The 288,358-nt window shown below is 43.5% G+C and overlaps 2 protein-coding genes and 1 long non-coding RNA gene across 8 annotated transcripts; 2 read left to right on the forward strand and 1 right to left on the reverse strand.

Moving 5' to 3' along the window:
- Positions 1-7,733: 7,733 nt before the first annotated feature.
- Positions 7,734-11,432, forward strand: LOC140492607 (C-C motif chemokine 28-like). The gene is made up of 3 exons (XM_072591620.1): positions 7,734-7,953; positions 9,520-9,646; positions 10,544-11,432. Exons 1-3 carry the CDS (start codon positions 7,890-7,892, stop codon positions 10,641-10,643), a joined length of 291 nt encoding a protein of 96 aa, XP_072447721.1. The 5' UTR covers positions 7,734-7,889; the 3' UTR covers positions 10,644-11,432.
- A 12,174-nt stretch (positions 11,433-23,606) lies between these two features.
- On the reverse strand, positions 23,607-137,268 carry egflam (EGF-like, fibronectin type III and laminin G domains). 6 transcript variants are annotated; one of them, XM_072593313.1, is made up of 25 exons: positions 137,123-137,268; positions 133,082-133,188; positions 132,222-132,308; positions 130,181-130,207; positions 126,774-126,891; positions 122,905-123,040; positions 105,837-106,003; positions 104,313-104,378; positions 88,393-88,502; positions 74,461-74,722; positions 66,416-66,516; positions 65,531-65,631; positions 64,724-64,868; positions 63,666-63,855; positions 60,751-60,876; positions 59,358-59,601; positions 53,391-53,502; positions 47,047-47,163; positions 45,925-46,105; positions 43,905-43,928; positions 41,268-41,346; positions 33,146-33,289; positions 30,778-30,861; positions 25,873-25,976; positions 23,607-24,064 (listed from the first exon to the last, which is right to left on the reverse strand). In XM_072593313.1, the coding sequence occupies exons 1-25, from the start codon at positions 137,229-137,231 to the stop codon at positions 23,910-23,912; spliced, it is 3,096 nt and encodes a 1,031-aa protein (XP_072449414.1). In that variant the 5' UTR covers positions 137,232-137,268; the 3' UTR covers positions 23,607-23,909. The 6 variants fall into 6 exon arrangements, with proteins under 6 accessions (XP_072449414.1, XP_072449404.1, XP_072449434.1 ...); XM_072593303.1 differs by having other exon boundaries at positions 74,461-74,740; XM_072593333.1 differs by lacking the exon at positions 130,181-130,207 and having other exon boundaries at positions 74,461-74,740.
- On the forward strand, positions 65,429-82,443 carry LOC140494204 (uncharacterized). The gene is made up of 3 exons (XR_011963919.1): positions 65,429-65,649; positions 71,183-71,311; positions 82,022-82,443. It is a non-coding gene; the product is annotated as an uncharacterized lncRNA (long non-coding RNA).
- Positions 137,269-288,358: the final 151,090 nt, after the last annotated feature.

Genomic DNA, 288,358 nt, shown 5'->3' on the forward strand with positions numbered 1-288,358 from the left:
GAAAAGCACAGCTGATCAGGGAAGCATCCAAGGAGCAGGAGAGTCAATGTTTCGAGCATAAGCTCTTCGTCACTTACTCCTTGTAATCTATGCCCCGTTAATAAAATCCAGATCCCTCTGCTCCTGCACTCCCTTTAGAATTGCACTCACTATTTTATATTGTCTATCAAGGTGGCCAAACTGTATCACCTCACATTTCTCTACTTTGAACCTCATCTGCCCACGTCTGCATCCACTCCATCATCTTGTCAATGTCCTTTGGAGTTCCATGCTGTCACAGCATTGTAGAATCCCTACAGTGCGGAAGCAGGCCATTTGACCCATCAAATCCACACTGACCATCTGAAGAGCATCCCACCTTAATCCACACCCCTATAATATTCCTGTAACCCTACAATTTCCAATGGCTAATTCACCTGGTCTGCACATCCCTGGAGACTATGGGTAAGTTACCTGTCGTCCTCACAGTTTACAGTTCTTCCAAATTTTAGGTCATCTGCAAATTTGGAAATTATCCACTGCATATCGATTTGGTTTGATTTATTGTAGTTACTTATATGTAAGTACAGTGAAAAGTTTTGTTTTGTTAGTGGTACAGGCAGATCAGAGCAAACAAGGACATACAGTTCACAGAATCTTCAGACAGAGTGAGGCTTATACCATATGGCTGCACAAGAGGTGCACAAAGCAAGGTCAACATTATTTGAAGTTAGAGAGTCCATTCAGTAGTCTAATTACAGCATGGAGGAAGCTATTCTTGAACCTGTTGGTGTGTGCGTTCAAGCTTCTTTATCTTCTGCTTGATGGAAGATGTTGGAAGAGAGGATTATCAGGGTCGGAGGGGTCTTTGGTGATGTTGGCAGCCATTTTGTGTCAACAAGAAGTGTAAATGATCAGATTCAGATCATTAATTATGCATTTGGAAAAGCAATTCTCCCTATAAGAGGGGAACTGTACCTTCATCCTTTAAACTGTAAGAACTACATCCAACTCCTTCTTGAAAACATTCAATGTTTTTTACCAAAATCGCTTTCAGTGGCAGAGAATTCCTTAATCTCGCCACTCTGGGTGAAAGCATTTCTCCTCATCTCGGTACCAAAGAGTCATTCCTGTACCCTTAGACTGTGACCTGTGTTTCTAGACTCCATGGTCATCAGGAATATCCTTCCTGCGTTCAGTCTGTCAATCCTGTAAGAGTTTTATAGGTTTTTGTCCAACTCATCCATGCCAACTAGATATCCTAAACAAATCTAGTTGCATTTGCCCATATCCTTTTAAATCTTCCTCTTCATACATCCATCAAGATGCCTTTTGTACCAGTCTCCACCACTTCCTTTGACAGCTCATTCCATACACGCACCAGCCTTTGTGTGAAAAAGTTACTTCTTAGGTGCTTTTTAAATCTTTCCCCTCTCACCTTAAACCTATGCCCTCGAGTTCTGGACTCCACCTCCCCCCCCCCCCCCCCCCACCCCAGGGAAAAAGAACATTGTTTATTCACCCTATCCATGCCCCTCGTGACTTTATAAACCTCTATAAAGTTATAGCCTAGATTGCAAGAATGATACTTAGACTTCAGGGTTTAAGCCGTGAGGAGAAATTAAACAAATTAGGCCTCTTTTCTCCAGCATTTAGAAGATTAAGTGTTAATCCAATCAAAGTCTTCAAGGTATAAACAAGAGAATACAGGGTAGATAAAGACAAATTATTTCCACTGCCTGGAGATTCTGGATCTATGTGCCAAAGTTTGAGAATTAGGGCCAAACAGTTGAGGGGAGAATTTAGGAAACATTCCTACAGACAAAAGCTGATAGATGTTTGAAACTCTCTTCAACAAATGGCAGCGGATGCTGAATCAGTTGTTCATTTTAAATAAGAGATAAATAATTTTCCGTTATGCTCGGGTATTAAGGGATATGGGCCATAGGCAGATGCGGGAAGTTAGGCCCCATATCAGCCATAATCTTATTGAATGGTGGAACAGGCTTGAGAAGCAGAATGGCCAACTCCTGTTCCCACTTTCGTTACACCTCTTCCTTCCCCAATCAATTATCATTCAAATAATAATCTGTTCTGCTACCAAAATAGGTAACCTCACACTTATCCATATAATACTGCATTTGCCAATCACTCAATTTATCCAGTCACACTGCACCATCTTTGCATCCTCCTCACAGCTCCACCCTCCCATCCAGTTTTTTGTCACCTGCAACATTGGATATATTACATTTAGTTATAGAAACATAGCATCATAGAGATGTACAGGATAGAAACAGACCCTTTTGTCCAACTCACCCATGCCGACCAGATATCCTAAACTAATCTAGTCCCATTTGCCAGCACTTGGTACATATCCCTCAAAACTCTTCCTATTCATATACCCAACCAATTGCATTTTCAACATTGTAATTGCGTCAAAATGTGTGGTGCTGGAAAATAACAGCAGGTCAGGCAGCATCCGAGCAGCAGAGAATTGATGTTTTGGGCATAAGCCCTTCATCAGGAATGTTGGGAGGTGGTGAAAGGGGACTGAGAGACAAATAGGAGGGTGGGGGTGGGAGTCCAGGGTAGCTAGGAAGGATGATAGGTAGATGCAGGCAGGGGGCGATAGTAAAATGTTGCAATTGTACCAGCCTCTACTACTTCCTTCCTCTGGCAGCTCATTCCTCTGCGTGAAAAAGTTGCCCTGTAGGTCCCTTTTAAATCCTTCCCCTCCCTCCCTAAACCTATGCCCTCTAGTTCTGGACTCCCCTATCCCAGGGAAAAGACTTTGTACATGTCCCTGATCCATGCCCCTCAGATTTTATAATCCTGAATAAGGTCATCCCTCAGCCTCCGATGCTCCAGGGAAAAAGCTCCAGCCTAATCAACACCTCTAAGTCTTTAATATATGTTGTGATTAGCTGGGGACCAAGCTCTGATCCCTGCAGATCCCCACCAACAAAACCGTGCAGTTCTGAACAAAGCTGATGATATAGTGGTTGATAATGTGGAGGTCTCAGGGTAAAGCACTATGGACTGGGTTTGAATCCCACTGCAGCAGCCAGTGGAACTCATTCTTTTTTCCCATTATGGTACGTAGACCTGCTGTGCTATTCCCAGGCACACGTATGTTGCTGGCTGGACAAGGTTTTGTTCCCCATCCCTTGCTGCCCTTGAACGGAGTGTCTCACTCAGCCATGTCAGAGGGCATTTAAGTGAGGAGAAAGTGAGGAATGCGGATGCTGGAGATCTGAGTCGAGAGTGTGGTTCTGGAAAAGCAAAGCATTATTCCTGATGAAGGACTTATACCCAAAACGTCAGTTCTCCTGCTCCTTGGATGCTGCCTGACCTGCTGTGCTTTTCCAGCACCACATTCTAGACAGAAAGCATTTAATTGCCAACGACGTTATTATGGGCCTGGAGTCATTTGTATGCCATGGGTTTTAATTTTCCAACATTAGGTAGCTTTTGAAAAGTTCTTAAGAGTCAATGTAACTCATCTATTTCAGAAAGGAAGGATACAGAAAATAGGATTCTACAGTACAATTCAGCTAATGTCCATCAAAGGGAAAATTCATGCACCTGTCATTAAAGACCTTGCATTAGACACTTAAAATATCTAAATGCAAAAAGGCAGAGTCAACATGTAAAAAGGAAACCATGTTTGACTAATTAATTTGAGTTCTTTGAGGAAGTAACGTGTAATGTGGATAAAGAGAACCCATGGATATACTGTACTTGGCTTTCCAGAAGGTGCTTGAGAAGGTGCCATGTGCTGGTGGCAAAGACATTGAGACATGGGAGACTGTGGCTACACATGCCCTGTGTATCGCCACATGAGCTGTTGGCACATGGAGGCAGGTGTGAGATTGATACAAGATGCTGCCGCACAGCAAGATCCACACCTTCCCTCCCTTGACTGAGAACTGATGACTAGTGAGGCAAGTTGTCTGGTTCTGTAACTGCGCTAATGGGCAAGGCAAAGGTGAGGCAGAGATGGCGTTAAAATGCAGGTCAGCATTAAGAGAACAAGCGAGTGGCCCTGAGATGCAGCCTGGCACATTCTGTGAGCCCCTGGGTGCCTGTCCCTGTGTACAAAGAGTCCCCACTGCAGCCTTTGAATGCTAGTTGCTGGTGTACCCTGCAATGCAGGTCTGTGCTTCCAGAGCATGCTGGATCACTGGAGCAATGCCAAGATGTTTGTAAGGCTTTGGCAGGTGGCAGATGCCAATGCCCTGGATGAAGGGTGTGTGCAGCTTCTACGGTAGGTTGTGATTTGGTCATAGTTACCATGGAAATTACTGAGGGCAAACAGTGAGGTGAATCTGCCAGGTCAAGATTAGAGTGGTTCTGGAAAAGCACAGCAGGCACCATCCGAGGATCAGGAAAATCAACGTTTTGGGGAAAAGCCCTTCATCAGGAAGCCCTGATGAGGGACTTTTGTCCGAAGCGCCAATTTACCTGTTCCTCGGATGCTGTCTGACCTGCTGTTCTTTTCCAGCACCACTCTAATCTTGACTTTAATCTCCAGCATCTGCAGTCCTCACTTTCGCTGAGTTGACTCTGCCAGGTACCTGCCCTGGTCTCTTTGTTGCTAAACCATAGGCAGCAGTGCTTGGGCCCCAGCTGTTCCAAATCTGTTTCAATGAGTTAAATGTGTGGATCAAGTCAGTTCCAGGTACTGGAGTCACTCCTGATGAAAGACTTTCATCTGAAACGTCAATTCCTGCTCCCCGAATGCTGCCTGACCTGCTTTGTTTTTCCAGCACCACACTGTCAACTCTAATCTCCAGCATCTGCTGGACAGTGAATCACTCTCACCTTATCTCTGCTGATTGTTTGCCCCTCTTCAATGGTTATGTTTGTGCCCGGGTGTTCTTGGTTTGGGAGCACATAGCGTTCATTAATGCTTTTGATGCCTTGAGAGAGAGGTGGGCATTGTGAGGGCTACACTGCTTTATTTGTGCTTATAATCTAAGAGTAAGGGATGAGCCATTCAGGACTGAGATTAGGAAGAATTTCTTCACTCAGAGAGTTGTGAACCAGTGGAATTCTCTCCCACAGAAGGCTGTTGGGGCCAGTTTGTTAGATATATTCAAGAGGGGGGCTGGATGTGGCCCTTACAGCTAAAGAGATCAAGGGGTATGGAGAGAAAGCAGAAGTAGGATACTGAGTTTGCATGATCAGCCATAATCATGTTGAATGATGGTGCAGGTTTGGAGGGTTGATGGGCCCACTCCTGCTCCTATTTTCATTACTTCTACATTTAATTCCAACTTCAACTCCAATTCCATGTGAAAGAAGTGCGGATCAATCCTAATATTTTGAATAACTTGTTAGGACTGCGAGGTCTGAGGATCCAAAGAGATTCAATGGAATTTAGACAGGCTGAGTGAATGCGTAAGAACATGGCAAATGGCAAATCATGGACAGTGTTTGTCCCCCTGCTTCAGGAAGGATTGCCCTGTCAGCAGATAAATTGATCAATTTAAATTGCTTCTTGAAGTGGTAGGACAGTCCTACTAGAAGAGATTGGAGAATCATGGTTTGTACAAGAGTTTAGAGGAATAAGTGTCAATTTCGTCGAAGCATTTTTTTACAGGACTCAGGATGTAAGGTAGTATTTTCCCTCGAGTGGGGTGGGGTCAGGTTCAATTGAGGCATTCATGAGGGCATTATCTAATTGTTTCTATTTAACAATAATGAAGAGGGCTGTGGAAAAAAGGCAGGTGAGTGGCACTAAATCATGAAGCTTATTGGAGTAACAGTGCAGATGATAGAATGGCCTCCTTCTGCACTGTCCTGGGGGTGGGGGTTCTAGACACAGGGGACAGAGACACAGAATAAAAGCAAGACCATTTAGTACTTAGAGGGTGGTGAATCTTTAGAATTCTCTGCCCCAGAGGGCTATGGAGACTCTTTCTTTGAATATGTACAATACAGACTGCTGCAATGATCATAAAGACAGAAACCCTCAGAACATTAAAGAAGCATTTAGATGTGCACTTGTGATGCCAAAACACACAAAGCTATGGGCCAAGTGCTAGAAAATGCAATTAGAATAGTTGGGTGCTTATTTTTGACTGGCACAGACTCGAGCTGAAGTTTGTTATGACTCGATAACAGAGGGCGATAGGTTTTGAGATCGTAATTTCACCAAAGGACATGGGGATAATGATGGAAAATGGCATTGAGCTGGATGATTGGTTGTGATCTAGAATGGCAGAGGAACTGAATGACTTTTTCCTACTTTATGTTCAGACCTATTAATTTTTCCAGAACTACTTCATAAAGTTTTAAGTCACAGTAGATCTTTGGTTCCTCATAAATTCTGGAATGCAGGTTTGCGTTTCCGACACAGGTGATCCATTCAATGTCTGCCATTTTCTACTCAGTGCTAAAATTCCACCTCTCTTTGTCTTTAATGGTCTCACATTTACTTTCATCAATCCTATACTGTTGGCAAATTATATAAACCTTTACAATCTGCTTTTATGGTCCTTGCATGTGTACTGACATATTATCTTTCCTCTCTCCTGACCAAGTTTTCTTGCATGAGTTTACCCCAGATTTGGCGAAAGTGAGGACTGTGGGTGCTGGACGGTCAGAGTTGAAATGTTTTGTGCTGGATAAACACAGCAGGTCAGGCAGCATCCGACGAGCAGGAAATTGACGTTTTGGGCATAAGCCTTTCATTAGGAATCAGTACCCTGCACTTGTCATATAAATGCGAGGTGCTGTATTTTGGAAAAGCAAATCAAAGCAGGACTTACACACTTAATGGTAAGATCCTGGGGAGTGTTGCTAAACAATGAGACCTTGGAGAGCAGGTTCATAGCTCCCTGAAAGTAAAGTCACAGGTCGATGGATAGCGAAGAAGGCATTTGGTATGCTTTCCTTTACTGGTCAGAGTATTGAGTATAGGAGCTGGGAGGTTATGTTGTGGCTGTACAGGACATTGGCCACTTTTGTAATATTATGTGCAATTCTGGTCTCCAAGGATGTTGTGAAACCTGAAAGGGTTCAGAAAAGATTTATAAGAATGTTGTCAGTGTTGGAGGATCTGAGCTATAGGAAAAGGCTGAACAGGCTGGGGCTGTTTTCTCTGGAGCGTTGGAGGCTGAGGGGTGACCTTATAGAGGTTTACAAAATCATGAGGGACATGGATAGGATAAATATACAAGGTCTTTTCCCTGGAATGGAGGAGTGCAGAACTAGAGGACATAGTTTAGGGAGAAAGTGGAAAGATATAAAAATGGATCTAGGTGTAACTTTTTCACGCAGAGGGTGATGCATGTATGGAATGAGCTGCCAGAGGAAGTTGGTACAATTGCGGCATTTAAAAAGCATCTGGATGGGTATATGAATAGGAAGGGTTCAGAGTGATATGAGCCAAGTGTTGGCAAATGGGACTAGATTAGGTTGGGATATCTGGTTTGTATGGACAAATTGGATCAAAGGGTCTATTTCTGTGTTGTACATCCCTACAACTCTTACAATATGAGCATTGGCAAAATTGCGAAATTAAGCAGGAATGGGTTGGTGACAGATGGTGACAGAAATCTCATATTAGTTTTTGGCATCTGCTATTCCTGTTTGACATCATGCAAAGACTATGATGCAGTCATCAGTATCTAGTATTTGTTTACAGGATTGGAATGTGTGTGGGAGGATCTGTCTTGCTGACATTTGGCAGAGCTCACTGACATTCTTAGAATTAAGTTTCAGCCTACGTTTTTCTCCCTGGATTTCAGCTGCTTTCTACACAATATAAGAAGCATCTCAGCACCATCAGACTCTCAGAGAAGAAGATTTCATTCACGCATCAGAGTTTCATTGATAGGCTCATTGCCTACCTGCAACACTCCCAGCACAGAGAGAGAGAGAGAGAGACACAGAGAGCGTGAATGGAACTGAAACTGGTCGTTTTGCTTCTCATTTCTATCACAGCTCTGCTACACACAGCAGCAGGTAGGTAACAGCTTCATTTTTTAACTCAATAATCCAGAAGGCACTAACAACCAGTTGGCTTACACAGCAACCCATCCTCTGTGAACAACATGTTCTTTCGTATTTTCTTTAAGTGCCCAGGAAATCGGGAAGTCTATAGTTCCCTGTTGCTTTCTTCATTGTAATACCTCAACCAATCAGAATTAACTTGACAGCCAATCAGCGTCCTCTTCTCCTGGAGTAGAAATTGTTACTCTCATTTGAAATTTGACATTCTTGCATTGGTCCTGATGTGTGCAAATTGAAACGTTTTCACCATATCTTCCCTTCTTAATTTTTGCAGGTTGTTTCTTTGTTTTATTCTTTTTTTAAAATTCCAAACACTACTCCAGATTTATGTTCAACCAGCAGTGCCCAGTCTGCTAGCTGGAGTTCAGTGTGTTATGTTCTTCTCCTCAAGACAGGAGGTTGTGGGTTCTAGTCCTGTTACTTACATTCAGAATCCAAGCTTGTGCTCCCAATGCAGTACTGAGGGGGTGTTGCTTTGTGAGAGGAGCAAGTGTTACTTTGCCTGATATTGAATGTATTGAGCTGAAAATGTGTTGTCGGAAAAGTGCAGCAGGTCAGGCAGCATCCAAGGAACAGGAAAATCGACGTTTCGGGCATCAGCCCTTCTTCAGGAAAGGAAGGGCTGAAGAAGGGCTGATGCCCGAAACGTCGATTCTCCTATTCCTTGGATGCTGCCTGACCTGCTGCACTTTTCCAGCAACACATTTTCGGCTCTGATCTCCAGCATCTGCAGTCCTCACTTTCTCCCCATTGAATGTATTGAGCACTGTGAAGGACAGAGGAGGTTGTTTGGCCCATTATTCCTCTTCTGGCTCTTTGTGAATAAAAGATTCAATTAGCCGTACTCTATTAGCCCTGAGAATATATTCCCTTATTTAAACAATCTCCTTTTGAAAGTTACTTTGGATTGGCTTCCATTTCCCTCTGCAGGGAGTAGGGTACAGTCCAAACCACAGCTTATCATGTAAAAAACTGTCCACCAATGTCATTAAATCAGCATTGTCTGGTTACCAGGCTCCTGCCTGTTGCATCCATTTCTCCTGACTTACTCCACTTAAACATTCCCCAGTAATGTTCTTCAACAACTCCATCCTGTTTAATTTCTCTGCTGTAAGGAGAACATGACCTTTTCAGTCTTCCCACATAAACTGAAATCTCTCATTGGTGGTATCTTTAGTTCACTTATAGAAGGTGAAGTCCAGGATTCATTGCCCATCCATAATAACCCTTGAACTGTATGGCTTGTAAAGGCCATTTCAGAGGGCAGTTAAGAGTCAACCACATTACTATGGGTCTGCACTTGGAGGCAGATTTCCTTCTCTGAAGGTCATTGGTGAACCAGATGGCCATTTTTTCCCCCTGTTCTTAATGCAGTCAATTCCCTCTGCTCCCTGTCTAGCAGCTTTCTGAAGTGTGCTGTTCAGAATTGAATAGCTGTAGCTGAAATCCAACTGGTGTTGAATGAAGGTTTTCTGTAACTTGCTGTGTGAAGTCTAACCCTTATCTTTCTCCCTCCAGCAATGCCATCCAACCAGGTAGTTAACTGCTGCACACGAGTATCGAACAAAGTCAACACGAAGATGTTGAAAAGGGTGAAGAGTTTCCAAATGCAACATGATAGGTTCTGTGCCATCAAAGCAGTGCTGTAAGTGTTTCCCTCAGAACATCGCAAAGAGTGTGTTATGGGACAAATGTTACTGTCCGTGCAAGGGAACAGGGCAGCAACTTCTGGGTGGTCAAGAGAAAGGATTTGATGGAGGGTTAAAGGCTACAGTGGAGAGGTGGATAGGCAGGCTTGAAAGATTTGAGCACAAGGTGAATATTTCAAGTTTGATGGACCAAGTGCCGATGTATAGGACACACAATCACACACATACAGTCTAACACACACAGATACATACACTTACAGAGTCACACTCACACACATGCACATAGAGACACATGCTCACACAGACACACAATTATACTCAGATACACACTCCTACTAAGACCCATGCTCATACTCACATAGTCACATGCTGTTACACACACACTCACTAATGCGCGTGTACACACACTCAGAAATATTCTCTTATATGCTCTCTTATTCACACAAGCCCGTGTAAAATCCCATAGATAAACACACATTTTCTCTCACTTAGTGTTTCCCACTCTTGCTCACTTCATCACATGCACTGTCTCTCAAACACTCTCTCAACCTCATTTTCTCACTCACATGCTCTCATACACACACACTCACAATCACACACTTACACTGCATGCAAGTTGACAGTTTGAGGGACATGTATGAACAGCTGTTGAAAGGGATATCTGCCTCAGGTTGGCTTAAGATTAGAAAACCACAGCAGTGAAAGGGCACCTCACTTGGCAAAGTTTAATGGTGTCAGACTTCTCATTAATGCTGTAATTGACTAGTAAGGACATTGTACAATAGCAATATGTGGAATATCAAAATAATTGTGATCTCATTCATTGGGATAGATTAGAGCGACTGAATTATCTCTTATTTTGGGGTATTAATTGGGTTGAATTGTTTCCACAGGCTCCAAATAGCTCATCATACAGTTTGTATTGATCCCAACAATGCACATTTGCAGAGATGGATGAAGAAGCATCAGAATAAGAAGCAGAACAATATTTAAGGAGTTGCGAAGTTGGACAGTGTTAGACAAAGAGGATTGATTTGAAAATAAAGAACACAGGCCACCGTCAGTGATGGGGCCTAGAGATCTCTGAGATACCCTCATACCACACCCCCACAGATAAATACCTGGAACAACCATCGCCTTCTGTGTCCCCATTCCACTGATGTCAACTTTCTGTTCCTCTGGGTCCCAATCACTATGTCTGTCAAGTCATTGGAATGGTGAATCTAACTTCAGCTGCACTGTTTCTTCAGCCCCTTGGTCACTGGGTGCTCTCCGCACCCAACTCAATGAGGCCTCATCGACACTGATTGGACGACAGCCACAGAGAGTGCAACAATATCTGTCAAAAAAGCCACTGGAGTGGAAAACGAGCAAACTGAGTCCACATCTCCCATCCACTAAACTTCTCACCATCCCTGTATCATTTACCAGCTGTTAAGGGAATAGATTGCAAACTCGTGTCATGTGATTTGTTTGTGTGTTCTGTTGCATATCACGGCAGTGCCTTAAAAAAATTGAGATGCAAAAGCTGTGAAGGATTTTAGATTGCAAACAGAAATCCAAGCCAACTGGGATCTGATCCAGTCTGATCCTAGTTGGTCAAACCAGGTCTTATGCAAGCTGTCTGATGACAGAAAAATGAATCACCTGAATTGGCCATACCAGTGATCATGTGTGTGTCTCGACTGCTGATTAATAGAAATGGAACAGTATAATCCTGGACAGTTTAATGTCAATGGGGAATAAGCTATCATTGTCCTGTTTGATCATGAATAAAATGGTGCTGGCATAATAAAATGCTATTTTTTTGAAGAAATACATCTCTTCTCAGTATTTTTCTTAGGAAGTGATCATTACCTCAACATCGAGTCTGTGAAAAGGACCCCATTAATGTGTCCAAAAGCAACACATACACCTGAAACATACAACAAACTGCATTGCTGTGACACTTCTAAGAAACACAAGATTCTGTATAGAAACACTAGCAACAGAGCTTGACATCAAAACATTTAGGAAGGTATTCGGTGAGCAATGAATGGGTCAATGAGGTAGGCTTTACGCAATAGCTTTGCTCATAGCTAGAGAAGGAGCTATTCACACCTCTCCATCTAGTCCTGCTGTTCAGAAAGAATGCGATCTAACTACACTTGCCTCAGCTCCATTTGGCTTCAAATCTTTGGTTAGCAGATGTCTAATGACCACAAATTTAAATGATAAGTTTCGCCCTTTTCGGTGGTACACAGCTGTACATTTCTCCCACCCTTTTATATGGAACATAGAACATAAAACAGTACAGCACAGTACAGGCCTTTCGGCCCTCAATGTTGTGCCGGCCTGTTATCCAAGCTGAAAAGCTATCTGCTAATTTTCCTCCTCAATAGTCCAACTCTTAAGGTGATTTCCCTTGGTCCTGGACTCCCTGCTCCAACAGAAATAGTTTCGGTCGATTTTCTTGTTATTCATTCACGAGATGTGGGCATTGTTGGCCGGGTGAGCATTTATTGTCCATTCCAACATGCCCAGAGGCTGGTTCATAGTTAGTCACATTGCTGTGGATCTGGAGTTACATGTAGGTTTGACTAGGAAAGATAACACGTTTCGTTCCCAAAAGAGTATTCATGAATCTGACAGGTTTTTATTTCAATCAACGATAATCATCACTGGTTACCATGGAACTAGGCTTTCATTTCAGATATCCAGATTTCATTCCAGATTTTTCCTGAATTTCAATTACTCCATCTGCTTTAGTTGGATTTGGACCCATGTTCCTGATACAACACAATCCCTCCATACAACTCAACATCCCTGCATACAGCTCAAAATTCCTTATATAGCTCTATACCCCTCAACCTCCCCAATATAGATCAAGAGGCTTCAATAGAGCTCAATGCACCCTGATTCAGCTCAAAATCCATCAATACAGCTCAATACCCACAGTGTAATTCAATACCTATTGATACAGCTCAATACCACTCTAGAATAACTCAAAATTCCCTGATATGGCTGATTACTCCTTGATACAGTGCAATTTCCCTTGATACAGCTCAATAGCCTGAATATAGCTTAATGCACTCTGATACAACACAAAACCCTCTGATATGGCTCCCTGTTATTGACTGCATCTCTCTACTGATGTAATTCCAGTTCCCTCACACTGTCACTCAGCAACCCTTCTCCCCCAGCACCCTGTGGTTCTGATAGCATCTTTGCTGATTAAGGTTTGATGAAACAGATGCATCATTCAGCTTACCATGTAATAGTCTCAAACTTGTTTCACTATTGTGAGTTATGATGGATGCTGTGGGTTCTAGAGTTGATTGTCTACTCAGCATGAACAATAGCTTGAACAAAGTGCCTCTGTCAAGAAGTTCTTACCCAATCCTAAGTTGGCAGTTGAGTGGATTCATAAACATTGTGTTCAAGACAAGCGGCCTTCATCCTGAAACCATTTGACCTTTTCAAAATATTCCAAATTGCAAAGACAACAGATCAAATCTCCTGTCCATTTACAGTTATGTTCTTAGTTTTGCAACTATTTGGCCTTATTCTGCTAAGTGAGAGGGTGGAGGTGGAGTTTGCTTTTCAGACTGGGGGCTTGTGACCAGTGGTGTGCCGCAAGGATCAATGCTTGTCATTTATGTATATAATTTGGATGTGAATATAGGAAGTACGGTTAGTGAGTTTGCAGATAACACCAAATTGGTTGTGTAATGGACAGTGAAGAAGGCTATTTCAGATTACAATGAGACCTTGATTAGATGGGTTAATGGACCAAGGAGTGGCAGGTAGAGTTTCAGATAAGTGTGAGGTAATGCATTTTGGAAAGGCAAATCAAGGTATGAGTTATGCACTTTATGGTAGGGTCTTAGGAGTCTTGTGAAACAAAGAGACTTTGGAGTGCAGTTTCATAGAATCTTGAAGATGGAATTCCAGGTAAGATGGGGAAGTGAAGAAGGCATTTGGTATGTTTGCCTTTATTGGTCAGCGCGTTGCATATAGGGGTTAGGAGCCATGTTGCATCTGTACAGGACATTGGAATAGTAAAGGTATTGTTAAACTCAAAAGGGAGCTGAAAATATTTACAAAAATATGCATTAAAGAGAAGTCTAGAAAAAACATTTAATGGAGATGGTTCTGATTTAGAATTAGATGAGACAACATGAAAGTTTATTTAAATTGTTCACAGATTAAGGCGTAATGGCCTAGACCATTACAGTATGATTAGGTTGATTAAAAACACCAAATAGATGAGCCTGAAGGATTTGTATCAAATACATGAATCATTTGGAATGAGATAGGTGAAGTGATGGTGCAAATTGAAGTAAATTAATATGATTTTGTTACATGGAGATCAGAACTGGGAACTTAACATTCAGAGATATTTCTTCTTTTAGGAAGACCGCACCTTTTTGTGAAGTAACACTGTTATTAAGAGATGAAATGAGGACAATTGAGAGACAATCCAGGTCTAGTTGTTGAACAATGCATTTTGGAGATAAATAACAGCAGGGAAAAGACTAAACTGGTGGTAGTAGTATGTAGAGCCCTCCCCACTCTTTCCAAACAGAATAGTCATCATTACCTTGCTGGACCAAGGGGCTGCTCTCATTAGAGCAATAACTTGAGCTTATCATGAAGGTTAAACTACAACTGGTGTGGGAATTGAACCCTTGCTGTTGGCCACATTTTGTATTGTAAACCAGCTGTCTAGCCAAATATTGCTAACTTTTTTGAAGAAGTCTGAACCAGAATGGGTTGAAGTCATTCAACAAGGTACCATAGGTTTTATCTTATGGTAACGGCACGGTGGCACAGTGGTTAGCACTGTTGCCTCACAGCGCCAGAGACCCGGGTTCAATTCTCGCCTCAGGCGAGTGACTGTGTGGAGTTTGCACATTCTCCCCGTGTCTGCGTGGGTTTCCTCCGGGTGCTCCGGTTTCCTCCCACAGTCCAAAGATGTGCAGGTCAGGTGAATTGGCCATGCTAAATTGCCCGTACTGTTAGGTAAGGAGTAGATGTAGGGGTATGGGTGGGTTGCGCTTCGGCGGGGCGGTGTGGACTTGTTGGGCCGAAGGGCCTGTTTCCACACTGTAAGTAATCTAATCTAACCTTATGTTGGAGAGAGTATATTGGCATGGATTGAGAATTGGCTATTGGTAGGTAGCAGCACATGGGATTAATGGGTTCTTTTTCAGGTCGGTAACCTCTTCCACAGGGATCAGTGCTGGGACCACAACTGTTTACAATATATGGTAATGACTTGGAGGAAGGAAGCAAATGTACTGTAACCAAATTTGCCAATGAAGCAAAAATATGTTGAGAGGGATACAAACACTTTATGGGGAGAGGTTAAGTCAGCGGGAAAATAAGTTGGTGAGAGGAGTATAATGTGGGAAAATGTATAGTTCATTTTGGAAGGGAGAATAAAAGACAAGTTAGATGGAGAAAACTGAGTCTGGGTGGGTTACTCTTCGGAGGTTTGGTGTGGACTGGTTGGGCCGAAGGGCCTGTTTCCACACTCTAGGGAATCTAATCTAATCTAATATTGTCATGATTAACCTTTAGGAAGAGCCTGAATATGCTGGAGATATTTTCATTGGAGTATCGGAGATTGATGGGTGACCTTATAGAGGTTTATAAAATCATGAGGGACATAGGTAGGGGCATGGATAGCCAAGGTCTTTTTCCCCATGGTAGGGGAATCCAAAAGTAGAGGGCATAGGTTTAGGGTGAGAGGTAAAGATTTAAAAGAGACCCATGGGGCAACCTTTTTACACAGATGGTAGTGCACAGAATGAGCTGCCAGAGGAAGTGGTGGAAGCTGGTACAATTTCAACATTTAAAAGACATATGGATGGGTACATGAATAGGAAGGGTTTAGAGGGATATGTGCCAAATGCAACTAGATTAATTCAGGATATCTAGTCATCATGGGCAACTTGGGCTGAAGGGTCTGTTTTCATGTTATTTATCGCTATGACTCAAATGATTTTGAAATTCACCTGACATTTATGGTTGAGTTTAAGTTTATTGACGCTATCTTATATTGTGAGTCAGTCTCATTCATTTCTGGCAATGCCGTCAACGTAACCTTCTGGCAATAGACAGACCTTGATGTCTCCACATCAATAAACTTGTTGCTGCCTGTACAGGTAAGATGTGTTTTGCATGAAGGAATGAGAAGCCTTAACATGCTGTCTACTTCCAGTGTCGCGGATCAAACTTCATCCAGCAGTCTGCTCACTGCAATAGTTGCACATTCCTGAAACACTTTGATTAGTTTCCAGACTATAACTCCTGGGTATCTATTATTCGGCCCCTGAACTCCTCAATTACATTCCGGTCTGTAACCCACCTCCAGCTGTTATTCTATAGAAACCACCCCACAAAAAATATCCTTTGATTTGGATTCCAGTTTGTAACTCACTCCCATGTATCTGTTATTCCATATGTAAACCACTCTGAACCCCTTGATTAGATACCAGCCTGTAACTCAGTCCTGAGTATTTGTTATATAAACCATTACGAACCCTTGATTAGATTGGAGTCTGGAACTCATTTCCAGGTATTTGTTATTCTACATATAAACCACAACAAATGCCTTGATTAGATTTGAGATTGCAAATTGTTCCCAGTAATCTGTTATTCTATATATATAAATCCCTGAACCCCATGATCAGATCTCTGAGTATGTGTAATTCTATATATAAATGACCCAAAACACACAATTGGATTCCACTCTGTAAATGGAGAAAGTGAGGACTGCAGATGCTGGAGATCAGAGCTGAAAATGTGTTGCTGCAAAAGCACAGCACGTCAGGCAGCATCCAAGGAGCAGGAGAATCGACGTTTCGGGCATAAGCCCTTCTTCAGGAATGAGGAAAGTGTGTCCAGCAGGCTAAGATAAAAGGTAGGGAGGAGGGACTTGGGGGAGGGGCGTTGGGAATGTGATAGGTGGAAGGAGGTCAAGGTGAGGGTGATACGCCGGAGTGGGGGTGGGGGCAGAGAGGTCAGGAAGAAGATTGCACGTTAGGAAGGTGGTGCTGAGTTCGAGGGATTTGAATGAGACAAGGTGGGGGGAGGGGAAATGAGGAAACTGGAGAAATCTGAGTTCATCCCTTGTGGTTGGAGGGTTCCTAGGAGGAAGATGAGGCGCTCTTTCTCCAACCGTCGTGTTACCATGGTCTGGCGATGGAGGAGCCCAAGGACCTGCATGTCCTTGGCGGAGTGGGAGGGGGAGTTGAAGTGTTCAGCCACGGGGTGGTTGGGTTGGGTGGTGCGGGTGTCCCAGAGGTGTTCTCTGAAACGTTCCGCAAGTAGGCGGCCTGTCTCCCCAATATAGAGGAGGCCACATCGGGTGCAGCAGATGCAATAAATGATGTGTGTGGAGGTGCAGGTGAATTTGTGGTGGATATGGAAGGATCCTTTGGGGCCTTGGAGGGAAGTAAGCGGGGAGGTGTGGGCGCAAGTTTTGCATTTCTTGCAGTTGCAGGGGAAGGTGCCGGGAGTGGAGGTTGGGTTGGTGGGGGGTGTGGACCTGACGAGGGAGTCACGGAGGGAGTGGTCTTTTCGGAACACTGATAGGGGAGGGGAGGGAAATATATCCCTGGTGGTGGAAATGGCGACGGATAATACGCTGTATATGGAGGTTGGCGGGGTGGTAGGTGAGGATCAGTGGGGTTCTGTCCTGGTGGCGATTGGAGGTGCGGGGCTCAAGGGCGGAGGAGCGGGAAGTGGAGGAGATGCGGTGGAGGGCATCGTCGATTACATCTGGGGGGAAAATTGTGGTCTTTGAAGAAGGAGGCCATCTGGGTTGTACGGTATTGGAACTGGTCCTCCTGGGAGCAGATGCGGCAGAGACGAAGGAATTGGGAAAAGGGGATGGTGTTTTTTACAGGGGGCAGGGTGGGAGGAGGTTTAGTAGAGGTAGTAAATAGAAAATGTACACCCCCATCCCACATCACGAAGGACTCAAAGCTCTCCGCTTCTTCCTTTCCCGCCGTACCAACCAGTACCCTTCCACTGACACCCTCCTTCGGCTGACTGAACTGGTCCTCACCCTGAACTACTTCTCCTTCCAATCCTCCCACTTCCTCCAAACCAAAGGAGTAGCCATGGGCATCCGCATGGGCCCCAGCTATGCCTGCCTCTTCGTTGGATATGTGGAACAGTCCATCTTCCACAGCTACACTGGCACCACCCCCCACCTTTTCCTCCGCTACATCGATGACTGTATCGGCGCTGCCTCGTGCTCCCATGAGGAGTTTGAACAGTTCATCCACTTTATCAACACCTTCCACCCTGACCTCCAATTCACCTGGACCATGTCAGACTCCTCCCTCTCCTTCCTAGACCTTTCCATTTCTATCTCGGGCGACCGAATCAACACGGACATTTACTATAAACCGACCAACTCCCACAGCTACCTAGACTACACCTCCTCCCACCCTGCCCCAGTAAAAACACCATCCCATATTCCCAATTCCTTCATCTCCGCCGCATCTGCTCCCAGGAGGACCAGTTCCAATACCGTACAGCCCAGATGGCCTCCTTCTTCAAAGACCGCAATTTTCCCCCCAGGCGTGATCGACGATGCCCTCCACCACATCTCCTCCACTTCCTGCTCCTCCGCCCTTGAGCCCCGCCCCTCCAATCGCCACCAGGACAGAATCCCATTGGTCCTCACCTACCACCCCACCAACCTCCATATACATCGTATCATCCGTCGCCATTTCCGCCACCTCCAAACGGACCCCACCACCAGGGATATAATTCCCTCCCCTCCCTATCAGTGTTCCGAAAAGATCACTCCCTCCATGACTCCCTCGTCAGGTCCACACCCCCCACCAACCCAACCTCCACTCCCGGCACCTTCCCCTGCAACTGCAAGAAATGCAAAACTTGCGCCACACCTCCCCGCTTACTTCCCTCCAAGGCCCCAAGGGATCCTTCCATATCCACCACAAATTCACCTGCACCTCCACACACATCATTTATTGCATCTGCTGCACCTGATGTGGCCTCCTCTATATTGGGGAGACAGGCTGCCTACTTGCGGAACGTTTCAGAGAACACCTCTAGGACACCCGCACCAACCAACCCAACCACCCCGTGGCTCAACACTTCAACTCCCCCTCCCACTCCACCAAAGACATGCAGGTCCTTGGACTCCTCCATCGCCAGACCATAGCAACGCGACGGTTGGAAGAAGAGCGCCTCATCTTCTGCCTAGGAACCCTCCAACCACAAGGGATGAACTCAGATTTCTCCAGTTTCCTCATTTCCCCTCCCCCCATCTTGTCTCAGTCAAATCCCTCAAAATCAGCACCGCCTTCCTAACCTGCAATCTTCCTCCTGACCTCTCCGCCCCCACCCCCACTCCAGCGTATCACCCTCACCTTCACCTCCTTCCACTTATCGCATTTCAAACGCCCCTCCCCTAAGTCCCTCCTCCCTACCTTTTATCTTAGCCTTCTGGACACGCTTTCCTCATTCCTGAAGAAGGGCTCATGCCCGAAACATCGATTCTCCTGCTCCTTGGATGCGGTCTGACCTGCTGCGCTTTTCCAGCAACACATTTTCAGCTTCCACTCTGTAAATCCCAGGTATCAATTATTTGCCCCCAAATCCTTGATTAGATTTGTGTCTATAACTCACCCCTGGGTATCTGAGTTACTCTAGTTATAGAGTACCCTGTTGGTCTGCAGTTATATGCAGGCCAGACCAGGAAAGATAGCAGATTTCATTCCCGAAAAGTCAGTAATGAATCAGATGGGCTTTTACTTCAATCAGTGATAATCCTCACTGGTTACATACTTACCATTAAACTAACTTTTAATTCCAGACTTTTCCTGGCTTTCAATTGCTCAATCTGCTTTAATTGGATTTGGATCCATGTTCCCGATACAACACAACCCCTGAATACAACTCAGTAACTTCCATTCTAATGCAATAGCCCCTGATACAGTTCATTACCTCTGATACAATGTAATAGCCCCTAATATAACTCATTACCCCTGATCCAAGTTAATGTCCCTGATATAGCTCTATACCTCTTGATATTGCTCAAAACCCCCAATATAGATTAATAACCTTCAATACAACTCAGTAGCCCTCGATACAAATTGAGAGAGGGTTACAAACAGTTCACCGAGAGATATCTATAGGATAAGTTGTCAAAAAGTTGGCAAATGGAGTATAATATAATAAAGTGGGATGTTATTAATTTTGGAAGTGACAACAAAAGATCAAAATATTATTAACATGCAGAAAAGTTGAATTTAACTATTTATTATCACTTATATCTAACAAATAAATAGTGAAGAGTGTGACATGATGTCATGCTCTGGTGCCACTTTGAGTTACAGAAGATATTAAGCTACAAGTAAAATACAACTAAAAACAGAGTTCTTCCTCCCTTCTCATGCTCCACTCAACAACAGAGAGGTTGTGAGGGTGGTCTCCACAAAAACCTCCATGCCCACCAATGCCCCCACACCACAGTCCATTCCAGGAGTCTCTCTCTCTCTGGGGTCACCATCACCATCTCTGCTATGCCACCAGGAGAACCACACCAGGCCTACCACACTGCTGCCGATGCCACCACTGCTCCTGCCGATCTGCCAAGAGTACTGATTTGGGCCTATCGCATTGCCACAGCTAAAGACCAATGTCCTAATTCTGATGCCAACCACCTTCTCCATCAACCGCAGGGGCTGAAATCTTGAAGGCAATGGTCACCACCAGCGTCTCCAGTCCTGCGCTGGTGGGCCCACCAACATGGACGTTGCCATGCTCCAGCACCATCACTTGCTACTGGGCTCACGTTTGCTCTCTGAAGGCTCACTCTGCCTGAGGAAACCACTCTTGATGCTGCCGCCACCCATGCTTGGTAGACTGGGCTCACTCTCGTCCTGTTTAAAGAGGGAACAAAAGAAAAAAGAAAGAGTGCAGACAAAAAGAGAAGTAAAAAAAACAATTAAAACTGACAGAAGCAGACAAGCCCCAGGCCCCTACTCCACTGCCATCTTGAAGAACTACAGAAAGCTGAAACATAAAGGGATTTGGGGGTGTACTTGTGCATGAAACACAGAAAGTGAGTACTTTGGGGCAGCAGATAACCAGGAAGGCTAATGGAATATTGGCCTTTATTTCAAGGGGTTTAGACTATGAGAGTACAGAAGTCTTACTGCAACTGTACAAGGTATGGGGGTGGGGTACAGTGAGCAGTTTTGGTTCCTCTAATTAAGGGAAGATATAATTTCCTTGGAGGCAGTTCAGAGAATGTTTACTAGGATGATCCCCCCCGGTATGGAGGGAATATACTGCTCACTCAAGTTTAGAAGAATGAGAGGTGGTGTCATTGTTACATATTGGATTCTTAAGGGGCTTGACAGAAGGTAAATGCTGAGAGGATGCTCCCCCTTTGGGGAATGTGACAGAGTATCAGAACAAAGGAGTACCAACTCAAGACTGAAATAAAGCAGAATTTCTTCTGAGGATTGAACATTTTTGGAACTCCTTGCTACAGAGAGTGGGGGGTGGGGAGAGCTCTTGAATATACTTTAGGCTGAGAGAAGTTCTTGAGCAGTAGCGGAGTCAAGGGTTATAGGGAAACTGCACCAAAGTGGGCGAAGGAGTGGTGGATTAGCCTCCTCTAGTGAATGGGAGAGCTGAGTCAAAGGGCTGAACAGCCCTCTCCCATTCCTATTTCTTACATTCTTATAATTTTATGGTCTTAACTCCCACTTTGGAGACCCGAGTACAAAGGTAGATCTGTAATTCCTATTGCAGTCAGAGGGAATGCTGCGCTATTGGAGGATGCTAAGACAATAAAGCAACACCTTGTCATTGCACAACCTGGAGAGTAGGAGAGATGGTCTAGCTAATACTGATCTCTCAACTGACATCACAATAACAGGTCATTTGAACATTCCTGTTTTGGGAGCTGGCTGTGCTCAGATTAGTTATCATCTCTTTCAGTGACTACATCTCAAATGGATTAGAATAGATTCCCTACATTGCGGAAACAGGCCCTTTGACCCAACCAGTCCACACCAACCCTCTGAAGAGTAACCCACCCTGACCCATGCCCCTCTGACTAATGCACCTAGCATTGTGGGCAACTTAGCATGGTCAATTCACCTAACCTGCACATCTTTGGACTGTGGGAGGAAACCGGAGCACCTGGAGGAAATCCAGGCAGAATGTGCAAACTCTACACAGACAGTTGCCCAAGGCTGGAATCGAACCCTGGTGCTGTGGGGCAACAGTGCTAACCACTAAGCCACTGTGCTGCTCCACATGTTGACTGTAAAATGCACATGACATCGTGAAAGGTGCTGTATCAATGGACGTCTTTCGTCCTTGCGTTTGACATTGGGGCTACTCCCCACCATTCATAGCCTTCCCTTTCTATTCAGCAGAATCACCAGTGAAGAGACTGGAAACATGAGGTAACTCTACAACAGGGATAGATTACTCGATAAAAAGCTGGCAAAGGCCCAATTGTTCAAATAGTCTACTTTTGTGCCTTATTAACTTTGTGACCCAAGTGAAATGAAGAGGTTTCAATCTGAGCTGAGCTTGCATCCGCTTGAAAACATAGCTTTGTGTCAAAGTCAGGCTGAAGCTTTGGGTTGTTATAAATTCATACCAAGTACGAAGATCCCAGAAAATGTGGCAGCTATCATTCAGTGAGCTGTCCTTAAAAAGCTCAACTGAAAATAAACTGGATGTATAGATGGTTTTCCTGGTTATGGCCATAGAGTCGTGAAGTCAGACAGTATGGAAACATACCCTTCGGTCCAACCAGTCCATGCTGACCATTTTCCCAAACTAAACTAGTCCCACCTGCCTGTTCTTGGCCCATTTCCCTTGAAAACGTTCCTCTTCATGAACATATCCAAATCACTTTTAAATGAAACTGTATCTGCAGTTCATTCCACATATGAACCACTCTCTATGTGCCCCCATGTCCTCTTTTAAATCTTTCTCCTCTCACCTCAAAAATATGTCCCCTAGTTTTGAACTCCACCACCCTAGGGAAAAGACCCTTATCATTCACCTTATCTATGCTTCTCATGATTTTATAAACCACAATGAAGTCACCCATCAATCTCCTATACTCCAGTGAAAAAAGTCCCAGCTTTTCCAGTCTGTATTTATGTCTCAGACTCTCTATTCCTGGCAACATCTTCGTAAATCGTCTCTGAACTCTGGCCAGTTTAATAATGTGCTTCTTATAACAGGGTGACCAGAACTGGAGACAATATTCTAGAACAGGTCTCAATAATGTCCTGTACAACCTCAACCTGATGTCCCAACTCTTATACTCAAAGGTCTGAGCAATGAAGGTAACCATGCTAAACACCTTCTTAACAACTGTATCTGCCTATGATGCAAGTTTCAAAGAGTTATATACTTGAATCCCTTAGTCTCTCTGTTCTACAACTATACCCAGGGCTCTACCATTAATTGTATAAGTCCTTTCCTTGTTTGTTTTACCAAAACGCAATAGCTCACATGGTGCGTTAACTTGTAAACATTCTCTGCATTGACAGCAGCTGCCAGCTCTCTTGCCCTCTCCTCTGATCTTTCAATCCTTGCTCGTTTTTCTCTTCCCTTTAAACTTGGCATAATTGGTAAACTTCTATAAAAATCACCTTGTGCTGACAGTAAGTCACTTGGGCAACAAACAAAGAAACTTCCATTTCAATTGATGGGCCAAATGGCCAATTCTGCCCCTACAACTTGTGGTCTTGTGTAGCAGCTTTAGCAAATACTGCAAGGGCTCACGACGTGAATGGGAGGAGGTCACTGAGTCCTTTAAATCCATTCTACTGCCTTTCAACTAGGTGTTGACCACTCAGTACCTTAAATCAGTCAAAGCTCCGTAACACTTGCCTTGTCCAAGAGAAATCTATTATTTTAGACTAATTTACACATCGAGGGAGATCAGGGTCCAGCCCATTGTCTACCAAGAGCTGTCATTTAATTGGAAAAGAGCAGGATACAATCAAACAAGTGACTCAATCAGGGAAAAGATAATGTCCAGCTGAAATGATGCAACTAGATGATTCAGTTGTCATGGAAAGCCCATGGAAGTGGAACGTCTTGTAACTGCCAGTTCCCAATCTCGGTTATTGCTCTGATATTTATTGTCCAAGTGTTATTTTGTTTTTTGGGGAAAGAGTAACACTTTTCCTTTGCTTTCCCCTTTTCTCCTTCGACCATGGCACAGCTCCTGGCCGGAGGGAGTTATTTGATCCCACAGGTGTTGATGTTCTTTCCATCTGTGGCATCCTCCACCAGTGAGATGTGGTAATCAGTTGAGAGGGTAAAATGGGAGATGCAGCCTACGAAGCCCCTCATGTACTGGCGGTTGGTGTGGAGGGCGATCTCTTTCATCCCTCCTGACAAAGTAGGAAAAGAAGGAAAAAGAATGTGAGGCACGAGATTCCTTCAGTCGGACAACATTCTCAGTGACCACATTGACCACACCATAATGCACATTTATACCTGGATAGGAAGCTACTTATGAAGTGAGATACTTCCTGTTTATGGGGAGCTACTTCCTGACTGAAGGGAGTTATTTCCTGTGTATAGAAGGCTAGCTCCTGTCTCTAGGGAGCTATTTGTTGTGTATAGGGATCTATTTCCTGACTGAGCGGAACTACCTCCTGTGTGTGGGAGGCCAATTCCTGTACATGAGGAGCTACTTCCTGTGTATGTGCTGCTGCTTCCTGTGCAGAGGTTAGTTTATCCCATGTATGGTTTTGCTGTGCAGTGATTAATCTTTCCTGTGTCAAGGTTGCTGCTGCCTCAGTGGAGGGAATTACTTCCTGTGTGGAATAAGCTGTTTCCTGAGTGTAAACAAAGTCTTTGTACTTGTTTACGGAATATGGGTTTCATTGGCATTTTTTGCCCATCCCAAACCGCCCTTGAATTGAGAGGCCACTTGGACCATTTCAGAGGGCAGCTAAGAGTCAACCACATTGCTGGGTCTGGAGTCATATGTAAGTCAGACTTGTAAGGATGGCAGATTTCTGTCCATCTGTGAACCAGATGGAATTTTATGACAATTAACAGTGGCTATATAGCCATCATTGTTGAGATCTGTTTTATATTCCAAATTACTTCCTGTGTGGGGACATCTCCTTCCTGTGCAGAGGAAGATCTTCCTATACAGATCAGAGCCGGTCTGCGGCTACTTTGTACATAATCACCTCAAGCATCCTCTTAACAGAGGACCCCACATTGATTCTGTCCTCAGAGGTTTCTCTCGGTTTTGGATTGTCCTAATTCTAACTGATTACTGTACTTGCTGTCTTCAGGTGTCAGCGAGTCTTTTTCTTAGGCCCATGCACAAACCTTGGTCTATCCTCCACAGTGGTCAAGGAGGCTATTCAGCCCATTAAGTCTGCAGCGCATTCAGCAAAGTCATAGTTCATCTGTAACCCAACTCCATCCCCCTGCACTTACTCCATCTCCCTCGGCAGACCAATCTAACAACAATCTGTCAAAGAAGATTCAGTTGATGACTAGCCAGGCTGATGACTTATAACTATCAGCCCAAGAAATCCCACGTACCCAACCAGAGCAGTCCCTTACTCTGCTGATTTCACATCACGAGGGGCTAGCACTTGAGGGGAAGATGGTAGTGATAATGTCACTGGACTGGTAATCCAGGAGCTCTGAACAGAAGTCATATTAAACTCAAAATGTTAACTCTGTTTCTCTCTCCACAGATGCTGCCAGACCTGCTGAGTTTCTCCAACATTCTCTCTATTTGTTCTGGAGGCCTGGGTTAATGCCCTTGGGACATAGGTTCAAATCCATAAGAGCAGATGGGAGTATTTAAATGCATTAATAAAATCTAGAAAGTTTAATTTGCCTCAGTGATGGTAACCATCACACTGATTGTTGTAAAATCCCATCTGGTTCACTATGTCCTTGAGACACAGAAGTCATCCATCTTTACCTGGTCTGGTCTACATATGAGTCCAGACCCACAACAGGCTATGAGCTGCACTCAGAAATAACCAAGCTTCTCAGTTCAAAGGCAATTAGAAATAGGCATCTAATGCCATTTTACAAAGAAAACTGGCATTGGTAACTGGGAAGTTCTGTGCTTTCAGTGATGGTGTGCCCTGTTTTCGAGCTAGGAGAGAGTCACAGCACTGTGCAGTCCAGTGACTGTCTAGTACTGATTGCCTCTTACCGACATATAGTGGTCCATTCATGTTCAACTGACGCATCTTTCCTGGGGACTTGCCAGTTTTCGCACCATAATCGTCGACCGTTAGCTTGCCTGACTGCCCATCCCTGCATTACAGAGACATCAAACACATGTAAATGATGTAGAGAGCTCTAAAAGAAGTTGACTTTACCCTGTACACACAAACACACAATGAAACACACAGGCAGGAGATTCAGATGTTTAGCTAAGCATTCCATCAATATCCCAATACTCAAACAACAAGTCATTGCAATCATATCCTTAAACAGACATGCACAGCCACAGACAACTGTACAGCTTAATACGCGCACGCGCACACACACACACACACACACACACACAAACGGACACATTGATGGACTCTTTGAGAGAAGCCTATAACACAGAAGCATGGGTTGTGGGATTTGAGGAGATTGTAGAGATAAGGAGTGAGGAAGACAGTGAGGAACAGATTAAATTAGAGTAAATTAGAATCAGTTTGAGCTAGTATTGGATTGGGAACCAATAGAGATCTGTGAGCAGAGGGCTGCTAACTGCATGGGACTTGGCAGAAGCAGTGAGAGCAGCTCAGGGTGGAACGTGTTTTGTTGATAGAGTTCTGGTTGGAATGCCATGCTTCTTGTGCATATCTTTGTTTGGCCAAACCAGAACTCTATCAACAAACACATCGAGTTAGACCCGATCTACCATCCTCTGAGAGAAAAAAAGAAAAAAAAAGAACAGAAAATGACCTCACCACAGGAAATGACATCATTAACCCAAAGAAACCCAAACATATAAATAGAAAGCAGGAATTATGAGAAGTGCTTCGCCTGAGGCCCACTGAAGATGTTAGGTAAAAACAATGACTGCAAGGGCTTTTGCCCAAAACGTCGATTTCGCTGCTCGTTGGATGCTGCCTGAACTGCTGTGCTCTTCCAGCACCACTAATCCACTGAAGATGTTACCTAGTAGGGTGACAAAATGTCTGGAAATTAACCTTCCAGCTCAGTGAGCAAACCTACATCCACAACCTCAACCTGAACTAAAATTCTTCTCAAAACTCACTTGGAGAGGATCGCTGAGCTCCAGGTCAAATGAATCAAGCCTAATGCAAACATAGCGAGGGCAGCATTGGAACAGAGTGTTATGGGGAACAGGAAACTTTGGCCAAGATATTTCAAACAGATTCAAAGATGCCCACTAACCTATGGATGAGTTTTACTTTTGGAGATTCCCGAACATCGGCCCCCTGTTGTAATCATCTTCAGAAATCTGAGAAGCTTCTCTTCTTTCCTGCTTACTGTTAACAACCCTTTTATCTGCCTTCCTTCTTATTTCTGAATCTCTGGCTGCCATCTCCATCTATCTGCTCAGTTCTGTAACCCCCAATCCATGTCATCAGCTGAAATATCACCTTTTCCCAATTCTGAAGAAAGGTCACTGAACTCAAAAGATTAACTCTGTTTCCCTCTCCACAGATACTGCCAGACCTGTTAAGTTGCTCCAGCAATTTCTGTTTTTGTTTGTTTCAGACCTCTAGCACCCACTGTTCTTTGTTTTATTATACCAGCGCGGAAGATCTTAGTTGAAACTATGCCTCCTTTTACAGGGGTCGGTGCTTTCTGTGATTTAAGTGTTGACTTGATTGAAACATTTAAAATCCTGACAGGTTTGACTGGGTGGATGTGGAGAGATTGTTTCTTCGGGTGGGAGAGTCTAGATTTGTTTAAATATCAGGGGTCACCCATTTCAAACAGAGGTAAGGAGAATTGGTTTCTCTCCAAGGATTTGGAACTCTATTCCAGAAAAGTTGGAAGAAATGAGAGCCTTTGAATGATTCAAGGCAGAGGTGGATAGATCTTTGCTAATTTAAGTGGGGGGGGGGGATGGGGGGAATGATTTTCATAAGTAGATGGGAATGCGGATTTGGGATTACAATCAGATTAATCAGTGAACTGAATGGCCGAACAGTCCCAAGAGGTTGAATGGCCAATGCATGCTCCATGTTCAAATGTCTTTCTGTCCAGCGGAATTAAAGGATCCACAGTCCCAGAGGACCTTACGCTATTCTCTCATTGCAGAGTTATGACTGGTGATGCTTTCATGTGACAGTCACCAAGCCTCAGGCAAGGGAAAGGTTGAGAAAGAGGGTCAGATTCAGCCAGTGTGGGAATTGAACCTACGGCTGTTGGTATTTCTCTGTACCACAAACCAGCCATCCAGCCAAGGGAGCTAATTTGCCCCCAGAATCAGAACCACTTTGACAGCTCCTGAGAGTGGATAATAGATGAAGGTATGTGAGGGGTTCAGCGTGCCCGGCAGGAGAGAGGTTTCTTTAGTCTCTTCACGTGATGAGAGCATCACCAGCAAGGGCAGCATTTGTTGCCTCTCTCTAATTGTCCTTGAACCGGGTGGCATTTGTCTGTGTCTCTGGATTGCACCTCCAATGTCGTTATCATTCCACTACTGTGCCTCCTCAATACCTATCCTTGAGAACTAGATAGATGAGGGGAAAGACTGCTAGGTAGGTATGAGGCCAGGTGGGAAAATGGTATGGAAAATAAAGAGCATAGGGTAAAGCATGAAGACCACTGGTGACTTGTTGCAAGGGGTCTATGGAAGGCAGGATGGGATAAATATCGTGGAATGCTCTTACACCAATTAGCAGAGTAAGGTTGAGGCTGAAAGGTCACTATGGCGAGATGAGATAACAGTTAGGATAGGTAGTCTCCCTGTTAATTGTCATTATGACAAGATTGGGACCATCAATATTTGGGACATGACATTAAATATCTAATTAATAGTTAGCAGGGTCAGCTTGAGACAGGAGACTTTTGTAATTGATGGAATAGCTAAATATATTATCATGACAGGTTAGTCTGGAATGGAAGATCACTGTAGCAGAGGTGATAATAAATATCTAATCACGACATTAGGAAAATATTAAATAGGGTCTGGAATGAAAGACCATTGTTGCAAAAGTTAGCACGAAATATCTAACCGTGACATTAGATTAACATTAAGTAGAATGTACAACTAGAGAGATAATGGGAACTAACATCACTGGTTTATTGTGTAGCTAGAGTGAGGTTCTTTGATTAATATAGTTGGACATGCTGATAAGCCCTCTGAAACATGATAAAAAAAATATAAAAATCACTGACCCTGAGGTTCGGGGGCATTTGAGAATCTGTTTTCTCAGTGTCACGGTTTTTGTTTGCAAATAAAAGACCTACTTCTTGAAGAACTCTCTGTGTCTCCTGGTGATTCTCTAATTTTCTCCAAGAAAATGGCCAGTTGGGTAGGGAGCCAAGTGGGTCCTGGGCCATCTGGGTAAATGGTAAATTGCCAGTTGGGTGGGTGCGAGCTGAATGTCAAGGAAACCTGGAAAGTGAATGAGTGCTAAGTGAATCGGGGTCAGCCGGTATGGGGTGGGGAGTGGCAGATTGAGAGGTTGTGGCATGTTGGGTTCAGAGGGGGAGAGTCTGAAAAAGGTGTTAGGTCAGATCAGGAATTATCGAGTCAGGAGAGGGGGTGCTATCAAATCTGGGAAGGGCTATGTCGGGAGTTGTGCCAGGTGTTGAGAGGCTGTAATGGAACGGGGGTTCAGTGCCGAGTTGTGGACTTAGAGCAAGTTTTTAATCCCTTGGATAAATATTAACTTAACAGCAGCAGAATACTCTGAACTCTCTGCTTTCACTGGATTCTTTCAGAAAGTTCCAAAAGAAGGGGGAGTAGCCTGATGGAAATTTCAATTTCCAGACAATTCCCATGTAGTTAGCAGCATCTGGGATTCCATGTGATTCTGGTATGTGACTATGCTGCTCTGACACTATCTGACCATCAACCACTGGCTTAGATAGCCCCAATATTTATTTGGATTTAATTGATTATTTAATTGATCCAGGTTAGGGTACCAATTCGACAGTAAGATATCTCAGAGACAATGGAGGATGGCAGGAGAGGAATTCTTAATGTTGGTCTGTACAACACTGAGGTAAATAATTTTCTAAAAATTCATCCTGTCCCGGCTGGCCAGCATTTACCATCCATCACTAGTTGCCCTTGAGAAGGTGGTGGAACCATCCTATTCATGTACCTGATCAGGAGCCTTTTAAATGTTGTAATTGTACCCACCTTCATCACTTCCTCTGGCAACTTATTCCATATGTGCACCACCCTCTGTGTGAAAAAGCTGCACCTTTGGTCCTTTTTAAATGTTTCCCCTCTCCCCTTAAACTCTTTACCTTTAAACCCTCTTCCCTGAAACTCTCTCCCTCTAGATTTGGACTCCCCTACTCTGGGAAAAAGACCTTGGCTATTCACCCTATCCATGTACCCCCCCCCCCCCCCATCTTATGACCACCTCTGTGGTCATCCCTCAGCCTCTGATGCTCAAGGTGAAAAAGCCTCCGCCTATTCAGCCTCTCCCTACAGCACAAACACTCCAACCCTGGCAACATCCTTACCAATCTTTTCTGCACCCTTTCAAGTTTAACAACTTTACTGCAGCAGGGAGACCAGCATTGAACGTAGTATTCTAAAAGAGGCCTCACCGCTGTCCTGTATAGCCACAACATGACATCCAACCCCTATACTCAATGCACTGACCACTCTGGCCACATCTTTGGAGGGAGAAACCGAGTTAATGTTTCGATTCTGTTATGAGTCTGTTGTGACACTTTCGCAGAATGACTAAGGTCTGTCCACAAGCCGCAAGTCAGGACAGTGATGAAATAATCCCTACTCGCTTGGACGGGTTCCGCAGGGGAATCATACTTGACTCGGAAGATTAACTCAGTTTTTCTTTCTCCACAGATGTTGCCAGACCAGCTGAGTTTCTCCTTTGTTTTTATTGCAGGTTTCCAGCACCCACAGTATTTTACTTTTACTTGAATGACTCACCGAACTGCCTTCACACGGTGCCATCTATCATCATGAAATGATCCATTTACCATGATGGCAACTGTTCCACTGCCAAGGTTATAGCTGGAACAAGAGGGAGAGCATTATAAACACCCAGGTAAATACAGAAACAACAGAGAGAGAAAGCAGTATAAACACCTGGGTAAATACAGGAACAATAGATAATACTGTTGTTGTAGCAGCTTGACTAAAGTTGATGTAACGTGGCTGAAAAGGAGTTTCCAGAGGTAAATCACAGCCATGTTGGTCTCTGTATAAAGATATTGGATAACATAAGATTCTCCATATGAAGAAACATTAGGGAATTTACTGAACATTCTGTGAACAGGCAGTTCAAAACACACAAGCATTTTAATAGGGGTCATTTTTGAAAAGCCCAGTTAAGCCACAGTCCCAAGTTTGTTAATTGGTAAAAAGAGAAGGAAAAATCTGATTCTACAATATTCTAGATTTTTCCGATAAAAGTTAATTAGAAATGCAAACAACAAACTACTGTGAAAGGCTTAGTTGAATTTCTTGCGCAAATGTTTGTAGGCAATAAAAGTGGCCGACTGCATCATTAGGGACGATAAAGCAATAAATGGTCTAAAATGCCACCAGTACAGGAGGGGGGCAAAGGAATGTTGTAAAAAGAGAGACAAAAACTGGAATAGCTCAGCAGGTCTGGCAACATCAGTGGAGAGGAGTCAGAGTTAATGTTTCAGGTCCTGTGACCCTTCTTCAGATGGTAGCTCGGAACTTTTTCCCTTTCTTTTATCTTTACTTGTTACATTCTCCATCACTATGAACTCTCTTCCCTCCCCACACCCCAATGGGACTCTCTGTTCTTTCTCACCTGGCAGTTAGATGCACGGTTGTTCTGCCATTCTCACATTCCCATCACTTAATCAGTATTAACAACATCTTTTCTCCCTCAGCACATTACACCACACTACTCCCAAACCCTTCCCCCAGCTATTTCATAAATGCTGACCCCTCCACACTTCCCTTCGGCTCTGACGAAGGGTCATCTAGAACTCGAAATGTTAATTTGCTTTCTCTCCATGGATGCTGTGTGACCCGCTGTGATCTCCAGCATTTTCAGTACAGATTCCAACATAAAGAGGCATTTGGATGGGTATATGAATAGGAAGGGTTTGGAGGGATATGGGCTGGGTGCTGGCAGGTGGGACTAGATTAGGTTGGGATATCTGGTCAGCATGGACGGGTTGGACCGAAGGGTCTGTTTCCATGCTGTACATCTCTATGCTTCTATGATTCTATCTGCAATAATTTGCTCCTAGCTAGAAAAAAGTTAGTTTTTATGCAGAAGACGGGGTGAGGGGAAGGGCTAAGGAGTAAATGATGGGTGGAGATAGAGCTCAAGGAGAGAGAAGAACAGTTGAATAGACAAAAGAAGTGGATAATGATTAGCCTAGGAGAATGAATAGCTAGAAATGGCAACTATTAGTGGATAACAATGGATTGCATGCAATAACAGACCATGTGGTAACAAGGCGTGGGGTAAGAACATGGAGGAAGATATCTCAAACCCTAAAATTGTTGAAATCGATATTGAGTCCTGAAGGCTGTAGAATTCCCAAGCGGAGAATGAAGTGCTGTTCTTCCAGCTTGTGCTGAGCTTTGCTGGAGCACTGCAGTAATGCTGAGACAGGGACCTTGGTCAGGGAACACTTGCTGCAGTGCCACAATAGCATCATGCTGGTGAACGGCTTGGAAGGGATCTGGCAGGTGCTGGTGTTCCCACGTACCTGCTGTCCTTGTCCTTTTAGATGGAAGTAGTTGTGCATTTGAAAGGTGCTGTCTGAGGATCTTTGGTGAATTTCTGCAGCATCTTATAGGTTGTACACACTACTGCTACTGAGTGTTGGTGGTGGAGGAAGTGGATATTTGTGGATGTGGTGCCAATCTCCTGGATAGGGTCAGAAGCTTCTTGAATGTCATTGGAGCTGCACTCATCCAATTAAGTGAGGAGCATTTTATCACATTCCTGGCTTTGGGGAGTCAGGAGGTAAGTTATTCACTGCAGGGTTCCTGGTCTCTGACCTGCTCTTGCCACCACAATAATTAAAAACCTAGACCAGGTCAGTTTCTGGTCAATGATAACTCCATTGGTAGTGAGGGATTAAATGATGGTAATGCCTTTGAATGTCAATGGGCAATAGTTACATTGTGTCTTGTTGGGGATGGTCATTACCTGACATTTGTGTGATATGCATGTTACTTGTAACTTGTCGAAGCAAGCCTGGATATTGTCCAGATCTTGCTGTGTTTGGACATGGACTGCTTTTGTTTCTGAGGAGTCACAAATACTGTTGAATCTCTACATAGAGACCAAAGAACTCACCTGAATACCAAGGCACCATCCTGGAGACCAAGTGAGATGAAGTCACTGTTAATCCTCATGGTGCTGTCTCCTCTCCAAAGCAGCAACCCATCGTCAGCTGTCGTCTTGAACCTCATGAAGATATTGGACCTGGTTCCTGAGACTCTGCTCAGAAGATTGAAGGAAAACAACAATCTCAATTCAAAGCTAACCTGGAGTCATTAACTCAAAATGGAGCCATCACCAATCAACTTCAATAAATGGAATTCAGATTCACTCCAAGTGAACAAAATAATGAGAAAAAACATTCAACAATTTCATGAGCTTCCGAAACATTTATCCCCCCCTGTTTTTGGCCTCTGGATGACTGATCGGTCCATAAGAATAAAGACATTAATCACTGAATTGTTATGATGTAGAAAGAGTCCATTTGCCCCATAGCAGTTGCACTGTCATTACCTTGTATCAATCTCCGTTTTCCCCATGCCCTTGCACATTATATTTCTCCAAATAATCATCTATTGCCCTCGTGAGTGCCTCAATTAAATTGTGATGTTGCAGGGCAAAGTGCAAGAGGGAAGAGGTTGCATAACGTGGAGATGAAAAGACAGAAAGCTGAATTTTACTGAGTAGTTTTTGAGACTGACAAGCTAACACCATCTTTCAGAAAGAACAATATTCTACCCAAGCCATGGTGGAAGAGGAAATTGAAAAAGAAGTATTGAATTTTTTTGATCCAATCATGGGATGAGAGCATCACTGGGTGGGTCAGCAGTTTCCTTCCCTAAAGGACATTAGTGAACCAGATGGGTTTTTCCAATAATCAAAAGTGGATTCATGGTCATCATGAGACTCCTAAATTCAGATTTTGTTTTTCATTGAATTCAAATTCCACTAACTGCCATGGCAGGATTCAAACTTTGGTCCCCAAGAACATTATCTGGGTCTCTGGATTAACAGTCCAATGATAATATGATTTAGGCCACTGCCTTCCCAGTGTTCACTGCTTGCACTTAAAATTGATGAGGCACCAGATGCCATGTACCCATCAACACTGAGGGAATACACAGTACAGAGGCCCTGGTCTTCATTTTCAAGATTCTCTTAGATTTGAGTTGTCCCAGGGGACGTGAAAATTGCAAAAAAAAACTATTGTTCAAAAACAAAGGTGGAAGAATAAGACAAGCAATTGCTGACTAGTTATTTTAACTTTGGTGGTGGGGAACATTTTAGGAACACTAACTGAGACAAAATTAATAGACACATAGATAAATCTATGTGAGGAAAGTTCGAACTTATGGAATAAAAAGGTTAACAATTTGGATCCAAAATTGGCAGCCGGAAACAGTGAATAATAATTAATCAACATTTTTGGTCTGCAGGAAGATTTGTAGTGGAATCCCCCATGCATTGGTATTGGGGTCCTTTAATTTCATATATATATTAACAAGATCTATCTTGCTATGCAGGGGAGTGTTGTGGATGATACAAAACTGGTGGATGATACAAAACTTTGAACATTGGTAAACTGTGGAGGACAATGTGGAACTTGAGAAAGACATTGAAAAGTTTAGTCAAAGGGCATGGACAGGAGGGGAAGGAATGGAGAGATCTTACTGTAAGTGAATAAATGCCACAAAGTGTTGAGACAGATTGAAAAAGCAGTTAGTAAAACATATAATATCCTTGGGTCAGGGGCATAGAGTAGAGTGTTCTGTTAAATTTATAGAAGACATTAGTTTAGCCTTAGGTGGAGTATTGTGTCCAAGGCAGGATGTGAAGGTATGGGAGAGAGAGAGAGAGAGTGAGAGCTGAAGAAAATGACACTGGTGATGCTATGGTGAGGTATATTGGAGGAGTTAGGGCTGTTTTCCGTGGTGATGAGAAGGTTGAGTGAAGATTTGATTGAGGTGTTCAAAATCATGAGGGACCTGTGCAGAGTAGGTAAGGGAGAAATGATAAATCATGCGCGGGTACAGGTTTAAGGTAACTGGCAAAAGAAGCCAAAGCTGCATGAGGAAGAGCTTTTCCATGAAGCAAAAGGTTAGGTAGGATCTGAAATGTGCAGCCACAGAGTGTAACAGAGGCAGATTCAATCATGTCTGTCAAAAGGGAATTATATGAACATCAAATGAGGGAAAATGTGCAAAGTTATGCAGAAAATGTGGGAGAATGACACAAAGTGATTGCTCATTCAAAGAACTTTTGCAGGCATGAGGGGCTGATGGGCTTCCTACTGCGCTGTAATCATTCTGTTGTCGCCACTGATGATGTTACCTAGCCAGGTAATGAAACATCTGGATATCAAACCTACAGCTCAGCGAGCAAACCTACACCCTAAACCTCAACCTGAGCTACAAACCTTCACAAACCTTGCGAAAACCTATGGGCGCAACATGCTACAACTTGCCCGAAGATGGGAAAGGAATGCCATCCGAGAGAGTTCCATCCGCGAACAACTGTACTTCCTACCTGAATGTTTGAGACAACAGTGACTGCCAAAACGTCTCCAATATAAACCGCCGATAAAAACACCTCAAGCCAGAAGCTTAACAGAACGAAATGGCCGCAGAGTGCTCCGAGAACTAATCAATGACGCCCACCACCGACTCCGAAAATACAACCGGGAAATTGCGGACAAAAAACCGTTATTCAAACAAGCAACAAATCAAGAATGGACAGACGCGGTAGAATGAGCCATAAACACCAAACAATGACAAACACAGATAAAGAAAAATCGGGACCTGAAGAAAAATCTTGACAAACTCACAAAAAAAGACAAAACCGATAATTCAGGGGCATGGATAAAGAACTTATCAGACCGGACCCTATCAAACACAGAAAAAGCGGTACTAGTAAAAGGATTAAATTTCAATTACCGAGACGCTGACAAGAAGGATTTCCTAGTGGCATTAGAAACCACATTGAAGGACAACAATCACACGGAAGAAACTTAACAAATGATCAGACAGACAGTTGCACCTATTCCGAGCCGAAAGAGGGGAGGAAACAAACTGAACACACAAGAAAAAAAACCCTAGAAAACCTCAAAAAAGACAAAAACATCGTTATATTACCTGCAGACAAAGGTTGGCTCACAGTCATCCTGAACAGAAGGGATTACACAGAGAAAGCCAATACACTACTCGCAGACACCAACACCTACCAACAGGTGGTGCTAGACCCAACCCCACAACTAGGAAACAAAATTACATATCTCCTAAGAAAATTACACAATTCCGGACAATTAAACAAGACGGAATTCCAGAAAATGAAGCCCGATGGGACCAACACCCCATGATTCTATGGATTATCAAAAATCCATAAACCAGGAGCCCCCCTCAGACCTATAGTCTCACTACCTGGAAAACCAACTTACAGACTGGCCAAAGAACTACACGCAAGACTGAAATACCTAGTAAAAGAGTCACAGCATTCCATCCACTCCACCCAGGAATTCCTAAAAATCATCAAAAACACCAAAATAGAGGAAGACGAAACAATGATCTCATTTGACGTAACAGCACTGTTCACCTCCATCAACATCGACCTGGCAAAGGAAACACTTACCACACTTTTAGAAGAGACCATCACACATACACCCCAACCACCACCAATCACATTACCAATGAAAACATCATGAAGCTAGTGGACCTGTGCCTCACCACCCACTTCACTTTCAACAACATAATCTACAAACAAACCAACGGCACCCACATGGGATCTCCTCTATCAGGATTCATAGCAGAAGCGGTAATGCAAAGACTGGAACAAACAGCCCTACCAACCATCAAACCAAAAATCTGGGTCCGCTACGTAGATGACACCTTTGTCATCACAAAACGAAACAAGATAGAAGAGACATTTAACATCATCAACAACACTCTCACAGGCATAAAGGTCACCAAGGAGGAAGAAACCGACAACAAACTCGCATTCCTGGACGTCACAGTCAAAAGAAAGGACAACGGAGAACTACAAACCTGTGTATACAGAAAACCCACAAACACTGATCAAATACTTAACTACACCAGCAACCATCCCAACACACACAAACGAAGCTGTATCAGAACACTATTTCAATGAGCCACCACACACTGCAGTACAGACGAACTTTGGAAAACAGAGGATAACCACCTATATAATGTATTCAAGAAGAACGGATACTCAAAAAAATACAGTCCGCAGATTCCTCAAGAACAAACCACGACAAGCAGACCAAACACAGCCAGAAACCCTAGCCATCTTACCATACATCAAAGAAGTTTCAGAAATAACAGCCAGACTATTAAGACCCCTCAGAATCCTAGTAGCACACAAACCCACCAACACTCTCAAACAAAAACTAACAAACTTAAAAGACCCAGTACAACTCATGGACAAAGCCAACGTCATCCACAAAATTCCATGCAAGGACTGCCACAAACATTATGTAGGACAAACAGGAAGAAAGTTAGCCACCAGGATACATGAACACCAGCTAGTCACAAAAAGACACAACCCTCTCTCCCTCATAGCCCTACACACAGAGGAAAAAGAACTCACCATTTCGACTGGGATAGGCTAACCAAATTCTGGATTAGTGGTGCTGGAAGAGCACAGCAGTTCAGGCAGCATCCAAGGAGCTTTGAAATCGACGTTTCAGGCAAAAGCATTTCATCAGGAATAAAGGCAGTGAGCCTGAAGCGTGGAGAGATAAGCTAGAGGAGGGTGGGGGTGGGGAGAAAGTAGCATAGAGTACAATGGGTGAGTGGGGGAGGGGATGAAGGTGATAGGTCAGGGAGGAGAGGGTGGAGTGGTTATTTGGAAAAGGAGATAGGCAGGTAGGACAAGTCTGGACAAGTCATGGGGACAGTTACTGAGCTGGAAGTTTAGAATGAGGGTGAGGTGGGGGAAGGGGAAATGAAGAAACTGTTGAAGTCCACATTGATGCCCTGGGGTTGAAGTGTTCCGAGGCGGAAGATATGGCGTTCTTCCTCCAGGCGTCTGGTGGTGAGGGAGCGGCGGTGAAGGAGGCCCAGGACCTCCATGTCCTTGGCAGAATCGGAGGGGGAGTTAAAATGTTGGGCGACGGGGTGGTGTGGTTGATTGGTGCGGGTGTCCCGGAGATGTTCCCTAAAGCGCTCTGCTAGGAGGCGCCCAGTTTCCCCAATGTAGAGGAGACCGCATCGGGAGCAACGGATACAATAAATGATATTAGTGGATGTGCAAGTAAAACTTTGATGGATGTGGAAGGCTCCTTTAGGGCCTTGGATAGAGGTGAGGGAGGAGGTGTGGGCGCAGGTATTACAGTTCCTGCGGTGGCAGTGGAAAGTGCCAGGATTGGAGGGTGGGTTGTAGGGGGGCGTGGACCTGACCAGGTAGTCACGGAGGGAACGGTCTTTGCGGAAGGCGGAAAGGGGTGGGAAGCGAAATATATCCCTGGTGGTGGGTCTGTTTGGAGGTGGCAGAAATGTCGGCGGATGATTTGGTTTATGCGAAAGTTGGTAGGGTGGAAGGTGAGCACCAGGGCCGTTCTGTCCTTGTTACAGTTGGAGGGGTGGGGTCTGAGGGTGGAGGTGCGGGAAGTGGATGAGATGCATTGGAGGGCATCTTTAACCACATGGGAAGGGAAATTGCGGTCTCTAAAGAAGGAGGCCATCTGGTGTGTTCTGTGGTGGAACTGGTCCTCCTGGGAGCAGATCCGGTGGAGGCGGAGGAATTGGGAATACGGGATGGCATTTTTGCAAAGACATACCAGAGAATTCCTAAAGGCCTGGCACTCCAACCACAATGCCATAAACAAACACATAGATCGAGATACCATCTATCAATCCCTCAGAAAACAGACAGGAAATGACATCACCACAAACCCCAGAAACCCCATCCAGGACAAATATATGAATAGAAAGCAGGAGACAACAGCTTCACTTCACTTGGAGGTCACCACTGATGATGTTACCTAGCCAGGTAATGAAACATCTGGATATCAAACTGACAGCTCAGCGAGCAAACCTACACCCTCAATTCTGTTGTCCTGTGGGACAGTAGTGTTCCCCAGGATTCAGGATGAGGACTACTCTAGTTTTTTATTATATATATTAGTGACCAGGACATGGGTACACTGGTCATTATTTCAAAGACTGCACATGACACAAAATTCTGTTTCCTACTAAACAATAAGATTGAGCATAGAACATAGAACAATACAGTGCAGAACAGACCCTTCCGCCCTCGATGTTGCATTGACCTGTGGAGTATTCTCAGCTCATCCCCCTACACTATCCCAAAATCGTCCATGAGCTTATCTAAGGATTGTTTAAATCTCCCTAATGTGGCTAGGAGGTCAGAGATTTTAACATAGACAAAAGGAAGAAATGTGCAGACTCATGGCTGATGAAATTTAGCACAGAAGTGTCAAGTGATAAATTCTAGTAAGGAAAGGCAACACAAACTGAATTAATATTTCTAAAAGAGGTGCAGTAACAGAGACTGGGGGTAAAGGTGCAAAAATCTTTGTAGGTGACAGGACAAGTTGAGAAGGCTGTTAAACTAGCAACCAGGAACCATGATTTTACAAATAGGGATACAGAGAACATCATTGCGCTAAGACTTTGTAAACCACTGAATGGCTGGGATATAGTGTTCAGATTTTGGCACCACACTTTAGAAAGGGCATCAAGGCCTTAGAAAGGGTGCAGAGAAAACCTATTGAAATGGTACCAAAGATGAGGGACTTCAGTATCATGGAGAGTTTGGGAAGTTGGGATTGTCCTCCTTAAAGCAGAGAAGCTTAAGAGAAGATTTGATAGAGATGCTCAAAATCCTGAGGTGCTATTTTACAGCAGATTGGGAGAAAATGTTTTTTTTTGGTAGGAGGACAGGAACAAAAAAATGATCTGGAATGGGGCTGCCTGAAATTGCAATGAAAGCAGATTCAATGGAAATGGATGTGAACATAGGAGGGTATGGTTAGTAAGTTTGTCGATGGCACCAAAATTGGAGGCGTAGTGGACAACAGTGTAGTGTGGGATCTTGATCACATGAGCCAATGGGCTGACGAGTGGCAGATTGAGCTTAATTTGGATAAATGTGAGGTGCTGCATTTTGGAAAGGCAAATCAGGGCAGGACTTATACACTTAATTGAACGTGGAATTTCAGGTCGATAGGATAGTGAAGAAAGCATTTGATATGCTTGCCTTTATTGCTCAGAGCATTGAGTATAGGAGTTGGGAGGTCATGTTGCATCTGTACAGGATGTTGGTTAGGCCACTTTTGGAATACTGCATGCAATTCTGGTCTCCCTGCGAGAGTAAGGATGTTGTGAAACTTGAAAGGGTTCAGAAAAGATCTATAAGGGTGTTGCCAGGGTTGGAGTGTTTAAGCTATTGTGGGAGGCTGAATAGATTGGGGCTATTTTCTCTGGAGCGTTGGAGGTTGAGGGGTAACCTTGTAGAGATTTATAAAATCATGAGGGGCATGGATAGGGTAAATAGATAAGCTATTTTCCCTGGGGTGGGAGAATCCAAAACTAGAGACCATAGGTTGAAGGTGAGAGGGGAAAGACGTAAAAGGGACCTAAGGGGCAACTTTTTCACGCAGAGCATGGTGCGTGTATGGAATGAGCTGCCAAAGTAAGTGGTGGAGGCTGGTACAATAACAACATTTAAAAGGCATCTGAATGGGTATATGAATAGAAAGGGTTTAGAAGGATATGGGCCAAATCCTGACAATTGGGATTAGATTAATTCAGGATATCTGGTCGGCATGGGCGAGTTGGACCAAAGTGTCTGTTTCTGCGCTGTGCATCTCTATGACTCCAAATATTCAAAAGGAAATTGGACAATTGTTGGAAAAATAAATATTTACAGGACCTAGGGGAAAGAGCCGAGGATTGGAATTAAATGGATAGTCCTCTTAAAGAAGAATGATGGGCTGAATGTTCTCCTGCCATGCAGTCAGCTTTTATGATTTTATCTTGTCAACTAAATTAAATCCTGTAATTCTCACAGTGGTATTTGTTATTATCGATATCAACTTTCCAAACTCTCTCTGACATGTGTTGTAATCCCTGACCTTCTGACTTGGAGGTATTATCTCTGAACCAGGACTGACAGGCAACACAAAGGGTCACATGTTTGTGGTGAGCAGGAAGATACTTACCGCTTAAGGAAATTTGGATGGTCATAGGTGAGGTAACTGCGGCCAATGAACTGGGGGATTTCAATGGAATCTGTAATAGCTGAAATTACAGGAAGAAATTCAGTGAATCTCTGCAATTCCCAAACAGGCCGACAGAGGACAGCCTTGGTTCACATAGGGGCCTCAGCCACAGAGAATCAAACTCTCACACAGATGATGCCAGACCCATGGAATTTCTCCAGCACCTGCTGTTTTTACTACTTACTCATTTAAGTTGAGGTCTGTCTCGCTATGTCACTTGTTTTTCCCTTCTGGAGCACATCAGAGACACTCTTGCACCATGCCCAAGCTCCTAACATTAACTCACACTGAATACCAGTCAGAGTAAAGCTCCATCTACTCCCCTGTCTGCCCTTTAACCTCCTTACCTCTCTTATCCCTGTATACTTTCCATCGTCCCCTAAATCTTAAACACCCCTTCATCTCTCGCTTCTTCCTACATGCACATTCTCCCTCAGCTCCTGCATTTTACCCCACACCACACATACATTTTCCTCCTCAAAACTCTCCCTCCCAGCACTCTTTCATCCCTCTCCACACTTGGCCTTCATCCCCAGTCTTTCTCCCCTCTCATTCTGCCTCGATTCCCAGTATCCCCCCTCCTCACTCATCAGGCAATCCTACCCATTCCCTCCCTCACACCCCTCCTCCATCACCCATTAATCTTCCCCTCTGCCCTTCCTCATACTTGCTTTCTTATTCACACATGGAATATATGTGGGTAAATAAGTGTTTGTGCATCTCGGAAGGAAGAATAGATGAGATGAATATTATTTAAATAGAGAAAGACTGCAGAAAGTTATGGATCAGAGGCATTTGGGAGTACTTGTGCATAGTCCATGTTTAGTGAATAATAGTTAAGCCAAATGGAACATTAGCCCTTATTTCAGAAGGAATGGAGCAGAAAAATAGGTTGGTTTTGCTAAGACTGTAAAGGGCACTAGTCAAATTACAGCTGGAATACTGTGAACAGTTTTGAGCCTTTCATGTAAGGAAAGATATACCGGCATTGGGGGCGATCCAGAGAAAGTTAACTAAGCTGAACCTGAATATGAAGTAACTGTCTTATGAGGAGAGTTTGAGGAGATTGGGACGGTACTTGTTGGAACATAGAAGAGTGAAAGGTGATCTTATTGAAACATACAAAAGTCTTAGTGCACTTGATAGGGTAAGTGTAGAAAGATTCTCTTCCCCTTGTCGTAGATTTAAAGACCAAAAACTGCAATTTCACAATTAGAGGTCACACAATTAAGACCAAGATGAGGAGGAATGTGGAATGAGTGAGTCTGTGGATATCTTTACCATAAAGGACTGTCAAGGCTGGGCCACTAACTATATTCAAAGCTGAGCTGGACAGATTTTTAATCAGTAAGGGAATCAAAGGCTATGGCAAAAGGTGGAGATGAGGATTATAAAATTAGTCATGATCTCGCTGAACAGCAGAGTAAACTCGATGGGTTGAATGACCTACTTATATTCCTGCATCTTATGATATTTTTGTGTCCCTCACCCACCAATCTTCCCCATCCCATCCTTCAACTCTCCCCTTTCTATTGTGAAATTTCTGTTCTCCCCAACAACTTCCCTCAGCCACCCCCTCGCAATGAAGGCGAAAAGGATTAAATTGTGAGGATAGTTTGCGTAAACCTGGTTTTTTAACATTGAACTGGGGAAGTCAAGGGGTGATCTGATCGAGATACTAAATATATTAAAAACCATTGACCATTTCTCTCTGTTGACCTTATCTTCACTCTTGAGGGGAGTTCAGAACAAAGGGATGCAAGGCATCAATTGAAAGTGTTAAAACTGAGATTGTTACATTTTTGTCAAAGAAGGGAATTTAGAATTATCAAAGTTAAAAATCACACAACACCAGGTTACAGTCCAACAGATTTAATTGGAAGCACTAGCTTTCGGCGCGCCACTCCTTTGTCAGGTGGTTGTGTCAGGTTGCGGACACAACCATCTGATGAAGGAGCGTCGCTCCGAAAGCTAGTGCTTCCAATTAACCCTGTTGGACTGTAACCTGGTGTTGTGTGATTTTTAACTTTGTACGCCCCAGTCCAACACTGGCATCTCCAAATCATTAGAATTATCAAACCATGGCAGATAAATGGTGCTAAAATAGCAAACATTCCCAATATTATTGAATGGAAAAACAGGTTTGAAGACCTGATTATATGTGTATTCACACCAAAGGACTGGGATTGGTTCCACAGTTGCCCAAGTAATGGACGCTTAGCTATCTGTAATCCGTAGGAAGTGTGATCATACGCTATTACTCGCACTGAGCAGCACTTGCAGAGTAGAGCTCCCTCTAGAGGATAATCAGGACACTTTCATTTGGCACATCAATTAACAAAATGTGGTGCAAATTCAGGAGTAGACTTGAGGTGGAATATTCATAAATCATTGAAAATGGCAGGGCCTGTGGACATGATGGGTAAGAAAGCTTACGGGATCCTGGGCTTTATAAATAGGGTCCCTCATTACTGTTCTGGTGTTCTCGGCTTGATAAATTGACTGAGGATTTTCCGATCTGCAAGCTCTACTCTGATGTTCTGGCTTAGACACCAGGATAGATCCTGGAGTACTTACTGTTCAGACAGTAATTTCCACATTCTGCCGTCCGTATGATGTAAAAAGAAAGAAGACAAGACGGATTGTTAGTGATAAAGAGTTCATGTTACACACGTTAAGCTTTAAGTCGGAGGCCATTTGGACCATTCTGTTCATGCTGGCTCTCTGAGGCACCTAGTGCTAATCCTTTGCCTTTTTCTGTTGCCACATTGTTCCTTTTTAGTCAATGATACAATTTAAAGGTCTTGATTAAATCAACCACACTCACAGACAATATATTCCTGACCGTAAACAAGTTGCTATGTGATAAAGACGATCCTCACATCTCTATTGCATCCTTTGTCATTAACCTTCAATCTGTGCTCTCTCATACTTGACCCTTGCACCAATAGGAACAATCTCTACCTAGCAACTCTGTCCAGAAACACCTTGATCCAATTGCCTCTAAGGGGAACTTATCCATTAAAGGGGTTATGTTTCTCATGGGAATGAGAGTAAAATGTAGGTAATTAATTAGTCTGACTGTCAATTACTTATGTTACAAGATGGAGGCAGGATTGTTATGCTGAATGGGCTGTTTCAACAGCATCTATACACTTACACATGAACATATCCTCTTCAACTCTTTAACTGTTCATAACATCTTTAATATCTTCTGCTTTGTTTCTTTATGTCTACATTTAGAAGTTTTGATTTAAAGCTTATAAAGTTTTAGTTAGACTGCAAATAGAGAATTGCGTCGAGAGTGTGGTGCTGGAAAAGCACAGCAGGTTAGGCAGCATCTGAGGAGCAGCAAAATTGACAAAGGCTTTTGCCTGAAACATTTATTTTCCTGCTCCTCAGATGCTGCCTAACCTGCTGTGCTTTTTCAGCGTCACACTCTCGACTCTAATCTCCAGCATCTGCAGTCCTCACTTCTGCTAAATTGAGAATTGCACCTGGCATCCTTCAGGAAGGATGTGAGGATCCTTGAGACTGACTCGAGTGGCCTCAAGGATGAAGGATTTTATTTCTAGTTAAATTGAAGAATCAGGGCTTGTTGTTCCTGCAAGCAAAAGAGACTAAGGGGCGGTTTAATTGAGATGCATGGTTGATCTGCCTTATCTAAACTTCTCACAAAGTAAAACTTAATTGTCTTTTGAATAAATCACTTTGCTGTCATGTGAACATTACTGTTCCACGCTTGCTGCAATGTTCCAGTAAAGCACAACACAAGCTGGAGAAATAACATCTCATTTTCCACTTAAAGACACTTCACTGCCTTGAAGTCTCAACATTGAATTCCATAACTTCAGAAACTGACTACCTTATGCCCTCCATTTTCTCCCCATTTTGTCTCCCCCATTCAGCTCTAAAGGTGGTGTTGTATTTGTGTCTTGTTTACTTTGCTCTTAGAAGCTAGGACTTATTCTATCCTTTTCACAGCTTAATTAATACCCTTTTTATATCCTGCTAAGTTTCTCCAGTATTCTGTGTGTGTGTGAGAAAGAAAAGCTCTTCTCACTGGCTGGTGGTACGAGGGCGAGCCGGAAGCAGCTTTAGAGTTTTAAGTAAGAGTTATGGGGGTGGAGTGGAGGATGGGTGTGAAGAGGAACAGTGAGTTGTCATGATCTGGAGCTAACTGCCCCTGAGGGTGGAGAAAGTAGAAATTATGAATGATTTTAAAACGAAATTGAACACCTGAAGGAAATGAATATGTAGGATGACAGGAGCAAATAGTTTTTTTTATATAAAATGAATCATCCACGGGATGTAGGTTTGGCTAGCTGGACCAGTCCTTATTGCCTAGGGGGGACAGATGAGTTGCAGAGTGCCAGCATTAACATAATGGGCAGAATGGCCTCATTCTGTGCTGTAATGACTTTAAGTTTCCTAACTTAACTTTTCTTTTCTAGATTGTTTAATCAAGCAGTATAATAGAGTTATTATAGAGGCTAATCATGCATTGATTATATGGTGGAACAGACTTGATCAGGCTTAATGGCCTCCTCCTGTTCTTATCTGTATCCTGGTAATATTTGTCCTGACGGTTTCCTACCTTTCTGACACCGCAGTCCATCAAAGCCCAGTGGACAATCGCATTCAAAGGCACTGTGATGAGGACGGCAACTGCCTCCATTGACACAGGGGTTGTTAACACATGGGTGGTCTGCATTCTCCAAGTTCACACTGGTACTGAAGTCCTGCTGGAGGTGGATGGTCCGATCATTCAGGATTATCTGGAGAGGGACAGAGGTTTCAGCGTGGGAATGTATGGAAATGTACACTGGAAAAATTGGGAGACACTGTCCGCAGGCTGTGGGGATGTGGAGGATTGAGCTCTGCCAATGGTTTCAGCAGAAGATGAGCTGAGGCAGCGACAGAATTGGGTGAATTTATCTGGCTGGAAACAAACATCCTGAGCAAAGGGAGAAGGTATAGGGTTAGAATGGAGTCAATACACAACTGCAAGGGTGCAAACTGTCTACTTCAAGAGAATTGCCGGAGCTGGAGAAATGGAGTCAGTCACTGGGGAATGGAGGTCACAGCAGGGACCAAACACAGCCTTCCCAACATTTAACAAAATAACATTCCTGCTCACACAGTACAGACAAATCAGAAACAATGTTGGAATCTTAAGGAATGAGAGTGAGGTTGAGCTGGATGTAGTCGGCAGACACACACAAAGACGTACTCACACGGACACATATACACACAATAACACATCAATATTCACAACACTTACACGTTCCAGAAACAGGGGTCACTGTTTAAGGATACAGGGTGGGCCATTTAGGACTGAGATGAGGAGAAATTGAAGACTTTTAAGAAAGATGTAAATATAGTTCTTAGAGCGAAAGGGGAGTATGGGGAGAAAGTGGGAAGAGGGTACTGAGACACACACACACACACACACACACACACACAGAGAAAGCGAGGACTGCAAATGCTGGAGATCAGAGTCGAGAGTGTGGTGCTGGAAAAGCACAGCAGATCAGGCAGCATCTGAGGAGCAGGAGAATTGATGTTTTGGCAATAAGCCCTTCATCAGGAATTTCTGATGAAGAGCTTCTACCCAAACTGTTGATTCTCCTGCTCCTCAGATGCTGCCTGACTTGCTGTGCTTTTCCAGCACCACACTCTTGACACATGTAACACTCACATGACACAGAGTACTTACATTCTGAATGCTTCCTGTGAAAGGCAGCAAGACTTCAGAGTTTCTCCTTACATTGTCGTAGTCAGGAATTCCTCCAAAGAATAGATCAGTGTTACACTTTATCTGTGTGAAAGCCCCCTGTTGGGAGAAGAGATGCCAGTACAGACAATATAGAGTTCTCAGAGTAAGAGATACCACTGTCTCAGAATGGACTTGTTCTGAACTGTTTCTCTCTGCACAGATGCTGCCAGACCTGCTGAGTTCCTCCAGAATTTGTTTTTGTTTTAGATCTTCAGCATCTGCAATTCTTTGATTTAGTTTTGGTCAGATGTTTTGTTGGGTGAGTGTACACAAAGATAGACCATAAGACATAGGAGTGGAAGTGAGGCCATTCAGCCCATTTAATTATGACTGGTGGGCATTTCAACTCCCCTTACCCGCACTCCCCCTTAATTCCTTGCAAGATCAATAATTTATCAATCTCAGCCTTGAAGACATTTAATGTCCTGGCCTCCACAGCGCTCCATGACAATGGGTTCAACAGGCCCACCACTCTCTGGTTGAAGAAGTGCCTCATTTCCATTCTAAATTGACCCCCTTGGGTCCTAGTATCCCCACCTAATGGAAACAACTTCCCAGCATCCACCTTCTCTAAGCCATGCATTATCTTGTAAGTTTCTATTAGATCTCACCTCAACTTTCTAAACTCTAATGAATATGATCCCATGGGATCCTCAGTGGCTCATCGTATGTTAGGCCTACCATTCCAGGGATCATCTGTGTGAATCTCCGCTGGACACGCTCCAGTGCCAGTATGTCCTTCCTGAGGTGTGGGGCTCAAAATGGGGCCTAACTAGAGCTTTATAAAGTCTCAGAAGCACTTCGCTGCTTTTATATTCCAACTCTCTTGAGATAAATGACAACATTTATCTCAAGAGGTGATTCACTTTGGTAAGAGTAACAAAAAGATGGGGTACTGGGCTAATGGTCAGATACTTGGTAGTGTGGAAGAGCAGAGGGATCTTGGTGTCCATGTACACAGATCTCTGAAAGTTGCCACCCAGGTAAACAGTGCAGTGAAGAAGGCATATGGCGTACTGGCTTTTATTGGTAGAGGAATTGAGTTCCGGAGTCCTGAGGTCATGCTGCAGTTGTATAAGACTCTGGTGCGGCCGCATCTGGAATATTGTGTGCAGTTTTGGTCGCCATACTATAGGAAGGATGTGGAGGCACTGGAACGGGTGCAGAGGAAGTTTACCAGGATGTTGCCTGGTATGGTAGGAAGATCCTATGAGGAAAGGCTGAGGCACTTGGGGTTGTTTTCATTGGAGAAAAGAAGGTTTAGGGGTGACTTGATAGAGGTGTACAAGATGATTAGGGGGTTAGATAGGGTTGACAGTGAGAACCTTTTTCCACGTATGGAGTCAGCTATTACAAGGGGGCATAGCTTTAAATTAAGGGGGGGTAGATATAGGACTGATGTTAGGGGTAGGTTCTTCACTCAGTGAGTCGTAAGTTCATAGAATGCCCTGCCAGTAGCAGTGGTGGACTCTCCCTCTTTATGGGTATTTAAGCAGGCATTGGATAGGTATATGGAGGATAGTGGGTTAGTGTAGGCTAGGTGGGCTTGGATCGGCGCAACATCGAGGGCCGAAGGGCCTGTACTGCGCTGTATTCTTCTATGTTCTATGTTCTATTACATTCGCTTTCTTAATCACGGACTCAACCTGCAAGTGTACTTTTACAGAATCCTGGACTAGCGCTTCCAGATCCCTTTGTACTTTGGCTTTATGAATTTTCTCACTGTTTAGAAAATAGTCCATCCCTGGATAAGTTTTTCCAAAGTGCAAGACCTCACATTTTCTCATGTTGAATTTCATCAGCCATTTCCTGGACAACACTCCTAAACTATCTAAATCTTTCTGCAGCCTCCCCACCTCCTCAGTAGGCTGCCTGTCCACCTAACTTTGTATCATTGGTGAACTTTGCCAGAGTGTCCCCAGTCCCTTCATCCAGATCATTAATATATAAAGTGAACAGCTGCCAGCCCAACACTGAACCTCGAGGGACACCATTTGTCACTGGCTGCCATTCCAAAAAAGAACCTTTTATCCCAACTCACTGCCTTCTGTCAGACAGCCAATCGTCAATCCATGCTAATAGTTCACTTCGAACACCATGGGCCCTTACCTTACTCAGCAACCTCCTGTGAGACTTCTTATCAAAGGCCTTATGGAAGTCTAGGTAGATAACATTCACTGGATTTCCCTGATCTAATCTACTTGTTATGTCTTTAAAGAATTCTAACAGGTTTGTCAGGCACAACCGCCCCTTACTAAATTCATGCTGACTTGTTGTAATCTGACCTTGCACTTCCAAGAATTTCAAAATTTCATCCTTAAGGATGGATTCTAGGATTTTACCAACAACCGAGGTTAGGCTAATTGGCCTATGATTTTCCATCTTTTGTCTTGATCCTTTTTTGAACAAGGGGATACAATAGTGATTTTCCAATCATCTGGGACTTTCCCTGACTCCAATGATTTTTGAAAGATCACAGCCAACACCGCCGCTATTTCCTCAGCCACCTCCCTCAGAACTCTGGGTTGTAGCCCATCGGGGCCAGAAGATTTATCAATTTTTAGACCTTTTAACTTTTCTGGCACTTTCTCTTTTGGAATGGTTACATACTGCCCCCGACCCTCCTTAATTGTTGGGATATTACTCCTGTCTTCCACTGTGAATATCCTTGTGAAGATATTGAGCAATGGCAGAATTTTTTTAACGTTCCTCAACTTGATGTGGGCATCACTAGCTGGGCCAGAATTTATTGGCCATCCCTAGTTGCCCCTGAGAAGGTGGAGGTGAACTGCCTTCTTGAATCCCTTAAGTCCATGTGCTGCAGGTAGACCCACAATGTTGTTTGGGAGGGATTTCCAGGATTTTGACCTCGTGACACTGAAGGCACAACAACATATTTCCAAGTCAGGGTGATAAGTGATTTAGAGGGAAACGTGCAGGTGGTGTTCCTATGTATCTGCTGCTCTTGTCTTTCTAGATGGCAGTGGTTGTGAGTTTGGAAGTTGCTGTCTCAGGACCCTTGGTGAATTTTTGCAGTGCATCCAGTGGTACACACAGCTGCTACTGAGCATCGCTGTTGGTGGGGGGGGGGTTATATTTGTGGATGTGGTGCCAATCAAGTGGGCTGCATTTTCCTGGTTGGCATTAAGCTTCTTGAGTGTCGTTGGAGCTGCAAAAGTTGGAAGTATTCCAGCACCCTCCTAACTTGTACATTTTTCGTGGACTGGCGTTGTGGAGTCTGGAATGAGTTACTCACTGCAAGGTTCTTAACTTCAGACTTGCTCGTGTAAAAGCAGGTGATTCCAGGTCAGTTTCTGGTCAAATGAATGGAGTTAAAAGTCTATTAGACACACACTAGGTGAATGATGCTACTGGCCCCGGAAATATGCTGGAGTCTTGATTATTACTATCCATAGTGCCAGGCTACAACATACTGGTAAATGTGCACATTGCTACTGCAAATTCGATTCCCTGAGTGAACATGTTACCATCACAAGCCAAGGGTCTGAGTGGTGTCATCTGGTCCAGATGACTCTTAAAATCCAAAGACAGAGCCACATCATTGTTACTTGTTGCCTTATCTGGCCTTCCTGACATTCCTGATGAAGGGCTTATGCTTGAAATGTTGACTCTCCCGCGCCTCAGATGCTGCCTGAACAGCTGTGCTTTTCCAGCACCACATTTTTCGATTCTGATCTCCAGCATCTGCAGTCCTCACTTTTGCCTTATCTGGTCTTGTCTTCTCTCTCCAACCTCTCTTTAGCCAGGGATCTTGGATAAAACTAAACATCTAGCTGACCAAATAGTCATTACATGGTGACCAATGAATTATGCTGAGAGACCTGTCATTCAGAAGGCATGCCCAAGAAATCTGGTGACATGCTGGTAATGTCACTAGATTACTAATCTGGAACCTCATGCTAAAGCTCTGTGAGATGTTGGTTTAAACCTCACCATGACAGATGGTGAAATTTGAATTGGATAAAAATCTGGAATGAAAGTCTAATGGGGACTGTTGTGTTTTATAAAAGCTCTTGCTACTTTAACACACCACCATGTTCCCTGGCCAATATCTCTGTCTCAGGCTCGCTCTCGTACTTCAGTGAAGCTCAGCACAAGATGGAAGAACAATATCTCATTTTGCACCTGGGAACTCTGCAGTTTTCTGGACCTAATATCGAGTTCAACAATTTTCAGGCTTATGGCCATGTCCTTACCCCAATTCCACACATCACATGGGCTGCTGGGCTGCTACCACACACAATCCATTGTCATGGTGTCCAGACTGACCTTTAACCATTCCTTTATCTGCTTAGCTGTTTTTCTTTCTTTTTGGGCTCTATCTCCACCTATTGTTTACTCTCCCCCTTCCTCCCCCCCCCCCCCCCCCCACCCCATGTTCTGCATAAATATCCACCTTTCCTTGCTACCATCAGTTCTGGTCACTGGACCGGCAAGGTTAACTCTGATTTCTCTCAACAGATGCTGCCAGACCTGCTGAGTTTTTCAGCAATTTCTGTTTTTGTTTTTGCTATAAAAATTCATCTGGTTCACTCACGAATTTTAGGGACAGAAATCTTCTGGCCTTACCAGGTCGGTCCTACAGACCCACAGAAGTGTGGTTCAGTCTTAGCTGTCCTCTTGGCAATTAGGGAAGGACAATAAATCCTGGCCCAGCCAGTGACACCCACATCCCATTCCTAATATATACAATAAAAAGTAATCCCAACAGGATATAAAAATAACAATAATAAATACAGAAAGTGCTGGAGAAACTCAGCAGGTCTGGCATTTTGAACTGCAGAAATGCTAAAGAAGATTCATACCAGACTCAATGTTAATTGTTTCTCTTTTCACAAATGTTGCCAGACCTGTTGTATTTTTCCAGCATTCCCTGCATTTGCTTCAGATTTCCAGCATTTGCATTTACACAAGATTATTCCAGTGCCTTTTCATGCATTTTTGGGAATTTTGGGTATTGCTGGATTGGCCAGAAATTATTACCCACCTTCTACTTGCCTGGATGAGGATGATGGAGAAAGTGAGGACTGCAGATGCTAGAGATCAGAGTTGAAAAGTATGGCGTTGGAAAAGCTCAGCAAGTCAGGCAGCATCCGAGGAGCAGGAGAGTCGGTGCTTTGGGCATAAGCCCTTCATCAAGGCTGATGAAGGTCTTATGCCCGAAACATCGTCTCTCCTGTTTCTCGGATGCTGCCTGACTTGCTGAGCTTTTCCAACGCCATACTTTTCAACTCTGGACAGGGATTGTGATGAGGTTCCTTCCTGAATACAGTTGACTGACTTGTTATGCCATTTCAGAGGTTGAGTAAAGGTCAATACAGAATCATAAAAAGCAGAAGTAGGACAAGTGGATTAGACAGTAGATTTAGTTTACTTACAGTGTGGAAATAGGCCCTTCGGCCCAACAAGTCCACACCGACCCTCCGAAGAACAACCCCCCCCAGACCCATTCCCTACATTTATCCCTTCACCTAACAGTACAGGCAATTTAGCATGGCCAATTCACCTAACCTGCACATTTTTAGACTGTGGGAGGAAACTGGAGCACCTGGAGGAAACTCACGCAGACACGGGGAGAATGTACAAACTCCACACAGACAGTTGCCTGAGGCGGGAATTGAACCCGGGTCTCTGGTGCTGTGAGGCAGCAGTGCAAACCACTGTGCCACCTTAGAGCAATATGGTTGTTAATTTATTTAAATTCCTCTGGCTGAGACGTGAACTCCTGTTCCTGGATGATGAGCCCAGTAACATGGCCAATACGGTACAACTCAACTACAATATATTTTTACTCTTCTATGAAGAGTTATTGCAGCAACTTCCGCTGTGATTTATCAAAACTATGCCATACATAGTGGCATAGTGGTTAGCACTGCTGCCTCACAGCGCCAGAGACCCGGGTTCAATTCCCGCCTCAGGCAACTGACTGTGTGGAGTTTGCACATTCTCCCTGTGTCTGCGTGGGTTTCCTCCGGGTTCTCCGGTTTCCTCCCACAGTCCAAACGTGCAGGTTAGGTGAATTGGCCATGCTAAATTGCCCGTAGTGTTAGAGGCAGGGGTAGATGCAGGGGAATGGGTCTGTGTGGGTTGCACTTCTTTGGGTCGGTGTAGACTTGTTGGGCCGAAGGGCCTGTTTCCACACTGTAAGTAATCTAATTGACAAATCTTGACTGTCCATCAATCTAATAGTTTGGTGGGATGGAGTGGGGAGTATTTCAGCATCTTAAGTCATCTTGCACACCAACAACTTGTCTGGAACTCACCTCTGCCATCCCCTCCACAGCGTGTTGGTCATCCACCTGCAGGATTCCATTCTTGGCAGTACGAGACACCTTCACCTCATGCCATTGGTTCAGGGAAATGGGCTCCTTACTCCTGTGGAATGAATTAGATGGACCAATAAACTACACAGGAGGTACACAGGGAGAAGGCTGAAGGGCCAATGCATTAGATTTTTCAGATGTATACCATCACTAAGTCATAAACTCATACAGTGCAGAAACAGACTCTTTGTTCCAACTAGCCCGTGCTGACCATAAACCCAAACTAAACTAGTCTCACCTGCCTAGTCCTAGCCCATATCCCTCCAAACCTTTCCTATTGATGTATTCATCCAAATGTCATCAACCACTTCCTCTGGAAGTTCATTGAACTACCAGAGGAAGTACCTCTGGTACATGAACTACCTCTCTGTGTAAAACATTTGCCCCTCATCTTAAATTTCTCTTCTCTGACCTTAAAAATGTGCCACTATTAACTAACCATGCCTTCTAATTTCTCATCCAAATCATTTATATAAGTGACAAACAAAAGAGGACCCAGCACCGATCCCTGTGGAACACCGCTGCTCACAGGCCTTCAGTTCGAAGCCACATCATGTCATGGGTTGGAGGTACAACTGGTATTGAGGGCAGAAGTGGCAGGCTGAGGGTGAGTTATATGGAGAGGAGGTGATGTTGAACAAAATGGGCTTGCGGAATGTGCTGAAGTGGGTGGGTAATGAGGAGATGGTGGGATCAGGGGATATGGGACAAAGGTAGGATTGAGTTATACAAAGAAAAGGTGGATCAGGGTTACTGGCAGAAAGTGGAGTTGAGGGGTAAGGGCGAAGTGGGATAAAGGGATATAGTGCGAAACAGAAATTATTGTGAAAACCCAGCAGGTCTGGCAGCATCCGTGGAGAGAAAGCAGAGTTAACATTTCAGATTCAGTGACCTTGCTCGGAACTGATTGTAACTAGGAAAAGATTGGTTTATATGCTGAAGATTGGGTGGATGGAGGGGGAACGAGTAATCTCTAGATGGGGATGAAGCCCAGAGAGACAGAACAACAGTTAGACAGACAAAGGAATGGGTAAAGGTCAGCCTGGGAGAATGAATGTGGACTGTTAGTGGCTGACTATGTTTGTAGTAGCTGCCCATGTGATGACCTGGGTTGTGGGGTTGGGATGAGGACATGGCAGAAGGTGCTCAGACTGTAAAATTATCGCCATTGAGTCCTAAAGGCTGCAGCATCCCCAGGTGAAAAATGAGATGCCTTTCTTACAGAAAGTGTCAGACAGAGATGTTGGTCAGGGTGCAAGGTGGTCTGTTGAAGTGGCAGGAAACAGGAAGCTCAGCGACATTATTGCGGACAGAGCGGAGGTGCTTTGCAAAGCGGTTCCTCATCTGCATTTCATCTCCCCAACACAGAGGAGACCACACTGTGAGTAGCCAATACAGTAGACTAGATTGAGCAAAGTGCAGGTAAATAGTGGCTTCACCTGAAGGTATGTTTCGGGTCTTGGATAGTGATGAGAGAGGAGGCAAACGTGCTGGTATTACCCCTGCTGAGATTGCATGTGAAGCTGCCATGAGGCTGTGGAGACATAATGGGAATGGAGGAGGAGTGGATCAAGCTGTCCTGGAGGGACAGTCCCTGTGGAAGGCTGACAAAGGAGGGGAGGGGAATATTGCTTGATGGTGGCATCCCACTGGAGGCAGCAGAAATGGTGGCTAATGATTCTCAGGATGTGGGTGCTGGTAGGTTGGTAGGTGAGGACCAGGTGGACCCTATCGCTATTATGGAGGGAAGAGAGGGAGTGAGGGCCAAAGTGCGAGAGATAGGTTGGACACAGCTGAGGACCCTGTCAACCACAGTGCTGGGGAATCTGCAGTTGAGGAAGAAGCTGGATATTCCAGAGGCTCCTTTGTCAAATGTGGCATCATCAGAAAAGATGCGCAGATACCGGGAAACAGAATAGAGTCTTTACAGGAAGCAGGGTGTGAGGCTGCATAGTCAAGATAACTGAGAGAGTCAGTGGGTTTATAGTGGATATTGGTGGCCGGCCTTTCCACAGAAATGGATACAGAGATGTTGAGGAAGGGAAGGGAAGGGAGGAGTCAGGGATGGAATAAGTGAAGGTGAGAGTGGGGTGGAAATTGGAAGTGAAGTTGTTACATTTTTCCAATTCCAGATGAGAACGGGAAGCAGCACTGATGATATCATCAATACACAGGAGAAAGAGTTGTGGGTGAGGGCCAGAGTAGGACTGCAAAAGGAACGTTCCACGTATCCCAGAAAGAGACAGTCATAACTGGGATCCATGCAGGTACCCATGGGCACCCTTTGACCCGAAGGAAGTGGAAGACCTAAAGGAGAAGTTGTTTAAAGTGAGAATGATCTCAGCCAGGTGGAGGAGGGTGGTGGTGGATGGGGACAGTATTTTCTCCCAGGAGGAAGTGGAGAGCCCTGAGGCCATCCTGATGGAGGATGGACATGTAAAGGGAGGAAGCTGGAGCCCACAAACAGGAAATTCTGAAACCGATGCAAAGTATCAGAAGAGTTGTGGATTGGACAAGAGGAGAAAAAAATCGAGTCAAAGCAGGAAGGGATCAGTTTTGTTCGGACAGGTGCAGGCAGAAACAATGGGGTTGCCTGGGCAGTCCTGTTTGTGAGTTTTGGGAAGGAGGTAGATGCTGGCTGTGTGGGGCTGGGAGACTATCAGCTTGGAGGCACTGGGGGCAGATCACCAAATGAAATGAAAACAGTGACCGTTGTAGACACAATGATCTGGTGTCGAAGAGTGTGGTGCTGGAAAAGCACAGCCAGTCAGGCAGCGTCCGAGGAGCAGGACCATCGACATTTCGAGCATAAGGCCTTCATCAGGAATGAGGGGATGGCCCACGGGGGCTGAGAGATAAATGGGAGGCAGGTAGTGCTGGAGGTGGGGGGGGGGGGGGGGGGGGGAGTAGCTGAGAATGCAATAGGTTGATGAGATTGTGGGTGGAGCGGATAGGTGGGAAGGAACATGGACAGGTAAGGCAGATCAAGAGGGTGGTGCCGAGTTGGAAGGTTGGATCAGGGATAAGGTGGGGGGAGGGGAAATGAGGAAACTGGTGAAATCCACATACTTCACCCAGGTGTCAGGTGGTAAGGGTTTGGTGGTGGAGGAGGCCCAGGACCTGCATATCCTTGGAGGAGTGGGAGGGGGGCGTTAAAGTGTTTGGCTACGGGGCGGTGGGGTTGTTTCATTCATGTGTCGCAGAGATGTTCTCTGACGCATTCTGCAAGTGGGTGTTCTGTTTGCCCAGACCCTCTCCCCACCTTATCCCAGATCAGTTTCCTCATTTCCTGTCTCCTATCTTATACCCAGATCAATGTAGATTTCACCAATTTCCTCAATTCCCCTCCTCCCAGATCCAACCTTCCAACCTGGCACCTCCCTCTTGATCTGTCCTACCTGTCTATCTTCCCTCCCACCTATCTGCTTCACCCTCCTCTCTGACTTATACCCTTCACCCCCAACTTCATCCACCTATTGCATTCTCAGCTGCCTTCCCCCCAGCCCCACCCCCTCCCATTTATCTCTCAGTCCCCTTGAGCCACCCCTCAATCTTGATGATGGGGTCTTATGCTCGAGAAACGTTGATTCTCCAGCTCCTCAGATTCTGCCTGACCTGCTGTGCTTTTCAAGCAACACATTCCTCATCTGCAGTTCTGACTTTCCTGCACAATAACCTAGTGTTCCAATATGGAGTCACGGTCCAGGGCCAGATAGGAGGAGGATCTGAGAGGTGGCACACAGCCTCAGCTATGTAGAGGTCAGTGTGCCAGACAACAACAGCAGCACCCTTAAAAGCTGGCTCGGTTACAAAGTCAGGGTTGGATCTGAGATCCATGGAGTACAGTCAGTTCAGAGTGAGATAGGGTTGAATGTGTGAGGTGTTGGGGGGGTGGGGGGGGAGTGGGGTGGGGGGGTGGGTGTGGGAGACTGGCACAGAGAAATTAAGGCCACCAATGTCACATTGGCAGCTCTTGATGAACAGGTGGAGTGCAGGTAAAAGGCCAGAGGGAGAGATCCAGTTGGAAGGAGCATGTGGAGGTGGGTGAAGGAGTCCGTGGGACAGACAGAGGTCTCTTATGAAAAGAAATGGGCATGGAGGCAAAGGCAACGGAAAAAGAGTTCAACATCATGTCATGTAAAGCAATGTAGAATTCCAAACACAAACAGATCAGCCATGAACATATTGAATTGTGGAATAGATTAAAGGGGCTGAAGGGGCTTCTCCTGTTCCTATTCCCTGTGTAGCAGTAAAAATCTTTCCTGTCAATGAAATTTTCCTGAGTCAGTTTTAACAAGAAAGGGATGACAGAACTTGCATTGGAGTAGCACTCCAGAATATTTCAAAGTACTTAAAGCCAGTTTATACACAGCAGGATCTCACCAACAGCAATGTGATGATGACCCTGTAATGCTTTTAATGTGTTAACCAAGGGCTAAATATAAACCAAGGATGTCACGTATGAAGGGGTTTCGTTCCAAACTTGTGATTTCAAATAAACCTGTTGGACTATAACCTAGTGTTGTAGGAGTTCTGACCTTGTCCTGCCCAGTCCAACACCAGCACCCCCACATCAAAGGCTAAATATTGACCAGGACACTGAGGAGAACCTTCCTGCTCTTCCACAAAACAATGTGAGGAAATCATTCATCCCAAACCTGAGAAGGCAACTATGATCATGCAAGAGGTGATTACCCTCCGTGACAGCACAGTGTTTTCTCAGTGCTGACTCAATGGCACGGGATTTTGTTAAAATTGGTTTGACTAGCTCAGCTGTGTTAACCATTTACCAGTGACTCAAGAAGGTAGCTCACCACCACTTTCTTAGGACATGTAGTGACGGGTAACAAATGCTGACCCAGCCTGCTACCCACGGGTGAATTTAAAAAAATGTAACTGCCCACCTTCAGTTTCCCCTTGAGAAGGTGGTGGTGAGCTACCTTCTTGAGTCACTGGTAAATGGTTAACACAGCTGAGCTGGTCAAACCAATTTTAACAAAATCCTGTGCCATTGAGTCAGCACTGAGAAAACATTGTGCTGTCACAGAGAGTAACCACCTCTTCCCTGATCCCAGTTGTCTTCTCAGGTTTGGGATGAATGATTTCCTAACACTGTTTTGAGGAAGAGCAGGAAGATTCTCCTCAGTGTCCCGGTCAATATTTAGCCCTTGATGTGGAGGTGCTGGTGTTGGACTGGGCAGAGCTTAAAAATGTGTTGCTGGAAAAGCGCAGCAGGTCAGGCAGCAAAGGAGAAGGAGAATCGACGTTTCGGGCATAAGCCCTTCTCCTTGTCCTTTGATGCTGCCTGACCTGCTGCGCTTTTCCAGCAACACATTTTTAAGCCCTGATCCCCAGCATCTGCAGTCCTCACTTTCTCCTCGTTGGACTGGGCAGGACAAGGTCAGAAATCCAGCAACACCAGGTTATAGTCCAACAGGTTTATTTGAAATCACAAGCTTTCAGAACAATACCCCATTCATCAGGTGATGTCCATGGTTTGTATTTAGCTACAGTCCATGTGCTGTATGGAGACCCACTGTACCTTTAGGGAGGGAATTCCAAGCACAGAGCTATAATTCCCACTAACATGAACCATCTCATGAACCCCCTTTGCTTTAAAATGCTTATCAAATGATAGGGCTGCTCTCTCATTAGCAAGAGAGCTGACTGGGGACGGTTTAACCAGAGGGTCACCATGTCTCAGGCAAGAAGAAAGTTTGAGAAGGTGAGTCATTCATGGTAACCTCAGCCGGTGTTGGAATTGAACCCGCACTGATGGTATCATTCTGCATCGTAAATGTCCTGACTGAGCAAACTGAGTCCCACCTTTGATATACATGGTGGAGGGGGTGATGAGGATTTGGTGGTCAGGACAGCCCACTGTGCGTTTTGTAATTGAACTCTGACCTGATGGTTGCGGTTCCTGAGCCACAGTCGAAGCGAAACTCCACGTATCGGGCCACCAAGTTGAGGGAGATGAAGTCTTTACTGGAGGTATCGTGGCTGTAGAGGATGACCCCATTGGCAGTCTCAGGGCGGAAGGTGATCTGGAATTCCATGAAGGAGAGGTAATACTGGGGCTCCATTGGCCAAGGCAGGCCAGCGTAGGACATTCTTGAAGCATTGAATTGTGGGACCACCAACGTGAAAGCTAGGCCACAGAGTCATTGGAAACACAAAGAGCAGAGGTTTGAGTTATAAATTGTAAAGTTCTTGCATCAGAAACAGATATATAATCTGAACAGATTTACATTCTGAATTTTGGAATGATCTTAATTCATCGATGGTTATGTGGGTGTTGCCCACATTTGTTGCCCAACCCTAATTGCTCTTGCACTAAATGGTTGCCAGAACAATTTCAGACGGCAATTTCCAAGTCAGCCACATTGCTGTGGGTCTAGAGTCACATGCAGGCTAGACCAGGGAAGGATGGCAGTTTCCTTCCCTAGATGATATTAATGAGCAGGGTGGGTTTTTACAACACTTAAACATTGCTAAAAGGAGGCACTAAGGTGAAGCTTTATACCTTGTGCTCATCAGGGCTGGTTTCAGGTCCACATTAAGCTTCAACCTCACTCCCCATAAACCTACACACAATAGACACACATACACACTCACTGATACTCTCTCACACACGCACACACACACACATATACTGACACACAAAGACACTGACCCACAGATGCACATACATGCAGACAAACTTACTGACACATGCACAGACTCATAGACACACTCACTGATATACACACATATAGACAGACACAAGCACTCACTGACACACATACCGACAGACTCACTCCCTGATACATACACATGTAGACAGACACAAGCATTCACTGACGCACATACTCACAGACACACTCACTGATACATACACATACATACAGACACATAAGCACACTCACAGACCCACTCATTGACCCCCCTCCACACACACAAACACGTGCGCAATCACTGACATACATATGCAGATAGAGTCACTGACACACACACATATTCACTGACTGACACATGGATTCACTGATACACATATTGACCCAGAGACATACTCACTGACACACATCTGCACACACTCGCTGATGCATACCCACACACTCAATGACACACTCACTGACATAGATTAACCAACACATTCTCTCACAGCCACTGACACACATTCGCTGATATTGTCACACTGACAGGCACACAATCTCACAGTGACACACACTCACTTGCACACTCAGATTCACACACAGATCCATCAACAATACCAACCAGCATGACGTATGGAGGGAGACGCTGGGTGGGGAGCACATACCTTCCTCGCAATGCTTCCCTCGGAAACCCTTGGGACACAGACACAGGTAAGAGTCAGCTCTGTGGGGGACACAGCTCCCACTGTTGATGCAGGAAACCCTATTGCACAATCCAGCGCTGCACTCCCCTAGGTAAATGCAAACACTGATTTCAGGAGATTGGAAGAGGTTCCGGTGAAGGCAGGAGGACAGAGGGGACACTGTGTGAGGTTTGGATAAGCAGTAACCTCAGGGGAGTCCTCTGCATGTAAAGTAACCATGACGACGGAGATTTACAGGATTGGCATTGTATCTGAGCTGGACCAGTAAGATCTCTGGAAAGTCCAGAAATGATCCTGGAGAATCCCACAGAACAATAAGTAAAGTAAGGCCTGACAATAGGATTACCAACTGTACTGGATTCATTCCTGGAGATTTGGTCACATGACGTACCCCAATGCCTCCTCCCCCAACACAAAGCCACCTGATGCAGATACATTGTCCCTCCGTCCAATTAGAAGACAAACAAAATTTGAACACATTGGACTGGTTCTTAATCCTTTCTCATCCTGCCATCTTGCTGACCTTACATGGAGAACTCCTCTGCTCACCTTTAGCTCTCACCTCCATCCGAGAGGGCAGCTAGGGGCTAGACTTAACATCGCATCCAGAAACCCGTTCCTCTGGCAGAGTGGCACTCATCCAGCACTAACAAGTGAAATGTCAGCCTGGATTATCTGTCCTTCAGATCTGAAGTTTGAGCAAATGATCTTCGGACCCAGTCACTACACGAGATACTACAGGACTGGACAAGACCCATTTCCCATGGAGTGGTTCCACAATCAAATGCACCTCCCCCCTTCCTCATAACATCTGCAAAGATTTGCCTGAGGAGATATTATGGGATCTACTTGTGTGCAATTATCTGGGGGGATGAGGATCACCCCTTGACTAAACTCCTGCAATTGTCTTCTGCAGTTTAATTTATTAATACTTCTTAAATTTGCTACAAAGTCAGTGGCAAAAGATGTGGCAGCTGGAGTATAATGTGGTAAAATGTGAGGGTGTCCCTTCAGCAGAAAGAATAGAAAAGCAGAATATTACTTAAGTGCAGAGACTGCAGAATTCTGTGGTGCAGAGAGATCTGGGTGACGTTGGACAAAGCATGTAAAGTTAGCATTCAGGTACAGCAAATAAGGAGGAAGGCAAAGGGCAAGTTGGACTTTATCAAAGAGAAGGTTTGAGTAGTCTTGCTGCAATTGTACAGGTCATTATTAAGACTACACTCAGGGTACTGATTTCTTTAATTTGGGAGGAATATACTTAACTGTGGACGTTGTTCAGTAGACTAATTCCCGAAAGGGGGTTATTTAATGAGATGAGTATTTTGGGTTTGTACTCATCACAGTTTAGAGGAATGAGAGCTGACCTTACTGAAATGTGTAAGGTTTGTCAGAATGTGACAGGCCAAATGCAGAAAGATTGTTTCTCCTTGTGGGAGAGTCGAGGGCCAGAGGGCATCATCTCAGATTTACACTATTGACGGAAATGAGGGGGAATTTCTTCTCTCAGAGGATAGTGAAACTTTATCACAGAAGGCTGTAGAGGTTGGGTCATTAAGTATATCCAAGACTGAGGTAGACAGATTTTTAATCGGTAAGGGAATCAAGGATTATGGGGTAAAGGCAAAAAAAGCGGAGTTGAGGATCAGATGGGCATGACAGGGCAAACTTGATGGGCTGAATAGCCTACCTCAACTCTATGTTTGATAGTCTTATGGGAGGGTGCTGTGATTATGTTTCCTCTCATGGAGGATTCGAGGAATTAGGACCCCACAGTTTCAGAAGAAGAGATGTCCCATTTAGGACTCATATGAGGAGGAATTAATTCTGTTAGATGTTCATTAATCTGATATTCTAATTTGTCTGATTGAATACATTCAAGGCTAAACTTTCTAATGATTGACAAGGAAATCTAAGGTGGTGGGAGCAGACAGGAAGTGGAGTTCAGACTACGACTGCATGAGCCTGGTCTCAGCAAATTTCTGAAGAGGCTCAAGGAATTCTCATTCTTACGCTGCGATGCCAGGACCCGATTAAAGTCTGAACCCTCCTGCAGAAAAGAAAAAGCATTCGATTCAAGATCAGGACGATGGGAGGGGCTTTTCACGTTCATGGAAGTAAAACTGATGTGCTGGCTGAGCCACCATTTATTACCCACCCCTAAGCTGCCCCTTGAGAAGGTAGTGGTGAGCTGCCTTCTTGAACCGCTGTCCATGTGCTGTAGGTAGATCCAAAATGCCCTTAGGAAGGGAATTCCAGCATTTTGACCTAGTGACACGCAGAGAATTGTGAATGCATGGAATGCGTTGCCAGCGGTGGAGGTGGAAGCAGAGTCACTGGGGACATTCAAGCGACTGCTGGACATGCACACGGACAGCAGTGAATTGAGGGGTGCGTAGGTTAAGTTATTTTATTTAACATTAGAATTAAGCCTCGGCACAACATTGTGGGCCAAAAGGCCTATTCTGTGCTGTACTTTTCTATGTTCTATGTTCTATGACACTGATGAGATTCAACACTATAGATAGTGAGAAACTATTTTCTCTGATGAGAGAACAGTGGAACTGTCCAGAGTAAGGTGGCAATCTTAAAACTGAATTAAGTCCATTCAAAGCTGGAAGGGTTGAATGGCCTGATCGTCCTCCTATGTCTGGGATTATGTAAGACCTGTGGCCTTCCAAGGACATTGCCGGTGCAAGCACATTGGACCGTATGGCTCCCTTTTGTGCCATAACACTTCTGTGATTTTGCCAAAACCTTTTCCCTTATCACTGTGGCTGATGGTGATTCCAGGAGGTTTGTTAACACAGCTCAACTGATACTGAGTCACCCAGCCCAGAGCATCCAGCCTCTCTCCCAGCACCACCCACACGTACCAACGTCAGCCCCGCTGACCGCTTGGCCTGTGGGCCAGCCTCGCATGTTGATCCGTCTGCCGTTAATGACCAGTGACTGGACGCAGCCTCGGAATCCCCGATTGGTCCCTGCCACCTTGGCCAACCAATAGGCACTTGGTGCACCTCCAAGGTACAATGGTGACCGGAACGTGATCTTAGTGTAGTGTCCCTGCGAGGAACAGCAAAGCCCAGAGTGAGGTGCTGCATCCCACTGGGCCCTATGTAACATGCAAACCTGCCAACCCCAGTAACAGCAATCTCCTCCCACCCCCTTCTTCTCTCTATCAATTCCTTTTCCTGTTCTCCATTCCAATCCTCAGTTAAAACCATTACACCCTAATGATTCTAACCACTTCCCTTTCCCCTCACTCTCTGTTCTCTCCCCCTACTCTTTTTCCCTCACCTCTTCCTTTTCTCCTCTTTCCCTCCTGTGTTACCTCTCTTACTCTACCTCGCCCCTTCCACTTCTCCCCATCCTTTATCTTCCTCACTCACTCCCTGCTCTATACTCTCCTGTACTCTCAACTGTGAGTATTTTGCCTATCCTCTCAAACTCCCACTCTCTCTGACCTTCCTCTCTATCTTTCAATCTTTCCCTCTCGCCCGTTCCCCTTCTCTTGCCTTCTACTCCTTCTATTCTCCCCTCCTGATCTCCCACCCTCCTAATTTCATCTTCTCTCCTACATTAATCCCCATGCCATCCCTCCATCTCTCCCTCCTGACTCCTTTTACACGACTCCTTCACACTCTTCAATCCCTACCCATCACCCTTCTCTCCCCACTCCCTCATAAACCTCATCCTTGTCTCTTTGCTCAATAACTCATCCCCCCCTCTCCCTCTCTGCCAATCCTCATTTATAATGACCCTCTTTCCCCCAATCCCTTTTCCTGTCCTCCATTTTCCCAAACTCTACTTTGCTGTCTCTCTTTTGCTCTCTTCCCTCCATTCCCATCCCTCCCCTCCTCTCTCCCCTCCCCCACCATCACCCTTCCAGTCCCTCCACCACCTGCCCCTACGTCTAGATGCTGGAGGTTACCTTGGATTTGCCAGTGACTGGGGTGTCATTGTCCAGGCGTAACCAGCCATTGACACCATGCCTGTAGATAGTGGCTGTGTGCCAATGCCCAGCCTGTACCCTGCTCTCACTGACCAAGGCTGCAGCCCCTGTGCCACAATTAAACCTGTTAGGAAACAAAAGAAGGATTTGCATTGACAGCATCTTTCATAATCCCAATGTGCAGCCAGCCATAAACTCAGGAGCCGTGTAAAGGGCAGATGTCCATGTAAATGCCGGGGCTGTGCAAACTCAGGGGATATATAATTGCGGGACGGCAGTGTGCAAATGCAGAGGTTTTGTGAGCCCAAGAGTTCTGTAAATGCAGAGATAGTCTACATATAGGAGTTATGAAAATGCAGGGGACTGTTAAATGCAATGGACTGTGGGGTGGAAATGGAAACAAGGGTCTGTATAAACGTAATAGTGATAGAAGTGTGTGGATCTGTATAAGTTCAGAGGCTACGTAAACACAGTGGATTGCATAAACATAGAATAATGTGTACATGCAGGGAGCTGTATAATGCAGGGAGCTGTGTAAACTCAGTGGATTGCATAAACATTGAATGCTGTGTAAATGCAGGGAGCTGTGTAAATGCGGGGATGATCTGTATAAATTCAGAAGCTACGTAAACGCAGTGGATTGCATAAACATAAGATGCTGTGTAAATACAGGGAGCTGTGAAATCGCAGGCAGCTGTGTTAATGCAGGAAGGTATTATAAATGCCATGGAGCTGTGTAAATGCAGGACAGCTTTCTCAGTAGTATTTTCAAAGGAAAAGTCTGACCTGAAGTGGAGGCGTCGACGAATGATTGCGAGAGACAGGAAGTCTCCGTGGCCATTCTCTGTCTCTCCGCAGTACAACAGCAAACCATCGTCGAGATCAGCCTGCACGAGTTCGACAAGGTAATGAATGAACATCAGGAGATAGGGTAAAGAGAATATAGATATAGTGTGAGAATTAGGACCAGACTGTTCAGGAGAGATATTAGGAAGTATTTCTGCAATAAGAGGTGGTAGAGATTTGGAACTCTCTTTCACAATTGGCAATGGATGCTGGATCAGTTGTTAATTTTAAATCTGGATAGATAAACTTTTGTTAAGTGAAAGTATTAAGGGATATGGACTAAAGTCAGGTAAACAGAGTTCCTGATGAAGGGCTTTTGCCCGAAACGTCGATTTCGAAGCTACTTGGATGCTGCCTGAACTGCTGTGCTCTTCCAGCACCACTAATCTATAATAAGGCCACAGATCCGTCATGATCTCATTGAATAGTGAAACAGTCCCGAGAAGCTGAATGGCATCCTCCTATGTGGATAATCAACTAAAAAAAAATTGAACCATTGATCTACCAAGTCAGGTTTCACTCAGAGATCTGAATTGTCAGTACTGTTTTCAAATCAGCTGGAGTCATGACATTCATTAAAAGGAAGCAAACAGAAAGTAGGAAGAAACAACAAATTCTCAAGTTGGTAGCCTGGGGTTTGTGGGGATCCAAGCTTGAGCCCCAGATATCCACAGTCTATATCAATACTTTAGATATAGGAACTAAATATAATATTTCCAAGTTTACACAACAGTAAAATACTTGAAACTGCTTCTTTATTGACACACTCATGGATCTATTGCAATTTGTTTTCTGCAGATGTTTTTTTTGCACAGTTAGACTCACCTTAAACTCAATGGTTATCTGAAATTTCTGGTAGGAGTTCCTGAGAGGTTCAAAGGTGAGGTAGGAGTAACCATAGAACTTTGGGAACTGAACAGTGATATCTGAGAGGGGTGAAAGGAGTGAAAATGTGTCAGTTACATCAACAACAGTGCACAGGGTCCAGCCAAAGGCTCTTCATCACTTCACTTCATTTCGCCTTGTTACTGTCTAGGTGAGGCAGCAAGTTGTCAAAACCTTGGACATCAGAGAAAGTGACTAGATCAGAATTGACTGGTTCAGATTGGACACAGCAGATTTTTGAAAGAAATTCATTTATGGGTTTTGGGCATCACTGGCTGGGCCAGCATTTATTGCCCGTCCCTAGGTGCCCCTTGAGAAGGTTGTGGGTGTTGCCTTCTTTAACCGCTACAGTCCATGTGCTATAGGTGGATCCACAACGCCTTGAGGGAGGCAGTTTCATGATTTTGACCAAGCAACACTTAAGCACTTTTTCCAAGTCGGGATGGTGAGTGGAGGGGAACTTGTTGGTGGTGGTGTTCTCATGTATCTGCTACCCTTGGCCTTTTAGATGAAAGTGGTTTTAGGTTTGGAAGGTGCTTTGGTGCTAAGGATGTATTTCTGCAGTGCATCTTGTAGATGCTGCTTCTGAGCATCAGTGGGGATGAGAATGGATGTGATTCCTATCAAGAGGCTACTTTGCCCTGGATAATGTCAAGTTTTTTCAGTGTGAAATGAAGAGATGACTGTGTAAATGAGGGGTTCTAGAGACGTTAAATATTTCTGATAGGAGAGTCATGTCACTGGCATTTTTTAACCATTGATACCCAAGAACACATTCACTGCAAATGAAGGAATATGTGCAGGACCCTTTCACCATTTTTTTGAATTTACAGGGACTCTGAGGAACATGTGGCTCCTCCCATTGCTTTCTGCTTAGCAATGCCTCAACCAATCAGTACTCTTTTCTCCTAGAGTATAAATTGTTGCGGTTCTTTGAAATATGACATTCTTGTGTCCTGATATGTGCAAGATGAAAAGCTTTGGAAATTTGTCTCTCTGTTCTGCAAGGTTCATGTTCTGTTTGACCAAAATCCAAGTTCACAGTTAGTACCCAATGAGTTAGAATAGGGGACACTCTGGTGGGTCTTGTGGGAAGATGAAGGAAGCACGAGGAGGAGGAGGGAGCTGGAGTTACAAAACAGAAACAAGATAAAACTCCAGGTTGAGAATCTGAGTGCAATATTGAGGGAGCGTTGTACAAACAGAAATGCCATCTTTCCAACAAGAAATTGGAACCCCTGTCCTCTCAAGTGGAAATAAAAGATCACTTTGAGGAAAAGCAGGGCAGATCTCCCCAGATTCCTGCCCAATTTCCATCCCTCAATAAATGTCGCTCAGGAGAAATAAAAGAGTATGTGCTTATTGCTTCATTCTTATTTATGGGATCTTCCTGGGCACTAAATGGCTGTCTTGCTTCCCATGTTATAATGGTGATCAATGCCAAAAGTACCTAATTGGCTGAAAGTGTTTTGGGATGTGCTGAGTTCATAGATGTTGCTATACCAATGCAGTAGCTGGTGGAGTTTAGTGTTGGGAACAGGGGAACGTTAAGGGTGTGAGGCTCTGTTCACAGGTTGGAAGATTTGGTGTGAAACCAAGAAATCCAATGCTGCTACAAAGAAAATAGGCACTGAGCTACACAACTCAATCAAACCTCCAATACTGCAGAATTCCCATACCCAAAACAACAGCTGGCCCATCAGGGGCAGAGGCTGTCCAACAGCGCCATCAGGAGCAGTGCCCACGGCCAGTATTACAATGGACAGGGATGAGTGTGGGCTCAATGGAGAGTTGTAGTTGTCGGGAATGGATCACTGGCACGTTAGGGGAGGTGGATTCCAGAGTAAAGCCCCTGCTAGTTGAATAGCAGTGGCATCAGCATGAGGCCCACACATGGCCCTCTAGTGGCTACACAGGAGCCCCTCTTTAGGAGAAGGCTACCCACAATCCTCTGTGCTCAGATATTGATTGTAGGGGAGGCTGAAAGGGGACTTGCTTATTACCCCTTACTCTCCCTCTGAATCATACGACCCTCCCTCCCAATCACATTATCCTCCCTCCCAATCACACTACCCTCTGTCATAAACACACTACCCTTCCTCTCACATTGCCCTTCTTTCAATCACACTGTCCACCTTTCTTATCACACTCAATCATGGGAGAGAGGCTATGGCCTAGAGGTATTATTGCTGGGCTGTTAATCCAGAGACCCAGGTAATGTTCTGGGGACCCAGGTTTAAATCATGTCACAGCAGATGGTGGAATTTGAATTCAACAAAAATCTGGAATTAAGAGTCTACTGATGACCATGAAACCATTGTCAATTGTTGGAAAAAAAACATCTGATTCACTAATATTCTTTGGGGAAGGAAGTTGCCATCCTTACCTGGTCTGGCCTACATGTGATTTCAGACCCACGGCAATGTGGTTGACTCTTAACTACCCTCCGGGCAATTAGGGATGGGCAATAAATGCTGGCCCAGCCAGTGATGCCCATATTCTGCGAATGAATTTTTAAAATTACTATTGTCACTTCCAAACACACCTCCAAACACCTTAATACTGTCTGTCTTTCAGAACTCAATCTGCTGCTACTGTCCGAATCATCAGCAGGTGGTGCCAGTGATCAAAAACATAAAACCCGAAATCAGAAAAATTAAAATTGGTGCAGTCCAGGACAAGTACAGCATGGGGTGAGAGACAGAGTAAAGCTCCCTCTGTACTGTCCCCAACAAACACTCTCAGAATAAGTACAGCTTGGAGTTAGACACAGAGTAAAGCTCCTTCTGCACTGCTCCATCAAGCAATTCCAGATGCTTTGGTAGAAGGAGTGTCTGGTCTTATATAGAGTCGTTTAAATCCCTGCTTTTTTTTGAATTATTCTCTTGGGAACATTTACCTCCACACAGAAGGTAAATGAGGTCTCAGGTTAATGTCTCACCTGAAAGACAGCACCTCTGAAAATGCAGAGCTGCTACATCAGCCTGAATCATGTGCAAATGGTTAGTACAGGGGATGTGAACCCAGGAACCTTTGACACAGACAAAGGCAGCCATTGGGGATATTCAAGAATACTTGAGAGCATGCTCCCAAATCCTATGTACACACATAAATTTACACATCATTACACACTGACAGATGCTGATCAGTAGAATCTAGAACAGGTGGAGCGTGGGGGTGTGGAGGGAGGAGGTGGTGCACAGTCTCTGGATGAGGGGCCAATTATTTTGATCTCAGAGGAGAAGGAATTTCTTCACTTAAAAGGGTTGTGAATTCTCACTGTCAGAGGGATGTGGAAGTTCCATCACTGAAAATATTTAAGGCTGGGTTGATCAGATGTGAAATCTCTGGGGAATTAAGGGGGAGCAGATGGTAAGTGGAGATGAAGTAAAGATCATGGATGGCAGTGTGGGTTTGATGGGCTGAATGGTCTACTCCTCTGTTTTCTTCCATTCTTGCAATTGTAGGTATTGGTTTATGGACCTGGCAGTACTTTAATAGGGGTGCATTGACTTAAATGGATTTAAAGTTTGTGAGAAGATTTGTAGCTCGGGTGCTCGTTGTTGTGGTTATGTTCACCAAGCTGGGAATTTGTGTTCCAGACATTTCGTCCCCTGTCTAGGTGACATCCTCAGTGCTTGGTAGCCTCCTGTGAAGCGCTTCTGTGATGTTTCCTCCGGCATTTATAGTGGTTTGAATCTGCCGCTTCCAGTTGTCAGTTCCAGCTATCCGTTGCAGTGGTCGGTATATTGGGTCCAGGTCTATATGGTTATTGATTGAATCTGTGGATGAGTGCCATGCCTCTAGGAATTCCCTGGCTGTTCTCTGTTTGGCTTATCCTATAATAGTAGTGGGAATTCGACTGGGACAACACTACTATTATAGGACAAGCCAAACAGAGAACAGCCAGGGAATTCCTAGAGGCATGGCACTCATCCACAGATTCAATCAATAACCACATCGACCTGGACCCAATATACCGACCACTGCAATGGACAGCTGGAACTGACAACCGGAAGCGGCAGATTCCAACCACTATAAATGCCGGAGGAAACATCACAGAAGCACTTCACAGGAGGCTCCCAAGCACTGAGGATGTCACTTAAATGGATTGCTTGGACAAAAATGTCCAGTCAAACTGACACCATCATTCCTGAATGTACAAAACCTCTCAATTCATTCAAGAAAAGGTGATGAGTTGACTGGTTTTATTTAAAAAAGAATCAAATCATAAAAGGTCAGGCTTACTCAAATTAATGATGTAAACATTCCCTGTACTGGAATCATAGAAACATACAACATCAGGTGCATGGCATCACCACCATCTGCAAGTTCCCTCGAAGCCACTCATCATCCTGACTTGGAAATATATTGCTTTTCCTTCAGTCTCGCTGGGTCAAAATCCTGGAATTCCCTCCCTAGTGCTACTATGGGTCTATCTATAGCACATGGACAGCAGTGGTTCAAGAAGGTAGCTCATCACCACCTTCTCAAGGGGCAACCAGGGATGGGCAATGAATGCTGGCCTAGCCAGTGATGTCCACATCCCATAAATGAATAAAAAGTCCTCACCTTATGTTTCATTCAGTTCGGTTTCTGGTCAATAGTAGCCCCCAAGGGCATTGGTGTTTTTTTACAAATCATAATTCCCAACCCTGAAGAAGTGTCATGGAGCTGAAACATTAATTCTGTCGTTCTCTCCACAAGGTTAGCACTACCGCCTCAAAGCGCCAGGGATCCAGGTTCGATTCCACTCTCGGACAACTGTCTGTGAAGATTTTCTACATTATTCCCTGTGTGTGTGTGGATTTCCTCCCATATTCCAAAGACGTGCAGGTAGGTGGATTGGCAACATCAAATTCCATAGCGTCAGGGATGTGCAGATGAAGTGGATTAGCCATGGGAAACACAGGGTAACAGGGATAGGTGGATCTGGGTGGGATGGTCTTCAGAGGGTTGGTGTGAGTCGATGGGCTGAATGGCCTGTTTCCACATTGTAGGGCTTCTATGTGATGCTGCCTGACCTGCTGAGTTTCATCAGCACCTTCTGGTTTTGCTTCAAATTTCCATTATCTGCAGAATTTTATTTTCATTTGCTGGAAGGTGGCATGTTTTTAAAGGAAACTCAGCAAATACATGAGGGGTGAAAGGAAGAGGAGCTATTGCTGATAGGGCAAGATAAAAGAGGGTAGGAGGAGGCTTGTTTCTATAAAAACAGGTTGATGACTCAGAAGAGCGTTTGTTGTTTGTTTCTATAGCTGGATAAAGAGGGAAATGTGGAAGTTCATGGGAGCATAAACTAACCTATTGAGTTCATTCATCTGTTTTCAGGTTATAAATTCTCTGCAAATATTACATAATTCTATAGAGCCCAGTCCATCACACAAACCAGCCTTCTATCCACTGACTTCATCTATACTTCCCACTGCCTTGGGAAATCAATCAACATAATCAAAAACCCCTCCCACACGTTTATACTCTCTTCCACCCTCTTCCAGTTGACAGAAGATATAAAATTTTGAATGCATGTATGAATAGATTCAAAAATAGCTTCTTCTCCGCTGTTATCAGACTTTTGAACGGACTTCTCAAATGTTAGCTCTGATCTCTTTCCACACCTTCTCTGCAGCTGTAACGCTATATTCTGCATTCAATTCTGCTGCCCTGACACACTTTGTATGATACGCTCTGCCTGAATAGCATGCAAAACAACACTTTGCACTGTATCTTGGAACGTGACAACAATAAATCAATATAAATAACTTTGATAAATCTTTGGTAAATCTATGTGAATATAATGCAATACAATATAGCAATTATGACATTATGAATATGCAATTTCTGAGATGTATGTAAGTTCCATGCAAATTTTCTATGTAAACTATGTAAATTCTATGTAAATGTTTATACGTTCTATGCAAGCTAAATGCAAATCTCTATATATTCAATATAAAATGTGTAAATTATATGTAAATATATGTAGACTGCATATAAACTACACATGAATAAATGAAGGCAATAGCAGTCTACGTTAGAGACCCAAACTAACGACAGGGACAGTCGCAGTCTGTGGCAAGGCCCACGTGACATAATAGGATACAAATGATGCAGAGCAGAATAGTGGGCAAAAATACATCCCTCCCTGATGTGAGCAGTGCTTTGTATGCTTGGTTCGAGCAGAGGGTCAGCAAAACAATGTCACCTGCCCCAACACCCCTGACTGCCCCGTTCCCTCAGTCACTCCTGCACTGAGGCAGATCGACTTTCTTGAGAGGGAACCCACAAAGATTGACTGGCCCAGATGGAGTCTGCCTCCGTGCATTTAGATCCTGTGTGGACCAGCTGGTGGGAATATTCGCTCAGATCTTTAACCTCTACTTGCTACAATCTGAAGTGCCCACCTGCTTCAAGAAGACCACCATCATCCCGGTGCCAAGAAAACACCTGCAGCTCACCTCAGTGACTACCTACCGGTGGCTCTGACCTACATAACTATGAAATGCTTCAACATGTTAGTCATGGCTCACATCAACTCCAGCCTCCCAGCCTGCCTCAGTCCCTTGCAATTTGCCTACCAGCACAACAGGGCCTACCAGACATCATTTCCCTCGCCCTACAAACAGCCCTGGAACATTTGGATAATAAGGATACCTATGTCAGGCTTCTACTAATTGAGTACAGCTCCACCATCAACACTATAATCTCAACCAAACTAATCTCCAAACTCTGAGACCCAGGCCTCTGCTCTGCCCTCTGCAACTGGATCCTCAGCTTCCTGCCCCACAGAATGTGATCAGTGAAGATTGGCAACAGCACCTCCTCCAATCCTCAACAGCAGGGACCCGCAAGGATGCGTACTCACACCCCTATTATACTCCCTGTATACTCACAACTCTGTGGCCAAATTTCATCTGAACTCCATCTACAGGTTTGGTGATGATACCACCACTTTTGAAGGCCAGATTTCCAACAATGACGAGACAGAATACAGGAACGAGATGGACTGCTTGGTGGCCTGGTGTAAAGATAACAGTCTCTCCCTCAATGTCGGCAAAACTGAAAAAACTGATCATCGACTTCAGTAAACAACGTGGAGGTCATGCCTCTGTCTACGTCAATGGAGCTGAGGTGCAGATGGTCGAGAGCGTCGAATTCCTCAGAGTTGCGATTAACAGCAATCTGTCCTGGCCCACCCATGTTGATGTGACGATTAAGAAGGCACAATAGTGCCTCTTCTTCCTCAGGAGGCTAAGGACATTTGGCATGTCCATAAGGACTCTCACCAACATTTACAGTTACATCATAGAAAGCATACAATTCTGAATGCATCACAGATTAGTACATAACTGCTCTGCCCAGGACCGTAAGAGACTACAGAAAGTTGTGAACACGCCCAGTCCATCACCATGCCAACCCTCCCATCCATTGTCGAGAGTGTGGTGCTGGAAAAGCACAGCAGGTCAGGCAGCATCTTCGACTCTGATCTCCAGTATCTGCGGTCCTCACTTTCTCCCATCCATTGTTCCCATCTGTATTTCTCATTGCTGTGAAAAGGCAGCTAACATCATCAAAGTCCCCTGCCACCTGGTCATATCTCTTCTAACCTCTTCCTTCAGGCAGAGATACAGAAGCTTAAACACATGTACCCACAGCATATTCCCCACTGTTATTAGACTTCTGAATAAACCACTCAAATTTCAAAATCTAATGTTGATGTTGCTTCTTTGCAATCATAACCTTGTATTCCTCACTCTGTTCATTCACCCTATGATCTTTGTGTCTTTGTATGTTATGATCTGCCTGTATTGCAAAACAAAACTTTTCACTGTACTTAGGTACATGTGACAACAATAAATTAAATCAAAGGTAGATTATATGTGAACAATATGTAAATTACATGCAAACTAAATGTAAATTGTATGAAACTCATTTCAATATTATGGAAATTGACATAAATTCTGTGCAGGTTCTGTATTTTTTCTCACCTCTGTTACATTGCTCCCCAGTTTTCCCCAAGTTGCAGTGACACCTGGACCCTCCACTCTCATAGTCACTCATACAGAAGCTGTCGCCTGGACAGTTGGCATCTTCACATGCCATGTCCAGGACACGACCAGCTGCCCCCTGTGAGTGGAGAGATACGCTGGCATCTGGAGCAGTGGGTGTGTGGATGTGAGATGGTCTCCTTGGGATGGTGGCGGAATCTGGCTGGAGCCGAGTCTCAACCTGGAAGTTCTTGCTTTTTGCCTGTAAGACAGAGAGTGACTTGAAGGTGCACAGAGAAAGAGAGAGAGAGAGAGAGAGAGGAAGGAGGTTAGAGGCTTGGTCTGTATGAGGGAGATACCAGCTAGCGACACTCAAGCCCAGTGAGTGAATTAAAATAAAAACCATTAAAGTATAATGAGATGTCCCAAAGAATTTTACAGGACATTCGTCACTGCATCACACAATTTGTAGAGATGACCAAATATTTGATCAAAGAAATACATTTTAGTGGAAACTGAAACAAAAAACAGGGGTTGATGGAAAATCTCAATAGGTCTGTCAGCATCTGTGGAGAGAAATCAGACTTAGCGTTTTGGGTCTGTTGACCCTTCTTCAGAACTGAGCTGCCAGGGAGAGAGAGAAAGAGAGACAGGGATTTAAGAATGAATTCCAGTTTTTTGGGCCCAACTAATGAGCGGCTCATTGTTTAGCACATCTGCCTCACAGCGCCAGGGGCCTGGAATCGGTTCCACCCTCGGCTGACTGTGTGGAGTTTGACACTCTCCCCTTGTCTGTGTGGGTTTCCTTTGGTTTCTGGTTTCTGGTTTAGTCTGCCCTAGTTTCTTCCCCCAGTCCAAAGGTGTACAGGTTAGGTAGATTGCCCATGCTTAAATTGCCCCATAATGTCCAGAGATGTGCAGGCTAGGTGGATTAGCCATGGGAAATACAGTATTACAGGGATAGGGGAGCGGGGGCTTGACTTGTAACTAGTGCAATTACAAGTGAATAAGAGATTTGCATGTAAAACAAAACAACATAGAATTGGGGATCGTGTATTTATATGGATAGAGAATGTTGGCAGATAGGAAACAAAGAGTAAGAAGAAATCTGATGGTCTGCATCCCAGGGTACTGAAGTAGGTGGCTCTAGAAATCGTGGATGCATTGGTGATCATTTTCCAATGTTCTGTGGATTCAGGATCAGTTCCTGAGGATTGGAGAGTGGCTAATGTTGTTCTACTTTTTAAAAAAGGAAGGAGAGAGAAAACAGAGAATTATAGACCAGTTAGTCTGACCTCAGTGGTGGGAAAAATGCTCGAGTCAATTATGAAGGATTAAATTACGACACATCTGGATAGCAGTAGCAGGATAGGTCAGAGTCAGCATGGATTTATGAAGGGGAAATCATGCTTGACTAATCTTCTGGAATTTTTTGAGGATGTAACTCTGAAGATGGACAAGGGAGATCCAGTGGATGTAGTATACCTGGACTTTCAGAAAGCCTTTGATAAAGTTCCACATAGGAGGTTAGTGAGCAAAATTAGGGCGCATGGTATTGGGGGCAAAGTACTGACGTGGATTGAAAATTGGTTGGCTGACAGGAAGCAAAGAGTAGTGATAAACGGCTCCACTTCAGAATGGCAGGCGGTGACCAGTGGTGTGCCGCAGGGATCAGTGCTGGGACCGCAGCTTTTTACAATGTACATTAATGATATAGTTGAAGGTATTAAAAGTAATATTAGCAAATTTGCTGATGACATAAAGCTTGGTGGCAGGGTGAAATGTGAGGAGGATGTTAGGAGAATACAGGGTGACCTGGACAGGTTAGGTGAGTGGACGGATGCATGGCAGATGCAGTTTAATGTGGATAAATGTGTGATTATCCACTTTGGTGGCAAGAACAGGAAGGCAGATTACTACCTAAATGGAGTCAAGTTAGGTAAAGGGGCAGTACAACGAGATCTAGGTGTTCTTGTACATCAGTCAATGAAGGCAAGCATGCAGGTACAGCAGGAAGTGAAGAAAGCTAATAGCATGCAGGCCTTCATAATAAGAAGAATTGAGGATAGAAGCAAAGAGGTCCTTCTGCAGCTGTACAGGGCCCTGGTGAGACCGCAACCGGAATATTGTGTGCAGTTTTGGTCTCCAAATTTGAGGAAAGACTTTCTGGCTATTGAGGGAGTGCAGTGTAGGTTCACAAGGTCAATTCCCAGAATGGCAGGACTATCTTACGCTGAAAGATTGGAGCGACTGGGCTTGTATATGCTTGAGTTTAGAAGACTGAGAGGGGATCTGATTGAGATGTAAAAGATTATTAAAGGATTGGACACTCTGGAGGCAGGATGCATGTTTCTGCTGATGGGTGAGTCCTGAACCAGAGGACGCAGTTTAAAAATAAGGGGTAGGTCACTTAGAACAGAGTTGAGGAGAACCTTCTTCACCCAGAGAGTGGTGGGTGTATGGAATGCTCTTCCCCAGAAGGCTGTGGAGGCCAAGTCTCTGGATACTTTCAAGAAAGAGTTTGATAGAGCTCTTAAGGATAGTGGAATCAAGGGTTATGGGGATAAGGCAGGAACAGGATACTGATTGAGGATGATCAGCCATGATCATAATGAATGGTGGTGCTGGCTCGAAGGGCAGAATGGCCTACTCCTGCATCTATTGTCTATTGTCTATTGAAACAGGCATTTCTCTGAGTGGCAGTGGGGCACAACAGAGTTCAGTGCTTGGATACCTAAGTCCTCCCAAAATATATGAATGATCTGAAGGAGGAAACTACATGTCATATCTACAGGTTTGTAGATGACACAGAGTTGGGTGGGAGGGTGAGCTGTGAGGAGGATGCAGAGATGCTTCTGTACAATTTGGACAAGCTGAGTGAGTGGGTAAATACAAGATAAATGAAGTATAATGGGGCTAAATGTGAGAATATCCACTTTGGTAGTAAAAACAGGAAGGGAGATTTTTGTCTGAGTGCTAGCAGATTGGGAAAGGGGGAAATGCGACACAGGAATGTGAAGCAGGAATGTCTTTCTTTAGTTGTACAGGTGAGACCAGACCTGGAATACTGTGTACGGTTTTGATCTCCATATCTGAGGAAGGATATGTTGGGGGTGCAACCAAGATTTACCAGGCTGATTCTTGGGATGGCAGGACTGATTTAGTAAAAGAGACTTGATCGGTTAGGATTATATTCACTGGAATTTAAAATAATGCAGGGTGATCTCATAGAAACCTGTAAAATTCTAACAGGTCTAGACAGGATCAACACAGGAAGGATGGTCCCTAAGACCAGGGAGTCCAGAACCATGGGTCATAGCCTAAATACATGGGATAGACACTTTATGACTGAGATGAGGAGAAATCTCTTCATCCAGAGAGTGGTGAGCCTGTGGAATTCAGACAGCAGTTGATGCCAAAATAGTGAGTGCTTTCAAGATGGAGATAAATATATTTCTTAGAGCTAGTGGGATCAAAGGACATGGGAGGAAGCAAGAACGGGGCACTGAGTTGGAGATCAACCTCGATTATTGTAATAACTCAGGAAGCCCACTGGAGAGGAACATTGTTTATTATTGAAAAACTACTCGTGGTGTACATATACTAGTCCCAGTCTGGGACCCCTACCTGAGTCTTCTTTATGAAAGGCTCCAGTGATGAATTCCAGCTGAATAGGCCACTGTCTGTTACCAAGGGAACTTAGGGAACACCACGGAGATTAATTAATGGTTTCCCCATTAATTGGGGTTAATCACAATCATATTGAATGGGGAAGCAGGCGGGCTGAATGGCCTACTTCTTATCCTAATTTCTATGCTTCTATGTGGCCAAGCATGGATCCTGGGGGTTCCAGAGATAACAGTGTGGGACAGGAAGGGAAACCACTGCAATTAATTTTTCAGCTACAAGTAGGCAGGAATGGACCAGGGTGAGAGTCTTACCAAGCTGGTTGGCAGTGGAGAGGTGCTGGAGGAAGATGGGATGGTCAACTCGGAAAATGGTTGCAGATTGAGGTTTGAGGAGGGAACGTTTACTTTGTCACTAGCATTTGGGATGTCATTAGCAACTTCGATAAGAGCTGTTTCTGTATTGAGTCCGGGGGATGCCCAATTGGAGGGATTCAAACATGGAGTTTGAGAAAAGGCAGAAACAGATCTGGGAGGTGACATGTTCAGAGCCCAAGAGTCGTACAATCCTGAAAGATCCACAGCACAGAAAAAAGGCTCTTTAGCCCATCGAATCTACACTGATCAAAGAGAAGCATTTTCCTATTCTAATCCCATTTTCCAGCACTTGGCCCACAGTCTCTCACTGCAAGTGCATATCGAAATACTCCTTGTATGTCATAAGAGTTTCTGTCTCTACCATCCTTATGGGCAGTGAGTGCCAGATTCCCATCCTTTAGGTGAAAACAAATTTCCTCAGATCGCCTCGAAATCGCGTGGCCATTATTTTGGAGAGGAAAAGCTGTCTGGAGATGGGACGACAGTTTGTAAGGACAAAGAGGTCAAGGTTGGTTTGTTGAGCAGAGCAGTAAAAATGGTAGGTTTGGAGGGGCAGTACCTTGTTTGATTAGATTACTTACAGTGTGGAAACAGGCCCTTCGGCCCAACAAGTCCACACCGCCCCACCGAAGTGTAACCCACCCATACCCGTACATCTACCCCTTACCTAACACTACGGGCAATTTAGCATGGCCAATTCACCTGACCTGCACATCTTTGGACTGTGGGAGGAAACCGGAGCACCCGGAAGAAACCCACGCAGACATGGGGAGAACGTGCAAACTCCACACAGTCAGTCGCCTGAGGCGGGAATTGAACCCGGGTCTCTGGCGCTGTGAGGCAGCAGTGCTAACCACCGTGCCGCCCACCTGCAGAGAGCTATTTATAATATTGGCGAATGAGGAACTTAAGACGCTTGGCAGTTTAATGGGAATAGGGCTGAGGTAACAGGAGGTGAGTCCCATAGTCAAGTTGAGCTCAGAGCGGGCATGAGGGGAGATGGAGGGTGAAACTAGATGAAGATGGTCCTTCAAAGATGCGTGTTGTTACAGAGAACATTTAACCAGTGAAGGGGACAGACAGGACGGAGGCAGTTGAACAAATGATCTTATAATAAAATGACAATAAAGATGCACAGCTGTGACATGAGTTTGTTGGAGGGCAGGGTTGAAGAAATGGGGCCACCCCAGGTGAACAGCCAAGGTGAGAGAAAGGACGGTTTTATTGGAGACTATTACCAAATGAGGGGCTGAGGGAATAGTTAAGCACATTGACAGCAGCAGAAATTTCCTGGTGCTTGGAGAGCTGGAGATGAGACAGTTGTGATTCTAAAATTGCAGTTGTAAATAATTTGGAAAACAGTAAGAAGGGGGAGGGAGGGAACATGAGAAAACACTGTAGAATGACAGAGTGAGGGAGAGTGGGAAAGACAGCGAGTGTGAGGCAGTGAGGGAGAGTGGGAAAGAGAGGGAATGTGAGGCAGTGAGGGAGAGTGAGAAAGAGAGGGAGTGTGAGACAGTGAGGGAGACTGGGAAAGAAAGGGAGTGTGAGATAGTGAGGGATGCTGGGAAAGAGAGGTAGTGTGAGATAGTGAGGGAGAGTGGGAAAGACAGCGAGTGTGAGGCAATGGGGGAGAGTAGGAGTGAGAGGTAAAGTTAGCGAGTGTGAGGAAGAGAGTGTGAGGGAGAGGGGAGTAGGAGTGTGTGACTATCATGGGGATTGGGAGTGTATGTTAGTGTGGTGGAGTGCAGCCTGAGTTGGTGGGGTAAGCAGGCCATAAATTAAGCTATTGAGTGAAGAATGGAAGTAGATAAAAGTTAGTTGAGTTCAGTTATCAGCATTTAGTTGAAAACGTATATATGACCTTAATTTCTCCCATTGCCTGTAGGGTACAGTGGACTAGTGGGGAATGCTGCACTTCATATACTAAGCAGTGGGCTGTTGCATTGTCTCAGGGAGGCCAGCTATTGTTTTCCTGCAGTGAGGAATGATTTGAATTGGAGGCTCCTTTCCCCTTACACTGGGTTATAGCCAGGGATTGATTAATCTAACAGAAAGTTCCAGAAACTGTTTGGTGGATTGTGTTTACAGAGTTACATCCTGCCAGACCTGGCCTTTTCGCTTCCAGCAGTTCTACCGAAGTCTACTCCCACACATCGAAATGTCACAAGTAATACAGCAGATGTTGCTGAGGTCAAAGTCGCAGAAAAACACTGACTTTTTTTGTTTAATGTAATCTGCTGCTCCACCAACCCCCATAAACTAACCCTTCACACCCCTCCCAAAGTTCCAGATTGTTTCTCCTCAGGCACTGATCTTCACTGAGATATACTGCTCTGTGGGAAATAAAGTGGGCAACTGCCAAACGCAGTATCTGAGCATGTGAACACAAAGGTGCTGCCCGACTGTGTGGGGCGTCACAATCCTCCCTTCAGCTTCCATCAGACAAATGTCCCTTATTGGAGGGGCGAGGGGTGAGGGTGGAGATAGGGGAAGGGAGCAGGGTCCAGCTGAGTTGTTGCTGTGGTTGAGGAACATAGATCACTTCGTTTCTGCTCCTTTCCCCCACACTGATCCTTCAGCCCCCTCCTCACCCCTGTACCACACTGACAGAAGCTGGGCTAACTCCTGGGGGGTGGTTGGAATTTAGATTATTTTAGATTAGATTCCCTACAGTGTGGAAACAGGCCCTTCGGCCCAACAAGTCCATACCGACCCTCTGAAGAGTAAACCATCCAGACCCATTTCCCTCTGACTAATGCACCTAACACAATGTGTGTCCAATTCACCTAGCCTGCACATCTTTGGATTGTGGGAGGAAACCAGAGCACCAGGAGAAACCCACGCAGACACGGGGAGAATGTGCAAACTCCACATGCAGATAGTTGCCTGACGCTGGAATTGATCCTGGGTCCCGGATGCTATGAGGCAGCAGTGCTAACCAATTAGCCACCGTGCTGCCCCTAACAAGCGTTCTTTAGTAGAGTAACTGTAGAGTTCTTTAGCAGGGTAGGAGGAGAGATGTTAGATTTTGACATCCAGTTATTTCCTAATGGAGCTCAGGTCTAGTCTGGCTGGAGAACAGAATCTTATATTTTCTTAAGCATAATGATGATGGGAATAAGGAAGTGAACTTTCCATGACCCTTGCCAGCACTCCATTTATTACTCTCGTGCAAGAGGATAAAGAATGGGTCATTTAGATGAGACACTGGAGGATTGTCAGCACCTTCAGGAGAGGAAGGATCTGCTAGTTGGAGATATAATACAGTGAAATACAAACCGCCCTGTGCCATTGTATTGAGCTTCCAGCTTATTACTGACATGAACAGATCAACAATAGTGAGGTTAGGCCTGAGTGAAACTGTCGTCCAGGATGTGAACATGTCCATCTCTTGCACTAGCAACTCGGAGTGAGTTAGAGGCAAACCAGCGCGTTTTGCAAAGATGTCACCAAGATGGTGGTGGAATCAGGCTCATCTACACCGATTGCTTTTCTTTCCCTTTGTTTCTTTTCTTTTTCGTTTTCTTTTTACTGACCTCTTGTTCTTTGCACAGATGGCATCGGTGGAGAGGAACCCCAGAGTGGTCTCGAGTGAGCCACTTACTTTTCCGGAGCGAGCACAGGACCTGGCATTAAAATAGATGGCAGAGGCAACGTCGGCCCAGCGATGAAAAACAGTGCCTGAGGATCGGAGACTTTGTCGTTGGTTGGGTCTGGCACTGGTGGTGGAAGGACATCACAGCAACATCAATGAGGTGGGCCCGATGCTGAGAAATGTGACTGTTGTTGGTGAGCCCGGTATAGATTGCTGTAGGTGGTGGAGGACGGATGGCAGCGCAGGCGTTGACGATGACTGGCTCAGGACTGATGGACTCTCTTTAAGCTACATCTTTCTTTCCTTTCTTATTTTTAAAACTATTCAAAACGGTGCTGGAAAACCCTTTTCACTGTATTGTACTACTTCACTCACTGTAAAGTACACATCACAATTAAATCATTCATTCAAGTAGGTGTTTTTGTTTTCATTCATTCACAGTATACCAGCATTGCTGGCTGTACCAGCTATTATTGTTCATCTCTGGTTGCCCCTTGAGAAGGTAGTGGTGAGCTGCCTTCTTGAACGGTTGTAGTCCATGTGCTGTACATCGACCCAGAATGCCCTTAGGGTTCTAGGATTTTGACCCAGTGACACTCTAGGAATGGCATTATATTTCCAAATTGGGATGGTGAGTGACTCGGAGGGGAATTTGTATGGGATGGTGTTCCCATGTATCTGCTGCCCTTGTCCTTCAAGATGGGAGTGGTCGTGGGTCTAGAAGGTGCTGTCTAAGGAGCTTTCTGCAATACATCTTGTAGATGGGACACACTGCTGCTACTGAGCATGAGTGGTAGAGGGAATAAATGCTTGCAGATGTGATGCCAATCAAACGGACTGATTTGTCTGAGATGGTGTCGAGGTTCTTGAATCTAATTGGAGCTGCCCTCATCCAGGCAAGTGTGGAGTTTTCCATCACTTGTGCCTTGAAGATTGTGGACAGGCTTTTGGGAGTCAGGAAGTGAGTTATTCACCACAGTATTCCTAGCCTCTGTCTTGCTCTTGTTGTCATAGTATTTTTGTGGAGAATCCAGTTGAGTTTCTGGTCAAGGGTATAGCTCAGGATGTTTAATCCTGAATTGAATGTCAAAGCACTCGTGTACAGTGAATATTCTTTGGCACTTATCTGAATGAGCCTGAATATTGTCCAGACATTAATGTTGTAACTGTACTGGAAAAGCTTAACTAGGGGTGCAGCAACTTCTGGGGCACAAAGTCTTCTGTACTATTGCTGGAATTTTGTCAAGGCCCATAGACTTTGTAGTAATCAATGGGAGGGTATAAACTAGTGTGGCAGAAGCTCATCATGTGAGGACAAGGTCACGATGAATAGGATGAACAAGTTGGGCCAGTTAAATGAACAAGGCAGGATAAAGAAAAATATATTAAGAAAGGAGGGAGAAGTAATTAAAAGATGGTGAAGGAATGATAGAGTGTGCAGCTAAAATTAGAGTTCTTTATATAAATGCATGGAGTGTAAGGAGTAAATTAAATGAACTGCAGGCACAGATTCAAATTTAAAACTATGATATAGTAAACATTATGGAGACATGGCAACAGTATGGTCAAGACTGAGAACTAAGCATACCAGAGGGATAACAAGAGCGGTAGAGAAATGGCAGAGGGCTGGAGTAGCATGACTGATTAGAAACACAATCTATGATGAGGGAGGATGCAATGAGGGGAAAGCACCAATGGAAACTTTCTGGGTGGAACTGATGAACTAAAATCATAAGCTGGTGTCCAGGTCTCAAAAATGCTAGACTGTATGAATATTGAAATTGGGTAAGTATATGGCAAAGGCATAGTAGTATTAATGGGGGATTTTGATCTTAACATAGATCGGGAGAGAGAGCCAAACACCTGCCAGATAGGTTGTGAATTTTGAGACTGTATCTGGAATAGTTTCTGATGATGATATATCCTGATGTGACAAGGGGACAAGGAATACTGGATGTAGTAATGTAGTAATGAGCAATGACCCTTAGTTGATTCATTACCTAGTTGTTCATTTGTCAAATAATTCATAGCTCCTTGAACGTGGAGTCGCAGATAGATAGGATAGTGAAGAAGACGTTTGGTATGCTTTCCTTTATTGGTCAGAGTACTGAGTACAGGAGTTGGGAGGTCATGTTGCAGCTGTACAGGACATTGGTTAGGCCACTGTTGGAAAATTGCGTGCAATTCTGGTCTCCTTCCTATCAGAAAGATGTTGTGAAACTTGAAAGGTTCAGAAAAGATTTACAAGGATGTTGCCAGGTTTAGAGGATTTGAGCTATCGGGAGCCACTGAATAGGCTGGAGTTGTTTTCCCTGGAGCATCGAAGGCTGAGGGCTGATCTTATAGAGGTTTATAAAATCATGAGGGGCATGGATAGGATAAATAGACAAAGTCTTTTCCCCTGAGGTGGGGGAGTCCAGAACTAGAGGGCATAGGTTTAGAGGTAAAAACAATAACTGCAGATGCTGGAAACCAGATTCTGGATAAGTGGTGCTGGAAGAACACAGCAGTTCAGGCAGCATCCAACGAGCAGCGAATCTTTGAGAGGGGAAAGATATAAAAGAGACCTAAGGGGCAACATTTTCGTGCAGAGGGTGTTACGTGTATGGAATGAGCTGCCAGAGGAAGTGGTGGAGGCTAGTACAATTGCAACATTTTAAAGGCATCTGGATGAGTATATGAATAGGAAGGATTGGAGGGATGTGGGCCAGGTGCTGGCAGGTGGGACAATATTAGGTTGGGATAGCTGGTCGGTATGGACAAGTTGGACCAAAGGGTCTGTTTCCATGCTATACATCTCTATGACTCTATGACTCTAGTGATCATAATATGATTAAATTTTATGCAGCTTTGTAAGAGGTAAGCAAAGATGGGATACTAGTATTTTGGACTTTAAGCAGACTTTAATGGGATGAGGCTGGGACTATTCATGGTTAACTGGGAAGTTCTGCTAATAAGTAAAACAACCAAGGAACAGCAGAGTGTGTTCAAAAAAACATTTAATGCAATTCAGAAGCAGTTTGTACCAATGAGAAGAAAAAGCTCCACCTCACACATACAAAAAAAGCCACAGAATGTAGGGAGATACAGGACAGCATAACATTAAAAGAAAGAGCTTGTAAAAACACAAAAGATAATAGAAATCCCACAGAATGGGACAAATAGAAAGCCCAACAAAGGGCCACAAAATGGTTTATAAGAGCAACTAAGAAAAGATTATGAAAGGAAACTTGTCAGGGACATAAAAGCCAATAAGAGATTTATAATCTATAAGGGGAAAGCAGCTGGTTAAGAGGACTATAGGCCCACTGAAGGCTGAGAATCTGGATATTGCCAATGACCATGAGGAAATGGCAGACATAATGAATGATTATTTTGCTTCAGTGGTCACAGCAGAAAAGGAGGAGAGCTTGGCGGAAGTCCCAAGGAAATGAAGAGAGGATCAGGAATAGAATCAAAATAAAAGTAGTTGAAGTAAATCATTAATAATGAGGAAATTAATGGAACTGGAAGAGTAACAAATCCCCAGGATCTGATGGTTTCCACCCTTGGGTTTTAAAAGAAGTAGGAGAGCATAAAGCCAATGTGCTAACCATAATCTGTCAGAGTTCCCTGTCTTCAGGATCTGTACCCCTGGATTGGAAATTTGTTCATGTTGCTCCATCTTTAAGAAGGGTGACAGGGGGATTCCAGGGAGTTACAGACCAGTTAGCTTCATGTCCATGGTGGGAAAATTGTTGGAGTCGAGAATCAAGGATAGGGCATCTAATCACTTCAAAAGATTTCAACTGATAAGAGAAGATCAGCATGGATTCATGAAGGGTAGGCTATGTCTGGCAAACCCCATCAAGTTTTTTTGAACATGTGACAAAGATGATGGACAGACATAAGTTGATGGATGTTGTTTATATGCACTTCCAGAAAGCATTTGATGAAGTCCCAGACAAGAGACTGTCAGTTAAGGTGGAAGCCCGTGGAACTGAGGGCAAATTACTGCCATGGCAAGGAAATTGGGTGAGTGGCAGGGATAATGTGTGAGCACTCAAATTGGCAAGACTTGACGAGTGTGTTCCTCAGGGATCTCTGTTGGGGCCTCAATTATTCACAATATCCATTAACGGCTTGGATAATGGCATAAAAATTCAAACATTTAAATTTTCTGACAACATAATTAGGCAGCAGTATAGATAGTGTTGACAACAGCATGAAATTACAACAGGATATTGATAAATTAGGTGAATGGGTAAAGCTGTGACAGATGGATTTTCATTTAAGTAAGCAAGCGAGTTATACATTTCTGACCGGTATAGGATTGATCAGGGTATTTTCCAGAAAGCACAAAGTTAAATACAATGGATGTCCAATGAGATTTGGAGGTTCAGGTGCAAAACTCTTTAAAATCCCATGAACAGATGCAGAAAATAGTCTAATGGAATGCTGGCTTTCACATCCAAACAGCTGGAGTATATGATGCAGACATTATGCTGCAGTTATGCAGAAAGCTCTGTAAGAATATTGGGAAGGATGTTTTGGCCCAGGGTTCAATGCAGGAGCAAGTGAGGACTGCAGATACTGGAAATCAGAGCTGTCAGTGTGGTGCTGGAAAAGCACAGCAGGTCAGGCAGCATCCGAGGAGCAGGAGAATTGACATTTCGAGCAAGAACTCTTCATCAATAATGAGGCTTATGAGTCGAGGGGGTGGAGAGATAAATGGGAAGTGGGTGGGGCTGGGGGGAAGGTAGCTGAGAGTATGATAGGTCGATGGAGGTGGGAGTATTGGTGATAGGTCGGAAAGGAGGGTGGAGCAGATAGGTGGAAAGGACGATGGACAGGTAGGAAAGGTCATGAGGGCAATGCTGAGTTTGAAGATTGGAACTGGGATAAGCTAGGGAGAGGGGAAATAAGTTCAATGCAGGTTAACAAGGATGACACATGGACTTCGGAAATTATGTTGTGAGGAGAAATTATTTAGGCCAAATTAGGCCTTTATTCTTAAGAATTTAGAAGATGAATGGGTGATTTAATTGAGATCTTCAGGAATATTAACACAGGGTCGACAAAGATCAACTATTACCAGTGGTTGAAGATTCTAGAACTAAGAGCATAGTCTAAAGAATTAGGGCCAGGCCATTCATGAGAGATGTTAGAAAGTATTTCTTTATGCAAAATACAATGCAGGTTTGGAACTCTCTTTCTCAAACGGTGGTTGATGGTGATTCATTTGTTAAATGTTAACCTGAGATAGACAAACCTTTATTAAGCAAGGGTATCAAAGTATATAAGCCCAAAGCAGGAAGAAGGAGTTTGGCCATAGATTGGCCTTGATTGTATTGAATAGCAGAGCAGGCTTGAGGGGCTGAATGGCCTACTCCTGCTCCCATCTTGTTTGGTATCATGTAGAATAAAACAAATTGGTTGCAAACTGGCATCTGTGATGTTGGGAGTATCTGGAGGAGGCCGAGATAGATCATCCACTCGGCACTTCTGCCTGAAGATTATTAGGAATCTTTGGCATTGATAAGTTGGCCTTCCCCATCATTGAGGATAGAGGTGTTTATTGAATCTCCTTCCACTCATTGTTTAATTGCCCATTATTCAGTGACGAATGTGGCAGGTTTGCAGAGCTTTGATCTTATCCCGTGGTTGTAGAATTGGTTAGTTCTGTCAATGATCTGCTGCTTTCTGTGTTTATCATGCACAGAATTGTGGATCCTTGCCTGAGCATGAGCAAGAAGGGCTGGAGTAAAGGCTGGACTGCAACTCTTGCTTTTGTCTTATTCACTTATGGGATGTGGGAGTTACTGGCTGGACCAGCATATATTGCTCATTCCTAGTTGCTCTTGAGAACGTGGTGAGCTGCCTGTTTGAACCACTGCTGTGCTGTAGGTAGACGCACAACTTAGGGAGGAAGTTACAGGATTTTGACTTTGTGACAGTGAAGGAATAGCAATCAGTTTCCAAGTTAGGAGGGGAACCTGTAGCTGATTGTGTTCCCTTGTAGTTTCAGTATCTTGTAAGTCATGGATGGAGCAGAAACACACACACAACCATATATGGGAAAGTGAGGACTGCAGATGCTGGAGATCAGAGTTGAAAAGTGTGGCGCTGAAAAAGCACAGCAGGTCAGGCAGCATCCGAGGAACAGGAGAGTCGGCATTTCAGGCATATGTCCTTCATCCGAAATTCATATTCGGGCTTCTGCCTGAAATGTCAATTCTCCTGCTGTTCGGATGCTGCCTGATCTGCTGTGCTTTTCCAGTGCCACACGTTATGACACATACATGTATGTATACATAAGCACGCACAAACCATCTCCACATGCTTTCTTACCTCCTCGATGTAAATGTCAAAGTCTGAATCATCGACAGTGAATCCAACAATATCATCAGTGTCCATGGTATAACGTTGCCCAGAATGGCCACTGCCCAGCTCCTCTGCACCTACATCGTGTAAAACAGGAATGCATCAGATATCACAACTCAAACTACTACAACCCTACCCTACACAGCTCCCACCCTCATCCAGTCCCAAGGAGGGAAACACTTTCCACCTTCACCACCAGCAGGCCAGATTGTCAAGCCATGCAACATCTGCCCAGATGTTAACACAGCCCAGCTATTGAGCGAGGAGAATAAAATGAGCGGAAGCAGTCAATCCTGTTCATTGTCCCCGGATGAATACAATCATCTCAGAAGCTGTGTAAACAGAAATGCCAGGTTGCAAGAAACCCATGAGAGTGACTAATTCAGTCTGAACATTCTCTCAGTGTTGTTGTGCTGACTGGGAGGGTGGTGAGCTCAGTTGGCTGGATGGCTGGTTTGCAATGCAGAATTTAAATGGGAACAGGAAGAGGCCATTTGATCCCCTGACTGTGTGCTGCCATTAAGTTGAGTCATGATTGATCGAGAACTCAATTCCACGTAGATCACAAGAAGTGGGAGAGGAAGTAAGCCATTTAGCCCATCAAGTCTGCACCAACATCCGTTGAAATCATGTCTGATATGATTATTCTCAACTCCACTTTCTTGCCTTATCCCCAGCACCTTTGATTCTCTTACTGATGAAAAATCCATTTCAGTCATGAATATTCTTCATAACCCAGCCTCGACAGCCCTCAGGGATAAAAAGTTTCACAAATGTACGACCCCAAGAGAAAAAAATTCTTCCTCATGTCTGTCTTAAATGTGTTCATGCTGAGATTGTGCCCTCTGGTCTGAGACTATTTTCTACCTTTGTCCTGTATCCATTCATACCCTGACCCAATGAAAATCTCAGTTTTTGAATTTAAAATTAATGTCTTAGCATCCAAAGCTGTTCAGTGGGAGTAAATTTCAGATTCCCACTGAGAGATTGTTTCCTGGGATTTCTCTTGCCTGCTATGGCTCAGTTGTCACAATCTTGTCTCAGAGTTTGGATAGTCAGGCAGTGTCCTGGCTGATATTTATCTCTGAATCAACATTAAAAAAAAACAGATTCATGCTTTGCTGTTTACGGGAGCTTCTATGTGCAAATTGGCTGTCACTTTTCTTACATTATAACTGGTGACTATAGTCTTCAAAAGCACTTCATTGGGTGGCACGGTGGCTCTGTGGTTAGCTCTGCTACCTCACAGCACCAGGGACCTGGGTTCGATTCCAGCCTCGGGTGGCTGTCTGTGTGGAGTTTGCACGTTCTCCCTGTGTCTGCTTGGGTTTCCTCCCACAGTCCAAAAATGTGCAGCTCAGGTGAATTAGTCAGAGTAATAGGTTAGGGGACTGGATCTGGGTGGGATACTCTTTGGAGGGTTGGTATGGACTTGTTGGGCCAAATGGCCCGTTTCCACACTGTAGGGATTCTATGGCTGGCTGCAAGACACTTTACAATGTGTGATGGTTGTAAGGAGTGTTATGTAGATACAAGTCTTACTGACATTTACTCCAGAGTATTGCACTTCACTTAGTCAGCCTCCATCTTCCACATCACCATAAACTTGAAATCATCTAAAATTCTGTATCCTAATTCACACCCATTTACATGTCTCCTGTGCTTACTGAATCTGATCTATAGTGGCTTATGGTTGAAAAGTGTGGCATTTGAAAAGCACAGCAGGTCAGGCAGCATCCGAGGAGCAGGAGAATCGACGTTTCAGACATAAGCATTTCTGATGAAGGGCTTATGCCTGAAAAGTCAATTCTCCCTCTCCTCGGACGCTGCCTGACCTGCTGTACATTTCCAGCACCACACTCTCCAATCTGATCTCCAGCATCTGCAGTCTTCACTTTCTCCTACACTGGCTCATGGCCAACCAAGTTTTAAAATGTTAACTTTTATATTTAAATACCCCCATGTCCCTTCCCATCCCTATCTCAGTCACCTCCTCTGAGCCCTCTGTTCTCCTCTCATTCCACACTTTGTAGCACATTCCTCAGCGTTAAATGATTGACCATCATGCCTTATCTCTAAACTCTGAAATTCCCTGCTTCCCTTTATTCTATGGTGCATGATTCTAAAACTCTATCTTGCTTTCATCTGCAGCTAATTTGTAAACTCTATCTCTTTAATAAGGCTTTTGGACACCAATACTAAAATATCCAGACTGGGCTCAGTACCAAATTTTGTCTGATAACCACTCCAGTAAATCACTTTGGTCCATATTGATTTTGTTACATGAAACAAGTTGATGTTGTTTTAATTTTATGGCTCTGTCCTGCCATTCTAGATTGTCCCTCAAATCCCCCAAAACATTTTGAATTTTATAAATTATTCTAAACGCCTCAGTTAGATCTCCTTGTGATCTCCCAAACTCAAGAGGAAGCTCGTCTAGTCTACACAATGTGTCCTCATAATTGAGCCATAATTAAACACTGCTGTCATTCCATTGAGTCTAATCATTGACATCCTGTCTCTTTCGGAAACACTGGTGCTCCCTGTTGATAACCAGAAACCAGAAGATAGATCTCACAAGCACAACAGGGATCAGTGAAGAAAGAAGATAAGTAGGTAAGGTTTTATATAGTGACAAAAATCTCGAGCACCACGAGCTAAGGAACAATGACTGGATACGAATGAGAGAGGCTGAGTAAGGTTGGGTTGTTTTATTTGGGGCAGAAAAGGTAGAGGGGGGGGACCTGATAGAGGTGTATAAGAGGGACATGACAATGTGGGTATAAACTATCTATTCCTTTCAGTTAAAGGGTCAATAATAAGTGGGCTTAAAGTGAAAGGCAGGAGGGTAAGAGGGGTTTGAATTTCATTTTCTTTCACCCAGAGGGTGATGGCATCTGGAATTCATTGCCTCAGTGGGTAGTTGAGGTGGAAAACCTCACAACCTTTAAAATAAAACTTGGATGAGCACTTAAAATGTCATAACATTCAAGGCCAAATTGTGGCAAATGGGATGACTGCAAATAGGTCAGCGCAGACTCGATGGCCTGAAGGGACTCTTCTGTGCTGTCTCACTCAACGAGATGCAGATTCGAGGATGGACATGTGGGAGTAATGAAGGAATGACCAGATCAAGAACTAGCACATCGGGGGGTCAGGAAAGATTGTGGGAACACCGAAGAAAGTAGCAGAGAAGATTCTTAAATATTACACAGCCCCCTGCTGGGGAGAGAGGTGGGGAAATATGGCAAGGAGAGAGATGAGGATGGGAGAACTTGGAAGAAGCAGAAGAAGATGAACAGGACAGCCAAAGACCAGATGGAAAGATATGGAGAATACTAAACTGCAGTGGGATTGAACGAGAAATGGGTGACTGACAGGAGGAGATAGAGAAGGGTGATAACCTTGCTTGTGGGGGGGTGTGGTAATCCCCAGTCAAAATAAGAAATAGATAGAAGAGAAAGAAGACATTGATTATTCTCAAAGCAACTGGAATAAATGGGACCCAACCCAGTTGATTTCACAGGCTGGAATCTACATGAAAGCATATTTAGCGAAGTTTTAAACAACCCCCTGCATTGTGTTCCAATTGAGACGAAACAAACATCAACAATATGTTTCCGAAATAGCAACATGACCCAAGGCATCTCACAGAGTTCTCATTAAAACAGGGAGACATGCATCAAAGGAGATTTCAGGAGAGGGTGACAAAGATTCGGCCAAAGTGGTTAGGTTTTAAGAAAAGACATAAACATGAATAGAGAAATGGAGGGGGTTAGAGCGAATACCAGAGCTTAGGACTCAGACAGCTGAAGGCCTGGCCATTCATGGTGAAGGGAGTTAATGTGGGAATTTCAAAACAAAGAATCAGGCAGCATGGTGGCTCAGTGGTTAGCACTGCTGTCTCACAGCACCAGAGTCCCAGCTTCGATTCCAGCCTCGGGCGACTGTCTGTGTGGAGTTTGCACATTCTCCCTGTGTCTGCGTGGGTTTCCTCCCACAGTCCAAAGATGTGTAGGTCAGGTGAATTGGCCGTGCTAAATTGCCCATTGTGTTAGGTGCATTAGTCAGAGGGAAATGGATCTGGGTGGGTTACTCTTCGGAGGGTCGGTGTGGACTTGATGGGCTGAAGGGCCTGTTTCCACACTGTAGGAAATCTAATCTAATCAGCAATTTCGCAAATCTTTGGTTTGGAATCACAACGCCAAATGATCTGGGTACTCAACATAACTCTCAACATTACTGACTCACCTTATTCATTTCCACAGTCCTATCTCATTTCCATATCCCTCCCAAGTCAACTTCTCACCAACACCCCTCATTCCCTTGATTTCCACAAGAACAAATTGAATGATCTCTTGACCCTCATTGACCAGAATCACTTCCATGTCATTCACTGTTAACCTTCTCCACATCTGGACTGCTGCTCAATTAATAAAACCTACAGCCGGGAACACTTCCTTCTGTTGTTGTCCCTCACCTAACGAATGCAACCTGAGATTTATGACTGGATAAACGCTTCCTCAGAATATATCACCCAATCTTGACTTGCTTATGTCCTTCCACAAGAGTCATGTACAATGTTGACCACAGATGAGGCCATTCAGCCCACTGTGCCCATATTAGACTTCCCTTTGCTAGTTGTTTTGCCAGTTCACTTAAATGTCCTCCGGTTACTGTTGCCAGTGGAAACAGTCTCATATATAACCTCACATGGGCAGGAACAATGTTTGCAGTTATTGTGAGAAGGAGGTGAAATTGATCCCTGGTAGCAATTAATCAAATGCCTTTCCTCCAAAGTCAACAAAGGAGAAAGTCTGACACACGAGCAAAAAGATTGATTCTGATCGTGTCCAGACAAATGTCACCTCCTCTAAGTTTCTCAAGTGAAGTCATTGATAACTGGTTACTGTAATGAGCTAATGATGTCGATCATGAAGAATGCTCAAAGTGGAACCAAACCATAAACCACGATCAGTGAAGGGGGAAGCTGCTTAGATTTATATTGAATACCGGGAGCAGTCCCAGAGAATTAAAGAAACACTGGTGTTGTACCAGAGTCTTTGACTGTCAGAAACCAGATTGAGGGAGCTAGGAGCTTGTTTGCCTTTGATGTTTGTTGATGGATAAATAGAGGGAAAAATTGAACAGCGATTACAAATCCAAGCCAGTAAGTGTATGGAGAGACAGGTTGGGCCTGATCACTTTGACTATCAGAAGGCAAACTCTGCTCAGGAAATCTCTCTCTAAACCTCTCTGTCCCTCTACCACTTTCTGCTCCTTCCATTAAAGAGTTCCTTTTTAACTATGCCTTCCAACTGCATCCATCTGGGACACAGCATCTTTTCCACAATGATTATGCCAAAGATGAAAAATAACATTTACAGGGGCCAGAGGAAAAGAACTGTGGGACAATGGGACTTACAGAGAGTTGCTTTTGGCCAGAGCTCTAGCATGGACAGGATTGACTGAATGGTCTCCTGCTCTTCTGTAACTATCCCATGATTCTATAAAAGTACGCTATAAATGCACATTCTCGTGAGAAGGTCTAAATCAAAGGAGTTGTGTGACTGTACAAAATGTTGTTGTGAGGGTTGTAGTAAATTGGATGATAATTGGATTAGAAAGAATGAACTGTCTTTAGATGACAAGAAACAGACAAAAAGGATGATTAAGGTCAATGGTGTTAACTTGATCACGAAAAGTTAAACTGGTGGATGACTTGGTGGCTGCATTTGGTAATGTGCTCAGTGCATGTATTTTACTCACACTGTTTAGAACCATCTATTTAATTAGGAATTGGGCTGATTTCACTTACCCTGGACAAAATGATTCCGAGGCCAAGTATACAGCTTACCTGAATTGTAAACCCAACCTTCGCTGCCTCCCCATGCTGAGACCATTTAGGAGAAAGGAAGAGAAAGCGAAGTTTGCAGATGCTGGTGAGTCAGAGTCAAAGAGTGTATTGCTGGAAAAGCACAACAGGCCAGACAGCATCCAAGCTGCAGGAAAGTCAACATTTTGGGCAAAGACCCACTTTTGCTCTGTGTAAAAAGAGAATTCATATGGTGGAGCAGATTTAATGGCTGAATGTCCTACTCTGGGACACATGCACTAAACAACCACCACCCTGTGGCCGATCATTTCATCTCCCCGTTCCACTCCTCCAAGGTCAAGCAAGCCCTCGGTCTCCTCCACTGCCAAATCCACGCCACCCGACGCCTGGAGGAAGAATGCTGCATCTTCTGCCTTGGGACCGTGCAACCACACATCATCAAACAGAGAAGAATACAGCGCAGTCCAGGCCCTTCGGCCTTCAATGTTTTGCTGACCTGTCATACCAATCTGAAGCCATCCTAACCTACACTATTCCATGTACGTCCATATGTTTGTCCAATGATGACTTAAATGCACTTAAAGTTGACGAATCTACTACCATTGCAGGCAAAGCATTTCATACCCTTACTATTCTCTGAGTAAAGAAACTACCTCTGACATCTGTCCTATATCTATCACCCCTTAATTTAAAGCTATGCCCCCTTGTGCTCACCATCACCACACTTGGAAAACGGCTCTTCCTGTCCACCCTATCTAACCCTCTGATTATCTTATATGTCTCTATTAAGTTCCCTCTAAACCTTCTTCTCTCTAATGAAAACAGCCTCAAGGCCCTCAGCCTTTCCTCGTAAGACCTTCCCTCCATACCAGGCAACATCCTAATAAATCTCCTCTACACCTTTTCCAAAGCTTCCACATCCTTCTCATAATGCAGTGACCAGAACTGTACACAATACTCCAAGTGCGGCCACACCAGAGTTTTGTACAGCTGCAGCATAACCTCAAGGGTTCCGGAACTCAATCCCTCTATTAATAAAAGCTAAAGCACCGTATACATTCTTAACAACCCTGTCAACCTGGGTGGCAACTTTCAAGGATCTGTGCACATGGTCACCGAGATCTCTCTGCTCATCTACACTACAAATAATCTTACCATTAGCCCAATACTTTACATTCCGGTTACTCCGACCAAAGTGAATCACCTCACACTTGTCCGTGTTAAACTCCATTTGCCACCTCTCAGCCCAGCTCTGCAGCTTTTCTATGTTTCTCTGTAACCTATAACATCCTTCGTCACTATCCACAATTCCATAGACCTTAGTGTCGTTTGCACATTAACTAACCCACTCTTCTATGCCCTCATCCAGGTTGTTTATAAAATTGATGAACAACAGTGGACCCAACACCAACCCTTACAGTACACCACTAGTAACTGGACTCCAGGATGAACATTTCCCATCAACCACCATCCTTTGTTTCTTTCAGCAAGCCAATTACTGATCCAACCTGCGATATCTCCCACAATCCCATTCCTCCGCATTTTGTACAATAGCCTAGTGTGGGACACTTTATCAAACGCCTTGCGTTCGATATACACCACATCAACCGGTTTACTCTCAGCTACCTATTTGGTCATCTTCTCAAAGAACTCAATGAGGTTTGTGAGGCATGACCTACCCTTCACAAAATGGTGCTGACTATCCCTAATCAAATTATTATTTTCTAGATGATTATAAATCCTATCTCTTATAACCTTTTCCAACACTTTACCAACAACTGAAGTAAGGCTCACTGGTGTATAATTACCAGGGTTGTCACTACTCCCCTTCTTGAACAGGGGAACCACCAGTCTATCCTCCAGTCTTCTGGCACTATTCCTGTAGACAATGACGATTTAAAGATCAATGCCAAAGGCTTGGCAATCTCCTCCTTGGCTTCCCAGAGGATCCCAGGATAAATCCCATCTGGCTCAGGGGACTTATCTATTTTCACACTCTGCAGGATTTCTAATACCTCTTCCTTGTGAACCTCAGTCACACCTAGTCTAGTAGCCTCCAGTATTTTAGTATCTCAGTATTCTTCTCGACAACATTGTCATTTTCTAGAGTGAGTACTGTTGAAAAATATTCATTTAGTGCTTCCCCTATCTCCTCTGATTCCCCTCACAACTTCCCACTACTATCCTTGATTGGCCCTAATATTACTCTTGTCATTCTTTTCTTCCTTAAATACCTACAGAAAGTCTTAGGGTCTACCTGGGTCCTATCTGCCAACAACTTCTCATGTCTCCTCCTAGCTCTTCTGAGCTCTCTCTTTAGGTCTTTCCTGGCTACCTTGTAATCCTCAAGTGCCCTAACTGAGCCTTCACATCTCATCCTAACATAAGCCTTCTTCCTCCTCTTGACCAGAGATTCTACTTCCTTCATAAACCACGACTCCCACGCTCTACAGCTTCTTCCCTGCCTGACAGGTACATACTTATCTAGGACACACAGGAGCTTTTTCTTGAATAAGCTCCACATTTCTAATGTACCCATTCCCTGCAGTTTCCTTCCCCATCCTACGCTTCCTAAATCTTGCCTAATCGCATCGTAATTGCCTTTCCCCCAGCTGTAACTCTTGCCCAGTGGTATACACCTATCCCTTTCTATCACTAAAGTAAACATAACAGAATTGTGATCGCTATCACCAAAGTGCTCACCTACTTCCAAATCTAACACCTGGCCGGGCTCATTACCCAGTACCAAATCAAATGTGGCTTCGCCCCTTGTTGGCCTGTCTACATACTGTGTCAGGAAACCCTCCTGCACACGCTGGACAAAAACTGACCCATCTATAGTATTCATACTATAGTGTTCCCAGTCAATATTTGGAAAGTTGAAGTCCCCCATGACAACTACCCTGTCTCTCTCACTCCTATCGAGAATCATCTTTGCCATCCTTCCCTCAACATCTCTGGAGCTATTCAGAGGCCTTTAGAAAACTCCCGACAGGGTCACCTCTCCTTTCCTGTTTCTAACCTCAGCCCATACTACCTCAGTTGATGAGTCCCCAAACATCCTTTCTACAACTGTGATATTGTCCTTGACCAACAATGCCACACCTCCCCCTCTTTTACCATCTTCTCTGTTCTTACTGAAACATCTAAATCCTGGAACCTGCAACAACCATTCCTGTCCCTGCTCTATCCATGTCTCTGAAATGGTCACAACATCGAAGTCCCAGGTACCAACCCATGCTGCAAGTTCACCCACCTTATTCCAGATGCTCCTGGCGTTGAAGTAGACACACTTCAAACCAACTTCTTGCTTGCCGGTGCCATTTTGCGTCCCGGAAACTTGATTTTGGACCTCCCTATTCTCAACCTTTTCTATACTCGAATACAATTTTGGTTCCTATCCACCTGCTGGATTAGTTTAAACCCACCCCAATAGCCTTAGCGAATTTCCCCCCCAGGATATTGGTACCCCTCTGATTCAGATGAAGACCGTCCTACTTGTAGAGGTCCCACCAACCCCAAATTCGGAGATTTCAGCAGTTTCCTCATCTCCCCTCCCCCCCACCATATCTCAGATTCAATCCTCCAACTCGGCACTGCCCTCTTGAATTATCCTACCTGTTCATCTTCCTTCCCACCTATCTGCTCCACCCTTTGCTCCATCTCCATTTGTGGGTGGAACGGTGGCACAGTGGTTAGCACTGCTGCCTCACAGCGCCAGATACTTGGGTTCAATTCCCACCTCAGGCGACTGACTGTGGAGTTTGCACATTCTCCCCGTATTTGCGTGGGTTTCCTCCCACAGTCCAAAAATGTGCAGGTTAGGTGAATTGGCCATGCTAAATTGCCCGTAGTGTTAGGTGAAGGGATGAATGGATCTGGGTGGGTTGCACTTCGGCGGGTTGGTGTGGATTTGTTGGGCCGGAGGGCCTGTTTCCACACTGTAAGTAATCTAATCTACTCGGATACTGCCTGACCTGCTGTGCTTTTCCACCACCACACGTTTTGACTCTGACTGTCCAGCATCTGCTCATATGTCTTATAGTCTTTAACAACCTCAGGATATTCTAAAATCACTTTTCAGCTAACCTCTGACGTTATAGAGTCAGATTTTCAATAGGCATTAGGGATCCTGATTGAGTCAGGAAACACTGCTTTTGCTGGAGAAAGAATTGTCCTCTGCTTTCCTGGACCCGAAAGATTCTAATGCGGTTTCTGGCAGGTCAGGGAGACCCTGAGTACACAGCACACACTCTCTCAGGGTTCCACATTCCTTATTGTGAACACCACAGGAAATCTGCGTTTCCTGCAGCATGTTCGTGGCTGTGTACTGGTATGGGTTTTGAAAAATGTAATAACACATACTCCACCGTGGAAAGTTTGTGATTGGGAAAACCTTATTGAGAAGTTGGGAACATTCTGAAAAGTGAACTTAAAATGCTTTTGAGATCTTCAACTGTCCCTATGAGAGGGTTGATTGTTATGTAGATGTGATTTACTATAGACAGCCAGTCTGTAAATATTGATGAGGCGAACTTTAGATTACAGGAGGATATGGATAGACTGGTCAGATGGGCTGAGCAGTGGCAAGTAGAATTCAATGTGAGGTGAAATATGGGCAGGACAAACAAGGCAAGGCAGTACAGTACAAGTTGAACAGTAGGACCATGGGAAGCACCAAGGATCAGATGGATCTTAGTGCGCACGTTCACTGGTCCCTTAGGAAATCAACGAGGTAAAAACAATTACTGCAGATGCTGGAAACCAGATTCTGGATTAGTGGTGCTGGAAGAGCACAGCAGTTCAGGCAGCATCCAACGAGCAGCGAAATCGACGTTTCGGGCAAAAGCCCTTCATCAGGAATAAAGGCAGTGAGCCTGAAGCATGGAGAGATAAGCTAGAGGAGGGTGGGGGTGGGGAGAAAGTAGCATAGAGTACAATGGGTGAGTGGGGGAGGGGATGAAGATGATAGGTCAGGGAGGAGAGGGTGGAGTGGATAGGTGGAAAAGAAGATACGCAGGTAGGACAAGTCCGGACAAGTTATGGGGACAGTTACTGAGCTGGAAGTTTAGAACTAGGGTGAGGTGGGGGAAGGGGAAATGAGGAAACTGTTGAAGTCCACATTGATGCCCTGGGGTTGAAGTGTTCCGAGGCGGAAGATGAGGCGTTCTTCCTCCAGGCATCTGGTGGTGAGGGACCGGCGGTGAAGGAGGCCCAGGACCTCCATGTCCTCGGCAGAGTGGGAGGGGGAGTTGAAATGTTGGGCCACGGGACGGTGTGGTTGATTGGTGCGGGTGTCCCGGAGATGTTTCCTAAAGCGCTCTGCTAGGAGGCGCCCAGTCTCCCCAATGTAGAGGAGACCACATCGGGAGCAACGGATACAATAAATGATATTAATGGATGTGCAAGTAAAACTTTGATGGATGTGGAAGGCTCCTGTAGGGCCTTGGATAGAGGTGAGGGAGCAGGTGTGGGCACAGGTTTTACAGTTCCTGCGGTGGCAGGGGAAAGTGCCAGGATTGGAGGGTGGGTTGTTTGGGGGCGTGGACCTGACCAGGTAGTCACGGAGGGAACGGTCTTTGCGGAAGGCGGAAAGGGGTGGGGAGGGAAATATATCCCTGGTAGTGGGGTCTGTTTGGAGGTAGCGGAAATGTCAGCAGATGATTTGGTTTATGCGAAGGTTGGTAGGGTGGAAGGTGAGCACCAGCGGCGTTCTGTCCTTGTTACGGTTGGAGGGGTGGGGTCTGAGGGTGTAGGTGCGGGATGTAGATGAGATGCGTTGGAGGGCATCTTTAACCACGTGGGAAGGGAAATTGCGGTCTCTAAAGAAGGAGGCCATCTGGTGTGTTCTGTGGTGGAACTGGTCCTCCTGGGAGCAGATCCGGCGGAGGCAGAGGAATTGGGAATACGGGATGGCATTTTTGCAAGAGGTAGGGTGGGAAGAGGTGTAATCCAGGTAGCTGTGGGAGTTGGTGGGTTTGTAAAAAAATGTCAGTGTCAAGTCGGTCGTCATTAATGGAGATGGAGAGGTCCAGGAAGGGGAGGGAGGTGTCAGAGATGGTCCAGGTAAATTTAAGGTCGGGGGGAATGTGTTGGTGAAGTTGATGAATTGCTCAACCTCCTCACGGGAGCACGAGGTGGCGCCAATGCAGTCATCAATGTAGTAGAGGAAGAGGTGGGGAGTGGTGCCGGTGTAATTACGGAAGATCAACTGCTCTACTTAGCCAACAAAGAGACAGGCATAGCTGGGGCCCATACGTGTGCCCATGGCTACCCCTTTGGTCTGGAAGAAGTGGGAGGATTCAAAGGAGAAATTGTTAAGGGTGAGGACCAGTTTGGCCAAACGAATGAGAGTGTCGGTGGAAGGGTACTGTTGGGGACGCCTGGAGAGGAAAAAATGGAGGGCTTGGAGGCTCTGGTCATGGCGAATGGAGGTGTAGAGGGATTGGATATCCATGGTGAAGATGAGATGTTGGGGGCCAGGGAAACGGAAGTCTTGGAGGAGGTGGAGGGCGTGGGTGGTGTCTCAAACGTATGTGGGGAGTTCCTGGACTAGGGGGGATAGGACAGTGTCGAGGTAGGTAGAGATGAGTTCAGTGGGGCAGGAGCATGCTGAGACAATGGGTCGGCCAGGGTGGTCAGGCTTGTGGATCTTGGGAAGGAGGTAGAACCAGGCAGTGCGGGGTTCCCGGACTATGAGGTTGGAAGCTGTGGGGGTAACCATGGGCACATGTATGGGCCACATCAATGTGGACTTCAACAGTTTCCTCATTTCTCCTTCCCCCACCTCACCCTCGTTCTAAACTTCCAGCTCAGTAACTGTCCCCATTACTTGTCCGGACTTGTCCTACCTGCCTATCTTCTTTTCCACCTATCCACTCCACCCTCTCCTCCTTGACCTATCACCTTCATCCCCTCCCCTACTCACCCATTGTACTCTATGCTACTTTCTCCCCACCCCCACCCTCCTCTAGCTTATCTCTCCATGCTTCAGGCTCACTGCCTTTATTCCTGATGAAGGGCTTTTGCCCGAAATGTCGATTTCGAAGCTACTTGGATGCTGCCTGAACTGCTGTGCTCTACCAGCACCACTAATCCAGAATCCTTAGGAAATCAAGACAGGTGGATAAAGTGGTTAAAAAGACATGTGGTATACTTGCCTTTATTTGCTGAGGCATAGATTTTAAGAGCAGGGTGGTGATGCTGTGACTGTGTAAAATATTGGATAAAGTATTGTGTGCTGAACTGAAATTTACATCGATAGGTGGAATGTGATTTCAGTGGTGAGGATTCAGAGCAGATTTACCAGGATGTTGCCTGGGCTGGAGAGTTTTAGTTATGAAAAGAGATTGGATAGATTGGAGTCGTTTTCTTTGGAGCAGAGGTGATTGAGGGAGTACATGATTGAGATGTGTAAAATTATTGGGTACTTAGCCAGAGGAGAACATTTCCCCTTGGTGGAGGGATTGATGACCAGGGAGCATAGAATTAAGTTAAGGGTCAGGCAGCTTTGAGGTGGTATGAGGAAAATTATTTTCTCCCAGAGGGTGGTGAGAATCTGGGACTGACTGCCTCTTAGAGAGGCAGAAACCCTCATAACATCTAAAAGGTTATGGGCACACGAGGATATGGGCAAAGTGCTGGACAATGGAATTAGAAGAGGGGAGTGGTTATTTACGATCCGCACAGACTCGATGGGCTGAAGGGCCTTTTCTGTGCTGTAGACATCAAAGAGCCTATAACTGTAATTTGACCCCTATATTGATGAACATTATCTAATACTCTCATGCTTCGTGTACTTTTCTAGTTGTCAGAAGTGCTATAATATACGTGAATGAACTAAAATAAAATATCCTCTTAGCCTCTGCTGTCATAGTCAGTACTATGATTTAAATCAACTGACAAAGATTAACTTCCCTACAGTGAAGAAACAGGCCCTTTGGCCCAACAAGTCCACACCGACCCTCCAAAGAGTAACCCGCCCAGACCCATTCCGCATATTACCTCTGATCAATGTACCAAACACTATGGGCAATTTAGCATGGCCAATTCACCTGACCTGCACATCTTAGGATTGGGGGAGGAAACCCACACAGACACGGGTAAAATGTGCAAACTCCACACAGACAGTCACCCAAGGTGGGAATTGAGCCCAGGTCCCTGGCACTGTGAGGCAGCAGTGCTAACCACTGAGCCACCATGCCAGCCCTTAAAATTGAAAGTAAGACACCACTGGGCTTCCTGCCTCCAGTGACTCATAGACATTGTGCTCTGAAAATAAATGGAATTATCGTAGTGTCAGTTGCGTCAGTTTCAGACAATGTAGCTGGAAGCTATTATTATGACAGTTGTAGCCATTCTGAGTGTTTGACTGAGTTTCAATTGCTTATAGATCACTTGGCAGGGACGTTTCCAGGAATGATACAGACTTTTAAGAGGTTCAAATGGTACTTTTGGTTGGTTAATTGTTTATAGTAGGGTGATCTGAGGGGACATGGGTGCGAGTGAATAATAAGGTTTTAGGGCCTGGAAAGGAAGTTAAGAACTGGGTTGATGCAATGGAGAACAAGGCTCAACCCCATACTGTGTTTACTCACTCCTTCACAGCTTACAACACGCACAAAAATCAAAACTCCTGGGCAAACTCACACAGGAGTCAGGTGTACATTTTGGCAGGTTAAAAAAGTGCAACAGGTCTGGTTTTCCTGAGCCCACAGGAAGAAAATTGCTCAAACTCATTGGTGTAATGCAGAAAATGTGGCTGACAATTTCTACACAGCAGACTTACATAAACAGCAATGCAACAATGACCAGATGCTCTGCCTAATGATGTTGCTTGAGAGATTAAAAACTCAGCCACGATACCAGGGAGAATCCCCCGCTCTGCTTCGATACAGTGTCATGACATTTTACATCCACCTGAAAGGGCAGTCTGGGACTCAGTTTAATGTGTGATCTAAAAAGACAACATTTCTGACAATGCAGCACTCCCTCAGTACTGTAGTGAAATGTCAGCCTGGATTATATGCTCACATGCCTGGAATGGGACTTGAACCTGTGATTTTCTGGCTGTAGAAGTGTTACTTACTGAGCTACAGACCAGGGATCAAATAGTCAATATGGTAGTCTCTGAACCACAGCCAATCTCTGCTTTAAACCAGCTCATCTGGCAGAGTCTGAAATTGGAATGACTGTTTCACAGATGACAAAGCTGTTCAAAACCCTTTAGTTTTCCTTCCCTCCATTATCTGTGGCTTCCGACGGCCAAACCTTGCATCCATTTTCTTGTTTTTAATAAGCATATGGCATGTGTGCGTCTAATTGCCTCCAAATGTATATCCACATCCTAGCAATTCCATGTGCCATGCAGTACAATGTGAATTTGATTGAGTCCATCCCCTCCCAAGCTGATGACGAGCGAGAAGATGAGGGTTAGTGGCCAATGCTGGATGAGGGTGTTTGCTATGAGAATGTGTGTGTTTAAGAACATGGTTGTGTGTCTGGTTGTGAGAGTGTCTGTGGGTGTAAGTATATGTATATGTGTGAGGGCAAGAGATGCTCTGCGTGTGTGCACGTGTTTTTGAAGGTGAGCATTTGTGCCTCTGTGAGCATGTGTATGCGTGCGCGTGCATGTGTATGTGTGTGTGTGAAAGAAAGAGAGAGACACACACACAAAATGTTTCTGTTTGTATGTGTGAGACTGCGAGTGAGAGAGATTGCATGCTAATCCATCTTTGCGTGAGAGTAGATATTTGTGAAACAGTTTACTTGGGTATGTGAGAGTGAGTGTGTGTGAAAGATTGGGTGTAATTTTCTCTGTGTCTCTGACAGAGTGTGTCAGTCGATATGTGAATCTGTGTGAGTGTGTGTGTCTGTGAGACAATATATTTGTGCATGTGTGTGTGAGAGCAAGAGAAAGAGTGTGTATGTCAGAGTGACAAAGAGTGTGTGTGAGATAGAGAGAAAGAGAGAGAGTGTGTGTGTCTGTGTATGATGCTGGGTTAGTGAGCTGGAATGATGGTGCACTGATGATCTGGGATGCAGCCTATACCTGTGAACCTGTACCCAGAGTCCACTTCGTAACGGAACACCCGCTCTGTAGAAACCATCCAATCGGCTTGTCGTCGACAGGAAAGAAAGCATTCATTAGCACAAACATATCCCGCTTTCCACAATCACCAGTGCACTCCACCCCTCCCTCATCCTGAGACTTTTTAATCATCCATGGGTCGTGGGTGTCACAATGGTGAGGGAGTGTCTGTGTTGTGATAGACAATGAATCCCATCTGCATAAGGAGCAGACAAAATTATACAAAAGAGTGTACTGATACTGTTACACCCACAGAACCATAGGAACAGGACTGAACCACTTAACCTGTCAAACCTGCTCCTCAACTCAAAACCTTCCTAACCTGCAATCTCCTTCCTGACCTCTCCGCCCCCAACCACTCCGGCCTATCACCCTCACCTTAACCTCCTTCCACCTATCGCATTTCCAACGCCCCTCCCCCAAGTTCCTCCTCCCTGCCTTTTATCTTCGCCTGCTTGGCACACTCTCCTCATTCCTGAAGAAGGGCTCATGCCCGAAACGTCGATTCTCCTGCGCCTTAGATGCTGCCTGACCTGCTGCGCTTTTCCAGCAACACATTTTCAGCTCTGGTTTTACATGTAGGCCAGATCAGGTAAGCATGGCAGTTTCCTTCCCTAAAGGACATCAGATAGGTTTTTCCAACAATTGATCCATGGTCACCATTAGATTCATAATTCCAGATATTTATTGAATTCAAATTTCACCATATAACCTGGCAGGATTTGAACGCGGGCCCCCAGAGTATTACCTGGATCTCTGGGTTAACAGCCCATCGATAATACTACTTGGTCATCGCCCATCGCCTCCCTATGTTCCTTTTATACAAAAGAACAGTTTCTCCGTTTCTAGTTAATCCAACCCACTCAGGATTTTGAAAATCTCTGTCAGATCCCCACTCAGCCTTTTTCTCTTCAGGGAGAACTGTCCCTCCTTCTTCAATCTATCCTTATCACTGAAGTTTCTAGTCCTTGGAACTATTCTTGTAAATCACTTTTGTGCACTCTCCAATCCATTTCTGTTAATGTTTCAGCCACAGCTGAACATGATACTCCAGCTGAGATTGAACAATTATTTAGTATAAATTCAACATCATCTCCTTGCTCTTGTACTCTATGTTCCTACTGGTAAAGTTGAGAACACTGTATATCATTGTTCACAATTGTGGTATAACTATCTTCAACATGATTCCTAATTCTTAGTTTATTTGCTCATTGCTGGCAATGTTAAGTGTGTGTGTGTTTTTTTTTCCAAATCCTTGCTGTGGCCAGGATTGCCAATTTGCAGACTTGCAGCTAAAAGTCACGATGCTGTCTGCTCTGCAGTTGCCTCGTGTAACTGGAAGCTGCGGAGGTTTTTAGGTCTGTACTGAAATACTCATCCTGTGCATACAGGATGGAAATCCATCTTTCCCCTTTTTCCACCAACAGGTTGTGCATCCAGAATCTGTTCTACCCCTTAAATAAACACAGCAGTATTTGAACTAACCGAGGGTCTTGACAGCATTGCTGGGCTCACTGCGTAAACTTGCGCCATGAGCATTGACTGCCCGGACTGCAAACTGGTATTTCACATTTGCTTCCAGTCCCTTGATCAGTGTGGATTCCGATTGGATCTTTTCGCCTATCAGTGTCCAGGTGTCATTAAGTTCAGACCTAGGGAGAAAGTCAAGTCAATCAATAAATCTTGGCAGGGACAACACAAGTCATTGTACCTCACATGGTGAGGAAGATGAGCACCAAGGCTGAGAATGAGTTAACAATTAAACGTTACAAAATCCCACTGGGAGCAGTTTATGGACAAGCAGATGCCCAGAGAATGATCAAAATTCTGTAAGAAGTAACTCCATCAAATGACCCGCTTCACTGTTGCTGGGGCAATTCACAGAACTCCCTCCCTAATTATAGAATCCTTACAATGTAAAAAGGGGTTATTTGGCCCATCAGGACTGCACTGACCCTTGAAGAGCATCCCACTCAGACCTGGCCTCCTACCCTATTCCTGTAATCCCACATTTCCCATACCTAATCCACATAGCCTACATATTCCTGGACACAATGGAGAATTCAGCATGGCCAATGCACCTATCCCGCACATCTCTGTACTGTGAGCGGAAACCACAGTACCTGGGAGAAACTCACTCAGACACGGAGAATGTGCAAACTCCACACAGACAGGGTGGAATTGAACCCAAAGTCCCTGGTACTGTGAGGCACCAGGGCTAACGACTGAGCCACTGTGCTGCCCCTAATGGCATTGTGGGTTGACCTACAGTGGTTCAAGAAGGCAGCTCACCAGCACCTTCTCAAGGGAATGGGCAGTAAATGAGGCCACATCCCACAAGTGAATAAAAGAAAGGACAAATTTGAACTCAGTGGTGGGTTGAGTGGCCTCCTCCTGTGGATTCCCAGTCGATGGATTAAATAAATCTGTGATAAAAAGCCAGTATCAATAATAATGCAAAAAGCATGTAAAAATTCAACTGGATTTTCACAGAAGAAAATCTGCCATCCTTATCCGGCCCAGGCTTATATGTGACTCCAGACATATAGTGATATCATTGACATTTTCCAGTTTATTCTGATTATTGTTTTGAGTTGTGGTTTGGTTTAACTAGATGCTTTGCCATGCCATTTCAGTGTGAATTTCCTCAGTGTATTTCAGTGTATTTATTATTGCTTTCCATGTGGAAATTGGAGATTGCTGCTCAGCCCCTAACTGCAGGAAGGTGTGGCTTTCTGGCTGCACTTTCCCAGAACAATTAGTCATAGAGTCATAGAGTTGTACAGCATGAAAACAGTCCCTTCAGTCCAATTCATTCATGTTGACCAGCCATCCTAAATTAATCTAGTTCCATTTGTCAGCATTTGGCTCATATCGCTCTTATTCATATACCCATCCAGATGCCTTTTAAATGTTGTAATTGTATCAGTCTCCACCACTTCCTCTGGCAGCTCATCCTATACATGCATCATCCTATACCTGCACATATGTGATACTGTTGCCGCTTAAGTCCCTTTTAAATTTCTCCACTCTCATCTTAAATCAATATCCTCCAGTTTTGGACTCCTCTACCCAGGGGAAAAGACCTTGGTTGTTCATCTTATCTATGACCCTCATGAATTTATAAACCTCTGTAAGGTCACCCCTCAGCCTCCAACTCTCCAGGGAAAGAAGCCCCAGCCTATTTAGCCTCTTTCTTTAGCTCAAAACTTCCAACCCCAGCAACATCCATGTAAAGCTGTAATTTGTCATGAAGAACATAATACAACATTCAAAATTAGACTGAGGATGTCTTTGATGTCCAGACAGGAATAAATCACATTGGTTAAGGGTCAGGGTGGGGATGCTGTTCTAGCGGGGGTACAGTCAGACAGAAAAGCATACGCCCTACCTGCTTCAACTTGGAAAAATCCCTGTTCCAACACAGTGTGAGGAAACAAATTCACAGGCTGGCTCACAATGTGACTTAGAATAGATGAATTGAGTGCCAAATCAGATAAAGGCGAAATGGTCACAGTCCCACTCTCTCATTAGAGATAGAGGCAACTGGTGGTAGTTTAACTTGAGGATAACACAGAGGGGAAAGAAGGCAACTGCAGTGGGGAAAAACCATCTTCTCAGGTCTTTCTGCCAAAGTACAATGAGTTTCCATTCAGTTGTCAGACCCTCTCCTTGGCTAATGTTAAGAGTTAATAGTGAAGTAACATATGACTTTGGCTTTTATAACTGCAGGGAATGTCACATCTAAGGTTTGTTTTTTTCTTGAAATGAAAAAAAGCTCTGCAGAACTGCTCTAGCACCTGTGCACGTACAAACAAGTTCCTTATTAACAGAGTATATTTTTGCAATTAAAAAAACTTGAGTGTGACCACACCTCAGGTGAGGGGAGAGATTGAGAAGGTGGGATCTTTACAGTAACTTAATTGAACCCTGCAAACCGGCCATGCAGCCACCTGAGCTAACCCCGCATCAGCAGCAAAAAAAGAGAAATAAACATAACAAAATGAATATGACAAAGAACTATGGATGCTGAAAATCTGATACAAAAACAGGAATTTCTGGAGAAACTCAGCAAGTCGGGAACATTGGATGAAGAGAAGGATAGAATAAAAGAGACAGAGAAGGATTTTACAAGAATGTAATTTCACATGTTTTAAAAATAAATCTCCAACAATTAAAAATGAAAGATGGATACTCCACATTTCTATATATTCCTGTTCAGTGTTAGAATGCTTGTTGTAATTTATGGTTATCAGATAATTAAGTGAGTCTCTGACAGCTAATCCAGGATTAAATAAATATGCAAGGACCTTAAATGCTCCAAAATAGGCTCATTGCGTCATGCCAAATGTTAACTTGCTGTGACAGCTTTTGTTTGCACCTACAGACAATCACTGCAGCTTCTGTGTCTGTCTCATATGCTTCACTGGTGAGGCAGACAGTGAGACAGTAACACTGTGTGTGTAACTTGTTATTTCCCTATTCTATCTCTTATCTGCCCCTGCCTAGTGGTACTTTCCAACTTGCACACAGATTGTGTGGATGGGCATTAACCTCAATCACTAGCTAAAGGGTAAATTATGGACCAAGAACAAACAAAAAAATTACCGCCAAAAAAAAACCTGGGGATTAAAAGATTGAAAGAGTGGATCAGATTTATTCTGTGTTTCTGGGGAAAAGTCCAAGAAACAGGAGGGATCGAGCTGGCCAGGCTAAGAGGTGGTGTGACTGGCCGAGAGTGACGGTTTTGAGGGGGACCATCTTTAAAATAGAATTCTTGACGTGAGGTGGCACAGTCCACCCCGGCATTCACTGCCCATGACTTGTTTCTCTGATTCGGGGGCAGTGAAAATGAGCCGAGGTATTGATTAAAAGAGCTAGAAGGGTAAACAGCACTCATGTGGAGACACACGTGCCTGTAGTTCTGGCCATTGCAGAAAGAAAGCAATTGTACCCGATTCATTTATTTTCAAATTAAATGCTCTAAAATTTCAGATTGCTAATCTCCGAAAGGAGTAGCTTTTAGGATAATAAAATCTAAAATATAACTTTTACAAGGATGTTGCCAGGGCTGGAAAATTGCAAATATGTGAAAGACGGGGTGGGCTGGGCTTGTTCCACTTGGAACAGAGGAGACTGAGGGGAGATTGGATTGAGGAATGCAAACTTGTGAGGCCCTTGGATAAAATGAATGAGAGGGGGCTAGCTTCCTTCGAACGAGGGGGCAGGGAAACATATGAACTTTTTGCTTCCTCACTCTCCACGGGAGTTGGACTGGATGATCAGAAGGAAGCGGATGTTGTTCCTCTTTTCAAGAAGGGGAATAGGGAAATCCCTGGCAATTACAGACCAGTCAGTCATACGTCTGTGGTCAGCAAGGTTTTGGAAAGAATTCCGAGGGATAGGATTTATGACTATTTGGAAAAGCACAGCGTGATTAAAAGCAATCAGTATGGCTTTGTGAGGGGAAGGTCATGCCTCACAAATCTTATTGAGTTCTTTGAGAATGTGACGAGACATGTTGATGAAGGTCGAGCAGTGGATATGGTGTACATGGACTTCAGCAAGGCATTTGATACGGTTTGCCATGGTAGCTCATTCATAAAGTCAGGGGGTATGGGATACAGGAGATTTAGCTGTCTGAATTCAGAATTGGTTAGCTGACAGAAGACAGAGAGTGGTTGCAGATGGAAAGTATTCTGCCTAGAGGTCAGTGTTGAGTGGGGTCCCACAGGGCTCTGTTCTTGGGCCTCTGTTCTTTGTAGTTTTTATAAATGAGTTGGATAAGGAGGTTGAGGGGTGGGTTAGTAAATTTGCCGATGGCACAAAGGTTGGAGGTGTCGTCGATAGTATCAAGTGCTATCACAGGCTGCAGCGTGACATAGACAGGATGCAGAGCTGGGCTGAGAAATGGCAGATGGAGTTCAAACTGGATAAATGTGAAGTGATGCATTTTGTAAGGTCAAATTTGAATGCTGAATAAAGGATTAAAGACAGGATTCTTGGCAGTGTGGAGGAACAACGGGATCTTGGTGTTAGTAGTGCATAGATCCCTCAAAGTTACCACCCATGTGTTTAGGGTTGTCAAGAAAGCATATGGTGTTTTGGCTTTCATTACCAGGGGGATCGAGTTTAAGAGCCATGAAGTTTTGCTACAGCTCTACAAGTCTCTGGTAAGACCACACTTGGAATATTGTGTCCAGTTCTGGTCACCTTATTATAGGAAAGATGCGAGGCTTTGGAGAAGGTGCAAGGAAGGTTTACCAGGATGCTGCCTGGACAAGAGGGCTTGTCTTATGAACAGAAATTGACTAAGCTCAGGCTTTTCTCTCTGGAGAGAAGGAGGAAGAGAGGTGACCTGATCAAGGTATACAAGATAATGAGAGGCATAGATAGAGTCGATAGACAGAGACCTTTCCCCAGGGCTGGGTTGACTGTTGTAAGGTGTTAGGAGGGAGGCATAGAGGAGACATCAAAGGTAGGTTCTTTACACAAGGAGTTGTGAACCCATGGAATGCGTTGCCAGCGATGGTGGTGGAAGCAGAGTCATTAGGGACATTTAACTGACTGCTGGACATGTACATGGATAGCAATGAATTGAGGGTTGTGTAGGTTACGTTATTTTATTTTAGATTAGGATTAATCCTTGGCACAACATCATGGGCCGAAGGCACTGTTCTGTGCTGTACTTTTTGATGTTCTATGTTCTAAGAGCAATAGGCCATTCACCCCCTCTGCTCTGCCATTTCATAATTTGAATGGAACCTCAAATACACAGTCTTACTGACTCCTGATATCCTTTTATCCTTAACAAGAATCTCTCTCTCCTTCTAACTTCAACATACTCAAAGTTTTGCTTCCACCAGCTTTTCAGGAAGACAGTTCCAAAGACCTGTGACCATTGGAAAGAGAGAAAAAACTAATCACTGTTGTTTGAAATGGGGATTCCTTGATTTTTAAACTAGATTTTCCCACAAGAGGAAATATCTGTTCCAGATCCACCCTGTCAGAATCCTGAGGATTTTAAATGTTTCAATAAACTCAACTCTTACTCTTCAAAATTCCAGTAGAAATAAGCCGAGCCCAACCTTTCATCATAAAATGCCTCCAAAAACAAAGATGTGCAGGTTAGGTGGATTAAGCATGAGATATGCAGGGATAAGGTCTAGGCTGATGCAGATTTGACGGACTGGTCCCTTTCCACACTATAGGGATTCTATGATTTGATGATTCATTCAATGGATCACTCCAGTAAACCTTCTCTGAATGATTTCCAACACATTAACATTTTTCCTTTAAAAACCAGGAGGAGGTGGTGTGGTAATACATTGTGTGACCATGTAACTCCTGTCGATTGATGTAAAGACCTATCTCACTTTTATGTGACTCCTGACCTACAGCAAATCTCTCTGGGCAATGAGGAAAGGGCAATAAATGCCAGTCTTGCCAGTGTCATCTACATCCCATGAATTAATTTTTTCAAATATTCATATACAGGGCTCCACATATAGTCTCACCAGTACTCTGTGTTGTGAAAATATGGGTGTACTGTACTTTTAAGAGAGTTAAAAGCTAGCAGAACTACCTGATAGCACCAAGTGTTCTGAATAAGATACAATGTAGCATGTGGTCCAGCTACTGGGGTAGCTGGTTGCCTGGAGACAAAAACAGATTTGAATTAGGCAAATCAGTTTAAATTATACTCCTAAAAATACCAAATTCCAATAAAATTTGAATTTAGTATATTGACAATCTTAAAAGCCAATGACACAACCAATACTTTGGAGGTATAAGACTGGGGAAAATTGAACAATTGGGAGGAGAACTGGCATTTCACCAGCATGTAGAGACTGCCTGAAAAATAACTCTCTTAAAGGTACCTTTATTGATCAGTAACCTGTGAAACAGAAATTCCTAAGAAGAAGAAAAGAAGACTGAGGAAAATATAAAAAGAAGATTCAGCTGCTGGTTGGTTTTGAAAGTTTGGAGTTTTGGTAAATCTTAATTGGGGGGTTTTATCTGACTGGTATTGTAGAAGCTGAAGGTAAAAGATAGGTTAGAGGAAGGAATTGTAAATAGTTGTTAATTAATTATTCTCTGTTATACTTTAAGAACTGGGTGGTACAGTGGCTCAGTGGTTAGCACTGCTGTCTCACTGTGCCAGGGACCTGCGTTCGATTCGAACCTTGAGCAACTGTCTTGTGTGGAGTTTACACAGTCTCTCTGTGTATAGATAGAGTCATAGAGATGTACAGCATGAAAACAGACCCTTCGGTCCAACCCGTCCATGCCTACCAGATATCCCAACCCAACCTGCCAGCACCTGGCCCATATCCCTCCAAACCCTTCCTATTCATATCCCCATCCAAATGCCTCTTAAATGTTGTAATTGTACCAGTCTCCACCACATCCTCTGACAGCTCATTCCATACACGTACCACCCTCGCGTGAAAATGTTGCCTCTTAGGTCTCTTTTATATCTTTCCCCTCTCACCCTACACCTATGCCCTCTAGTTCTGGACTCCCCGACCCCAGGGAAAAGACTTTGTCTATTTATCCGGTTCAATTCCCGCCTCAGGTGACTGTCTGTGTGGAGTTTGCACATTCTCCCCGTGTCTGCGTGGGTTTCCTCCGGGTGCTCCGGTTTCCTCCCACAGTCCAAAAAATGTGCAGGTTAGGTGAATTGGCCATGCTAAATTGCCTGTAGTGTTAGGTGAAGGGGTAAATGTAGGGGAATGGGTCTGGGTGGGTTGCGCTTCGGTGGGTCAGTGTGGACTTGTTGGGCTGAAGGGCCCATTTCCACACTGAAAGTAATCTAATCTGTAAGTAATCTAATCCTATGCACACCCCTCATAATTTTGTAAACCTCTATAAGGTCACCCCTCAGCCTCTGACGCTTCAGGAAAAACAGCCCCAGCCTGTTCAGCCTCTCCCTGTAGCTCAGATCCTCCAACCCTGGCAACATCCTTGTAAATCTTTTCTGAACCCTTTCAAGTTTCACAACATCTTTCCGATAGGAAGGAGACAAGAATTGCATGCAATATTCTAACAGTGGCCTTACCAATGACCTGTACAGCCGCAACATGACCTCCCAACTCCTGTACTCAGTACTCTGGCCAACAAAGGAAAGCATAACAAACGCCACCTTCATTATCCTATCTACCTGCGACTCCACTTTCAAGGAGCTATGAACCTGCACTGCAAGGTCTCTTTGTTCAGCAACACTCCCTAGGACCTTACCATTAAGTGTATAAATCCTGCTAAGATTTGCTTTCCCAAAATGCAGCACCTCATGGGTTTCCTCGGGTGCTCTGGTTTCCTCCCACAGTCCAAGATGTGCAGGTCAGGTAAATTGGTGATGCTGAATTCCCATAGTATTCTGGGATGTGTAGGTTAGGTGGATTATTCTTCAAAGGGTCGGTGTGGACTTATTGGGCCGAAGGGCCTGTTCCCACACTGTAGGAATTCTAATTCTAAAAGTAAAGTTGTTAATTTTTACTTTAAATAGTTCTTGGCCTCTCGAATTTTTACAGATAACTGCACGGGGTAAATCTTTTCTGTGCTGCTCGTTTAAATTAAGCAAGAGGTTTTACCCCCTGTCATAACACCTGTATAACTGAAGCATAACCTCGTTATACTTGCAAATAATTCCCTTTGCAATAAACCATAATATTCACTTGGCTTTCCCAACTAATTGCTGTACCTGCATCCTAACCTTCTGAGATTCATATATTAGGACACCTATATCCCTCTGCATCTCAGATTTCTGCAACTTCTAACCATTTAGATAATATGCTTCATTTTCATTCTTCCTGCCACTATGGATAATCTCATTTTCCCACATTATACTCTACTTGCCACATGTTTGCCCACATTTCAGCTGCCAAGCCCTCTGCACCATTCTTATATTCTCTTCACGCTTAGTTTCCATTGTGACATTAGAAAGTTTGGCAATCATACCTTCCATCCCTTCATCCAAGTCATTCATACAAATTGTAAAGCGTTGAGTTGCCAGTATTAATTCCTGTGGCACATCACGTATTGCTTCTTCCCAATTTGAAAAAGACCCATTTATGCCTATTCTCAGCTGCACAATCTTCTGTTAGTGCCAAACTGCTGCCTTCTACACTATATTAAAAAAAATCTACAATAACATTTGACATGAAACTTCGCCTTCTGGAAATCTAAATACCACACATCCACCAGTTCCCCTTTATCCACAGAACGTTCCTTACTCAATCAACTCCAATAGGTTAATTAATGGTGATTCCCTTTTCACAAAATCATGTTGACTGCCTGATTACCTCAAATTATCCAAGTGCCTTGTTATAACATCTTTAAGAATGGTTTTGAACATTTTGCCTATGACAATTGGTAAACTAACTGGTCTGTACTTTCCTGCTTTCTGTCTGACTTCCAAGTTGAATAAAGGAGTTACACCCACTATCTTCCAATCTCATGGAACCAGCCCTGAATCAAAGGAGTTTTGGAAAATTGAAATCAGTGCATCAACTATCTCAGTAACCACGACTTTAAAGGATGAAGTTCATCAGGACTCAAGGATTTATTATGTAGCTCTAACAATTTACTCAATTCCACTTCTCTGATGATTATGATTTTCCAGAATTCCCGCCTTCCTTCTGCCTCTCAGATGTCCTCTGTGGTAAAGAGTGATACACAATACCTATTCAATTCATCTGCCACTCCCTTATTTTCCACTATTAATTCTGCATACTCACTTTCTACAGGCCAATGCTCATTTTGTTAACTCTTTTATTGTTTAATTATTTATAAAAACTCTAGCTATCTGTTTTTATACCCCTGCAAACCTTGCTCTTGTAGCCTACATTACCCCGTAACTTGTTCATCATTGTTTTCATTCGTTTTTACATTTTTTCCAAACTTCTAACCTACTCCCGTCTTTGTGCTTTGCAATATATTTTTCTCCAAGTTTGATACTGTCTTTAATCTTTCTATTTAGCCACAGGTGGTGGGTTTGTACTTTGGATTTTTTTATTCTCACATATTGGAATGTATCAATTCTATATCTTTTAAAATATTCTCATAAAAGTCTGCCACTGCATTGCTATTGGCCTGTCATTTGACTTATCTAATTTACTTCAGCCAGCTCTGTTTTCATGCTCTTATAACTTCTCATATTTAAACTTCAGACCCACCACTCTCTCCTTCGGTCATATTGTGGTAATTGATACCTTGGGGTGCCTTCACAATGACATGATTAAATAATGTACAAAACCAAGTCCAGTTCTCATAAATAATTGCTCAAGCCTTCTATGAACCTGTCAAACAAACATTAAGAATGCTGGAGAAATTCAGCAAGTCTGGCAGCATCTGTGGTGAGTGAATGTTTTGAGTGTGCTTTGCCTCTTTTTCAGAATTGAAAGGTGTTGGAAAATCAGTTCTTTATATCCTTTTGACAAAAACAACGGGGAGCCACAGAGCAAATAGTATAGAGAAAACAACAAATGCTGGAGATCACAGCGGGTCAGGCAGTAGGGATAGCAATCTAATATTTCAAGTTGAGATGACTCTTCCCAATGCAAAAGACAAATGGGTTGTTAATAGCAGATAAAGAGAAAAAAATGATGTAAAATGAGTGTAAATGAAGGTGTGAATGAGAGAGAATTAGACCCCTCTACTAGGTATAAAGTAAATAAGACACACTGTGGTTATTGAATTCAGTGTTAAGATCTCAAGACTATAAAATGCCTAAGTGGAAAATGGGATGTTGCTCCTCAAGCAGGTGCTGTACTTCATTGGAATATTGCAGCAGGTTCAGGACCGAACTGTTAGCATTAGAGCAAGATGCTTTATTAAAGTGACAACTGGGAGGTTGGGGTCATTCTTACTGAAAGAGTGGAGGTGTCTGCATTTTGTCTTGCTAACATAAAGAAGGCTGCATTGTGAGCATCAAATACAGTAGACCAAATGGGTACCTTTGACATTGAGGAGACAAGAAGTGAATGGGCAAGTGTTACACCTTCTGCAATTGCACAGGGAGATGCCACACAGAAGTGATGAAGCATTAGGAAGCATGGAAGGAATGGTGTGTGCAGAATGCTGATGGTGGAAAGGAAGGAAGGGGAATGTGTTTAATGGTGGCATCCTGCTGGAGGTGGTGGAAATGGTGGAGGATGATTATTTGGGTGTGGAATTTGGTGGGTTGGAAAGTGAGGAGGGGAAGGGGGAAGATGGAGGGATGGAGAAAATAGAGCAAGGGAGATGGAGGTGGGGTGACAGAGGGAAGGGAATAGAAGGAGAGGGAATGGAGGCAAGGTACACACCAAAGACAAAAGGACACACCAAAGAAAGAATGAATGAGACTTGGAAAACGAGAAATGGGAGGATGGAATATGGAGGTGAGGAGATGGAGAGACAAGAAGATGAAGTGAGGGGATTGAGGACAGGAGATGGGGAGTGAGGCAATAGGGAGACTAGAGGACAGAGTGAGGAGAGTGAAGGACAGGAGAATGAGGGACAGAAGATGGAGGGCAAGGAAATGGATGGACAGGAAAATGCAGGACTTGGAAGAAGAGTTGCAAATCTGGGTGAATGGGTTGTTGTGACAAAGTTCCCAAATTAACTGAATGGGGCTCTATGTCAGGGATGGCTGGCCACTCTGAGCTGATTACTGTATTTCTATTGCGTTATACTTTAACAGAAAGACAAAGGACCAGTGTTGAGAACGTCACGGGTTGAGGTCTCTCTGATTTCCTGTACAGCGAGCATTGAGAGATTCTGAATGCCAACCACTCCCTCACAGTGAGGGGTTTTGCAGCCGGCCTGCTCTTTTGGAGGGCTGTAAACCAGCAGCCACAGAAACAGACAACTTCTTTTACCCATCACAGCCTTCAGTGTTTATGAGCAGGGCAGATTTAACTGCGGCGTGATGACTGCACAATGTTCCTCTTATATCTAACAACGCTTTAACGATAACAGGTCAAAGATTATAAAGGAAAATGCAGGCTGATGCATTCCAGCCAGTTAATTGCCATTCCAGAAAATCACAAAAAGAGGCCATTTAGCACGTCAATATGGTGCTTGCTCAGCTTAACCCTATTGTTAAAGTACCCCAGAGAATGATGCAAGTTGGTTCCAACACAGAGTTCAATATCTATGACAGTTTCTTAATGACCTTGATCCTTGCAGTTGAAACATAGAAACACAGAAAATATGAACAGGAGTAAGCCATTACGGCCCCTTGAGCTTTCTCCTACGTTCAATATGGTCATGGCTGATCATCCAACTCAATACCCTCATCCCACTCTCAACAGAAAGAGAGTGGGAGATAGGAAAAAGCAACAAGAGAGAAAATTGTGGATATGGGGAGAAGGAAATGAGGAGAGAGAAAGAGGGGAAGAGAGATAAAAAGATGGAGAAAGAGAGAAAGAGGGTGAAAGAAAGAAAGAGAAAGGGAGAGAGAAAGATAGAGGAAGAAAGAAAGAGAAAAAGAGAGAAAGAAAGAACAAACAGACGGGGTGATCATGAGAGAGCCCACTTCTGTCTTCCAGTCGATGGCCCACTCTTTAATTCCAGTCAAGTGTTGTAAAACGCATCTGGTTGTAATTATCCTGACTTTGCTCAGTTCATGTTTTATATTAAAAATTGGACAAAATAAACAATTCGAAGTGTGTGTGTGAGTGAGTGAGTGAGAGCGAGAGAGAGAGAGTGTGTGTTTGTGCGTGTGAGGGTGTGTGAGAGGGAGAAAGAATGTGTGTGTTTGCGTGAGTGTGATTGTGTGTGTCATTGTGTGAGTGTGTGAGTGTGGTGTGTGAAGGGACAGGTGAGAGGAAACAGGAAAAGGCAAACATACTGAGCAGCACTACTGACAGCTGTCTGTCATCTTTGCTTAACATCCTGACAAACTAAATTGTTTGAAAGAAACCGACACACAGATGGTAGGAAGAATTAAATGTTTAAGCAGCATGTTAATAATCTGATAGACTCCCCTCCCCCTCTCCACCTCACCTCCAGATTGTATACTCTGGAGATAAGACTGGGAGACTCCTCTGTGTGTTACAGGGAGTTATGATGCCTACAAATTGGGAACAACCCTTTCCATTCCTGTCCCTCCTCAAAACACCACTTTGCAGTTTGTGAAACCAATGGCATTTCCTACTCATGAAGGACAATACCTACATACATTTAGAAGCGAGGAGAGAGGGTCTGATAACAGAATGGACCTGATTGGACTTTGTGAGAAAGGCTGCAGATAGTGATCTTTCCCCCCTGCACCTTGGCAGTTACCCCAAGCTTTAGTGCGGCCCTCAGCATGTCGTACTCGGCCTTGGAATGTGCCAGTCTGCAACACTCAGTCAAGGTAAATTCTTTATCTGGAACACCAGCATGTTTTGGGCAAACCAGAGAGTGTCTTTCACCTCCAAGCACAGTCAATGTTTGTCTCAGAGTGTGTCCCAGGAGCACAGAGTCCTGTGTCACGAAGCTAGCTGCTCAGGATGAACCTTGACAGAAGGGTCCTTTAGCTACCAATATTAAGTGGTGAGCTGGAGCTTGCATCATGATCAGCAGAAGGTCAAAGTCGTGGAATATATTTGAGTCAGTGTTTCTGCCACAAACTCTGCCAGTCAGAAGAGGGCAGGGGTGAGGTAGGTTGGCGATGGCCCACATGGACGGTCAGCCCAGCAAATTCGTACATCTTTTGTTCTTTATTCTGTCACAGGAAGTGACAATCCTGGCACTCACTGCCCTTGTTGAACTGACTGGTTGTCTGGGTCATTTTGGAGGGTGGTTGAAAATTGAACATATTTTCTGTGGGACTGGAGTCATGTGTGGGATAGCAGATTTCCTTCCCTGAAGTTAACAAGATGGGTTTATGTGCCAATTGACAATGGATGCCAAAGCTTGAAGATAGCTTTTTCAAAGAAAAAACTTCCAAATTTCACTGAATTAGAATTTCCACCATGGTGGGACTCAGACCCATGTTCAGAAATTAGCCTGGGATTTGGGATAACTCATCTAGACACACCACAGCTGGCTCTCTATTTGTGTTAGTCCCTCACTTGTGGTGACACTGAGGAAAATGGGAGGTTAGTTCAGTATGAGGAGCTGAAAGGGATAGGATAAAGGGGAGAAAACCGTGAGAAAGAGGACTGTGGGAGAAGGGTTGTGGTATGCGAGATGACATTGTGTGGATTAGGACATGTTTCTGAACTCAGCGTTTCCCTTATGCGTGTAATCAATGTGAAGACTCCCTGGGGAAGGGGTAATGGGAGATTATCTCTCCCCATGTAGTCACAGAGGTGAGGAGCATTCTTCCAGATTTGACCTAACCTTCCCCTTACCACCCCGCCACCCCCCCCCCCACCACCATCACACCATCTTCAAACCTTCCTTTGGCATTTCACTGCTGCTCAACTTGGCACTGACAGAGAGATGTGGTAACACTCCTCCTGCTCTCTTCCTCTCCTCCTCCTACCCTCCCTTCTCTCACCTTCCAACCTACACCCCCACCTTAGTGAACAGCTTCGAGGGCGAGAGTGACACTATCTCATTGAGGCAAATATAATTGCACTGGCCTCATAATCCAGGGGCCCAGGCTAATGGTCTTGGTTCCCTAGTTGGGATTTGAACCCATGATTTAAACTAGATTTATCAAAAAAAATAATATATCTAAAATTAAAGTTGCCATGAAGCTATCATTGACTGCTGTAAGATCCCACTACCGTTGTTTAGGGAAGAAAATCTGCCATCCTTATCTGGACTTGCCCACATGTGACTCCAGACCCAAACAATGTAATAGAATCTTAACTGCCCTCTGTGGAAGGGCAAGAAACACAGACTTTGATAGTGACATCCACATCCCATGAAATAACAAAAATCAGTGTCAGTATTGAGGGAATGTCATCCTCAGTTCCTTTCTTCCAGTCCCCACTGTCTGATCATTAAATCAATAGATCCACTACCACTCCCCTCATCATCACAACCGAGGAAGTGACTGATGTCTCCATTGCGAATCTCACTAAACTGTTTATTTATTGTGTCCCCAGTGATCCCCGCTGACTGGGAGAGAGCAGACCCTGCTATGGGCATGTCATGCCCCAGAAATTCAACGATGGACAACTTCACAGCAGAGATCACCCTCAACCTTAACCAATGCCCCCCAGGTGCCAGTGGATGGGGTGAAACCTGGCTGCATTTCCCCCTGCCTCCACCAACCTAGTCCAGGAGGCTGTGGATGGTCCTGTTGAATCTGCCGGATGTGGGGACCGTGGATTGGGGTCCCACTGGCCTGTGCTGGTCCCTGTATCTGTGTTGCTGGAAAGGCACAGCAGGTCAGGAGCATCCGAGGAGCAGGAAAATCGACGTTTCAGACCGGAACCCTTCATCAGGAATGAGGCTGGGAGCCTCAAGGGCGGAGAGATAAATGGGAGGGGGGGTGGGGCTGGGGAGAAGGTAGCTGAGAGTGCAATAGGTGGATGGAGGTGGGGGTAAAGGTGATATGTCAGAGAGGAGGGTGGAGTAAATAGGTGGGAAGGAAGATTGACAGGTGGGACAGGTCATGAGGGCGGTGCTGAGCTGGAAGGTTGGAGCTGGGGTAAGGTGGGGTGAGGGGAAATGAGGAAACTGATGAAGTCCACATTGATGCCCTGGGGTTGAAGGGTCCCGAGGCGGAAGATGAGGCGTTCTTCCTCCAGGCGTTGGTCGGTGAGGGAGCGGTGGTGGAGGAGGCCCAGGATCTGCATGTCCTTGGCAGAGTAGGAGGGGGAGTTGAAATGTTGGGCCACAGGGCAGTGGGGTTGATTGCTGCAGGTGTCCCAGAGATGTTCTCCAAAGCGGTCTGCCAGAAGGCATCCAATCTTCCCAATGTAGAGGAGACAGCATAGGGAGCAACAGACACAATAAATGATATTGGTGGATGTGCAGGTAAAACTTTGATGGATGTGGAAGGCTCCTTTGGGGCCTTGGACGGAGGTGAGGAGGGAGGTGTGGGCACAGGTTTTGCAATTCCTGAGGTGGCAGGGGAAGGTGCCAGGATGGGAGGGTGTGTTGTTAGGGAGCGTGGATCTGATCAGGTTGTCGTGGAGGAAACTGTCTTTGCTGAAGGCAGAAAGGGGTGGGGAGGGAAATATATCCCTGGTGGTGGGGTCCGTTTGTAGATGTCCAGCATCTGCCAACCTTACCGACTCCTGGTCCCTGTATGTGCTCACCCTTAGGACTCTGGAGCTCAGGCCTCAGCCTTGATTCTTGCATGGACTCTATGAAAGGCTATCAACAATGACGGGCTACCAGGAATCTGGAATTTAACTGTTTTTGGAGGCTTAGGGTCCTAAGGCAAGTTAATCCAGTAAAGAAGCAGCCCACTTGCTTGGCACCACATCCACAAACATCCACTACCTCCACTAACGATACTCAGTGACAGCGGAGTGTACTATCTACAAGATACGCTGCAGCAATTCACTGAAGATCCTTAGACAGCATCTTCCAAACCCACGACCACTTCCATCCAGAAGGACAAGAGCAACATTTACATGGGAACATCACTCCACTGCAAGTTCCCCTCCAAGCCACTCACCATCGTGACTTGGAAATATATCACCATTCCTTCACTGTTGTTGAGTCAAAATCCTGGAATTCCCTCCCTAAGGACATTGTGGGTCGACCTACACAATATGGTGTGCAGCGATTCAAGAAGGCAGCTCACCCCCACCTTGTCAAGGGCCAGTTCGAGAAAGAGAATAACTGCTGGCCCAGCCAGTGACACCCACATCCCATGAGTGAATAAGGGGTAAAAAAACACTGGCTGAGGATCTGACAGGACTTGGAAAACAATGCTGGGATTTCCTGCATGTTGCAGCGACCTTTTTAAAAATAAAACACTTCCTTTGGCTCGTGAGGGATTTTCCCTGTTGGAGGGGATGTGCAGGAAGTAGTGAGATGTGGGGGGGTTGGGGAGGTGAAAGGGGACCAGTGAGCCGTGTCTGGCTGCAGGCTATGGTCTGACCAAAGGGCAGGGTCAGTTTGTGTCGGATGTCTGGAGCCTTGTAATTGAGTTATCCAGCCAGGAGCCCACAATAGCCTCTTTCAATGCAAAACTCCCCTCATCAGGGCAGATTCAATTGCAGTCAGTCAGTGCCTGAATAAACTGTCATCTGTGAGCGTGCTGTCTCATTCCAGTCACCAATTTATAACTTTCAGAGTCAGATAATGAGCTGTAGCTGACACATTCCTGGGAGATGAAGGTTGCTTTGTTTGTTAACCAACGCAGAGCTGAAGGAACCTGCTTAAAATTAGAACTGTGTTCCTTAGAGCAAATTAAGAAGCATTTCTTCACACAATGAGAGGCGGAAATCTAGATCTCCCTCAAAAGCGCTGTTATAAAGAACTAGAATTACGGAAGCAAGACAAGTGGGTGGAGTGAAGATACCGATCTGCTGCAGTCTCACTGAAAGGAGGAACACACTAGAGGGGCTGAGTGGCCTCCTCTTGTTCCTCAGTCTCCTCGGTCCAAAGGACTAGCTGGTTGGACCACTCTTCTCCTCAATCTACCTACAGCTTCTGTTCCAGCACTCACCGGATACACTCCACCGTGTAGTACTGCAGTGACGAGCTCCCTGCCCCTGGCCCGGGTTTCCATGACAATGCCACCTCCGAGTTAGACACGGCCGCAGCCTCCGGTCGGGATGGAGCCTCTGGCGGTGAGCACCGGTCTGTGAAAATACCAATGGGCATCAGTAAGGCACACAGAGGCTGGGCTACTTTTTCATGCAGAGGGTGGTGTGTGTATGGAAGGAGCTGCCAGAGGAACTGGTGGAGGCTAGTACAGTTACAACAATTAAAAGGCATCTGGATGTATATATGAATAGGAAGGAATATGGACCAAGTGCTGGCAAATGGCACTAGATTAGGTTAGGATATCTGGTTGGCATGGTCGAGTTACTGTACATCTCCATGACTCTAGAACTGCACAAGTATAGGAAAGCAACAGGGAACTAGTGCTTCAGTGACTGGACAGCATTTACTGAATAATCCTGAGCTCCTGTCAATACCCTAATAATCAATCTCAAATAATCAGCCAAGCTCACAATTTACCCTTACTAGAGAACAGGGACTCATTTCTGCAAACAAAAGGAATATGTTCCAGTCCCTTGCTTTTTTTGTTTGAATTGCTCTGTAGATTTCAGAAAGTAGAAATCTCCATTGCTTTCCCCATGGTAACACTTCTGCCAATTAGAATCAACCTGCCAATGAATCAGCACCCTTAACTCCTGTCATATAAATCCTTGTAATCGTTTAGAGTCAAAGAGTCATAGAGATGTACAGCATGTACAGCAACCTGTCCATGCTAACCTGATATCCCAACCCAATCTAGTCCCATCTGCCAGCACCCGGCCCATATCCCTCCAAACCCTTCCTATTCATATACCCATCCAAATGCCTCTTAAATGTTGCAATTGTACTAGCCTCCACCACTTCCTCTGGCAGCTCATTCCATACACATACCACCCTCTGCGTGGAAACATTGCCCCTTAGATCTCTTTTATATCTTTCCCCTCTCACCCTAAACCTATGCCCACTAGTTCTGGACTCCCCGACCCCAGGGAAAAGACTTTGCCTATTTATCCTATCCATGCCCCTCATAATTTTGTCACCCCTCAGCCTCCGATGCTCCAGGGAAAACAGCCCCAGCCTGTTCAGCCTCTCCTTATAACTCAAATCCTCCAACCCTGGCAACATCCTTATAAATCTTTTCTGAACCCTTTTGAGTTTCACAACATCTTTCCGACAGGAAGGAGACCAGAATTGCATGCAATATTCCAACATTGCCTAACCAATATCCTGTACAGCTGCAACATGACCTCCCAACTCCTGTACTCAATACATTGACCAATAAAGGAAAGCATACCAAACACCGCTTTCACTATCCTATCTACCTGGACTCCACTTTCAAGGAGTTATACCTGCACTCCAAGGTCTCTTTGTTCAGCAACACTCCCTAGGACCTTACCATTAAGTGTATAGGTCCTGCTAAGATTTGCTTTCCCAAGATGCAGCACCTCGCATTTATCTGAATTAAATTCCATCTGCCACTTCTCAGTCCATTGGCCCATCTGGTCCAGATCCTGTTGTAATCTTACATAACCGTCTTCACTGTCCACTACACCTCCAATTTTGGTGTCATCTGCAAACTTACTAACTGTACCTATTGTGCTCGCATCCAATTCATTTATGTAAATGAAAAAATGTAGAGGACCCAGCACCGATCCTTGTGGCACTCCATGGTCACAGGCCTCCAGTATGAAAAACAACCCTCCACCACCACCCTCTGTCTTCTACCTTTGAGCCAGTTCTGTATCCAAATGGCTAGTTCTCCCTGTATTCCGTGAGATCTAACCTTGCTAATCAGTCTCCCATGGGGAACCTTGTCGAACGCCTTACTGAAGTCCATATAGATCACATCTACTGCTCTGCCCTCATCAATCTTCTTTGTTACTTCTTCAAAAAACTCAATCAAGTTTGTGAGACATGATTTCCCACGCACAAAGCCATGTTGACTATCCCTAATCAGTCCTTGCATTTCCAAATACATGTACATCCTGTCCCTCAGGTTTCCTTCCAACAACTTGCCCTCCACCAACATCAGGCTCACCGGTCAATAGTTCCCTGGCTTGTCCTTACCACCCTTCTTAAATAGTGGCACCACATTTGCCAACCTCCAGTCTTCCGGCACCTCACCTGTGACTATTGATGATACAAATATCTCAGCAAGAGGCCCAGCAATCACTTCCCTAGCTTCCCACAGAGTTCTAGGGCACACCTGATCAGGTCCTGGGAATTTATCCACCTTTACCTCTTTCAAGACATCCAGCACTTCTTCCTCTGTAATATGGACATTTTGCAAGATGTCACCCTCTATTTCCCTACAGTCTATATCTTCCATATCCTTTTTCACAGTTAATACTAATGCAAAATACTCATTTAGTATCTCCCCCATTTTTTGCGGCTCCACACAAAGGCTGCGTTGCTGATCTTTGAGGGGCCCAATTCTCTCCCTAGTTACCCTTTTGTCCTTAATGTATTTGTAAAAACCCTTTGGATTCTCCTTAATTCTATTTGCCAAAGCTATCTCATGTCCCCTTTTTGCCCTCCTGATTTCCCTCTTAAGTATACTCCTACTTCCTTTATATTCTTCTAAGGATTCACTCAATCTATGCTGTCTTTACCTGACATATGCTTCCTTCTTTTTCTTAACCAAACTCTCAATTTCTTTAGTCATCCAGCATTCCCTATACCTACCAGCCTTCCCTTTCACCCTGACAGGAATATACTTTCTCTGGATTCTCGTGATCTCATTTCTGCAGGCTTCCCATTTTCCAGCCGTCCCTTTACCTGCGACCATCTGCCCCCAATCAGCTTTCGAAAGTTCTTGCCTGATACCGTTTTTTGAAATGTGCTGATTGAGGACAGCGGCTTACAGAAAACAAGCTCTGAGTACTCTGCCTGGCCCAAATTGAGGGCACAATGCCGTAGGGTTGGGAAAGGAAAAGAAAATTCTTGCATTTCTGTAACGCCCAGGACATTCCAAAAGCCTTTGCAGCCAATGAAATGCATTTGAAGAGGTGCAAGGTGGGAGTCGCCACAGTGAATGTGTGCACAGCAGGATCCCACAAAGAGCGGAATGATTGCAAAATGATAACCTGTTTTCATCATGTTGATTTAAGGGATGGATTTCAGTCAGAGCATCTGGGGGGGAAATGCCTGCTCATCTTCAAATAGTGAGTGCAGGCTCATTTACCACATGCTGAGTGGGAAGACAGGGAGTCAGCCTAACATCTCTTCTGAAAAATGGCACACTGACCGTATTGCACTGGGACCATCGACCTGCCTTGCAGGTTCTTATCTCTTGATCCCATGACCTGGCGACTCAGAGAGGACACTGATGCCAACTGAGGCCCAACTGGAGCTTACCAAATAAGGCTGGGCTGCTTTGTCCTCAGGACTATCCCACCTCCTGACCTCTGCTTTCTGAACTACAGGTCATTGCCAAACCATGGGCAGGTTGGTCTTCTCACTGCTGGGAGACCTGAGTTAGGTTCTGGATCAGCCAGCAAGCGGCTAATGAGGCCTCAGCTGCTCAAAAAAGATTAGGGAACGCTTAATGTATTTGTAAAACCCTTTGGATTCTCAGCGGAGGGTCAGCAACAACCTGAACTGGAGTGATAGAGAGAGCAAAAGATTAACAAGCTAATCTGAAATGCAGGATGCACTGATGGAGAATCTGAGAAAACATGGGAGGAAAGAAAAAGGGTTCTAATGATGGCAGAAGCTGCATAAACATTTGCAAAGTTCAATTAAGCTGATTCTGTAACATGAAAGGCAATATAGGAATATAAGTTATTGTTGTTTGGCCAGTTTCTCTAAATTCTGGGGACGGGTTCATACCTTGAGTGACAGTTGTCACATACTTTGTGGGACTTGGCCTCCCCTCCTCTGTCACGCTACGTGCTTTCACTGTCACACGGTATCTGGTCCCTGGTTTCAGATTCCCAACATCCATTTCCTGGAGACAGAGAGAGAGGGGGATAGAGAGAGAGGGGGAGAGAGAGAGAGAGAGAGAGAGAAATGCAACAAGTTTAACACAGGAGCCAAGCATCACACATGTTATCACACACTGTGACACACATGGGTACCACACACTGTGACACACATGCTATCACTCACTGAGACACACACAGATGCCACAAACAATAAGACACAAAATAGCACTCCCTGAGACACGCATGGATACCACACAATGTAACCCATCTGGGCATCATATATTATTCCCTGGCAACATCACAAAGTCTGTCATTGTATTGAACAAATATTGTATTGAATGAACAGCTGTGGAAGACAGACTGACTCCATCTTTAGCAAGTAGGTGACTAGCAGTTTAACATCACAGCATTGGATCAACTTCCATCTCTTCAGGTGCGAGGGGAAATCAGAATTTTAAACACGTCTATCTGGTCACTTCTCAGCCTCCGATGCTCTAGTGAAACAATTCAAGTTTGTCCAAGGCTCTCCTTCTTGTTAAAACATTCTTGAAAATACACTTGCTGATTCTATTACAAGTGCTGTACAAGATGACTAAATGGATAAGTCTGTGTTTGTGTTCAAAGCTGCTGCTGGATAAAGAATTATGAATCAAACACACCTCAACCTGGTTAGTGTATCAAGTCTTGGAAGATACGACTTTGCCCTATTGTAGGTGTTCTGTTACCTCAGGAATTTAATAAATGTGTGGCTGCAGACTTGAAAATTACTAGTCAGAGGTCAAAGTGTTTCCAGAGTGACTTTACTTAAATTGAAGGTTGCATTCCTGAAAATCGCAATTTAAATGAGAGAAAAAAATCTTTTAAGTGAACTATCATTCCTCTGGGAATCAAATGTTAAAAATGGAGTCGGGTTAGGGTCTACCTTGGCAGAAGAAAACTAAAATAGCATACCTGCACTCTCTAAGTAGGAGTGCTTTAAATGCCTAGATTGGGAAATGAAGTAACAAAAGAAAATGTATTTAATTTCATACACCAGTTTCAAGGTATAGCAAAATTTACCAAGGATCCTTAGACAGCACCTTCCAAACCAATGACCACTTCCAAATAAGAGAACAAGGGCAGCAGATACATGACACATCAACTCATGCAAGTTCCCCTCCAAGCCACTCACCATCCTGACTTGGAAATGCATTGCCGTTACTTCATTGTTGCTGGGTCAAAATCCTGGAACTCCCTCCCTAAGAGCATTTTGGGTCAATCTGCAGCATACGGACTGGAGGAGTTCAAGAAGACAGCTGATCACCATCTTCTCACAGGGAAACTAGGGATGGGGAATGAACGATGGCCTAGCCAGCGTTACCCAAGCCATGAATGAATTTTAAAAATTATGTCTAAAATGTAACCGATCAAATTGAAATGTGACAAACTGGAGGACATTTATAAAACTGAGCCATAAGAAGCTTTCCACCATAATTTGGATACAGAACTGGCTGGAAGGTAGAAGACAGAGGGTGGTGATGGAGGGTTGTTTTTCAGACTGGAGGCCTGACACCAATGGAGTATCACAAGGATCAGTGCTGGGTCCATTACTTTTTGTCATTTATATAAAAGATTTGGATGTGAACGTAGGAGGTATGGTTAGTAAGTTTGCAGATGACACCAAAATTGGAGGTGCAGCGAAGAAGGTCACCTCAGATTACAATGAGATCTTGATCAGATGTGCCAATGGACTGAGGAGTGGCAGATGAAGTTTAATTTAGATAAATGTGAGGTGCTGCATTTTGGGAAAGCAAGTCTTAGTAGGACTTATACACTTAATGGTGAGGTCCTTGGGGATGTTGCTGAACAAAGAGATCTTGGAGTGCAGGCTCATAGCTCCTTGAAAGTGGAGTCACCGGTAGATAGGATAGTGAGGAAGGCGTTTGGTATGTTTTCCTTTATTGGTCAGAGTATTGAGTATAGGAGTTGGGAGGTCATGTTGCGGCTGTACAGGATGTCAGTTAGTCCACTTTTAGAATATTGTGTGCAATTCTGGTCTTCCTATTGGAAGGATGCTGTGAAACTTGAAAGGGTTCAGAAAAGATTTACAAGGATGTTGCCAGGGTTAGAGAGTTTTAGCTATAGAGAGAGGCTGATTAGACTGGAACTATTTTCCCTGGAGCGTTGGAGCTGAGGAGTGACCTTATAGAGGTTTATGAAATCATGAGGGGCATGGAAAGGATAAATAGACAAAGTTTTTTCCCTTGGAGTGGGGGTGTGCAGGACTAGAGGGCATAGGTTTAGGGTGAGAGGGGAAAGATATAAAAGAGACTTAGTGGGTAACGTTTTCATATAGAGGGTGGTGCATGTATGGAATGAGCTGTCAGAAGAACTGGTGGAGGCTGGTACAACTATAATATTTAAAAGTCATCTGGATGGATAAATGAATAGGAAGGGTTTAGAGGTAAATGGGCCAGGTGCTGGCAAATGGAACTAGATTAGGTTGGGATATCTAGTCAGCATGGATGAGTTAGACCAAAGGGCTTGTTTCTGTGGTATACATCTCCACGACTCCTTAAAAGAAGGTTTAAATCGCAAGGATACACACCTGCCCTATTAATATACTTTATTGCAGTAAAATATCTCAAGACCCTGCAGAGGTGTGGAATCAGAACAAATTAAACTTTAAATAACTAAATGGAGATATCTGGGTAGATTTCCTGTGCTTTCCCAAAAGGTTAGTCATTAAGGACCATCTTAAAGATGGAGAGAGAAGCCAAGAGGTTTAAAGATGGTGGGTGGGGAGTGGCCAGGGCCCAGGCAGCAGAAGCCATGACCACCAATGGTTGAACAATCCAAAACAAAGGCTAGAATTAGAGGAACTCAGATATGTCAGTGGCTGAGCAAAATCCCAGAAATAAGGATAACGAGGATGAGAATTCGGAAATCAAGGCATTACCCATACTGGGTGCCAATGTAACCCATAAGTTGAGAAAGTGAGTGGTGAACAGAACTTGGTGAGAATTCAGATACATGCAGCAATGTTTCTGGTGAGCTCTAGTTTACAGATATTGGAAGATGGCGACTCAGCAAGAGGGCACTGCCAAGTACTGCTCCACAGCTACCTGATGAAGGAGTAGCGCTCTGAAAGCTAGATCTTCCAAATAAACCTGTTAGATTATAACCTGATATTGTGTGATTTTTAACTTTGTCCACCCCAGTCCAACACCGGCATCTCCACATCAAGTCTAGAAGAATCAAAGAATATTCCCATGGGAACTAAAATTCAATTGACAGGGTCAGAAATATTATTTGGATATCCTAGGTACTTACATACATTTGTGGACTTTTCATCTGGTCCTGCAAAACAGAAATAAAAATGAAAATTTTTGCCAATACTCAACATTGCTGTTTCCTCCAGAGCTAGCCTCTGAGAGGGGGTAATATGTGTGTGTGGGGAGATCACTCCTTTTTCATGCTGCTGTCACCATATCCATTCCAGTGTCCCACAACAAGAAACTGAACCTGCATTGTTGGGACAAGTCATTAGGGCCACTCAAGGGCACTGTTCCCTGATTTGGGTTAACATAGAAGGGAGATGGGAGATTGTGGCATCGTAGGAATGTCACTGTACTTGTCATCTAGATGCTCTAAGTGAATGCTGTAGGAGCAGTAGTTCAAATCCCACCACAGCAGCTGATGAATTTTAAATTCAATTAATGAATCAGGAATCATTAGCTTCCCTCAGTAATGGTGGCTGTGAAACTATCATTAATCATTGTTAACTAATGTCCTTTGCTGTCCTTAACCTGTCTGGCTATACATGACTCCAGACCCACATCAATGTGGTTGACTATGAACTGCTGTCAGAAACAGCCGAGCAAGAGATTCAATTCATTCGGGATTGAAGGCAAATGCCAATCTTACCATGACACCACATGCACCAAAATAGAGTTAAAAGAACAAAGGGTTAAAGGGTGCTCTTGGAAATAAAGGGTTTGGACTTGGAATACGACAGGATGGAGGTTATTCTGAAATCTCTTAAAAAACAGCAACTGAGTTCAGTCCTGGTCGTTGTACCTCAGGAGGAAGACATTGGGCCTTGAAGAGAGCACAGTGTGGATTCACCAGAACAATGACGCTAAGTTAGATGTTCCTGTAACCAGATAGTTCAGAAGCAGGCCTCACCATCTAAGGGTAGGGGTAGGTCATTTTGGACTGTGAGGAGCAGAAATTTCTTCACCTGGAGAGTAGTGAGTCTGTGGAATTCTCTGACACAAAAAGCAGTTGAGGCCGAAACATTGAATGTTTTCAAGATGGAGATATAGTTCTTCAGGCTGAAGAGGCCAAAGAGAAACTGGGAATAGGGCATTAAGTTGGATGATCAGCCCTGATCATACTGAATGGTTGAGTAATCTTGAAGGGCCTGCTTCTGCTCCTATGTTCTATGTTTCTATTTCTATGTTATGAGGACAGTTTGCATATATTAGGTTTGTATTCCGTCCATTATGGAAGATTAAAGGTTGCCTTGTTTGAGATGGGTGAGGATTTGATACTAGGAGATGGAGTGAAGTGATACTGTAACCAGCGAATCTCAGAGCTGAAAGGGGAAACCAGTTGTGGGGAAAATGCAATGAAACACCATGAGTTGGGCTTGATGCATCATCTTTGGCAGAATAGCAGGCTAGTTCAGACACACTCTGATACAAATTTAAAGTCCAATGGCAGAGGCATCAAGTGGACTGTAGACTTGACCAAGGCCTTAAACTTCATTCCCAACTAAAGGGCTTCTGCCACTGCAGTGACCTAACAAAATTCCATCAAAGGTGTTCAAAAGGAGGCAGGCCTGTTCCCACTGGAATATGGCAAGTCTGGCCTCAGTGTAAAATCCAGGTCTGGGTAGAAAGCAAATCTGATCACCCATTGTCGTACTTCCAGAATGACAATTAAATGTGTTTTTCAGATGTGGGCATCGCTGGCTGGGCCAGCATTTATTGCCTATCCTTAGTTACCCCTTGAGAAGGTGGGAGTGAGCTGCGTTCTTGAAAACTGCTCAAGGTAGACCCACAATGCCATTAGGGAGGGGATTCCAGGATTTTGACCCAACAGCACAGAAGGAATGGCGATATATTTACAAGTCAGGATGGTGAGTGGCTTGGAGGGGAACTTGTGGGCAGTGGCGTTCCCATGTATCTACTGCCCTTATCGTCCTCGATGGTAGTGATTGTAGGTTTGGAAAGTGCCAGTCACACAATCAATCTTTGACACTTGTTAATTAACTCAAAGGATAGTAATTTCATGTTTTTGCTTCCTATTGACTAATGTTTATTGATGAAATATTATTGACAAACCCCCAAGACTGTCAGATACTAACCATGCTGTGATTGTCCTGGTTGAAGAGTAGATCCTGGGCTATCTTGGGAAGGACAGGTCTGTTACCTTTCATCTCTGTGTACAACACCTGGTCAATAAAAAAAACAGAGATACAGCTTAGGTGGAGTGTAACTCACTCAAGTGGATTTCAAAACTTACAAATTTCCAGGCAGTTTACATGATGTCCTTTAATTTACTTTTCGGGTACTGGGCCAGTCAGGAAATTCCAACATTCCAGTCTTCCCTCAGCTGGGGACTGTGACCAGGAGACTCTCCTCCACTGACCAGAAGAAATGATTGATAACATCCTTATCCATCTAGAATGAGGACAGTGTCTGCAACAGAATTATATGGTGCAGAAAGAGGTTGTTCAGCCCCTTGTGCCTGCACTGGTTCTATTCCTTATTGCCAATCTCCTGTCTTTTCCCCATATCCTTGCACTCCATTTCTATCCAAATATCCATCCAATGCCCCTCTTGAATGCTCAATTGAACCTGCCTCTACCACATTGCCACACAGTGCATACCCCAACTACTCGTTGGGTGTAAAGATTTTTTTTTCACATCACCCTTGCTTCGTTTGCACAGCACTTTCAGTCTATGCCCTTTGTTCTTATTCCTTTTATGAGTGGGAACAGCTTCTCCCAATCGATTCTACCCAGCCCACTCATGATTTTGAAGACACTCCTTACCCAGCCAGGGACCATAGGCGATGCCAGCGAACCCAGTATCCATCTCAATAACAGTGGAATCCTCCTCTTCTACAGTTCAGTAATAATGGACTGTTACTAAATACTGAGGTTCCGTTTTATCCCCCGATCGCATTCCCACCTGTGATTTATTTGGATGGAGGAACCATTACCGTGTAGCCGGTGATGTTGCTGTGCCGTCGAGGTGTTCTCCATCGGACTTTGAAGGCCGTACAGTTCAGGGCTTCCAGCAGCACATTCTGTGGGGGGCTTGGCCGTTCTAGCATAAGGGAGACATTCAGTTAGAACAAAGTATCACTCTCTCAATAGTTCCTCTATCACAGTTCCTCTCTTAAGCCAGAGACCCAGGTAATGTTCTGGGGACACAGGTTTAAATTTGAATTCAGCAAAGAAAATCTGGAATTAAGACTTGAATGATGACCATGATCATTGTCGATTGTCAGGAAAACCCACCTGGATCATCAACGTCCTTCAGGGAAAGAAACTCCAAGCTCACAAGAATGTGGTTGACTCCTAACTGCCCTCTGGGCAATTAGGTATGGGAAATAATTATTAGCCTGGCCAGCCTTGCCTGTTTCCTGTGATTGAATAAAAAAAACCGCATGGTCTTGTGCAGGAACCACACAAAGACATTCATAAAGCATCGATTTACTTAAAAAGGGCCAAAATAAGACCAGTTACAATTAAAATACAAAAGTATGATAGCGAGAGTTGATTAAAATAATCTGCTAGGAACACAGACAAATTTGGAGAAACTCAGCAGGTCTGGCAGCATCTGTGGAAAATTAAACAGAGTTAGTGTTTTGAGTCCAGAGACTCTTCATCAGAATGGCTTGTGATTGCATTTCATCTGTTTTCCAATCCCAGTTCCAATTGTGTCTGTTTGTGAGAGTGTGTCGGTATATGGGGGTGTGACCAGGTGCAAAAATTTGGAAATGGTTTCAAGACATTGTTGTGGAAGACACAATGTTTTACCATCTGAAGCATGACCAAGCTGACAGTGAGTGAGAGAGCAGCCTCCCTGAACTGTCCACCCGAGGATCTCAGTGCCATTTCATCCTGTACCAGCTTCAGTCACACCGCAATGGACAGCCAGCTTCCTTCAAGCACCAAAATGAAGTATAGCACAGGTAATGCCTTTACAGTATGGAGGCACAATGCGGATTACAGATATTGTTCCATTGGAACCAAACAAACCCCAGCACCTCGTTTTCATCTCAAGAGCCTCAGAATTTTAATTCGCAAATTGGGATTGACCATTGAAGAGAAAGTAGAAAGTTAAAACTCCAGTTATAAATCAAAGAAAATAACCTTCTCCCTCGACTCTTTAACACTGAAAGTAAAGCTGCCTCTACTCTATCCCCATCAGATGCTCCCAGCACAGGGTCGGATACATAGTAACGCTCTTTCTACACTGTCCCCATCAAACACTCCCAGGACAGGGACATCGCAGGGTTAGATATAGAGTAACATTCCCTCTATACTGTCTATCAAACACTCCCAGGACAGGCACAGCACAGGGTCAGATACAGAGTAATGCTCTTTCTACACCATCCGCATCAAACACTCCCAGGACACGGATAGCATGGGATTAGATACAATGTAAAGCCCTTTACCACAGTCCCAATCAAATACTCTCAGGACAGTGACAGCACAGCGTTAGATACAGAATAAAGTTCCCTCTACACTGTCTATCAAACATTCCCAGGACAGGGACAGCACAGGGTTAATACAGTGTAAAGCCCCCTTTACACAGTTCCCATCACACACTCCTAGGACGGGACAGAAAGGGGTTAGATACAGAATAAAGCTCCCTCTACATTGTCCTCATCAAACACTCCCAGGACAGGAATAGCATGGATTTAGATACAGAGTAAAGGTCCTTCTCCCCAGATATTCACATCCCTCTGCATTGCAAGGTTCTGCAGTCTGTCTCCATTTAAATAACATTCTGTTTCTTTGATCTTCCTGCCAAAGTGTCAAGTCAGGACATTGTCACATTTTTCTTCTTAAACTTCCACTTATCACATCTTTGCCTATTCCAAACTGAGACAGAAATAGAGAGAGAGAAAATGAGGGAGACATAGGGAGTGACTGAAGGGGAGAGACACAAAAAGTGGGAAAGGAATACTGACAGAGAAAAAAAGTGAGTGAGAAAGAGAGAGAGACAAAAACAGTGACAGGGAGGGAGAAACAAAGACAGACAGAGAGAGAGGGGGGAGAGAAATAGAGGGACGGTCAGAGCTTGCAAGGGATGGGAAGGCTAAAACCAAGAGCCAAAGGGATAGTAGACATTGAATTTGATTCCAGTCGGCTGTTTAGGATTTATCAGCAGGTTTCACAAGTTAAAGTGTTCTAATTCACTACAGCAGTTAATTTGTCTTAATTCCCTTTTCCCAACCAGAAATGTTATTGCACACAACTGAGCGACCTTCCCACCAGTGAGTTTGTTTTGCTTTTATTTAAACTCATAACCACCACCAGTAAAATACTTGTACAGCCAATTGAGTATTTACAGGCAAAGCTCATTATGGGAATGGGTGGGGGAGGGGGAAACAGGAAAAGACTAAATCAAAATGGAGATGGAGGGGAAAGCTAATTTGTTTTAAATCCTATTTGTAAACTTCCTGCAGCTGTCAACATGTTTACAAACCAAAAGCACGCATTCCAGTACCCAAAGAGTATTTACAGCAACAGTTTAATTAACTTCTGCTGAATAGACCAGGATGGGACAGTGTCTGTGTAGAGATTGAGGGCATTGACACAATCTGCATCCAAGCAAGATCTCAACACAAGAATTTATAAGCTAACATTTTCCTGTAGCTTAATTTCAGTGAGCAGAGAGTACTGTTTTAACCCATTATGTCAATGGTATAACTAATATTTTGCTCTCCCTGTTTCTCGTGTTAGTGTTTCTCCCTGTTTATCAGCCTAGTTCTCCTTCTGTCTCTCTCTTCCTCTTGCTGTCTAGTTTGCTCCCACCTTTTTTTTCCTGCTCTCTCATAGAATTGTAGTGGTGCAGAAAGAGGCCATTTGGCCCATTTTATCTACACTAGCTTTCTGAATGAATTGGGTCTACCCTTCTGCCTTTCCCATATAACACTGCACATTGTTTTATCCAAATAACAATCCAGTACCCCTCTTGAATGCTTCAACCAGAATAATTTAGGATATCTGGTTGGCATGGATGGGTTGGACTGAAGGGTCCGTTTCTGTGCTGAACAACTCATTAGCTGAACTTGCCTTCATTTCTAGGTAGTGCATTCCAAACCATAAATACTCACCGTTTGATTATGTACTTTTTTCTCACATTGCAGTTACTTCTTTTGTAAATTTAAATATGTGCCCTTTCATTTTTGATCCTTTAACAAGGGGGCATCAGTTTTTCTTTATCTAGTCCCTCCAGAGTCCTCTGATTTTGAAAACTTCTCCTGATCTCCCTTTAGCTTTTTTCTCTCCCAAACTTTCCAATCTTTTCTCATGACTGAAGGTTCTCATTCCTGAAATCATTATTGTCATATTTTCTGCAATTTCTACAATGTTTTCACATCCTTCCTGTAGTATAGTGGCCAGAACTGAACACAATACTTCAGCTGAGGTCCAACAAGTGTGTCCTTATGTAAATTCAGTATTACCTCCTTGCTTTTGTACTCCATGACCCAATGTTTGAAACCTAGAATATTGCGTGCTGTACTAACATCTTTTTATAACTTTCTATTCACTTTTTTAAATGATTTATGTCCATATCCACTTATGTCTCTCTGTTCCTGCACACTCTTTCGACTAGTATGCTGATTTGATTTGATTTATGTATTGTCACATGTATCTTGTTACAAAATACACAGTACCATCTTAAAACACAAAAAAAACCCTAAAACATAGAATATAAAGACAGAAGAATAAAGAAATAAAGAAGGTATTGTCTCTCCATGTTCTTTCTAGCTAAATGTATCACCTCACACTTTTCTGCATCCCACCCACTCTATCCATCTGACCTGTACCTCAACCAGAGGTTGTAATCTCAGACTAAGAAGTCACACGTTTAAAACAGAGATTAGGAGGAATTTATTTTCTCGGAGGTAGTGTGAGACTGAAGGGTGGCGGGGGGAGGGGGGTGCATAAGGTGTTATTCTTCATTCATCCTCTATGCACAGTCACTCAAACTAAACCCATCGAGAAGCTGAGACTCTTACCTGGTCTCCGCAGTGCAGTCCTCTCCCACCTGAAGCACACCATTGGTGTGGGGAGAAACACCAGGAACAGGAGGGGGGCCAAATGACCCATTTGCCCCCAAACACCCATCTGGTGAGAGGCACAGCTTCAAGCTCGAGCAGGCTTTCTCCCCCCACTGCCCCCCTCTGCCCCACCCCCCCCCTCCACCCCTTGAAAGCCAGAGAATGGACAGGGGCACACTGCAGGAGGGCTGTGCCCAGATCTACAGGCAACAGGGGCTAGAGGCAGAGAGATTTCTGAATCCTATAAAGCTCCACAGACAGCAGCTTCTGACAGAGAGCTGCCACCTAAACCAAACTGAGACTGGCAGAGTCAGTTCTTCCTGGTACGGGAGGAAGGCTACAAAACTCCAAACGCAGATAAATGATTTAATTGGTGATCCCCATTAAACTTCTGCAATGTTTTCTTCTTCCTCTTCCCCGTCTCACTCCCTTTCTTCCTCTCTCTTTTTCTCTTTCACCCTTCCTCACTTTAAACCCTCTTTTCTCTCTTTCTTTCTCTCCCTTTGTCCCTGTCTGTTTCTCTCTCTGTCTCTTTCCCTCCGTCTCTCTTTCTCTGTCTCTCTCTCTCCCACTTTCTCTGTCTCCCTTCCTCCCTATGTTTCTTTCTGTTTGACTCTATCCTTCCCTATCTGTCTATCTGTCTCTCTTCCTCACTCTTTCATTCTCTGTCTCTCTGTCTATTTTCCTCCCCCTCTCTCTTTTTCTGTCTCTCTCCCTCCCTCTCTCTTTCTCCTTCTGCCTGTCTCCCTCTCTTTCTCCGTCTGTCTTGTCGAGTGCAAATGCTCCTTGAGGAGCAGAGGAATCCTACTGCTCAGGGGATAAGTGAAGTTTAATCCTGTGCTGTGTAAGGGAAGCCCAGATGTAGCCTTGTGAAGCTAACTTTAGCACAACAGGATGAAGATTTAAAGCAACATCGCCCATTCAATAAAATAGTTTTGAAATTTACTGAAGAAAAACACTTCAACAAGATGTAACAAGTAATCTGTTTGAAGCATGTACTCTAGTAAAGTTGTTGGCATTTATTAAATGGATGCTGTTACTTTAAACACAAAATTGGTCTTTTGGACAATTTTGGCAAAGTCAAAGGGTCAGGGAGGAAGTTGCAATTAGAATTCCCACATTAAAGTATCCGACTCTGCATTACCTTCACTATTTTTAAATGTTATTATTTTCAAATGAATTGAATTTTTACAAACAGCTTCAAGGAAGCCGCGGGAGTTTGAAGTTTGTTTAAAGAAAGGATAAATTATCCCTTTCTCGGCTGCCTGTTCATGATTCCAAGATGTCCCCAAAGTGCTTTCTAATCAAGGGATTGCCTTTGAAGTAGAGACACTGCTGTAGAAATGCTCCACACATTTAAGTTGCACAACTTTAAATGTTGTAACTGTACCAGCCTCCACCACTTCCTCTGGCAGCTCATTCTATACACACAACATCGTCTGCATGAAAAAGTTGCCCCTTAGTCTCTTTTATATCTTTCCCCTCTCACCTTAAACCTATGCCCTCTAGTTTTGGGCTCCCCTCTAGTTTGGGAAACAGACCTTGACTATTTAGGAGAAATTGAGGGCTGCAGATGCTGGAGATCAGAGTCGAGGGTGTGGTGCTGGAAAAGCACAGCAGGTCAGGCAGCATCCGAGGAGCAGGAGAATCGATGTTTCGGGCAAGAGGGGCTCTTGCCATCACCACACTCTCGACCTTGTCTATTCACCCTATCCATGCCCCTCATGATTTTATAAACCTCTATAAGATCACCCTTCAGCCTCCGACATTCCAGGGAAAAAAGCTTTGGCTGATTCAGCCTCTCCCTGTAGTGCAAGCCCTCTAACCCTGGCAACATCCCTATAGATCAATTCTGCATCCTTTCAAGTTTAGTGGGTACATGAATAGGAAGGCCTCCGAGGGATATGAGGGTAAATGGCTCTAAGTTTGTATAATATATAGGGTTTGTTTCCATGCTGTATGACTCCATAACAGGAATAACTAAATCCAGTCGGGGTCACGAAGAATGGCAGCATGAGGATGGGAGAAAGGGAAACAGACACTGTCTTCAAGTAACAAAATTATTAATAAAAATAAAAATCAGCCTCCAAGGTACACACTGCCTTTAAATGCAAATTAAAGTCAAGGGGGTGTCGCCTTGTGTGAACCACCTCCTGTGTATCACATTAAGTGCAGATTTCCTCTGTCAAGCTGCTAATGACATTTGGGACATTGGTGAGGGGGTGGGAGCGAAATAAAGAAGAGAATGACTTACATTTGTATTGCACTTTTCAGGACGTTGGGTCGTCCCAAAGCGTCTCATAGCGAATGAAGTAGTTTTGAAGTTTGGCTGTTGTTGTAGGAAATACAGCAACCAATGAATGCACAGCAAAATCCTGAGGGGGCACCTGATTGAGATGTTTAAAATTATGAGGGACATCGAGAGGATAGACAGGAAGGAATTTTACCCCTCAGTGGGAGGAATCTGTGACTGGGGGAATAGATTGAAAGTAAGGAGCAGGAGGTTTAGGGGGGGATCATAGAATCTCTATACTGTGAAAACAGGCCATTTGGGCCATCAAATCCAAGAGCATCTCACCCATATCCACCCCTTCCCTGTAACCATGGCTAACCTACCTAATCTGCACATCTGTGGACTGTGGGAGGAAAACAGAGAACCCAGAGGAAACTCCATTCAGACACTTGGAGAATGCGCAAATTCCCCACAGATAGTTGCCTGAGGGTGGGATCAAATCCAAGTTCCTGGAGCTGTGAGGCAGCATGGCTAACCACTGAGCCACCATGCCACATGTGAGGATAATGAGATGCCGGAGATGGACTAGGGTCGACAAAGTCAAAAGTCACATGTCACCAGGGTATCGTCCAACAGATTTATTTAAGATCACAAATTTTTGGTGCGCTATTCCTTCCTTCACTTGATGAAGGCGCAGCGCTCCAAAAGCTTGTGATTTTAAATAGATCTGTTGGACTATAGCCAGGTGTTGCATGAATTTTGACAAATGAGGACGTGTGGAATATTTTACACCCAGAGGGTGGTGGGAACTTGAACTCACTACCTATAAGAGTGGTAGAGGATGAAACCCTCATAACATTGAAGAAATATTTAGATATGCACATGTCATACCAAAGCATACAAGACTTTGGGACAAGTGTTGGAAAGCAGGTTTAGAATGCAGCAGACATGACGGGCTGAAGGGCCTTTTTTCTGATGTAGAGCCTCTCTACAAGCCTATGTGTGATTTTGGAATTGTCTCCCTCAGGGAGCAGTGGAGCTGGAGCCATTGAATATTTGTAAGACCGAGATGGATTAATTCTTGTTAGGCAGGGAATGAACGTCTATCAAGGGGAAATAGAACATGGACTTTGAAACACAAACTGATTTATCATGATTTTATTGAATGGCAGAGAAAGCACAATGTATAGTCCAACAATAATATCACCCTGGGAAAATGACTCTGACTAGCCATGCCTCTCATAATTTTATATACATGTATCAGGTTGCCCTTTGGTCTCTGATGCTCCAGTGAAAACAATCCATGTTTGTCTAATCTCTCCTTAAAGCTAGCATGCTCCAATCCAGAGAATGTCCTGATAAACATCTTTTGCACCCTCTCTAAAGCCTCTGGCTTACTTTTGAAAAATTCATTCATAAAATTCAATCAGGGCATCACTGCCTAGGTCAACATTTGTTGCACATCCCTGAGGGTAATTAAGAGTCAACCACATTGCCATGGGTCAGGAGTCACATATAGTCTTAGAATAGGGAAGACAGCAGTTTCCTTCCCTAAAGGATATTAATGAACCAGATGGGTTTAACAAGAAATCATCAATGATTCCTGGTCGTCATTTGATTCTCAATTTCAGATTTTGCTTTCTTTGAATTCAAATTCTATCATCTGCTGTGATGGGATTTCAATACAACTCTGCAGAACATTGTAGGGGTGTTTTGATTAATAGTCCAGTGAGAATACCATCAGGCTATCACCTCCCTAATGCTGTCATTCAAGAGTTGGCCATTACAACAGATCAACTTAAAGTAATGGCTCAAATCCTTCAGGTGCGGAAGCTACCAAATGAGCTATGATGGGCATAACAGGTTAGGGAGGGATATTGTTCCAGCTCTTACAAGCACAGAGAATACTAGAGAAACTCAGCAGATCTGGTCACATTTGTGGAGAGAGAAAAACAGAATTTCAGAACTCGTCTGAACCAGTGGTCCTGGACTCGAAATGCTAACTTTGTTTTTATCTCTTTACAGATGCTACCAGACCTCCTGAATTGCTCCAGTGCTTTCTGTTTTTACTTCAGACTTCCAGCAGTATTTTGATTTTATATATTTCCAGCCATTGTCCATGACATCCCAGAAGGGGCAAAACTGTCTGAGGTTCTCAATTTGTCATAATCCTTCCCACCCCAAACCAACCTGATCCCCCCACTCTCTCCCAACCCATCAGTATTGAATGGATTCTTTCCACCTGCTTCCAGTGGCTTCATTAAATGTCCCATGACACAATGTTGGCAGATTAAACTGGACAGCAAAATTGGACATGGAGCCACTTAAGATAGACCACCAAGATAACCAATGATAATGGGCAGACAACCAAAGGCCTGATGAAGGGATAGGTTTTAAGACACAGAGAGAGAGAGAAAGTGAGAGAGAGAGAGAGAGAGAGAGAGAAGCATAGACCTGAATTAACAGGCAGAGTGAATTACACTTGGCAGTGTTGGCAATCTGACAAGGTTAGTGTTTTGCTCCCAAGGTCAATCAGCCAAGACTATATTTGTTGAGGAAGCACAGTGTTCCTAGTGTAATAAGAAGCTGGAGTCCGGATCTATGAACTCATTAGATGGGATCCCAGTGCTTCCTTCTCCTGCCATTAGAAAGACCATTTTTCTTATTTATTCTTTCAAATAGAACATAGAACATAGAACAGAGAACATAGAATTATACAGCACAGGAATGGGTCCTTTGGCCCAAGACATTGTGCTGAACATGATGCCAAATTAAACTAATCCTTTCTGCCTACCCGTGGTCCATATCCCTCCATTTCTTGTGTATTCATGAAATTAACTAAAAGTCCCTTAAATGCCCCTTTCGTATGTCTCCAGACTCCTACCACTGTCTGTGCAAAAAAAACCTGCCCCTCACATCTTCTTTGAACTTTCCCCTTCTCACCTTAAACACATGCCCCATAGTATTAAAATTTTCAACTTTGGGAAGAAAGATTTTGACCATCAACTCTACCTACGCATCTCATAATTTTATAGACTTCTATCAAGACTCCCTCAGCCTCCTCCGCTCCAGAGAAAACAACATGAGTTTTTCTAGCTTTTCTTATCGCTCATACCCTCAAAATCAGGCAGCATCCTGGTAAACATCTTCTGTACTCTCTTCAAAGCCTCCACATCCTTTCGATATTGGGTCGACCAAAACTGAATGCAAACTGAATGAAAGTGGGCCAAACCAAAATCTTACAAAGCTGCAACATGATATCTTGTACTCAGTTCCCCAACCAATAAAAGCAAGCAGGCCATATATCTTCTTTATCCCCCTACCTACTTAATAGCCACTTTCAGGGAGCTATGGACTTGAACCTCAAGATCCCTCTGTACATCAATGCTGGTCAGGGTCCTGCCATTAGCTGTATACTTTTCCTTACATTTGATCTCCCAAAGTGCAGCTCCTGCTACACTTATTCAGATTAATCTCCATCTGCCATTTCTCTGCCCATATTTGCAACTGCTTTATATCCCGCTGTATTCTTTGAGACTATCCACAACTCCACTGATCTTTGTATTATCTGTGAACTTACTAACCCCCCATCTGCATTTTCATCTACATCATTTATATATATCACAAACAGCAGAGGACCCAGTACAGATCCCTGCGGAACACCACTGGTCACGGACCTCCAGCCAGTAAAACACCCTTCCACCACTATCTTCTGTCTTCTATAGGAAGCTAATTCTGAACCTAAGCAGTCGTCACCTTGGATCCCATGCATGAGCCTGCCATGAGGGACCTGGTGAAAGACTTACTAAAGACCATGTAGACAACATCCACTGCTCTACCTTCATTATCACTATTAATATTTCCTCGAAAAATTCAATCAAGGTAAAAGACCCTAATTAGGCCATGCTTTTCCAAGCGTGCATAAATCCCATCGCTAAGATTTCTCTCCAATATCAACCACTGCTGTGAGACTCTCCAGTCCATCCTGGAATGCCCCTATTTCCCTTCTTGAAGAGAGGGATAACATTAGCTACTTGCCAGTCTTCTTGGACCTTGCCAGTAGCTAACGAGGATACAAAGATCTTGGTCAAGGCCCCAGCAATCTCCTTTCTTGCATCTCTCAATAACCTGGGGTAGATGGATTTGTGCCCTAGAGACTTAGCCACCTTAATACTCTTCAAGGGACCCAACACCACTTATTTCTCGGTGTGAAAATGTTGTAGTATATTAGCATGCTCAACACTGATCTCACTATCCTTCATATCCTTCTCCTGGGTGAATATCTATGCAAAGTACTCATTTAAGATCTTGCCTCTCAGCACAAGTTCCCTCATTGTTGCCTTCATCTCGGTGACTTGCTCAGCCATCTCCCAAGGGCAGCTAAGAGTCAACCACATCTCTGTGGGTTCAGTCAGATACAGACCAGTCAAGGGAAGGATGGCACATTTCCTTCCTTTACTGCTGAGGTTTTACAATAATGACAGACTGGTTAATGGTCACTATGACTAGCTTTCAAATTCAGAGTTAATTAAGAAAATTTAATTTCCTCCAGCTGGGATTTGAACTCAGCGCCCCAGAACACTGAAAGTCTCTGGAAAGAAGAATGTCTAACGCGAGCAAAAACTTAGGTCCAACAGATCAGCCATGATTGGAGGATCTTCAATCACTCTGCAGTTGGTGACAATGTGATACCATCACCAAAAATAAAAATGGTGAGGAAAATATCTTATTCCACCGTTGTGGTTTGGATTCTTGATTCACAGAATGTCAATATTTGCCAATGTTCTCCATCCACCTCTATTTCTGCAGAACTGTCTATCTTATCTGTCCTTTTATGTGAATGAATCTGTGTGCTTGGGTTTAGAGTTGAAGTTTGCATCGGAGAAATTAACAACCATTTTGCTACAATTAAAGGATAAATCTGTTTCTGGTAAAGGTCTGTTTCGTTTATTGACAAAACCTGGTGTGAGTTTGTTTTATTCCAGATTGCTGTAAAAATCAGGCTAACCAACTATCTCAGTGATTCAATTGTTCACTTATACACATGTGATGGCCTCTGGACCAATGGGGTTTGATTACCAACCTGATCAGGATTACGATATTGCCACCCCAGCTCGCTGAAATAGTGCTAAAGGTTGCAATCTTGTTAAGTAACCATGAGAAATCCCATGTGTTCACAAAGCCCAGTTGTATATATAAGGTGTGTTCCTGGCAAGGCTAACTGCTTCCACTCAGCTCCACTAAGTACAATACAAACTTCTTCAGTTATTTGGCTCATTCAAATGCGTTTACAGTGAAAGAGGAGTATCCTGATGATGTCGACCAGCTTGTGATTGGTCTCAGTCTTATTTGGTCTTGGTTATTGTTTTGGAAAATGGCTACAGTATAAGGGCCAATGCTTTACTGGGTTGCAGAGAGTGAAATGCTGTCCAGGTGCCTTTTAAATATGGCGCCTAGAGGCTGGAATCCTGAAGGTTCATTGGAGTGGGGTCTGTAACTATCTCATGTTGGGGGACCATTGGGGTGTGCTCTGTAACTAAGGTTTTACAGGGATCCATCTTTTTCAAATCAAAGGTCCAGTGCTTTGAATTGTATTACTTCTGGGATAGAGTGGTGTGGTGATAAAATCACTGGATAATGAACCCAGAGGGACTAACCCCTGCCCAGGGGATCTGAGTTCAAACCCCAGCTGGTAGAAACTGAATTCTGTTAATCCAGTGGGATTTGTTTTTATTCATTCTCAAGATGTGTGCAATGCTTGCTAGGTTTTACTTTCCTTTCCTAGTTGTCTTTGAGAATGTGATGGTGAGCTGCCTTCTTAAACTTCTGCAGTCCATGTGCTGTAGGTAGACCCACAATGGAAGAGAATTCCAGGATTTTGTCACAGTGACACTGAAGTAATGGCAATATATTGTGTAGCTTGGAGGGAAACTTTCAGTTGGTGATGTTCCCATGTGTCTACTGCCATTGTTCTTCAAGATAGAAGTGATTGTGGTTTTGGACTGTACTGTCTGAGGATCTTTGGTGAATTTCTGCAGTGCAACTTGTAGATGGTACACACTGCTGCTACTTGCATCTGTAGTAGAGGGAGTTGATACTTGTATTTGTGATGCCAATGAAGTGGGCTGCTTTATCCTGGATGGTGACAGGCTTCCTGAGTGTTGTTGGAGCCATACCCTTCCAGGCAAGTGGGGAGTATTCCATCACATTCTTGACTTGTGTCTTATAGATGATGGACAGGCTTTGGAGAGTTAGGACATGAATTAATGTCTACCGGATTCCTAGCCTCTGACCTGCCATAACAGCCATTATATTTATGTGGTGGGTCCAGTTGAGTTTCTGGTCAATGGTGACCCCACGATATTGATAGTGGGGGATTCAGTGAGGGTAACACCATTGAATGTACATGTGGTTAGAGTCTCAGTTTTTGTTGGAGATGGTCATTGCCTGGCACTTGTATGGAAGAATGTTACTCGTCACTTTTCAGACCAAGGAGAAAGTGAGGACTGCAGATGCTGGAGGTGAAAGTCAATAGGTGTGGTGCTAGAAAAGCACAGCCAGTCAGGAAGCATCTGAGGAGCAGGAGAGGACGTTTTGAGCATAATATCTTTATTTCTGATGAAGAGCTTATGCTCAAAACATCGACTGTCCTGCTCCTCGGTTGCTGCCTGACTGGCTGTGCCTTTCAGAACCGCACTTTTTGACACTTTACCAAGCTTGGATTTTGGCCAGGTCTTGTTGCAACCAGACATGGATTGCTTCAGTATCTTGGTGAGGCAGCAGTGCTGAACATTGTGCAATCATTGGTGAACATCCCCACTACTGACTGTATGATGGAGGGAAGGTCACTGATGAAGTAGCTGAAAGTGGTTGAGCCCTGGACCCTAACCTGAGGAACTTCAGGCACACTCTTGGTTCACCCATCTACATTCTGCCATAGCTGAAAATGTGTTGCTGGAAAAGCGCAGCAGGTCAGGCCCGAAACATCGATTCTCCTGCTCCTTGGATGCTGCCTGACCTGCTGCGCTTTTCCAGCAACACATTTTCAGTTCTGATCTCCAGCATCTGCAGTCCTCACTTTCTCCTACATTCTGCCATATTCCCAAGGCAACAGTATGAATAAATAATAGTGATCTTAATTTGTGGGGAATACTATGAGATTCTTGGAAACCTCTGGCTGGCTGTGTCTTCTCTGAGGAAAGCTATTCTGACGTAAGAATTCCAGAGGATTTAAAAAATGTTATTTATTGCCAATGTTGTAAGATTTGTGAAGGTTTGTAGTTCAGGTTGAATTTACGGTGTAGGTTTGCTCGCTGAGCTGTAGGTTTGACATCCAGACGTTTCATTACCTGGCTAGGTAACATCATCAGTGGCGACCTCCAAGTGAGGTGAAGCTGTTGTCTCCTGCATTGTATTTATATGTTTGTCTTGGATGGGGTTCCTGGGGTTTGTGGTGATGTCATTTCCTGTTCATTTTCTGAGGGGTTGATAGATGGCATCTAGATCTATGTGTTTGTTTATGGCGTTGTGGTTGGAGTGCCAGGCCTCTAGGAATTCTCTGGCTTGTCTTTGCTTAGCCTGTCCCAGGATAGATGTGTTGTCCCAGTCGAAACGGTGGTGTTTTTCATCTGTGTATAGGGCTACGAGGGAGAGACGGTTGTATGTTTTTGTGGCTAGCTGGTGTTCGTGTATCCTGGTGGCTAACTTTCTTCCTGTTTGTCCTACGTAATGTTTGTGGCAGTCCTTGCATGGAATTTTGTCGATGACGTTGGTTTTGTCCATGAGTTGTACTGGATCTTTTAAGTTTGTTAGTTTCTGTTCGAGAGTGTTGGTGGGTTTGTGTGCTACTAGGATTCCGAGTGGTCTTAGTAGTCTGGCTGTTATTTCTGAAACTTCTTTGATGTATGGTAAGGTGGCTAGGGTTTCTGGCTGTGTTTGGTCTGCTTGTCATGGTTTGTTCTTGAGGAATCAGCGGACTGTATTTTTTTGAGTATCCGTTCTACTTGAATACGTTGTATAGATGGTTCTCCTCTGGTTTCCGAAGTTCGTCTGTACTGCAGTGTGTGGTGGCTCATTGGAATAGTGTTCTGATACAGCTTCGTTTGTGTGTGTTGGGATGGTTGCTGGTGTAGTTAAGTATTTGGTCAGTGTTTGTCGGTTTTCTGTAGACGCAGGTTTGTAGTTCTCCGTTGTCCTTTCTTTCGACTGTGACGTCCAGGAATGCGAGTTTGTTGTTGGTTTCTTCCCCCTTGGTGAGCTTTATGCCTGTGAGGGTATTGTTGATGATGTTAAATGTCTCTTCTATCTTGTTTCATTTTGTGATGACAAAGGTGTCATCCAAGTAGCGGACCCAGATTTTTGGTTTGATGGTTGGGAGGGCTGTTTGTTCTAGTCTTTGCATTGCCTCTTCTGCTATGAATCCTGATAGAGGAGATCCCATGTGGGTGCCGTTGGTTTGTTTGTAGATTATGTTATTGAGGGTGAAGTGGGTAGTGAGGCACAGGTCCACTAGCTTCATGATGTTTTCGTTAGTAATGTGATTAATGGTGGTTGGGGTGTGTGTGATGATCTTTTCTAAAAGTGTGGTAAGTGTTTCCTTTGCCAGGTCGATGTTGATGGAGGTGAACAGTGCTGTTACGTCGAATGAGATCATTGTTTCATCTTCCTCTATTTTGGTGTTTTTGATTTTTAGGAATTCCTGGGTGGAGTGGATGGAATGCTGTGACTCTTTTACTAGGTATTTCAGTCTTGCGTGTAGTTCTTTGGCCAGTCTGTAAGTTGGTGTTCCAGGTAGTGAGACTATGGGTCTGAGGGGGGTCTCCTGGTTTATGGATTTTTGGTAGTCCGTAGAATCGTGGGGTGTTGTCCTGTCTGGTTTCATTTTCTGGAATTCCGTCTTGTTTAATTGTCCGGAATTGTGTAATTTTCTTCGGAGATATGTAATTTTGTTTCCAAGTTGTGGGGTTGGGTCTAGCACCACCTGTTGGTAGGTGTTGGTGTCTGCGAGTAGTGTATTGGCTTTCTCTGTCTAATCCCTTCTGTTCAGGATGACTGTGAGCCAACCTTTGTCTGCAGGTAATATAACGATGTTTTTGTCTTTTTTGAGGTTTTCTAGGGTTTTCTTTTCTTGTGTGTTCAGTTTGTTTCCTCCCCTCTTTCGGCTCAGAGTAGGTGCAACTGTCTGTCCCATCGTTTGATGTGTTTCTTCCGTGTGATTGTTGTCCTTCAATGTGGTTTCTAATGCCACTAGGAAATCCTTCTTGTCAGCATCTTGGTAATTGAAATTTAATCCTTTGAATAGTACCGCTGTTTCTGTGTTTGATAGGGTCCGGTCTGATAAGTCCTTTATCCATGCCCCTGTGATATCGGTTTTGTCTTTTTTTGTGAGTTTGTCAAGTTTTTTCTTCAGGTCCCGATTTTTCTTTATCTGTGTTTGTCATTGTTTGGTGTTTATGGCTCATTCTACCGCGTCTGTCCATTCTTGATTTGTTGCTTGCTTGAATAACGGTTTTTGGCGCGCAATTTCCCGGTTGTATTTTCGGAGTCTGTGGTGGGCGTCATTGATTAGTTCTTGGAGCACTCTGTGGCTGTTTCGTTCTGTTAAGCTTCTGGCTTGAGGTGTTTTTATCAGCGGTTTATATTGGAGACATTTTGGCAGTCGCTGTTTTCTTAAACATTCAGGCAGGAAGTACAGTTGTTCACGGGTGGAACTCTCTGAATGGCATTCCTTTCCCATCTTCGGGCAAGTTGTAGCGTGTTGCACCCATAGGTTTTTGTAAGGTTTGTGAAGGTTTGTCACCAAGGAGGAAGAAACCGACAGCAAACTCGCATTCCTGGACGTCACAGTCGAAAGGAAGGACAACGGAAAACTACAAACCTGCGTATACAGAAAACCGACAAACACTGACCAAATACTTAACTACACCAGCAACCATCCCAACACACACAAACGAAGCTGTATCAGAACACTATTCCAACGAGCCACCACACACTGCAGCACAGACAAACTTCTGAAAACAGAGGAGAACCACCTATACAACGTATTCAAGAAGAACGGATACTCAAAAAATACAGTCCGCAGATTCCTCAAGAACAAACCATGACAAGCAGACCAAACACAGCCAGAAACCCTAGCCACCTTACCATACATCAAAGAAGTTTCAGAAATGACAGCCAGACTACTAAGACCCCTCAGAATCCTAGTAGCACACAAACCCACCAACACTCTCAAACAAAAACTAACAAACTTAAAAGATCCAGTACAACCCATTGACAAAACCAAAGTCATCTACAAAATTCCAAGCAAGGACTGCCAAAAACACTACGTAGGACAAACAGGAAGAAAGTTAGCCACCAGGATACACGAACACCAGCTAGCTACAAAAAGACACGACCCTCTCTCCCTCGTAGCCCTATACATGGATGAAAAAAAACCCACCATTTCAACTGGGACAACACATCTATCCTGGGACAGGCTAAGCAAAGACATGCCAGAGAATTCCTAGAGGCCTGGCACTCCAACCACAACGCCATAAACAAACGCATAGATCTAGATGCCAGCTATCAACCCCTCAGAAAATGAATAGGAAATGACATCACCACAAGCTCCAGGAACTCCATCCAGGACAAACATATAAATAGAAAGCAGGAGACAACAGCTTCGCTTCACTTGGAGGTCGCCACTGATGATGTTACCTAGCCAGGTAATGAAACGTCTGGATATCAAACCTACAGCTCAGCGAGCAAACCTACACCCTATTGCCAATGTTCCCACTATACTGCAGGGCTGCAGATCAGTTTTGAGTGTCTGCAAAGCCATGTCAACACGTTCATAGAATTATAGAATTTTACAGTACAAAATAAGGCTACATGTCCAATCATGTACACGTGATCTGTTTACACGTTGTTAGGTACTGTACTGGAAGCAACCAAAGGTTTTAGGAGTGCAGGTTTGGGGCAGGTAGCACTTGCTAGCTTCTGTCCAAACATATTCATCAGGATCTTGCCTAGAATGGAGCAGCTTAGCTCTGAAGAGAGACTCTGGGTTGTTTTCTTTGGAGCAGAGAGGCTGACAAGGGACCTGATACAGGTCTATAAGATTATGAGGTGTATGTCCAGGGGTGGGTATTCCCCATAGTTCAAAGGTCAATAACAAAGGGGCATAATTTTCTGGTTCTGCAAATCACTGCCATGTACATACAAAGGGGCCAGGAAAGCCCATAAAAAAATTAGTGGGAACACTGCTTGTGCTTTTGCAGATGGTGGACAGGATTTGGAGAGTCAGGAAGTGAGTTACTCACTGCAGGATTTCAGCCACTTGTTTGTATGGTTGGTCAAATTCAGTTTCTGCTCAATGGGAACCCCAGCATATTGGAAATGGAAAGTTCAGCAATGATAATGTCATTGAATCTAAAAGAATATCATTGGATTCCATGTTCCTTATTGATTTGATTTGATTTGATTTAAATTGATTCAAGCTCCTGTTGTCCATTGTAATCAAGTACATAAGAATAGTGAAAAGTGTATAATGTTGTCACACATGGTATGACGGTACCTAGATACAAATAGTAACACAGAGAAACAATATTTAAAAAAAGCATTATCATTGTTCTTAGTATAAGTATAAACATAAAAAAAATTAAAAGTAAACATTACAGTCCTTCTCAGTATTAAGTGGAAAAATAAAGGAATTAAGGTAAAAGTTCAACAGTCTTTCTTAAGTGCACTCCCTGCAAAGGCTCCGCTTTAGCCTGGTCTATAGAACATTCAAATTTTAAGGTTCCTAAATCTGGATTTCTTTATTCCTCATCTTTCTCTTTATTGGCCTCAGACATGCAACAGGTTCATCAACCAAGTTGCTTCACAGTGCAATACATTATAGAGCTACTGATTCTGGTTAGGCAAGTCTAATGTTTGACTCAAGGACTCCATCTATTGTTTATTTGTTCATATGCTGCATAAAATGATTTAGAAGATATTTTTGTGTGGATGTGCATTTCACCACAGGAATTAGGACACTATCATATGATTAATTTCTTCTGTACAATCAGTCAAGTTTGTGAGTTGAAACAACAGGAAATCTCAAGTAAATCTGTATGTTCACAGTGTTGCTACTCCTCAGCTTTGTTGTTTGATTCTTTAAATTATTTCTTCATCAGATGTGGGCATCACTTCATCGGCCATCATGTATTTTCTACCCCGAATTGCTGAGTCAACCACATTGCTATGGGTCTGGAGTCACATATAGGCCAGCTCATGTAAAAAAGGCAGATAGGACATTAACGAATCTGATGGGAGCAAAGACTCAAAATAAAGGGGAGCAGATTTAAGATTGAGTTGAGGTGGAACTTCTTCATCCAGAAGGTTGTGAATCTGTGGAATTCCCTGCTCAGCAAAGCAGTTGAGGTTACCTCATTTTATGGCAAAGAGTTTTGAATAGCAAAGGAATTATCTGTTATGGTAAGCAGTGTCGAAAAGTATGGCGCTGGAAAAACACAGCCGGCCAGGCAGCATCCAAGGAGCAGAAGTTGATGGTTCGAGCATAAGCTCTTTAATGGGAATGGGGGAGTGGCCCAAGAGGGCTGAGAGATAAATGGGAGGGGGGTGGCGCTGGGGGGAAAGTAGCTGGGAATGCTATAGATAGATGGGGGGGAGGGGTGATGGTGATAGGTTGGAAAGGAGGATGGAGCGGATAGGTGGGAAGGATGATGGACAGGTAGGACAGTTCTAGAGGGTGATGCCAAGTTAGAAGTTTGGTTCTTGGATAAGTTGGGAGGAGGGGAAATGAAGAAACTGGTGAAGTATGCATTGATCGCGTATGATTGGAGGGTCCCCAGGTGGAAGATGAGGTGTTCTTCCTCCAGGTATCCGGTGGCTAGAGTTTGGCAGTGGAGGAGACCCAGGAGTGGGAGGGGGAGTTAAAGTGTTTGGCCAAAGTGCGGTGTGAGCGTGTCCTAAAGATGTTCTCTGAAACATTCCGCAAGTTGGCATCCTGTCTCCCCAGTGTAGAAGAGACTACACTGAGAACAATGGACACAGTAGGCATGTGTGGAAGTACAGGTAAATCTCTGTCAGCTGTTGAAGATGAACAGGTGGGTAAGTGGAGCCGAGTCCATGAAAAGATCAGCCATAATCTTATTGAACGGTGAAGCAGACTTAAAGGGTCAGATGGCCTACTCCTGTTCCTATTTCTTATACACTTATGTTCTTATGGGATTTTATGAGAACTGACAGTGGTCCCCATTAGGCTGATATTTTATTCAAGATTTTTATTGAATTAAAATTTCTTCAGCTGCCATGGTAAGATTCAAACCCATGACTGTCAATGCCACTTCCTCTGCATATTAATCTAGAAAACAACATATAGTACTTTTCTCCTATATGATCTTAATCAATAACCCTACAGACATGAAGAACAGCATTACAGTCCTACCGAGAAAGGATGTCACTGATGCCTTGCAACAGGTTTGAAGGACCGAATGGCCTACTTCTGCACCTATTTGAAGGCAGGAATCTACTTGGCTGAAGCTAAGAAATAATAGTGACGTAATTATATTACTGGGTGATTCTACAGGCTATGCTGGGGGTGGCACAATGGCTCAGTGGTTAGCACTGTCATCTCATAGTGCCAGGGAGCTAGGTTTGATTCCAGCCTCGGTGACCGTCTCTGTGGAATTTGCTCATTCTTCCTGTGTCTGCATGGGTTTCCTCTCAAAGTATAAAGATGGATTGGCTGGGCTAAATTGCCCCATAGTGTCCGGAGATGTGTAGGTTAAGTGGATTGGCGTTGGGAAAAGCAGGGATGGGGGAGGTGGACGAGTCTGATTTGGATGCTCTTTCGAGAGTTGGTGTGGACTTATTGGGCTGAATGGCCTATTTCCATACTGTCGGGATTCTATGATTCATTAATGAGGAATATGTGGAGGACTTTATTTGCAAGGAAACTACAGAGAGGTGTGTGAACTATAGAGCAGATGAAATGGGGGAGATTAAATTTGCTAGGATATCCTAGGGGTAGGAATAATGGATATGTGGTGAAGGGTTGATGAGGTTTATATTTTTCTAGAACAATGCTTTTGGCCTGAGGAAGAAGGAGGCAAAGCCAGATCTGGAGAACAAGGTGGGTCAAGTGTCAGGACAGGAACATTTAAGGGAAAATGATCATGATAATCCTAACTTTCAGATTCGTTACGGAAAAGAACAAGGGCCAAATGAAAAGTAAAAAAAATGATTGGGCAGAGCCAACTTCAATGGGGCGAGGACAGACTTGGCCCAGAGAGATTGGGATTGGAGGAGTGCGCTATCTCTCTCTCTCTAGTCCCATGACTCCATATATTCTCCCAGTTACCAATCTGGTCAACATACTAAAATCAAACAAAGAATTGCGGATGCTGGAAATCCCAAACTAAAACAGAAATTGCTGAAAAACCTCAGAAGGTCAGGCAGCACCTATGGAGCATGGAACAGAGTTCATGTTTTGAGTCCAGGGACCCTTCTTCAGAACACTGACTCTGTTTCACTCTCCACAGCTGCTGTCAGACCTACGGAGTTTCTCCACAATTTTTGTTTCTGTTTTTGGTCAATTACAAACTTCCTCTACATGAGCTTCAGAATAAAATGATTCACCAGCCAGTTTTCTTTAATGACAAAAAAAGACAAAATTATTGATTTGTTATAAAACAAGACTTATTCAGCAAATTATGCGAGGAGGTGTTCTTGAACTTGTACAAGACCTTGTTAGATCTCAGCTGGAGTATTGTGTACTGTTGTGGGTGCCACATTGTAGGAAAGATGTGAATGCATTGGAGAGAGTGCAGAAGTGATTTACAAAAATGGTTCCAGGAATGAGAAACTTCAGGTTCAAGAATAGATTGAAGAAATTGGGACTATTCTCCATAGAGAGAAGAAGGCTGAGAGGAAATTTGACAGAGGCTTTCGAAATCCGGTTAGACAGTAGATCGGGAGAAGTTGTTCCTGCTCATCAAAGGAACATGAAGGAGAGGGCATGTATTTAAAGTAATTTGCAAACGAAGCAAGGGTGATGTGGAAAAAAAAACTTTTTCAGACAGTGAGTTTTTAGGATAAGGAATATATTGCCTGGAAATATGATGGAGGTAGACAAGGAAGAAACTGAAGACACAGCAAACCAGACAACTTCAGGAGGTGGAAAAGTTGATGTTTCGGGTATAACCTTTCTTCAGTATAGTTTGGATAGACCAAATTCTGTGGGTATTCTACATTCTGTTTTTTGTGTTTCATTCTGTAATTTTGTGAATAAACTTTTGGCTGTTTTAAAACCTGATAGTCATACTAACTAACTTACTCCGGGTAATTTTCACTGTACAATTACCAAAACAAATTGCAAAATTACATTCTGGGTTGCCTGCTTAAGAATATTTTGAGTTGTCTGGCCTAGTCTATAACAGGTTGAATGTCTACAAAAAGGGAGCTGTGGTCTTCTCGAAACTGAAGGGTGGTATATAGTGGGAATCTTCATGGATCAGTGATAGAACTGCTGTTTTTCTTGATAAATATATATGTGAATGACCTGGGCACTGGTGTACCAGCATAATTTTAACATTTGTGGAAGAATTGTGAACTGTGAGGAGGAGGATGATGAACTTAGATAAGACAAGGTACAGCAGCAGAATTAGACAATTTGGCCCACTGCTTCAGCTCCATTTTTTGATCATTCAGGATATGTTTCATAGAATCCCTACAGTATGGAAGTCATTTGGCCCATCAAATCCACATCAACCCTCAGAAGATCATCCCAACCATAACCCTATTCCTATTCCTGTAACCCTGCATATCTTTGCACTGTGGGAGGAAACTCATGCAAATATAAGGAGAATGTGCAAACTCCACACAGACAGTTACCTGAGGATGGAATCGAACCAAGGTCCCTGTCGCTGTGAGGCATCTGTACTAACCAGTGTGCCACCATTTTTCAACTCCATTTGCTCCATAACCCTTGGTCCCCTTACTAATCCAGAACTTGTGTCTGTCTTAAATACACTCAAAGACTTGGTCTCCACAGCCCTCTGTGGTAATGAGTTTCATAGATTCACCACCCTCTGCCTGAAGAAATTCCTCCATCTCAGTTCTAAAGTGTTGTTCCTTCAGGCTGAGGTTGTGCCCTGGATGTTAGTCTCTCCTTCTGGTGGAAAAATTTTCTCCATGCCAACTGTATCCAGGCCTTCAATATTCTATAAGCTTCAACCAGATTCCTCCTCATCCTTCTAAACTCCATCAAGTCCAGACCCAGAGTCCTCAACTGCTCCTCAGGTGACAAGCCCTTCAAGAGGACAGAAGATAGGTTGGAATAGGTGGATGATTAACAGATAAATTTAATGCAGGCAAATCTGAGGTGATTCATTTTGATAGGAAGAATAGGTAAGACAATAGACAATAAAAAAACTACAATTCTAAGAAGAGCGCAAGGGTGTATGGTATGTGCACTATTCATTCAAAGCAGTGGGGCAGGTTGAGAAATTGATTAATAAAGCTTGTGAAATCCTATGTTTTATAAATGGGTACATAGAGTACAACAGCAAGGAAATTATGATAAACCTCTATAAAACACTGAGTATTGCTTTCAGTTTTGGAATCATTCCTGAAGGAGGACATGGAGGCATTGGAGAGGGTGTAGAAAACAATTCACAAGAATGGCTCAAGTGGATGAGAAATGTCATTTACATACATCGAGTGGAAAAGTTAGGATAGTTTTTCTTGAAGAGAAGGTCAAGAGGAGATTTGGCTGAGTGGCTCAAAATCATGATGGTTCTGGGCAGAGTAGATAGAGTAGATTTGGGGGAAATTGTTCCCATTGGTGGAAAGACCACAAAGCAGAAACTAATTGAAGATGATTGGCAAGAGAAGCAATACTGACAAGAGAAAAAAATGTTATAGCACACTGTGCTGCAGGGTGATTCTGCTTGAGTGGTGTGGATTCAAAGCAGCAAATGTATACTGCCTGCAGGATGTCCTTGGGGCAGGCTATTGTGATGTGGACAGCAAATACTTTCTCTTGATGCACAAGTTTCTGGATGGAGATATTTCTTCTCATCTCAGTCCTAAATGTTTTACCCTTTATCCTTGGACAGTGCTTCTGGTTCTGGAGTCCTTCCTGTGTTTGCCCTCTCCAGAGTGCTTTTCAATGCTTTCAATCACCTCTGAGGTCACCAAATGTTTATCTGTGATCTGTTTATCTGACTGTAATGCTTATCCGTTTAACTATGTCTTATTTCTAACTTATACTATGAATCACTGTAAGGTAATGCAACCTTTTTCTTCTTTATTCCTCTTTTTTGCATCTAAGATTTGTACTTAGGTATTTTGTACCTCAGATGGTGCCATGAGAAATGACATTGTAAACTTTTCACTGTTACTCTTGTGCTTCTGTACCTGAGTGCACGTGACAAAAATTCTAATTCTAATTCTAAAAATGTCTGCACTTATTCCACATCTCAGTCTTTCTGCTCTTACGACATCTTTGCTTACTCTGAGTCCACACTAAGGTTTACTCATTTGTTACGACTGACATTGGAGGAGTGTACACTGTGTTTAGCGAGTTCTCTACTCTTCACGTGTTTGAACTGTTTTACACTGTTCCTGATATGCTTTCTCTACATTAGATTTAGAATAAAAGGATACTTCAGCCAGGTTTACTTCATAAACACAAAATGATTAATTTATTGTAAGCCAAAGATTCAAAATTGACTTGTGATATGAAAACATAAAGGCTTATCTCGCTACACAACCCAAAACGCGCACACACGTGCACAAAAGGCAAAAGAGAAAAAAAACAGATCTCACTCTGCAAACATTCAAAGATAAACAACTGGCCAATACACTTTAGTTCTTGAAAGCAATAAGGATAAAGGTTGAGATACTCAAATGGTTGGTGATCCGAAATGTATGTATATAGAGATAGATGATGAAGGGCTGCAGCAGTTCAAGAAGACAGCTCAATACTGCCTTCTCCTGGTCAGCTCAGGATGGGCAATTCACGCTGGGCTAGCGAGCTGTGAATGAATAAGAACACCGGCTGCAGTTGAACCTGGGGATCTTTGCAGACGCAGTTGTTGGGAAAATATTGATGCACTCTTACTGAGGTTACTCATGTGAAAGTAGCAAGGATTTCCCCAGAAACAGGAGGTTAAATTGGGCAACTTGTTTCTTTCAGCAAGCTGATCTCTAACTATTCAATGTCCAATAATCCAGGCAGACATTCTGTAGTAAACAATCCTGAAATTCCTTCCATAAGGGCATTGTGGGTTTACCTACAGCAGGTGGACTGCAGTGATTCAAGAAGGCAGCTCGTTACCACCTTCTCATGGCATCTAGGGACAGGCAATAAATGTTGGCCCAGCCAGTGATGCCCACATCCCATGAATGAATTAAAAAAAACACAAGCAGTTATCACAACACGTGACTATCAGTACATCTCTTGATAAATAAAATGCTCCAATGTTATTTTCTTGATCTCTTTCAAATAAAAATCAAATCCAGGAATCCATCAGCCTACAAACTCAAGTTCACAAAAGCAATTAAATATGAAGCCATATAACAATCTTGATCAGTGAACAGAGATCAGTTCCCACAAACATCAAACCAACTGAATAATCCATGTCTGGATTACAGTCCCATTCGGTTCAAATGGTGAATTACGTGAAGTAGAATACATGCAATTGATAAAATTGTGTTATGTATCAAAGAGCTGGTGACTATGCAGTTGGTGCGTAGGGGGGATGAAACTGTGGTAGGCGACTGCTATTCCACATCATAGACACAATTCACGATTATCATTGGCCAACCATGAATGGAATACTATGTTAGAAGAGAGAAAGTGAAAATATTATAACAGCATTTGAACAGACAGTGGTTCAAAATCAGATTGCAAGAGTTTGTCCTGTGGCAAGAAAAACTTAACATTGTGGAAAGGTTTATACACAGGTACTATAGAGTGAGGTCCAGGCTAGAATGTAAATCAAGATGCTTGTAAGTATCAGATAGTTAGGTGCTTTTTATATTAGTCAGTATTTATATTAATATAGTCAATATTCCTCTGAACCTTTCCTTCCCCATTTCATATAAATGTTAAAACATTTTTGCTGCTCTGTATTGTCTCCAAAACTCATTACGCTATTTTCACTTCCAGGTCATTTTATTTTATAGGGAATCATATCACAAAATCACAGAAGTCTTTACAGTTCAGACGAGGCCAATCAGCCCTCGTGCCTGCTTTTGTCCTATTCCTTAGTGTCTGCCTTTTCCCTATATCCCTGTGCACCATTTCTATCCAAATAACCATCCAAAGCCCCTCTTGAATGCCTCAGTTGAACTTGCTCCCATCATGATCCCAGGCAGTGCATTCCAGATCTAAACAATTCATGGTGTGAAGAAATCTTTTCTCACATTGCCCTTGCTTTGTTTACATGTCACTTTAAACATATTATCTCCCGAGAGTTCCTTGTTCCGCCAATACATTATAAAACAATAATTGTTTTATGTTTATCTTTTATATTTTTGTTCATCAGTTGTGTGCTTCTTTTTTCCAGCTTTGTAATGCCTTGTAGTTTGGGTTTTTCTTCAGAGACCCTCAGAGATAAACATTACTCAGTCAAACAAAGCTTGAATTTTGTCACTTAACTGATGCTACACCACCACCACAGGACTGCCTTCCTACAGTCCACCAAACCCACCTCCTTTAATTTATAATGGCAGGTAACACCTAAAGTAGAGGCACTAGTCCAGGTCCAAAAAAGATGGTATCGGGACTGAGCGGTTTTCTCAGAGGTCAGGTACCATTGCAACTTCAAGACCACTCCTCAAAGTTGTGAGGAAACTAGGTGGATTAATTTATGAGGAGTTGTATCACAGTTTGATATTTGTCGATAACAGGGTCAAACCTGAAGGATTGACTTTGAAAGTTGATGTGTCAGATTTTCTGACAAACATCATTGATGCCAGCAAAAAAGACCAAACTCATGCTGCCTTTGGGATTCAGGGAGTTCATAAAATGGGCGAAAAGGTTTACTGTCCAGAGATCTCTATATGGAATAGTGCAGAGGCATTGTTGAAAGGAGAGCACAAATCACCAAACCTTAAGAAAGTAAAATAAAACAAAGAGATGCAGATGCTGAAATGAAAACAGAAATTGCTGGAGAAACTCAACAGGTCAGGCAACATCTGTGGAGAGAGAAACAGAATTTCAGAAATGTTCTGAACCTGTTCTGATGAATCATCACTGTACTTGATCTGTTAACTCTGTTTCTTTTTTACAATCCTGCCAGACCAGGGAGTAAGTGAAAAGTGGTTGATTACAGGACGATTTTCCTAACATCTGTTGTTAGAATAATGTTGAAATCAATTATTAAGGAAATAATAGTAGAGTATTTTGAAAATCATAATCTAATTAAGCAGAGCTAGCACAGCTTCATGAGAGGGAAATTTTGTCTGACTCATTCGTTAGAGATTTTTGGGGATGTCTCAAAGAGTGGATAGAGGGGAACTAATAGATTGTTGTATTTGGACTTGCAGAAGGCATCTGAAAAGGTACCTCACAAAAGGATAAATCATAAGAGCTCGTGCTGTTGGAGATAATATATTGACATGGATAAAGAATTGACTAATGGGCAGGAACAGTGACTGGGGTTAATGGTTTTCTTTTCAGGATGGCAACCTTTGACCAGTGGGATTTCACAGGGATCAGTGCTGGGACCAGAATGGTTTACAATATATATTAATGACTTAGAGGAAGGAAGTGAATGTGCTATAGCCAAATTTGCAGATGATACAAATATAGGTGGGAAGGCAGATAGGTTGAAAGGGATACAAACAGCTTACAGAGCGATATTAATAAGTAAATAAGGTATTGATAACTGAACTGGACACATAAATATCCAGGCTTGACACGTGGCAAGTAACATTTGTGCTACACAAATGTCAGGTTATGACCATCACGAATAAGAGGCACTCTAACCATAGCCTCTTGATATTCTATGGTGTTACCATCACTGAATCCCCAGTATCAGCATCCTGGGAGTTATCATTGATCATAAAATCAGTGGGATTCACCACATAAATGCAGTGGCTACAAGAACAGGTCAGAGCCTAGGGATACTGCAGCGAGGAACTCGCCTCCTAACTCTCCAAAGCATGTCCACCATCTACAAGGCATAAGTCAGGAGTGTGAAGGAATACTCTTCACTTGACTGGATGAGTGCAGCCCCAAAAAAACTCAAGAAGCTTGACACCATACAGGACAAAGCAGCCCCTGTTTGATTGGCACTGCATCCATAAGCATCCACTCCCTCCACCATCAACACTCAGTAGCAGCAGTGTGTACTATCTACAAGATTCACTGCAGAAATTCACCAAACATTCTCAGACAGCACCTTCTAAACCCACTTCCATCTAGAAGGACAAGGGCAGCAGTTACATGGGAACACCACCCCATGCAATTTCCTCTCTAAGCCATTCACCATTCTGATTTGGAAATATTTCACTGTTCCTTCACTGTTGCTGGGTCAAAATCCTGCCTAAGGGCATATGGGTCTACCTACAACATGTGGACTGCAGTGGTGCAAGAAGGCAGCTCACCATCACCTTCTAAGAGGCAACTAGGGACAGGCATTAAGTGGTTTTGAGAGGTGTGGGGGGTGGGGGAGGGGTGTGATATGTGCCAGAGATTTTGTTTTCCACCTTTAATCCAATGCCATGAGAGCTGTTAAGGTACAGTGCTATTGTCACTAAACCAGCCAGCCAGAGTTTGAGTTATATGTGAATTCAATAAATCTTATGTGCTGTCTCCAGAATGCACGATGATTAAAAACTGTGGAATTTGTTAAAACCTGTGAGACTTATATAAAACATAAACTGGCTCACAAGTGTCCTTCAGGTGTTAAATACCCACTCCAGAAACATATAATTTAGGCTGAGACTTCAGAGCAGTTCTAATGGAATGCTGCAATGTCAGAAGTATTACCTTCTGGATGAGATGCTAAAGTTAGCTCTAGTTGCCTTCTCAGGTGAATGTGAAAAACTCCACACACGTTACTTCAAAGAAGAACAGATGAGCTCTCCATTGTGTCCTTGTCACTCATCCCTCAATCCAGATCATTGTGTCCTCACCATCACTCACCCCACAGTCTACATCTTGAAAATACACAGGCTAACTGATTGAACACAGGGCTGTTTGTGGGACATTGCTGTTCTCAAATTGATTGCTGTATTTTTATATTACAAGAATGAGTTGACCTTTGGGAACTGCATACCCCTTTACAGAAGATGAAGCACTGTATTTTTATATTTGTAGTCACTGATTTCTACACTGCAAGCTGATACAAACAACAATGTAATAACAATGCCATTATCTGGCTAATGGAATGAATAGATTGATTAGCCTGCATAGATAATACACTACAGACATTGAGCAGGACAGTAACGCTGAAACACATAGAGAAAGCATTATTTAAATGTAGAACAATGCAGAATTCTACAGTTCAGTGAGAGTTAGTTCATAAAATTAAAAGCAGCATGCCAATCAATCATCCCTGGGAAGTAAGAGTCAAAGCAACATAAACAAACTGTTCCTAGGAGACAGGAGATAGTTAACACTGTATATAGCAAGGAACAAAGAAGCTACCCCTGATAAGAAGGCAAGCGACAGACTCGATGATTTCAGAGGAATAATCAATGTTATGGATGAATGGATCTAAAGGATCAACAATACTGTCACAAGAAACTTCACAGACATGAAATCCTGTAAGAATTCAACCTAAGGATTCTTCAATAGCAGAACTCTGGGAACAACACAGCACAAGGATTGAACCATGGACATCTAGAGACAGACACCATTCATTGGAATTGTAGGTGAATTCCACCATTAAATGGGGAATAGCTAAATTGTGTTGTGAGATTTAACTTACTAATGTGAGGGGTCTTATTTTGGTTGCTATGTGCAGTTTAAGTAAGTGTTTTAATGTTTGATTGTTTCTGCGATTTCTTAATAAGTGTCTGAATTAAAGGTAGCTTGTGGTAATTTACACACAATGGGATGACTTTATTGTAATGTAAATGATCCTGAATGGTCTTGATGTGGGAAGGATGTTTCCTCTTGGAGAATGGTGGAGTGGTCAGTCCAGAACAAGGGTCACTGTTTTCCAATGCTGCATCACCCTTTCAGGACAGAGATGAGGAGAATACTTTTGTCAAAGTCATGCGGCATTAAAATTCTCTTCCTCAGGAAGCAGTGGAGGTGGGGTCATGGGATATTTTTAAGGAACAATGGACAGATGTTTTTGTGAAGCAGAGGAATCCAGGTGAGAATATGATTTCTAACACGCAAACAAATCAGCCAAGATCTTCCTGACTGTTGGAGCAGGCTTGAGGGGCTGAATGGTCTACCTCTGCCCTTTTTTCTTATGGTCATGTGTTTCATTCTTGGTAGGACCACACAGACTGTTTGAAACATTCAGGAGAGATGAGATTGGAGCAGGTGGGATTTTGGATGCTCCGGGACAGTCTATGCTAAACAAGGGTAGAGACAATGAGGTGAGGCAGGGGCAAATATTAATGAGTGGAGAGACTGAACAGAGAGTGAGAATGGCTTAGGTCTTTTTTTTATTCTTTCAAAGCATGTGGGTTTCTCTGGCAAGACAACATTTGCTGTCCGTCCCAGATTACCCTTGTTATCAGGGGTGAGCTGGCAAGATGTATACAGAACTGGCTCCGTCATAGAAGACAGAGGGTAGTGGTGACAGGATACTTTTCAGAATGGAGGGCTGTGATTATTGGGGTTCCACAAGGTTCAGTGCTGGGACCTCTGCTGTTCATGATCCATATAAATGATTTGGAGGAAAACAGAGCTGGTATAATTTGTAAGTTTGCGGAGATTGGTGAAGTTGCAGATAGTGAGGAGGATTGTCAGAGGATACAGCAGGTTATGTATCAGTTGGAGGCACAGGCAGAAATGCACCAGATGGAATTTCATTCGGAGGTGATGTGAGGTGATGCATTTTGGAAGGTCAAGCACATTTGGAAGTTATACAGTAAATGGCAGAACCCTTAGAAGGATTGATATGCAGAGGAATCTATGTGTGCACATCCACAGATCACTGAAGGTAGATAAGGTAATAAAAAAGGCTTATGGCACACTTGCTTTCATTGGAAGGGGCATTGAGTGCAGGGAACTTGGACAACTGGACACGGTGGAAATCGGTACGAGCTCATTGGGAACCCAGAGGAGGGAAACGCCTCGACCAGGATAAACCAGCTGAGTGTGAGGGACAATCACACTTACCTGTGTCTGGTGGAATATAGGTCAGAACCTGATTCTCAGTATCTGATCCAGAAGGTGACTCGGCTGCAGGTCTATGGTAAGAAACCGATCACACATTCTTCAGTCTATATAGAGCATACAGTGAGAGTGTAACAGATTCTGTGAATTTTTTATGATTTGAGTTTCTGGTGAAAAGTCATTGAACTAAAATGTTAACCCTGTTTCTCTCCACAGGTGGGGTCTGGCCTGCTGAGTTTTTACAACATTTTGATTTTTATTTCAAATTTCCAGCATCTGCAGTATTTTGCTTTTGTGTTTGAAATTTGATTTTTCAAATATTTAATGTAATTTAACATGCCGATTTTTTTGGATGCATTCTGATGTCAGTGTCGAAAGACATTGACACACTCAGAACATTCAGTTCAATCTCCAAACGATCCAAAATTATACTGACATTGAGATCATCTCCTCGAGCAGGAAGGTGGGACAGACTAACGTAACCCTCTTGGTTCCAAATTTCATCATGAATAGTTCTATCAGTGCAAGTACATTCATCCAGTGTCCATCTGACTGTGTGAGGCATCACAACAATGAGGGACCAATCCTGGGCCTGCATTCACACATGGGTTATAAAGGGAGGTGGTGATATACTGCTACCGTCACTAGGTGACTAATCCAGACACAAATCCTAACACAACAGAAGGTAAAATTTAAATGTAATTTTGAAATTGTAGAATTTAAATAAAAGTGACCATTGATGAGAGTTGGAAAAGTTCATCTGATTCAGTCATGCCCTTTAGTGAATGAAATCTGCCATTTTTACTTGACCTGGCCTACATGTAGGGCACAGGACAGGGTAGGTGGTAGATCAGTGTTCAATAACAGGGTTCACTGTATCGGGTCAGGGGCGATGAGATTGGACCCTGAAATTTGTGTCAGGATCTGCGCAAGGAACAGAACCAGGTCCACGATTTCTGTCCCTAGCCCTGCCTACATGTGACTCCCGACCCACATCAAGGTGGTGTAATATTATTTGCATTCTGTAATGGCCAAGCAAACAACTTGTGTTGAAACTTCTACAAAGTCTAAGGCTAGAAAAAGAAACGTGTCGGACCATCTGATATTGACTGATAAACCAGAAATAGCATCAGCAAAACTCGCCCTTTCATCTCTGTCTCGGGCCTATTGCAGCACCCCAGCAAAGCTCCGTGCAAACTGGATGAACAGTATCTCATTTTTCATTTGGGGACCCTGCAGCTTTCAGGCCTGAATATCGAGTTCAGTAATTTTAAAGCCTGAACACCTCCTTCCGTGTCGCGGAGTCAGAGTCACACAACATCGAAACAGACAATATTCCCAAACTAAACTGGTCCCACCTGCCTGTGTCTGGCCTATACCTCTCCAAACCTTTTCGATTCATGTACTTATCTAAATATCTTTTAAGTGTTGTAACCATACCTGCATCCACCACTTCCTCTGGTGTTGCCCCTCATGTCATTTTTAAATCTTTCTCCTCTCACCTTAAAAATATACCCTTGGTTTTGAGCTCCCCCACTCAAGAGAAAAGGCTCTTTTTATTCACCTTACCTATGGCCTACATAATTTTATAAACCTCCATAAAGTCACCACTCAACCTCCAATGCTCCACTGAAATAAATCCCAGCCTTTCCGTCCTGTTTTTATAACTTGAACGCTCCATTCCTGGCAACATCTTTTCTGAACCTTCTCCAATCTAATAATATTCTTCCTATAGCAGGCCGACAAGAACTGCACACAGTACTCCAGAAGAAGCCTCATCGATGTCCTGTACAAACTCAATATGAAGTCACAACTCCTATCCTCAAAGGTCTGAGCAATGAAGACATTAGATTAGATTAGATTAATTAATGTGGACTATGGATCAAATGTCAGAAGATGTGTTCAGTCAAAGAGCAGACACAAATGAGCATGTTGCCAGTGGAGGTCATAGAAGCAGATGCAATAGCAGCATTCAAGAAGCACCTGCATGAATATATGAATAGGAAGGGAATAGAGGGATACGGATACTGTAAGTGAAGACAGTTTTAGTATGGAAGGGCAAAATGTGTCAGCGCAGGCTTGGAGGGCCGAACGGCCTGTTCCTGTGCTGTATTGTTCTTTGATCTTTGTTGTAGAGTCATAGAGATGTTCAACTATGTCTAATTCATCCATACTGACCAGATATCTTCAATTAATCTAGTCCCATTTGCCAGCACCTAGTCCAGAATACTCAAAATCTTTCCTATTCATATACCCATCCAGATGCCTTTTGCTATTGCACCAGCCTCCACCACTTCCTCTGGCAGCTCATTCCATACACGCACCATCCTCTACATGAAAAGGTTGCTGCTTAGGCCCTTTAAAATTTTCCGTCTCACCTTAAATCTGGACTCCCCCACCCAGGAAAAAGACTTTGTCTATTTATCCTTGCCATGCCTCTCATGACTATAAATCTCTATAAGGTCACCCCTCAGCCTCTGATGCTCCAGGGAAGGAGGGTCCAGACTATTCAGCCTCTCCCTATAGCTCAAACTCTTCAACCATGGCAACATCCTTGTAAATCTTTTCTGAACTTTTTCAAGTTTCACAGCATCCTTCTGATAGGAGGGAGAACAGAATTGCACACAATATTCCAAAAGTGGCCTAACTAATGTCCTGTACAGCAGCAACATGACCTCCCAACTCTGATACTCAATGCTCTAACCAATAAAGGAAAGCATACCAATTGCCTTCTTCACTATCCTATCTACCTGTGACTCCATTATCAAGGAACTGTGAACCCGCACTGCAAGGTCTCTTTGTTCAGCAACACTCCCAAGGACCTTACTGTTAAGTGTATAGGCCCTTTCCAAAAGGCAGCACCTAAATTAAACTCCAACTGCCTCTCCTCGACCCATTGGCCCATCTGATCAAGATCCTGTTGTACTCTGAGGTAACCTTATTTGCTGTCCAGCATACCTCCACTTTTAGTGTCATCTGCAAACTTACTAACTGTACCTCCTATATTCACATCCAAATCATGTTCTATGAACTGGGAGTCTTCCTTGGCCATTTCAGAGGGTGGGTCAGAGTCAGACACATTGCATTCAATCAGTTGTAAAAGGAGACACCTACATTTGAAATGGGGATCTGAAGTCACCTCTAAGCCATATGGGGTAAAGATGGTTGATTTGTTTCCCTGAAGGACATTAGTGGGAACCAGAATATTTCACAACAACTGATAACAATTCAGAAGTTCACCATCATGGAGACAGTGTTTCAATTCCAGATTTATTAATTAAATGCAAATTCCACAAGTTGCCATGGTGAGAATGCTCTCCCCAGAGCATGAGCATAATTGTCAGGTTCCCCTTAATAGCCCAACTACTGGGAATCATTTGGGATGTGTGACACCCAACTGGACTCTTTTGCTTGACCTATACAGAAGCAGTACGCAGACTGGCCGTGAACAGCTCGAGACCAGGCCAAGTTAGTCACTCAGCCTGATGATTCAGGAAATTGGAAATGGTTCTTTTCCGAGCATCCATCCACAGTCAGTGACTGAGGAGAGGATTTTCATCTCCATTGCCCGGACCATAATCTGAAGAGCCTGGTCAGCTCCCTTAATGGAGTCTCTCAAAGTTCACACAGAATGCGTCTTCCGGAATGCTCTATCTTCTCCACTGTCTCTCCAACTTTTATTCTGCTGATTTCAAGAAAGGGATGTTTTCTCTGTAATTTCTTCTGTGTGGAATCTTAGCTAGAAGTGGTGTGTTACCTTTTATGGATAGATCATGCTTTCTTAGAGAGTTTAGTGATTTTGTGTGAGAGCTAGGTATTTATTTCTCAGATAGCAAGTTTCCTCTCCCTTCAGCTGTCATTTGACTCTCACACCGATTTTCAAAAACCCTCTGTTTATATACCATGGAAGACATAGCAACTTTCTTACAATAGCATTGGTACAAGTTTGCCAAAACCATCCAATTTAAATTCAATTGACTTTTAGCTGCTAAGGGCTTGGTTTAAATTAATTGTTTGATTCCAGGTAGTTGCCATAACATCACAACAAGCCTAAGATTTCCCATTAGACAGTCAATTGTTTCCATTTAAGAACTGTCTCTAATCTGCTGCTGCTTGTAGACACATTCTTTGTCTGGAAACAGGCCCTTCAGCTCAAAAGTCCACACCGACCTTCCGAAGTGCAACACCCAGACCCATCTCTGTCTGACTAATGCACGTAACACTATGGACAATTTAGAGTGGCCAATCTACCTGACCTGGTCATCTTTGGATTGTGGGAGGAAAACAGAGCAACTGGAGGAAACCTGCGCAGACATGGGGAGAATGTGCAAACTTCATACAGACAGTCACCCAAGGCTGGAATCAAACCCAGGTTCCTGATGCTGTGAAGCTGCAGTGCTAAACACTGAGCCACCGTGCCACCCCATATAAATCTCTAAGCTTAGAAAAGCATGTAAACTCTTGAAGGGACCACGTGCGCTTTTCCCCTATCATATTTGCAATAAATTCCAGCTTCCTGCCTTTGACATCACGAGTACTCTACACAATGTCATAACAGATGGTTTGAATGGTGTGAAAGTTGAAGAGTTCATCTATCAAGTGGGTCAGTGTGCTATCAGTGTGAATGTTAGGGTTAGGGGAAGAGTTAGTTTTTGATAATGCAGACTCCCATAGGCCAAAGGACCTTATTCTGTGCTGTAGAATTCTAACTCAATGTAACATTTTGCCCCTGAATATCTATCCTGGAATCCTTTCTGTTTCAGTGTCTGAAATAGACATTGATCAGTCAGTTAGAGTACAGAGAGTACCTGGGGCAGTCGGCTGTCGGGCCTGATCAGTCTCGGGAATGCCAGATGAACCCGTATCATTCTTGAAAAGACACACAAGGAACATGAATATTCAGAGGAAAGTAAGTGCATTCTCCCAGATCACAGTAAAGAGCATTTCATCTGCACATCAGTCTCCTGCTCTGGACATACAGGAAACAGATTCCAAAGGGCGATGAACACAGTTAATCTATTGAATCTTTTTAGAAATCACAGATGCTCAAATTTAGACGCAATCAGAAATGTCAGCTTTGAATAACCCACCATCAGAGACTGTTTTGCCTCGGCACTAGAATGCGGCTGGAACCCACGGAACGCAAGGTGTAGTCAGCAGCTGTAACATAGCTGTGCAGACACTGTCAGGAATCACCGTGACAGATCATTCCAGGCAGCTCTGGGTCAGCTTTGAGCAACTAGTCACAGGGCAGGGAGGGAGGGTGTTGGAGATGAGAGGAAAGTTCCTGCAGGGGCTTCCTATCTGCTGTCAGTTTGGAAGACGTTACAAGGCTGGGAAAACTTGGAAAGTGGAAAATGATCAGGAAATCACATTCCCACCCAATGGAAATTTGGCTGCTTGGAAAGCAAAGGAGAAAACAGTAGGTTTCACAAAGTCTTCCATTTTGTACTCAGCACTCATTGCAAGTGAGAACATTTTAATCTTTTCTTCCATAAAACACTCATTACCACTGTGATAAAAATGAGCAACAGTTTAATTTTACATGAGGGTGAATTGCAGGTTAATTTGGGGAAGGGTGGTTGCAGGTGAATCTGGAGCTAGAGATTTATGAATACCTGGAAATTGACAAATCCTGTTCAGAAATTATTCAGCTGTCATTTACCTTTTGATCTTTTGAGATCACGTTCCCACTCAGTGTTCGAGCAGCTTTTTAAAAGGACAAACTACATTCCAACTCATCAGCAGGGGGCTTGCAATCTATCCATGAGCAAGACTTTGTATCACCACGCTATCAATCGCTAATTACCCAACCTTATCGAAGGTGTTGTGTCCTTGATTTGCTTTCAACAACCTAAAGAGAAAAAATGATTTGGAAATATTTTGTTAAATTATTAACAAATTTGCTACATCATCTCCACAGTCGGCAGTGCCTCAAGCAAAGTCATCCCTTATCAACAATATATACATATGGCACAGCTAGATAGAGAAATCTCTAGAACCACATTTGATACCTAAAACCTTTGCTTAAAGGTGTCAGACATAATCCAGTCCAATATCAATAACTGACCAAGTCAGATTAGAATCTTTTAGATTAATTAATGTGGACTATGGATCAAATGTCAGAAGATGTGTTCAGTCAAAGAACAGACACAAGGTAAAATAGATAGGTATTAGTGTTGCTATGATCCCAGTTGATGTAATTACTGGAAAAGTCAGACCCCAGACTGAAACACTTTTGATAGGTCATATTTTGAGTTGTTTTGGTTTATGGTGAATTGGTTGCTCTTTGAAAGATAAGCACAGCATGCTGTAGAGTTTGCTATAATCTACTTGTATTTCTTTATTAACCATGGATGACATAACAAAAGAAATGAAGAGAAAATGGAATAAAACACCCCTGCCTATTTGTGACATAAATTTTAAAACATAGACATAAAGTATAATACCATTAATGCCAAAACATGGCTTTATAAACTAAAAAAAAGATTTTGTATCATACCCAGAACTCATCCCTGTACAGAACTCAAGAACTCACCTTGTAAAATACCCAAAAAGACTGCTTGTGCAATACTTAAAGACAGTATGACTGTTTGAACTACATTAGTAGATTTGAAGCGCTGTGACTTAAACTTATGGACTGGAAATTGCACATAGGTGTATCATATCTCCAGTAAGAAGCTGAGTTTAAATGCACACACTTTAAAGTAACATTTTCAGGGATTTTTTTCAACACTTCTTATATGGGACTAAATGGAACTCTTCACTCTCAGTAAACTAATTCAGTATATTCTTCCCTTCTCAGGAGCACAGGTCTTTATATCCACCTTATCGAAAGATTTCACAGGACTGTCTAAACCACAAGGTAAAACTAAAAAAAACAACACTCTCTCGCTTAACATTGTCTGTATCCCTTAAGCTTAAAATAAACAAATTCCAGAAACCTCTAACAAACGTTGAGTTTCTCTTATGTACCTTGCTGAGCCACAAAATAATCCAACGTAAGCAAAAAGAAAAAAAATTAGTCCTTCGAGGATTTGTAGAACTCCTGACTTTACACTTTGGGACCCTGCAACTACATGGGAAAAATGTGGCTTTCAACAGCTTCCTCATTTCCCCTTCCCCCACATTATCCCAGTCCCAAGCTTCTAACTCGGCCCCACCATCCGGACCTGTCCATTACTCCCCCCTCTGAACTGGACGGTTTGTTTTGTCAGCTGTTTTGTCACCATACTAGGTAACATCATCAGTGAGCCTCCAGTGAAGCACTGGTATTATGGCACACTTTTCTATTTATGTGTCAGGTTTCCCTGGGCTAGTGATGTTATTTCCTGTGGTGATGCCATTTCTGTGTTGGTGATGTCATTTCCAGTTCTTTTTCTCAGAGGATGGTAGATGGGGTCCAAATCAATGTATTTGTTGATGGAATGGCATGCTACTAGGAATTCTCGTGCGTGTCTCTTTCCTATCAGAAAGATGTTGTGAAACTTGAAAGGGTTCAGAAAAGATTTACAAGGATGTTGCCAGGGTTGGAGGATTTGAGCTATAGGGAGAGGCTGAACAGGCTGGGGCTGTTTTCCCTAGAGCGTGGGAGGCTGAGGGGTGACCTTATAAAGGTTTACAAAATTATGAGGGGCATGGATAGGATAAATAGACAAAGTCTTTTCCCTGGGGTCGGGGAGTTCAGAACTAGAGGGCATAGGTTAAGGGTGAGAAGAGAAAGATATAAAAGAGACCTAAGAGGCAACTTTTTCACGCAGAGGGTGGTATGTGTATGGAATAAGCTGCCAGAGGAAGTGGTGGAGGCTAGTACAATTGCAACATTTAAAAGGCATCTGGATGGGTATATGAATAGGAAGGGTTTGGAGGAATATGGACCAGGTGCTGGCAAGTTGGGCTAGATTGGGTTGGGATATCTGGTCGGTATGGATGAGTTGGACTTAATGTCTGTTTCTGTGCTTTACATCTCTATGACTCTATGACTTACATAGAGTACTGACAGACTGAAAGTAGTGAGGAAAAGGTGGTATATATGCTGTTGACAAGGGACTGGGGGGAGGGGAAGTGGATGAGTGAGAGGATAGGAGGAGACAGAGCCTAGAAGGTGAGAAAGACGGTTAGGCAGACAAAGGGATGGACAATGGCACTCCAGGGAGAGAGACAACCTGACAATGGGGACCAAAACTAGGTAAAGTTGACCATGTCATGACAGGGTCTAGGGGCTTGGAGGTTATCCAAGATTACACAGAGATTTGATCCATTGGTTTAATGGGTTTGGAGTGGCAGGTGAGGTTTAAATTGGATACAAATGAGGTATTGCATTTTGCTGAAACAAACAAGGGCAGGACTTCTACAATAACGGCAGGGCCCTGGGTAGTGTTGTAGGATAGAAAGACCTACAGGTTCAAGTACATAATTCTTTGAAATTTGTGTCACAGGTAGACAGGGTGGTTAAGAAGTCATTTATCATGCCTTTCTTCATTGCTCAGACCTTTGAGGATAGGAGTTGTGACTTCATATTGAGTTTGTACAGGACATCGATGAGGCTTCTTCTGGAGTACTGTGTGCAGTTCTTGTCGGCCTGCTATAGGAAGAATATTATTAGATTGGAGAAGGTTCAGAAAAGATGTTGCCAGGAATGGAGCGTTCAAGTTATAAAAACAGGACGGAAAGGCTGGGATTTATTTCAGTGGAGCATTGGAGGTTGAGTGGTGACTTTATGGAGGTTTATAAAATTATGTAGGCCATAGGTAAGGTGAATAAAAAGAGCCTTTTCTCTTGAGTGGGGGAGCTCAAAACCAAGGGTATATTTTTAAGGTGAGAGGAGAAAGATTTAAAAATGACATGAGGGGCAACACCAGAGGAAGTGGTGGATGCAGGTATGGTTACAACACTTAAAAGATATTTAGATAAGTACATGAATCGAAAAGGTTTGGAGAGGTATAGGCCAGACACAGGCAGGTGGGACCAGTTTAGTTTGGGAATATTGTCTGTTTCGATGTTGTGTGACTCTGACTCCGCGACACGGAAGGAGGTGTTCAGGCTTTAAAATTACTGAACTCGATATTCAGGCCTGAAAGCTGCAGGGTCCCCAAATGAAAAATGAGATACTGTTCATCCAGTTTGCACGGAGCTTTGCTGGGTGCTGCAATAGGCCCGAGACAGAGATGAAAGGGCGAGTTTTGCTGATGCTATTTCTGGTTTATCAGTCAATATCAGATGGTCCGACACGTTTCTTTTTCTAGCCTTAGACTTTGTAGAAGTTTCAACACAAGTTGTTTGCTTGGCCATTACAGAATGCAAATAATATTACACCACCTTGATGTGGGTCGGGAGTCACATGTAGGCAGGGCTAGGGACAGAAATCGTGGACCTGGTTCTGTTCCTTGCGCAGATCCTGACACAAATTTCAGGGTCCAATCTCATCGCCCCTGACCCGATACAGTGAACCCTGTTATTGAACACTGATCTACCACCTACCCTGTCCTGTGCCCTACATGTAGGCCAGGTCAAGTAAAAATGGCAGATTTCATTCACTAAAGGGCATGACTGAATCAGATGAGCTTTTCCAACTCTCATCAATGGTCACTTTTATTTAAATTCTACAATTTCAAAATTACATTTAAATTTTACCTTCTGTTGTGTTAGGATTTGTGTCTGGATTAGTCACCCAGTGATGGTAGCAGTATATCACCACCTCCCTTTATAACCCATGTGTGAATGCAGGCCCAGGATTGGTCCCTCATTGTTGTGATGCCTCACACAGTCAGATGGACACTGGATGAATGTACTTGCACTGATAGAACTATTCCTGATGAAATTTGGAACCAAGAGGGTTACGTTAGTCTGTCCCACCTTCCTGATTGAGGAGATGATCTCAATGTCAGTATAATTTTGGATCGTTTGGAGATTGAACTGAATGTTCTGAGTGTGTCAATGTCTTTCAACACTGACATCAGAATGCATCCAAAAAAAATCGGCATGTTAAATTACATTAAATATTTGAAAAATCAAATTTCAAACACAAAAGCAAAATACTGCAGATGCTGGAAATTTGAAATAAAAATAAAAATGTTGTAAATACTCAGCAGGCCAGACACTGTGGAGAGAAACAGGGTTAACATTTTAATTCAATGACTTTTCACCAGAAAGCCAAATCATAAAAAATTCACAGAATCTGTTACACTCTCACTGTACACTCTATATAGACTGAAGAATGTGTGAACGGTTTCTTACCATATACCTGCAGCCGAGTCTCTTTTTGGATCAGATACTGAGAATTGTGTCTTGACCTGTATTCCACCAGACACAGGTAAGTGTGATTGTCCCTCACTCTCAGCTGGTTTATCCTGGTTGAGGTGTTTCCCTCCTCTGGGTTTCTGATGAGCTCGTACCGATTTCCACCGTATCCAGTTGTCCAAGTTCCCTGTGATTGGGCTGTAAATGTAACGATGTGTTGGTAGGGCTCCTTCCTCATCCAGGTAACAGTGGTCAGGGTGTGGGAGTCCCAGCTCCTGAAGATACAGGGTAAAGTACCTGAATCTCCCTCTGTCCCACTCACCACTGATACATTTCCCTGAGCAGCTGAGGAAAGGACAAAAATCAGAATGGATGAGGAAATTGCACATAAATTCTTGATTATATTTGTTACATTTCTTTCAACTTCACAATGAAATAAATGAACACTCCCCTCATATCTCCAACTGGTCCATCTAGACATTCCCCTACAAAAGTTACCCTGATCAATACGTCTCCTGACCTTACAGATCGGGAATTCCATTGAAGCCTCCCAAATTCATTCATGCGGAACCCTCCTTCCATTGCTCAAAGTTAATATACTTTTAATAAGGGCAAGCCTTCCTCCATCACCCTACCCAACAATCATATTCTAAGTATTTACCACACTCTGTGTGAAGGAGAACCTCCGATATCATTCCTAATGTGACCATTCACTAGTTCCAACCTGTAAGCTTTAGTACGAGTAGCAGTATCCTGGACCTCCTCTGCCGCCAAACCGTTACTATGCGATAACTGAAGGAAGAACTCCTTACTTTACACCTTAGGACCCTGCAACTACATGGGATAAATGTGGATTTCAACAGCTTCTTCATTTCCCCTTCCCCCACATTATCCCAGTCCCAAGCCTCTAACTTGGCACCGCCATCCGGACCTGTCCATTACTCCCCCCTCTGACCTATCACCTTCTCCCTCACCTTCATCCACTTATCGCTTTCTCAGCAAACTTCCCCCCAAACCTCACCCCCCCCCCCCCCCTATAACTCTCAGCTCCAACCCACAAGCCTCATTCCTGATGAAGGGCTTATGCCCGAAACATTGATTCTCCTGCTCCTCGGTTGCTGCCTGACCAGCAGTGCTTTTCTAGCAACATACTCTCGACTGTTACGGACCAGGCCAGAATCCCTCAAAATATTTCAAGAAGGTCGCCTAGATCCTAATTTTTTCTTATTTTAGAGGCAGTTATGAAGTAGGTGTCCTAGGCATGATGCAACTGGTCAAACCACTCAGCTTTAAGCAAAACAGAATTTATTTATACACTATTGTTGAAACAGAAACAAAAGAAAGCAGAATTTAGAATAACTTAACTGTTGGAAAACCTAACCAATCTGATACTGTACTGTTACTAATTAACTGTTCCAATATAGTAACATCCCATGAACACACCCAATGGCAAAAAGGTAAATCCAAACACAAATTCTTATAGGTAGGAGGGAACAACATCCAGAGAAAGATTTCAAAGAGAGTCAGAGGAATCCTTTTCTAAAGCTTGCATCTGTTCTGGACTCGCACAGACTGATTACTAGTTATTTAAAAAAACTGGAAAAATCCTGAACTGGGAGTACTGGCCACTCCCCTTCTTTTATTAAACTGTTAAATTCCCTACATTCAGCGCCTCTGCCTTTACAACCTCTCTTCAAAAACAAAATAACCTTTTTAAGCTGACAGTATCATCACAGTACAAATACATTTAAAAGCATATTCCAGATTCATTTTAACATCAGTAGTGAATGAGTTGCTCGAGTTTTTTGAGAACAGACTAAGAAGGTAGATGAAGGTAGAGTGGTAGACATTATCTACGTTAATTTTAGTAAAGCCTTTGACAAGGTTCTGCATGGTAAACTGGTTATGAAGGTTGGATCACATAGGATCCAGGGGATTACCCAAATGGATACAAAACTGACTTAATGAAAGGAGACAGAGGGTGGCAGTGGAGGATTGTTGTTCAGACTGGAGGCCTTTGTCCAGCAGTGATCCACAAGCATCAGTGCTGAGTCCATTGTCATTCATAATTTATATGGACGATCCTGGTGAGAATATTGGTGGAATAGTTAGTGAGTTTGCGGATGGCACAAAAATTGGTGGTATAGCAGACAGTGAAGAAGGTTATCTAAGAGGACAATGGGTTTTTGATCAACTGGGCCAGAGGACAAAGGAATGGATATTGAATTGAATGCAAACAAATGTGAGATATTGCCTTTTAGTAAGACAGACTAGGGTGGGACACACACAGTTAATGCTAAGGCCCTGGTAGTGTTATTGAACAGAGACTGAGGGGTGAAGGTACATAGTTCCTAGAAAGTGTGACTCAGGAAGGCAGGGCATTGAAGAAAGAATTTTGCAAACTTGCCCATATTGGTCAGAGCATTGAGTACAGAAGTTGCAACATGTTACAGCTATACAAATTATTGATAAGGTCACGTATGGATTACTGCATACAGTTCTGGTCACCCTGTTAACAGAAAGATGTTATTAAACTATAAAAGGTGCATAAAGGATTTACAGTGATGTTGCTGAGACTGGGAGGTTTGAGTTACAAAGAGAGGGTGGACAGGCTGAGGCTTTTTTTCCCCTGGAATGTAGGTTACAATACTTTGTTGTCATATATACTCAATGAGTATAGTGAAAAGTTTATACATCACCAACTACAGCGCTGATTTAGATACAGATGTACTTAGGCACATCTTGTTTTGTGACAAGAATGGTTACTGAAATAATCTGATCAGCTTTACAGAAAAAGGTTCAGTACAGCAGACTACACTCACACTTAGCTTCCAATCCACACTGCACCAGCAAGACATCACACCGGGAGGCCACTGGGCCAGGCCGGGAGGTTGCTACACCATACCAGAAGATCCTATAGGAGGAAGCTATTGGGCCGGGCTGGGGGGTTTGCCATGCCACACGGGAGGATCCTACAGGGGAAGTCCTCTGGGCAAGGCTGGGAATTTATGACACCAATGCTGGAACACTGCTGCCAGAGGTTTTAATGGGAGGCCATTATAGGAGGTTGCTGCACCAGACTGGGAGTCATCGTTAGAGACCAGGAATCATCACTTGCCAGAGGCCAAGGATCGTCACTCCTCGCTGGAGGTCCCAGAGGCTGGCACGTGTCATTGCAGGCCAGGAGTCAAAGGGAAGAAAAGAAAAAGAAGAAGAAAAGAACACTTGCATGAAGAAAAAGAGAAGATAAAGAAGAAAAGGATGAGTGTTGAGAAATCATAGAGTTATTAGATAAGGTGAACAGACAAAGTCTTTTCCCCGAGGTGGGGAACACTAAAACTAGTGAGCATAAGTTTATTGTGAAAGGGGAAAGATTTGAAAAGGGCCAAAGGGCAACTTTCTCACACAGAGGGTGGTGCATTTATGGAATGAGCTGCCAGAGAAAGTGGTAGAGGTGGGTACAATTACATTTAACAGCCATTTGGACAGGTACGTGAACAGGAACGTTGCAGTTTCACAACATCCTTCCGATAGGAAGGATACCAGAATTTCACGCAATATTCCAAAAGTGGCCTAACCAATGTCCTGTACAGCTGCAACATGACCTCCCAACTCCTGTACTCAATATTCTGACCATTAAAGGAAAGCATATCAAACGCCTTCTTCACTATTGTTTCTAACTCTGGCTCTACTTTCAAGGAACTATGAAACTGCACTCCAAGGTCTCTTTGTTCAGTAACGCTCTCCTGGAACTTACCGTTAAGTGTATAAATCCTGCTGTGATTTGCTTTTCCAAAATGCAGCACCTCACATTTATTTAAACTCCATCTGCCACTTCTCAGCCCATTGGCCCATCTGATCAAGATCCCATTGTACTCTGAGGTTTACCTTCTTCGCTGTCCACTACACCTCCAATTTTGGCATCATCTGCATCAGGATGGTGCTGCTGTGTTTTAACTTTAAAGATGAGCTGAAAGATTAAATGTTCCCTCATCCCCACTTTAAATGGGAAACCCCTTATTTTGAAACAGTTCCCTGTTTGAATTTTGTTCAGAAGTAAATTTCCTCTTAGAATCTGCCTTTTCAAGCCTCCTCAGAATCTTCTTTGTTTCATTTTCTTTTTCAAATTATTTTTCATTCGGTCATGGATGTCACTGGCTCAGATTATGTTAATTTATTGTCAATCATCATTGCCCAGGCGACGCTGCCATCTTGAACTGCTGCAGCCTTGAGGTGTAGGGGGCTACCCACAGTATTATACGGATGGACTTCCAGAATCTTGACCCAGCAGCACCGAAGGAATGACAATGTGGTAAGAATTGATCATGACTACTCTGCATTGACCGAGGCACCAAAACCTACGAGAGCGGACACAGCCCTGTCGACTCTGCAAAGTCCTCCTCATAAACAGCAGAAAAAGTGCAGAAAGTGGAGAGCTGTCTCGCAGGCGAGTCAACTAAAAGCCTCAGGTAGTCAAACTTACAGAATCATAACTTATAATGTCTCAGACATCACTATCATCATCCCCGAGCACACCCTGTCCAACCAGCAGGTCAGACCAAGCTAAGGTGGAGGCACTGAGGTATACAGTTAGGGAGGAGTTGCTGTGTGAAGTCACCAACTTAAAGATAACATTGTAAACCCACTGAATAACAATCTGTAACCACAGACTCCAGGTTAACCCCCAGAGCACCATTCCCATCAGGCTGGGAGATCAATGAAGAGTATGTGTGAGTATGCTGTGAGCAACAGCAGACAAACTGAAAAATGTGATCCCAACATCCTGAAACTACAACCTCCAGGACTACTTGCTTATCAAACAGCAGCAACAGCATGCAATAGAGCCATCCCATAGCCAATGGATCAGATGTCTCTGAAGCCCTTTTACATACAGTCCTGAATGGCGGTGGACAATTAAACAGCTCACTGGAGTGAAGCAGGTTACATATATATCCCCATCTTCAATGATGGAGGAGCCCAGCACATCAATGCAAAAGATAAGTCTAAAGCATTCACAACAATCTTCAGTCAGAAGGATAGATCTCGGTCTCCTCCAGAGGCTCCCAGCATCACAGATGCCAATCTTCTACCAATTCCATTCACTGCACATTATCTCAAGAAACTGCTGGAGGCACTGGACACTGTGAAGGCAGTGGGCCCTGACTAAATTCTGCCAATCATGTTGAAGGCCTGTGCTACAGAAATGGCTGCACCAAGCTTTTCCAGTTCAGCTACAATGCTGGCATCTACACAGCAATGTAGAAATTTACCCAGGTGTGCCCTAAATATAAAAAGCAAGTTGAGTCTAAGATGGCCAATTACTTCCCCATCAGTCTACTCTCGATCATTAATAAAGTCATGGAAGGTGTCATCAACAGTGTTATCAGGCAGCATCCGCTATGCAGTAATGTCCAGTTTAGGTTCCACCAGGGTCACTCGACACCTGACCTCATTACAACCTTGGTTCAAACTGACGATTAGATGTTGTTCGTCCAGTTTGCCCTGTGAATCACTGAAGCATTGCAGCATGCTGAGAACAGACACATGGGCATGTGAGCAAGATGCTGTGTTCAAGGAAGATTGGGGTCATGCTTGAATGTGGACCAGAGGGGTTCTGCAAAATGATCTCTAAGTCCATGTTTGATGTAGGTCGGGCCACATTTTGTGTAATGTATGCAAATGACTGGATTGGAGGAGGTACAGGTGAAACGCTGTTTGACCTTGAAAAACTGCTTAGGCCCTTGGATGGGGAGCTGGGAGGAGGTGAAGGGGCAGGTGTTACACCTTCTGCAGTTACATGGGAAGGTGCTGTGGGAAGTGGGTGTGGTGTTGGTGGCCGAAAAGGAATGGACGAGAGTGTTCTGGATGGAACATGATGTGGAGGAGCCAGTGTTGGACTGGGTTGGACAAAGTTAAAAATCATACACCAGGTTTTAATTCATAAAATGAGGTTTCAGTGCCTCATTTAAAAGATGAAAGAATCCAGGTTTCTTCAATTTGGTACTTTCTAACACTAATCATTTGCTGTAAATTCGGTGTCTTATGATCTTATATTCCACAACCACCTGATGAAGGAGCAATGCTCCAAAAGCTAGTGCTTCCAAATAAACCTGTTGGACTATAACCTGGTGTTGTATGATTTTTAACTGGATGGTATTAGTCCCTGTGAAATGCTGACAGAGGGACTGAGGGTGAGATGTGTTTGGGTGGTGGCATTCTGCTGGAGTTATCTGAAAGGGTGGAGGATGATCCTTCGAATGGTAGAGGCTGGTGGGATGAAAAGTGAGGATAACAGCGACCCGATCACACTGTTGTGAGTGATGGGGAGGGGCGAGGGTGGAAGCATGGATGATGGGTTGGATATGGTTGAGGGCCCTGTCAACCACAGTGGGTGGGAAACAGTTGTGGAAGAAGGAAATCAATTAAGAAATACTGCTTTGGAAGGTGGCATCATCAGAACAGATACAAATTTTTCAAAGTCCAGTGAAAGCATGAATCAATCATTCATGTACCAAAGGAAAGAATTATGGGAGGGGGTCAGTGTAGGCCTAGAAAAGGATTGTTCCATGTATCCATTAAAAGGCAGGCATAACTGGACACATGCGGATACCCATAGCCGCCCTTTTGACTTGGCAGAAGTGAAATGAATGAAAGGAGTAATTGTTTAGTGAGAGAACAAGTTCAGCCAGGCAGAGGCGGGTGGTAGTGGATGGGGATTGCTCAGCTTCTGGTTGAAGAAGAAACCAGACACTCTCAGACCATCCTGGTTGGGGATGGAAGTATTGAGGGATTGGACATCCAAGGTGAAGAGGAGGCTGTTAGGGCCAGGGAACTGGAAATTGTCAATATGGCAGAGAACTTCAGAGGAATCACAGATGAAGGTGGGCAGGGTCAGATAAATGGAGAAAGGATGAAGTCAAGGTAGGAGGAAATGAGCTCAGTAGGGCAGGAACAGACTGATATGATTCTCCTACCAGCAAAGTCTGGCTAGTGGATTTTTGGAGGGAGGTAGAAGCTGGCTATTTAAGGGTTGGAGATGATAATGGCCGCAGTGGCGGGGAAGATCTCTGGTAGCAATGAGGTCTGTGACACAGCAAGGCCTGGGGTTCAGGGTAGTAACCTTTGGAGGACAGAAAGGGATGGCATCCGAGGAAAAGAAGGAAAGGGATCAACCCTGAGTGACAGAAGGAGATTGGATCCCCAAAAAGCGGAGTTGGTTGTAGTTGCTGGAGGTGAGTCATCTCAGCTCCAGGACATCTCAGCAGGAGTTCCTTAGAGGAGTATCCCAGGCTTAACCATCTTCAGCTACTTCATCAATGACCTTCCCTCCATGGTAAGGCCAGGAGTGGGGATGGATGTTTACTGATGAACATGGGGTGCACGAGAACATTACCACTTACAAGTTTCCCTCCAAGACATTCACTGTCTGATTTGGGAATATTTCACCATTCCTTCAGTATCACTAGGGCAAAGTCCTGGAACTCCTTTACCAACTGCTTCATGAATTCCCTGCAGCTGAGGGAATGTAGCAGTTCAAGAAGGTAGCTCACCATTCCCTGCTCCAGGGCAATTAGGGATTGCCAATAAAGGCTGGCCGAGCATATGATGCTCACATCCCCTTGAACAATGAAAAGATAAAAAAGTTCCAAGTTGGTATAGTGTGTATCTGATCCCAATTTTCACTGAGGCCATAGAGGTCACTAATTTGGAAGGTGCTGGTGGAGGAAGTTCTCGTGCCTTATTGAATTGTGCTTTGTAGTTAGTTTTATTGCAATGAAAATAATAGGAAGAAGCTTCCAGGAGTGACACTGAAAGAACGACAATATATTTCCCAGTCAGGACTTTGAGTGGCTTGGAGGGGAACCTGTAGATGGTAATGTTTCCATTGGATCTGCTGCCCTTGTCCTTCCTGATGCTGTGATTGGGGGTTAGGAAAGTGCTGTCTGAGAAGATTTAGTGAGTTGCTACAGTGTATTTTACTACTGAGTGTCAATGAAAAGAGTGAATATGGATGTGGTGCCAACCAAGCAGCTGTTTTGTCCTGGAAGATTTCAAGCTTCTTGAACGATGTTGGAGCTGGGTGTAAGTTTTTTTTTCCCTGAGCTGGAAGGTTTGTTTTGAGACATTTCGTCACCATACTAGGTAACATCATCAGTGAGCGTCCAGTGAAGCACTGGTGTTATGACCCACTTTCTATTTATGTGCTTATGTTTCCTTAGTTGGTGATGTCATTTCCTGTGATGTTATTTCCTGTTCTTTTTCTCAGAGGGTGGTAAATGCAGTCCAATCGGTGTGTTTGTTGATAGAGTTCCGGTTGGAATGCCATGCTTCTAGAAGTTCTCATGTGTGTCTTTGTTTGGCTTGTCCTAGAATGGATGTGTTGTCCCAGTTGAAGTGGTGTCCTTCTCCATCTGTATGTGAAGATACTAGTGATAGTGGGCGATGTCTTTTTTGGCTAGTTGATGTTCATGTATTCTAGGAGCTAGTTTTCTGCCTGTTTGTCCAATGTAGTGTTTGTTACAGTTCTTACAAGGTATTTTGTAGATGACATTAGTTTTGCTTTGTGTGTGTTGGTTCTTTCAAGTTCAATAGCTGCTGTTTTAGTGTGTTGGTGGGTATGTGGGCTACCATGATGCCAAGAGGTCTGAGTAGTCTGGCAGTCATTTCCAAGATGTTTTTGATGTTGGGAAAAGTGGCTAGAGTTTTTGGATGTGTTTTGTCTGCTTGTTTGAGTTTGTTGCTGAGAAAGTGGACTGTGTTCATTGGGTACCCATTCATTTTGAATATGCTGTGCAGGTGATTTTCCTCTACTTCTTTGGTAGTTGCTTTGTGCTGCAGTGGGTGGTGGCCTGTTGAAATAATGTTCTAATGCAGCTTCATTTGTGGGTGTTGGGATGATTGCTTCTGTAGTTCAATATTTGATCTGTATGTGTTGTTTTCCTGTGGATGCTGGTTTGAAGATCCCCATTGGCTGTGTGCTCTACTGTGACATCTAGGAATGGCAGTTTGTTATTGTTTTCCTCCTCTTTAGTGAATTTTATACCACTAAGGATATTATTGATGGTCTGGAAGATTTCCTCTAATTTGTTTTGTTCAACGATGACAAAGGTGTCATCTACACAGCAGACTCAAAGTTTGGGTTGGATGGTTGGCAGAGCTGTTTGCTCAAGTCTCTGCATTTCTGTCTCTGCTAAAAACCCTGATATTGGATATCCATGGGTTTTTCATTGGTTTGTTTATACCTTTTGTTATTGAAAGTGAAGTGGGTGGTATGTCATAGGTCCACTAACTTGACGATACTGTCCTTGCTGATGAAGTTGGTGGTGCTTGATGTATGTATTTTTCGTTCTTCTAATAATGTAGTCAGTGTTTCTTTGACCCTGTTGATGTTGATGGATGTAAACAGGGCTGTTACATTAAAGGAGATAATTATTTCATCCCCTTCTATCTTGGTGTCTTTGATGGTCTTCAGGAATTCTTGGGTGGAGAGAATGGAGTGGTGTGAGTCTTTTACTAAGTGTTTTAGTCTTTGGTGTAGTTCCTTGGCTAATCTCTACAACGGTGTACCAGGTAACAAGACTATACGTCTGAGGGGGGCTCCTGGTTTGTGAATTTTGGGTAACCCGTAGAATATCAAAGACATCAGGATAGACGAGGATAAAATAATGGTTTCCTTTGATGTAATAAACTTACATGCACAACCTCAACCTGAGCTACAAATCTTCTCAAAACTCGTTGTTGGAGCTGCACTCTTCCAGGCAAGTGTGGATTATTCCATCATACTCCTGACTGATTTATAGGTTATGGAGTCAGGAGGTGTGTTAATTTACAGGAATCTTACCCTGTGCCCTGTTCTTGTAGCCACAGTTTCATTTGTACTCCTGGCTTCACTCCATGTCCACAACTGAATGAGCCATTCAAGTAGAGTTAAAAGTGAATCACATCACTGTGAGTTGGGAGGCATGTGTAGGTCAGGCCAGGTAAGGATGGCAGATTTCCTGCCTAATTGAAATGAGTGCCAGATGGTGTTTTTTTCTTATGGTGATGGTTCATGTTCAGTACTAGTTTTAATTTCTAGATATTTCCAAAGTTAATTTTCATAATATGTCATGGATTGGAAACCATTCCTCAGGACATTAGCCTCTGGAGAAGGCAGGTCTCCCCATTTTCTTCTTAGCCAATAGGGAGGGAGGATAGCAACAGTGAAGTTCTCAGCCAATGTGAGCTGTAGGTTCCTTCACCCTCAGACATGCTCATCCAATGAGGGCTCAGGAGGTGTCGGGTCTCCCTTGTCCTCACCCAATGCCGATAGAGCAGGGATCTAATTGGAGCTTGAATCCTCGATGATGTTGTCACTGGTCCCCCTCCCAGAACACTGAAGCCAGTTTGAACACAACAAATGAGTAAGGGTGTGAAAGACTGCGGGAGGTTTCACAGACGGCAATGGATTGGTCCATAAATCCCAGCCTCATCTCTTTCTCTCTCTCTTTCTCTCTTTCCTTCTCACTGCCTCTGACCAACTGAAAGAGCCCAGAAGAAGGACCCAACCCAAGAGCTCCCAGACCAGGTAGAGCCTGTCCCCATTGAGCTGTCAGGGCAGTGACACATCTGAAAATTGTTCCTCATCTTCAACTACCAGACATGGTGCTTCTGGAATTCCAATCTTGTCAATATTGAGCTCCACATCCTCCTGGCTCAGTCCCTCCATCATTATTGAGACATCTTTGTTGCTGAGGTTCCCCACAAATCTGAATCGATTCCCACCATCCTGCTGTATCACAATCTTACACAGCTCACCCTGGGAATGGTCTGGATCAGAATATGTACACTTAATGTCAACAAAATTTTAAAGTTTTTGCCATATTGACGGAGCCGGTGAGTGTGAGATTAGTGTCAGGGTGGGTGAAGCTGCAGGGTAAGACAGCAGAGCCTCCTTTCTCAGCCCTCACACCATCCGTGATTGTCATTGACCAACCATGAGCAGAATCCGCTGTGAGGGGAGAGAGAGAGAGATAGAGATAGAGAGAGAGAATAAGAACACAGCACAAGCACCAAACAGTGAGGTATAACACTGAATCCGTTAAAGAGTTAGAAAAGATATAACGCCATACAAGCTCAAAAGTCACATGACACCAGGTTATAGTCCAATAGGTTTATTTGAAATCAAGGCTTTTAGAGCGCTGCTGCTTTGTCAGGTGCTCCAAAAGGTTGCGATTTCAAATAAATCAGTTGGACTGTAGCCTGATTTTTGACCTTGTCCACTCCAGTCCAACACCAGCACTTCCACAACAGGGTTATAAACTGATCTGAGGCAATGTGGAATGAGCTACAGGCTGGAGCACAACACAGGTCGTCAGGTGGTTTGTAAACATCCTGAGGTGAGACTGTGGGTATCTGTTGCTGCAGAAACATTTCTATTTTCCATCACTTTCTACCCCAATATTGAGCCAACCTTCAGCAATCTGGCTCATTCATCTGTCATAGCAGAGGGATGGGGTAAGCAATGAAGGTACAGCAGGAGCCTACACAGAGAAATAAAGAAGGAGAACTAAAAGTAAGAAGTAACTAACTTAAAAAGTAAATTTGTCATAGTCCTAGAGAACTGTTGTCTCATTAGAGACAGGCAACTGTTGGGGGTTTAACCTGAGGGTCACTATGCCTCATACAAGGGACAAGGTTGAGAAGGTGGGACTTTCATGGTCAACTCAGACAGTATGGGAATTAAACCTGCATTGTTGGCATCACTCTACATTGCAAACCAACTGGCCAGCCAACTGAGCTAACTGACCATGAGAAGATGAACCAAGTAAGTCCAGAAAACAGTGTGAACTTTGTCAACTGAATGTACAAGGGAGTGTGGCATGGATGGATGGCATTCACTTGTGAGCAAGATAGATGATTAATGTGTGAGGATGTGATACTGTTGTTATCACAAAGACATGGTTGAGGGTGGAGCAGGAATGGCAGCTCAATGTTCCAGGGCATAGAACAGTGAGATGAAACATGTAGGGCACAGTGGTTAGCACTGCTGCCTCACAGCGCCAGAGACCTGTGTTCAATTCCTGCCTCAGGCGACTGACTGAGTGGAGTTTGCACATTCTCCCCGTGTCTGCGTGGGTTTCCTCCGGGTGCTCCGGTTTCCTCCCACAGTCCAAAGATGTGCAGGTCAGGTGAATTGGCCATGCTAAATTGCCCATAGTGTTAGGTAAGGGGTAGATTGTAGGGTTTTTTTAGATTAGATTAGATTAGATTACTTACAGTGTGGAAACAGGCCCTTCGGCCCAACAAGTCCACACCGCCCCGCCGAAGCGTAACCCACCCATACCCCTACATCTACATCTACATCTATGGGTGGGTTGCGCTTCGGTGGGGCGGTGTGGACTTGTTGGGCCGAAGGGCCTGTTTCCACACTGTAAGTAATCTAATCTAATCTAATCTAATCTAATGTAGGGGTGGGAGGAATGTCAACGAGGAAGTGGTGTTGAAACATTGATCAAAGAGTCAATTGCTGTAACAAGATGGATGATATCTTAGAATGTTCCTCAAAAGAGGCCACATGACACAATGTAGAAACAAAACCATCCACTGCTTTCCATCTCCTACATCAAGCCAATTTTGTATCTAATTGGCAAGCTCTGCCTTAATCCCATGTGACCTAAATTTACACATTAAACTACCATGCAGGATCTTGACAAAGGCTTTACTGAAGTCCATGTAGACAACATCTACTGCTCTGCTCTCATCAAACAGTTTGGTTACATCCTCAAACAATTCAATCAAGTTTGTCCGACATGATTTCCCATGTAGAAAGCCATGATGACTATCTCTAGTCAGCCCTTGCCTCTCCAATTCATGTCAATCCTCTCTGTCTGAATTTCTTCCAGCAACATACCCACCACTGATGTCAGACACAAAGGTTTATAGCACCCAGGCTTCTTCTTACAGCCTTTCTTAAATAAAATATTATGAAGTTGAAGGTGTGTACTGTACCTTTAACAGGGACAGAATGTTGTTCTGAACTGAGAGCTTACAAGCACGTGTGTACAGTATATGACTAGAGGGCATTCCCAGAGTATACTGGAAAATTGAAAATATGTAACACTTGGCTGTGAAATGGATACCTGAGTTTTGGTTGCTGTTTTGACAACAATTTGAATTTAACCAATCAGTTTAAATTATAACACAAGATACTAAAAAACAATTACATTTGAATTTATTGTTTTGACAACATTGAAACAATGAGACAACCTGATGCTGGGTACATAAAAATACAAACAATTTTAAAATTTAGAGAGAGAGCAACTGGCATCAAGATAGATCCAAGAAATTAGGAGACACTTTCTATCAGAGGTACCTTTTCATATGCAACCTACTCACAGTAAAAAAGAAAGAAGGTGACCCAGGGAATTCAGCAGCTAGAAGAGTGAAGTCACAGAAGATGGCAGCAGCTGTGTGCTTTTGAAATTAAGTTGATCTGATTTTACTAAGTATCTTATTGGAACAGTTTATTGTTATGGAGTTGGAGGCAAATAATAAGCAGTTAAGAGAAAGGAAGGGGGCTGAGCGTTGTGAATAGTTGTTGTTTAATGTTAACTTTTAGGGTTAAAAATATTTTTTTTTAAATACTGGAATTTGGAAGTTCTCTGTCACTCATATTTTAACAGATTGTGAGGTGAGGTGGGCTTTTATCGGTGTTTGGTGTAATTAACAGAAGGGTTCACCGCCATGTCATAACAAAAGGCTCAACATTAACCACCTACCAATCCCTGACACCTCACCCATGTCTATAGATGATACAAATATATCTGCTGGGGCCCTGAAATTTCTTCCCTACTTTCCCACAATGTCCTGGGATACACTCGATCAGGTCCCAGAGGTTTATTCACCTTTGTGTTATTTTTAAAATCCTCTAGCACTTCCTTTTCTGTAATGTGGACTGTTTTAAGATATCAATATTTATTTTTCATAGAGTTCTCTAGCCTCAATTTCTTTCTCCATAATAAAACTGATGCAAAATATTCATTTAGTATCTCCCCTGTGTCCTGTGGTTCCACACATAGACAACCCCATTGATCTTTAAGAGGTCTTTTCTCTCTCTCTCGTTGCTCTTTTGTTTAATGAAGTTGTAGAATCTGTTTGTATTATCTTTAACCTTATCTTCTAAGGGTATCTCATATCTCCTTTTCACCCTCCTAAATTCTCTCTTAAGAATGCCTCTACACCACCTGTATTCTTCAAGAGATCCACTTGATCCCAGCTGCCTACACTTAATATATGAGCCCTTCCCATTCTCGACCAGAGCCTCAAAATCTTTTTTCATCCATCATTCCCTACTTTTGTTGTCCTTACCCTTCACTGTAACAGAAACATTACGCCTTTGAACTCTCGTTATCTCGCTTTTGAAAGTCTCTCACTTGCCAGTGGTCCATTTTCCTGTGAATAATCGACTCCAATCAAATTTGAAAAGTTCCTGTCTCATACCATCAAAATTTACCTTCCTCCAAATTAAGAACTTTAATTTTTATACGAGGCCTATTCTTTTCCATAACTATTTTAACACTAATAGAATTATGGTCACTGTTCCCGAAGTACTCTTCCACTAACACTTCAGTGACTTGTCCTGCCTTACTTCCCAAGTGAAGATTATGTTTTGCTCCTTATCAAGTAGTTACATCTACATATTGGTAAAGAAAATTTTCTTGGAAACATTTAACAAATTTCTCACCTTCCAAACCCTTGACACTATGGCAGTCCCAATTCATGTTTGGGAAGTTAAAACTTTCTGATGTTACAACCCTGTTGTTCTTACATACACCAGAGGTCTCACTTCAGATTTGCTTCTCAATTCCCCTCTGACAATTGGAGGGGCCTATAGTACACTCCCATCAAGATGATCATCCACAAGATTTATAAAGTTATGAGGGACATAGATGATGTGAACAGCTAATGTCTTTTCTCTCGGGTGTGGGCATTCAAAACTGGGAGGCATATTTTTAAGGTGAGAGGAGAAAGACTTAGAGAGACCTGAGGGTCAACCTTTCACACAGAGGGTGGTTTCTATGTCTAATGAATTGCCAGAGGCAGTGGTAGATGCAGATACTGCTACAACATTGAAAAGACATTTGGATAGATACATGACCAGGAAAGGTTTGGAGGGATATGGGCCAAATGCAGGCAAGTGGGAATAGTTTAGTTTTGGAAACTTGGTCAGCCTGGACAAGTTGAATCATGGAGGTAAAAACAATGACTGCAGATGGTGGAAACCAGATTCTGGATTAGTGGTGCTGGAAGAGCACAGCAGTTCAGGCAGCATCCAAGTAGCTTCGAAATCGACGTTTCGGGCAAAAACCCTTCATCAGGAATAAAAAGCATGGAGTCTGTTTCCCTGTTGTATAACTCTATGACTATAAACAGGGGCAATCTCTTTGCTGGGGATGTATTATAGACTCTGAAATAGTTAAGGAGAGATAGAAAAAGATATATGATGGGTAATCTCATATAACTGTAAAAATAATAGGGGATCTCAACTTTCCTAATATTCAATGGGACAGACAAAGTGTGAAAGGCTTACTGGGGCTTGAATTGTTAAAATAATTCCCAGAGAGAGACATGGGTAGAGCAGGGACAAGAATGGTTATTGCAGGTTCTGGGATTTAGATGTAACAGTAAAATTAGAAGAAATAGTAAGGGGTGTGGCATTGTTAGTCAAGGACAGTATTACAGTTGCAGAAAGGACGTTTGAGGATTATTCTACTGAGGTAGTAAGGACTGAAGTTTGAAACAGGAAGGGAGAGGTCACCCTGTTGGGATGCTTTCTATAGGCTTCAGAATAGTTCCAGAGATGTAGAGGATAGGATAGTAAAAATTATCCTCAATAGGAGCAAGAGTGACAGGGTATATGTTATGGAGGACTTTAACTTCCCAAATATTGGTGGGGAATACTATAGCTCAAGTATCACCCAAGAAGGATCAGTTTTTGTCCAATGTGTGCAGGAGGGTTTCCTGACACAATATGTGGACAGGCCAACAAGGGGTGAGGCCATATTAGATTTGGTGCTGGGCAATGAACCCGGCCAGGTGTTAGATTTGGAGGTAGGTGAGCATTTTGGTGATAGTGACCACAATTTGGTTATGTTTACTTTAGTGTTGGAAAAGAACGCAGGGCAAGAGAGTTATAGCTGGAGGAAAGGCAATTACAATGTGATTAGGCAAGAATTAGGATGCATAGGGTGTGGAAGGAAACTGCAGGGAATGGGCATAATTGAAATGTGGAGCTTATTCAAAGGAACAGCGATTGCAAATCCTTGATTAATATGTGTTGAGTTGCGGGAGCTGTGGTTTACTAAGTAAGTTGAATCTCTTGACAAGAGGAAGAAGAAGGCTTATGTTAGCATGAGATGTGATGGCTCATTTAGGACCTTTGAGTGTTACAAGTTAGCCAGGAAAGATCTAAAGAGAGACTAAGAAGAGCCAGGAGGGGACAAGAGAATTTCTAGTTTGATAGGACCAAGGAAAACCCTAAGGCAAGGCCAATCAAGGATAATAGTGGGAAGTTGTGTGTGGAGTCAGAGGAGATAGGGAAAGTGCTAAATGAATACTTTTCATCAGTATTTTTACTAGAAAAAGACAATGCCGTGAAGGAGAATACTGCGATATAGGCTACTAGACTAGACAAGGTTGAGGTTCACAAGGAGGAGGTGTTAGCAATTCTGCAAAGTGTAAAAATAGAAAAGTCCTCTGGGCCAGATGAGATTTATCCCAAGATTTTCTGTGATGCCAGGGAGGAGATTGCCAAGCCTTTGGCTTTGATCTTTATGTTGTCATTGTCTACAAGAATAGTGCCAGAAGATTGGAGGATAACAAATGGTCCCTGTTCAAGAAGGAGAGTCGAGACAACCCTGATCATTATAGACCAGTGAGCCTTACTTCAGGTGTGGGTAAAGTGTTGGAAAGGGTTATAAAAAATAGGATTTATAATCATCTAGAAATAAATAATTGATTATGGATAGTCAACACAGTTTTGTGAATGGTAGGTCATGCCTCACAAACTTATTGAGTTTTTTTAAGAAAGTGACCAAACAGGTGAATGAGGGTAAAGCGGTTGATGTGGTGTATATGGATTTCAGTAAGGTGTTTCTCCAAGTCGGTTATTGCACAAGGTACAGAAGGATGAGATTGAAGATGATTTAGTGGTTTGGATAAGAAGTTAGCAAGCTGACAGAAAGTGGTGGTGGATAGGAAATATTCATCTTGGAGTTTAGTTACTAGTGGTGTACTGCAAGAGTCTGTTTTGGGTCCACTGCTGTTGATCATTTTTATAAATGACCAGGATGAGAGCTTAGGAGGATGAGTTAGTAAATTTGCAGATGACACTAAGGTTGGTAGAGTTGTGGATAGTGCTGAAGGATGTAATAGGTTAAGGAGGGACGTAGATAAGCTGCAGAGCTGGGCTGAGAGAGGGCAAATGGAGTTTAATGCAGAAAAGTGTGAGGTGATTCACTTTAGAAGGAGTAACAGGAATGCAGAGTACTGGGTTAATGGTAAGGTTCTTGGTAGTGTAGATGAGCAGAGTGATCCTTGAAAGTAGCTACCCAAGTTGATAAGGTTGTTGAGGAGGCATACGGTGTGTTAGCTTTTATTGGTAGAGGGATTGAATTTCAGAACCATGAGGTCATGCAGCAACCATACAAAACTCTGGTGCGGCCACAATTGGAGTATTGCGTACAGTTCTGGCCAACATATTATAGGAAGGATGTGGTAGCTTTGGAAAGGGTTCAGAGGAGATTTACTAGAATGTTGCCTGGTATGGAGGGAAGGCCCTTTGAGGAAGGGCTGAGGGACTTGAGGCTGTTTTCATTAGAGAGAAGAAGGTTGAGAGGTGACTTAATTAAGATACATAAGATAATCAGAAGGTTAGGATGGACAATGAGTGCCTTTTTCCTTAGATGGCGATGGCTTGCATGAGGGGAAATAGCTTTAAATTGAGGGGAATAGATGTAGGACAGATGTCAGAGCTGGTTTCTTTACTCAGAGTAGTAGGAGTGTGTAATGCACTGACTGCAACAGTAGCAGACTCGCCAAATTTAAGGGCATTTAAATGATCATTGGATAGGCATTTGGATGAAAATGGAACAAGACAAGCTTCAGATTGGTTTCACAGGTTGGTGCAACTTCAAGGGCTGAAGAGCTTGTACTGCACTGAAATTTTCTATGTTCTATGTTGCATGAGAGATTTTTAAGACAGCACATAGAGAGTCCCACAATAGATGGGGTGATGCTGGATCTAACTTGTAGGGAACCACATGTGAGTGATTGATGTGTCAGTGGGGAGCATTTCAATGACAGTGACAAGGATTTAGTACAATTTCAGGTAATTAGGAATGAGGATAAAGTTATGAATGGAGAAAAGGCTGAATTAAATAAGCCAGGATCTGACCAAAGTAGAGTGGAAGCAGTTGCCTGCAGGAAAATCTATGTCAGAGCAGAGGGAAATATTCAAAAGGTGAATCGAGGGCCAGAGGTGAAGGTGAGGAGTGAGGCCAAAACGTTAAGAGGACTCTGAATGTACAGGATTTGAAAAGGGAGAAAAGGAAGTTTATGGCAGTTCTGAGCTCTGAAAAGCCAGATGTCCTCAGAGTATGCAAAGTACAGCAGGTTACAAGGGATAGCAAAGAGAGGACAGGAGAAAAAATACTGTTTGATAATATTAAGGAATATCCGAGGGAATGTTATCAATATATTAGGGGGAAGAGAATAACCAGAGATAGAGTAAAGCCCATTAAGTACTAAAATGGCAATCTGTGTGTGAAGCCAAAGTCATAGCTGAGGCTTCATATGAGTTTTTCCTATCAGTCTTCACTAGAGAGAGAAGTACAACATAGGTATAGAATTCAGGAACAGGGACTGTGATAAATATGAACAGATTATCATCTTGAAAGTGGAGTAATTAGTGGTTTTATCCAGCTTCAAAGTAATTCCCCAGGCCCAGATCAAATATAGGATGGAAGTGGGTACTGCCAATGGTGGAGACCAGAGTCAAGATTAGAGTGGTGCTGGAGAAGGATAGGAGGTTAGGCAGCATCCGAAGAGCAGGAAAAATTGATGTTTCAGGCAAAAGCCCTTAATCAGCCTTCCTGACGAAGGGCTTTTGCCCAAAGCATTGATTTTTCCTGATCTTCGGATGCTGCCTAACTTCTGTGCTTCTCCAGCATCACTCTAATCTTGACCAAGATCAAACATATTGCAGGCTGTGTCTGGGGCAAGGGAAGAGAATACAGGGGCCCTGAAATTAATTTTCAAATCCTCACTGGCCACAGGAGTGGTGCCAGACGATTGAAGGACAGCTAATGTGGTACCATTATTCAAGATGGGTGGTATTGATAAATCAGGAAACTACAGGCCAGTGTGGCTAACATCAGTCGTGGGGAAACTATTGGAAACAATTCTAAGGGATGAAATGAATTTTTATTTGGAAAGGCAGGATTAATTGAAACTAATCAGCATAGATTTGGAAAGGAATTGGATTGAATTGAATTTTTCAACGAGGTGCCGATGGGTGTAGATGAGGATAACAGTTGATGTAATTACAAGGACTTCAGTAAGCTTCACTTAAGATGGTCTACTCATCTGACTTTCTTCACATTCACCAGATAGGATCTTCTCTATTCCTACATGAAACATGTTAACATAAGCGAACTCAGTGACTCTTTCTAACCCTCCTCCTTGGAGTACTCAAACAGCTTTAGACTTATTTTCAGCTCTGATGGCCTGGAGATTTCTTTTTAACCCTCAACTTGGAAACTTCTATAACTTTTTAAAAAATCTATATGTATGCTGTTATGACTTCTATTCATCTGAAATCAACTTACTGGTGGTACTTAACCATCTGTTTCTATAGATTGTTAAAGACAACTTTGCAAATATTCAGCATGCAACTCCCAGGGCACTTAGCTGCAGGAACATACTTTCTCAGAAAGGCTGCCTTTACTTCACTGTTCCAGTTCACATTCTGACCCTTTCTTTAAAACAAATCATTCCCTTTGTGAACAGGACTGAAAACTAAGCTCTATTTCCTTCTACTTTTGAATTCAAGTTCTGAATTAATAATACTATTTTGTAAACTTCCCTCAGACTGTGCCCTCTGGTCCTTGATACCTTCATGAGGGGATACGGCCTTTATCTATGCTATCCTGACCACTCATGATTTTGAACATCTTAATGTTCTCAGCCTTCTCTTTGACTGCTATCCATTCTTAACCCAGTGGTACAATGACCTCTCATTATTTTGATGTGCAGTTTGTAACAAAAGGAAACACTCTATCTCTATGCACTCTGTCAAACTATTGCACTATTTGAAATATTTCTGTTGGTTATCTGTTGGTGATACAATAATGTGTGTTTTTATTTGATAGGAATATTTTGATTCACTGGGAGACTATGTTTATTATAAATCTGACTGCTAATGGCTGCTTCAGACTATCTATCAACCATGGGACTAACTCATCATATCCTGATGAAGTATGTAGTGATTGACAGCAGTTTAAGGTGCATTCATGTACAGGTGGATATTATCACAACATCTTCTCAGTGATGAGATAGTAGACTCTCCACTTTCCCTTTAATTCATTTTGTGAATTAAAGTCCATTAATGGTAACAACCTTTGGTGAGGCCCTGAATAGACTGAAGGCTAAACCTGGAGTGTCTTGAACCCAGATCTTCTTTAAGCAGGGACACTCCCTCTTGGACCACAATAATGTCCTGCACATTGAACAGGACAGAATTAAAAGAAACTCACTGTCACTTAACTCACCAAGACCATAATACTGGTTCCCAGCAAATCTTTCTCCTTTACAGCCCAATCAGTAATGGTAAGAAGCCAGAGGCAGCTGTACTGAAAGGCACTGGAGAAGCTGCAAAAAAAGATTGAAATAGATTTCAGCAGATCTGAATGATTCACTAGGAAATGCCAAGAGGGAGGGTTGTTGCTTCAAAACTACCAATTGAAGCAATGAAGAAAGACAGGAACAAGGCCAGCAGTTGTGAAGAAAATTGAAGATTCTATGTGATTCTCTCAAAACAGGTGACGGCCAATAAGGCGGAAACAATGGCGTAGTGGTTTTATCAGGAGGCTATAAATCTCAAGATCCAGGTCATGTTCTGGGGAATGGGGTTCAAAACCCACCATGGTAGAGTTTAATTTACAAAAAAAATCTTGAATTAAAAGTCTTATGGGGACTGATATCTGTCAAGAAGGAAATCTGTCATGCTTTCCTGCTGGGTCCTTGTGACCCACAGCATTGTGGGTAACTCTGAAGTGCCTTCTGGGCAATTAGGGATGGACAATGAATGCTGGCCCAGGCAGTGATAACTGAATCCTATGAATGACGGATAAGGGCAGGAATGATAATAATGATTGAGGGGAGGTGAAGGCCTAGTGTTATTATCACTGGACTGTCAACTCAGAGACCCAGATAACATTCTGGGGACACAGGTTCGAACCCAATCATGACAGATGGTGGAAATTGAATTCAATAAATTACCTGGGAAGAAAAGTGTCTAAGGATGACCATAAATTGACATTGCTGATTGTTGGGAAAAAAAGCATTTGCTTCACTAATGTCCTTAGGGAAGGAAGCTACCATCCTTACCCAGTCTGGGCTACATGTGACTCCAGACCCACAGCAATTTGGTTGATTCTCAACTGTTTTCTGGGCAATTAGGGATGGGTAATAAATGCTGCCAAGCCAGTGATGCCCTCATCCTGTGAATGAAATAAAAAGAAAAAAATAACAAAGAATCCATGCAAGGTGACAAGGCCAAACCCATATTCTTCTCAGGATTCAGGAATGTCTGACGATGAGCAATCTATCAGGTTGCTCATCAGCCTCCGTCTTCCCAGTGATAACAATCCAAATTTCTCCATCCCTCCTCGTAACTTAAACCTGCCAGACCAGGCAATATCCTGGTAAACCTTCTCTGCACCCCCTCCAAAGCATCCGCATCTTCTGGTAGTGTGACGACCATAATTGCATGCAGTATTCCTAATGACTCCGAACTAAACTTTTAAATATCTGTAATGTAATTTGCCATCTTTTATGTTCAATGCCCCAGCTGATGAAGGCAAGCATGCTCTATGCCTTGTTGACCACCTTATCCACCTGTGTTGCTATTTTCAGTGATCGGTGGACAAGTAAGGCCAGATCCCTCTGTATCTAGCAGTGTTCCGCAAGGATCTGTTTTGGGACCATTGCTGTTTGTCATTTTTATAAATGACCTGGAGGAGGGGCTAGAAGGTTGGGTGAGCAAGTTTGCGGATGATACGAAAGTCAGTGGAGTTGTTGACAGTGAGGAAGGATGTGTCAGGTTACAGCGGGATATAGATAAGCTGCAGAGCTGGGCAGAAAGGTGGCAAATGGAGTTCAATGTGGGTAAGTGTGAGGTGATTCACTTTGGTATGAGTAACAAAACGATGGGGTACTGGGCTAATGGTCGGATACTTGGTAGTGTGGATGAGCAGAGGGATCGTGGTGTCCATGTACACAGATCTCTGAAAGTTGCCACCCAGGTAAATAGTGCGGTGAAGAAGGCATATGGCGTACTGGCTTTTATTGGTAGAGGAATTGAGTTCCGGAGTCCTGAGGTCATGTTGCAGTTGTAGAAGTCTCTGGTGCGGCCGCATCTGGAATATTGTGTGCAGTTTTGGTCGCCATACTATAGGAAGGATGTGGAGGCACTGGAACGGGTGCAGAAGAGGTTTACCAGGATGTTGCCTGGTATGGTAGGAAGATCATATGAGGAAAGGCTGAGGCACTTGGGGCTGTTTTCATTGGAGAAAAGAAGGTTTAGGGCTGACTTGATAGAGGTGTACAAGATGATTAGGGGTTTAGATAGGGTTGACCGTGAGAACCTTTTTCCACATATGGAGTCAGCTTTTACGAGGGGGCAGAGCTTTAAATTAAGGGGTGGTAGGTATAGGACAGATGTTAGGGGTAGATTCTTTACTCAGTGAGTCGTGAGTTCATGGAATGCCCTGCCAGGAGCAGTGGTGGACTCTCCCTCTTTATGGGCATTTAAACGGGCATTGGATAGGCATATGGAGGATAGTGGGCTAGTGTAGGTTAGGTGGGCTTGGATCAGCGCAACATCGAGGGCCAAAGGGCCTGTACTGCGCTGTATTTTTCTATGTTCTATGTTCTATCTCAACACTCTTAAGAGTTCTGCTGTTTATTGTATAACTTGCACTTAAATTTGATCTTTCAAAATACATTACCTTACATTTGTCCAGATTAAAATCCATCTAGAATTTCTCTGACCAAATCTGCAATCTAATCCATATTCCACTGTATCTCTTGACAATCCTCCCCAATTTCTGTAATTCTGCCAATTTTGGTGTCATCCGCAAATTTATTAATGGGGACCACCTACATTTTCCTGTAAGTCATTTATATATATTACAAACATCAAAGGGCCCAGCATTGATCCCTGTGGAATGCCACTAATTACTGATTTCCATTCCAAAAAACACCCTTCCACCTTACACTCTGTCTTCTATGACCAAGTCAGTTCTGTATCCATTTAGCCAGCTCACCTCAGATCCCATGAGACTCTACCTTTTGTAGGTAAAAAGAATGACTGCAGATGCTGGAAACCAGATTCTGGATTAGTGGTGCTGGAAGAGCACAGCAGTTCAGGCATCATCCAAGGAGCAGTAAAATCGATGTTTCGGGCAAAAGCCCTTCATCAGGAATACAGGCAGAGAGCCTGAAGGGTGGAGAGATAAGTGAGAGGGGGGTGGGGGTAGGGAGAAAGTAGCATAGAGTACAATAGGTGAATGGGGGTGGGGATGGAGGCGATAGGTTGGGGGGAGGGTGGAGTGGATAGGTGGAAAAGAAGATAGGCAGGTAGGACAGGTCATGGGGACAGTGCTGAGCTGGAAGTTTGGAACTGGGGTGAGGTGGCGGAAGGGGAAATGAGGAAACTGTTGAAGTCCACATTGATGCCCTGGGGTTGAAGTGTTCTGAGGCTGAAGATGAGGCGTTCTTCCTCCAGGCGTCTGGTGGTGAGGGAGCAGCGGTGAAGGAGGCCCAGGACCTCCATGTCCTTGGCAGAGTGGGAGGGAGAGTTGAAATGTTGGGCTACAGGGATGCAGGTACTGAGGAAGCAAATGTGGCTGTGGTTGCGAGTTTGTTTCAGGACATGGTTGAAGAGCTTCAGGGCAGAGGAAATGACCTGGGAGTCCACCCTCCCCCTAACTCATTCCCTCCCCCACTCACCTATTGTACTCTATGCCACTTTCTCCCCACCCCCACCTTCCTCTCACTTATCTCTCCACCCTTCAGGCTCTCTGCCTGTATTCCTGATGAAGGGCTTTTGCCCGAAACATCGATTTTACTGCTCCTCGGATGCTACCTGAACTGCTGTGCTCTTCCAGCACCACTAATCCAGAGTCTGCCTTATGTATCAGCCTGCCATCAGGTACCTTATCAAATACCTTTCCAAAGTCCATTTAGACAACATCCACTGCCCTTCCCCTGTCAATTATTCTTTTCACCTCCTCAAAAAATTCATTCAAGTTGTTGAGCCATGATCTGCCACACACAACCCGTCTGTCTGTCAATAACAAATCCATTTGCTCCCCAATGTGAATAAATCCTGTCTCTCAGTATCTTCTCCAACAGCTTCCCCACCACTGATGTCAGGCTCACTAGCCAGTAATCACCTTCCTCAAAGACAATCCCAATGATCCATGTATCTGAAGGCCTCCACCCGTGACTTCAGTTCTTTAGCTGTGTGTTTCTGTTCCTAGCGTCAGTAGCATGTGGAAAGGGGAATACTCCTGACACTACTACCTTGGAGATCCTGTTTTTTAGTGTCCGATCTAACTTCCTGAATTGTCCTTGCAGGATCTTGTCACTCATCCTACCGACATCATTTGTGCCAAGATTGACAGTTATTTCTTTCTGTTTACTTTCCTGTTCCTGGATGGTTTGTACCTGTTCAGAGACATCCATGACTCTGGCACCAGGGATGCAATGTACCATCCTGGAGTCACTCTTACAGCTGCAGAAGCACCTGTGCCCCTGACTATCGAATCTCTAATTAGTATTACTCTATGACACTTTGTTCCTCCTCTCTGTACATCACCGCCAGGCATGGAGCCACTGCACTGGCTGCTGCTGCTGCTGTTGCTGTCACCTGATGGACCATCCCCTCATCAGTTTGCAAAACAGAATACTGTTTGACAGGGTGACAGCTACAGGGAACACTTGCCTGTCCTGTCTAATGCTGTCCCATCCCTCTGACTGTAGCTTGGGTATGACCACCTTTCTGGAACTTCGATCTATGATGTTGTCCGCCATTTGTGTGCTCCTTAGTGTCTCCACCTGCTGTTCAGTGAGCAGCTGAAGCTGAGTACACTTGCTGCAGATGTAAATGTCAGGGATGCTCTCAGAGTGCATGATTGACCATATCTCACAGGCAAAACACAAAACACCACCAACTGACATGACTAACCCTCTATTGGCTATTCGGTTACAAGTTCAATTTGAATTAGCTACGTAAATATTACAGTTATTACTTTCTAATAAATAACGCCGCTCTCCCTCATTCACTCCCTACCTGACCTCTCTCTCTTCACCAGAAGAGGAACTAACTGTACTAATCCGTTAGAAACATAGAGACACACATACTGTATTGCAGTGAGATTCAATCACCTGTCACACCAAGGGAATGAACAGTTAACACAAACTGGCACTGAGCTATCTGAAAGCGTGCTTCCTTTCCCACTGTAAGATTAGCAGGATGCTTCCCTGGAATGGGTAGCTGGTAGCTCCGCCCGAAGAGAATGTCCCCGAACTGAAAATAGGCCCGAGAATACCCCCTCACTCAATTTAAAATCTACCCTGGTACAGGTTCCTCCATCCAGCTCCTGATGCTGGCTCCTCCTGAAGGAACGTGAGTAAACCAAAACTCATATAAACACATGTAATAAACCATTTCAATTAACAGGTAAAGTTTGCATTTTTGGTATTGGAAAAATTCCCTTACACAGAGTGATGAGATGGAATGGAGAGGCCTTTGGCTTATCTTTCAAAACAGGTGAACCAACATCAGAAATACTACTTGACAATAGAAAAGGAAGCATTGTTATCAGTTCTTCAAGTTTATGTTTGACATGGAAGCAATTAAACTGTGGTTTTTACTGATGATAATCCACTTACTCTTGCAGAAAAAAAAATAAAAATAAGACTCCAAGGTCATGCAGGTGGAGCTTAGATCTGCAGCTGGAGAGGTGCCAAAGGACGAGAGGAATGTATCATGTGGTATCATGTCACAAAATTTGAGCAAGGGACAAAACAGAGAACCACTGACCTATCAGTCTCACCTCAGTGATGGTGAAAATATTGGATGCAATTGATCTATACTTGGAGCGGCAGGGATAGATCAAAAACAGACAGCATGGTTTTGTTAAGGAGAGGGAGGCCAGAAGTTGGGAGATTATAGGCTGGTTAGCCTGACCCTGGTCGGTTGCAAGACTTTAGAGTCCATTATTAAGGATGAGATTGCAGAGTACTTGGAAGTGCATGGTAACATAGGGCTGAATCAATGTGGCTTCATCAAGGGGAGGTCATGCCTGAAATGAAACTGTTGGAATTCTTTGAGGAGGTAACAAGAGAGGTAAACAAAGGAGAGCCCGTGGACAGGATCCATATGGATTTCCAGAAAGTTTTTAACAAGGTGCTTCACAAGATGCTACTAAGTGAGGTAAGAGCCCATGGTATTAGGGGCAATGCCCAGGTACGGATGGAGGATTGGCTGACCGGCAGAAGGCAGAGAGCAGGGATAAAGGCATCTTTTTCGGGATGGTAGCCTGTGACTAATGGAGTTGCTCAGGGATCAGTGTTCGGATCACAACATCATACATTGACAATCTGGCTGAAGGAACCAAGGGCATTATTGAACCCACACATGTTTCCAGAATAACTTCAGTTACTTTCTTTCTCTGTATATATCTATGGGAGAGTTTGCTGTTAATTGTTACATTTCTTGTCAATTTACTTTCACCCCAATTTTCTCTATCTATACAAGCTTTATTTTCATTTGCCGTTGGTTTAGAATCATAGAATCATACGGTGCAGAAGAGGCTCTTCAGCCCATTAAGTCTGGAATGCTAAAAATAAAATTATTATCAACACAAGTCCCGCTTTGCCAGACTAGGCAAATAGCCTTGAATGTTATAACACTTCAAGTGCTCATCTAGGTTGTGGGGTTTCCTGCCTCAACTACCCTCTAAGGCAATGCATTCGAGAGACTCACTGCCCTGTGGGTGAAAATGTCTTTCCTCAACTCCCCTCTAAACCTCCTGCTTTCCCTTTAAATATATGCCCCTTGTTATTGACCTTTAGCTAAGGGGTTCAGCTGCTTTCTATTCACCTATCCATGCCCCTCATAATCTTAGAAAACTCAATCAGACCCTCTCAACCTTCTCTGCCCCAAAGAACATAACTCAAGCTTATTCAGCCTCTCTTCACAGATGGACTGATCCATTCCAGGAACATCTTGGTCAACCTCCTAGTGCAATCACATCCTTCTGATCGTGTGGTGACTAGAACTGCTCACCCTAATCCAGCTGTGACTCAACCAAGCCTCTGTACAGCCACGACATTACCTCACTGTTCTGAAAATCTATGCCACAACTGGTAAAGGTAAGTGCCTGTATACCTTCATAACCACTCATTGGCATCCTCAAGTGAACTGTAGACAAGCACCCCAAAGTCCCTGTGCTCCTCTGAGCTTGCTAGTTTCCTCATTCATTGAGTACTCCATTGTCTTGTTCCTTCTTTGGGAAGTTGCATCACCTCACATTTATCAGGGTAAAATTCTATCTGCTATTGATCTGTCCATTTGACCAATCTATTTGTAACCTTCACTAAGCTAACACTTTCCTGTGTAGTGTCAACCATCTGGTCATTTCCTGTGTCATCCACAAACATGCTTATTATCCATCTCTCATTCTCATCTACATCATTTATGGATATCACAAACAATGACGAACACAGCACTGACCCCTATGGCGTGCCATTGCACACTGGGCTCCAGCCACACCAACAGCCTTCTATCCACACTCCCTGTCTCCTGTCACAAAGCCAATTTTGGTTCTAACTTGCCAAGTTACCCTGGATCCAATGAGCTTTCACCTTCTTTGTCAATTTCCAATGTGGGATTTTCTCCAAGGCCTTGCTGAAATCCATATGAATTGCATCAACTCCTCTGCTGTCATCCAGACACTTGGTCACCTCCTTAAAATATTCCACCAGATTTGGTAAGGCATGAGCTCCTCCTGCCTATCTACTGACTGTCCCTGTTTAAACTTTGTTTCTCTAAATGAAGATTAATTTTCTCCTTCACTACTTTTTCCAATCATTTCCCTTCCACTGATGTTTGACTCACTGGTCTATATTTCCCTGGTTTATTTCCAGTATCTTCTTGTAAAGTGGAACTATTAGCTGTTCCTCAATCCTCTGGCACCTTCCCTGTGGTCAGAGAAGATGTAAAAGTTTGCATCAGGGCCCCTGGAACTTACTCCCTCAAATCCTTAATATCTAGGATCCAAGTCACTCAGACCTGGGGATTAGTCGACTTTAACATCTGCTAAAACCTCATTGCACATTACTACATCTGAAATAACCTGTTCCCGGGTAAATTCTGCAACGTGTTTCTCAAAGAAACAATCCCTTCTGCATATTACACATTAATTTCCCTTGTTTTCCTTGTCTATCTGATTTGTTAAGATTAGAGTGGTGCTGGAAAAACACAGCGGGTCAGGCAGCATCTGAGGACCTGGAAAATCAGCATTTTGGGCAAAAGCCTTTCATCAAGAATCCTCATTCCTGATGAAGGGCTTTTGCCCGAAACATCAATTTTCCTGCTCCTCGGATGCTGCCTGACCTGCTGTGCTTTTCCAGCATCACTCTAATTTTGACTCTAATCTCCAGCATCTGCAGTACCCACTTTCACCTATCTGATTTGTTAGTCAATATATAGATTAAAATTACTTGCTTACACACATTAACTATTTCCTGAATTATAATTTATCCTACAGTGAGATATCTTTTCTGCAGCCTATAAATAACTCCCACCAGTGATTTCTTTCCTTTGTTATTCCTTATTTCCATCCGAACCAATTCCACATCATGACCTATTATATGACAATATTATATTACTACTCACTGTTACTACTAAGATATTTATTTATTAAAAATGTGATCCCACTCCCTTTCTATTTGTGTCAATTTATTACAAAAAGATAAACAGCCCAAAGTTCTAATTTTTCAACATCATTTCTTACCCTCGTGCTAATTTCTATTGCACTCTTTTCTCTATATTTTCTACCCCTTCCCATCACTCTTGAATGGTCATTCACCTTTTTCACTACCCTGCAGTCTTTGCTCTCATGTTTCCCTTTTACTGGTTGAGAAAGAACCTGATCAAGTAAATTAGATTATGAGTGCACAAATAGAATAGGTAAGCAGACACTATTTTCATTCGTAGAGGGGTCAGTAGCCAGGGAATACAGATTTAAGGTCAGAGTTAAAGAGTAAGAGAAGAGTTAAGGAGAGTTGAAGAGCTTTTTTTTCATGCTGAGGGTGATAAGAGTCTGGCACTTACTGCCTGAAAGACCAGTTGAGTTTGGAAATGTTAGTAACAATTCAACAAGTAACACTTCAACTTCATTGGGTGGCAAGGCAGCTCAGTGGTTAGCACTGCTGCTTCACAGCGCCAGGGACCCAGGTTTGAGTCCCACCTCGAACGACTGACTGTATGGAGTTTGCGCGCTCTCCCCATGTCTGCATGGGTTTCCTCCGGGTGCTCTGGTTTCTTCCCACAATCCAAAGATGTGCAGGTTAGGTGAAATGGTCATGCTAAATTGCCCATAGTCAAGGGTAAATATGGAGATTGAGTTGGGTGAGTTACTCTTCAGAAGGTTGGTGTGGACTCCTTGGGCTGAAGGGCCTAGAACATAGAAACATAGAACAGTACAGCACAGAATAGGCCCTTCAGCCCACGATGTTGTGCCGACCATTGATCCTCATGTAAGGCAAACCTAATGTAAGAACCCTCAAATTTCTGTGACCATATGCAAGTCCAGCAGTCTCTTAAATATCCCAATGACCTCACTTCCACAACTGCTGCTGGCAATGCATTCCATGCTCTCACAACTCTCTGCGTAAAGAACCCGCCTCTGACATCCCCTCTATACTTTCCGCCAATCAACTTAAAACTATGACCGCTCGTGTTAACAATTTCTGCCCTGGGAAAAAGTCTCTGGCTATCAACTCTATTTATGCCTCACATTATCTTGTACACCTCAATTAGGTCCCTTCTCTTCCTTCTTTTTTCCAATGAAAAGAGTCCGAGTTCAGTCAACCTCTCTTCGTAAGATTCCAGGCAGTATCCTGGTAAACCTCCTCTGAACCCTCTCCAAAGCATCCACATCTTTCTTATAATAGGGCGACCAGAACTGGACACAATATTCCAAGTGCGGTCTAACCAAAGTTTTATAGAGCTACAACAAGATGTCACTCAATCCCCCTGTTAATGAAAGCCAAAACACCATATGCTTTCTTTACAACCCTGTCCACTTGGGTGGCAATTTTAAGGGATCTATGTACCTGCACACCAAGATCCCGCTGTTCCTCCACACTGCCAAGAATCCTGTCTTTAATCCTGTACTCAACTTTCAAGTTCAACCTTTCAAAATGCATCACTTCTCATTTATCCAGGTTGAATTCCATCTGCCACCTCTCAGCCCATCTCTGAATTCTGTCAATGTCCCGCTGCAGCCTACAACAGCCCTCTATACTGTCAATGACACCTCAAACCTTTGTGTCGTCTGCAAACTTGCTAACCCATCCTTCAATCTCCTCATCCAAGTCATTAATAAAAATTACAAAGAGTAGAGGCCCCAGAACAGAGCCCTGTGGAACACCACTCATCACTGACTTCCAGGTAGAATACTTTCCTTCCACTACCACTCGTTGTCTTCTGTTGACCAGCCAATTCTGTATCCAGACAGCTAAATTTCCCTGTACCCCATTCCTCCTGACCTTCTGAACGAGCCTACCATGGGGAACCTTATCAAATACCTTGCTGAAGTCCATATACACCACATCCACCGGTTGACCCTCATCAACTTGTCTAGTAACATCATCAAAGAACTCAATAAGGTTTGTGAGGCATGACCTGCCCCTCACAAAGCCATGCTGACTGCATTTAATCAAGCCATGCTCTTCCAGATGGTCATAACTCCTATCCCTCAGAATCCTTTCTTACACCTTGCAGATGACAGACGTGAGACTGACTGGTCTGTAATTGTCGGGGATTTCCCTATTTCCTTTCTTGAAGAGAGGAATTACATTTGCCTCTCTCCAGTCCTCAGGTACGACTCCAGTGGAGAGCAAGGGTGCAAAGATCTTCACAAGTGGCAAAGCAATCACATTTCTCACTTCCCAAAGCAGCCGAGGACAAATCTGGTCTGGCCCTGGCCACTTGTCAACGTTAATGTTTGTCAAAATTTTCAGCACATCAGCTTCCTCAATCTCTATCTGTTCCAGCATGCTTACCTGCTCCTCAATGGTTTCATTCACTACAAGGTCCTTTTCTTTAGTAAAGGCAGAAGCAAAAAACTCATTTAGGGCCTCCCCTATCTCCTCAGACTCTATACACAAGTTCCCTATGCTATCCCTGATTGGCCCTACTCTTTCTTTGATAATTCTCTTATTCCTCACATAAGTGTAAAATGCCTTTGGATTCTCCCTAATCCTTCCTGCCAAGCCTTTTTTGAGCCCCTCATGGCTCTCCTCAGACCATTTTTGAGCTCCTTCCTCGCCTGCCTGTAATCCTCTAGAGCTGAGCAAGACCCTTGCTTCCTCCACCTTCTTTCTTATGATGAGAAGCTCCTCCGCTCTCGTCATCCAAGGTTCCTTTATCTTACCCCTTCTTGCCTGTCTCAGAGGAACACATTTATGCATCACTCGCAACAACTGTTCCTTAAACACTCTCCACATGTCTATAATGCCCTTTCCATGGAACAATTGCTCCCAGTCCATGCTTCCCAACTCTAATCTGATAGCATCATAGTTTCCTTTTCCCCAATTAAATATCCTCCCATTGTGCCTGCTTCTCTTCTTCTCCACAGCTATGTAGAATGTGAGGCAGTTGTGGTCACTATCACCAAAATGCTTTCCCTCCGCAAGATCTGACACCTGCCCCGGCTCATTGCCGAGCACCAAATCCAAAATGGCCTGTCCCCTCATTGGCCTGTCAATGTACTGAGATAGGAAACCCTCCTGAACACACCTTACGAAAACAACAACTTCCAAACCATCTGCTCGAAGGAGGTTCCAATCAATATTGGGAAAGTTAAAGACACCATTACAACAACCCTACTACATTCACACTTTTCCAAAATCTGCTGACCTATGCTTTCTTCAATTGCCCTGCTGCTACTGGGGGGCCTGTAGTAAACCCCTAATGAGGTGACTACTCCGAATTTTCACCCATATTGACTCAGTAGGCAGACCTTCCTCGACTATGGTAACTTCTGTAGCTGTGATACCCTCTCTGATTAGCAGTGCTACACCCCCTCCTCTTTTTCACTCCTCCCTATTCTTTTTAAATGTTCTAAACCCTGGAACATCCAGCAACCATTCCTGCCCCTGAGAAACCCACGTCTCTGTTATGGCCACAACATCATAGCACCAGGTACTGATCCATGCTCTAAGGTCATCACTTTTATTCCTGATACTCCTTGCATTAAAGCAAACATACTTTAACTGATCCTTTGGTTCTTTCCCAGGAAATTCCTTCCCACTGGCTGCGCTACCTCTTGCTATTGCCTCATCTCCATCAACTCTCACCACCGGTATATAGCTCAGGTTCCCACCCCCCCTGCCATACTAGTTTAGACCCTCCTGAACCACTCGAGCAAACCTTCCACCCAGGACATTGGTCCCCCTCAAGTTCAGGTGCAACCCATCCTACATTCACAGGTCCCACCTTCCCTGTTTCCATATTGTCGGGAATCTAATCATCACATTTGCATTTCTGTTTGCTCCTTCACTAGCCTGCACCTCTGCTCTCTCATTTCTTTTTCATTTTAATCCTTCCCTCTAATTGAATCCTAACTCACATTCCAATCCCTATCCCACTAATTAGTTTAAACCCCTCAATAAATTGTTAAAAAGGCATACGGACCTTGAGTTGAAAAATGTGAGATATATAGTTAGGTCAACAGTCACTGTCACAGACATGATGCCCCAAATGGTGTCGTTCTATGCTGTAAATGTCAAAGAATTCATGAGTCCACAACGAAAATTTGAAGGAATGAACCTTCACACTAGGAATTGTTAATTACAGGGCAAAAGTGAGGACTGCAGATGCTGGAGATCAGAGTGGAGCTGGAAAAGCACAGCAGGTCAGGCAGCATCTGAGGAGCAGGAAAATCGATGTTTCAGGCAAAAGCTCTTAATCAGTTAATTACTGGTTGACTGACAGTAATTAAAACTCATCATATTGATAAAATAGTGTTGAGTCTGAAATAGACAAGATGTAACTTTCTATGCTGAGTTTAGTTTCTATCTAACGTAAACATGGAGTAATGTCACTGCACATCATTTAGTAAATCTCAATGATCAGCCAACAACAGCGTTTGGTTTATGTCCAGTAACAAATTCCACCTTTTTATGTTCTGTATTTGTAGTATTCTTTGTAAGAAATAACAGCAAATGCTTTTATCTCATCATTGTTAATTCTCAGTCAGTTTTGCTCCAGCATCTCTCTGAATCCTGGCTTTGTCTTCAGTATTCTGTATCTCTCCTCACACTCTGGAAGGTCACATGAGTTTCTGTGGGCTTTATTCCACTTGGAACTCTGATGGGAATGCTTTGGCAGCTTCAGGTAAGCAATGGTATCCTGCCTTCATTTTTTGTACAGCAACTGATTTCTCCCTGATGAAGAAACATCAGCGAAGGAAAAGGCACATCGTGCTAAACAGTAACAGGTTTGGGAATGACATGCCAGATAGCAGATGGGTCATCAAGGAGGAGACAATTGTTATGTTTTCAAATCCAATTCAAAAGGTCAGTATTAGAAAGTACTTACTGTGACCCCATACCGGGACTGACAGCAGGACTGCAGAAAGACAAACATGGAGAGACCTCATCGTTAATACTTCACCATTTCACCCATCTCACTTGCTTACTCTTATCCTTTTACAGAAAATGTTAGCTAACTTCCTGTGCGCTGCCGAGGAAATGTTGGTCAATTTTACAAGTTCCGAACAGCAAAAGGACAGTCTGTGTATTTTTAATAGCAGCTGAGAGAGTGACAAAATTGAGGCACCAACCACAACAACTGTTGAGAAAAGGAGATGTTGCATCGCCTTCCAATACTTTCCTGAAAATCCTCACTGCCAACATTTAACACTTCGAGAACTGGATAGAGTTAGAGGCAGACTGAAGCTCCCTCCATACTGTCCCCATCCAACACTCCCTGGACAGGAACAGAATGTGTTGCACAGAGTAAAGCTGACTCTGCACTGTCCTCGGCAAATACACCCAGGACAGGGACAACATCGGGTTAGGTACAGAGTAACGCTTCTTCTGCTCTTCTAAATATAATTAACCTGTGGTAAAGCACCCTCGACATTGTCCCCATGAAACACTTTCAGGGGCAGGTCCAGCACGAGGTAAGATACAGAATAAGACTCCACCTGCTTATTTACAACTGAAAGGGAACAGAAAACAAAGGTCTTTGAAAACTGTCCCCATCAAACATTCCCACGACAGGTGCAGCACCGGCTCAGATACAGAGTAAAACAGCCTCCACATCATTCCCATCAAACACTCCGAGGACAGGACCAGCACAGGATCAGATAAAGAGTTTACCTCCATCTCTCTGATCATCCAGGTCCTTTTGCACTGCTGAAGGTAGAGTCACTGGAGACACAGATTGATGCTGTTATTCTAGACCTTTTGTCCTGAACAGACGTCATGGAGGTAGGGGTTGACAGAGGACAACAGATCTCTGGCAAGTTAGTCACTAATCCATGTATTAAAAAGTTGCACACAAACTTATTTTAGCGCCTTCAAAACCAACCACAGGGTTTAACAGTACCACAAATCCTGTTGTGGCTGCTGAAACCAGTGTGTGGTTTGCATGTTACTTTTGCAGTTCTCACAATTTCCTTCTCAGAGCCGTAACACTTTCATCTGTATCTAATATTTTTTTGGGTAAGTCCAAGCTGCACTAAGGTTTTTAAAAACATTTTTATCCACCTCTGTCTCATTCCAAGAGGAAAATAGCCTGCAATAAAGCAGAAAGAGTCAAGACGGAGAGCGTGTTGCTTCCATGGAGAGCATCCTGACTCTGACTGCCTTGGGCACGGCCAGGACAGATCGGAGGCTGCACTCGGCTGAGTGTACCACGAGCTCCTGAGAAAGGCTGTCTTCCTGACTCAACTGAGGATGGCTGACAACTGTAACAAGCTTCCTATGCCTGTGCTAAATGTTAAATGTGACTGTAGGGAACTACACAGGCTGGAGGGCACCATCTCTGATCACAATGACATTTTTCATTTATTTTAAAATCCCTCTGAACCTTTTATTTTGTAGTAATCCCCAATTTATAATTTGGTTCTTTAGTTGTACTAGTCATTTAAGAACAACAACTGACATGAAATATTTCAGTGTCGACTTGCTGACCTCAGTCTGCTGGGCAATATCAGGGTGAGAGTGTGTTAACTCCACCCACAACAACAGATTTATTTCAATTCTAAAGTTACATTGAAACTTTTGACTTTATTACAGTGCTCCTTTAAGACACTGTTAACTTTAAGTTTAGTTTCATTAGTTGAACTTATGTTGATTATTTTAAAGCAAAGGATACAAATAGACATTGTAATATGCACAGCTATATGTTCAGCCAGTTTCAAATACATGGTACCGCAGGAGCTGCAGTGCATCATTGAGGGGATGACATTTTAATTACAATTAGAACATTTTCTGTGAAGATTTGACTTTAATTTTTACAATGCCTTTATAGGTTGTTACCTAAATTCATTTGATTTCATAGATTGTCAAAGAGAGACTACCAAGAGTAATTTGCTGTAAGTGTTAAGAGCTGTCCTTGGGAAAACGTAAGAATCCATTATTAAGGAGGTGGTGTCAGGTTTTAGATAATCATAATGCAATCAGGCAGAGTTAACATGGTTTGTGAAAGGGAAATAATGTTTGATTGATTTTTCAGAGTTCTTTCAGGAGGTGACAATCAACATGAAGAAAGGGGACCTGAAAGATTTCTGAGGGTTACTGGACCCGAAATGTTCAGAACATAAAAACTAGGAGCAGGAGTAGGCCAGCTGGCCCTTCAAGTCTGCTCCACCATTCAATATGTTCATGGCTGATCTTTTCATGACCTCACTTATAAGCTCCACTTATCCACTCTCTCTCCATAACCCTTAATTCCTTCACTGAACAAAAAATTTTAACTTTAAAAACATTTCCTGAGGTGGCCTCAACGACTTCACTGGGCAGGGAATTCCATAGATTCACAACCCTCTGGGTGAAGAAGTTATTTGTCATTTCAGTCCTAAATCTGTTCCCCTTAATTTTGAGGCTATGCCCTCTTGAACATAGTGAACCTCTTCTGCACTCCCTCTAGTGACAGTTTATCCTTCTTCAAGTAAGGAGATCAAAACTGCATGCAGTTCTTCAGGTGTGGCTTCACCAACACCTAATGCAGATGCAACATGACTTCCCTGTTTTAAACTCAATACCTTTATCAATGAAGGACAAAATTCCTGGATGTAAATTTATTTGCTGAGCTGGAAGGTTCGTTTTCGGATGTTTTGTCACCATTCTAGGTAACATCATCAGTGGAGCACTGGTGGTATGGTCCACCATTTATTTATGTGTTTAGGTTTCCTTGGGTTGGTGATGTCATTTCCTGTGGTGATGTAATTTCTTGAACCAACTTGCCACTCACCAGAAAACCACTGAAAGGCTGATATCCCTTGTGCCTACACCATCCCCTCATCGCATTCAGTACAGACTTACATAGAATCATAGAGTCATTGGGATGTACAGCATGGAAACAGACCCTTCGGTCCAACTCATTCACACTGACCAGATATCCAACATTAAATTGGTCCTGCTTGTCAGCAGTTGACCCGCATCTCTCTTGACCCTTGCTATTCATATACCTATCCACATGCCTTTAAAATGTTGTAGGTGTACCAGCCTCCACCACTTCCTCTGTCAGCTCATTCCATACATGCACCACCCTTTGCATAAAAAAGTTGCCTCTTGGATCACTTTTAAATCCTTCCTCTCTCACCCTAAGCCAATGCCCTTGAGTTCTGGACTCCCACAACCCAGGGAAAAGATCTTGTCTATTTACCTGATCCATGCCCACCACTTTTATAAACATCAATAGGGTTACCCCATAGCCTCTGATGCTCCAGGGAAAACAGCCCAAGCCTATTCAGCCTGTCTCTACAGCTGAAACAGTCTAACCTGGTAACATCCTTGTAAATCTTTTCTGAACCCTTTCAAGTTTCACAACATCCTTCTGATAGGAGAAAGAACAGAATTGCACATTATATTCCAAAAGTGGCCTAACCAATGTCCTGTACAGCCCCTACATGATCTTTCAAATCCAATAAAAGAAAGCATACCAAACACCTTCTTCACTACCTTATCTACCTGCGATTCCACTTTCAAGGAACTATGAACCTGAACTCCAAGTTTAGCAACACCCCCCAGGACTTTACAATTAAGTATATGGGTCCTGCCCTGATTTGTCTTTCCAAAATGCAGCACCTCACATTTATCTAAATTAAACTTCATCTGCTACTCCTTGGCCCATTGGCCCATCTGATCAAGATCCCTTGTACTCTGAGATAACCTTCTACACTGTCCGCTGCACCTCCAATTTTGGTGTCATCGACAAATTTACCAACTCTGCCTCCTATGTTCACATCCAAATCATTTATTTAAATGATGAAAAGCAGTGGACCCAACACTGATCCTTGTGGTACACCACTAAAAAGCAACCTTTGACTACCACCCTCTGTCTTCTACCTTTGAGCCAGTGCTGTATTCAAAAGGCTCGTTCTTGCTGTATTCCATGTGATCTAACCTTGCGAATCTGTCCATCATGAGGAACCTTGTCGAATGCCTTACTGAAGTTCATATAGATCACACTCCACTGCCCTGTCCTCATTGGTCCTCATTACTTTTTCAAAAAACTCCATCAAGTTAGTGAGACATGACAAATGATGACAACACTCTTGGAAGCTGCACAAATAATCGTTCACATTTGGCCAGCATTTACCTCTTTTTAAGTCCTTGGCAATAAATATCTGCATCATTGAGGAGCCAGTGTTGGCAGTTGGCAGCACCAACGGCAAAGTGCCAATTACTTTGACCAGCAGATGACCCCTCTCCATTCTTACTCTGCATGCTTTGCAAGTGGATGATGAAATGACTGCAAATTAAATGTAACTGGAGCTTGCAAGTGTCTACTTCGTGTATTTGACTCTTCAATGTCCTGGCATCCAGTAGAAGTGGATCCCAGGCTTTTACTGCCAAAGTGACATTGACTCCAACTATCCTAGGCCATTGGCCAATGAACTCTCCAGTCCTTTCGGCAGTGATTCCCTCACTGTCTCTCCTAAACATTTGATTGCTTGGTCCCCAGGACCGTATTCACTCCAGATCCCTGAGGGACTTTGATGAACAGACCTACTAGATACCTGACCATGACCTGAGATTCCCCTGACTGAGCAAGAGCAAAGAAAACAAATGGGCAGCCATGAAATACAAACAAAAAGCAAAGAACCACGGAATCTGGAAATCAGAAACAGATAAAGAAATTGCTGGAAAACCTCAACAGGTCTACCAGCATCTGTGGAGGAAGAGGAGCGTTAATGTTTTCACTACAATGACCCTTCATCAGAAATCACAGACAGACAAATACACACAAACTAAATGTAAAGGTCAGCCTCGGGGGAATGAATAGCTATTAATGGGGGCTATTAGAAGCTGACAATAGGTAACTTGAGGTCGCAGTCCATGTGATGATAAAGCCTGGTGTGTGGACCCTGAGATGTAGCCCAGACCAAACCAAGAGCTGGATGCCTGTCCCTCTGAACAAAGTATCCCTGCAGCAATCTTTCAATGTTAGTTGCCCTCAATGTGGGTCTGTGCTTTCAAAGTGACCCGTCAATGTATCGGAGAGCTGCCATGAAGGTCATGAGGGGTTGGTAAATGTTGGGATGCCAATGTCTGTGGATGATGCCTGTGGATCATTCCCTGAGACGCTGTTTTGTGCTGAGCAACATGGAGGCTCCTCACATCCAGCGGTGAGCTGAAGTCTCCAGGTACCTGCCCTGTCTACCATGTTGAGGATTCACGAGGTTGAGCTTGCTCGGCATGTTTGGTAAGATGGCAAAATGAATGTTAATCAGGAAGGTGTGGACAGTAATAAGATGTTTAAAAAGTTATAATGCCCCCTTAATTCACAATTTTCTGTTGCCCAGTGAGAGACCTACATCACTGCTCAGCAAATCCATTAAAGATGCAATGAGATGCTCCCGATACTGAGATATACCTCAGTGCACTTCTCATCTGATTCCACCACAAATTTGATTTTGGCTCATCACTCAGGCCCTTATAGGATTACACCCATAATCTCAGCAGCATTAGCTGTGACAATGGGATAGACCCAAATGAACCAGTGTCCATTATTCAAAGTTCTCCCTGATGTCCTGGCCAATGTTAATCCCTGAACCAGCTGCACTGAAACTAATGTCTGGTGGTTATCACAGCACTGTTTATCAGGAAATGAAAAAAGAAGGAGACTAAAAGAAGTAAATGCATATTCAAACATAAATCTGAAGTTTACAAATTGTCCAGTGCAATTCACAATCTGAAAAATAATACTTAGAGATTATAATTGTTTCCTTTCTGAGTCGGAGAGATCGAGAGATCAACATCATTAGCACAATGAAAACACACATTGTTTGATATCTTAATGTTTACTGAGCGATCTAGAAAACCATTATTAAATACATCTTTGATGCAGCCAGTTGTCCAACACAATGATCCCTGGGGATGAGCAATGAAATCTGTCTCACATCAAAGAAAAGACATTGATGGAGATACAGAAATTAAATATAAAATCTATTGACGCACTAAACATTTATTCAATATCATATTGAATATGGATATGGTTACATCTCACCCCAGTAGCTATTGGAAATCAAACCTTACTATTCCCTGAGTTATCACAAAAGTTAAAACTTTTATGGAAGTTCACGAAATTCTCTGATTTATCTGCGTTTTATTCACAGGTTGACAAAAAGCGCAAGAATTACTATTTATTGCAAGTAAATAGACTGTAATTCCAGAGAAATAATGACCAATCATTGACATATAACACTACTAGTTAAAATTCTATGCGCATGCATGCACACACATGCACACACACAGATTCGCACACACACAGATTCGCACACACACAGATTCACACGCACACAGATTCACACACACACAGACAGACAGAAACTAATCATTGCTCTGTAGGTGGAGGGGAAACACAGAAAACAGTTTCATTGATCCCTGTTCACAGGATCCGCTGAGATGATTCTTGTGCTGATCAGAATATTGCTTCTCCAGATGCTGTTTACAAGAGATACAGAGTGATTTACAAAAAAATCTGTCTTACTAATTAAAGGTCAGAACTTACTGCAATTGCTGAAGGAAAAGAAAATCAGCTCGTCACCCTAAAATTTAAACTGGCTTTTATTGTAGGGAATGGAGCTGGTGATGAACAGTTCCTCAGCTGGTGGAGGTCTGATGGCTTCTCCCTGTTTCGTTCACATCCACAAGTTGTTCAGTTACCTGGGACCCAATCACATAGTTGTTGGCAGCAAGAAAGTCTTTGTCATTAATCACTGATCATTAATCCAAAGACCACTCAGATACATATTGCCAGTCGAATGTCCATTTGTACACGCCCTTGTCTCCAGTTTGTCTGCAACCTCTTCTGCTACTGTTTGACCCAGCAGCTATGCAAACAGTACTTACAATGAGTGTCAGGTTACTTGTTTTAAAAAACATGCAATAATCCTTCATCAATCTTTGGGTTTCAAATAATTCTGATTCATTTCAGTCCACAATTTAAAATACAGAAGGAGAAAAAGGCACAGACTTGATTTCTTTTAGATTTCCTACAGTGTAGAAACAGGCCCTTCAGCCCAATCAGTCCACACCGACCCTCCGAAGAGATATCCACCCAGACCCATTTCCCTCTGACTAATGCACCTAACACTATGGGCAATTTAGCATGGCCAATTCACCTGACCTATACATTTTTGGACTGTGGGAGGAAACTGGAGCACACCCATGCAGACACAGGGAGAATGTGCAAACTCCACACAGACAGTCACCCAAGGCTGGAATCAAACCTGGGATCCTGGTGCTGTGAGGCTGCAGTGCTAACCACTGAGCTACTGAGCTCACTGAATTTGCCCTGGGAAACAGTGCAGCCTCAGTTACACAGCTTCAGTACTTACTGTGAATGCTCATACCTAATGTTTGATCGCAACAGCTGCATAGGTTACATTCATAGTTTTCACAGCATATTCTTCCTCAAGTAAGAAGACCAGAACTGCACACAATATTCCAGGTGTGGCCTCACCAACACTTTGTACAATTGCAGCAGAACCTCCCTGCCCTTAAATTCAATCCCTCCAGCCATGTAAGCCAATATTCCATTTGCCTTCCTGATTATCTGTGTACCTGAAAATCAACTTTTAGTGATTCACGTATGAGCACTCCTAAGTCCCTCTGCACAACAGCATGCTGCAAACTTTCACCATTTACATAATACTCTGACCTACTATATTTACTTCCAAAGTGGGTAACCTCACATTTACTATCATTGTACTCCATATAACAGACTCTTGCCTACTCACTTAACCTGTCTAAATCTCTCTGCAGACCCTCCACATCCTCTGCACAGTTTGCCTTCCCACTAAGTTTAGTGTCATCAGCAAATTTGGATACATTACACTTAGTGTCCTTTTCCGAATCATTTATATATATCATGAACAGTTGTGGGCCCAACACTGATCCCTGCAGCACCCCGCTCCCCACTGATCTCCAACCAAAGAAACACTCATTTATCCCAACTTTCTGCTTTCTGTTGGTTAACCCAGTCCTCTATCCATGCTAGTACATTCCCTGCAACTCCATGCATTCTTATCTCATGGATGAGTCTTTAATGTACCACCCTATCAAACACCTTCTGGAAATCCATTCACTATGCTTGTTACATCCTCAAAGAACTCCAGTGAGTTTGTCAAACACGACCTGCCCTTCCTGAATCCATGCTGCATCTGCCTGATGGAACCCTTTCCATCTAGATATCTCACTATTTCTTCTTTAATGATAGCCCTCAGCATTTTCCTGATGACAGATGATAAGCTAACTGACCGATAGTTACCTGCTATTTGCCTAAACCCATTTTTTAGACAGCAGCGTGACATTCACTGTTGAGTTATTCAAAGCTTTGGCCATTTCAGCATTGCCCAATATTAATTACCCTTTCTCATCCTGCAAGGGACCGACATCCATATTAGCCATCCTTTTTCATTTTATATATTTATTAAAATTTTTCCTACCTGTTTTTACATTCCATGCTAGTTTGCATTCATAATCTATCTTTCCTTTCTTTATTGCTTGCTTTGTGGTTCTTTGTTGCTTTTTAAAGTTTTCCCAATCTTCCTGTTTCCCACTGCTTTTGGCTACTTTGTAAGCCTGAGCTTTTAATTGGATGCCTTCCTTTATTTCAAAGGGGTGCCCATGGCTGACATCACCGGGTCTGCCCATCACTGCCAGTCTAAGTCTAGCCCATAGGTGACCACGATGGCACTCTGCCTCTCGATGCCCATTGGGGAAGAGATCCAACACTGGATCAGCTGAGACAGCTCAACTTTCTCGAAACTATGGCAGCGACTGTTTGACAACAAAGCTCTCCACAAGGCAGCAAAAAAGTCCTTGCTTTCATCATCAGTCCGTGTAAATGTTGATAGAACCGCAATGCTGGAGCGGGGGTGGGTGGGATTCACAGGATTGTGACCCAGTGGCAGTGAATGAACGATCATATATTTCCAAGTTGGGATGGTGAGTGTTTTGGAAGGGAACTTGCAGGTGGTGGTGATCCCGTGTAATTGTAGTAACGAACAGGAATGCAGTGACTGCATCCTCACGGTCAGGAAACTGAACAGTGTTTGGATTCATTCCCTGTCCTTCCAAAGAGACAAACTTCAAAAGCTTTTGCCTCTGTATTTTTGAAACATTTCATTGTTTGTGTGTGTTTGGGACTTCTTCAACTCAAGAACCAACTACTGCAGCTTGTGGACGTTTGGTCATCTTGCAGGATGTTTTATAATGTTTCAATTCACAATCACCTTGTTAAATACAAATGGTTCTGAGGCTTAGAGCTCATCAATAAACTGTTCCAGTCTCTGACAGGTACAAATCATGGTTAACTCTCTCATATCACACATGTCTCTTTTGGAATGTCACTGCAGTGTGGCAACAAAAGAGGTAATATATGCTTCCTGTTTGTTAGTATCACATATAATAGGAAGAGGCCACTCAACTCCCTCTGCCTGTGCTGGCCATTTGAAAAAGCTATTGAAATTAGTTAAACATCTGGTGTCCTTTCCTGAGTCCAGTGCATTTAGTCTGTCGTGTGACCTCTCGTTCTTTCATCAACACCTTTACCTGGATCCATTTACTAATTGACTGTCCTGCCATTGGAAACAGTTTCTCATGACTTACTTTAGAAAGACTCTTCTTGAACTGGCACAGCTCAATCAAATCTCTCCTGAATCTTCTCTGCTGTAAAAACAATACCAGTTCCTCCAAAGAACGGAAGTCTCTCTTCTCTGGAACCATTCGATTCATCTGCCTTGTACAAAAACATCGTTCTTCAAGGATAGTGCACAGAATTGATCATGTGTCTCTCGCTGGGCTCGACCTGATGTTTGGGAAATGTCCAACCTTGTTTTTCTACTCCATGCTCTTGTCAATAAAAAAAAAATTCCTTTTGCCTTTTTTAATCCATTTCAATGAAACCTCCAAGCTTCAAAGACTTCTCAATGTGCATTTCTACTATCTTTTTGTTCCTGTAACCATTGTAAAATTGCACTATTTATCACACCTCTCTTTGTTCTTCCTATCATGATGTGTCACTTCACTCTTCCCAGTGTTATCTTTCATTTGGCTGGCCATTTCACCAGCCTATATGTCCCAGAGCCTGTGAGCACTTTCCTCACTCTTCACTGTGTTTTTGACTTTTGTGTCATCTGAAAACATTGGAGTTTGTCCTGTATCCCTGAGTGCAGATCATTCACAAAGATCAAGAAGAGAACAATATCAACAGCTCTGCACACTTCCCTCCAGTCTGAAATAAAACCACAGACCACAGCGCTCTGCTTCCTGGCCCAAAGCCATATTTCAAACCACACAGCCAGTAAATTTGAACCTCAACAGCTTCAATTTAAAGAAGATGTGTACATTGTACTTCACAGCAGGAGCAAGCCCTATGGCCCATCGAGTTGTCTCCACAATTCATTAAGACCATAACTGATCTGGTTTTGGCTCAGTTCTGCTCTCCTATCTTTTCTCCACACTCCTTGAGAATGTCAAAGGCTGGTAGTCAGACAGTATGTGTTAGCACCGAGGCTTTCGGGATGAGAGGGATTGGTGAGAGGGGATGGGGTCATTGGTTGACACAAACAGTGAAAGAGTTTCATCCTTTATGTTTTGAATCCACCCAGGATCACACCTCACTCCATGATGCACTGCATTCCTCAGACAGCTGTTCTCACCACATCCCTAAGACCCATACTCAGTGCTATGTGCTGTCATATGCACACTCTTGATCTCTTTCTCCAACAGTACCACCTCACGCTGTCTCAAAGCTCTCCTGTACCCCCAGTTCTCCTTTATTCTCTGGTTCATTCAGTGGTCTAATGGGGAGCTTTTTCTCTTCTTTTCAGGCACTAAGGAATATAAGCTGCAACAACTCAGAGATACCCATACTCTTCTGGAGCCTTTTTCCCCTTCCCATCTCATTTGTCTCTGGCCATTATCCTAACTCCACTTCTTGTTGAACATTGATGTTCCTTCTGACCTTCCTTCTGACATTCTGTACTCAGCAGACGTCTTACTTTTAAATACTTTGCACCCCAGCCTCATTGAATTTCAGACATCTCATGACATTGAACTCTTCTTCCATCGCCTTCACCCCCATGCCCATTTCTTTGATCAAGAGTCCTCTCTTTGTCTCAACCACCTCTAACACTCTCCCTCCACCTGTGTCCTTCCCTCTGGACTTTGACCTGCTCTCCACCTGTTCATCGAAAACTGCTGACATGACATTGGTTGCTTCAATTTCTCTGCCTCCCCTCATCCATTCAATACTATCTCATGGTGAACTGACAGCTGTCAGGCTATCATGTCCACAACAGTCACTAATCTCATCTCATCTGGGATCTCCCCACCACTCCACAGCCTCCAAGCTCATATTCCCCCAATTCTGAACTGCCACCTTCTTCCCACAATCTACAACCGGACTGCCCGGACATACCCTGTGTTCCTGCTTCTTTCTGCCTGAGGGACCTTATCTCTTCTGACCTTGACTGAATTTTTCCTCCCTTTGTCCATTCCTTCCCAACTACATCTGTGAATCTTTTTCCACTTTATATCAGTGTCAGAATTACTGGTTAGTGAGCTCCAGCCACCTCCTCTTCACTGGTGTGGCCACCGATACCCACCTGGGCCCCAGTTATGCCTCTCTCATTGTGGAGCAAGTGGAACATTCCTCATTCAGGTCACTCCCACAACTTTCTCCTGTATGTCGATGACATCATCACCGCTGCTTCCCTCTCTTGTCCAGAGTTGGAAAAATTGACCAATTTTGTTTCCAATTTCCACTCTGCTCTCACCTTCACCTGATCCATCTGTGACTCCTCCCTTCCTTTTCTGATTCCATTTCTGGGGCTAGGCTGGCCGTTTGCCACAGTTACCATGATTATCCATTCTCACACTCTGCTTCCTGTAAAGACTCCATTCCATTTTCCCAGTTTGTCTGTCTCTGTTGCACCTGTTCTGATGATGCCATTTTTCATGTGGTGGGAGATGAGGAGGTTTCAGAAATATTCACCTTTTTCCTCAACCAAGCACCCTCTACCATTGTGGTTGACAACACTCTCAGCTGTGCCTGACCTATCTCCTGCAGTTCTGCCCTTATCCCTTCTCTTCCCTACAACAACAGCGATAGAGTCCCCCCTTGTCCTCACCTGCTAACCCACCCGCATCCACTCCCAGAGGATCATGAACTACCATTTCTGCCAATTCCATCAGGATGCCGCCAGCAGATACCCATTCCCCTCCCCTCCCTTCCCTTGTTAAACCTCTGCAGTGATCGTTTTCTCCCAACACCCTTCAAACCCCCACGGCCCCTTCCCATGTAATCGGAAGAGGCAACAATTGCCTGTTCAACATTCCTCTCCTCACTATCCAAGGCCCCAGGCACACTCTCCAGGTGAAGCAGTTACTTACTTGCACTTCACTTAATCTAGTCTACTGGATTTGCTGCTCACAATGTGGTCTCCTCGACACTGGGGAAACAAAGCGCAGATTGGATGAACAGTTTGCAGAACATCTACGTTCTGTTCACAAACATGTCTCCAAGCTTCCCATTGCCTGCCACTTCAACACATCACCTTGTTCCCTGGCCAATATCTCTGTCTCAGGTTTGCTGCAGTGCTCCAGTGAAGCTCAGCACAAGCTGGAAGAACTGCACCTCATTCTCCACATGGGGATCCTGCAGCCCCCTGGCGTCAGTATTGAGTTCTGAATAAACTTACAGCCTGAACCCCTCATTCCATATGCTTTATCTATCCACACAGCGAAACCCTGTCATAACATGGATTGTTTTCAGTACAGCCAAATCATTTTCACTTATGTATTGTCTGAACAATCAGCTTTTCTTTCTGCCTGACATACTATTGTCTATCCTTTTGATCATGTGATTTTCGTTCTCCATCTCGCTCTGGGCTCAATCCCAGCCTATCTGCTCACAACTCTTCCCCTCCCCCACCACTTCTCTTCAACAGATATACCACTTTTCCCCAGCTACAAACAGTTCTGAAGAAGAATCACCGGATTTGAAATGTTAACTCTGTATTCTCACCACACATATTGCCAGACCTGCTAAGTTCCTGCAGCAAATTCTATTAATTTATATTAGAAGGTTTCCAGAACAAGAGGAGGCTATTCAGCCCATTGTATATGTGCTAATTGAACAACAGCTGTCCAGATTAACTCACCTTCCATCTCTGTTCCATTTCCCTGGAGGTTCATCTTCTTCAAGTGCTTATCTAAGTGGGTTTTAAATATGAAGGTTTCTGTCTCTAACACTCTCTTAGGCAGCGAGGTCCTCAAGTCCAGAATCCTCATCAAGAAAGATTTGCTCCACAACTGAATTCCAATCCTTTCACTGCAAGCTCTCGTTGCCTATTGAGCTCTCTGAGCATGGGTACAAAACATAGAACATTACAGTGCAGGAACAGGGCCTTCAGTCCACCATGTCTGTGACGGCCATGATGCCATTCTAAACTAATCCCCTCTGCCTGCAAATGGTCTGCACCTCTCTGTATACATGCCTGTCTAAATGACTCTTAATTATTGCAAACATATGGGCTTCTATCACCTCTCGTGGCAGCACATGACCGGTGCCTATCACTATATAAAAAATTGTCCTCACAAATCACTCTTAAATTTTTCCTGTCTCATCTTAAATCTATGCTTCCTAGTATTTTATATTTCCAATCTGTGACAACAAAAGCCCAAATGTGCATCTTATCCATGCCTCTCATAATTTTATCGACTTCAATTAGTTCTGCCCTCAGTTTCCAATGCTCTTGCAAAAAAACTATCCAAGTTTGACCAACCTCTCCTTATAGCTAATGCACACCAATTCAAGTAACATCCTCGGAAATCTCTTCTGCATCCTTGTTTTGTGTAGAAGTTTTATGCTCATGTTACCCCCAAGTACCTTCATGTTGCAGCTTTCTTACAATATTTTTTTTATGGCCTGCTGATTTTCTCCAGCATTGTCTGCTTGTTTCATGAGGAGAGGGTGGACAGGCTGGGTTTGTTTCCACTGGAGTTTAGAAAAGTGAGGGACTGGGAGACTGTAAACTTCAGAACTTTAATAACTGTTCAAGGATTGAAAGAATAAACAATGACTGTCTCTGGAATAAACTAGTCCTGAGGTGAAAGAGATAAGGGGAAACTGTTATCAAGGAGTTAAAAGCAACATGTTAATTAGCCATCCCTGTGAAGAACGAGTCAAAGGAACATCAACAAGCTGCTCCTGGGAGACAGGAGGTAGTTAACACCAAATGTAACAAGGAACGAGGAAGCTACTCCTGATTTGATGACTCCAGAAGAGTAATCAATGTTGTGGTTGAATGCATCTTAACTATCATCAATAATGCCACTTCACAAACTTCACAAAATATAAAATCCTGTAAGAACTCAACTTCAGGCTTCTTTAATGGCAGAACACCAGAGGACAACACAGCACAAGAATCAACCCTTGGACATCGAAGAACAGACACTGTTGATTGGAATTGTAGGTAAATTCCACCAATACTCGGGAAATGGCTAAGTTGCATTGTGAGGCTTAACTTGCTGATGTGAGGGTTCTTATTTTAGTTACTATGTGCAATAAAGTTGAAGTGATTGTTTCAATATTTGATTGTTTCTGAGATTTCTTATTAGGTATCCATATTAAATGTAGCTTGTTATGGTCAGAGTCAGGGTTAGGGTTAGTTTTTAACTGATGCAGAAACAATGGGCCAAAGGGCCTTTCTTTGTGCTGTAGAACTCTGTTTCTCAATATAACAGTTTGCCGCTAAATATCTATCCAGGGTTCCCACTGTGCTAATGCTTCACACCCTCTGTTACAGTGTCTGAAATGGACATTGATAAGTTAGAGTACAGTCATAAACTGGAGCAGTTGGCTGCTGGGCCTGATCAGTCTCGGGAATGATGGACGAACCTGGAACCTTCCTGAAAAACACACAAGGAACATAAATATTTTGAGGAAACAAATTGCATTCTCTCAGGTCACAGGAAGGAGCATGCTGTCTGTGCATCAATCTCCTGCTCTGGTTATACAGAGAACAAATTCCAAAGGGTGATAAATACAGTTAATCCATCAAAGCTTGTTAGAAATTGAAGATGGTTGAATAAGTCATCACCAGAATCAGTCTTTGCCATTGGAATGTGGTTGGTATCAATGGAACCCAAGGTGTAGTTCGCAGCTGTAACTCAGGGAGAGCAGCAGATACTGTCAGGAATCATAGTGTGTTACCACATGGGGAAAACCCTTCTGCTAATTTAAATGAGACGTGCAGAAAATCTTACCTCACTTCATAATCTGTTAAAGCATGAGTGACAAAGAACCAAATCCCACTATTTAAAGAAATAAAACAATTTATTCTTTAACTCCAAGAAAAAAAAGAGAGTATTAAACAACAATTATCTGTACTGTAATCCTCCTTTGTCTGATCAATTTATCTACCTCTCACTCTACAACTATATATATTGATAACTATATATACTCAACTATTATACTGATCTGATAAAACCCCCTGATTAAGATTTACAAAAACTTAAATTTCAAAACCAGACAGCTGTGTTGATTCCCCTCTGAATCTTCTTTTTTTCTGGATCCTTTCTTCGGTCTTCTGCTGCACAGATTTCTTATGAACAAGTGCCTTTCAGAGGGTAATTCTGTATTTGTTGGTGCTTTTTGCTGCTCTGGCTAACTATTCAAAATGTCCGATATTTATACCCCAAAACATCAGATTGTCTCATTGATTTGATGTCATCAAAACAGTAAAATTCAAATTCGATTGGATTTTAGTATCTTGAAACGCAACTTAAACTGATTGGCCAAATTTGAATTTGTTGTGTACCATATAAACTCAGCTTCAGCTATTTGTTTTACAGCCAAATGTTAAATTTGTAAAATTTTCTGCACACTCTGTGCTTGTTAAGTCCTTGCCAGCTTTCACTCTCTCTTAAAGGTACAGTACACCCACAACTTCTTAACACAGTGACAGATGATTCAAGGCAACTCTGGTTCAGCTTTGAGCAACTAGTGACAGGGCAGGGAAGGAGGGTGTTAGAGATAAAAGGAAAATTCCTGCATGGGCTTCTCATCTGCTGTAACTTTGGAGGATGTTACAAGGCTTGGAAATCTTGGAAAGTAGAGAATGATCAGGAAACTACATCCCTACCCTTTGGAAATTCAGTTGCTTGGAGAGGAAGGAAGAAAATAGTAGGATTCATAAAAGCTTCCATTTTATACTCAGCACTCACTGCAAGCCATAACATTTAGTCTTTCCCTCTATAAAAAAAAAATTCACGATAACTCAAAGTATCTGTGGTAATAAAAATGAGCAACAATTTAGTTTTACATGGAGGTGAATTGCAGGTTAATGTGAGGAAGGTGAATAGAAGCTAGAGATTTACAAATCAATGGAAATTGACAAATTCCTCTCAGAAATTATTAATCTGTCATTTACCTCTTGGTCTATTGATGACTTTCCCACTCTGAGTGTTTGAGCAATTTCTTAAGTGCCCAACTACATTAGCAGCTCATCACCAGGGGCTTGCATTCTGTCTGTGAGCAAGAGATATCCAATTCTATTTTGAACCACAGCACTTCTACTACTACTACTTGTATCAATCACGAATCATGCTACCTTTTTGAAAATGTGGGCTATTCAATTTGCTGTGAACGCCCAAAAAAGACAAAAATGATTAGTAAATATCTTGTTAAATGAAGAATAAATTTGCCACAGTGTCTCCACAATTGAATGTGTCTCAAGCAATGTCATCCCTTATCAACAATATATACATATCACAGTTTGATTCAGAAATCCCTAGAGTATGATCTGATACCCAAACAATTACATGGGATTCAGGGTGAGCTTGCCAATTGGCTACATAGTTGGCTTAATGGCAGACAGTAACAGTAGAGGATTGCTTTTTGACCTGGAGGTCTGTAGGAGCGGTGTTCCACAGAGATCAGTTCTGGGTCATCTTTTGTTTGTCACTGATATAAATGATTTGGATGAGAATATAGAAGGCATGGTCAGTAAGTTTGCAGATGACACAAAAATTGGTGACATAGTGGGCAGTGAAGAAGGTTTTGATCAAATGGGTCAATGGCTGGAAAATTGAGTTCAATCTAGATAAATTCGACGTATTGTATTTTGACACAACAAAATATGATAGGATTTTGTAGGATTTATACAATTAATGCAAGGACCCTAGGTAGTGTTATAGAACAGAGGGACCTGGGGTGCAGGTTCATAATTCTTTAAATATTGCATCACATAAAATAGTTAAAAAGACATTTGGCACGCTTTCCTTCATTGCTCAGTCCTTTGAGTATTGGATTTGGGATGTTATACTGAAGTTGTACAGGACATTGGTGAGGTCGCTTCTGGAATACTATGTCCAGTTCTGGTCGCCTAATTATAGGAAGGATATTATCAAGCTGGAGAGGGTTCAGAAGAGATTTACCAGGATGTTGCCAGGAATGGAAGATTTAAGTTATAAAGTAAGGATGGATAGGCTGGAATTTCTTTCATTGGAGCATAGGAGGTTGAGAAGTGACCTGATAGAAGTTTATAAATTAATGAGTGGTGTTGATAGAGTTGATGGTAGTTATCTTTTCCCTAAGAAGGGAAATTTCAAGAGTCAGGGGCACATTTTTAAGGTGAGAGGAGAGAGATTTAAAAAAGACAAAGAAGTAATTTTGTTTACACTATGGTGTGGAATTAACCTGCAGAAGTGATGGATATGGGCACAGTTACAATGTTAAAAAACATTTGGATGTATGCATGAATAGGAATGGTTTGGAGGGATATGGGCCAGGAGCAGGCAGATGGGACTGATTTAGTTTGGGATTATGTTCATCATGGACTGGTTGGACCAAAATCTCTGTTTCCATGCTGTATGCCTTTATGACTCTATGGGTGGTATGGTGGCACAGTGGTTAGCACTGTTGCCTCACAGTGCTAGATACCCGGGTTCAATTCCCGCCTCAGCTGACTAACTGTGTGGAGTTTGCACGTTGTCTGTGTGGGTTTCCTCCGGGTGCTCCGTTTTCCTCCCACAGTCCAAAAATGTGTGGGTTAGGTGAATTGGCCATGCAAAATTGCCCGTAGTATTAGGTGTAGGGGAATGGGTCTAGGAGGGTTGCGCTGCGGTGGGTCGGTGTGGACTTGTTGGGCTGAAGGGCCTGTTTCCACACTGTAAGTAATCCAAAACAGTGTCCTCCAAAGCCCTGTCCAATATCAGCAATTGACCAAGTCAGATTAAAGTGTTTTAGAATAACCAGTGGAGACAGAGGATCAAACGTAGAGCAGAGAAAGGCTAACAGAGAAAGGGATTAATGTTGCTATGATCCCAGCTGAAGTTATTACTGGACAAGTCCGATTCCAAACTAAAACCTGATTTGATTGATCATTTTTTGATTTTGTTTTGTTTCATAATGCAATGGTTTGTCTTTGAAAGAGAAGCACACAATGCTGCACATTTTACTGTCACAATAAAACAGAGGTTTATTCACAAAAGAAAAGAAGATAAAATAGAATAAAGCAAACTGCGTAGCCCCGACACAGATTCAAAAAAATTTACATGTGGAAAAAAAGTATATTCCCATTCATAACAAAATACTCCTTCATCAATTAAAAATTAAAAATAGCTTTTGTATTGTACCCAGTACAGTATCTAAAAGTATCCCTTGTATAATAGCTAAAAAGATTACTTGTGCAATAGTTACTCCAAAGTTCCTATTTTAACACCCTGGTAGATTTAATGTTGATCATAAACGGTCAACTAGCTAAAGTTCATTTTTAAATTAGGTGAAGGTAATGGTTAATAGACACAGCAACAAGTATTTCAGGGAATATTTTAGAAAAATGGGGCAGATACATTCCAACAAGTTGAGCAGGACCCATGTAGTTAAATGACAGTACCAAGTTGAAAGAATAGGAGCAGGTCAGATGATTGTAAAGAATGTAAAAGGATAACCAACAATGATTTAAAAATGAAAACGGAGGGAAAAATTACTATACAGATAAAGTTAGGCAGAAATATAAGAGCTAATAATGAGTTTTCCTAGTGGTTTTGAGGATCAGTTAGATTGGTTGGCTGGCCAGTTGGCTTGTGCAGCAGAGTGATGCCAACAGTGCAAGTTCAATTCCCACACAGTCTGAGCTTACCACAAAGGTCCCACCTTCTCAACCTTTCCTGTTAAGGTGATCCTCAGGTTAAACATGCCACCAGTCATCTCTCTCTGATCAGGCCACAACCCTATGGTCCTCTGGGACAATGGCAACTCTACATTTACAACATGACTGTGGTTTGTATGGAAGGTGAGTTTGCAGAATTAATCATGGAAATGGTACATGAATTAAACAGGTAATTTACATCAGTTTTTAGGACAGTAGATACAAACAACATTCCAGAAACACTACAAATCAGGCAATGGAAAGGGAGGAGGAACTTGATTAAATTACAGTCACTAGAGAAGTGGTTCTGACAGCTTCCTGGGTCCGTGATGGACTTCATCACAGGGTCTTAAAAGAGGAGCTGCTGAGAAAGTTGAACAATTGGTTTGATGACGCAGAATTCTGTAGGTTTGGGGTAGGTCTCACTATGTTCACAAACAGCAAAGTAACTCGTAGAGTCAGAGAGATGTACTGCATAGAAACAGAACCTTCAGTCCAATTCGTCCATACCGATCAGATATCCAAAATTAATTTAGTCCCATTTGCCTGCTTTAGGCTCATATCCCTCTAAACCTTTACTATTCATGCACCCATCCCAATGTCTTTTAAATGTTGTAATTGTACCAGTCTTGACAATTTCCTCTGACAGCTCATTCCATACAAACACCACCCTCTGCATGAAAATGTTGTCCCTTAAGTCTGAATTTGGCCTGAAGACATGGCAAGTACTGCCTTGTCCTCTTTAATAGGACTTAGTAGGGGTTTGTGATTGATTATTATTACAAATTTGCATTCATATTGGTAGTGGCAGAATGCCCTAACTCCAAATATGACCCCCAATCCTACCTTTCCTATCTGGGAATATTTACGTTCTGCTTAAGCTAAAGTCCTGGATGCAGACACAATTGGGTGTTCCATTCCATTGAGCCATTTATAAGCTCACACTACCTTGATGCTGTACATGGAGGCATTGCGTGTCAATAGAAGATTTCGCTTGGGATTATAGTGTGCCAACACTTTAGAGAATGATGGCTGTTTCTTCACTTCCCTGAAGGCTACGGCTTTGCTTTGGAACCATTTCTACAGCTCACCCTTTTTTTTAGGAATTATGCAAAGATGCTAGGATGGAGACCAGGTTACGTATGAACTTTCTTTAATAGTTCGCCAGCCCAAGGAAAGACCTAAGATCCAGTACTGCTGTGGGAGCAGGGCACAGTTGACCTCCCTCACTTTATCTTCCAATACGTGTTACCTGATTGTATCGACTCTGTAGCTCAAGAAGGTCACTTGGTGTGCCTATAACACACGTTTGTCCCTTCCAAGGCATATGCCCACCTGGAAGAAAGGTCTAAAAACTGTGTCCAAGTCCTTTAAGTGCTCCTTATTGAGCTTCCCGCTTATTATCATGGCATCTAGGTATGTGGTGACCTAGGTAGACCATGTAAATTGTTCTCCAACATCCACTGAAAGATTAAACAGGCTGATGATACCCTGAATAGCAGTCTAATACATTGGTATGAACTCAGTGGGTATTAATTGTTATATACTTCTGAGAATGCTCATCTAACTGCAATTGCAAACACACTTGGTTCATGTCCAGTTTCATGAAGGACAGCATCGTGCCCCCTCACCCACTCTCTTCCCCGCCAGGTTTTGCATATAAATCCTCAATGGGTGTTCAGCCAGCTGTGAGAAATGGTTTCCCACTTGTTTAAAACCCCACAACCTGAACTGACCCTTTGACATTTGGTATGGTCGGTGCTGCCCATTCCCCAAACTGGACTGGTTTGATGAATCCTTCCAGCCTTCTGATTTCTGCCTCTATTTTTGGCAAAGGCACTGTGTGGGCCCTACAGAATGTGGAATTGCTTCCGGGTCAACATGAAAGGTAAGTTTGGCTCCTTTGATAGCCTCTAGACCTTCCTGAAAAAAAAACATTTAATTAGAATTTCACCCAGCCAACAATTTTCTATTCAAAAAACATTGATGGAATCAAGGTGAATCTTTCTCAACCAGTTTTGCCCCATCATGCTTGGGCCCAAGCCTTTTACTACAATCAGTGATAACTGAACCAATTGCTTCTCTGAAGAGACTGAAACTGAATTTGGGAACGTTTCCCGGATTAGATTCTCAGTCTAGCTGAAGTCCTGTTCAAATTTAAGGGTTGAAGTCCAGAGTAAATTTGGTTAAAGAATGGTTCAGTGATCACTGAAATGGCCATTCCGGCATCGACCCCCATTAGAATGGATGACCATGTAACCAGACAGTTTTGATTGGTTCTGATTTGGATGTTGCCATGCAATTTAAATATTCCAAACCACATGTAGGTGGACTTTCCCAGGGTGTGCACTCTCCTGGACACTGGCCTATGAGTTCTCTTACTCAGTTTAGATCCAGTGAGACTCTTTTGCATGTGTCTTGAGACACATGCTAGCAGCGATTACAATGGCCTGCCAGTCCGGATCTTGAAAAAAATGTTTTAACCATTTGGCTGAGGCTTGGCTTTCTTTTGGGGTTTTGCTGTGGGCTGACTGAGAGTCCCTCTGATCAGGATCTGTCCTGAGTGAGGTTGTGCAATTGCCTTCACTCAAGTTGTGCTCCCCAAGCTCAGTCGGATTGCTGAGGGTGACCACTTCAATCGGAATGTCCTACCACTCATTTGTTCCACTTCCAGCATTTTGCAATGATAAAGTCAGTTGTACTGCATGTTTGGAAGCCCAGATAGTAGGTACTTTTGCATGGTATCATCATTAATCCCTCTCTCACTGCCTTTGAAATAACTGCACAAAGGCTGATATCTCATCAGCAAGTCACCCCTTATTAATGGGAGACTGATTAGCAAGGTTAGATCTCATGGAATACAGGGAGAACTAGCCATTTGGATACAGAACTGGCTCAAAGGTAGAAGACAGAGTGTGGTGGTTGAGGGTTTTTTTTCAGACTGGAGGCCTGTGACCAGTCGAGTGCCACAAGGATCGGTGCTGTGTCCTCTACTTTTTGTCATTTACATAAATGATTTGAATGTGAGCATAAGAGGTACAGTTAGTAAGTTTGCAGATGACACCAAAATTGGGGGTGTAGTGGACAGCAAAGAGGGTTACTTCAGATTGCAACAGGATCTGGATCAGATGGGCCAATGGGCTGAGAAGTGGCAGATGGAGTTTAATTCAGATAAATGTGAGGTGCTGCATTTTGGGAAAGCAAACCTTAGCAGGACCTAATGGTAAGGTCCTAGGGAGTATTGCTGAACAAAGAGACCTTGGAGTGCAGGTTCATAGCTCCTTGACAGTGGAGTCGTAGGTAGATAGAATAGTGAAGAAAGCGTTTGGCATGCTTTCCTTTTTTGGTCAGAGTATTGAGTACAGGAGTTGGGAGGTCATGTTGCAGCTGTCCAGGACATTGGTTAGGCCACTGTTGGAATACTGCATGCAATTCTGGTCTCCTTCCTATCAGAAAGATCTTGTGAAACTTGAAAGAGTTCAGAAAAGATTTAAAAGGATGTTGCCAGGGTTGGAGGATCTGAGCTACAGGGAGACGCTGACCCCAACGCTGTTTTCCCTGGAGCGTCGGAGGCTGAGGGGTGACCTTATAGAGGTTTACAAAATTATGAGGGGCATGGGTAGGATAAATAGACAAAGTCTTTTTCCCTGGGGTTGGGGAGTCTAGAACTAGAGGGCATAGGTTTAGGGTGAGAGGGGAAAGATATAAAAGAGACCTAAGGGGCATCTTTTTCACGCAGAGGGTGGTACGTGTATGGAATGAGCTGCCGGAGGAAGTGGTGGAGGCTGGTACAATTGCAACATTTAAGAGGCATTTGGATGGGTATATGAATAGGAAGGGTTTGGAGGGATATGGGCCGGATGCTGACAGGTGGGACTAGATTGGGTTGGGATATCTGGTCAGCATGGACGGGTTGGACCGAAGGGTCTGTTTCCATGCTGTACATCTCTATGACTCTATGACTCTTTCACATAAGGAGAGTCCTCGAACTGCATGTTCTTATGAAGAGAGATTGTGATGGAGGTGCCAAAAAGTCTATTTCAAACCATTCAAGTGAACAGCTTGTGAGGCCTTGGGATGATTTTTAAAAGTTGAAACAATAGAAGCAGTCTGAACGAGTGGGGTCAAGCTCCCACATAACCAGGATTTCAGTTGAACTTTGACAAGATGCTAGGGTTTGGAGGCTGTTATACATAACTCTCTGAATGAAATATTTACCTTCATTCTGAGATGAATGGAGTTTAAAAATAGGGAGATAATGCTGCAGACATACAGGGTGCTGGTGAGGCCATACCTGCAGTACTGTGTACTGTTTTAGTCTCCTTAATTCAGAAAGGGTGTACTGGCTCTGGAGGTGGTGCAGAGAAGTTTCACGAGGTGGATGCCAGAATTGAGAGGATTGGCTTATGAGGAGAGATTGAGTAGAGTGGAACTACACTCATTGGAATTTAGAAGAACGATGGGGGATATTATAGAAAAATATAAAATTATGAAGGAAAATGTTAATTTTAGAAGCAGGGAGGTTGTATCCATTCGTGGGTAAAACTAGAACGAGGGCATATTGTCTCAAAATAAGAGAGAGCAGAGTTAATGAGTTAATGAGGAATTTCTTCACACAACAGGTTGTGAATGTGTGAAGTCTCTACCCAGTGAAGCAGTTGAGGCTACTTCACTGAATGTTTTAAAGATCGATAGATTTTTGAAGAGTAAATGAATTAAGGGTTATGGTGAGCGGGCGGATAAGTAGAGCTGAGTCCATGAAAAGATCAGTCATCATCTTACTGAACAGCAGAGCAGGCTCAATGAGAATACAGATTTAAGGTAAGAGATAGAGAGTGAGAGAAGAGTTGAGGAGAGATACCTTTTCATGCAGAGGATGAGAAGAGTTTGGCACTCAATGCCTGAAAATGTATTTGAGTTACAAATGCGAATAACATTTAAGCAGTATTTTGGTATTTTGTGGATTTTCTGTTTGCCTCTTTATTAATCTGCATCCCTGGTCTCTTATTTCTTTTTGATATTTTAATCTTCTGTCCAATTGATTCCCACCTCCCATCTCTACCGTACCCCACTAACGAGTTTAAAACTCTCAAAAAGTTGATAAAAAGGCATATGGACCAAGAGCTACAATATAGAAGAAGGAACATCAGATCTTTGTTGACTTCCACAGATGTGATGGCCCAAATAGCCTCCTTCTATGCAGTAAATGTCTAAGAGTCCATGATTCTACAATTAGACCTTCAAGGAATGAATCTACACATGAGGAATAGTTAACTGTCACAGTAATTAATGCACATCATATTGACAAAGAACATCGAGGCTGAAATAGACAAGATGTAACCTTCTATGCTGAGTTTAGTTTCTAACTGCAATAAAAATGTTGTATGTGCACATCATTCAGGAAATTTCAATGGTCAGCCAACCATTGGGTTTGGTTACATCAAATGGAAAATTTTGTCTCTGAGTTTTGCATTTGAAGTATTATTTAAGGAAGTAAGACCAATGCTTTAGTGTCATCATTGTTACTTCTCAGTTAGTTATATCCCAGTATTTCTCTGAAACCTGGTTTGCCTGCAGCATTCTGAACTCCCCCTCACTCTCTGAAATATCCCATGAGTGTCTGTGGGCTCTGTCCCACTTGGAGATCTGATGGGAATGCTTTGGCAGCTTCAGGCTAATGATATTATCCTGCCTTCAATCTGCCTTCAAGCAAATGATTTCTCCCTGATGAAGCAACCACAGTGAAGGAAAAGGCACATTGTGCTGAACAGTAACAGGTTTGGGAACTAAATGTCAGACAGCAGAAGGGTAATCAGATTGAGGCAATTATATGATGAAAAAAATGAACTTGAAAGGTCAGTATTAGGAAGTACTCATTGCGACCCTGTACTGAGACTGACAGGAGGACTGCAGAAAGACAAACATAGAGAGACCTCATCATTGATACTTCACCATTTCATCCTTCTCACTGCTTACTCTTGTCCTTTTAATGAAAAATACAGAAATTACTTGACTTTCTGTATGCTACCGAAGAAATGATGATCAATCTTACAAGTTATGAATCAGAAATGGGAAGTCTGTATATTGTCAGGAGCAGCTGAGAGAATGACAAAACTGTTGTAAAACTGAGGCGCCAACCACAGCAAATGTTGAGAAAAGGAAATGTTACATCAGCTTCCTATACAATCCTCAAATCCTCACTGTCATCATCAAACACTCAGAGAGCTGGGGCAACAATGTTAAAGACAGAGTAATGTTCCCACGACCAACCTTCCCCCATAAAACATTCCCAGGAGAGGGATAGTTCAGAATTAGAGAGAGAGTAAACTTTTCCCCACATTATGAAACTGAAACTAATGCTTTCTCAACACCGTATACAACAAACACTCACAGGGCACGCACAGTGCAAGGTAAGACAAACAGTAAAGCCCACTCTGCACTGTCCCCATCAAGCAGTACCAAGACAGAGACAGTACAGCTTTTGATACAGAGTAAAGTTCTGTCTACACTGTCCCTATCAAATACTCCCAGGACAGTGACAACCCATGGTTGAATACAGAGTAAAGCTCTCTTTACACTGTTCCCATCAAACACTCTGAGACAGGAACAGCACAGGATCAGATAAAGAGTTTAGCTCCTTCTCTCTGGTAACCCAGATCCCCCTGTATCACTGAAGGGAGAGGGACTGGAGCCACAGATGGAGGCCTTGAACACACATCTTGAATACACATCTTGGGGATAAGGGGTGAGCCAGGATCACAGATCACTGGCTAGTTAAACACAAATCCATGTGTAGACAGGTGCAACTTCAGTTAGTCTGTTTTGAATTGACATAGCAAGCACACACAGACAAATGTTTTTCGTGCTTTTAAAACCAAACACAGGGTTTTTACAATGCAACAAATTCTGTTGCGGCTGATGAAGCCAGTGCATGGTTTGCCTATTATTTCTGCATTTTCCACAATTTCCTTCTCTGAGCTCCAAAGTCTTGGGTTGTACTTTATTTTATTTTTGGCTAATTCTCTCCCTCTGTCTCTCTCTCTCTCTCTCTCTCTCTCTCTCATATCAGGAGGAAAACAGCCCACAATAGGACAGAAACAGTCCAGATGGAGGGTGTGCTGCTGATAGTTCAGCTCCTCAGTCCTTATGTGGAGAGCATCCAGACTCTGACTGCCCGAGCAGGGCCAGGACATACTGAAGGCTTAGTGTGCCAGAAGCCTCTGAGAAACACTATCCCCTTGAATCAACTGTGGATAACAGATGATTATAACAAGCTTCAGTGCTAAGTACATAACAGGATAGCAGTAACATGAGTCTGATATCTGTGATTGAACGAGCAAAATACTAAAAGGCAATGGGGATCTTTGTGAGCATCCAGGGATATTGTTAGTGAGTGAATTCCAGGATTTTGACCCAGCAATACAAATGAATGGCAATATGTTTCCAAGCCAGAATGGTGAATGGCTTGGGGGGAAGCGGTCGTCCAATGTATCTGCTTCCCTTGTTTTTCCAAATGGTTGTGGGTTTCGAAGGGGCTGTCTAAGGGTTTCTGGTAAATTTTTGCACTGCATAGTGGTCATAATACCATAAGACATAGGAGCAGAAGTTAGGCTATTTAACCCATTGAGTCTGCACCACCATTCAATCCTAGCTGATGTGTTTTTCAACCCCATTCTCCCACTTTCTCCCTATCACCCTATAAATAATGGGCTGCTTTGTCCTGGACGGTGTCCAGTCTCTTGAGTGCTGGTGAAGTTGCACCCATCCAGGCAAGTGGGCAGTATTCCAACACACTCCTGACCTTTGCTTTGGAGAAGGTGGCCATGCTTTTGGGAGTCAGGATATGAGTTACTCGCTGCAGCTTTCCGAGAATCAAATCTGCTCTTGTAGCCATAATGTTTATGTGGCAAGTTCAGCTGAATCTTTGGTCAAAGGATGTTGATCATGGGAGATTCAGTGATGGTAACACCATTTAATGTCAAGGGGTGGTCTCTTATTGGAGATAGTCATTGCCTGGTATTTGTGTGGCACTACTGTTACTTGCCAACTGGCAGATTAAGCCTGATATTACCACAGTCTTGTTGCATTTGAACATGGACTGCTTCAGCATCTGAAGAGTTGCTGTTGGTGCGAAACATTATGTAATCATTGGTAAGCATCCTCAGTTCTGACCTTATGATGGAGGGAAGGCCATTGATGAATCAGCTGAAGATGGTTAGGCGTAGGAGACTTCACTGACAAACTCCTGTTCAGATGTCCTGAATCTCAAATGACTGAGCTCCAACAACCATAAACATCTTTTTTGTGCCAGGATGAGTCCCACCAATGGTGGGTATCCTCCATTTCCTAAAAACTCCTGTTTTGCCTGGGCTCCTTGATGACACATGCAATCAAATGTGAACTTGATGTCAAGGGCAGTCCACTTTCACCCCATCTCCTGGGAGTCAGCTCTTTTGTCCATGTTTGAATGAAACTTGTAATAAGGTCAAAGTTGCCTTGACAGATTCCAAACTGGAGTCATTGCTGAGTAGGTGCTGCCTGATAGCACTGTGGATGACACCTTTCATCACTTTACTAATGATTGAGAGTATACTGATGGGATGGTAATTGGCTGAATTAGATTTGTCCTTTTTTGTGGGTAATTTTACATGTTGTCCAGTAGATGTCACTATTGTAACTGGATGGGCTTGGCTCAGGAACCAGCAAGTGATAGAGCACAAGCCCTGAGTACTATTGCCAGAATGTTCTCAGGGCCTTAGCACTATCCAGTGCCTCCAGTCATTTCTTGCTTTCTTGTGAAATGAATCAAATTGGCTGAAGACTGGCATCAGTATTGCTGTGAATCACTGGAGGAGGCTGAGATGGATCACTCACTTTACACTTTGGAGATTGCTGCAAATACTTCATACCTATCTTTTGTACGGATGTGTTCACCTCTTCCAACATTGAACATAGAAGTGGGAGGATTACAGAGTTTAGATCTGATTGTTGGTTGTGGGATCGCTTAGTTCTGTCAACCATTGGTGATTATGCAAGTAGCTTTGCAAGATTACCACCTTATTTTTATGCATGCTTATTGCTACTCCTGGCATGCCCTCCCTCACTCTCCATTGAACCTGGAGGAATCCTTGCTTGATGGTAATGATTAAGTGAAGGAGATGCTGGGCTGTGAGATTGCAAATTGGCTAGAGTACAGTTTTGATATTGTTAATGGCTCACAATGTCTCATGTTTGTGCAGTTTTGACTTGCTAGTTCAAAATCTGTCCCACTTAGCACAGTGATAGTGCCACACAGCATGATGGAGGGGACGCATTGTCAGATCTCACATATACACATACACATACAGACATGACAAGAACTAAACATTGGTCTTTGGCTGGGGGGAAAGCACATAAAATAATTTCAGTGGTCCCTGTACATGAGATCTACTGAGAGGATACTTGTGCTGAACAGAAATCCGCTTCTTGGTCCTCCTTCTCCAGATACGTTACATCTGCAATAAAAAATACAGAGATCATTGAGTGTATTTAAGACTGAAATAGATTCGTTCTTGATTGTCAAGTGGATCAAGAGTTATGGGGAGAAAGTGGGAGAGTAGGGTTGGGAAATGGATCAACCATGATTGAATGCTGGTACACCACCCACCTCACCTCCATCCTGGGCCCAAAACAGTCCTTCTAGGTGAGACAGAGGTTCACCTGCCTCTCTTCCAACATAGTTTACTGCATCAGATTCTCCCAATGTGGTCTTCTCTACAATGGGAAGACCGAATGTTAAGTTAGGAAACGGTTCATTGATCATTACAGCTGGGCCCTTAGGGGCCAACTGGATCTCCCAGTTACCACCCATTTTAATTCTCCTTCCCACTCCCTTTCTGACATGACCATCCTTGGCCTCCTCCATTGCCACAACAAATCACACCACAAATGGGTGGGCAACACCTCACCTTCTGCCTGGGCAGCCTACAGCCCGGAGGACTCAACATTGAGTTCTCCAATTTCAAATAACCTCCCTTCCCATCCCTCAACTTCCTTCACAGCCCCTCCCCATCCCTTCCACTCCTCCCTGCCACCAACCAGTTTCATTCTTCCCATTGACCCACCACGGTATTCCCTCAACCTGTCTTCACCTCTCCTCTATCTTCAGCACACTGCCCCCACAACCCGCATTAACTGCATCGCCCCTACACCCACCTCCAGCTCTGAAGAAGGGTTACACCTAAAATGTTGATTTCTCCACCTCCTGATGCTGCCTGGTTTGCTGTGTTCTTCCAACCTCCTGCCTGTCTATTTTGGATTCCAGCATCTGTGTTTGCTTTTTTATCTCTAACCATGATTGAATGGTGGAGCAGACTCAATGGGCTGAATGGCCTAATTTCTGCTCTTATGGTCTTATGCTTACAGTCTTAAGTCAGAGCAGATTGTAATTATAATTTCAGTTTGAGGGCAATTACGTGAAAGGGAAACAATGTACATATTTGTATTCATTCATATGATGTGTGTATCATTGGCTCAGTCAGCAACTATTGGCCATCCCAAATTGCCCAGACAGCAACCAAAACTCAGCCATATTGCTGCAGGTATGGAGTCGCTATAAGCTGGGCCCAGTCAGGATGGCTGTTTCCTTTCTCTGGTCACTAGTGACTCAGATCGGTATTTCCTGACAATTGATAAAAAAAATGTTGTGGCCACCATTAGACTCTTAATTCTATTTTTTTATTGTCTTCAAATTCCACCATTCCCTGTGGTGCGATTCAAAGCCAAATCCCCAGAACATTACCTCATTCTGTGAATTAACTGTCCAGCAATTACCATGAGGCAATTACATCCCACCTTTCCCTCATTCTCTTCCTGACTGGGATAAACACATTGGGAGAAACAAACTGTTGACTGATGGTCAAGTGCCATCCAATAGTATAGTGGAGAACCTGTTTGCTTTCTGATTGGTAAAGAAAAGTAACATCCCAGTGAAGATGGACAGGTGGGCAAACCAATGGCAGATTACTGGAGTAAAGCTTGGAAGTGGTATCCCCATGATCTAATTGCCCTGCTTTGGAGATACAAGGAAATTGATCACATATGCCCAAATGGTATTGTCCAATAACATGGGAGAGTGGGCTTCTGGAGCTGGGGAGGGGTAGAGGTAGAGGTAGAGGTAGAGGTATTTAGGATTTAGGATTTAGGATTTAAAAGGAAAGGCTGACTTACTTTTTTGTGAATCAGCAACTTAGAGATGCTAGCCACTTGCACTGTTGTAGACCAGTCTGTTTTTGAGGAGGATGACTTCTAAGAGACATCACAAAATGGAGCAGTGTACAAAATATTTTGAAGAACAGTTATAGCCACTTACTTTTTCTCCTCCTGTGCCAAACATTTTCAGCTGTTCAGGGTGAGGGGTATTGCAGAAAAGGGGCACATTTACCCCAACATCTTCCCCTTCAGTGTGAGGATAATTACTGTGATGGGAGCTCTTACTTCAACATCAACCCACTTCAGAATGAGGATAATTATAGAAAGGAGGACAGTTAAATGACATCAACCGGGACAAAGTTAATTGGCGCTTTGTGCCACAGAGTCATAAAGCACAGAAACAGGCCCGTTGCCCCAACTTGTCCATTTCAATCAGGTTTCCTAAACTCAGCTAGCCCAATTTTCCTGTGTTAGATACTTATTCCCCTAACTCTTTCCAAACCTTCCCATGTACTTGGCCAAAAATCTTTTAAATATTGCAACTGTACCCGCCTCAACCACCTCCTCTGGCATCATGTCTCAGACATGCTCAATACTCTGTGTGAAAGAGTTGCCCCTCAGGTCCCTTTTCATTCTTTCCCTTCTCTTCTTTACCTGTACTGTCTAGTTTTGGACTCCCTTACCCTGAGGAAAACAGCTTGGCTATTCACCATATCCATACCCCTCATGAATTTATAGACCCCTCAGCCTCCTAAACACCAGGGAAAAAATGTCCCAGCCTATCCAGCCTCTCCTTAGACCTCAAACCATCCAGTCTCGGTAACATATTTTTCACTTTAGTTTGCATCCCTTCCAGTTTAATAATATTTCCTCCCTAGAGCAGCATGACCAGAATTGTATGCAATACTCCAAATGTGGTCTGACCAATGTCTTGTACAGTTGCAATATAAGGTCACAACTCTTGAACGTAATGCTCTGACCGATGAAGTCAAGTGTGTCAAACACCTTATTCACCACCTTGTCTAACTGTGATGCCACTTTCATAGAACTGTGTACCTGCACCCCTGATCTCTCTGTTTGAAATCCTCCCCAGGGCCTTGCCATTATCTGTGTAAATCCTGGTCTGTCTTTCCAAAATGGAAAAGCCTCGCATTCATCTGCATTAAACCCCAGCTGAACTCTTTGATAACCTTTTTTTCCCATTTGCATTGTATCACGGATTTTAGTGTCCTCTGCAAACTTCTAGCCATGTCTCCTATATTCTCATCCAAATCGTTGAGATAAATGATGAATAACAGTGGTTTCAACACCGATTCTTGCAGCACACGACTTGTCGCAAGACAGCTTTGTATTGAGTTGGCTAGTTCTCCCTGGATTCCATGTGATCTAACCTTAGGACAATATTGCCATGTGGAATTACTAACACATAACCACAGTGGCAAACAGCACAGTGAGATTGAAAATGTAATTCTAATCAGTGAACTATCAGGGCGGGCTGGTTCCTTGACAATGGAGATTGATTATATTCTATCTCGCTGGGTAGGTCATTCTGCCATTATAGACTTTTGCTGGTAATAAATAAAAATAACTCAGGTCTGGCGAAGGGTCACCGGACACTGTTCTTTCTCTCCTAATGTTCTGCTTCTTCAGCACATTCTTTATCTGTTTCAGAAGAACGATTACGCTAGTACAGACTAATTGAAAGCAATTGATTGCTCAGTTTGACGAACGGCTCCATAACTACAGACAGCTGCATCTCCCAAATTTTCTCAATCCACAGTTTCTATCCTTATGCATTTCCCGATTGTGATGCAGACAATGCAGATGTTCTCTCACATGGTGGCTGCACTACCCACAATTCCATGGTCTTTGCAAACTATGCTATCCGTAGAAGTGAATTCCTGGCTGATCAGCACATTGTCGAATGGGAACATGTGGGACCGTTTCTGTCGGTGCAGCATTGGCGACCATCAATGAATCAGTCCAACCAATGGGAGTGAAGGAAGGGTGGGGCAGAGCCTGCCGCTTTCACATTGGCTGAGAGTCTTCCATATTGGGACACTGTGTGTGTAGTAGATTCAGGTGGATAAGTTTGGGAAGGGAATTTGAGATGAAAATGTGTTGCTGGAAAAGCACAGCAGGTCAGGCAGCATCCAAGGAACAGGAGAATCGACGTTTCGGGCATGGGCCCTTCTTCAGGAATGAGGAGAGTGTGCCAAGCAGGCTAAGATAAAAGGTAGGGAGGAGGGACTTAGGGGATGGGCATTGGAAATGCGATAGGTGGAGGAGGTTAAGGTGAGGGTGATAGGCCAGAGCGGGGGTGGGGGTGGAGAGGTCAGGAAGAAGACTGCAGGTTAGGAAGGTGGTGCTGAGTTTGAGGGTTGGGACTGAGACAAGGCGGGGGGAGGGGAAATGAGGAAACTGGAGAAATCTGACCCGAACCCCAACCCCAACCTCACTATCAAACCAGCAGACAAGGGAGGTGCGGTAGTAGTTTGGCACACCGACCTTTACACCGCTGAGGCTAAACGCCAGCTCGCGGACACCTCCTCCTACTGCCCCCTTGACCATGACCCCATCTCCCACCATCAAACCATCATTCCCAGACCATCTATAACCACATCACCTCAGGGGATCTCTCATCCACCACCTCCAATCTCATAGTCCCACAACTCCGCACCGCCCGTTTCTACCTCCTGCCCAAAATCCACAAACCTGACTGCCCTGGCCGACCCATTGTCTCAGCCTGCTCCTGCCCCACTGAACTCATCTCTGCGTACCTCGACATGGTCCTGTCCCCCTTAGTCCAAGAACTCCCCACCTACGTTCAGGACATCACCCACGCCCTCCACCTCCTCCATGATTTTCGCTTCCCCGGTCCCCAATGCCTTATCCTCACCATGGACATCCAGTCCCTGTACACCTCCCTCCCCCATCACGAAGGACTCAAAGCCCTCCGCTTCTTCCTTTCCCACCGTACCAACGAGTACCCTTCCACTGACACCCTCCTTCGACTGACTGAACTGGTCCTCACTCTGAACAACCTCTCTTTCCAATCCTCCCACTTCCTCCAAACCAAAGGAGTAGCCACGGACACCCGCATGGGCCCCAGCTATGCCTGCCTCTTCGTAGGATATGTGGAGCAGTTCATCTTCCTCAGCTACACTGGCACTATCCCCCACCTTTTCCTCCGCTACATCGATGACTTTATCGGCGCTGCCTCATGCTCCCACGAGGAGGTTGAACAGTTCATCCACTTTACCAACACCTTCCACCCCGACCTCAAATTTACCTGGACCATCTCAGACTCCTCCCTCCCCTTCTGAGACCTCTCCATTACTATCTTGGGTGACCGAATCAACACGGACATTTACTATAAACCAACTGACTCCCACAGCTACCTAGACTACACCTCCTCCCACCCTGCCCCTGTAAAAATGCCATCCCATATTCCCAATTCCTTTGCTCCCAGAAGGACAAGTTCCAATACCAAACAACCCAGATGGCCTCCTTCTTCAAAGACCACAATTTCCCCCCAGACGTGATCAACGATGCTCTCCACTGCATGTCCTCCACTTCCCGCTCCTCTGCCCTTGAGCCCCGCCCCTCCAATTTCCACCAGGACAGAACCCCACTGGTCCTCACCTACCACCCCACTACCATCCATATATATCGAATTATCCGTCGTCATTTCCGCCACCTCCAAACGGACCCCACTACCAGGGATATATTTCCCTCCCCTCCCCTATCAGCATTCCGAAAAGACCACTCCCTCCGTGACTCCATTATCAGGTCCACACCCCCCACCAACCCAATCTCCACTCCTGGCACCTTCCCCTGCAACCGCAAGAAATGCAAAACTTGCGCCCACACCTCCCCCCTTACTTCCCTCCAAGGCCCCAAGTGATCCTTCCATATCCACTACAAATTCACCTGCACCTCCACACACATCATTTATTGTATCCACTGCACTCGATGTGGCCTCCTCTATATTGGGGAGACAGGCTGCCGACTTGCGGACCTTTTCAGAGAACACCTCTGGGACACCCAGACCAACCAACCCAACCACCCCGTGGCTCAACACTTCAACTCCCCCTCCCACTCCACCAAGGATGTGCAGGTCCTTGGACTCCTCCATCGCCAGACCATAGCAACACGACGGCTGGAGGAAGAGCACCTCATCTTCCGCCTAGGAACCCTCCAACCACAAGGGATGAACTCAGATTTCTCCAGTTTCCTCATTTCCCCTCCCTTCACCTTGTCTCAGTCCCAACCCTCAAACTCAGCACCACCTTCCTAACCTGCAATCTGCTTCCTGACCTCTCCGCCCCCACCCCCACTCCACCCTATCACCCTCACCTTAACCTCCTTCCACCTATCGCATTTCCAACGCCCTTTCCCCAAGTCCCTCCTCCCTACCTTTTACCTTAGCCTGCTTGGCACACTTTCCTCATTCCTGAAGAAGGGCTCATTCCCGAAATGTTGATTCTCCTGCTCCTTGGATGCTGCCTGAGCTGCTGCACTTTTCCAGCAACACATTTTCAGCTCTGATCTCCAGCATCTGCAGTCCTCACTTTCTCCTCCAAGGGAATTTGAGAGCATTACACCCAACCATGGATACCATGGTGCAGTAATTAAGATCTGGAAGTCTGAACATGCCAGAATAAGAGGAGCTCAGGTCACTCGGAAGGTGGCCTGATTGTACATGATAGAGAGAGGGATGTACAAGCGCACCAAGGGAGTTAATAACAACTGTGTTATTTTTAAATGTGAGGCACTACTTGCCCAGAAGCCAAAGTATATCAGTGTAGGCTGGAGTGACAGATGAAGGGGACTTAATGCAAGATTCAGGGAGCAGAGTTATGGTCGATCACATGAGTTCAGATGTAAGGAGTACCAGAAATGTATCAGATCAAGGTCAAAGGCAACACGGACATGAATGAGGGTTTCAGCAGCAGGTATGTTGGAGTGAGGTGGAGACATAGAACTTTTAGAGTTTGAACTTTCTAGTATTAGTAACTACGTGGATATGTGGTTGGAATCTCACCTTGGGTCAGAATTGAGAACAAGGTTGTGAAGAGTTTAGTTCAGAACTTGTTAACGGTGACTGAATGTAATGGCTTTATGGATGTGAGAGAAACAGTTTTATAATTTATTGACTTGAAGGAATGCAGAAGGAAGGTGATGAAGTAGAGCTGGGTGTTATCAGTAAACAATGCAAACCAATACGTTTTAATTGGATGGTGTCAGCTAGTGGAAGCATGTAGATGGGAAGTTGGAAGGTCTAAGGATCGAACGCTGAGGGACACCAAGTACAAGTACTTTGGAGAGGAAAGAGAGGGTGGCGATGGCACAGGACTTTGAATGAGGCTGGGTTTTCTTTCAGAATGCATGATGATGGTAGATGTTAACGAAAGGACTCACCAGGAAAGCGAGAAAACATCATTCACATTATCCGTTAATTTTGGAAACTTGGGTGGTCCACAGATGAGCAAGAATTGGTCAACATGATCTCTGATAGGACATAACGAGTAACGGGAAAGAAAATGAAGAAGGATGTGAATTCGGGATCAAGACAAATGAGGAATTTTGGGCTAGTGTACATGTGGGAGGTAGCAGAGGCACCACATCAGAAACAAACTGATGAAAAAGACTCACTCCCAAATACGATTAACAGTAAAATCCAGTCATTTTAGTTACTTGTGAACTCACCAGTGTCTCGGGTCTCGCATTAGAGTGAACAAGTTGGTGGGTATTCAGTTTTCTAGAACACTTAATGCATTTCCTACAGTCAGAACACTTAAAAGATCTCTCATTAGAAGAGTGAACTCACTGATGTGTCAACAGTTGGAATGAGTGAGTGAATCCCTTTTCACAATCTGTACAAGTTAATCGTCTCTGCCCAGTGTAAACTCACTGGTGTGCAGGGAGGTGAGATGAATGCCTGAACCCAGTCCCACTGCGAGACCACAGAGTGGTATGTTCCCAGTGTGAACATGTTGATGGATCATTAGATAGTGAGAATGTTTATTGGCATTTCCCACAATCTGAGTATTTCAAGGGTCTCTCATCAGAATGAGCAATTGATGGGACATCAGTTCTTGACAACTTGTAAAGTTTTTTCCACAATAAGGCAGACAAAAAAAAAGCAAAATGAAAAGAACCATGTCCAATAGGTGATGGCACAAAGAATTAAAATTTCACAAGATGCATTTTAAAATTTTGAGAAAATGTCGATGACCAAGTGTTTCTGTTGACTTTGTTGACTGGAAATGTGCAGAACATGCAGTTTATTAGGGTAGTACAAATGGACTTGATCAATGACTGATGAATAAAATAATATTAGAAACTGAAGGAAATAAATTTGCAGGGCTTTGGGGCTTCTTGTCATAGTAGATTTGCTGGTGTCTCAGCAGCTTTGATGATTGTGTTTATCCCTTGCCACACTCTGTTTGGGTGAATGGCCTCTCCCCAGTGTGAACCCGCTGATATACAGTCAGCTGGAATGATCGCCTGAACCCAGTTTCACAACAGAGCACTTGAATGGTCTCTCATCAGTGAACATCATTGATGGGACATCAGTATTCCAGAATGTTTTTAGCATTGCCTATGCTCTGAATATTTAAAAGGTCTCTCCCCTGTGTGAACTCTCTGGTAACTCCAGAGAGGTACAGACAAAAACTTTTGTTTTTATGAAGTCTTAATTCCTTGATGTGATTTGCATTTATTGAGCGGTTTGCATGAGTAAGAGTAAAGTCTGCAACAGATACCTTGAATTTTATTTTATTTCATCTCAGTTTGGCCCTTGACCTCTATCCATGCTGGAGTTAAGTGAGTTATTAGGGAAGAAGACCATAAGACATAGAAGTCAAAATAGGTCATTCATCATATCAGGTCTTGCAGGTGCAGTGTTGCTGTGACTGATGGGTCAGGAGCATATGAAATGGTAACCATTTTGAAACAGGAAACTCCAAACAGACATCTGACGGTCACTCCTTTAGCAGAATATGAATATCACTGTCCTTTGACTGTGGAAGCAAATGCTTTTTTTTCTTCAGTCGGAGGGAAAAAAAATTCAGATGTTGGTGTGGCTGTATGTATTTCAAGATATTCACAATCCTGATTAGACCATCCTAGAATATGTGTTCATTCTGTGTACCCCAGAAGGGCTGAGTCGGAGTACAATGCAGATTTACCAAAATTATAGTTTGTCTCCAGTGGTTAAATGATCAGAATGGGGTGAAACGGAAAAAAAATGTGGTACAGTGTTATGAAGATGTGGGTGTACTGTACCTTTAAATAAGTTAGTAGCTAGTAGTAGAATTACCTGACAGCACCAAGTGTTCTGAAAACAAAAAGGAACAGTTGGTTGACCAACTTGATTAGCTGGTTGCCTGAAGACAAAAACAAATCTGAATTTGAATTTGAATCAGTTTAAATTATACCTCAAAATACTAACCTCCAATCAAGTTTGAATTGAGTATATTGACAATCTTAAAAGTGAATAACACAATCTGATACGTTGGGGGTATAAGATTGGGGAAAATTGAACAGTTGAGAGGAGAACTGCCAAGCCACCAGCATAGCGACTGCCCTAAAAATAGCTCCTTAAAGGTTCCTTTACCAATCAGTAACCTGTGAAACAGAATCCCCAAGAAGAAAAGAAGACAGGAATACAGAGAAGAACCAAAAGCTGCCTGGTTTTGAGATAAGAAGTTTTGTTTTGCAAATCTTAATTAGACTAGTACTGTAGAAAGGAAAGTAAAGGATAGGTTAGAGGAATGATTTGTAAATAGTTGTTAGTTATTTATTCTGTTATGCTTTAAGAATAAAGATGTTATCGTTTACTTTAAATAGTTCTTGGCCTCTTGAAACTTCATAGATTACTGCACAGGATAAATCTTTTCTGTGTTCCTGGTTTAAATTAAGCAGAGGGCTTATCCCATGTCATTCCCATGTCATAACAGTTTGGTGCTCATTGGGATTTGAACTGGTTTAGATAGATTTGAATAGATTTAGGGATATGAAAGTTCCCAGCAGATTTAAACAACTGCAGGTTAATGTCCTAGATCTTTAAATAAAGCATAAGTTGAGTCAATTTGTTTACTTTTGGTGACTTGCGGTTAATTAAATTAAAAGTGAGAGAAATAGCTCTTAAAATTGCTAAAGAGGTGCTGGGATTTGAAGATGATTTTCAAATTTGCCAAAAAAGTTTAAAAGGAAAGAAAAAAGGTCATACTTTAAGAATTAGCAAATAAATTAGATTTGGTTTTAATCAAGGACAAAAGTAAAACTGAAATTGTAAGGGATTTACTCAAACACTTAGGTGTATCGGCAAAACATAGAAGGGCAGTAGAGATAGAAAAACTTAAATTACAATTGAGGAAAATGGAGTTAGAAGATAAACAAAGGGAACAAAAAATAGAAAGTGAGAGAGGAAAAAGAGAGAGAAGGTTTTTGATTGAGCAAAAAGAGAGAGAAGAAAGGGAAAAAGAAAGGTAGAGAGAAGAAAAGGAGAAAGAAAGAGAGAGAATTTGAATTTGAGAAGTTGCGACTTAGTCAGCAAAGTCAAGTTAACAGGATGGAGATTAAAAAAGAAGGTATTGATTTATACGAATATGTCAAAACTCTGCCACTTTGATGAGAAATGCATTGAAGCCTTCTTTATTACATTTGAAAAATTGGCTTGACAGTTCTCCTCCCAACTGTTCAATTTTCCCAGGTCTTATACTCCCATAGTATCAGATTGTGTCTTTGGCTTTTAAAATTGTCAATATACTCAATTCAAACTGATTGGAGGTTGGTATTTTGGGGTATAATTTAAATTGATTGGTCAAATTTGAATTTGTTTTTGTCTCCAGGTGAACAGCTAATCGAGTTGTTTGACCAAATGTTACCTTTTTTTCAGAACACTTGGTGATGTTGGGTAGTTCTACTAGCTAATAACTTTCTTAAAGATACACTGCACCCACATCTTCATAACAATAGAAAAAAAGGCCATTGAGCCTATCAAGTCCAAGCTGACTCTGTGTGTTGCACAATCCCATGTGTCTCATTCACCATTCAGTCATTGATCAAGTCCATTTGTACTACCCTAATAAGCAGCAGGTTCTGCACATTTCCAGTCAACAGTCAACTTGCTAAACACTTGCTGATCTACATTTTCTCAAAATTTTAAAAAATCGTCTTGTGAAATTTTAGTTCTTGTGCCTATTGGACCTGGTTCTTTTATTTTTGTCTGCCTTATCTCGATCTATTATCTTGTCCAGCTCCATCAAAATGATTGTCAACTTCAAGGAAATAGCTCTTTCTCCAAATCAATCCCTTGACTATATTTTCTGTGTCTTTGAACAATTCTGGTAAACCTGTGCTCCACGTTTTCAAGGGCTCTTACATCCTTCCTGACCAGAACTGTGGTGACTGGAATTGGATGCAACACTTGATTGTCTCATAACCAGAGCTTTAGCAAGGGATTGCATCTTCTCCACAAGATTAAATCACTAATAGATCAACAATATTAATAAAGCCCAAGATTCCATATATGGTTCTGTCTGATTATGTCCTATCACCTTTAACGATTGGTGCACATTGGCCCCCTGCTCCTTCTGTCACTGCACACTCTCTACATCTGTGTCATTCAAATATATATTCCCTCTTTGCATTGTTCCCCTTAAAGTGCATCAACTCACTTGTGTGTGTAAAGAAGACATTTATTCAACTCAAAATGCTAACTCTGGCTGCACCATTTCCTTTCCAGTCAGGTTTCTGGAGTTATTTATAGGTTAAAAAAAAACTCCAGAGACTCACCACTTTCTGGGTGACAGCATCTGTGGAGTGAATGGAGAGTTAATGTTTCCTGTCCAATGCAGCTATGCCTTCCAAAGAAGGATCACTGGAACCAAAATATTAACTCTGCTGAAGCTGCCAGACCTGCTGTGTTTCTCCAGCAATTTCAGTTTTTGTTTCTGATTTCCAGAATTCACAGTTCTTTGCATTTTTTTCTTTAGCTGAGGTGAATAGTTATATTTCAGACTGGAGGCAAGTGTGTTGTACTGTTGAAACAATTCTCTTTTTGAACTATGTGTATGACCTGGACTCAAGTCAAAAGATAGACTTTCAATACTTGCAGATGATCTGAAGATCCAAAGTGTTATGGACCAAACCAAACCACCTCAAAACGTACCAAGGATATAGCTTAACCCTAACTTCTTTCTTATTTAAATGCAAGTTCAAGACATTGCACTCTGGATGTGATTTCATTGGTCAAACTGTTAGTGTTTAAGCAAAGCACACTTTATTCTAACATCTTAATTAAAACACAAACAAAAAAAATTGGCATAACTTTACCTTTATCAATATATTTAACAAAATAATATACTATTTAACTACTACTCATCAACTGCTCCAAAGTAGCAGCATCTCATAAACACACACATGGCAAGAGCAAAATCAGCAAAGTAGATTTCCTGCTGTCTCCTCCAGTGCAGGCAGAAGGGTCTAGTACAGAGCGAGAACTTAAGCTTTTGCAGCAGCAGAGAGAGGGCTGAATATAGCACCTTCAACTTCCAACCAAAACTTTCAAAACTGAAAGCAAAAATGAAAACCCTAGATTTGTGTGAGCCTGACTCCATCCCCTCATGCTTGTTTTGTCTAATTTAAAAAAAACAGAAAACTATTTACTTGCTTTACATAGAGCAAGCACCTCAGCACCATCACTCTCTTGAAGACAAACAGCACAGAAGAAATCCCCCTCAAAGGCACATGTGGTCACAGTAGTGAAGAGTGAGGAAAGTTTCAAAAGATTCTGGAGTAGGTAGGTTGGTGAAATGGTCAGACAAATGAAAATTAACAGTAGGGAATTTGAAGTGACCTATACTGATAAGAAGTGGTTAGTCCCTGGATCAGCTCAAATCTCACTGCATGTTAGAACAGGCTCAATGCGATAAATGGCCTACTCCTGTTCCTGTGTTCCTAAGAATGAACAGAAGTGATATGACTGACACGATGCAATTTTACAACGGTTACAGGAACAGAAAGTCAGAGGAATGTGTATTGACAAGTGTTTGATGCTCAGATGAGCTGAAAGATTAAATGTTTCCTCATCCCCACTTTAAATAGGAAGCCCTTTATTTTGAAACGGTTCCCTGTTTGACTTCTGTTCACAAGAGCCTCTTAGAATCTGCCTTTTCAAGCCTCCTCAGATTCTTCTTCATTTCATTATTTTCTCCTCAACTTGTTTCTTATTCAATCATTGGTGTCACTGGCTCAGATTATGTGCATTTATCGTCAAACCTGATTGCCCAGGAGATGCTGTCTTTTTGAACTGCTGCAGCCCTGAGGTGTAAGGGTTACCTCCAGTAATTTTAGGGATAGTGCTCCAGGAGAGTGACCCAGCAACACTGAAGGAATGACAATATGGTAAGAATGGACCCAAACTACTCTGCATTGACCGAGGCACCAAAAACTATGAGAGCAGACACAGCCACGTCAAACCTGCAAAGTTCTTCTCAGAAAGTGCAGCAAGTGAAACAGCTGTTTCACAAGCTAGTCAACTAAAAGCCTTAGGCAGTCAAATTTACAGAATTGCAAATTATAATGTCCCACATACCACCATCACTATCCCTGGACACATCCTGTCCAACCAGCAGGTCAGACCCAGCAGAGGTGGAGGCACTGTGGTATACAGTCAGGAGGGAGTTGCTGTGTGAAGTCATAAACTTAAAGACAACATTGTAACCCCATTGAACCACAATCTGTAGCCACATAATCAAGGTTAACCCCCCACTCCACCATTCCCGTCAGGCTGGGAGATCAATGAAGAGTATGAGTATGTATGCTGTAAGCAACATCAAGCAAGCTGAAAAATGTGATGCCAACATGCTGAAACTACAACATCCAGAACAACTTGCTTATCAGACAGCAGAAACAGCACACAACAGAGCTATCCCATAGCCAATGGATCAGATGTCTCTGAAGCCCTGGTGCGTACAGTCCTGAATGGTGGTGACAATTAAACAACTCACTGGAGTGAAGCAGGTTACATGTATATCCCCACCCTCAATGATATGGGAACTCAACACATCGATGCAAAAGATAATGCTGAAGCTTCACAACAATCTTCAGCCTGAAGGGCTGAATGGAGAATATTCCTCGGTCTCCTCCAGAGGCTCCCAGCATCACAGATGCCAATCTTCTACCAATTCCATTCACTGCACATTATCTCAAGAAACTGCTGGAGGCACTGGACACTGTGAAGGCAGTGGGCCCTGACTCTGCCAATCATGTTGAAGGCTTGTGCTACAGAAATTGTTGCACCAAGCTTTTCCAGTTCAACTGCAACATTGGCATCAACACAGCAATGTGGAAATTTACCCAGGTGTATCCTAAACATCAAAAGCAAGCTGCACCTAAGATGGCCAATTACTTCCCCATCAGTCTACTCTCGATCATTAATAAAGTCATGGAAGGTGTCATTAACAGTGCTATCAGGCAGCATCCGCTATGCAGTAATGTCCAGTTTAGGTTCCACCAGGGTCACTCAACACCTGACCTCATTACAGCCTTGGTTACCTGAGCCAATGGGTATCTGGGGGTAAACTCTCCACAGATTTGAGTTATACCAGGCTCATAGGAAGATGGTTAGAGCAAATTACTGCAGATGCTAGAACCTGTACTGAAAACAAAAAATGCTGGAAATTACAGAGGGTCAGGCAGCACCTGTGGAGATAGAACAAGATAACATTGAGTCTAAATGACTTCATCAGAGCTGACGTGAAGTGTGGAGGGGAAAGCCTTTCTGCAATTGAGTGGGAGTGGAGTACTGGGGGAGAGACACTGTTGATACTGTAGACCAATTGATCGGAATGTATGAATTGCAGAACAATGGTATGTCTAACTGCCAAACAGGAAAGAACAGGTCATCCCACTGGAGTTGGGGGGAGGGGAGAGAGGACATGATGACACAGAATGCAACAAGTACAGCTCTTTGAAAGGGAAGGAATGGGAGTTGGTTCACAATCTGAAGGTGTTGAATTCAATAATAAGTCCAGAAGGTTGTAAAGTTACCAATCTGAAGATGAGATGTTGTTCCTGACTAATGCACCTAACACTGAAGGCAATTTAGATTAGATTACTTACAACGTGGAAACAGGCCCTTGGACCCAACAAGTCCACACTGACCCTCCGAAGAGCAACTCACCCAGATCCATTCTCTACATTTACTCCTTCACCTAACACTACGGGCAATTTAGCATGGCCAATTCACCTAACCTGCACATTTTTGGACTGTGGGAGGAAACCGGAGGACCTGGAGGAAACCCACGCAGACACGGGGAGAATGTGCAAACTCCATACAGACAGTTGACTGAGGCGGGAATTGAACCCGGTCTCTGGTGCTGTGAGGCAGCAGTGCTGGCCACTGTGCCACCATGCCACCCCTTGGTCTTGGTGGCGAACGAGGAATGGACTAGGGTGTACAGGATGGAATAGTCCCTGTGAAATGCAAATGTGGGGAGTGAGGGGAAGAGGTGTTTGGTGGTGGCGTTCTGCTGGTGTTATCTGAAATGATCGGAGGATAATCCTTTGAATGTAGAGGCTGGTGGGATGAAAAGTGAGGACAAGAGCGACCCGATCACACTGTTGTGAGTGATGGAGAGGGGAGAGGGTGGAAGCAACGATGATGGGTCGGACGTGGTCGAGGGCTCTGTCAATCACAGCCGGTGGGAAACCACAGTTATGGAAGATGGAGACTGCTTTGGAAGGTGGCATCATTGAACAGATACAATGTAGGCATAGGAACTGGTAGAATGGAATGGAATCCTTCCAGAATGTGGGGTGTGAAGACCTGTAGTGAAAATAGCTATGGGAGTCCGAAGCTTTGTAATGGGTGGCAGTGCACAGTTTATTCCCCGAACTGGAGAAGGAGAGGTTAAGGAAAGGAAAGGACATGGTGGAGATGGACCATGTGAAAAAGTTTTTGAGGGGTGGAAATCAGAGGCAAAATTTTTTCAAAGACCAGTGAAAGCATGTAGTGGCACTGAAACAGTAATCAATTTACTGTGGGAGGGGGTCAGTGTAGGTCTGGAATAAGGATTGTTCCACATACTCCACTAAAAGGCAGGTATAGCTGGACCCATGCGGATGCCCATAGTCACCCTTTTGACTTGACAGAAGTGAAATGAATGAAAGGAGTAATTGTTCAGTGAGAGAACAAGTTCAGCCAGGCAGAGGTGGGTGGTGGTGGATGGGGATTGCTCAGGCTTCTGGTTGAAGAAGAAACCAGACGCTCTCAGACCATCCTGGTTGGGATGGAAATATTGAGGGATTGGACATCCAAGGTGAAGAGGAGGCAGTTAGGGTCAGGGAACTGGAAATTGTCAATTTGGCAGAGGCAAAGGAATCGCAGATAAAGGTGGGCAGGGTCTGGACAAGGATGGAGTCAAGGTAGGAGGAAATGAGCTTAGTAGGACAGGAAAAAAACTGATATGATTGTTCCATTGGAACAGTCTGGTTAGTGGATTTTGGGAAGGAGGGAGAAGCGGGTTGTCTGGGCTTGGGAGACCATCAGGTTGGAGGCAGTGGGGGCACGAAGATCTCTGGTGGTAATGAGGTTGGTCCTGGCAACAATAACTTGATGTTTGGATGTAGGGTTAACGTCCAGGGGGAGGTAGGAAGAAGCATGCGAGAGCTGGCATTGAGCCTCTGCAAGATAAAAATCATTGTGCCGGAGAACAACAGCATCATCCTTGTTGGTGGGTTTGATGTCAATGTTAGGGTTGGACCTGAGAATGCGAAGGGTTGAAAAGTGAGGCAGTGGAAAAGCACTGCAGGTCAGGCAGCATCTGAGGAGCAGAAGAGTTGATGTCAGGCAGGGGGAGAATGTGCAAACTCCACACAGTCGCCTGAGGCTGGAATCAAACCTGGGCTCTTGAAGCTGTGAGGTAGCAGTGCTAACTACTGAGCCACCATGCATTCCCTATCCCGGCAACGACACTATCTGAATGTTGTTCCTCACCTTCCACTTCCAGAAAGGTTCCTTTTCTAGTTCCAAATTTGTTAATATTGAGCTCTACATGACACCAATGTGAACCAATATCCTCCCAGCTCAGTCCCTCCATCATTATTGGGACATCTTTGTTGCTGAGGTTCCCCACGAATCTGAATCAATTCCCGCCGTCCTGCTGTATCACATTCTCACACAGCTCACTCCGGGAATCGTCTGGACCAGAACATGTACACTTAAAGATATCATGAGTGTTATATTTTTTCCATATAACAGAGCCAGTGAGTGTGAGATTAGTGTCAGGGTGGGTGAAGCTGCAGGGTAAGACAGCGGAGCCTCCTTCCTCAGCCCTCACTCCATCCACAACTGTCATTGACCAACCATTAGCAGAATCTGCTGTGAAGGGAGAGAGAGAGAGAGAGAGAATATAAGAACACAGCACAGACATAAACAGTGAGATAAAACACTGAATCTGTTATATAGTGAGAAAAGATATAATGCCATACAATTCTGCTTTACAAACTCGAAAGTCACACAACACCAGGTTATAGTCCAACAAATTTATTTGAAATCAAAGCTTTCAGAGCACTGATGCTTCATCATGTGACTTCAGCTGATGAACCAACAGTGCTCTGAAAGTTTGCGATTTCAAACAAACCTGTTGGACTGCAACCTAGTGCCATGCAACCTTTGACCTTGTCCACCCCAGTCAAACACCAGCACTTACACATCAGGTTTATAAACTGATCTGAGACAGAGTGGAATGAGCTCCAGACTGGAGCACCACAGAGGGCTTCCGGTGGTTTGTAAACATCCTGAGGTTAGACTGTGGGTGTTTGTTGCTGGTGGTTGAAGAGAGGGTTTGGTGCCTGAGAGTTTTTTGAACTCTCCATTGTTCCAGGAGACCTGGAGTTATCTGAAGAGCAAGACTCAGGGCCCTCCTGCAGAACATTTTCTATTTCCCATCACTTTCTACCCTATTACCCAGCCAGCCTTCAGTAAACTGGCTCATTCATCAGTCATAACAGAGGGATGGGGTACACAGTGAAGGGACAGCAGGAGGCTATACAGAGAAATAAAAAAAGCAGAAATGCAGTAACAAAAAAGTAAATTAATTATAATCCCAGAGAACTGACAGTCACTATGTCTCAGATAAGGGACAAGGTTAAGAAGGTGAGACCTCCATGGGCTCCTCAGACAGTATGGGAATTAAACTTGCATTGTCGATATCACTGCAGACCAACTGTCCAGCCAACTGAGCTAACTGACCCAAGAAGATGAGCCAAGTCAGACCAAATGTCAAATTGGAGTTTAATTAGCAGGGATCTGGGAGAGCAAAAGTAATCAACAATACTCAAAAATAAATTAGTTTGAACTGACAATAGTCATCTGTTATTGAAAATACTTCGGCAATTTCGGATGAAACTTGAGGAGAGGGAGAGATCCAAGTCATTCTCTATTTCTCTTCCATGTTTCGCGCCTTTACAAAGAAAGGAGTACGTAATATACTTTAAGATATGATGAGAAATTACAGATTATCATGAAATGTACATCACCCATAGCACTGAACCTTAGCCCTAAAAACATTAACCATTTGCGTCATTCCATAACTCTTTCTCTTGTATGGATGTTTTGTTTAGGCTAAAATCTGCAGTTCGAAATATACAAGGACCCATTAAGAAGCTTACTGAAGTTTTATCAAACTTGTGGAACTTCTTTACAGTCAGCCTAGTCCTGACCTTTTGCCACAGTCCTTTGAACTTACTGAACTATAACTAGAGAGTTGACCAATTTTTTCCCTATCATGCAATGTTAAATGTTCCCCACAATACCACACAGAAGGCAGTGTGAACATTGCCAAGTTAGGGTACAAGGGATTTTGGCTTGGCTACATTGGCATTTACTTGCGAGTAAGGCTGATGAGCTGAGGATGCTGGTTAATGCATGGGGATGTGATTTTGTTAGCACAGAGACATGGTTGAAGTTGGGGCAGGATTGGCAGCACAACTGAACTATCAAATGACTCATGTGTGGACAGGGGGACATGTAAAAGAGGAGGTGGCGTTGCAACATTGATCAAGGAGTCAATTGCTGTAATAAGATGGATGAAATCTGAGAATGAGATCATGTGGTACAATGGGAAAACAAATCCCCTATGACCACCCTCTGTCTCACACCATCAAGTCAATTTTGTATCCAGTTGGCATTTTTTCCCAGAATCTCATGTGATCTAAATTTACAAGTTAGTCTATCATGTGGAACCTTGACAAAGGCTTCATTAAAGTCCATGTAGACAATGTCTGCCACTCTGCCCTCATCAATCCTTTTGGTTGGATCCTCAAAAAATTCAATCAAGTTTGAGAGACATGATTTCCAATGCATAAAACCATGCTTACTATCCCTAGTTAACCCTCGCCTCTCCAATTCATGTCAATTCTATCTCTCAGAATCCTCTCTAACAACTGATGTCTGACTCAAAGGTCTATCGTTCCCAGACTTCTCCTTACAGCCTTTCTTAAATGAAGGCACAACTTTAACTAACCTTCAGTCCTCTGGCACTTCACCCACGTCTATAGACGATACAAATATATCTGCTTAGGGCCCTGAAATTTCTTTCCTACCTTCCTCCAAAATTCTGGGATACAGTTAATTAGGTTTGAGAGATTTAACCAACTCTAACCAAAAAAATGTTCTGTGCATCAGTTGGTAAGGAGACAAGTGTTTTCTTTCGTGATTTTTTTTTAGCAGTCTATTTGGGAATTTAGAATAGTGGGAATGGAGGTTAGGGCAGTTGAATGTTCCTCCTGCAGTGTGTGGGAGGTAATGGTCACCTCTAGTGTCCCTGCTGACTTCACTCGTGAGAAGTGCACCCAACCCCAGCTCCTTGAGAAGAGTGGTAGGGTATTGGAACTGGAGCTGGATGAACTTTGGATTATTTAGGAGGCGGGGGGGAGGTGGTGGCGTTATTGAGAAGAGCTACAGGGAGGTAGTTATTCGCTGCTCGTTGGATGCTGCCTGAACTGCTGTGCTCTTCCAGCACCACTAATCCAGTATTTGGTTTTCAGCATCTGCAGTCATTGTTTTTACCTTGGTAGTTATTCCATAGCCTTGTGAAGAAGGTAGATTGGCTACCGTCAGGGATAGGAAAGGGAACCGGCAGGCAGATCTGGGATCTCCTATGGTGGTTCCCCTCAACAACAAGTATATGTTTTGGATACTGTTGTGGGGGAACAATTTACCAGGGATAAGCAATAGAACACAGGTCTCTGGCACAGAGTCTGTCCCTGTTGCTCAGAGGGGAAGGGGGAAGAGGAGCAGAGCTTTAGTCATTGGGGACTGCGTAGTAAGGGGGACAGATAGGAGGTTTTGTGGAAACAAGAAAGACTCACTATTGGTGAGTTGCCTCCCAGGTGCCAGGGTTTGTGATGTCTCTGATCATGTTTTTGGGATCCTTGAGGGGGAGGGGGAGCAGCCGCAAGTCGTGGTCCATATAGGCACTAACGACATAGGTAGGAAGAAAGGTGAGGATCTAAGGCAGAAATTCAGGGAGCTAGGATGGAAGCTTAGAGCTAGAGCAAACAGAGTTGTTTTCTCTGGTTTGCTGCCCATGACACATGCTAGTGAAATGAGGAACAGGGAGAGTGGAGTTGAACATGTAGCTGCAAGGGTGGTGCATGAGGGAAGGTTTTGGATTCTTGGATAATTGGAGTTATTCCTGGAGAAAGTGGGACCACTGCAAACAGGATGGTCTTCACCTGAACCAGAGGGGTACCAATATCCTGGGGGGACAATTTGTTAATGCTTTTCAGGGGGTTTAAACTGATGCAGCAGGGGGATGGGAACCTGAATTGTAGTTCTACTGTACAGGAGGTTGAGGGTAGTGAAGTCAGGGATAGGTTTCCAAGGTTGCAAGAGGACACCGGCAATCAGGATGTTGGTTTGAAATGTGTGTACTTCAATGCCAGCAGCATTCAGAATAAGATGGATGAACTTGCAGCATGGGATATTACTTGGGATTTTGATGTTTTGGCCATTCTAGAGACATGGCTAGAGGAGGGGCAGGAATGTTGTTACAGATTCTGGGGTTTAGATGTTTGAGTAAGAACAGAGAAGACAGTACAAAGGGTGGGTGGGGGATGGGGAGGTTGTTGGTGGTGGTGTGGCGTTGTTAATCAAGGGCAGTATTACAGCAGCTGAGATAATGTTTGAGGACTCATCCACTGAGGTAGGTTAGAAACAGGAAAGGAGAGGTCACCCTGTTGGGAAGTTTTCTACAGGTCTCCGAATTGTTCCAGGGATATAGAGAAAAGGATAGCAAAGATGATACTCAGTAGGATATTGACTTTCCCAATATTGACTGGCAATACTATAATTCAAGTAGTTTCGATGGGTAAGTTTTTGTTCAATGTGCGCAGGAGGGTTTTCTGACAGGCCAACAAGGGTGATGCTATATTGGATTTGGTATTGGGGAATGAACCTGGCCAGGTGTTAGGTTTGGAGGTAGGTGAGCACTTTGGCAATAGTGACCCCAATTTGTTTATGTTTACGATAGCAATTGCAGGGATAGGTATATACTGCAGGAAAAGAGGTATAACTGGGGGAAAGGCAATTATGATGTGATTAGGCAAGATTTAGGATGCATAGGATGGGAAATGAAACTGCAAGGGATGGACACACTCGAAATGTGGAGCTTATCCAAGGAACAGGTATGTACTTATCAAGGACTTGCAGTAGCTATCAGGCAGGGAGGCAACTGTCAAAAGAAGGAGCCATGGTTTACTGAAGAAGTTGAAGCTCTTGTCAAGAGAAAGAAGAAGGCTTTAAGGGGCTTGAGAGTTATAAGTTAGCCAGAAAAGAGCTAAAGAGCAGGCTAAGTAGAGAAAAGAGGGGACATGAGAAGTTGTTGTTGGATTTGATCAAGGAAAACCCTAAGGTCTTCTACAGGTATATCAGGAATAAAAGTATGACTACAGTAAAATTAGGGCCAATCGAAGACAGTAATGGGAATTTGTGTGTGGAATCTGAGGACATGGGAGAAATGCTTAATGAATACTTTTCATTAGTATTCACTTTGGAAAAGGGCAATGTTAGTGAGAATACAGAGATACAGGCTATTAGATTAGATGGGATTGCGGTTGATAAAAAAGAAGTTTTAGCAATTTTGGAAGATCTGAAAATAGATAAGACTCCTGGGCCAGATGGGATTTATCCTCAGATTCTCTGGGAAGCCAGGAAGGAAATTGCAGAGCCTCTGGCTTCTATCTTTATGTCATCATTGCCGACAGTAGTAGTGCCAGAAGACTGGACGATAGCAAATGTTATTCCCTTGTTTAAAAGCGGAGTCAGGGCAACCCTGGTAATTATAGGCCAGTGAGCCATTACTTTGGTTGGAGGTAAGGTGTTGGAGAAGGTTATAAGAGATAGGATTTATAACCGTCTGGAAGGGAATAATTTGATTAGTGATAGTCAACACAGTTTTGTGAAGGGTAGATCATGCCTAACTAAACTTACTGAGTTCTTCAAGAAGGTGACAAAACAGATGGATGAAGGTAAAGTGGTTGATGTAGTGTATATGGATTTCAGTAAGGCATTTGATTAGGTTGCACATGTAGTAGGCTATTGCACAAAATACAGAGTTTTGGGATTGAAGGTGATTTAGCAATTTGGATCAGAATTTGGTTAGCTAAAAGAAGACAGGTTGACGGGAAATGTTCATCCTGGAGCTTAGTTACCAGTGGTGTGTTGTAAGGATCTATTTTGGGGCCACTGCTGTTTATCATTTTTATAAATGATCTGGATGTGGGCATAGAAGGATGGATTAGTAAATTTGCAGATGACACTAAGGTAGGCAGAGTTGTGAGTTACAGAGGGACATAGATAAGATGCAGACCTTGGCTGATAAGTGGCAAATAGAGTTTAATGTGGAAAAGTGTGAGATAGTTCATTTCAGAAGTAGTAACAGGAATGCAGTGTACTGGGCTAATGGCAGTGTGGATGAATGGAGGGGCCTTTGTGGCCAGGTGTATAAATTCCTGAAAGTTGTCATCCAGGCAGAGAAGGATGTTAAGAAGGCATTTGGTGTGTTGCCGTTTATTGGTAGGGACATTGCATTTCAGAACCACGAGGTTATGCTTCAGCTATACAAGACACTGGTAAGGCAGCAATGGGGTATTGCATACAGTTCTGGTCACCGCAGAAATGAAGGATGTGGAGTCTTTGGAAAGGGCTCAGATGAGATTTACTAGGATGTTGCCTGGTACGGAAGGAAGGTCTTAAAGGAAAGGCTGAGGGAACTGAGGCTGTTTTCATTGGAGGGAAGAAGGTTGAGAGGTAATTTAATCGAGACATATAAGATAATCAGAGGGTTAGATAAGGTGCAACGAGAGAGTCTTTTTCCTTGGATGGTGAAGACTATCATGTGGGGACATAGCTTTAAATTGAAGAGTGATAGATTTACGACAGACAGATAGTTTCTTTACTCAGTAGTATAGGTGTGGAATGGCCTGTCTGCAACAGCAGTAGACTCACCAACATTAAGGGCATCTAAATGGGCATTGGACATACGTATGGATAATAATGGAACGAAGTAAGTTAGATGGGCATCAGATTAATTTCACAGGCCAGTGCAACATCGAGGGCTGAAGGGCCTGAACTGCGCTGTGTTCAATGTTCTATTCTCTTTATGCTTTTTTAAGACCTCCAGCACTTCCTTTTCTGTAATCTGGACTGCTTTAAGAGATTCATTATTTATTTTTCCTGGAGTTCCTTAACCTCGATTTCTTTGTCCAAAGTAAAAACTGATGCAAAATATTTATTTAGTATCTCTTCGAACTCCTGTGGTCCCACACAGACAATTTGTTGATCTTGAATGACCCTTTTCTCTCACTAGGTGCTCATTTGTTCTTAATGAGGTTGCAGAATCTGTTTGGATTATCTTTAACCTTATCTTCCAAGCATATCTCATATCCATTTTTGCCCTACTGATTTCTCTCTTACGAATGCCCCTACACCCCCTTTACTCTTCAATATATACACTTGATCCCAGTTGCCTACTCTTAGAGTCAGAGTCATAGAGATGTACAGCACGGAAACAGACCCTTCGGTCCCACTCGTCCATGCCGACCAGACAACCTAAACTAATCCTGTCCCATTTGTCAGCACTTGGTCCATATCCCTCCAAACCCTTCCTATTCATCTACCTATCCAGATGCCGTTTAAATGCTGCCATAGTACCAACCTCCATCACTTCCTCTAGCAGCTCATTCCATACACACACCATCCTCTGGAGTGAAAAAGTTGTTCCTTAGATCCTTTTTATATATTTCCCTTCTCACCCTAAACCTATGCCTCTAGTTCTGAACTCCCCCACACAAGGGTAAAGACATTGTCAATTCATTCTATCCATGCCTATCATGACTTTATAAACATCTATGTGGTCACCCCTCAGCCTCCGACACTCAAGGGAAAACAGCCCTAGCCTATTCATCTTCTCCTTATAGCTCAAATCCTCCAACCCTGGCAACATCCTTGTAATTCTTTTCTGAACCTTTTCACGTTTCACAACATCCTTACGATAGGAAGAAGACCAGAATTACACACAGTATTCCAATCATGGCCTAATTAATGTCCTCTACAGCTGCAACATTACCTCCCAACTCCTATACTCAATACTCTGACCAATAAAGGAAAGCATACCAATCACCTCCTTCACTATCCTATCTACCTGCGACTCTACTTTCAAGGAACTATGAACCTGCACTCCAAGATCTCTTTGTTCAGCAACACTCCCTAGGACCATACCATTAAGTGTATAAGTCCTGCTAAGATTTGCTTTTCCAAAATGCAGCATCTCGCATTTTTCTAAATTAAACTTCATCTGCCACTCCTCAGCCCATTGGCCCATCTGATCAAGGTCTCGTTGTACTCGTTGTACTTCTTCACTGTCCACTATGCCTCCAATGTTGGAGTTATCCGCAAACTTGCAAACTATTCCTTCTACGTTCACATCCAAATCATTTAGAAAAATGAAATTTAATGGACCCGGCACCGATCCTTATGGCACTCCACTGGTCACAGGTCCCCAATCTGGAAAGCAACCCTCCACCACCACCATCTGTCTTCTACCTTCGAGCCAGTTTATGTATTCAAATGGCTAGGTCTCCTTGTATTCCACGAGATCTAACCTTGCAAACCAGTTTCCCATGGGGAACCTTGTTGAATGCCTTACTGAAGTTCATATAGATCACACCCACCACTCTGTCCTCAGTCCTCTTTGTTACTTCTTCAAAAAACTCAATCAAGTTCATGAGACATGGTTTCCCACACACACAACAACATGCTGACTATCCCTAATCAGTTCTTGCCTTTCCAAATACTTGTAAAACCTGTCCCTCAGGATTCCCTCCAACAACGTGCCCACCACCAGTCCACTGTTCCTTGCCTTTTCCTTACTACCTTTCTTAAATAGTGGTACCATGTTAGCCAACCTCCAGTCTTCTGGAACCTCACCTGTGACTATAGATGATACAAATATCACAGCAATCACTTCCATAGCTTCCCACAGACTTAGAACATAGAGTCTGTACTGCATAGTACAGGCCCTTCAGCTCTCGATGTTGCGCTGACTTGTGGAACCAAGGTGAAGCCCATCTATCCTACACTATTCTTAATATATGACTCCTTTTAATTCTTAACCAGGGCCTCAGTCTTTATTCATCCATCATTCCCTACTTTTATTGTCCGTACTCTTCACTGTAACAGGAACATAACTCTCGTTATCTCACTTTTGAAAGTCTCTCACTTGCCAGTGATCCATTTCCCTGTGAATAATCTACTCCAATCAAATTTTAGCAGTTCCTGACTCATACCATCAAAATTTACCTTCCACCAAATTAAGAACGTTAATTTTTATACAAGGCCTATTCTTTTCCATAATTGTTTAAAAAGTAATAGAATTATGGTTACTGGTCCCAAAGTGCTCCCCCATTAACATTTCAGTCACTTGCCCTGCCTTATTTTCCAAGAGAAGATCATGTTTTGCTCCTTCTATAGTAGTTAGTTCTGCATATTGAGAAAGAAAATTGTCTTGGACGCACTTAACAAATTTCTCACCATCCAGACTCTTGACACTATGGCAGCCCCAGTCTATATTTGAGCAGTTAAAATTGTTTGCTATTGCAACCCTCTTGTTTCAGATTTGCTCCCCAATTCCCCTTGAATAGTGTCGGGTGGTCTATAATACACACCCACCAAAGTGATCATCTACAAGATTTATAAAGTTACGAGGGACATAGATAAGGTGAACAGCAAAGATCTTTTCCCTGGGGTGGGAGCATTCAAAGCTTAGGGATATATTTTTAAGGTGAGAGGAGAAAGATTTATAGAGACCGGAGGTGGGGGGTGGGGGAGGCAATGCTTCACACAGAGGGTGGTTTCTATTTCTAATTAATTGCCAGAGGCAGTGGTAGATGCAGGTACAGTTACAATATTGAACAGACATTTGGATAGATACATGAACAGGAAAGGTTTGGAGCAGGCAAGTGCAGGCAAGTGGGAGTAGTTTAGTTTAGGAAACTTGGTCAGCCTGGACGAGTTGGACCAAAGATTCTGTTTGCCTGCTGTATGACTCTCGGATGATAAAATAGGGAAAATCTCTTTGCTGGGGACATATTATAGATGCTGAATCAGTCAAAGGGAGATAGGAAGACAGATATGTTGGCAAATCTCAGATAACTGTAAAAATAATAGGGGATTTCAACTTTCCTAATACTCAATAGGACAGATAAAGTGTGAAAGGCTTACAGGGGCTAGAAATGTTAAAATAATTCCAGGAGAGATTTTTAAGCAAGCAGATAGAGAGTCTGACAAGAGACAGGGTGATGCTGGATCAAACTTGTCAGGAACTACATTGAGTAATTGATGTGTCAGCGGGGAGCACTGCTGCCTCACAGCACCAGGGTCCCAGGTTTGATTCCAACCTCGGGCAACTGTCTGTGTGGAGTTTGCACATTCTCTCAGTGTCGGTGTGGGTTTCCTCCGGGTGCTCCGGTTTTCTCCCACAGTCCAAAGATGTGCAGGTCAGGTGAATTGGCCATGGTAAATTGTCCATAGTGTTAGGTGTGTCGTTCAGAGGGAAATAGGTCTGGGTGGGTTACTCTTCGGAGGGTCGGTGTGGACTGGTTGGGCAGAAGGGCCTGTTTCCATACTGTAGGGAATCTAATCTAATAAATTTCAGTGACAGTGATGAGAATTTAGTACAATTTCAGGTAATTAGGGATGAGAATAAAGTTATAAATGGAGAGAAGGCTGAATTAAATAAACCAGGATCTGCCCAAAGTATATTGGAAGCAGCTGCCTGCAGGAAAATGCACATCAGAGCAGTGGGAGATATTCAAGAGGTGAATCTAGGGCCAACATATTCCTGTAAAGGTGAAGGTGAGTAGTGAGGCCAAAATGTTAAGAGGACTCTGAATGTACAGATTTAGAAAAGGGAGAAAAGGAAGCTTATGGCAGTACGAGCTCTGGAAAGACCAGATATCTTTGGAGTATGGAAAGTACAGCAGGTTACAAGGGATAGCAAAGAGGGGACAGGAGAAAAACACTGTTAGATAATATTAAGGAATATCTGAGGGAATGTTTTTAGTATATTAGGGGAAGAGAATAACCAGGGAAAGATAAGGCCCATTCAGGACCAAAATAGCAATCTGTGTGTGAAGCCAATGTCATAGGTGAGGTTTCAAATGAGTTTTTCACATTTGTATTCACTAGAGAGAGAAGTACAAGTTAGGTATAGATTTCAGGGACAGGGACTGTAATAAGTGTGAACAAAGTATTATGTTGCAAGTGGAATAAGTTGTGGTTTTATCTGGCTTGAAAGTAATTCCCCAGGCCAAGATGAAATGTATCCCAGGCAGTGTGTGGGGGAAAGGAAGAGAATACAGGGGCTCTAAAATTAATTTGCAAATCCTCGCTGGCCACAGGAGTGGTGCCAGAGGACTGAAGGACAGCTACTATGGTACCATTATTCAAGATGGGTGGTAGTCATAAACCAGGAAACTACAGGCCAGTGTGGTGAACATCATTTGAGGGAAAACCATTGGAAACAATTCTAAGGGACAGACTGAATCTCTATTTGGAATGGCAGGGTTACTTGAAAGTAATCAGCATGGTTTTGGAGGGGAATTGGATTTTTCAAGGGGAAGACATTGTGTGTATGGTAGTCATGATTTGGAGATGTCAGTGTTGGACAGGGGTATACAAAGTTAAAAATCACGTAACACCAGGTTAAAGTCCAGCAGGTTTAATTGGAAGCACAAGCTTTCGGAGCGGCGCTCCTTCATCAGGTGGTTGTCCTGATGAAGGAGCATTGCTCCAAAAGCGAGTGCTTCCAATTAAACCTGTTGGACTATAACCTGGTGTTGGGTGATTTTGAACTTTGTGTGTAGATGAGGATAACATAGTTGATGTGGTCTACATGGACTTCAGTAAGCTTCACTTAAGGATGTCTTACTCATCTGATTTTCACCAGACAGGATTCGCTCTGTCGCTCCATGAAAAGCATTAATGTAAATTAACTCAATGACTCTTTCTAGCCCTCCTCTTTGGAGTATTGAAACAGTTTCAGACTTACTTTCAGCTCTGATGATCTGTGGATTTTTCTACAGCTCTCAACCTGGAGAATTCTATTTTTTTTTATAATCTGTACATCTGCTCTTATGACATCTATTCTTCTGAACTCAGCTTACTGGAACTACTTAACCATCTGTTTTAATAGATTGTTAATGACAACTTTGTAAATATTCAGCATGGTATGCCCAGATCACTTAGCTACAGGGACATACTTTCTCAGAAAGGTTGCCTTTACTTCACTGTTCCAGATCACATTCTGACCCTTTCTTTAAAAAGAACAGTCACATTCACAGGACTGAAAACTAAACTCAATTTCCTTCCACTTTTGAATTCAACTTCTGAATTAATAATATTTTGTAAACTTCCATCAGACTGTGTCCTCTGGTCCTTGTGTTTCTTGACCCCAGAGCTTCTTGATGCAAGGACGTGCCCCATTGGACCAAAATACCATCCTACACATTGAACGGGACAGATTCAAATGAAGCTCAATGTCACTTAGCACTCTAAGACAATGATACTTGTTCCCCCATGACAACCCAGCAAACCTCCGTCCTTTACAGCCCAATAAATAACAGTGCTGAAGACAGAGGCAGCTGTACTGAAAAGCACTGGAGAAACTGCAAAACAAAAGATTGAAATGAATTTCAACAAGTTTGAATGATTTACTAGGAAATGCCAAGAGGGACGATTATTGCTACAAAACCACATTCTGAAGCAGCGAAGAAAAACAGGAACAAGGTCATTGATCAGCAGTTTTACTGAAAAGTGAAAATTATGGGTTATTCACTCAAAACAAGGGACTGTCAATAATGGGGAAGCAGTGGCATAGTGATATTATCAGGAGGCTATAAATCTTGCCGTCCAGGTCATGTTCTGGGGAATGGGGTTCAAAACCCACCATGGTAGAGTTTCACTTCTTAAAAAAATCTTGAAGTAAGAGTCTTGTGATGACTGTGACCTTTTGAGAAGGAAATCTGTCATGCTTACCTAGTTGGTCCATGTGTGACTCCAGACCCACAGCAAATTGGGTGACTCTGAAGAGTCCTTTGGGCAATTAGGATGGACAATGAATGCTGACAACTGAATTCTATGAATGAATGATAATAATGACTTAGGGGAGTTGAAAGCCTTGTGGTATTAGCACTGGACTGTTAACTCAGAGACCCAGATAATGCTCTGCGGACCCAGTTCGAACCCCATCATGACAGAGGGTGGAATTTGAATTCATTAAAATTCCTGGAAATAAAAGAGTCTAATGAAGACCACGTCATCAGTTTTACGAGATGGCCCTGGCAGGGAGTAAGTTTTATTACTTCAATAACCTTTGTTGATTGTTGGATAAAAACATCTGGCTCACTAATGTCCTTAAGGATGAAAACTGACTTCCTTACCAGGTCTGTGCCACATGAGACTCCAAACCACAGCATGTGAATGAATTAAAAACATAAAAACAAAGTGTCCATGCAGGGTGATGAGACCAAACCCATATTGTCCTCAGAATTCAGGAGTTTCTGACGATGAGCAATGATTGACTACTCTGAATGTGAAAATCTTCAGCAAGTTTGTGGAGAGGATAGCCCAGCTAACCGTCATGAGTTCCAAAGCCAGGTCATGCAGCAGAGACAAAACAAAACTATAACAAAGCAAAATGAACCATCTTTTAAAAAACAGAGCATTCATGAAAAGGAGTCAAGAATAGGAATGACTGAACAGACTCGAGCTCTTTGCTCCAGAATTGGGAAAGCTGACTGATGGAGATGTTGAAAGTTATGAGGTACTGGATAGGATAAAAAACAAACAGGAAATGTGGACGGACTAGAAACCAGGAAGCATAAATATAATAGGCAGTACCAAATTACCAACGGATTCCCGAGAAGCTTCTCCACAGGGAGTGGTTTGAATATGGAACTTGCTAATACACCAAGGGTGGACTGACTCTGGCTATTGGTACAATAGCATGAAGGTTTGAAAGCTCCCTGCCTGCCTAATCTTTGACTGTTCATTCTAAAAAAAAAGAGAGATAATAAGCTTTTTGTGCATTTGTACCTAATTTTAGGAACGCAGCCACATGCTTGACTAATTTTCTAGAAAAATAAAAAGGAGATGGAATAATCTACAGAATGATGCCAGGCAGCCTTTGAAAAGCTGAAAGTCATTTGAACAATTGAACTCGTATTAACTGGGCCGAACTTCAATGCAATGCAAAATACAATTCAGCACAGGAACAGACCATTCAGCCCACTAAGCCTGCGCAGATTCCTAATCCCTATTTGGGTCAGCTACTTATTGCCCATACGCAGTCTCTATCCCTCTGTTTGCCTCTCATTCATGTGTCGGTCAAGATACATCTCAAACGTTACTAACTTACCTGCTTCTACTACTGCCACTGGCAGCACATTCCAAGCACCCAACTAGCCTTTGGGTGAAAAGATTTCACTGCACTATTCCTCCAAACCTTTCCCCTCTCAACTTGAAACTGTGCACTCTTGTAGTTGAGTTTTCCATCCTGGGAAAAAGCCATCCTATCAATGCCTCTCAGTTTTGTAGCTGTCTATCAGGTTGCTCCTCAGCCTCTGTCTTTCCAGTGATAACAATCCAAGTTTCTCCAACCTTCCTCATAACATAAACCCTCCAGACCAGGCACCATCCTGGTAAACTTTCTCTGCACCCTCCCCAAAGCATTAACATCCTTCAGGTAGTGTGAGGACCAGAATTGCATGCAGTATTCCAAATGTGACTAAACTAAACTTTTAAATATCTGTAACATAGTTTGCCAACTTTCATATTTGATGCCTCAGCTGATGAAGACAAGCATGCTGTATGCCTGCTTGACAACCTTATCCACCTGTATTGCCACTTTCAGCGATTTTTGGACTTGTACGCCTGGATCCCTCTGTAAGGGTTCTGCCATTTATTGTATAATTTGCACCAGAATTTGATTTTTCAAAATGCATCACCTTGTATTTGTCTAGATTAAAATCCATCTATGATTTCTCAGACCACATCTGCAATCTAATCAATATCCCACTGTATCCCTTGACAATCCTCATCAATTTCTGCAACTCTGCCAATTTTGATATCTCCTGCAAACTTTCTAATGCCATCAACTACATTTTCCTCCAAATCATTTATATATATATTACAAACAACAAAGGCCCCATCACTGATCCCTGTGGAACACCACTAGTTACTGCTTTCCATTCTGAAAACACCCTTTGCCACTCCTCTCTGTCTTCTATGACCATGTCAGTTCTTTGTTCATCTAGCCAGCTCACCTCAGATCCCAAGAGACTGTACCTTTTGTACCAGCATGCTGTCAGGTACCTTATCAAATGCCTTTCTAAAGTTCATGTAGACAACATCCACTACCCTTCCCCTGTCAATCATTCTTTTTACCTCCTCAAAAAACACAGCCAAGTTGTTGAGCCATGACGTGCCACGTACAACCCATCGGCCTGTCACTAACAAATCCATTTGGTCCCAATGTGAATAAATCCTGTCGCTCAGTATCTTCTCCGACAGCTTCCCCACCACTGATGTCAGGCTCACTAGCCTGTAATTACCTTCCCTCAAAGACATCCAATGATCCATGTATCTGAAGGTCTACCCCGCTTTGGCCACGTGTCTCTGTTCCTAGCCTCAATAGCATGTGGAATAGGGAATAATCCTGAGATGACTACACGAGAGGTCCTGCTTTTTAGTTTCCTATCTAATTCCCTGAATTGTCATTGCAGAACCATTTCAGTCTTCCTACCTATGTTATTTGCACCAATATTGTCAGTGATTTCTTTCTGTTTATTCTCCTGTTTCGGGTGGTCTGTACCTGTTCAGAGACATCCAAGACTCCAGCACCAGGGATACAACATACCATTCTGGAGTCTCTCTTGGGGCTACAGAAGCACCTATCTGTGCCCCTGACTATTGAATCTCTAATTAGTATTGCTCTGCAACACTTTGTCCTTCCCCTCTGTACAGCACGGTCAGGCATGGAGCCGCTGCTCTGGCCACTGATGCTACTGTCACCTGATGGACTGTCCCCTCATCAGTATCCAAAACAGAATACTGTTTGACAGTGACTACCTGCCCTGTCTAATGCTGTCCTACCTCTCTTCCTGTAGCTTGGGTATGACCACCTTTCTGGATCTTCTCTCTATGATGTTGTCCACTAGTTTTTGTGTACTTCAGTGTCACTACCTGCTGCATTTGTTCAGTGAGCAGCTGAAGCTGAGTACACTTCCTGCAGATGTATTTATCAGGGATGTTCTCAGTGTCCATGATTGACCACATCTCACATAAAGCAACACCAACTGACATGACTAACCCACTACTGGCTGTTTTTATTACAAGTTCAATTTGAATTAGCTATGTAAAAAAGTACAGTTATTACTTTCTAATAAATAGCATGGCTCTCCCCCATTCACTCCCTATCTGAACTCCTCGCATTAACCAGAAGAGGAACTAACACACTCACACTGTGCTGCAGTGAGATTCCTTTACCTGTAGCACCAATGGAATGAACAGAGTTAACACAAACTGGCACTGACCAATCAGAAACAGTGCTCCCTTTCCCAGGATGCTTCCCTGGAATGGGTGGCTGCTGGTTCCTTCTGAAAGGAATGTCCCTGAACTAAAAGTAGGCCCGAGAACACCCTGTGATCAATTTAAAATCTTCCCAGTGCAGGCTCCTCCCTCCTGCTCCTGTTACTAGCTCCTCCTGAAGGAATGTGTGTAAATCAAAACTCAAACACATGTAATATACCATTTCAATTAGCAGGAGATGTTTGCATTTTTGGTATTGGAGTAATTCTCTTACAGGATGACTCGGCTGGAATGGAAAGGCCTATGGTTTATTTTTCAAAACAGCTGAACCAACATCAGAAAAACTACTTAATGATAGAAAAGGAAGAATTGTTATCAGTTCTTCAACACTTTGGAGTTCATGTTTGACATGAAAACAATGAATCTGAGCTTTTTCCTGATCATAATCCACTTACTCTTTCAGAAAAAAAAAACAAAAATAAGACGCCAAGGTTTTGCAGGTGGAGCTGCAGCTGGAGAAAAGCCAGTGTGGTACTGCTTACAAATAGTGAGCAAGTGATAAACCATGGAACTACAGGCCTATCCTCTGATCTGACTGGTATCCTCATTCATTGAGTGCTCCATTGTCTTGTTCCTTCTTCAAAGGTACATCACCTCACACTTAAAATTCCATCTGCTATTTATCTGCCCATCTGACAAATCCATTTGTATCCTCAAATCAGCTAACATTTTCCTCTGTAGTGTCAAACATTTGTCCAACCCTTGTGACATCCACAAACATACCCATCATCCTTCCCTCATTTGCGTCTACATTATTTATAAATATCACAAACAATGAGGAACACAGCACTGATCTCTGTGGTGTGCCACTGCACATTGGGCTATAGTTGCACCAACAGCCTTCTAACAGCACGCCCTGTCTCCTATCACAAAGCCAATTTTGGTTCTAACGTGCCAAGTTACCCTGGATCCTGTGAACTTTCATCTTTTTTGTCAGTTTCCCAGTTGGAAATTTCTCAAAAGCCTTGCTGAAATCCATATAGAATCACAGTCATAGAGTCATACAGCATGGACACAGAGCTTTCAGTCCAACCAGTCCATGCTGAACATTATCCCAAACTAAATTAGTCCCACTTGCCTGCTTCCTTGTGGCCAGAGAAGATGTAAAAGGTTTTGTGAAGGCCCCTGTAATTTCCTCTCTTGACTCCCGCTACATCAGGGATCCAAGTCACCCGTACCTGGAGATTTGTCCATTTTTACTTCAACTATTTCCTGGTTTATAATTTATCCTGCAGTGAGATGTCTTTTCCACAGCCTATAAGTAACTCCCACCAGTGATTTCTTTCCCTTATTATTCCTTATTTCCATCCAATCCAATTCTATTTCATGACATATCGTATTTATATTGTTACTCACTATCATGCTGAGACATTTCTTTATTAAAAAGTGTGATCCCACCTCCTTTCTCTTTGTGTCAAGCTTTTCTAAACAGACAAACAGACCAAAGTTACAATTTTTTTTCACATAATTTCTTACCCTGGTGCTAATTTCTATTACACTCTTCTTTATATATTTTCTACCCCTTCCCATCACACTTTGATTGTCTTTCACCTTTTTACTAACCTGTAGTCTCTGCTGTAACATTTCCTTTTCATTGGTTGAGAAGGAACCTGATCAAGTACATGAGATAATGACTGCACAGTATAAGATAGAACAAGCAGACACACTTTTCATTAATAGAGGGTTCAGTAGCCAGGAAATACAGATTTAAGGTCAGAGATACAGAATAAGAGGAGACTTAAAGCGAGTTGAGGAGATTTTTTTCCCACTAGGGTGATAAGAGTCTGGCACTTGCTGCCTGAAAAGCCGGTTGAGTTAGAAATGCTGTAACATTTAAGCAAGCAGTATTTCAATATTCATTTGTATTACTGTTTGCCTCTTCACTAGCCTGCGCCTCTGCTCTCTCATTTCTTTTTAATTTTTATCCTTTCCTCTAATTGAATCACATTCTAATCCCTATCCCATTAATTAGTTTAAAGCCCTCAATAAAATTGGTGAAAATGCACACAGACCAAGAGTTGCAAAATGGGAGAAGTATCGTTAGATCTATAGTCACTGTCCCAGACATGATGCCCCAAATGGCCTCTTTCTATGCTGTAAATGTCTAAGAATCCATGAATCTATAATGAAAATTTGAAGGAATGAATCTTTGCACTAGGAATAATTAGTTACTGGTTGACTGACAGTAATTAATATTCATCATATTGATAAAATGGTGTTGAGTCTGAAATAGGCAAGATGTAACTTTCTATGCTGAGTTTAGTTTCTACCTAACATAAAAATGGAGTAATGTCATTGCACATCATTCAGTAAATCTCAATGATCAGTCAACAACAGGGTTTGATTTATGTCCAGTAACAAAATCCTACTTTTCTATGTTCTGTATTTGCAGTATTATTTGTAAGAATGACCACAAATGCTTTTAGTGTCATCATCGTCACTTCTCAGTCAGTCCTGTCCCAGTATCTCTTTGAAACCTGGGTGTGCCTGCAGTATTTTATATCTCCCCTCACTCTCTGGCAGGTTACATGACTTTCTGTGGGCTCTGTCCCACTTGGAGCTCTAATGGGAATGTTTTGACAGCTTCGGGTAAATGATATTATCCCGCCTTCAATATTTTATAAAACAAATGATTTCTTCCTGATGAAGCAAACATGGTAAAGGAAATCATGCTGAACAGTAACTGGTTTGGGAACTAAATGCCAGACAGCAGATGAATCATCAAGCAGGAGGTCATTCCATGATTAACAAACTGGAAGGTCAGTAATAGAAAGTACTTCCTGTGACTCCAAACCGAGACTGACAGAAGAACTGCAGAAAGACAAACATAGACAGACCTCAGCATCAATACTTCACCATTTCACCCTTGTCACTTGCTTACTCTTGTCCTACAGAAAATATGTAAGTTGTTTGAGTTCCTGTACACTACTGAAGAAATGATTATCAGTCTTACAAGTTATGAACCAGAAATGGGAAGTCTGTGTAGAGAGAATGGCAAAACTGAGGCGCCAGCAACCACAGCAACTGTTGAGTAAAGATGTTGCGTCACCTTCCAATACTTTCCTCAAAATCCTCACTGTCAACATCAAACACTTCGAGAACTGGACAGGGTTAGAGACAGACTGAAGCTCTCTCCATACTGTCCCCATCCAACACTCCCTGGACAGGAACAGAACGTGGTCCACAGACTAAAGCTGACTCTGCACTGTCCTCAGCAAATACACCCAGGACAGGGACAGCATCGGGTTAGGTACAGAGTAAAGCTTTTTCTGCTCTTCTAGCCTGTAATTAACCTGTGGTAAAGCACCCTCGACATTGTCCCCATGAAACACTTTCAGGGGCAGGTCCAGCATGAGGTAAGATACAGAATAAGTCTCCGCCTACTTATTTACAACTGAAAGGGAATGGAAAATAAAGATCTTTGAAAATTATCCCCATCAAACATTCCCATGACAGGTGCAGCACGGGCTCAGATAGAGAGTTAAACACCCTCCACACTGTCCCCAAACACCCCAAGGACAGGACCAGCACAGGATCAGATAAAGAGTTTACCTCCATCTCTCTGGTCGTCCAGGGCCCTCTGCGTTGCTGGAGGTAGAGTCACTGGAGACACAGGTAGAGGCTGTTATTCTAGACCTATTGTCCTGAACAGACATCATGGAGGTAGGGGCTGACCCAGAATCACAGATCTCTGGCAAGTTAATCACTAATTCATGCGTAGAAGGTTGCACACAGACTTATTTTATTGTCTTCAAAACCAACCACAGGGTTTAAAAACACAATAAATGCCTCACTGTCTCTCCTGAACAACTGATGGATAGTCCCTAGGACTGTATTCACCCTAGACCCCTGAGCAACTTTGACGTCCAGTCCCAGAACATGACCAGTGTGTGGTTTGTATGTTACTTCTGCAGTTCCCACAATTTCCTTCTCAGAGCCTTGCCATTTTGGTCTGTATCTAGTGTTTTGTTTTGGCTAAGTCCAAGCTGAGCTAAGTTTTTTGAGCATTTTTACCAGCTCCTTTCTCACGAAAGGAAAACAGCTTGCGATAAGGAAGAAAGAGTCAAGTCGGAGAGTGTGCTGCTGATCATTCAGTTCCTCAGCCCTTACGTGGAGAGAGTCCTGACTCTGAACTGGCCCGGGCAGGGCCAGGACAGGTCGGAGGCTGTACTCGGCTGAGTGCACCAGGATCCCTTGAGAAAGACTGTCTCCCTGACTCAACTGTGGATGACAGACAACTATAACAAGCTTCCTGTGCCTGTGTTAAATGTTAAATGTGACTGGAGGGCACGACAGAGGCTGAACAGCACCATCTCTGATCACAGTGATATTTTGCATTAATTTTAAAATCCCTCTGAATCTTTTATTTTGTAATAATTCGCAATTTATAATTTGGTTCTTTAATTTTACTGGTCATTTCAGAACAACAACTCAAGAAATATTTCAGTACCTCAGACTGCTGGGCACTATCAGGGTGTGAGTGTGTCAACTCCACCCACAACAACATTTTCATTTCAATTCTAAAGTTACACTGAAACATTTGATTTTGTTACAGAGCTCCTTTAAGGCACTGTTAACTTTAAATTTAGTTTCCTTTTTTAAACTTATATTGATTATTTAAAAACAGAGTATAAAGAGACATTGCAATGCCCACAGCTACACGTCCAGCCAGCTTCGAACACTTGGCACTGTCGGAGCTGCAGGGGGATGATATTTTCATTTCAATTTCTGCACTTGATTTGGAGATTTGATTTTTATTTTTACTATACAATCTCTGGGCTGTTACTTAAATTAATTTGCTTTCATGGACTGTGAAAAAGAAAGCATAACCTGCTGAAAGTGTTAGGAGCTGATGCTGTACTTTGGAAAACGCTAGAATCCATTCTTAAGGATTTATGATTTAGTGTCAGGGTTTAGGTAATCATAATGTAATCAGGCAGAGTCAATATGGTTTTGTGAAAGATAAATAATGTTTGATTAATTTATCAGGGATCGTTTAAAAAAAAAGTGACATTCAACATGGAGAAAGGAGTCCTGAAAATGTTCTGAGGTAGGGCCACTGGACCAGAAACGTTAACTCTGATATCGCTCCACTGCCAGACCTGCTGAGGTTTTCTTGCAATGTCTGTTTTTGGTGAAGAAAGGTGTCGCCGTAGTATACTAGGATTTCAATAAACCTTTATAATGTATTGATGGGATGTAGTGTTTTGCTGGTTGAGCCATCGTTTATTGCGAACAGGTTCATGAATGTCCTTCAAGGAATGGAATCTGCTCACCATGGATATTCCAATCCCTCTACACCTCCATTCCGCCATGACCAGGGTCTCCAAGCCCTCCGTTTCTTCCTCTCCCGACGTCCCCAACAGTACCCTTCCACCGACACTCTCATTCGTTTGGCCGAGCTGGTCCTCACCCTTAACAATTTCTCCTTCGAATCCTCCCACTTCCTCCAGACCAAAGGGGTAGCCATGGGCACTCGTATGGGCCCCAGCTATGCCTGTCTCTTTGTTGGCTACATAGAGCAGTTGATCTTCCGTAATTACACCTGCACCACTCCCCACCTCTTCCTCCACTACATTGATGAATGCATTGGCGCCACCTTGTGCTCTCGCGAGGAGGTTGAGCAATTCATCAACTTCACCAACACATTCCACCCTGACCTTAAATTTACCTGGACCATCTCTGACACCTCCCTCCCCTTCCTGGACCTCTATATCTCCATTTGACACCATGACTGACTTGACACCAACATTTTTAACAAACCCACCGACTCCCACAGCTACCTGGATTACACGTCTTCCCACCCTACCTCCTGCAAAAATGCCATCCCGTATTCCCAATTCCTCTGCCTCTGCCATATCTGCTTCCAGGAGGACCAGTTCCACCACAGAACACACCAGATGGCATCCTTCTTTAGAGACTGCAATTTCCCTTCCCACGTGGTTAAAGATGCCCTCCAATGCATCTCGTCCACATCCAACACCTCTGCCCTCAGACCCCACCCCTCCAACTGTAACAAGGACAGGACGCCCATGGTGCACACCTTCCACCCTTCCAATCTTCGCATAAACCAAATCATCCGCCGACATTTCTGCCACCTCCAAACAGACCCCACCACAAGGGATATCTTTCCCTCCCCACCCCTTTCCGCCTTCCGCAAAGACCATTCCTCCATGACTACCTGGTCAGGTCCATGCCCCCCAACAACCCACCCTCCTATCTTGGCACCTTCCCCTGCCACCACAGGAATTGCAAAACCTGTGCCCACACCTCTCCCTCACCTCTATCCAAGGCCCTAAAGGAGCCTTCCACATCCATCAAAGTTTTACCTGCACATCCACCAATATCATTTATTGTATCCATTGCTCCTGATGCGGTCTCCTCTATATTGGGGAGACTGCACGCCTCCTAGCAGAGCACTTTAGGGAACATCTCTGGGACACCCTCACTAATCAACCACTCCGCCCTGTGGCCCAACATTTCAACTCCCCCTCCCACTCTGCCAAGGACATGGAGGTCCTGAGTCTCCTTCACTGCCGCTCCTTCACCACCAGACGCCTGGAGGAAGAATGCTTCATCTTCCGCCTCAGAACACATCAGCCCCAGGGCATCAATGTGGACTTCAACAGTTTCCTCATTTCCCCTTCCCCACCTCACCCCAGTTCCAATCTTCCAGCTCAGCACTGTCCCCATGACTTGTCCTACCTGCCTATCTTCTTTTCCACCTATCCACTCCACCCTCCCCCTGACCTGTCACCTTCAACCCTTCCCCCACTCACCTATTGTACTCTATGCTACTTTTTCCCCAGCCCCACCCTCCTCTTACTTATCTCTCCACCCTTCAGGCTCTCTGCCTGTATTCCTGATGAAGGGCTTTTGCCCGAAACGTCGATTTTACTGCTCCTCGGATGCTGCCTAAACTGCTATGCTTTTCTAGCGCCACTCTAATCTAGACCCAAGTCTGGCCTGTGTCTGGATTTGGTTCTACACAATGTGGTTAAATGTTTGAGCTGAATCTTACATTGTTTTGACCATGTACGAAGTTTGGAAAGATTCTCGCTGTGAGGACCAATAAGACTTCTCACTGCAGCTTACCAAATGCACGGCATTAATTATCTACCGCATCCCTGCAGCATCCCCCACATCCAATTCTATCCTGTGTTTACCAAGGGCTGTTCCTGGACCAACTCGCCAATCACCAGAAAACCACTGAAAGGCCGATTTCCCTTGCACCCGCAACATCTCCTCACCACATCTAGTACAGACTTACCTGACAGATGATGACAGCACTCTTGGAACCTGCACAAACAGTAGTTCACACTTGGCCAGCATTTACCTCTTTTTAACTCCTTGACAATAAACAGCTGCAACTTTGAGGAGCCAGTGTTCAACTGACAACACCAACGGCAACGTGACAATTATTTTGAACAGCAATTGACCCCTCTGCATGTTCACACTGAATGCTTTGCAAATGTATGATGAAATCATTGCAAATTAAATATGACTAGAATTTGCAAACACCTGTATTTGACCCTTTAATATCCTGGCATTTAGCAGAGGTGGATCCCAGGCTTTTAGCGTCAAAGTGACATTAACTCAATCTACCTTGGGCCATTGGCTAGTGAACTACTCCTTTCCTTTCGGCAGTGATTCCCTCACTGTCTCTCCTGAACAAATGATGGATTGGTCCCCGGGATCATATTCACCCCAGACCTCTGAGCAAATTTGATGAACAGCCCCAGAACATGACCAACTAGACCCCTGACCATAACACAAGATTCTCCTGACTGTTGCTGCTATAACTGTTAAACTAAAGTCTCAGTTTGTGCTGTGCAGTAATATGTTTGAATAGACCAGACAAGAATGACAAGGACTGGGTTAGTGGTGCTGGAAGAGCACAGCAGTTCAGGCAGCATCCAACGAGCAGCGAAATCGACGTTTCGGGCAAAAGCCCTTCATCAGGATGTATTTGCTTTCCAGCATCTGCAGTCATTGTTTTTACCCCAAGAATGACAAGGAGCCTGTCAGTGTACCTGTGCTGAAGAGCATGGCAGCACAGCAGTACTGAGAGCCTTCAGCTTTGATTGAAGTGGCAATGGCCTGGCACAGCACAGCATCGCTTGGCACACTGAGCATGTAGGTCAGCATTAACTGAGCAAGTGCAAAGAAAGCAAGTGAGCAAGCACAAGATACAAAAAAAACCCCCAAAGAACTGTGGATGCCAGAAATCAGAAACAGAAGCACAAACTGCTGGAAAACCTCAACAGGTCTGGCAGCATCTGTGGAGAAAAAGCAGAGTTAATGTTTTCTGTCCAATGACCCTTCATCAGAAATCACAGACAGACAAATACACACAAACTAAATATAAAGGTCAGCCTGGGAGAATGAATAGCTACTAATGACGACTATTAGTGGCTGACAATGGGTTATTTGTTGTAGTAGCCCATTTGATGATAAAGATGGATGTGTGGACTCTGAGATACAGTCTGGTCCAATCTGAGAGTTGGGTGCCTGTCCCTCTGCACAAGGTGTCCCTGCAGCAACCTTTCAATGTTAGCTACCCTCAATGTAGGTCTGTGCTTCCAAAGTGATCTGGCAATGTCATAGAGTCAAAGTCAATCTCGTCCTGTTTGTCAGCACTTGGCCCTTATCCCTCTAAACCCTTCCTATTCATATATCCATCCAGATGCCTTTTACATTCCTCTGGCAGCTCCTTCCATATATACACCACCCTCTGCATGATAACTTTGCCCCTTAGGTCCCTTTGAAATCTTTCCCCCTCACCTTAAACCTAAATATATCAAAGAGCTTCCATGAAGGTCGTGTGAGGTTGACAAGCTTTGGGATGCCCATGTCTATGGACAATGGGTCTGTGTGGATGATGCCTGTGGATCAGTTCCTGAGACGCTATTTGGTGCTGAGCAACATGGAGGTTCCTCACAGCCAGCAGTGAGCTGAATGCTCCAGGTACCTACTCTGTCCTCCATGTTGAAGATTCATCATGTCTAGTTTGCTCAGCACGTTTGGTAAGAGAGGAAACTGAATGTTAGTCAGGGAACTTTGTGCAGTAATAAGGTGTTTAAAAAATTATAATCTCTCTTAATTCCCAATTTGCTGCTGCCCAGTGAGAGACCTGCCTCACAGCTCAGAAAATCCATAAAAGATGCAGCGAGATGCTCCCAATATCTAGATAGCCCTCAGCGCACTTCTCATCTGATTCCACCACAATTTGACCTTGGCTCATCACTCAGGCCCCTGTAAGATTATACTTATCACCTCAGCAGTATCAGCTGTGACAATGGGATAGACCCAAATGAACCAGTGTCTATTATTCAAAGTTCTTCTTGATGTCCTGGCCAATGTTAATTCCTGAACCAACATCGCTAAAACTAATATCTGGTTGTTAGAACAATGCTGTTTAATGAAAAATGAAAAAAAAAGGAGCCTGAAAGGAATAAATGTATTTTCAAACATAAATCTGAAGTTGACAGCAGTTTAAGGTACATCCATGTACAGGTGGATATTATCACAGCATCTCTTCACTTTCCCTTACAGGACCATCTCATGAATTAAGATCCATTAATGACAACAACCTCTGGTGGGGCCCGGAATACACTGAAGGCTAAACCTTGTGTGTCTTGAACCCAGAGCTTCTTTAAGTAGGGACACTCACCATTGGACAACAATAATGTTCTAAACATTGAACAAGACAGAATCAAATGAAGCTCAATGTCAGTTAACACTCTAAGACCTCAATATTGGTTCTCCCATGACAACCCAGCAAACCTCCCTCCTTTACAGCCTCGTAAGTAACAGTGATGAAACTGGAGACAGCCATACTGAAACGCACTGGAGAGGGTGCAAACAAAGATTGAAATGGATTTCTTCAAGTTTGAATGATTTACTAGGAAACGCCAAGAGGGAAGATTGTTGCTACAAAACCACATATTGAAGCAGTGAGGAAAAACAGGAACAAGGTCATTGATCAGCAGTTGCATTGAAAAGTGAAGATTCTGGGTTATTCACTCAAAACAAGGGGCAATCAATAATGGGGAAGCAATGGCATGGTGATATTATCAGGAGGCTATAGATCTTGACATCCAGGTCATGTTCTGCTGAATAGGGTTCAAAACCCACCAGGGTAGAGTTTCACTTTTTTAAAAAAATCTTGAAGTAAGAGTCTTGTGATGACTGCGACCTCTTGTGAAGGCAACCTGTCAGTCATTCTTACCTAGTTGGTCCATGTGTGATTCCAGACCCACAGCAAATTGGGTGACTCTGTACTGCCCTCTGGGCAATTATGGATGAACAATGAATGCTGGCCCAGGCAGTGACAACTGCATCCTATGAATGAATGATGAGAGGAGGAATGATAATAATGATTTAGGGGAGGTGAAGGCCTGACAGTATTATCACTGGACTGTTAACTCAGAGACCCAGATAATGTTCTGGGGACACCAGTTCGAATCCCATCATGGCAGATGGTGGAATTTGAATTCAATAAAATTTCTGGAAAAAGAAGTGTCTAATGATGACCATGAATCCATTGTCGATTGATGGAAAACAAACCCATCTGGCTCACTAATGTCCTTAGGGATGGAAAGTGACATCCTTTTCAGGTCTGTGCTACACGTGACTCCAGACCCACAGCATGTGAATGCATTTTAAAAAAAAACAAAGACTCCATGCAGGGTGATGAGACCAAACCCATATTGACCTCAGGATTTAGGAATTTCTGACGATGAGCAATGAGATTGACTACTGAGTGTGACAATCTTCAGCAGGATTGCGAAGAGGATAGCCCAGCTTACAATCACCAAACCCGAAGCCAGGTCATGGAGCAGAGACAAAAGAAAACTATAGCAAAGCAAAATGAACATCTTTAAAAAAAAACAGATCATTCATTGAAAGGAGTCAAGAATAGGAATGATTGAACATGCTCAAGCTCTTTGTTGCAGAATTGGGTAATCTGACTGATAGGGATGGTGAAAGTCATGAGGTATTGGATAGAATTTAAAAAAAAAGGAAATGTGGACGGACCTGAAACCAGGAAGTGTAAATATAATTTTCAAACATAAATTTGAAGTTTACAAATTGTCCAGTGAAATTCAAAATCTGCAAAGTAATACTCAGAGATTATAACTGTTCCCTTTCTGGTTTGGAGAGATGGAGTGATCAACATCATTAGCACAATGAAAATGCACATCTTTCGATTTCTTAGCAATCCAGAAAACCAGGATTAAAAATATTCTCGAAACAGCCGGATGTCCAACACAATATTCCCAGGGAAGGAGCAATGAAAGCTGTCCAACATCAAAGAAAAGATGTTGATTGAGATACATAAAATAAATATAAAATGTATTGACATTCTATGCATGTATTCAATATCATATTACATCGAGATGTCGATTGTTATATCTCACTCCGGTAGCATGTTGGAAATAAGGCCTCACTTATTCCATGAATCATCACAAAAGTTAAAGTTTTTTATAGAAGTTAACAAAATTCTCCAATTTACCCGAGTTTTAGACCCAGGTTGACAGAAAGCACAAGGACTACTATTTATCACAAAGATGGGCGGCACGGTGGCACAGTGGTTAGCACTGCTGCCTCACAGCGCCAGAGACCTGGGTTCAATTCCTGCCTCAGGCGACTGACTGTGTGGAGTTTGCATGTTCTCCCCGTGTCTGCGTGGGTTTCCTCCGGGTGCTCCGGTTTCCTCCCGCAGTCCAAAGATGTGCAGGTCAGGTGAATTGGCCATGCTAAATTGCCTGTAGTGTTAGGTAAGGGGTAGATGTAGGGGTATGGGTGGGTTGCGCTTCGGCAGGGCGGTGTGGACTTGTTGGGCCGAAGGGTCTGTTTCCACACTGTAAGTAATCTAATCTAAATAGATTCCAATTCCAGTGAAATAACTAACTGTCAACATTAGATTACTTATAGTGTGGAAACAGGCCCTTCAGCCCAGCAAGTCCACACCGATCCTCCGAAGAGCAACCCACCCAGACCCATTCCCCTACACCTAACACTATGGGCAATTTTTAAGCATAGCCAATTCACCTAACCTGCACATTTTTAGATTGTGGGAGGAAACCCATGCAGACATGGGGAAACATGCAAACTCCAACACAGACAGTTGCCTGAGGCAGGAATTGAACCCGGGTCTCTGGCGCTGTGAAGCAGCAGTGCTAACCATTGTGCCACTATGCCACCCATATAACATTACTAATTAAAACTCTGATCCTCAAACTCCTCATTAAACTTGTGAACACACGCACACACACACACACAGATGCACAGACAGACGGGAATTAAACATTGATCTTTGGGTGGAGGGGAAGCAGTTTCAGTGGCCCCTGTTCACAGGACCCACTGAGATGATTCTTGTGCTGATCAGAATGCTGTTTCTCCAGATGCTGTCACTGGTTTACAAGAGATACAGTGTGGTTTATAAAAGGTCTGACTTTCTCATTAAAGGTCAGAGCTTACTGCAATTGCTGAAGGAAAAGAAAATCAACTGGTTATCCTCAGATTTAAAATAGCTTTTACTGCCAGGAACAGAGCTGATGATGAACAGGTCCTCAGATGGTGAAGGTCAGATGGCTTCTCCATCTTGTTCATATCCACAAACTGTTCAGTTACTTGGAAACCAATCATATAGTAGTTGGCACCAGGAAGCTCTTTGTTATTGATTACTGGTCATTAGTACAAAGACCAATCAGATACTTGTTTCTGGCTGAATCTCCATTTGTACACGAGCTTGTCTCTAGCTCGTCTGAACCTTCTTCTGCTACTGTTTGACCTAGCAGCTGTGTAAATACTATTTACAATGAGTACCAGCGTCTTTGCTTTCAAAACATGCAGTAATGCTTCAGCAATCCTTAGCTTTCAAACAATTCTGATGTGTTTCATTTCACAAAGATGAAAAGGCACAATTTCAGCACTTACTTGCTTCTAATGTGTGTTCAAAACAGCTGCATATATTGCATCTGCTAGAAAGATTCAGAAATCAGAGCTGATTATAATTGTAATTTCAGTTTGAGGCTAATTACAGAAAAAGGGGCACATTACCCAAACATCAGTCCCTTCAGTGTCAAGGTAATTACAGGAAAGGGGCATATTTATTCCATCAGTTGTATATTTTCACCTTCACTTACTTTATGACCCTTATAAACACATTGGAAGAGACAAGCTTTTTTGAATGACAGTCAAGTATCATCTAATAGGATAGTGGAGAGCCTGTTTTCTTTCTATTTGGTGCAGATCAGCAACACCCCCCATGAAGAGTAGCATTGTGGTGACAGGATATGCCTTGGAGGTCATTAGATTAAATCTCCATAATCCCGTCACCTCGAGCTGGGGACTCAAATAACGTGGAAATGAATCACATTGACCCAGCTAGCACTGTCCCACACATGGGAGAATGAGCGACAGAGGCTGGGAAAGGAGAAAGAATAAGGATTAGGATATTGAAAGGAAAAAAACTGACTCACTCTCTTCTGAATCAGCAACTGAGAGACTCTTGCCACCTTGAACTGAAAGAAAACAGCCTGTTAGTGAGGAGGATGTACTTTAAATGTTTAGAAACATCATTATGTGGAAAAATGTTTGTAGCTGGTTACCTTTTCTGTTGCTGTCAAACACAATGTTGGCATAGGTACAGGAATCAGGCTGAGCTGTAATACAAACAGTATTCACTCTGAAACTGCCGTCCCTCATCAGCTTTCTGACTCTAGAATCAAAGAATCTTACAGCAAAACAAAATCCTGTACTTACAAGGTGTACTTACATCACAGCTTTACCTTTGGAAAATATTCGATGAGCTGCATGATAATCAGACATCAAACCATATTTGGAGTTATTTAGACAGTTAGTGTTCCAACAGGCATGTATTAAGGAGCAACTTAAAAAGGGGAAAGAGAGTTGGAGAGGTTTGGAAAGGGATTCTCACAGTCTTGGAGATTGAAAGTTAAGCACCAGTGACATTGCTATTACAGTCTCATTGAACCACCACCAGTCACCTCTCTCTAATGAATGAACAGCCTTATGCCCTCTGGGATTATGGTGAGTTTACACTTATAGTAAAGGATATGGAGGAGCCAGTGTTGGAGGTAGGAATTCTCAATGGATTGTAATTGTATGAGGATTACAGACCCAATGCTGTGGAAGAATTTGAACCTGAGGAGCTTAATCTTTAATTTTATACCTTTTTCAACTTGTGAGTAGTTCTGGGCTCTGCACTTTGGGAAGGATATTCTGACCTGGTGCAGAATGATGATAACTTCACCACAAATATGGTGCAGAATGATGATAACTGGTCTCACAGAGCTAAATTACAAGGTGTGGTATTGCAAATTATGTTTGTATCCCTTTGCACAGGAAGGTTTGTGGATGCTGAAAGTGTGTTGCTGAAAAAGCGCAGCAGGTCAGGCAGCATCCAAGGAGCAGGAGAATTGATGTTTCGGGCATGAGCCCTTCTTCAGGAGCCCTTCTTCGGGCTCATGCCCGAAACGTCGATTCGCCTGCGCCTTGGATGCTGCCTGACCTGCTGCGCTTTTCCAGCAACACATTTTCAGCTCTGATCTCCAGCATCTGCAGTCCTCACTTTCTCCTAGAAGGTTTATGGATAATTTGATTGAAGTTCTCAAAGTAAGAAGAGCATAAATGATCTTTTTGTATTCACCAAGCTAGGATGACTTAGATGCATTCTCGTGGAGATTCCTGATTCCATGATTCCCAACCCTATCATGGGGTTTCCACTTTTCTCACAGTCCTGTGGTTCAGGTCAGCATTCCTGTACCAGTCCCCTCCATTTTAGAACATAGAACATAGAACAATACAGCACAGAACAGGCCCTTCGGACCACGATGTTGTGCCGAACTTCTATCCTAGATTAAGCACCCATCCATGTACCTATCCAAATGCCGCTTAAAGGTCGCCAATGATTCTGACTCTACCACTCCCACGGGCAGCGCATTCCATGCCCCCACCACTCTCTGGGTAAAGAACCCACCCCTGACATCTCCCCTATACCTTCCACCCTTCACCTAAATTTATGTCCCCTTGTAACATCTGTTGTACCCGGGGAAAAAGTTTCTGACTGTCTACTCTATCTATTCCTCTGATCATCTTATAAACCTCTATCAAGTCACCCCTCATCCTTCGCCGTTCCAACGAGAAAAGGCCGAGAACTCTCAACCTATCCTCGTACGACCTACTCTCCATTCCAGGCAACATCCTGGTAAATCTTCTCTGCACCCTCTCCAAAGCTTCCACATCTTTCCTAAAGTGAGGCGACCAGAACTGCACACAGTACTCCAACTGTGGCCTAACCAAAGTCCTGTACAGCTGCAACATCACTTCACGACTCTTGAATACAATCCCTCTGCTAATGAACGATAATACTCCATAGGCCTTCTTACAAACTCTATCCACCTGAGTGGCAACCTTCAAAGATCTATGTACATAGACCCCAAGATCCCTCTGTTCCTCCACCTGACCAAGAACCCTACCATTAACCCTGTATTCCGCATTCTTATTTGTTCTTCCAAAATGGACAACCTCACACTTGGCAGGGTTGAACTCCATCTGCCACTCCTCAGCCCAGCTCTGCATCATATCTAAGTCCCTCTGCAGCCGACAACAGTCCTCCTCACTGTCCACAACTCCACCTGTCTTTGTATCATCTGCAAATTTACTGACCCACCCTTCGACTCCCTCATTTAAGTCATTAATAAAAATTACAAACAGCAGAAGACCCAGAACTGATCCCTGCGGAACTCCACTTGTAACTGGGCTCCATGCTGAATATTTACCATCTACCACCACTCTCTGACTTCGACCGGTTAGCCAGTTTTCTATCCAATTGGCCAAATTACCCTCTATCCCATGCCTCCTGACTTTCCACATAAGCCTACCATGGGGAACCTTATCAAATGCCTTACTAAAATCCATGTACACTACATCCACTGCTCTACCCTCATCCACATGCTTGGTCACCTCCTCGAAGAATTCAATAAGACTTGTAAGGCAAGACCTACCCTTCACAAATCCGTCCTGACTGTCCCTAATCAAGCAGTGTCTTTCCAGATACTCGTAAATCCTATCCCTCAGTACTGTTTCCATTACTTTGCCTACCACAGAAGTAAGACTAACTGGCCTGTAATTCCCGGGGTTATCCCTATTCCCTTTTTTGAACAGGGGCACAACATTCGCTACTCTCCAGTCCCCTGGTACCACCCCCGTTGCCAGTGAAGTCGAGAAGATCATTGCCAACGGTACTGCAATTTCCTCTCTTGCTTCCCACATAATCCTAGGATATATCCCGTCAGGCCCGGGGGACTTGTCTATCCTCAAGTTGTTCAAAATGTCCAACACATCTTCCTTCCTAACAGGTATCTCTTCTAGCTTATCAGTCCATTTAGAGGTAAACATGTCCTGCTCCTCCACAATGTTTACTCAGTTGGTCCAGGATTTTAAAGACTGATGCTTCACAGCATCTCAGAGATATTGCGCATCACAGTTAACATGAGGGAACTTACTGAGACTTATTGTGCCCCCTGCTAAAGCACGTCTTTCGTGCCAGCCCCTTCAGAGCCCTCTTGCCACCCACCGCCTTGTGAAGATGTGGCACTTCCATGCCCGTTGTCAGGTATTTCAAGAGAGTAATGGTTTCCTGGAGATATTTTCCAATCATTATTTTTTGAGATATTATTACACATCTCTGGATCAGTTGGGACCTGACTTGGGCCCCTGACTTAGACATAGGAACATTACCACTGTACCACAAGAGTTTCTAATGGTCTTAATGGTCATAGACTCATTGAGATCTAGATTACATCAGGTCCATGCTGGTCAAAAACAACCACCTAACTATTCTAATTCCATTATCCACCATTTGCCCCATAGTATTATATGCCTCAACTTCACAAGTGCACATCTAAACACTTCTTAAACACTATGAGAGTTAAACACTGTGCCACCCTGACAAGCAGTGAATTCCAAATTCCTACCATCCTCTGAGTGAAATGGTTTCCCTCACATCTCCTATAAATCTCTAAAATTCACCAAAGATCCTCACACAGCATCTTCCAAACCCATACCACCTCCATCTAAAAGTTCAATGGCAGAAAAATGGGAACACCACCACATGCAAATTTCCCTCCAAGGCATTCACCATCCTGACTTGGAAATATATTGTCGCTCCTTCACTGTTGTTGGATCAAGAAAATCTAATCTAACCTAATCTAAGATCCTGGAATTCCCTCCTTGAAGGCATTGTGGGTCTACTTCCAGCACATGGACTGCAGCAGTTCAAGAAGTCAGCTCACCACTGTCTACTCAAAAGGTCAGCAAGGGATGGGCAATGATTGCTGGCGAGTCAGCAATACCAATGTTTCATGAACAAATAAAAACAAAGGCCATGCCCTTTACTGGAAATTAATTCCCCATGGTCACTGATCACTCCATCATGGGAAAAAGATTTGCATGTCAACCTTACCTATGATCCACCATTTTATGCATGTCTACCATGTCTCCTCTCAATCTCCTGAGGAAAACAGTCTGTCAAATCTCTCTTCATAAATGGAACACTCCAGCCCAGGCAACATCCTGGCAAATCTCGTCTGCACCCTCTCTAAATCCGTCCCATAATGTGGATTCCTGAACTGTCCACAATTCTCCAGCTGTGGCCTAATCAATTTTTCATGCGATTCCAGTATAACCTCCCTGCTCTTACTTATGCTTTAACTAATAAACATGAGTATCCCGTATGGTTTTTTAACCACATTATCCACCTGTCCAGATACATTAAGGGGACTGGTGTAAATGCACATCAATGTCCCTCTGATCCTTAGTGGTTCTATGAGCCCCAGTGTTCATTATGTCTTCCCTTGCCTTTTTCGTCCTGTCCAGTGTATTCAGATTGAATTCTATTTGCCACTGATTGCTCCACCTGACAAGCCCGTCTATATCCTCTTATAATCTAAGGTTGTCCTCCTCACCGTTTGCGACCTCAACTATTTGTTTATCATCTGGACTTCATTCAAGTCTAATTTATTTATATAAATCACAAGACCATCAGCAAGGGCACTAACAGTGACTCCTGTGGGATCCTACTGGACACACATTTGCAGTCACAAAAATACTCCTTGACCATCAACCTTAATTTTGTGCCCATCAGCCAATTGTGGATCCAAGTTGCTAAATTTCCTTGGATCCTATGGGCTCTCACTTTTGCTATAATTCTACCAGGTGGAACCTGATCAAAAGCCTTGCTGAAGTCCAAAAAGATGCAAGAACATGAGAAAGAGGAGGCCATCTGGCCCCTCGAGCCTGTTCTGCCATTCAATAAGATCATGGCTGATCGTTTTGTGGGCTTAGCTCCACTTACCCACTCTTCATGACCCTTAATTCCTTTATTGTTCAAAAATATTTTTTTACCTTTGTATTAAAATATGACATCAAATGTGTAGACCACATCTTCACAAATGGTCACCTCTTCAAAAAAATCAGTGAAGTTGTGAAGAGATGATCTCCC

Source organism: Chiloscyllium punctatum, chromosome 2 (genome assembly GCF_047496795.1).
Source record: "Chiloscyllium punctatum isolate Juve2018m chromosome 2, sChiPun1.3, whole genome shotgun sequence".
NCBI classification, from domain to species: domain Eukaryota; kingdom Metazoa; phylum Chordata; class Chondrichthyes; order Orectolobiformes; family Hemiscylliidae; genus Chiloscyllium; species Chiloscyllium punctatum.

Bases quoted from the DNA above. Each gene is read 5' to 3' on its own strand.
- LOC140492607 (XM_072591620.1), top strand. From the start codon at position 7,890: ATGGAACTGAAACTGGTCGTTTTGCTTCTCATTTCTATCACAGCTCTG. The intron at 7,954-9,519 runs GTAGGTAACAGC...TTCTCCCTCCAG, and splicing joins TCTGCTACACACAGCAGCAG to CAATGCCATCCAACCAGGTA. The intron at 9,647-10,543 runs GTAAGTGTTTCC...TTGTTTCCACAG, and splicing joins TGTGCCATCAAAGCAGTGCT to GCTCCAAATAGCTCATCATA.
- egflam (XM_072593303.1), bottom strand. From the start codon at position 137,231: ATGGGTGTTTGGGGGCAAATGGGTCATTTGGCCCCCCTCCTGTTCCTG. The intron at 59,602-60,750 runs GTATGTGCTCCC...TCTGTGGCCTAG, and splicing joins AGGGAAGCATTGCGAGGAAG to CTTTCACGTTGGTGGTCCCA. The intron at 41,347-43,904 runs GTAAGTACTCCA...CTGTAATTTCAG, and splicing joins TGGAAATTACTGTCTGAACA to CTATTACAGATTCCATTGAA.